Genomic DNA, 288,358 nt, shown 5'->3' on the forward strand with positions numbered 1-288,358 from the left:
GTGCACAGATCCTGAGTCAGATTTCACTCGTGTCAGGTCCTTATTTTCCGCAAAGAATCGTTCTAAAAGGAGATGGTGAGTTCTAGTTGAAGAAGTGCTATTTTCAATCGTTAGTTGGAACTAGCTTCTTTTTTTCTGGCTCTTACGCCTTTTTCACTTTTGGCTATGATTCGTGTACGTGAAAAAATACGAAGTTGTACAATCATCCAAAATGCCTAGCTATAGATCTCCCTAAAAACTGGTTGAGTAGACAAGTTGAAAAAGGCAAGGACATACAACCTTCAAAAGGACCATCTCTAAAAAGAAACACTGCGGTGTTCAAAGGAACTTCGTTTGCAACGGGCGAAAATACACTTGGAGATACAATGGACGGGTCTTTACATTGTTCTAGGAGGAATCGGAGTGGATACTATAACACATAAAATGTAAGTTCAGATGGTTCAAATGACTCTAAGCACTATGGGACTTAACATCTGAAGTCATCAGTCGCCTAGACTTAGAACTAATTAAACCTAACTAAACCTATGACATCACACACATTAATGCCCGAGGCCGGATTCGAACGTGCGACCGTAGCCGCATCGCGGTTCCGGACTGAAGCGCCTAGCACCACTCGGCCACAGTAGCCGGCCTAAAATATAAGTCACTTTATTATAACATTGGTAATAGGAATTACTTAACTTCGTAGAATCCAATTCCACAGGAATGTAATGAATATTCGGAGCTGTCTCTGGCCATTAACGTATCACTTGTTACAGTCATAATATACAGGGTGACAACTAATGAACTATATGAAAAAAACCTAAATTATTTACAAACTACGGCGTGCACACGCTTTATTCAACATGTAAACGTCACTACAGATATTCGGATTTAGATTATGACATGTTCGATATCCCTGCCATCATTGCCGAAGATGTGGAGCAGACGAAAAGCGAAGTGATGCTGTCGATGACCTCCTGAATGCCTATTTTCAGCGCGGCAGTGGTGTTATTACTGTACACCTTGTCTTTAATGCGTCCCCACAAAAACGGGTCGCATGTCTTTAGATCCGGAGAATATGGCGGCCAATCGAGGCCCACGCCAATGGCCTCTGGGTAGCAAATAACCAGAATGCTTTCCCCAAAGTGCTCCTCCAGGACGTCAAACACTCTACTGCTTGGAAGGGGTCGAGCTGCGTCTTGCATCAATCACATCTTGTCGAAATCAGAATCACTTTTGGATAAGGGGGATGAAATCGTCTTCGAAAACCTTCACGTACCGTTCGGTAGTCACCGTGCCATCAAGGAATATCGCAGCGCTTATTCCGTGACTGAACACTGCACACAGCACAGTCACCCTTTGAGAGCGAAGAGACATGTCGATCGCGATTCTGAATCACCCAAATGCGCCAATTTTTCTTATTTGCCCGTCCAAATGAAAGTAGGTTTCCTCGCTAAATCAAACCGTGTATGCGTATACTAATGGCTCTGAGCACTATGGGACTTAACTGCTGAAGTCATCAGTCTCCTAGAACTTAGAACTACTTAAACATAACTAACCTAAGGACATCACACACATCCATGCCCGAGGCAGGATTCGAACCTGCGACCGCAGCAGTCCCGCGGTTCCGGACTGCAGCGCCTAGAACCGCACGACCACTGGGGCCGGCTGTATGCGTATACTAATTCCCATCATGCCCCGCGGCCAACCGTGCAGTTTGAACGTCTTAACGCAAAACGTTCAGAAATTATGACGATTTTATTTCCTCAATAATTGTCTCTCACTAAGCATACATTTAACAGTAACTTTAATGTTGAGTTCTGCCTAAAACATTGATCACACAGGGGTCCTACTACAAGACGATTTTGTCGTCTTAGTTGAAGATCTCTACATCTACATCTACATGGATACTCTGCAAATGACATTTAAGTGCCTGGCAGAGGGTTCATCGAACCACCTATATCTTTCCGTACGGGCTCTGATTTCCCTTATTTTATCGTGGTGATCGTTCCGCCCTATGTAGGTCGGTGTCAACAAAATATTTTCGCATTCGAAGGAGAAAGTTGATGATTGGAATTTCGTGAGAAGATTCCGTCCCAAAGAAAAACGCGTTTCTTCTAATGATTTCCAGCCCAAATCTTGTATCATTTCTGTGACACTCTCCCCCATATTTCGCGGTAATACAAAACGTGCTGCCTTTCTTTGAACTTTTTCGATGTACTCCGTCAGTCCTACCTGGTAAGGATCCCACACGGCGCAGCAGTATTCTAAAAGAGGACGGACAAGCGTAGTGTAGGCAGTCTCCTTAGTAGGTCTGTTACATTTTCTAAGTGTCCTGCCAATAAAACGCAGCCTTTGGTTAGCCTTCCCCACAACATTATCTATGAGTTCTTTCCAATTTAAGTTGTTCGTAATTGTAATACCTAGGTATTTAAGAATTTACGTCTTTTAGATTAGGCTGATTTATCGTGTAACCGAAGTAACCGTTCTGGACTGAGCTGTACTGCACTCGGCTGTAAGTATAAGAACAGTTGCGGCAGCGTAGCGAAACTTTCCTGCGCGTGGCTACGCCGATATCGCTGATTCGTCGACGCGGCTAGATGCGACAGTGACTGTGGTTGAATTGCGAGGTATCAGTCTTACTTTGGCACCTCGCTCTTCGAACGACACCATAATTTTTGATCTTGCAAACATTACAGTAGAGTGTACGTTTAGAAAATCTCCTACAGTGTCTACTACAACTATTAGACTTTTTTCCGGAACCGTTTCCCTTGATATGACAACTGGTTGACAGCCATTAGTCAAACTACCATGCCCGAACCCGTACTAGCGCCGTATAAGGTGATTCAAAGAAGATCAGCGTGACGATGATACGTCACCTAAGTCTTCACTCGCCTGAATCACCTCCCCACAGACATACAGAACAAATTCCAAAATCTCCTTGACACTCTCCAACAGTTTTACAGACGTTCTACATATAATGTGCAATAGACATTACTTTGAAAAAGAAAACAGCTATTTCGTTTGTTTCCATCTACATTATTTCGTTAACCACCCTACAATTTGTGGCGTATGCGAAGGCGGGACAACGTGTCCACAAAGGAAACTTGAATGCTAGAGAATCATTTTCGTAACTTGAAGTTTCAGGCGACACTCCGAGCGAAACACCCTACTTTATTGGACGTGTCGGTCCTGTGTGCCCTTTCACGTTCCCTCTACTGCACGTCTACTTCTGCCGTTAACGTCCTCTAACGAGGGATCAGGGACAGGATAGTTAAGACACAGCGTTGAGTGTATGACCCGTGCGGTCTACCAGAAGACTTCGTCTTGCCCTTAGTGCGTCAGAGGGGAATCGGAAGCTAGTGAAGCACACGTAGATGCGCTGCAGACATCACAGACGACACACTCAGCGTTACCCGTTTGTTTGAAGTCGTTGTGTCTCGTACCAACGGCGTTGCACTAATCGCGCTAGAGAGCTCTACCTCCCTACACTTGACGAGTCAGCGCAAGGATACTTGAGTTGATCTCTGTCTCCCACGCTGAAAAGAATGTACTCACATGACAGATGGGGTACTCCAAGATACAATTTAGGACGATCGCTGCCAGTCCACCCAGTGGCGTCACTGTGGTCAAGGTGAATCTGACCATACTTCCATGTAAAACATGGCAGACACCTCCAACGACGGCGTCGGCGTCTTCAGCTATGCTGTAACGTTCACGAGTATTGCGCGGGAGGTATGCCCACGCCTACGAACCCAAGTTTGTCTCACTTAACCGTCAATGTTATTTCGGAAGGTTCAAGTTGTAGAAATTAATATTTTGCTTACCTTGTCTAGAAATATACACTCTCCGAATTTTAAGAGTAAAACTCTGTGATGTACGAACCCTGTCTTGTCGAAGCCTGTCACTGGAGTTGGTCGAGTGGCCCTGAGATGTTCGCGCTTACCAAACTGATCCATCAAGAAAGGCACTGCTTATCTTTGGATCTTCGCCATTAATCCAATCTGGTAAAGGCCCCAGATTTAGGAGATGCGTTTATTTTTATTTTTATGGTGTTCATCGCTTGTATTCGCTAACAGAAACTATGTAATCTCCCAGTGTCATTTCCACCAATGACTTCAAAAGTTGTTGTACGGAAGTCCAATTGGTATGTCTGTGATTCTTAGGGCTAACACCAAAATCATTGCAACGAGTTGATTTAAGTCGCGGAGAAGGACTAAGGTGCCTCGCATATAAACAGTGCTAGGCCAGCAATGGGACCAAGATCCTTGACTTTCTCGAGCAATGCTCTTATCGACTGAGCTATCCAAGAACGACCCACGACCGACCGTCACAGATTTAATTCCGTCAGTTCCTCTCTCCTATTTTTCGGATTTCGCATATCCTGTCCCGTATTCCTTGCTGAAATTCTGAGGAGCTGCCTGACCATTTACGTCATTGTAAAAGAAGCCAAGCTGCAAAGCAACATAGGGGACACTGCTGCGGATGATGCTGTAGTAGACAGTGAAGTTGCAGCATTAGAAAATTCCAGAATGAGATTTTCACTCTGCAGCGGAGTGTGCGCTGATATGAAACTTCCTGGCAGATTAAAACTGTGTGCCCGACCGAGACTCGAACTCGGGACCTTTGCCTTTCGCGGGCAAGTGCTCTGTTGGTAGAGCACTTGCCCGCGAAAGGCAAAGGTCCCGAGTTCGAGTCTCGGTCGGGCACACAGTTTTAATCTGCCAGGAAGTTTCATTAGAAAATTGTAGCGAAATGCTGGAAGATCTGCAGCGGATAGAAAATGGCTCTGAGCACTATGGGACTCAACTGCTGAGGTTATTAGTCCCATAGAACTTAGAACTAGTTAAACCTAACTAACCTAAGGACATCACAAACATCCATGCCCGAGGCAGGATTCGAACCTGCGACCGTAGCGGTCTTGCGGTTCCAGACTGCAGCGCCTTTAACCGCACGGCCACTTCGGCGCAGCGGATAGGCACTTGGTGCAAGGAGTGGCAACTGACCCTTAACATAGACAAATGTAATGCATTGCGAATACATAGAAAGAAGGATCCTTTATTGAAGGATTATATGATAGCAGAACAAACACTGGTAGCAGTTACTTCTGTAAAATATCTGGGAGTATGCGTACGGAACGATTTGAAGTGGGAAAATTAATTGTTAGTAAGGCGGGTGCCAGGTTGAGATTCATTGGGAGAGTCCTTAGAAAATGTAGTCCATCAACAAAGGAGGTGGCTTACAAAACACTCGTTTGACCTATACTTGAGTATTGCTCAACAGTGTGGGATCCGTACCAGATCGGGTTGACGGAGGAGATAGAGAAGATCCAAAGAAGAGCGGCGCGTTTCGTCACAGGGTTATTTGGTAACCGTGATAGCGTTACGGAGATGTTTAGCAAACTCAAGTGGCAGACTCTGCAAGAGAGGCGCTCTGCATCGCGGTGTAGCTTGCTGTCCAGGTTTCGAGAGGGTGCGTTTCTGTATGAGGTATCGAATATATTGCTTCCTCCTACTTATACCTCCCGAGGAGATCACGAATGTAAAATTAGAGAGATTCGAGCGCGCGCACGGAGGGTTTCCGGCAGTCGTTCTTCCCGCGGACCATACGCGACTGTAATAGGAAAGGGAGGTAATGACAGTGACACGTAAAGTTCCCTCCGCCCCACACCGTTGGGTGGCTTGCGGAGTGGAGTATAAATGTAGATGTAGATGTAGAAAAGATGCAGATTGGAATGACATCTTCATTTTTTAATATTTGCTTATGCTCCGCACACTGTTTTGTTAGTTGTGCTGTTTGTGTGAAATCAGAATGACGATTGCGGAACTAATTTTATGTTACATCCATGTATAGTACATATATTTTTATCTTGTAATTTGGTAGTGTGTTTTTATATGCTACGTAGTAAAGATTGTTGATTAGTATAGTAAGTACCAAATGCTTATAAAGGAATAAAACAGAAAAGTTGTGCTGTTGACATTTGTTAGCAATGTATTACTCGTACGGAGCCACGTAGATGGTCGTTTTCGCCTCGCTCCATTTGCGAGTGGAACATAGAATGACTACTAGTGGTGCCCGGTACCCTACAACACGGCGGGTTACGGCTTATGTATGTAGATGTTGATTGTATATTGCCGTACATATCTTGGGATCCCTCTTAATATCGTGTCAGACCTCCTTTTGCCAAGCGTAGTAAAGGAACTCGACGTGGCATGGACAAAAAAATGGTTCAAATGGCTCTGAGCACTATGGGACTTAACATCTGAGGTCTTCAGTCGCCTAGAACTTAGAACTACTTAAACCTAACTACCCTAAGGACACTTAGAACTACTTAAACCTAACTAACCTAAGGACACCACACACATCCATGCCCGAGGCAGGATTCGAACCTGCGACCGTAGCTGTCGCACGGTTCCAGACTGAAGCGCCTAGAACCTCTCGGCCACACCGGCCGGCTGACATGGACAAGTCGTTGGAATTTCCCAGCATAAGTAGTGAGCCGTGATTATTAGGGAAGCGTTGACGATGCAGGATTCCGTGCACGAACTGACCTATCTATTGTGTCCCACAAATGTTCGATGGGAATCATGCCGAGTTATATGGATGACCTAATCATTCACTCGAAACGTCCAGAGTGTCCCCCAAACCAGTAGGGAACAAATTTGGTCAGGTGACATGGCGCATTGTCATCCATAAAAGTCCATCGTTGTTTGGTAACATGAAGCCCACAAACGGCTACAAATGGTCTCCACGTAGCCAAACACAACCATTCCAAGTCAATGATCGGTTCAGTTGGACCACAGGACCTAGTCCATTCCACGTAAACGCATTCCACACCATGATAGAGCCACCATCAGTGTCCACAGTTCATTGATGACAACTTGTATCCGTGGCATCGTGATGTCTGCGTCACATTCGAAACCTACCATCAGCTCTTACCAACTGAAATCGGGACTCACTGAACAGGTCACGGTTTTCCGGACGTCTAGGCTCCAAGAGACTGAAACGTCCCCTTTCGGGCCGGCCGGTGTGGCCGTGCGGTTAAAGGCGCTTCAGTCTGGAACCGCGTGACCGCTACGGTCGCAGGTTCGAATCCTGCCTGGGGCATGGATGTGTGTGATGTCCTTAGGTTAGTTAGGTTTAATTAGTTCTAAGTTCTAGGCGACTGATGACCTCAGCAGTTAAGTCGCATAGTGCTCAGAGCCATTTGAACCCGTCCCCTTTCAATAATTTTACACGACTGTCCTTAAACTGACACACAATATTTTTAGCGCAACGCAATCTGACTTTAAATAATCTCTACAAGAGAATGGCCCTGACTAACATTAACCTGTACTTTTCACAAATCACTTACCTCACAAAAATCTTGGTTACTCCCACTACTGCAATACAGCTAGCGCCACTACTGCCAGCTAAATAAAAGATTCAAACTATGGAAGGCACTAACTACTGATAGGGATAGTTAGCAAATGAAAGATATTAATAGAGAACAAACGTTGTATTTACCTTAATAGTCATCATATATATATATAGCAGTTCATGACAAATTTCAAAACTCCGCCATCTCTCTCCCCACATCCACCACTGCTGGCGGCTCACCTCCAACTGAGCAACGCTACGCGCTGTTCACAGCCAGCTGCCTAACACTACAATGGCGAGTATTACAACAATGCAAAGCAGCCACAGACTGCACACAGCACAGCCAGTGATTTTCATACAGAGGTGGCGTTACCAATAAAACCTAAACAGCCTACTTACATAGCCCCCATGCTCCCCACAAAAAATTTTACAAATTGGTTTGGGCAGTGGCCAATACAGATTTAAAAAAATTTTTTCATAATTACAATAACAAAGAAATCAAATGCACACACTTATTGATACAATGTTGGTCAAAAGCTAAACTTGCTCACAGTCCATAAAGACAGTCCTAATCGTTCATCGTAAAACTGCCGTTTCTTTTCTCAAAGTCTGGGCAGTAAAAGAAAAATGCACACGGAAGTAGTGGATTTCCATGCAGTCTTGAAGAAGTAGTGTTGTCCTTCCAACGGAAAGACAGTGCTGACTCTTGACATGCAGACAGGTAATGGGCCACAACAGAGCAAACCCACAGCAGAGTCAGTCGAAGTTGAAGAATATTGGTACGTAGGTCAACACAGAGCAGACCCACAGTAGTCCTGGTAGAGATTATAGGATTGGTAGGCCATCAAAGATGCAGACCCGCTGTAGTCCTGGTAGAGATTATGGGATTGGTAGGCCATCAAAGGCGCAGACCCAGTGCAGTCCTTGTAGAAATAATGGTATTGGTGGGTCATCAAAGGTGCAGACCCACTGTAGTCCTTGTAGAGACGGCCAGCAGCCATCTGTTGCAAATGTGCAGGTGCACAATCACCATCGAAGAGTCTTGCGGACAATATAGCAAGTCCATAAACCACCACTTGTGCACTCACAAAGTTTTTGGAATTGTCCTTAGAACCAGCAATGCTGTTATCCAGTCCCTTGCTGAATTATTAACACACGTGCAAACACTAACAGTCCCTACTTTTCACATATTGTCCATATACTATGACCAACAGAAACGTGTGCAATGAAATGTAACTTACAAGTTACTTAATTTGATGACCTGGTGTCAATTACAATTTTATAACATGAGAATACAATTACAAAGGTACAAAATACATCATTAAAGAACATAACAATACAGATAACATTTGTAGTAAAACAGGCGTTACAAAAGAATAGAAATAGACATATACGTCAGTGTTACAGGAATTATGACATGAGTACCTACATAAAAGATCAGAATAATTATTGAAACATCGACTTCACACACGAGCATTAAAACAAAACAGAATAAATAATGTCTAAGCATCTTTACAAAGTAAATAACATATTATCAATGCAAATTATATTTGAGGATAACAGTATTCCTCATCATAGTGAATGTAACTTAGTATTAGAAGAGAAAAAAGTTCTATGAAACAGTACACAGAGACAGGAAGAAAACAAATACACAAGGGTGCACAAACACATAGGGGGATAACATAATGGAAAGGACAGGGTTCGTTTTCAGTGTAACTTTTGGTACTGCAGTATTTTGCGAACAAAACCTTTTTTGTTCTTGGAGATCTCCCTTCGTTCATCATTATTTCCAAAAAGTCCTATCAATACCTGCTTTCTCTACTCTGTTCATATTTCTTTCAAAATAATTACGGATCATTGTACAATACTCATTTTGGCCCAAAACGTTTTCATATACCTTCAATGCATTTCTTTCCATTCATCACAACTAGTTTCTTATATAGTCTACCCCCTCTTAAGCTAACTTAAATCTACTGAGCTCAGATGCTAAACTAAGGGACGAGGCAATGCAGCAGCACATAAAACAATTAACGCAAACAGCAATGACAAAAAAGTGCAGATTTGCAAAGGAAGCAGCATTTTAGAAATTAGCGAAGCAATTGCAATATTACGACTAATATAAGGCAATGTGCAGCAAACAAGAAAAATAAATCTGGCTTAGCAGAGTAACACAAATTAAAATTCAGTAGCACTATGCCTGGCAAACAGCATAACTTATACCTAAACATGACAAAGTTCAAGCAGAAGAAGTATTACACTAAAAATGGCCATGTCTAATACCTATGTCACATCTTAACACTAGAGTGATGCATCACAATTTATTCTACAAAAGAAATTAACAAGTACTTGAAAAGAAAACTATGATTGCAGTTCCTGTGAAGGTAGATGTCTTTTTGTGCTCCCTCATTTTTTTTTGAAAAAATTATTATTTACTCGATCTTGATATCATCATATATAAATATAGTAGTTCATGACAAATTTCAAAACTCCGCCATCTCTCTCCCCACATCCACCACTGCTGGCGGCTCACCTCCAACTGAGCAACGCTACGCGCTGTTCACAGCCAGCTGCCTAACACTACAATGGCGAGTATTACAAAATGCAAAGCAGCCACAGACTACACACAGCACAGCCAGTGATTTTCATACAGAGGTGGCGTTACCAATAAAACCTAAACAGCCTACTTACAAGACTTGTTCACGAGCCCTGGAAAGGAGCTCCCGGCAATGTGCTGCTTTTAGCAAAGGCACTCGCATCGGTCGTCTGCTGCCATAGCCTATTAACGCAAAATTTCGCCGCACTGTCTTAACGGATACGTTCGTCGTAAATCCCACACTGACTTCTGTGGTTATGTCATGCAGTGTCGCCTGTCTGTTAGCACTGACAATGCAAACGCCGCTGTTCAGGGTCGCTAAGTGAAGGCCGTCGACCACTGTGTTGTTCGTCGAAAGAGCTAATGCCTGAAACTTGGTATTCTCGGCGCACTCGTAATATTGTATTCCCTAACGATTTCCGAAATGTAATATCCCAGGCGTTTAGCTCCAGATACCATTCCCCGTTCAGAATCTGTTAATTCCCGTCGTGCGATTATGATCACGTCAGAATCTTTTCCACATCAAAGACCTGAGTACAAATAACAGTTCCGCCAAAGCACTGCCCTTTTATACCTTGTGTACGCGATACTACTACCATCTGTATATGATGCTGGTTATCGCTATTCCATGGCTCTTGTCACATCAGTGGAATTAATGCACTGCTGCCAACAAAAATTGCAACATTAGGAAGGGTAGCAAGCAACGAAATTTCAGTTATTGTGCGTATAGCGTATAGCAGAAAGAATACATGATTAAATTTGTAGACGTTTTGGAGGTATAGTACACAGTACCACTTCTGGGACCAGCAATGGCTTTAATTCCGCTGATAATAATAAAGAACTCATTTTTTCTGACATACATTGGTACTTTATTCCAGACTGCTTAAACTCTGTGCTGGATTTCACCAATGGTAGATGCTGGCGACAGGTGGAGCGCCAGCCTCTTGACAACCCATGACCAGATGATTTCAGTGGGCGATAGATTTGGAAATCGCGCTGTATATGACAACATTCAAACATCCTCTGTTTTAACGTACAACACGGCAACACATACAAAACGTGGTCTTGTGTTATCTTGCCGATCTATAACTCCACAGAGATCTCTCGAAAATAGGACAAAGTCCTCGGCCTCTATACGTCAGAGAAGTATCACCTGCTGTCCAAATTACCGGCTATACGAACCAGAGGTTAACGGCTTGTGCACACAATGGCACCCCATACCATTACGCCAGGTACTGGGCATGACGATGAAGATGTAGTCTAGTAGCCTTCGCTCTTCTTGCCGCATCCACTCATGGATATCTCCATCGTAATGTTTTTTACACAGTACCTGGACTAATCTGAAAAGACAACGTGTTGCCACTCCTCCGTCCAGTGCTGTTGTTGGTTACACAGCTGTTGGCATGTCTTTCCCTACCGCCACGCCAACAGAAGCTGCATCAGTGGTCACCATACAGACCGTTTTTGGTGTTCTGTCGTCGCATTGTGTGTGTGCATACAAGCCCAGTTTCCAAGGCACGTGTTGTGACTACGTTCCTGCTATGCCAAGGGAACGGTGTGTCTCTCCTCTCAGGTGCTAGTCACATGGAGCGGTTTAAATGCCTCGTGGCAATGAGTGTGGCTATCGTGAATACATCGGTGCTGTGATACTGTCCAGAGATAGTGTCACAGCAAAGTCAGTAGCACACATCAATAACATGGGCGTTAACGACGTCTCGCTGCAATCCGTAATGAGGAACAGGAGAGGCTGAAGAAGACATGCTCTCTCAGCACAACAGTGCCCTCACACAGAGGTCAATATAGAGCCAAGTGTGGAAGCACTCTGCCCAGTTGGTGACCTCAGCTGAAACAGTCAACCTCGTCGACGAAGACTACTGAATTATTCAGGTACCAGATACAAATGTACTTTTGTATATGTTGAAATTTGTACTTCCAGAGAACAGTTTGTTAATAGTGCATCATGTGATAATCTGCCAATGAGAGCTGTAAATTGTCAAGCTCCCTTGTGGCAAAGGATTGTGTCAAGTTAAGTAAATCTTTTTATTCATTCGTGTAATAAGTGGACTAATATTTCATAAGCTGTACTTCTAATGAGCCATCTCCAGAGCAATCAAAGAAGCAACACTTCCAGCTGGACGATGGTCGTTTCGTCAGGTCATAAGAGATTCCACATTCGCGTATCGTGGGATCCCGAACAAGGGGTACGTTAAACCGTAGTCTCGACAGACTACGACCCTGCCACTGTCGAATTAAGACGTGTTTTGATAGGCGGACATTTGCAAGGTTAGGATAGCAAGAACAGCAGCCACTATGGCCAGGCTTAGCTGTTTGCTGTCGGAAAACACCTTACTTCGGGTGTAACGGGCCTGTGTGGCAAGCTGTTAAAGACAGTGAAGAAATGGTTCAAATGGCTCTGAGCACTATAGGACTTAACATCTGAGGTCATCAGTTCCCTAGAACTTAGAACTACGTAAACCTAACTAACCTAAGGACATAACACACATTCAATGCCCGAGGCGCCGGCCGGAGTGGCCGAGCGGTTCTAGGAGCTTCAGTCTGGAACCGCGCGATCGCTATGGTTGCACGTTCGAATCCTGCCTCGGGCATGGATGTGTGTGATGTCCATAGGTTAGTTAGGTTTAAAGTAGTTTTAAGTCCCAGGGGACTGATGACCTCAGAAGTTAAGTCCCATAGTGCTCAGAGCCATTTGAACCATGTCCGGGGCAGGATACGAACGTGGGACCGTAGAGGTCGCTCGGTTCCAGACTGAAACGCCTAGAACCGCTCGGCCACCCCGGCCGGCAAAGACAGGGAAATTTGGACGATCTTCGGGATGGAAGAACACATGCAACGACATATTTTCAGCTCCTTTGTCTCAATATCTCTAACCAGGTCTCTAGATGAGGCAGAGTTCTAACTACGAAAGATCTCCAGTGAGTAGATATGCTTAACACTTACAGCGAACTCATTCAGTGATGACTTCGATGGCTGATCCATATCAAACTCACGAGTCTTGTGCGAATGTCTAAGGCGTTTAGGAAAGATTTCTGAGGATATGCAGTCAAACTGAAAATTTTATCTCTGCTTGACAGGTATGCCTAAAAGAGATTTGAGAAAAAAAAGAATAAAATTACCGTCGAAGAAGTCGCATGGTCACAAAGTGTGAAATGCTATTTGGCTAAAAAGAGCTATCCGAAAAGAGGCAGCAGTTTCAAAGTGCCTTGAAACCTCATTTGTGAGAGCTGATGGACTACCACTCCGCGGTAGACATAACTAGCCGCTCTTTGGAATACAAGAATCAAATCCATGCCCTACTCCATTGTCGTTAAAGGATGTGTGCATGACTAGGTTAGGCTACCATAAAACTATTTTGTCATGCACGTTAATTAAATGCTCTATTTGATAAACAGAAACAAAGAGCTTAGGTTCACCCGTAAAAAGCCTTTGTAAGACTGTCATCTGTGAATATTTCCTGAAATGTTTGATACCTGGAGCATTAAGAAACGCACACATGTCTGATTGAGCAGAAATAAAAGAGGTTTTCACGAAAAATACGACTTCTTTTCGCGCAGTGTTCCGGGCATTGTTTGACGACACTATCTGTGCCTGCCGGTAGGCCCCGCAAACCTCACAAATGTACACAAATCGTGGGACGGCCGTTCCGGCTAGGGTTACGGATCCTTTGCAAGATTTGCACGCTTTATGCAGTGCCCGCGGCACTACTTCTGCACATTGACAGCATGTGTAACTTAACACTGTGCAATGGAGGCCAAAGCAGCCCACGCCGGAGGGACCGCCTGCTTGAATTTCAACACTGATTGCGCGCAGTGATAAGTCATCCCGACACCACGCAGCGACTGCCACTTTCGAAATTCTAAGCCGTCTGCCTATCCTCTTTCTTCAAAAATATCGCATATTTCTCGACTCAGTAACACACACTGGTGGGTACAGAGTGGTGCATGTTTGTTTTTTTCCTAAATTCTTTTACGGTTCTACAGAGAGCAACATAATGATATACAAGGGGCGTTCAGTAAGTGTAAGAAATGTTTTTCTCGGCCAGTTTCATGTGAAAAATATGGAATTTGCTGCAGAACATTGTAGAATATTCCTTCTTCAGCCCCTATTGGTTCACGAAGTTCCAATAGTTGGCAGCGCTACACGCCTTCAAAATGGCGTCTGTAACGAGGTGCGTTCCAAGTTAAGAGCTGTCATTTAGTTTCTTTTGCGGAAAACCAGAGTTTCGCAGACATTCAGTGGCGGATACCTGGCAGTGATAGAAATCACGGTGAGTCGTGTCATCACCGAAGCAAGGTCCCGCAAACCTGTCCTATCTCCTGCAATGTTGGAACGTGCGGACACTCTCATTAGAGGTGTTCCACTGATCACAATCAAACACCTCCCTGTACAACTGGACGTCGTTGTTGGTAGCGTTGACACACTCAAGAGGAGCTCACAAAACTTCATTGGATGATTCTTCTTCATCTATCCTACAGCCCGGATCTCGCACCTTTCGACTGCCATATGTCTGGCCCAATGAAGGATGCACTCCGTGGGAAGCAGTACGTGGATGAGGAAGAGGTTATTGATGCAGCAAGACTCTGGTTCCGACGTCGACGACTGGTACCAAACAGGCATGAAGCCCCCTCCCCCCTCCCCCTCCCCCAACCCAGTAAGGTGCCGCAAGGCCGTCGCATTGAACTCAGATTAAGTTGAAAAACAGGGTTTTGCAGCCAACGTTATTTCAGAAAAAAATATGTTGCATTACTTACTGAACGCACCTCGTACTTCACTACATCTTCGTGTCTGGGACTAACGTGTGGATTACACTTATTTCATTGCCACATCTCCTCAACATCAGCTCAAAATCCAACATGCGCTGCATATTATCTCATCATAGTCATGAGCACGTAATACAATATGTGCTGTGTAATACTTCCATGTTCCTCAAGATTCAGTGGATTCCCCTGAAGATTGATGCTCCATGGTGTAATGAGTAAGAAACACTGAGAGTTCGATTCAGTATACTAAATAAAGATGTCTTCTCTTTCAGTACTTGACTTGTCCGTCAAATGTTTGTGTTTGGTCTCAAATGCAATTTTCAGAGTAGGCAACTCTAATTAATTAATGCAGATGGCGGTGCTGCTTTTGCATAGTTGATGTCGGTGAGAGAGAGAATGAAGGGCTGAAGAAGTAAAATTAGAGTTGGCGCATCCTCGTCGTCAGGGCGGTCATTACAGACGGAGTCCAAACTCAGATTACGAATGGATGTGGAGGGAAATCGGCAATGTCCTTTTCAACGGGACTATCCCTTCATTTGCCTGGAGCGATTTAGGGAAACCGAAAACCTAAATCTTGGTAGCCGGACGGGGATCCGAACCATCGTCCTCCGAAACGCGAGTACATTGTGCTGACCACCAAGGCAACTCGCTCGGTCAGAGAAGGAAGAGAGAGGTTGAAACACGATGCCAGAGCGTGTACAAATACAATACTGGCCATTAAAATTGCTACACCAAGAAGAAATGCAGATGATAAACGGGTATTCATTTGACAAATATATTATACTAGAACTGACATGTGATTACATTTTCAGGCAATTTGGGTGTATAGATCCTAAATCAATACCCAGAACAACCTCCGTTGGCCGTAATAACGGCCTTGGTACGCCTGGGCATTGAGTCAAACAGAGCTTGGATGGGGTGTACAGGTACAGCTGCCCATGCGGCTTCAACACGATACCACAGTTCATCACGAGTAGTGACTGGCGTATTGTGACGGCCACCATTGACCAGACGTTTTCAATTGGTGAGAGATCTGCAGAATGTGCTGGCCAGGGCAGCAGTCGAACATTTTCTGAATACAGAAAGGCCCGCACAGGACCTGTAACATGCGGTCGTGCATTATCCTGCTGAAATGTAGGGTTTCGCAGGGATCGAATGAAGGGTAGAGCCACGGGTCGTAACACATCTGAAATGTAACGTCCACTGTTCAATGTACCGCAGTGCTAACAAGAGGTGATCGAGACGTGTAACCAATGGCACCCCATACCATCATGCCGGGTGATACGCCAGTATGGCGATGACGAATACACTCTTCCAATCTGCGTTCACCGCGATGTCGCCAAACACGGATGCGACCATCATGATGCTGTAAACAGAGCCTGGATTCATCCGAAAAAGTGACATTTTGCCTTTCGTGCACCCAGATTCGTCATTGAGTACACCATCGCAGGCGCTCCTGTCTGTGATGCAGCGTCAAGGGTAACCGCAGCCATGGTCTCCGAGCTGATGGCGCATGCTGCTGCACACGTCGTCGAACTGTTCATGCAAATGATTGTTGTCTTTCAAACGTCCCCATGTGTTGACTCAGGGATCGAGACGTGGCTGCGCGATCCGTTACAGTCATGCGGATAAGCTGCCTGTCATCTCGGCTGCTAGTGATACGAGGCCGTTGGGATCCAGCACGTCGTTTCGTATTACCATCCTGAACCCACCGATTCCATATTCTGCTAACAGTCATTGGATCTCGACCAACGCGAGCAGCAATGTCGCCATACGATAAACCGCAATCGCGATAGACTACAATCGGACCTTTATCAAAGTCGGAAACGTGATGGTACGCATTTCTCCTCCTTACACGAGGCATCACAACAACGTTTCACCAGGCAACGCCGGTCAGCTACTGTTTGTGTATGAGAAATCGGTTGGAAACTTTCCTCATGTCGGCACGTTGTAGATGTCGCCACTGGCGCCAACCTTGTGTGAATGGTCAGAAAAGCAAATCATTTGCATATCACAGCATCTTCTTCCTGTCGGTTAAATTTCACGTCTGTAGCACGTCATCTTCGTTGTGTAGCAATTTTAATGGTCAGTACAGTATTTATTTTAGTTATGGACCACAATATTTGGCACGAGATAATTAATTTCTTTCTATCAAGAACATCTTCAGGACCTCAGTACAAAAAAACTTTCCAGTGACATCGAGCCAATGTATGGTACAGTCAGGAAGTAATAGGCCAAAACAGCTAGGTCGTTTTATCTAAAATGAATAAAATAAAGAAACTCTTTTCGATTCTTACTTCCTGGTTGTACCTTGTTTTCATACTTGGGCTCTATGTTATTAAAAAAATTGTATTTGAGCCTGCAGTCACAGAAATACCTCAACGACAGACAGCTCATAGGGACCCAGGTCATGTGTGAACGAGCATTGTCCTGCTCGAAACTGGCACCATCCTACGGTTGAATGAGAAGTAATGTAGGAGGATACAGGATGTCTGTGATACATCATCGCGCCGTCAGACTTCTCTCAGTCACTATCAGTTGTGACTTGAAGTTGTACCTGATGGCTCCCCATGATATGAACACTGAGGATGAATGGGTTCCCTCGATAGGTCAGCACTGTACTTGGATAGGTGGAAAGAGAACATTGAAGGCCACTGGGCCACGCGGGAGGAGAGGGGGGGGGGGGAGACTTGTTGATGTGATAGGAGAAGAAACAGGAGTCGATAGTATTAGAATCAGAACTGAAAAGAGCCTTGCATGACTTAAGATCAAATAAGGTAGAAAGGATAGGTGTCGTTCTATCAGAGTTTCTAAGATCATTGGGGTAATTGCAACAAAAGACTATTCACTTTGGTGTGTAGAATCCGTGAGTCTAGCGATATACCATCTGACTTTCGGAAAAGTATCATCCACACAATTCCAAAGAAATGAAGTGCTGACAAGTGAAGAAGAGTTACAAGTTCTGCTGAATGGAAAGAACAGTCTACTGCGTCAGAATATGGATTGAGAATAAATCGAAGAAAGACGAAAGTAATGAGAAGTAGCAGAGATGAGAACAGTGAAGAACATTAAGACTGACGGTTACGAAGTAGAAGAGGTTAACGAATTCTGCTACCTAGGCAGTAAAATTACCCATGACGGACGGGGAAAGGAGTACATCAAAGGCAGAGTAGCACTGGAAAAAAGATCATTCCTGGGTAAGAGCACCAAACATAGGTCTTTATTTGAGGATGAAATTTATGAGAATGTACGTTTGGAACACAGCAATGTATGGTAGTGAAACATGGACTATGGAAAAACCGGAACAGAAAAGAATCGAAGCATTTGGGATGTGGTACTACAGTTGAGCGTTGAAAATTGGGTGGACTGATGAGATAAGGAATGGGTAGGTTCTGCGCAGAATTTGAGAGGAAAGGAATATGTGGAAAACATTGACAAGGAGGAGGGTCAGCATGATTCTGTTAAGACATCGAGGAATGACTTCATGACCTCCATGGTACTGGAGGGAGACATAGAGGACAAAAATTGTAGAGGAAGACAGAGATTGGAATACAACCAGCAATTAATGAGGAAGAAGGTTGCAAGCGCTTCTCTGAGATGAAGAGGATAGCAGAGGAACTCATGGCGGGCCGCACCAAACCAGTCAGAAGACTGACGAAACGTAAGGAAAAGAAGGGAGCAGTTGATCCCCAATCAAACAGAAAATACCCTTACAAAGACATAAGCGCATCCACAAAAGATAATGTTACGCATCTGGTGGAACAGCGACGGTGTGGTGTACTACTAATCGTTTCCCGGAAGTGTAACCATCACTTCTGACATACATATTCAACATCTGAGACGGCTTGCAGATGCAATCCAAGAACAACGACCAATAACATTGTGTGAAGTGGTGCTACTCCACGACAATGCCAGCCCGCATTCTGCTGGACTGACAAAAAACGCTGCACAAGATTTGGGTTGGGATCTGCGCCCTCATATTTTTACCTTTTCTGCTCTCGATCGAACAACCTTCAAAGAAATTCCTTTGCGGATGAAAATCTGCTGCGAACGTGGCTCGATTTGTTCTTCGCCTGAAAACCAAGTAACTTCTAAAGTGGCAGACTCGAAAAGTAACTTCAGCGTTGTGGCAGATTGTTGTGAATGGTGAAGGAGAATATATTATCGATGACTAAAATCTCTGTTTCGTGTATCTGTTGTGTTTATTTTACATATGAGAAAACGCTACGAGCTTATGCACCAATCTAATACACTGAGTGAAAGCAGTTTTCTTGTAGTTGTTAATAATTATTATTTGCAACAAATTCAGGTCTGTAACATAGAACAAAAACCTCAGCTACATGATACCACAAAACGATATTCATAGATCCCAGTGAGTTTTATATAACAAGTAAATTATGGATCTTTAAATAAAAGAGTGTACTGCTGTGTATTGCTCGTCGTATTAGTACTGTTCGTCAGTAAGGTCATTTAATGAAACACCCAGTGGTTGAGTAACAATACCACTTGTCTGAGCAACTTCACTAAGCGGTGCAATAGGTGTGTCAGTGGTGGATCGGGGAACAATACTGACGAGTGCGGTGAGGCCGAATACAGTTCATTATCATCTACAGTAGGCGACCTAGAGCCACGCTGATGCTGTTGGTTTATTATTTACACCACTTACGATTCAGAAAACTCAAATCTAGGCCTGCAGAACAGGATATGGCCGAAAGTTTTCGCAGTCATAGCTATGGTGTAAGGTGTCAGGCAAATCAAACACCTTCCATGTAAACCCTGACATGATAAGCAAATCCAGTAGTATGACACATAGCTCCGAATAAATCGTGACATTAAATTAACCAAAGTAATACTAGTAACGAGTGAGCAAATGGAATACCACAGACTAACACAACAATGCCTAAATGCTTGTCATACCTTCCCACTGTGGGACAGACGCAGTTCTGAGGGGAGAAACGAGAACAGAAGCCGAGAGCAGAACCGTGTTAAGCTGGAAGGCCGTACGATAAGGGACGGACGGACACCCACGTCGCCAGCTAACCGCTAGGACCACACCACCCGCAAGTTTTAGCGTGAGACTTTTTCGCGTCTCTGTTACGTCAAGACCACCCTCCAGCCAATGTTAAAAGCTAGAGCCCTCCAGAAGAACAGTATAGATCTTACGATAACACAAAAAGGGCTACACCACCCGCAAGTTTTAGCGTGAGACTTTTTCGCCTCTCTGTTACGTTAGGACCACCCCCAGCCCATGTTAAAAGATAGAGCCCTCCAAAAGAACAGCATAGATGTTACGATAACATTAAAGGACCACACCAGCTGCAAGTTTTAGCGTGAGACTTTTTCGCGTCTCTGTTACGTTGCAAACTTTAAAAACATTGCCCCACCACGAAAAGTATAATGTTTCTCACTGATAGACAGAATTTTTGTAGGCGGAGCTTAAGGTTAACATTGAGACCATGATTGGTCAGATGAAAAGACAGCCAGATAGTTTTTTTTTAAACCAATTTCGGTAAATTGTAGTAAGGAGAAGTTAGGAGAGAGTTGCTTCCGAGATGGCGAGGTGAGCGGAGCTGTGCTGCCCGCCGCCGCCTGACGAACACCGACAAGGTAATGAACGCACGCGATGCCGCATAACAGCGCATAAGGCTTCATTCAGAACTGCAGAGGTCTCATGTGTTACACCCCCTTTTTGCGTAATGCTAGTGTCGATCGTCAATTAAAGCTCATGGTGTTCACATTTGCCACTTGAAGTAAAAATCTGAAACGCAATGATTTTTCTGTTATATAGTTATTGAGAAGCCACATCAGCCACTGTAATTTAAGACATGTTAGATAAGTAATTAAAGATAATTGAGGGTCACTGTAGACCATTTTGATAGTTTTCTCTTTTGTGAAACTTAATTTAAACCTAGATTATAGATGTGATATGGCATAGGTCATCCTTCGATCCAATGTAGAACTTGGAAACCCATTCAGGGAATATTCGTTCACATTTTTGTTGAACGCAGTAGAATAAAATTTCCAATGGTAAACTTAACTGCTTTTTCGACGTTATTTTACTAGCTAACTAAAAATAGGAAAGCCTTGAACCCCTTCCACTAAATTTAGTTAGTATTAAGATTCTTTTACAGGGAGTGCAGTGGAGCTGACGCTGAAATCATTAAGTATTTCGTTATATCATCGCTAGTCTCACTGAACTCCTCTGAATTCTACATGTCATGTGTGGTCTGGCGTCTCCTTACCAGCAACAGGTCCCAGGTTCAAACTAGTCAATTCCCTAAAAAACACGCTCAGAGCGTCGTTGCGCGAAAGTGGTAGGGAGACACGATATAGAACAAACAGACACCACGCAGAATGTTAGAATGGCTTTGAATAACGAGTTTATTTCGTCCTCGTGTGCTGTAGTAGGTTCGACACCATTTCCAGACAGTTTTTAAAGTGGAGTCTGTCTTCTTTGTTCTCATTTCAGTATTTGAGAAGGGCATCACGTTCCTTTTTCTTCTTCGTCGGCATGTGGCTAAAAGGGGTGGTTCTGATTTTTGCTCTGATTCGGTGAAAAGTAGTGCACATTCAGTTGTTTTTGCACGGTTATCGTCAGCGTTGCTGCAGAGGCTTCTGTTGGTTTCCGCCAACACGCTAGGGCCTTTTTCCATATCCTCAGTATGCGACATAATATTTGAAAAAGTGTTTCTTTCGTCTTCCAGACATGACAGAAATCTCAGCCTGTCCCACTGGCTGGCTATTTGCTTTTAGGCGGCAGGTCCTGTTATTCCTTTGACCATTTTGACCCACTATTAAAGCTGTCAGTGGCTTAGAGAGAAGTTTAACATGCAGCAATTAAAATTTTTGATCATTTTTCGTGATAACATAAAATGTCTGACAGGTAACGAGGCAAGTTTTAAATCTAATTTAAAATCATTTCTCCTGAAGAGCTTCTTCTATTCCATTGAAGAATTTCTACTTAAAAACCGGTACACAGTAAATAAAAATAAAACGCTTGATTTAAATGTAGTTACACGATTAGTAATGATACTTGTAATGTATTTATTAATTTTGACAGTAATCATGTATACATATCTTCTAAACCATTCGATCCACATCACTTGGATAAAAGAAACATTCAAATGATCCATGTAAGTAACAAACTACCTTTTCTTCTTTTCTCTGTGATCTGTGGTGTTCACGTATACTTTTCAAGGTCTTTGGAACTCATTCACTAGAACGCAGCGTTCAACGCATCAGACCCGTCCTGAACATATCGGAAAACTCATTCAGCATTTTTTTGTCAGTGTTGGGTGGACTACGCAGTAAGCCGTGCGCCATCACGTAATATGGGGCGCAAAATTCCTGCTCCTAGAAATACCCGGGAATAATCAAAATTTTAGTTCGCGTTAACGGCATCAGATGATACTGTGCCTGATACAAAACCTGAAATTGGACGGCCGCACGTGAGCAGCAACCGCTACAAGATTCTCGTCACGTATACGAGCATCAGTTGAATCATGACCTCATCATTCGTTTCAATATTTCGCATACTTGCTCAGGCTCTTCTGCTCTGAATTACGGTTGTGTGATAAATATGCCACTCTCTAGTGCTATTTCACGTCGCAGAGCGGGGTAGCTCATACGCTGTTCCTGACAGGTTATCGTATTTACGAATGTGCTGAATAGCTAGTTTCCTTTCAGGACGTCCACGTTTCTACTTTCACGCTGCGTATTTTACCTTCGCGCTAAATGTGTGTCAGAAAATTCTGGATAATAATATATTAGCGAGAGCGCAACACGTTGATTCTAATACGAGTATTCGTTTCAGCTGTCATAAATCTAGACTGCGTGGACATGAAAACCTCGTAAATACCGCCCATTTGGGTAGGGATGTATTGCGCACATTTTCAGATGTTTGGACTGCGAGCGATAGGTAAAAATGTCACTGTCGTGGTACTGCTTAACAGCATTTCTTGCATCTAATAATTCTGCTACATCCCCGTTTCACAGCAATTTTAGTATGTTGTGTCACTGAGACCTGATAGTCAGGGGAAGGCAGGATTCGGTTACGATTGTGGATGGGGCCGTAATCAGTTACTTTGGTTGCCTTTTACAGTTACACACATTTATTTTTAAAACAGTAATTCCAGACTCAACAATAAATTAAAATACCACACGTTATCAATAAAGGAATAAACGACTGTGTAAATAATAGTGTTTTCAGTGAGTTACAATTTAGTTCAAATGGCTCTGAGCACTATGGGACTTAACATCTGTGGTCATCAGTCCCCTAGAACTTAGAACTACTTAAACCTAACTAACCTAAGGACATCACACACATCCACGCCCGAGGCAGGATTCGAACCTGCGACCGTAGCAGTCTCGCGGTTCCGGACAGTGCGCCTAGAACCGCCAGACCACCGCGGCCTATAATTTAGTAAAACACCATAAAATACAGATACAGATAATCTTAAAAAAAAAAAAAAAAAAAAAAAAAACAAGCCACTGTGATCACGGCTGAAGGCCTTACACTCCAGGAACGGCAATTAATAAAAAATTTAGAAACCTGCTGTAAAACAGCAAATACAAGCAAAGGTTAATTAAAAGAAACAAAGCAACTGACCACCAAACGGTGAAATAAGATCATGGTAACCTTGTAAGACAACCTTTACACTGATAGATTTATTCCAGAAGGCGACCGGTACTATTAACTAGACATACATAACCTGTAATGTAGGCATTACAAGGTACGGTAATAAAAATACGATAACAAAACACAAGGGCCAGTCACAGACGGTGCTCGAGGAATTGACCTCTGAGAATGTCTGGCAACAAACACTTTCGCGAGCGATGAGACAGGCAACCATGAGTTGCATTCACTTTACAAGATGGTAACTCAGAGTAGTCGCAGTCTAATGAATGACTAATAATAATCTTGCTGAAGCTACCTGACGTCCGATAAACCAAATGCAACAATGGAACAAGATGCACAACGTCCCCAGAATACTGTGTTTAGAGCGCCCGGAACGTGAAAAGAATAACTACCACCAGAGTAGAAAAATCACCAACCGACCTACAATCAAGAAAGCTGTCAAAACTACACGCCTCATTGCACAGCAGCGGCAAGGCGAGGAAACGTACAATGCCGCTACATACACTAACCCCCGGGGCAGGTAACTAGGCCATTAGCTGCCACCAGGCAGGAAAAATACCACTGGTTGAACTTAACAAATTGTAACAAACTGAAGTTATTTAATCGACGAAAGCTAATCAGATCCGCCTTCCTCAAGTGCTCCACTCTCTGCTCTTCGCCTCGGCGACAGTATAAGCAGCAACACGACTCAAGTGACTGGAATGTCACGAGATATCACAATGGTGGAGGTTTCTCTACTTGAATTCAAGTGCACTCATCAAGCTTGCCGGATCCGGTTTACGACGAGGTCGTGCACCCTCGTGACCACAGCCCTTCGATCTGGCAGTCCATGTGCGCCGCCAGCTGTCCTGGCGTGTTCTCACACTGCGTGGACCTGGCTCCTCCTGAGTCCCCAACCGAAATGGCGCACTCACACGACCCGGAAGAACAACGACGTCGCGCCAAAGATAGGGAAACAGTTACTACAAATCGATAACCGCCGCTGCTGCCACTAGCGGAAAGGCAACGCTTGCGAAACGGAGTGGCACCAGTCAGCAAGAGAAGAAGAGAAACAACCGCAGCCATGCCAACTAAATGATACGGTCTGGCCTTCAACATAGGGCGGAAACCTACAAGCAGCCCCAACGCGAGCTGCAGCATGGCTCAGTCACTGTGTCGTGTTCATGGCATCGGGAAGATGAGAGCAAATAGTGTGATAGTCCATTGGCCTCGAGACTGTAAAGGACCTATGAGTATTACGAGAGAAAATGAACAGAAAAAATGAATAGAGAAAATATTAGATCAGAAATGACAGGCATCAAGCGCTCAATAAAGATCATTTGAATGGCGATGTCTGGTCATAGAGGAACGGGTAATTTCTACTTTACTTTGAAGTGAAGTCTATTGTTGCCTCTCATAATTCGCTCTCGTTGTTAACTGGATCTTTTGTGTTATTACCAAATGTGTCGTATAACTTGTCATATCTCTAACTTTTTTTATCCCCTGAAATGTTCACTTTTTTGCCCACCATTCTTATTTACTAGAACCGCTAGTATTTGCGCATTATGGATGATGAGGACCCGATACATGTAAATAAACTTTGTTTTGTTTCCATGTATTCAGTGGCTACAATCAGCATTCATTTTTCTGCATGTAACTGAAAGAATTCTCCAGCTTAAGATGACACAAATGGTAAGACAATGAGGTCGTATTTTGAAGAAAATCACACATCCTACACATATCGTCTGTCCCCAATCCGAAATTGCTTCGTTTCTCGGATGGTACTAACTTCGTAATGGTATTGCTCTCCATAGGTATCCGGAACGGGAATGGGTCGGAGGGGGGAGGGGGGAGGGGGGGGGGGGGAGCGGCAAGAGGTATCAAAATGCCTCCTCTTAGAATCTGGATACAGGCTCTCTATTCCTAATGGAATTCTCACGAACTTCTAGCAATGATTATCTGCAAATCTACTGAACTGGATGTTTATACTGACGAGCGCAACGAGAAATGTAGCATTCATCTTGGATCTGTTTGATTGTAACTGTTCTCGGGATGTTACGCCGATTCCTTGAAGCTGCGACGGTTTTGGAGCTGTCCTGCTGTCAGAATGGATGTGATCTTTCACAGAACAGTGCCGAAACAGAGTTGTCAATCTTTTCTCTGTCGATCTCTCCTACAGCCCTTACCAAGCTGAAGAAAGGGACCAATCCAACAAACTGACATGCGGGCTACCATCACAACACACGTGCACCATAAATGCCCTTCCGTCTGCCCACAAAAGCGACCATCCCTTTGCTCTACAAACAGCAGTTTACCGTCTGTCTGTAGATGAAGACACGACATGGCTCGCTAATTCTACTTTCACATTTACGCCGCAGAGCTAGTGTAATAGATAATGTAGAATTTGGTCATATACATATGTCCATCAGTACTTAATCAATAGTCCAAATGCAACAGTAGAAAAGAGAAAATACAACACACATCAAAAAATGTTTTGCATCACCCCGGTTTCCAGAACTCCTGAAGTTAGACGTTGACTGTGGATATTGTATCACAGACCCAGTCCCTTTGACTGTTCAAAGATGTCACTAAACCCGCCCAAAGTTGTAAACAACCATGTATGCGCAGCGCCTATTAGACGGAGGGATCCGACAGCCGATCAGTTCTAGTCATTCCACCAGGAAGGAGGTACACGACTCGTGTTGTCTGTAGTTCAACCATGCCTAGACGGTCAATACCGCGGTTCGATCGCGTCCGCTTTGTTACTTTGTACCAGGAAGGGCTCTCAACAAGGGAAGTGTACTGGCGTCTTGGAGTGAACGAAAGCGATGTTGTTCGGACATGGAGGAGACACAGAGAGACAGGAACAGTCGATGACATGCCTCTCTCAGGCCCCCCAAGGGCTGCAACTGCAGTGGATGACCGCTACACACGGATTATGGCTCGGAGGAACCTTGACAGCAACGCCACCATTTTGGATAATGCTTTTCGTGCCGCCACATGACATCGTATTACGACTCAAACTGTGCGCAATAGGCTGCATGATGCGCAACTTCAGTCCCGACGTCCATGGCGAGGTCCATCTTTGCAACCACAACAGCATGCAGCGCGGTACAGATGGGCCCAGTAACATGTCGAATGGACCGCTCAGGATTGGCATCACGTTCTCTTCACCGATGAGTGTCGCATATGCCTTCAACCAGACAATCGTCTGAGACGTGTTTCGAGGCAACCCAGTCAAGCTGAACGCCACAGACACACTGTCCAACGAGTGCAGCAAGGTGGAGGTTCTCTGCTGTTTTGGGGTGGCATTATGTGGTGCCGACGTACGCCGCTGGTGGTCATGGAAGGCGCCGTAACGGCTGTACGATACGTGAATGCCATTCTCCGACTGATAGTGCAACCACATGGGCAGCATATTGGCCAGGTACTCGTCTTCATGGACGACAATTCGTGCCCCCATCGTGCACATCTTGTGAATGACTTCCTTCAGGAAAACGACATCGCTCGACTAGACATACATGAACGCTATCGAACATGCCTGGGATAGATTTGAAAGGGCTGTTTATGGACGACGTGACCCACAAACCATTCTGAGGGATCTACGCCGTGTCGCCGTTGATGAGTGGGACAATCTGGAGCAACAGTGCCTTGATGAACTTGTGGATAGTTCGCCACGACGAATACAGGCATGCATCAATGCAAGAGGACGTGCTACTGGGTATCAGAGGTACCGGCGTGTACAGCAATCGGGACCACCACCTCTGAAGATCTACACAACATGCAATGTGTGGTTTTCATGAGCAATAAAAAAGGACGGAAATGATGCTTATGTCGATCTCTATTCCAATTTTCTGTACAGGTTCCGAATCTCTCTGAACCGAGGTGATGCAAAACTTCTTTTGATGTGTGTATTTTCTGCGCTACAAGAGAGACAGAGAAACAGTATGGAATCTCAAGACTGAAAACATCTATAAAAGAGACAGAGAAAGAGTGTGGAGTTTCAAAATTGGAAACAGTTCCGCCTCAAAAATTATAAGCTTCACAAATCAAGATTAAATGGACCTTTGTTAAAATTTGTTCACTTCTTATCGACCTCAAGCAGTAATAGTGTGGAATTTTTTGTTGGTTATTTAGTGGATATCCAGTGGAATTTTCTCAGTCATCTAGAATTTTTTTTCTATTTCTAGTTTACAGTTTACAGTTTCAAATTAACTTCGCAAGAATATGAATTAATATATTGCGAATATTTTCTAATTGTATTTCATGACATATTAGACACCCTGAATTTAGTCGTATGAATATTTTACTTCAGATCGTAGAATCAAAAAAGGTGGCATCCCTTTCAACAACATAAAAAGATGTACTTTGTGTGTTCTTCTGAAATATGTTAAAATGTTTAGCTGTCAAAAGAGTCAACCTTAAAAATATTAAGCGGATGATTATCGTTCTTGGAGAAACAAAATGTGTTGTATACATCATGTCAAATTTAATACAGTGGGAAAGACACATTTTCAAAGTCACCAAATCAGTATATTTAAACTGCGAAATACAGAATCTTGTTGGATCTTAGAAAAATTTCTGCGGACGTCCATGTTGTTCTCTGCTACTTTCTTACATGTTCCTGTCACTTCAAAACTTTGTCGTGTAGTACTTGTGTGCTACCTCACATGCGCCACGAAAGAGACTCATGACACTCGTTCTTAGCCATGAAAATCTTCAATCGAACCGCCCTTTGAATTAACAAAAACCTGGATAGGATAGAGTGGCATATGAACCAGTATTCTACAAATGCAAGCTTTATGGTTCTGTTTTACCATAAGCAGTGAAGAACATGGAGATTTAAATTGGAGATTCTTTCGTATTTTTCTAGAACTTGCGGAAGTATGATTAAGGTTAGTGAAATCATCGTACTGTGGCATAGTTGATTTGAAGCCTGTGTATATTCAAGCTCACACTTTTCTTAAGTAATCTCGCGCTTTGTACGTGTAAAAAATGGCTCTGAGCACTATGGGACTTAACATCTATGGTCATCAGTCCCCTAGAACTTAAACTACTTAAATCTAACTAACCTAAGGACAGCACACAACACCCAGCCATCACGAGGCAGAGAAAATCCCTGACCCCGCCGGGAATCGAACCCGGGAACCCGGGCGTGGGAAGCGAGAACGCTACCGCACGACCACGAGACGAAATGCGGGCCTTGTACGTGTAAAAACAGCTCCACGTTGAAGCTAACAATTCTACCACAATGCGTAGTAATGGAAAACAGAACGTGGTTTAGTCACAAATCCACTTCAGCACAAAAGCAATAATGTGATTCTTATAAAGATATAACCACAATACAAACAGTCCTTTAGTTAATCAAAATATCAACGGGTGTACTGCCGGTCTACAGTGTCCAACGGGCACAATATTTCGGCGATCATACATGTCGCCATCATCAGGTGAACTGACGGACTGAGCTCCTGTGAACGTGCCGGCACGGAGATCCGTACACTATGGCTGCTCAGGGGGAACTGGGTTCGGTCGCGGCCGCGGCCGATTTAAATACCCTCCGCCCGCGGCGCGCTCACTCCGCCGTCCGCGCCCCGCGCCACGGTCGCGCAGTGGAACAGATTGCGACGGCGTCTGAGATGACGTCGGTGTGATGTCTCTGTCCGCCGTGGTCGTCACAACTATACATTTGCTCGATTTACTCTTGATTAACCCAATCGCTGGTTCCCAAGCCTTGCTAAGATTATAGCCACAGTCACGGTTTATGAGGTCGTCATTGGTGCGAATTTCGATGGCCTCTCTAACAACGCTGTCCCAGTATCTCGACGTCTGTACCAGAATCCTCGTGCGTTCATACTCCATAGCGTGATTTTCCGACAAACAATGTTCAGCGACCGCCGACTTGCTCGGATACATCAGTCGAGTGTGCCTCTGGTGTTCACGGCATCGATCCTCGACGGTACGCATCGTCTGACCAATATACGACTTGCCACATTGACACGGAATCTGGTACACGCCGGCCTTCCTCAAACCGAGGTCATCTTTGGCGCTCCCCACCAGTGCACGAGTTTTATTCGGAGGGCAAAACACAGTTCCGATCCGGTGTTTCTTCAAAATGCGGGCGATTTTCCCCGAGAGTGCGCCTGTATATGGGATAAACGCAGTGCCTACCTCCTCCCTCGTGATTTCATCTATCTCCACAGGTTGTGCTGTAGTGGGTGGACGTTGAATCTGCCACTCTGAGTACCCATTTTTTCGAAATACAGTTCTCAGATGTTCCAATTCCTGGGGTAGACTCTCTGCGTCAGAGATAGTGCGCGCCCTATGTACTAGAGTTTTAAGCACCCCATTCCTCTGTGAAGGGTGGTGGCAGCTGTCTGCGTGCAAATACAGATCAGTGTGCGGTCAGTGCGCGGGCGGAGGGTATTTAAATCGGCCGCCGCCGCGGCCGGATCCAGTTCCCCCTGAGCACGTGCCGGCACGTTCACAGGAGCTCAGTCCGTCAGTTCACCTGATGATGGCGACATGTATGATCGCCGAAATATTGTGCCCGTTGGACACTGTAGACCGGCAGTGCACCCGTGGATATTTTGATTATCAAATACGCCGGGAGAAACTCAAGAATCACAGTCCTTTAGTTATCAACTGTTAGGTTCTTCTGATCACAATTCCTTTGATCATAACAAAACTAGTAAACGTTCAATGATACCACGATTAGCACAATTAATTAGCAAAACGTATTCAGTGAACCACATAAACAAAACAGAAATATTTAGGATAAAAAGTCATACATAAATAAGTGTAAAAAAAAGAAAGTAGTAGACTGACAAAATACATATCGGACGAAAATGTATTTTTACCCTCAACAGATACGATACGGAAACATGGTTCACGAAATCTGCAACCAAAATTTCAGTTCCATGCTGTTTACAAGTATGGCTGTTGTGATTTTAGAAGGTAATGATTTTGATATACGAGGGCTATCCCCAAAGTACATTACGTTTTGGAATTAAAAATGAATAAAGCATTGGAAATTTTTTTTATTATATACAGATGAAAGCCACACTTAAATACTACTTTTCTACATAGTTGCCATTTAAATTAAGGCACTTATCGTAGCGATGGACGAGCTTGGAAATTCCTTCGTCGTAAAATTCGGCCGCCTGCGCCTTCAACCACGTGGTTACCTCTTCTTGAAGCTGTGCGTCGTCATCAAAACGCTGCATTGCCAACCACTTCTTCATTGCTGGGAATAAGTGGAAGTCGCTCGGTGCCAGGTCGGGACTGTACGGCGGATGAGGAAACAACTCCCTCTTAAAAGATTCGAGAACTTCACGAGTGGCATTTGCCGTGTGGGCCCGGGCCTTGTCGTGAATCAGCAAGATCTTTGAGACTAACTTTCCCCTGCGCTTGTTTTGTATTGCTCTTCTGAGATTGTGCAGAGTTTGGCAATACCTTTGAGAGTTTATTGCAGTGCCTCTTTCCAGGAAATCCACAAAAATCACACCTTTTCTGTCCCAAAAGACAGTCGTCATCACCTTCCTTGCCGACTTTGTCTGCATGTATTTTTTGGGTTTTTGGGGGGAATTTATGTGCCCCCACTGCATTGACTGCAATTTTGTCTCACAGTTCACATGCTTAACCCATGTTTCGTCACCAGTAACGATGCGATCGAGTAATGAGTCGCCATCTGTAAGTAGGATGTTTAGGTTTTTTTATTGGTAACGCCACCTCTGTATAAAAAATCACTGGCTGTGCTGTGTGCAGTCTGTGGCTGCTTTGCATTGTTGTAATACTCAACCATTGTAGTGTTAGGCAGCTGGCTGTGAACAGCGCGTAGCGTTGCGCAGTTGGAGGTGAGCCGCCAGCAGTGGTGGATGTGGGGAGAGAGATGGCGGAGTTTTGAAATTTGTCATGAACTGATATATTTATAAATGATGATATCAAGGTAAATACATTGTTTGTTCTCTATTAATATCTTTCATTTGCTAACTATCCCTATCAGTAGTTAGTGCCTTCCATAGTTTGAATCTTTTATTTAGCTGGCAGTAGTGGCGCTCGCTGTATTGCAGTAGTGGGAGTAACCAAGATTTTTGTGAGGTAAGTGATTTGTGAAAAGTACAGGTTAATGTTAGTCAGGGCCATTCTCTTGTAGAGATTATTGAAAGTCAGATTGCGTTGCGCTAAAAATATTGTGCGTCAGTTTAAGCACAGTCCTGTAAAATTGTTCAAAGGGGAAGTTTCATATGTCGACCCTTAGCCTAGGATACCTCACTGGAATCTTCTGTTTTTTTCTTGTAGTTTGTGTAATTAGTGTAGCTTTTGTTTATTGCTAGCGCGTAATTGTAGAGAAAATCTCCTTTGTAGTTGCAGTCTTTCATTGTTGTACAGTAAAACAGTTGTGGCATGCATGTAGATTTGCACCAAGTATTTCGCAGCTGCAATTAACTAGATATTATTTTCAGTGTTATGTTAATGTGTACTCTTATTTTTGCTCTTCAAATTGTGTTTTTCTGTGTTGTCGTGTGAAATACTGTGACAATAATGGCGTGTGAAAAACGTAACACTAGGCTCCAAAGCAAACTGAGAAATAATAGTGACGACGAGCGTAGCTTGCCAGCACCACTGTGTAATGAATTAACAGACGTTCAAAGTAGTAATTTGGTAACTGTGCATAGGGAAATGGAGCGGGCTGCAAACAATGGCGTAGGCAGTGAAACAATTAGTGAGCAGGGAAGCATTATCGATCGATCGGTCGGCAATAGCTCGGCTCAGGAATCCGAAATGACACGACACGATCTCGCAAATACTGTAGATTCAGGGTTTGGATCCTCACCGTTTTCTCAAATAAGTCAAGACACATTTTCTGCTTGTCAAAATGTGAATGTTTCCGGTGCAAATTCACTGCCGAAAAGCACTGAGGAACATGTTCCAGACACCAGTGCATTGTTATTACAATTAATACAACAAATGGGACAAACACAACAAAAGCTTCAAAAGTTAGACACAATGGAACAAAATCTTAAAAAGTTAGACGCAATGGAACAAAATCTTCAAAAGTTAGACTCATTGGAGCAAACTCTTGAACAAACACGTGAGGATTTAACTACTGAGTTACATCACATTGAATCGAAATGTCAAAAAGTCTGTAATGACGTAAAAACACTAATTTGTGAGCATTTCCAACCTATTTTTTCGCGTCATGAAAATGCACTACTGAATCACGAAGCAGCCATAAAAGAACTGCAAACTACTGTTCATTTAAATCATGAGACCTTGCAAGCTAAATTTGACTCAGTTGCATCTACCGATTCGGTTACGCAACTTGCAAAAACTCAGGAAAACTTGAAGGACACAGTAGATTCGATTTCAACACAAATGGACACACTGAAACTTGGTTCAGAAAAACACACTGAGGAAATGTGTTCACTATCGGAGAAAGTAGCCGAACTTTCGGATCAGGTCACTAACTTATCTACAAAGGTAGATGATGACTGACACAGAAGAGTATGAACAAATTAGAAAATTCAAACAAAATCAAAATCAAATCAATACACAGTACAAAAGAGAAATCCGCGAAGTACAAGATCAGCTGACACAGGTAATACAAGAATTACGTATTTCAGAGGACACTCGCGCCCCAATACGGGAAGAGGGACATAGAAATACGGAACACCCACAAGATAATAACACAGGACACTTCGGAAATTATGAAAGAAATTGGCAAGGCACACCGAATTTTGAGATGGAACCGCCGACACGACGTAAAGATGACCGATATGCGACTCGCCGACACGATGATTTTGACTATAAGCTGTTCATTAAAAAAAAAAAAAAAAAAAAAAAAAGGGGGAGCGGAGGCAGAATAACTTCAGACGCAACGGTCCAGCGCGCAGTTACGATTCAGGGAGAAATTCTCCACCACGAGACGGACAAGGAAGAAATTATGAAATCTACCGACATACCGACAGACCTGAATTTCATCAGAACTGGCGGGATTTAAACAGGGCTGGGCCCTCTGGGCAACGTGAATTTGTAGAAGCTAGGTCTCCAAATCCCAGTAACGACGCGCGGCAACAAAGAGACAGACAATGACTCGCACAGCAGGAAGCCGCGTGCGTCCGCTGGCTCCGAGAAAAATAACATAAGACGCTAGCCTTGAGAATAATTTTAGCATTCTTTACCTTCGTATACCGCATGATAATTACGTTCAAGTTGAAACTCAGAGTACTGTGAAGAGTAAAGGTTTACACCACATTTCACATGTAAAACCGTTTATAGAAACATAATCTGCTTTTTAACTTTGTCTTTGCCATATAACTTTTCACTTTACATTGCTAGTAAGCTTTGTCAGACTTAGAATCTGTTAACATACAACAATGTTTGAAGTTAAAAATCCAATCAAGAACCAAGAGAACTTATTTGAACAGAAATTACGAATGTATTGTTATTGTGAACAGACGACACAGTGTTATTGTGTGTGTGCATTCTTGCTTGTTTGTTGCACGATTATTTTACGACTATAAGGCTCACATTCTTAGAACGTTTACCAGTACTGCTAATGAATTTTAATGCAACATTTTGGTTTACTTGAAAATACATTCTGGTTTTAAAGTACTTTCTGTGAGATACCAGATGATACAGTGGTTAGTTTATGTGACAGCTACACGATTTTATCACGACGCTACTAATGAGTGACAGTTTACAATGTCGTTTTTGCGGTGTTTCTGTTTTATATCTGCACAGTTTTTCTGAATTCTTCTGAAAAGTGAAACAGGTTTTAGTAGTAACTTAGGTTTTAGTAGTAACTTTTGTGGTATAGTTACAATGAGACTGCCTTCTCCGTAGCACAACAGTACGTTACAGCACAGTACTTTCTTCATCACGGTAATAAGCGTAATAACTAAGATATCTATACACAAAGCATTTCACTTTTGTTTATCATGAGGTAAGTACATTGACTTCTGCAGAACTTAGGTTTCGGAGGACGATAACTACGAGACTTTCACAGAGGTTATCTTACAACATGACGCACAGTTTAGCGCTACAGTACACGTATTTGAGTGATTAATTTCGCACTTAAAACATTTATTTTTTTTAAGATATTTGAAGTACAATGATACAAGGGTTTTCCGTGATATATTTCATTCTATTGCTGTAATCTGTAACACCTGAGGGTATAATTACATTAATCCTCAGGGGGGTACATGCCTACTTTGTGTACCATGTGTTTGGCAAGCACAAGGAGCCCTAGCTATTATGGTATTTGCTTATACAACTTTACACATCGGTACCATATTTCTCTAACACATAAATTACACAGCTATCTGATTATTTAACAAAGAAACAAACATTTTTTTACTACCTCAGTGACAGATGTTTACGTAATTATACCGTTGGATAACTTCACACTTATGAAATTGCATTTTGTCAGTATTTTGTGAACTGTTCATATTTTTTCAGAACCATTGTGATACTATGAGAGCTTTGAATGATGTATTTGGTATGAGATCATGATTTTTAAGGTACGTTTGAGGTAGATGATACTATTGAAATGAGCAGAGAATATTTTTTAGGGTTTGAAATTATTGCAGAAAGCTACGTCGTTTTTGAGATTTGACTGAGGTGTTATGATGTTATTTTTACGACGACGATGTGTATTATGCTGTTGAGGTATGTTTATGATCAATAAGCTGATGCTATATAAGGAATGTGATTACGTGTTTATATGTATATGAATAATGAATGGAAGTTAGGGACTATGGTTTGTGAAAAAGGTTGTTGGAAACCAAGAATCGTACTTTAAGAGTTATGAAATGTGTGTATATGCGTGAATGTATCACAATGCTGGCGAAAATTTTTTGGACGCTGTTATATTTATAGGATTTTGTTTCTACAGATTTGTAACCCAAATTCTTGACCTGTGAAATATATTTATATGGGACTGTCACTGTAGCGGAAACTGGTGTCATAAATATTTCGGTAAGAAAGTTCAGTGACTACCTGCACGTAATGCGTCGTGGGCACCCAGCTGAGCGGCCAGGTGTGTCAGACGCCTGGAAAAAAAGCCATTATTGCGAGCCCTTTTCAGCGGCACAGGTAGAAAAAAAAAGGGAGGCCATTATCCTCGCTATTGACGTTTCTTTGTAGAGAGCATCGCAAAAACGACACGGTCGAACTTGAAAACATATGTTGACACTGTGGAGCTCTTAATTTATGATATTTACAGAAATGCCTAATGAAATGACGAGAAATATTTTTACATCTGCACACCTGATTCTGACAAGCGTCTTTCTACGAGAGTTGAGAGAATTTCTACTAACTTATGAAATGTCACATGACTATTGAATGATATTTTTATGCTTTGGTTTGCGTAATTGCTTATTTCATTTGATATCTGGTTTCCAGCTGTCTTTCAGCATTGGTTTCATAAAATAAAATTAAATGCATTTGCTAATGTGAACACTTTCTGTCAACAGATCTATTAAATAACTACTTTATGATCCACATTCTTCGAAAAAGGAGCTCTTGGAATGGAAAGAACAATAAGAAGGGACTAGTAACAGGAACTGCATACATAATTTTCTTTTCAACTACTTGGTAATTTTTTTTGGTAGAGTAAGTTATTGTGATGCATCACTCTAGTGTTAAGATGTGACATAGGTATTAGACATGGCCATTTTTAGTGTAATATTTTTTCTGCTTGAGCTATGTCATGTTTAGAGATAAGTTTTTTTTTTTTTTTTTTGCTGCTGCTGTTTGCCAGGCATAGTGCTACTGAATTTTAATTTGTGTTACTCTGTTAAGCCAGTTTTACTACTGATTTATTTTTCTTGTTTGCTGCTCATTGCCTTATATTAGTTATAATTTATGTTGCTTGCTTCGCCATTTGTATTTTTGATCATTGCTGTTTGTGTTAATTGTTTTGTGCTGCTGCATTGCCTCATCCCTTAGTTTAGCATCTGAGCTCAGTAGATTTAAGTTAGCTTAAGAGGGGGTAGACTATATAAGAGACTGTGTTGCGATGAATTGGAAGAAATGCATTGAGAAGTTATACAAAAAAAAAGTACAGAAAGCAGGTATAGATAGGACTTTTTGGAAATAATGAAGAACGAAGGGAGATCTCCGAGAAGTAAAGAAAGTTTTGTTTGCAAAATACTGCAGTAAAACAAACCCTGTCCTTCCCTAGTGTTATCCCACTATGTGTTTGTGTACCCTTGTGTATTTGTTTTCTTCCTGTCTCTGTGTAGTTTAATAGAATTTTTTTTCTTCTTCTAATACTAAGCTACATGAACTATGATGAGGAATACTGTTCTCCTCAAATATAATTTGCATTGATAATATGTTATTTACTTTGTAAAGATGCTTAGACATTATTTATTCTGTTTTGTTTTAATGCTCATGTGTGAAGTCGATGTTTCAATAATTATTCTGATCTTTTATGTATGTACTTATGTCAAAATTCCTATAACATTGATGTATATGTTTATTTCTATTCTGTTGTAAAGCCTGTAATACAAATGTTCTCTGTATTGTTATGTTCTTGAATGATGTATTTTGTACTTTGTTATTGTATTCTTATGTTATAAAATTGTAATTGACAGCAGTTCATCAAATTAAGTAACTTGTAAGTTCCATTTCACTGCACACGTTTCTGTTGGTCATACTATATGCACAGTATGTGAGCAGTTGGGACTGTTAGTGTTTGCACGTGTGTTAATAATTCAGCAAGGGACTGGATAACAGCATTGCTGGTTCTAAGGACAATTCCAAAAACTTTGTGAGCGCACAAGTGGTGGTTATGGACTTGCTATATTATCCGCAAGACTCTTCAATGGTGATTGTGCACCTGCACAGTCACAACAGATGGCTGCTGGCCATCTCTACAAGGACTACAGTGGGTCTGCATCTTTGATGACCCACCAATACCATTATTTCTACAAGGACTACAGTGGGTCTACACCTTTGATGACTCACCAGTACCATTTTTTCTACAAGGACTGCAGTGGGTCTGCGCCTCTGGTGGCCCACCAATACCGCAATCTCTACCAGGACTACAGTGGGTCTACACCTTTGATGACTCACCAGTACCATTTTTTCTACAAGGACTGCAGTGGGTCTGCGCCTCTGGTGGCCCACCAATACCGCAGTCTCTACCAGGACTACAGTGGGTCTGCTCTGTGATGACCTACCAAACGATATTCTTCAAAACTTCGATTGACTCCGCTGTGGGTTTGCTCTGTTGTGGCCCATTACCTGTCAGCATGTCAAGAGTCAGTACTGTCTTTCCGTTGGAAGGACAACGCTACTTCTTCAAGACTGCATGGAAATCCACTACTCCGTGAGCATTTTCTTTTACTGCTCAGACTTTGAGAAAAACACTGCAATGTGATGAATGATCAGGACTGTCTTTATGGACTGAGAGAAAATTTTAGCTTTTGACCAACATTGTATCAGTAAGTGTGTGCATTTGATTTCTTTGTTATTGTAATTACGATTATGAAAAATTTTAACAAATATGTATTGCCCAGTGCCCAAAACAATTTGTAAAATTTTTTGTGGGGAGCATGGGGGCTATGTAAGTAGGCTGTTTAGGTTTTTTTATTGGTAACGCCACCTCTGTATAAAAAATCACTGGCTGTGCTGTGTGCAGTCTGTGGCTGCTTTGCATTGTTGTAATACTCAACCATTGTAGTGTTAGGCAGCTGGTTGTGAACAGCGCGTAGCGTTGCGCAGTTGGAGGTGAGCCGCCAGCAGTGGTGGATGTGGGGAGAGAGATGGCGGAGTTTTGAAATTTGTCATGAACTGATATATTTATAAATGATGATATCAAGGTAAATACATTGTTTGTTCTCTATTAATATCTTTCATTTGCTAACTATCCCTATCAGTAGTTAGTGCCTTCCATAGTTTGAATCTTTTATTTAGCTGGCAGTAGTGGCGCTTGCTATATTGCAGTAGTGGGAGTAACCAAGATTTTTGTGAGGTAAGTGATTTGTGAAAAGTACAGGTTAATGTTAGTCAGGGCCATTCTCTTGTAGAGATTATTGAAAGTCAGATTGCGTTGCGCTAAAAATATTGTGCGTCAGTTTAAGCACAGTCCTGTAAAATTGTTCAAAGGGGACGTTTCACATCTTTCTCGTAAGCGTCCAAAAACGTTAACGCTGCAGCCATTCGCTGATTTTTGTGAATCTCTGTCAAGATTTTTGGTATCCATCTTGCACAAAACTTGTGGTAACCAAGCTTTTCGGTAATGATTTCGTGCAACAAACTTCGTGAAATTTGTGGAAAACTCATAGAGAGTTCCGTTATTGTGAAATTACGGTTTTCACGGACCGCGGCATCGACTTTTTCGACGAGTTCGGCAGTCACTTTGCTGAGTGTTCCACTTCGCTCTTCGTCGTGAACATTAGTTCGGCCATTTTTAAATTTTATGACCCATTGACGCACTCCACCTTCAGTGATTATATTGTCCCCATACACTTCACAAAGCTTCCGATAGATTTCTATAGGTGTACAGTTTTTTGCAATCAGAAACCTATTACAGCAAGCACTTCGCGGCATTTTCAATTAACGCTGACATTTCAAACTGTCACAGTACCTCAACGGAGTACAGCACGAACCTCTCACTAGCACGGCAGGATGCCGACTGAGCGGCGGAATGCCATGACACCAAGATGGCCGCGCTAGCCCTGCCCTAACGGACGCAAACGAAAACGTAATGTACTTTGTGGATAGCCCTCGTATAAAGGTAATTAAGCATTCTAGTACTCCAATTACCATTATCTTTAGTATTGTGTCTCTGTGTTCAACCATAATAAAAATCTTTTAAAAAGTTGTCGTATTAACTATTCACGGCATGTTATCATGCTTCTGGGTGATAGCGTATTCGAGAAATCTATTCATACGATTTTACAAGTTCCACCTATGTTACGAAATTCGTAACAAATCTCATATTTCCAACAGCAGCATCACATCTAAAAAGAAATCAGTATTAAAGTGCGACATAATACACTCTACGTATCAAACTGGTTTATGATCCTAGTCAGATTACAGATAAACTATGTGATCAGAAGTATCCGGACACCCCAATAACATACGTTTTTCATATTAGGTGCACTGTGCTGCCACCTACTGCCAGGAACTATATATCAGCGACCTCATTAGTCATTAGACATGGTGGGAGAGCAGAATGGGGTGTTCCGCAGAACTGACGGACTTCGAATGTGATGAGGTGATTTGGGGTCACTTGTGTGATACGTCTGTACGCGAGATTTCCACACTCCTAAACATCCCTAGGTCCACTGTTTCCGATGTGATAGTGAAGTGGAAACGTGAAGGTACCCGTACAGCACAAAAGAATACAGGCCGATCTCGTCTATTGACTGACAGAGACGACAGTTGAAGAGCGTCGTAATGTGTAATAGCCAGATATGCATACAGACCATCACACAGGAATTCCAAACTGCTTCAGGATCCACTGCAAGTACTATGAAAGTTAAGCGGGAGGTGAGAAAACTTGGATTTCATGGTCCAGCGGCTGCTCAATAAGCCTTACATCAAGCCCGCAAATGCCAAACGACACTTCGCTTGGTGTAAGAGCTTAAACATTGGACTATTGAACAGTGAAAAAAGCGTTGTGTGGAGTGACGAATCACGGTACACAATGTGGCGATCTGATAGCAGGGTATGGGTACGGTGAATGCCCAGTGAAAGTCACCTGCCAGCGTCATAGTGTCATAGTGCCAACAGTAAAATTCGGAGGCGGTGGTGTTATGGTGTGGTCGTGTTTTTCATGGAGAGGGCTTGCACCCCTTATTGTTTTGCGTGGCACCGTCAGAGCACTGGACTACATTGACGTTTTAAGCACCTTCTTGCTTCCCACTGTTGACGAGCAATTCGGGGATGGCGATTGCATCCTTCAACACGATCGAGAACCTGTTCATAATGCACGGCCTGTGGAGGAGTGGTAACACGACAATGACATCCCTATAATGGACTGGCCTGCACAGCGTCCTGACCTGAATCCTATAGAACACCTTTATGATGTTTTGGAACGCCGACATCGTGCCATGCCTCACCGACCGATATCGATACTTCTCCTCAGTGCAGCACTCTGTGAGGAATGGGCTGCCATTCCCCAAGAAATCTTCCAGCATCTGATTGAACGTATTCCTGCGAGAGTGGAAGCTGTCGTCAAGGCTAAGGATGGGCCATCACCGTACTGAATTCCAACCTAACCGATGGAGGGCGCCACGAACTTGTAAGTCATTTTCAGACAGGTGTCCGGATACTTTTTGATCAATGGTGTACGTGTCTTTTACAAACAATATGACGTATTTTGCTACCACAGCTTACGGTTTCAACAATTCACACATTACATTAGCACCGACAATTAAACATGCCTTTACGGCATCTTCATACAGTTCAGACCTCAAAGGAGATAATTCAGTAATGTTCACTATCCCCTCATCTTTATTTGACTGAATCACTTCTTTCATCACAGCAGTTATTTACAATTATCGCCTCACTCCAGGTCAAATTATTGTGCAAATTTTGCAGCGCAATTAGTTTCGTTAGAGTCACTACAATAGGTCACCGTGCCTACCTCTCCCTCTGTTTCCCAGCCATCTCTCATTCTCTCTCTCCCTATCCCATTCCCCTCTGTCTCCCACTTTTTGCCTCGTCTCTCTTGTACGCGTAACAATTAGGCCTGTGAGTTGCTTGATTGAAATGGCTCTGACCACTATGGGACTTAACATCTGAGGTCATCAGTCCCCTGTTAGACATTTAGAAATAAAAAAATGAAATGAGAACAAGTGAATAGAGACGTCAGTTACGCAGTCTTACACTGTATCCTCTCCATTCTATCAGCCTTTTTGACTGGAAAATCATTTCAGTTGTTTCACTGTAAACACAGCTACTACCAGGGTCACAGTAAATTGCTATCGACCTTTCACCCAGCAGAAGCGGGAGAGGAGACCCACAGTTGTGCAAGTTATTTCCCGTAACGCTAAAGCGGTTCCTGTTCACATCTTTATCATACCATTTCATCTACACGTGCCACCAGTTTGTAAACAGAATTTAGAAGCTATCTACAAGCAGCTCAGTTAACTAACTGCAGCTGATCTCCACTCAGAGCAAATCATGTAAATAAACGCAGAAAAAAATACAGAAGCCCCATTTCTACTTCTACATACATACTCCACATTGTGGAGGGTACCCTTCACCACTACTCGCGAATAGTATGAGAGCAAAATGACTCATCTAAAAACCTCCATACGAGCCGTACTCTTGTTAATCTTCGTGGTCCTTGCGCGAAATGTACGTCGGCGGCAGTAGAACTGTTCTGCAGTCGCCCTCAAGTGCTGATTTTATACATCTGCGTAATAGTGCTTTGCCGAAAGAGCATCGTATTCCCTCTAGGGATTCCCATTTGAGCTAACGAAGAATCTCCGTAATACCTGCTGGTGATCGATCCTACCGGCAACGAATCTAGCAGCCCGCCTCTCAGCTGATTCGATGTCTTCTTTTAATCCGACCTGGAGGGTATCCCAACCGCTCGAACAGTACTCAAAACAGGGTCAAACTAGAGTTCTATACGCGTTATCCTTTATGGAGGAGCTACACTTTCCCAAAATTCCCCCAATAAAGCGAAGTCGAGCATTCGCCTTCAAGACTACTACACTGACGCTGTCACAACACTTCATGTCGCTTTGTAACGCTACACCTAGGTATTTAATCGATGTCTGTCAAGCTGCACCTTTCTAATGCTGTATTCGAACCTTACAAGACATTTTCTCCTGTTCATCCGCATTAACTTACTTTTTTACATTTGCTTACAATTTTCGGATAACTCAATCATTATTTACATCTCAACGGATATCAATCATACTTCGAAATACTATTTCTACATCTGGGGTGTAATGTACAGCAAAAATTACCTTGTTACAATTTGAATGAATAAAATGTAATGCCGTGCAGATTAGCTCTTTTTAAGGTGAACACTGAAATGGCCATCTTTGACAAATGGCATTAACATGCGAAAATATGGTGAACTGCTACATGCATTAGAAGTTTTGGAAACAGCATTTCTGTGGGGTATAAGAAAGGAAGGATGAGTGACTGGAGCCAAACTTCTGCGCAGTTGGTACACACACACACACAGATATATGAGCCGGCCGGAGTGGACGAGCGGTTCTAGGCGCTACAGTCTGGAACCGCGCGACCGCTACGGTCGCAGGTTCGAATCCTGCCTCGGGCATGGATGTGTGTGGTGTCCTTAGGTTAGTTAGGTTTAAGTAGTTGTAAGTTCTAGTGGACTGATGACCTCAGAAGTTAAGTCCCATAGTGCTCAGATCCATTTGAACCATTTTTTGAAGAGCCAATGAAACTAGTATACCTGCCTAATATCGTGTAGGGCCCCCGCGGTGTCGCAACAAGACGTGGCATAGACTCGACTAATGTCGGAAGTACTGCTGGAGGGAACTGACACCACTGATCCTGCAGGGCTGTCCATAAATCCGCAAGGGTACGAGGGAGTGGAGATCTCCACTGAATAGCGCGTTGCAAGGCATCCCAGATACGTTCATATCTGTGGAGTCTGATGACCAGCGCAAGTGAATGAACTCAGAATAGTGTTCCTGGGGCCACTCTGTAGCAATTCTGGACATGTGGGCTGTCACACTGTCCTGTTGGATTTGCCCAAGTCCGTCGGAAAGCACAATGGAGTTGAATGGATGCAGGTGATCAGAGAAGATGCCTACGCACGCTTCAACTGTCAGAGTCGTATCTAGACGTATCAGCATTCCCATATCACTGCAACAGCACACGCCCCACACCAATACAGTGTCTCTACCAGCTTGAACAGTCCAAGGGCTGACATGCAGGGTCCATGGAATCATGAGGTTGTCTCCATAGCCGTACACGTCCATCCGCTCTATACAGTTTGAAACGAGACTCGTCCGACCAGCCAACATGTTTTCAGTCATCTACTGTCCAACGTCCGGGTTGATGGGTCCAGGAAAGGTGTAAAGTTTTATGTCGTGCAGTCATCAAGAATACACGAGTGGGTCTTCGGCTCCGAAAGCCCATATCGATGATGTTTTGTTGAATTTTTCGCACACTGACATTTGTTGAAGGCCCAGCATTGAAATCTGCAGCAATTTGCGGAAGGATTGAACTTCTGTCACATTCAACGATTCTCTTCAATTTTCGTTGGTCCAGTTCTTGCAGGATCTTTTCCAGGCCGCAGCCATGTCGGATATTAGATGTTTTACCGTATTTCTGATAATCACAGTACATCCGTGAATTTGTCGTATATGAAAATCCCCATTTCATCACTACCTCGCAGTTGCTGTTTCCCATCGCTCGTGCGCCGACTATAACACGACTTTCAAACCCACTTCAGTCTTGATAACCTGCCTTAACAGCTGCGCCATTCATATGTCTTTAAAAAAATGTTCAAATGTGTGTGAAATCTTATGGGACTTAACTGCTAAGGTCATCAGTCCCTAAGCTTACGCACTACTTAACCTAACTTATCCCAAGGACAAACACACACACCCATGCCCGAGGGAGGACTCGAACCTCCGCCGGGACCAGCCGCAAAGTCCATGACTGCAGCGTCCTAAACCGCTCGGCTAATCCCGCGCGGCCATATGTCTTATATAGACGTTGCAGCGCCGTAGTGTGCCTGTTTACAAATCTCTGTATTTGAATACCCATGCTTATACCAGTTTTCTTGATGCTTTAATGTACATACAAACACACACACACACACACAGAGGTATTCCCGCTCCTGCACAATCACGCACGGGCAGCGCTTCAGTAAGAAAGCGATAGAACTCGAATCGCTCCTGTACTTGCGAACAGGGCGGTGCAGCGCATATTTATGGACTGGTGTCGGGCTAACACGCTGTACGCCGTGCCGGTACTAGCACAGCACAAATCACAGGCCCTTACGTACGGCCCACGCACACTTGCTCGACACGCTAGCTGAACCTGTTAGCTGCTAACTGTATGTCATCTGCCGCTAACGCAGCTCCACTGTAACACGGTTTTCCTCCTGTGGTTCACCGCAGATCGTTCTACAAACGTCGAATTCCACAAGGGCGCATTTAAAATACTGTACTTGGCTCGTGTGACAAAATTATATGAAATAAAAAATGAAATCGAATTAAGGTAAACAGTCTGACTTTTGAAGATGGTTTTACAATACCTTCAGAAATTCTGACAGTTACTCAAATAAATATTCTGGAAAGAACAGCGAATAAATTTAGCTTCAGAATTATAGCTGAAAAAACAAAATTCCTGATGAATATAAAAATGCACAAAATACATTAAAATGCAATTTAAAAATTTATATATCTTGGAGAAACTATATAGCAGAATAGGCGAGAAGAATTTGCAATAGATATAAGAGACAATAAAAGAAGAGACTATATTACTTTGCAAAAAACATCGATATACCGTATCACATTCGCAGACCAGAAAGTTTATATGAATGTGAAAGCTTAACAATGAACCTATGAAGGTTGTAACAGAGATACCTGAAACCGGGTTATTAGAGATATAATGGTGCAATACAAACTACAGGTGGTTGGAGAACGAGAAGTAGTGAGGAGATCTACGAAATTATTCAGAAAATGCCAGAAGTTATGGCAAAGGGAAGATAAATTGCCTTCGGTCTTCTATACTGAATGAATGAGATCTGGATAATGAAGAAAATACACCTGTATTTCTGGAAAAAAGAAATCGACAGTAGCATGGATTACATAAGCGATTATATATATGCACACCTGAATAATTGGTACAGTAATTCTATTCTTAGTTATAGCAACTGCATTTATAGGATACGTTTTACCAGGAGGTCAAATATCATTCTGAGGTGCAACAGTAATTACTAATTTACTATCAGCAAAAAATGGTTCAAATGGCTCTGAGGACTATGGGACTTAACATCTTAGGTCATCTGTCCCCTAGAACTTAGAACTACTTAAACCTAACTAACCTAAGGACATCACACACATCCATGCCCGAGGCAGGATTCGAACCTGCGACCGTAGCGGTCCCGCGGTTCCGGACTGCAGCGCCTAGAACCGCACGACCACCGCGGCCGGCTACTATCAGCAATTCCACACTTAGGAACAGTTTTAGTTCTAGAAAGAAATAACATCAAAGAATTGTAAAAAGCAGCAACTTATTTTTAAGAATAAAATAGTAAATATAGAAGGGATTCAGTGCAGAAGAAATAAGAGATCGTGAAAATGGACAGATTAAAGGGAAAGATAACATGCGGAGAAATGAAGGAAAACTGGAAAACAACAAAGCAAAAGAGGAATTGAAGTAGTTACGTGACCATAGTTGATCATTTCGAAGATAGAAAACTAAATACTGAAAATATTATAGCCCAAAAAGGGTGAATGATACACCTCATTATCAAATTTGGAAATTTGTGGTAAGGTCTTATGGGACCAAATTGCTGCGGTCATCGGTCCCTAGACTTACACACTACTGAATCTAACTTAAACTAACTTAACCCTATGGACAACACACATCCATGCACGAGGCAGGACTCGAACATCCGACGGGGAGAGCCGCACGAACCGTGACAAGGCGGTCATTATCAAGATACATCTCATTACCAACATATGTACGAAGATGCTGTCAGTATACTTTTCTTGAAAGCTTTTCAAGGTGATTGGGAGCAGCAAAGTTTACAATCATTTCCAGTGCAGAGATGATTTTCGTGTCTTGTAATTTAAACACAACATCTGCGAAACTAAAAGTGACAGTCAGACTTAACAAATACGTAAATGATTTATATAACTGAAATGTAAAGACCACATACAATATCGATTCCACAGCAAAAAGTACATAATAGTTATCAACACTATAGAACTCGCTAGCAGTTTCTACTGATATAGCAAAAAGTGTTTTGTGATGGGTCTGGTTACCAGTGAGCAAACATCCAACTGCAAACGTCCGAAATGGTTCAAATGGCTCTGAGCACTATGGGACTCAACTGCTGTGATCATAAGTCCCCTAGAACTTAGAACTACTTAAACCGAACTAACCTAAGGACATCACACACATATATGCCCGAGGCAGGATTCGAACCTGCGACCGTAGCGGTCGTGCGGTTCCAGACTGTAGCGCCTTTAACCGCTCGGCCACTCCGGCCGGCAAACGTCCGAAATATTCAGCTTTCAACGGATACAAGTACAGGTACATTACAAGCGTTTCACTGTTGTTCGCTGTTTCCACAGAAACAACGGTAAATAGGTTAACAAACGTAATAAATAACAATTACACTCTTATTCTGTAACGAGCCACCAGAGGCCGGTGGTGCCTTATACCAAAGTACAAAATATCCCTGGGCAGCGCTCAAAATTATGTCAGTAGGGTTTCGGTTCACCCTTACTTTGCTACAACGTAGGGGAGACTGGGTAGGGTGGTCACACGGGCCACCAGATGTCACACTGTACTGGAATGACTTTGTCAAGAGCGGCTGCATTATCAGCATCTGTTGTGTGAAGTTTCAGATGTTTCCGTCGAGTCCGGTGGCAGTTGTTCATTTTTTCTGTTACTAGTTCAGGTGAGTGAAATTTAAAACATTATTATTGTTCCATTTAACTAAAGAACTTTTTGTTGTAATGATGATCGGAGTCTAAGGTCACGTAGCGTATAGTTCACTACATCATGCGCGGTCTTTCTAAATCTCTATGAAACACACAGTGCTTAATACTAGCTAAAGTTTTCCAAGCGGCGCATCGGGTTTGCTTGTCACACAACCAACGGGGGCTGTCAAGCGGGACAAACGTCCCCGCGAAAGTACTTGCGTTTCAAATTCTAACGCAGTCCTGTGTTCCTGTTGTTTTCAGTGTCAAGATGCCTACAAATTTCGAAAGGAAAACAGATAAATGTCTAACACCCGCAGAGACAATGCTCGAATGGTGAAACCGAAAAACAAAACCATAAGCAGTTTTGACAAAGACAGAATATAAATTACCCTACATTTGCCTTTTACTACAATAAATTTTCTGATGTCGATATAAGAATTGATGTGACCTGCCCTTCACTACATAAGGGCTACTATTCTAATAGATTTATTCTGACAGTTGCTCTTGAAAATGAACTGGCAGATACATCAACGTTGCGTCTGATACATACTTCGGTCTCGGTCCAAAAGAAGTGCGCAAATTATGAGTTACCTATTTCTAATGGACCGAAAGTACCTACAAAATGGACTAAAACTCGACAAGCTGGGGTTGACTGGTTTTCTGGGTTCATGAAGAGACACAAAGATATGTCAATTAGGACTCCTGAAGCTACCAGATTAGCCCGAGTTTCAAGCTTCAATAAAACATATGTTAGCGCCTTCTTCGATAATCTGGTGATTGTAATGAAACGATAAAACTCTGAACTAAAAGATATTTTGAACATGTACGAGACTGGCATTAGAACAGTCCAAAACCCAAATCTGTGTCACGAAAAGGTTTCAAGCCAGTGGGGTCTATCACGACTGGAAAACGAGTTAGCCTAGTTACATTAGTTGCTGCTGTTTCTGCTATTTGGAACTCTATTCCAACATTCTTCATTTTTCCCCGGGTGCACTTCAAAGAACAATTTATTCATGATGTGCCAGTAGACTGCTGTGGAGCAAGTAACCCTTCTGCTGGATGAAGTAAGAACATTTCTGTGAATTTTTGAAATAATTTGTTGTTAACGCAGAGTGCCCTAAGCGTAGTTCTTGTGCTCTTCTCCTTGACAATCATAGTTTTCATCTATTGATTCATGGGATTAACTATGAGAAGGATAACGGCATTTTATATTGTCATTTCCTCCTCACTATTCCCACGGATTTCAACCATTAGATCGGACAGTGTACGGACCACTGAAGAAGTACTTGAATACTGCAAGTGATTCGTGAATGTTAAATCATCCGGGTTCCGCTATAACAACACAGGGTATTACCAAAATGCACTGCACAAATTGTAGGACACATTCCGCACACGCAGACGAAGAAATCGTGTTATATGAACATGAGTCTGAAAAAGTTTTCATGTTTCAGCTCATTTTCTCCAATTCATTACATGGGAAACACACAAGAACAGAACGTTAGTATCACGGGGAACATGCACTCTTGGTGACGTCTGATTACGTTGTGCACCAATAGTGTTTTGTTTTATATGTCCCTGTTGCCATGCGGCGTACTTCATTGCTTGTTTAGTGGTAGGCATTACCTGCTCCAGCGATCAGTACAACCGTTGCAAGCACACGGCTTACCACGTAACATTAATCGTAGACTTGGCTCGTGCAGTGGTAGTGTACATAAATACAGAGATGCCCATTTGATGTATGGATTAGCCGACGGCGATGGCGCTTGCGCTCAACGTTTGTACCGGGACGAAGGTGCCCTGACAGGAAAACAATGGAAGCGAATGATCGTCGTCTTAAGAAAAATCGGGCACTTAAACCTGTACTCGGAACCGGGGCAGGCCTAGAAGGACGAGGACACCGCAACAGGACGTGGCAATTTTTCATACAGTTGACGACGGCCCTGGTATCAGTGCAACACATATTGCTGCAACACTGAATGTTGACTGTCTGGCGAGTATTACACGAGGAAAAGCTGATCCATACCAACTGCAGCCTGTACAGGCACTATCAGCATCTGATTTTCCCGCACGGTTACTCTTCCGCGAATGGTTTATTCAACAAAGTGTTAATCCTAATTTTAGTGCAACGGTACTGATCAGAGATGAGGCGTCGTTTCAGCGAGATCAGTTGTAAGTTTTCACTTTCGACATGTATAGGCGGACGCCAGTCCTCATGCAAATGTTGAAGCAAGTCGTCAGCAAAGATTATCGATCAATGTTTGGGCCGGCATCGTTGGCGAATGACTCGTAGGGCCTCACTATCGCCCCCCGGGGTTCAACGGGGAAAGTCACTATAATTTCGCAGAGCATGTTCTACCTGCCGGCCGCAGTGGCCGAGTGGTTCTAGGGGCTTCAGTCTAGAACCGCGCGACGGCTACGGTCGCAGGTTCGAATCCTGCCTCGGGCATGGATGTGTGTGGCCTACATCTACATCTACATCTTTATCTGCATGGATACTCTGTAAATCACATTTAAGTGCCTGGCAGAGGGTTCATCGAACCACCTTCACAATTCTCTAGTATTCCCATCTCGTATAGCGCGCGGAAAGAATGAACACCTATATCTTTCCGTACGAGCTCTGATTTCCCTATTTTATCTTGTTGATCCTTCCTCCCTATGCAAGTAGGTGTCAACAAAATATTTTTGCATTTGGAGGAGAAAGATGGTGACTGGAATTTCGTGAGAAGATTCCGTCGCAACGAAAAACGCCTTTCTTTTTTTAAGTGTCGACGGGACGTTAAACACTAATCTCCTCCTCCTCCTCCTCCTTTTTCTTTTAATGATGTCCAGTCCAAATCCTGTATCATTTCTGTGGCACTCTCTCCCATATTTCGCGGTAATACAAAACGTGCTGCCTTTCTTTGAGCTTTTTCGATGTACTCCGTCAGTCCTATCCGGTAAGGATCCCACACCGCGCAGCAGTATTCTAAAAGACGACGCACAAGCGTAGGGTAGGCAGCCTCCTTAGTAGGTCTGTAACATTTTCTTAGTGTCCTACCAGTAAAACGCAGTCTTTGGTTAGTCTTCCCCACAACATTTTCTATGTGTTCCTTCCAGTTTAAGTTGTTCGTAATTGTAATGCCTAGGTATTTAGTTGAATTTGCGGCTTTTAGATTGGACTGATTTATCGTGTAACCAAAGTTTAGCGAGTACCTTTAAGCACTCATGTGAATGACCTCACGCTTTTCGTTTTTTGGGGTCAACTGCCACTTTTCGCACCATTCAGATTGTAACCTCCCCACAAAAATCTTAAAAGTCAATATAAGTGAAATTGTAACCTCCCAGCAAGAATATAAGAGTCAATAATAGTGAAATGTTGTCTTCCCACAAAACTGAATAATAAAAATGAGTCAAGCGTAACCTCCTTGTAAAATTAAAGAATAATAATTGCCCAAAATGTAAACTCCACACGAAAGTTAAAGAATGAAGATTGCTCATTAAACCCACAATAATAGTAATTAAATAATAAACCATGAACTGAATGTAACATCTCAACACAAATAATTAAACCTGATAAATCTTATAAGGGCAGCGACGCTGACCTTCGGCCCTGTGAAATAATTAAACCTGATACATTCTTACCTCAGTGAAACTGCATGTATATCAGCTCCGTGCAATGCTGGCCCATATTTAATTTCGATTCTTGGAAGGAATGCATGGGAAATATTGTTTAACTTGAAATGAATCTTTTTCTTTAAAACAGTTACTTTATAAGAAAATTATTATTGGGGCAATTCTTGAACAAATTAATTACAATTAACATATCTTATCAGCTGAGCGCAATGCTGCTTCATTACCTTCGATAACAATATACCTCGTCCTGAATCGTGACCAGAGATGCAAGGAGAGCACGCCGCCGACGCATGCCGACGCCCGCTCAGTACAACCGTCCACTCGCTACAACTACTGCCGACTGAGTTCAACTCGCAACTGAATACTCGCAACTGCCGACTCGCGACACACACTACTGAACTCTCGCGCGGTCAAGCGCAGACTAGCAACGATAAATAACTCTCTGGTCAGAGATTCTGTCATGCCTCGCCATCGCTGGCAATGAATACATATGAGACGTACGCGTTTCAAGATATTTTTTATAAATCGTTTTGCAGTTTATTTTGATCTTCTGATGACTTTATTAGTCGATAAACGACAGCGTCATCTGCAAACAACCGAAGACGGCTGCTGAGATTGTTTCCCAAATCGTTTATATAGATAAGGAACAGCAAAGGGCCTATAACACTACCTTGTGGGATGCCAGAAATCACTTCTGTTGACCTTAGGTTAGTTAGGTTTAAGTAGTTATAAATTCTAGGGGACTGATGACCTCAGATGTTAAGTCCCGTAGTGCTCAGAGCCATTTGAACCATTTTGTTCTACCTGATCTGTTAGCATATGTCACTGTAGCTTTGCGACAGAACATGTACTTCATGCACGTGACCACTTCCCCATTTTAGCCTTAGCGTCCGTCGGCTTCTAAATAACAGATTTGGTGACCGCTGGATAGGTAGTGATGGACCAATTGCCTGGCTTCCATACTCTTCGGACCTAAACCCGCTGGACGTTTCAAGTTGTGGAGGCATTTGGAAGCTCTTGTGTGTGGAACCCCAACACTAGATGTTCGGAGTCTCCGTGCCCGTATTACGGAAGGCTGTGGGACCATACGCAATACTCCGGAATACATCATCGCACCCTAGATTCACTGCTACGGTGGATTGATGCATGTATCAACGCCTACGGAAGGCATACTGAACATCTCCCGCGAGAAAGAGTTGTATGTTGTATGCCGGTGCGTTCTGTTCGTGTGTGTTTCCCATGAGTTATGGGTAGCAGAAAATGAGTCGTAACATGAAAACAAAGCTTTTCCTGACCAATGTTCATATAACATAATTTCTTCGTTTACGTGTAAAAAGTATGTGCTGCAGTTTATGCCGTACATTTTTGTTACACCCGTATATGACATTCCATGAACAGTGACTTCTGCATATCCTCTTGCGTTTACGCCATCCATGCACGATTCAAGGCTTGTGGCATTTGTACCTTCAGTAGAGACTGTTTGGCGACCATGAATTTGATTGTGCTTCGTAACAGATAAACGAAATGCCGATAGGCCGACTGCTCTGACACGATAGAAGAATATATGTCTGATTACTTTGCCACTAGCAGATAAGGGAAAATGTGGTTAAAATGTACAGGCTGCAAGAAATGGACAAACGAGAATTGTTCGTCAGGAGGTGACCAATTCGTTTGTCAAAATTGCCTGACAGATTTTTCAGATGACGGAACATACAGCTCGCAGCAACTGGTGACGACAACGTGGTCGGTCATGAAAATATTGTGTATTGAAGTTGAATCAACAACTCCGATGAAAAGTTAAAAGCATACCACTGCATTGCTGCAGAATGAGCCGATACATCGTACATCGTGAAGAAGTCCATCCCGTTGCATTCTGCCTGTGAGGCGTAACAACAGTTCTTAATACAATTCTTTATTTACTGTTGCATATGGAGACACGAATTCTTTGGGAGCTACTTCGTTACTAACGAAAAACAAAATCTACATAGTCTTCACCCTTAATTTTGTTTCCTTGTTTTGTCTTGCAGGTGGTTCAATGATCCATTTTGAAATGTTAAGCATCTCTGCATAATTTTCAGCAAAATGCACGGAAGTTTTCAGTTACGGCCAGTTATGAAGAACTAATGGTGATAAAACGCGATGTGATCGTCCATTTGCCTCGGTCTCAAAGCAAGCGGGACAAAGCTTGAATACAGTTTAAGCTTGTACAAATCTTTAATCAAAATACGCAAAACGACGCTTTTTTCTTTTTTTAGCGCCTGACATCCCACTTTTTTATCTTGTGTATCCAGTTCAGTGATACCTACTGTGCTACAGCTCGTCCCGGCTGTCGGGCTACTACTGCGATCACCCCCCTTCATTGTCCCTTGCCCCATATGGACATCTTTGTTCTCAAAAACGCCAATCCGACTCTGTGGTGACAGGTGAATGAGATACATTCTATTTATCTATGAAAACTCAATTTGGCAGCAATACTAATTTCCTGTCTTCTCTTCTACCTCCTGACGCATTTCCCAAATCTCTCTCTCTCTCTCTCTCTGACATGCACGGACACACATAAAAAACATACACACACACACACACACAGTAAGCAATACTAGACGTACACGCAGTTCAAAACAGCGACCAGACAGATTCCTATCAACATGACGGTCTGCTGTGGTTCACCAGTCGTCTGGCAGATGGAATCAGAAGGGTAGCAGCAAAAACATCAGTTCAGTTACAGTTAGGTACATGTTCCACTAACCTATATTTGTTCTTAAGCCCAGTACGTGCTCAGACTGCTTTCGTACGTTGCAGGAATATCTCTGTGCTAAACGTCAGTAGACTGAACAACAATGAAACTTACATCTGGAGCGTGTTGGGAAAATATTTCCAAGGAATTTCGACACTCATAGAAAATGGAAATATTAGACTCAGTTTTGCGTAACACTTCCATTACGGACGTGTCAGCGACGAATGATAGCTGTATGACGCCAACTAGCAATTACTGTACGATACTTGACGTAGAAATTATGCAGAGTATCACTGAACAGTAAAATTAATTGCAAATTTGCAAATTTTTCGTCACTGGTTGGACTTCTCCGCTCGAATCTTTGGTATCCCTATCATGTCGGGTTAAAGGAAGATGTGGAATTAGTTCATAGGCGGACTGCTGAATTTGGCCCGCATCTCGTGGTCGTGCGGTAGCGTTCTCGCTTCCCACACCCGGGTTCCCGGGTTCGATTCCCTGCGGGGTCAGGGATTTTCTCTGCCTCGTGATGGCTGGGTGTTGTGTGCTGTCCTTAGGTTAGTTAGGTTTAAGTAGTTCTAAGTGCTAGGGGACTTATGACCACAGCATTTGAGTCCCATAGTGCCCAGAGCCATTTTTTGCTGAACTAACTTTTGAACACCATTAAGGTAAATACATTGTTTGTTCTTTATCAAAATCTTTCATTTGCTAACTGCCTATCAGTAGTTAGTGCCTCAGTAGTTTGAATCTTTTATTTAGCTGGCAGTAGCGGCGCTCGCTGCATTGCAGTAGTTCGAGTAACGAAGATTTTTGTGAGGTATGTGATTTGTGAAAGGCATAGGTTAATGTTAGTCATGGCCATTCTTTTGTAGGGATTATTGAAAGTCAGATTGCGTTGCGCTAAGAATGTTGTGTGTCAGTTTAAGCACAGTCATATATAATTTTTCTAAGGGGACGTTTCATACTTTCAGTGCCCAAGCAGAGAAAATCTCCAACCCTGCGGGGAATCTAACCCGACCCCAGTGCATGGAAGGCAAGCACGTTACCACCCAGCTAAGCAGGCGGGCGAAAATAAGAGAAATTTGAGCTCACTCAGAGGCACATAGACAATCGTGTTTCCCTCGCTCTATTTACGACTGAAAAAGGAAAGGAAATATCTAGATTGATAAAAAGTATCGTCCGCCATGCATCATACGGCCTCTCTCGGAGTGTGTATATACTTGTAGATGTATCTCTGCTAGCGAGAAAGCAATGTCTGATCACTACTCTGCGGAAAGCAGCAACTAATTGTCTATCATTTGTCGTAGACTTCGAAATGTGACTCAATTACTAACATATTTTCAAAATATCTGGAGACTTTGGAATACGGTTCCATTCTTAGCTTTAAGGTGTCAAGAAGGTACAGGACATGTTACACTCCTGGAAATGGAAAAAAGAACACATTGACACCGGTGTGTCAGACCCACCATACTTGCTCCGGACACTGCAAGAGGGCTGTACAAGCAATGATCACACGCACGGCACAGCGGACACACCAGGAACCGCGGTGTTGGCCGTCGAATGGCGCTAGCTGCGCAGCATTTGTGCACCGCCGCCGTCAGTGTCAGCCAGTTTGCCGTGGCATACGGAGCTCCATCGCAGTCTTTAACACTGGTAGCATGCCGCGACAGCGTGGACGTGAACCGCACGTGCAGTTGACGGACTTTGAGCGAGGGCGTATAGTGGGCATGCGGGAGGCCGGGTGGACGTACCACCGAATTGCTCAACACGTGGGGCGTGAGGTCTCTACAGTACATCGATGTTGTCGCCAGTGGTCGGCGGAAGGTGCACGTGCCCGTCGACCTGGGACCGGACCGCAGCGACGCACGGATGCACGCCAAGACCGTAGGATCCTACGCAGTGCCGTAGGGGACCGCACCGCCACTTCCCAGCAAATTAGGGACACTGTTGCTCCTGGGGTATCGGCGAGGACCATTCGCAACCGTCTCCATGACGCTGGGCTACTGTCCGCACACCGTTAGGCCGTCTTCCGCTCACGCCCCAACATCGTGCAGCCCGCCTCCAGTGGTGTCGCGACAGGCGTGAATGGAGGGACGAATGGAGACGTGTCGTCTTCAGCGATGAGAGTCGCTTCTGCGTTGGTGCCAATGATGGTCGTATGCGTGTTTGGCGCCGTGCAGGTGAGCGCCACAATCAGGACTGCATACGACCGAGGCACACAGGGCCAACACCCGGCATCATGGTGTGGGGAGCGATCTCCTACACTGGCCGTACACCACTGGTGATCGTCGAGGGGACACTGAATAGTGCACGGTACATCCAAACCGTCATCGAACCCATCGTTCTACCATTCCTAGACCGGCAAGGGAACTTGCTGTTCCAACAGGACAATGCACGTCCGCATGTATCCCGTGCCACCCAACGTGCTCTAGAAGGTGTAAGTCAACTACCCTGGCCAGCAAGATCTCCGGATCTGTCCCCCATTGAGCATGTTTGGGACTGGATGAAGCGTCGTCTCACGCGGTCTGCACGTCCAGCACGAACGCTGGTCCAACTGAGGCGCCAGGTGGAAATGGCATGGCAAGCCGTTCCACAGGACTACATCCAGCATCTCTACGATCGTCTCCATGGGAGAATAGCAGCCTGCATTGCTGCGAAAGGTGGATATACACTGTACTAGTGCCGACATTGTGCATGCTCTGTTGCCTGTGTCTATGTGCCTGTGGTTCTGTCAGTGTGATCATGTGATGTATCTGACCCCAGGAATGTGTCAATAAAGTTTCCCCTTCCTGGGACAATGAATTCACGGTGTTCTTATTTCAATTTCCAGGAGTGTATTTTCATTTGTAGAAAGCTTAGAATCCACCAACTATTTGTCTTTTTCTTTGGCTTCTTTCTATATTGAAATTAAAGGAATGACTATTGACGTCGCTGAAGCCGAAATCTTTTTCGATTTAATGATCATAGACTGTGATTCAGACCTAAATACAGAATCGTCTCGTATCATGGCAGGGGTACAGTGAGTCGGAAGAACAGCTCTTGGCAAAGAATCGTGACACAGTGACACACAGCCTGAGCCGGCCAGTGTGGCCGAGCGGTTCTAGGCGCTTCAGTCTGGAACCGCGCGACCGCTACGGTCGCAGGTTCGAATCCGGCCTCGGGCATGGATGTGTGTGATGTCCTTAGGTTAGTTAGGTTTAAGTAGTTCTAAGTTCAAGGGGACTGATGACCTCAAATGTTAAATCCCATAGTACTCAGAGACATTTGGAACACATCTACTATGTGATTGAACCATTTTTGAACACAGCCTGAATATTTATCGATATTTTTTTATTCCTTCTAGTTTATGGTCTGTTACATAATGTTTAGCAAGAGACTATATTTTCTGTTAGAGATTTTATCTCTCCCTCTACATTAGTTTAGATAATAACGACGGGACGCTTAAAAATGAAGTACAAAGTGAATTACTATTTCGATGCTGACTAATACTACTCGTATAAACTTCCAGTATTATTATTCCAGAATGAAATTTTCGCTCTGCAGCGGAGTGTGCACTGATATGAAACTTCCCCGCAGATTGAAACTGTGTGCCGGACCGAGACAGGAACTCGGGACCTTTTTCTTTCGCGGGCAAGTGCTCTATCAACTGAGCTACCCAAGCACGACTCACGGCCCCTTCTCACAGCTTTAATTCCGCCAGTGCCTCGTCTCCCACCTTCCAAACTTCGCAGAAGCTCTCCTGCATGCCTTCCAGAACTAGCACTCCTGGAAGAAAGGATATTGCGGGGACATGGCTTAGCCACAGCCTAGGGGATGTTTCCAAAATGAAATTTTCACTCTGCTGCTAATTTTATGACAGATAACACACGTCTACTAATTTTGGAATTTTTAATTTAACTGTGAATAGAATAAGATTTCTACGTTTCCTAGCTACAGAGCTACAAAACGAAGCCCGGTGTTTTTGCAAAAAGTGTATCTTTAGTGGCATACACCCCCAAGCGCATAAGCCCAGCCACAAGATCACTGAAATTTTCTGCTCTGAAGTTTCTCAGAAAGTTATTCGAAAAGAACTGTGATGCAGTTTCTTTCTCCTTGCCTTCCAGCACTAACTGAAGCTGAGTTTCCTTAAGAGTTCCAGGGCTTTAATTTTTTTGAAGGGTAAGGAATATGTAAATAACAACCATTACAATTACGGTAACTTGCAGTTAAAATTGTGTACATTGGCGATTTTCATGCCTTTCTTGCTGAAGGTGTAATCAAACACTTTCTCCGATGAAATGTCACTTCACCGTACTTATAGCAGAAATTGTTTGCGTCGTTAACAAGTTTACGAGACAGTTTTGTACATGCTTGGTAATAATACATTGCCAGCTGTAAAAATATCACGACATACTTCTCACGAAATCGTACTGAGAAGCGTCAGAGCACTACCAGTTTGTTGTAACAATTATTGGGAACCTAAGACCATCATTTGCTCTCAACGCTACGGATCATAGGAGGAACGCTCATTTCTCTGGTAAATCGATACAATGGAGGTGTAATTACAACAGCTTGTACATAGGGCCCGATATTTATTTTGAAAGTGGTGATGGATGCAAGCCGAAAACTATAACTAATAAGAAAATTTTAAAGTCGATTGAGACTTTAGTGGTATCACATTTACAAATTTCAGCCATTTCATTTTCATAACGTTTTGCGTGTTTAACAGTGTAATCAGAGAAAATTGTCTGTCCAAACCGTGCTAAACTGGTGACTAATTTCTCTTTATTATGTTATGACCAGTTTAGTTTAGAAAAACTTCAGCAGATTACCTCTATAGAACAAGAATTAGGTTAAAAGCTGTCGTAACTTATCACATATAAATGATACGCAGCTGGCAGTGTCAACATTCATAACAAATTCCCACAGAGTTGTGTCAGAATCATGAATTACGAATTATAGTTATTTTGCGTCACATTAAACGCAAATTCTCGAACATGAAATCCATATAAACACTCTGTCAATTGCCTAGCGGAAGCACGGCCAGAAGTGAGTGCGGGTAGTTTGGTATGCTATCCTCGCGGTTCTAGGCGCTTCAGTCCGGAACGGCGCGACTGCTACGGTCGCACGTTCGAATCCTGCCTCGGGCATGGATGTCTGTGATGTCCTTAGGTTAGTTAGGTTTAAGTAATGCTAAGTTCTAGGGGACTGATGATCTCAGATGTTAAGTCCCATAGCGCTCAGAGACATTTGAACCAAGTGACTGATTATACGAAGCGATTGTAAAATATTTACATGCATTGTAACAGAACAGTAACAGTGATCACACAGAGCGATCTTCTGATGCAGTGTACTGATGTGGCGTGTGGACAGGGGTCCTTCAGAAAGTTGGTCAGCCTTTTTGACGGAGCCTGTACAATGAATCAGAACATACTCTGTCGGCAGCTAAACTGATCGAAAGTACAACTCGCTGGGCCATAAACATATCTAGTGGTTTCGCCAAGTAACGTATAGCAGTTGTGAGATTGTGTTATACCTTTACGCAAGCCGTTAAAATGTCTGTGGGTAGCGCGCCACATTTCACACAGCCTCTGTCCTTTACTGACTTGCGTTCCGGTGGGGTGCAACCTCTCACGTTACGCACGTCGGCCCCATTAAGTTCGCTCTCGGCAGCTCGTAAGTATAAAACCCCTCCCCCTCCCCTCCCCCGGCTATCTAGACCCACATTACCGGAGTTTTGGGCTGCCAACACTCTCCGGCGGTGTCCCCTAGCGACTACTTTCGCTCACGTCAGATCGGTGCACAGGTGCTTGATGAAGTCGCCGAATAAATCCCTCCTCGCCACATCGCGACTCCTTGTTACAGCACAGGGCAGCGACGTGAGGAAACGGCGACCCGCCCAGTAAATGTTAGTGGATGCGACGTACACATATGTGAGTAAGCAGTCGGGTCTATTTGATCTTAGAAGTATGATAAACAGGAACATCACACTAAAAGTGCCGTCTCAATAAAACTGTTGAATACGTTCATTGTTCTGCCTAACCTGCTTGAAATTAAGCAGTTAATACCAGCACAATATCGATCATATAGCAAAAGACACACGGAATTTTAAGCAGAGATGGTGTGCCACGGTGTTCCATATTGTGGCCTTTGTTGTTTCTAACACGCACTGGGGTGACAAAAGCCGTGGTGTATTTCCTAATATTGTGTCGGATCTCACTTCTCCGGCGTAGTGTAGCAGCTCGACTTGGCATGAACTCAACAAGTAGTTGAAAATTCCCTGAAGGAATGCCGCCTCTATAGCTGTCGATAATCGCGGTAATGTTGACGATGCAGGATTTTGTGCACGAACTGACCTATCGATTATGTCCCAGAAATGTTCGAAGAGACCCATGTCTGGTTATTTGGGTGGCCAAGCCATCTGTCCAGAATGTTCTTCAAACCAATCGCGAACAATATTGGACCCAATCCAAACCATGCAAACACAGCCCTGAGCTTTATGGGACCACCACCAGCTTGCTCAGTGCTTTGTTGACAACTTGGGCCCACAGCTTCGTGGGGTCTGCGCCGTACTCGAACCCTACCATCAGCTTTAAATAACTGAAATCGTGACGGTTTTCTAGCCGTCTAGGATCGAACTGATATGGTCACGAGCCCAGGAGAGGCACTGTAGGTGATATCGCGCTGTTAGCAAAGGCACTTGCGTCGGTCGTCTGCTGCCAGAGCCCATTAATGCCAAATTTCTCCGCTCTATCCTAACGGAAACGTTCGTCGTACGTCCGTCATCGATTTCTGTTGTTATTTCACTTACTGTTGCTTGTCTGTTAGCACCGACAATTTTACGCATACTCGGTTGTCCGTGGTGAGGGGTACTCTCAGCACACTCTTGACTCTATGGATTGCGGATTATTGAATTCCCTAACGATATCCGAAATGGGGTGCCCCATGCTTCTAGCTCCAACTACCATTCCGCGTTCGAAGTCTGTTAATTCCCGTCGTACGACCACAATTACATCGGAAAACTTTTCACATGACTCACCTATGTAGAAATGACAATGCAAGGCCCTCTTATACCTCGTTTTCGATATAGTACCACCATCTGCATACGTACATGTCGCTATCTCTTGACCTCAATGTATAAGGAGCAGTGAAATGAAAACGAGGTGGATGGAAAAAAAATCAGTAAACTGTTTATTATTTCAAAAGTAATCGGAGTCACTGTTGATACATTTATCACAGTGGACGCAAGACCTTCAGTGACTCCTCGGAAAAGTGTCTGCGGTTGCCTACGGAATCATGAGTGTACCCTGGTGTGAACCTCTTAGTCCGAAGCAAATCTACAGCCACGACTTTTTCAAGGTTCCAAAAATATGGAAATAGAATGGGGACAGATTGGGATTGCATGAAGGATGTGTAAGGGCTTGCCAGCGAAACTTTCGCAATCGTAGTCTAAACAACCTTGGCAGCCTGTGGACCCGCCGAGGTTTTTTAGAGGAAGTTGTTGACTCCTGGCTCATGCGCTTTTTGGTTGTCCAAGTTATTGAATGTGTTGACTCTATGCAGAAATGCCACCACTGAATAAAGACTGTGAAATTGAACTGACCATCGCGCATTGCGTCCCCGCGCAACAAAATAGCTGGAAAAATAACTTCGGTAAATGTCGATGTCTCTTCACAAGTGTGCTGAACTTGGGATTCTTTTTTGGCGGCTCACTCACAGGTAATCATTCCGCATGAATGGCCAGGATTTGTGCAGGTGCTCTCAAGGGGAACCGCTGGACCGTAGCGCATGGTGGCGGCGGTCATCTTGTACTCAGCAGGGACTGGGCAGTTCGCAGCATTAGGTAACGTCCCGGCTAAAGGTGGATATATACGAGATACTCGCCGAACTGTAAAGTTTTCCGGATGAGGTAGAAATGAGGAACAGAGCAGCAAGCAGGGCCTCTTTGAGAACATTTTTCTGCTCACGTGAGTAAACATTGCCCCCGCCCCACTCTCCCGTTCCCACCTCCTCTCCCACTTTCCTTTGCACACTTTCACCCGTGCCCATGTTTCTCTCCTAAATATGATACGCACTGTGTACAAATCTTGCACTTGGGTGTCCCTGGGGCCCGCCTCGGCTTGGAGCCCCAAGCGATCGCCAGTGATTGTAATACGTCCTGTACTGAAGTCAAAGAGTTGTGACGCCGTTGGCGCTCCTATCAGCTTGGTGTCCAAAGAGGAGGCTTGTGTCACTGTCCATGGTAGGAAGTGTAGGGGCAGAACAAACGCAGCATCAGTTCTCATCTTCTTACGATGAGGAATTTCCTGTTTTTTTTTCCCCCCTTGCTTTTGTGTTATTCACTTAGTCTACACTGACGGGAAAAAATGGCTGCACCAAAAAATAATTAAAGTAGAACAATGAGTTTTTTGGGGATGTATTGCTCTAGGTGCCATATTTAAGTGATTAATATTGCAAGATCACAGGTTAATGCAAGCGAAAGATAAGCCACTGCAAATGTTAAACGCAGGTACGTTAGTAACTGGCGTAACCACCAGAAAGTTGAATGCAAGCAGGCAAACTTGAAGGTATTGTGTTATACAGGTGTCGGACGTCAGTTTGTGAGAAGGAGTTGCGTGCCTGTTGCGCTTGATCGGGGACCGCGTGGTGTAGCCGCGCGGTCCACGGCGTCTTGTCACGAACCGCGTGGCTCCCCCAGTTGGTGGTTCGAGTCCTCCCTCGGGCGTGGGTGTGTGTGTGTCGTCCTTAGCGTAAGTTAGTTGGACTAAGTAGAGTGTAAGCTTAGGGACCGATGACCTCAGCAGTTTGGTCCCATAAGTACTTACCACAAATTTCCAAATTTGCACGTGATCGGTCGATACAGGGACGGTTAACGTTCAATGTTGATTGTAGATAACGCTGGAGATGTCATCTGACAATGTCCCATATGACTGGATTGGAGACAGATCTGGTGATCGAGCACGCCAGAACAACACGTAGACACTCTGCAGACCATGTCGGGTTACAAAAGCGGTATGTGGGCGACATTTATCCTGTTGGAAAATACCTCCTGGAATGCTGTCCACGAGAGGCAGCGCTACAGCTCGAATCACCAGATTTGCAAATTTGCACCACGAGAATGCTCCTGCTATCATACGAAATCGCACCACACAGCATAACTCCAGGTGCAGGTCCAAAGTATCTAGCACGACTCCCTCTAACCAACACACGTCCATCACTGGCACCGAGACGAAACCAGCTTTCAGCAGAAGGCACAACAGACCTCCACCCTGCCGTGTAATGATGAAAGTAGACTGTTCAGGTTTTTATGTTGGTATCGCTACGTAGCGCTCTCTATTAAAATCGCTGACTGCGCTGTGTGAGTCTGTGGCTGGTTGGACTCGTTGTTGGAAGTTATTTGCCAGTGTAGTGTTGGGCAGTTGGACGTGAACAGCCCGTTGTAAGAGGTCCATGACTTGCTAGCGTACTCGCGCAGATGTAACTTCGATGGATTGCTCACACGCTGCCTGCGATATGTAAGCTACAATAGAATCGCAGACCAGAGAGCAGTGTCGGCAGCAGTAGGGGTAGTAGCTCGCAGTCTGGCGGCTGGGTCAGGTCTCTCTTAGAGAGCAATTGTCGGGTTGTACAGCTCACAGGGAGCACTTGTGTCCTGTATGGAACTGCAGGTGCCGGTCGTGGAGAGCGATGGCGGTGCCTGAGCGATGTAGTATAAGGTAAAAGCAAAAATTACTATTTATAGCCGCGTGCATATGTAATTTGTAACAAATGATTTTGTACTATTGTTATATCAATTCCCATGTAAATGTTTTTAAAAATCTTTTAATGATAATCTTTCCTATAAAGATAACTTTTGACAATCATTCATCTGAATTTAAAGATTTTACTAATTTCTGCTATCCATGGTAATACCGATTATCGTAAAGAAAAATCAGTTGTTTCTTTTTGTACATAACAAATCTAGTGACCGGCATTGCAATGGGCTGTGCCAGAAAAATTTCTTATAGGAGCAGATATATACGCGTTATCCGGCGACTTCATTGAGGCAAGATTTTTCAGTTTATTCAGAATGACTTTTCAGGGCCATGACGCAGCATTGCTGACGTCTACATTTACCAGTTTAGATTCACAGTCAGTTAATTATTGGAAGGTTATGTATGAGTCATATTTTCATTGGGAGGTTAGTCAGGTTTTTATTCCGAGGTTACGGAATTAATCTGTTGGGAGGTTACACCGTAGCGTTGGACTGTTGGAGCTGGGCAGCCAGCACAGCAATGGTGGATGCGAGGAGAGAGATGCGAGAGTTCTGAGATGCTAATATGAGCAGACGATCTGGACGTGTGTCCATCAAAAAAAAAAAGAAATTTGTTAAACTGGATATATATATATATATATATATATATATATATATATATATATATAATGACTTTTGAGCACCATTAAGGTAAATATATTGTTTATTCTCTATCAAAATCTTCCATTTGCTAACTATATACCTATCAGTAGATAGTGCCTTCAGTAGTTGGAATCTTTTATTTATCTCGCAGTACTGCCGCTAGCTGTGTTGCAGTAGTTCGAGTAACGAAGATTTTTGTGAGGTAAGTGATTCATGAAGGGCATAGGTTGTTAGTCAGGGCTATTCTTTTGTAGGGATTATTGAAAGTCAGATTGCGTTGCGCTAAAATATAGTGTGTCAGTTTAGAAATGATCAGAACAAGTAAAGAGAAAACAGTCTCAGTACGTTCAGTTTCACTGTGGAGTTTGAAAATGAAGTAACGTAGAGATTTACCAGCACAGTCATTCTTTATATACAAAGTGGAAGTTTCAGTGAGCTCACGCTTGACACCACTGAAATCGCAAATGGCAGTGGTTTGGGGTCAGTGCCACAGGTCATCTGGTTCGGCACTATCTTTGAAGTTACAGATTTGCAACAGTTCGTTGTGTCATTGTGGTGAGAACTGCCGCTCAAGATGCAGCTAGAGATGCAGCAAGATGCACCAGAGGCATACGCCGAGCACGATGGTCTTCCCTCTCGGTAGTCCACACGACCACATGGAGTCCTTGCGACGATAGATTCTCGTGACTACCGCTGCCATCAATCATATACAGTGGCTACATTCCTACCAAGAGTTTCTGCACTGTCGCAGAAGGAAAATCCAGCTTCTCGTAGCCCCACTATACGACCTCGTCCAAATTCAGTGACGTCTTTGTCGACTTAAAGGAATTCTTGGCTAAAATCAACTCATCACGTCCAATCTCAAGGGTAACTAACTCTCATGAAAGTTACAGCGTGAATGTAAAGCAAACCTGATTTGGACGCTCATAGCAGCGCTAGTAACGCCACTTTTGTGCTAATGGCGCAATATTTGAACAGACATCATATTCCACTTATATAGAAATACGCCTACAAGTTTTTTTTTTTCTTAATGTCGTACAAATCCTTCTGGGTGCTGCTATTTTTTCAGTTATGTATCTTATATAACTCATCTAAATTTACGTATAAATTGTTCCACATGTATATTTTCTGGTGTATGACTCCTATGTTCAGAGGAGTTAATATATAGCGTGATCAAAAAGTCAGTATAAATTTGGAAACTGAATAAATCACGGAATAATGTAGATACAGAGGTAAAAATTGACACACATGCTTGGAATGACATGGGGTTTTATTAGAACCAAACAAATACAAAAGTTCACAAAATGTCCGACAGATGGCACTTCATCTGATCAGAATAGCAATAATCAGCATAACAAAGTAAGACAAAGCAAAGATGATGTTCTTTACAGGAAATGCTCAATATGTCCTCCATCATTCCTCAACAATAGCTGTAGTCGAGGAATAATGTTGTGAACAGCACTGTAAAGCACGTCCGGAGTTATGGTGAGGCATTGGCGTCGGATGTTGTCTTTCAGCATTCCTAGAGATGTCGGTCGATGACGATACACTTGCGACTTCAGGTAACCCCAAAGCCAATAATCGCACGGACTGAGGTCTGGCGACCTGGGAGGCCAAGCATAACGAAAGTGGCGGCTGACCACACGATCATCACTAAACGACGCGCGCAAGAGATCTGTCACCCGTCTAGCATTTTTTTTTTTTGTTCTAATAAAACCCCATGTCATTCCAAGCATGTGTGTCAATTTTTACCTCTCTATCTACATTATTCCGTGGTTTATTAAGTTTTCAAATTTATACTGACTTTTGGATCACCCGGTATATGTAGACTCAGACAGCAGGGAAATGAAACTGTGAAAGTTCATTGTAGATGACCGTCCGCTGGCTATTTTTACGTACAGTGCTACCGGTTTCGATCAGCAGACAATTTTTAAGCCGAAGTAAAGCGTAACCAGCTTGTCACTACACACTTTTGTGACAAGCTGGTTATGCTTTGCTTCACCTTGATAATGGGATACTGATAGAAACCGGTTGCACCGAGCATAAAAATAAAAAGCTGGTGGGCATTTACAATGAAGTTTCACAGTTATTTGACAGCTGCAAAGCCCCACCTCATCACAAACCGAAATGAGGACTGTTGAAAGACGTGTTCGAGGAATCGAGTAATGGCGTTAATTCGTCTGGTTGATTGCACAATGCACGAGAGACTCGCAAAGTTATACGACACTAAAAATAATTATCGATATGGAAGGCGGTATAAAGTGAGCGCAGACCGACGGAAGTCTATTGTTAATGGTTAAAAGGAGCTGCTATAGAACGTGTGCTCACGCATTTACAGGAGTAACTTGGAAGTTTCAGAGGACACTTACATACAGGGCGGTCAGCCTGCGTACACCTGTAGTCGGTTAAAAGGGTGTTGCATGGGAGGTTGTGTAGTGAAATAATTTTTAGGAAAAAATCGATGCTTTGCGCCGTTTCCGAATTATTTAGCATTGAAATTAGCCAAATCACGTCGTTGTGTGAGTAAATGCAAGCGCTTACGCCCGCAGATGACGCACAGGCATGTGGGGGTCAGTGTGTTACCACTTGTTGAAATGGTCATTACCGGTTAAAATACCTTTTTTCAGAAGTGTTAAATTTAAACTAGATGCGCTAAAGCTATGTTCGGTTTGAGGGTACCAAACGAAGAACAAGTTTGGCAACACTGTCTCTGGCGGGCTGCTTGTATTTGCGCGCGCGACGACCTGATTGGTTAACTTCTACATCTACATCTACATCTATACTCCGCGAGCCACCTTACGGTGTGTGGCGGAGGGTACTTATTGTACCACTATCTGATCCCCCCTTCCCTGTTCCATTCACGAATTGTGCGTGGGAAGAACGACTGCTTGTAAGTCTCCGTATTTGCTCTAATTTCTCGGATCTTTTCGTTGTGATCATTACGCGAGATATATGTGGGCGGTAGTAATATGTTGCCCATCTCTTCCCGGAATGTGCTCTCTCGTAATTTCGATAATAAACCTCTCCGTATTGCGTAACGCCTTTCTTGAAGTGTCCGCCACTGGAGCTTGTTCAGCATCTCCGTAACGCTCTCGCGCTGACTAAATGTCTCCATGACGAATCGCGCTGCTTTTCGCTGGATCATGTCTATCTCTTCTATTAATCCAACCTGGTAAGGGTCCCATGCTGATGAGCAATACTCAAGAATCGGACGAACAAGCGTTTTGTAAGCTACTTCTTTCGTCGATGAGTCACATTTTCTTAGAACTCTTCCTATGAATCTCAACCTGGCGCCTGCTTTTCCCACTATTTGTTTTATGTGATCATTCCACTTCAGATCGCTCCGGATAGTAACTCCTAAGTATTTTACGGTCGTTACCGCTTCCAATGATTTACCACCTATGGCATAATCGTACTGGAATGGATTTCTGCCCCTATGTATGCACATTATATTACATTTATCTACGTTTAGGGAAAGCTGCCAGCTGTCGCACTATTCATTAATCCTCTGCAGGTCTTCCTGGAGTACGTACGAGTCTTCTGATGTTGCTACTTTCTTGTAGACAACCGTGTCATCTGCAAATAGCCTCACGGAGCTACCGATGTTGTCAACTAAGTCATTTATGTATATTGTAAACAATAAAGGTCCTATCACGCTTCCTTGCGGTACTCCCGAAATTACCTCTACATCTGCAGATTTTGAACCGTTAAGAATGAGATGTTGTGTTCTTTCTTCTAGGAAATCCTGAATCCAGTCACAAACCTGGTCCGATATTCCATAAGCTCGTATTTTTTTCACTAAACGTAAGTGCGGAACCGTATCAAATGCCTTCCTGAAGTCCAGGAATACGGCATCAATCTGCTCGCCAGTGTCTACGGCACTGTGAATTTCTTGGACAAATAGGGCGAGCTGAGTTTCACATGATCTCTGTTTGCGGAATCCATGTTGGTTATGATGAAGGAGATTTGTATTATCTAAGAACGTCATAATACGAGAACATAAAACATGTTCCATTATTCTACAACAGATTGACGTAAGCGAAATAGGCCTATAATTATTCGCATCTGATTTATGACCCTTCTTGAAAATGGGAACGACCTGCGCTTTCTTCCAGTCGCTAGGTACTTTACGTTCTTCCAGAGATCTACGATAAATTGCTGATAGAAAGGGGGCAAGTTCTTTAGCATAATCACTGTAGAATCTTACGGGTATCTCGTCTGGTCCGGATGCTTTTCCGCTACTAAGTGATAGCAGTTGTTTTTCAATTCCGATATCGTTTATTTCAATATTTTCCATTTTGGCGTCCGTGCGACGGCTGAAGTCAGGGACCGTGTTACGATTTTCCGCAGTGAAACAGTTTCGGAACACTGAATTCAGTATTTCTGCCTTTCTTCGGTCGTCCTCTGTTTCGGTGCCATCGTGGTCAACGAGTGACTGAATAGGGGATTTAGATCCGCTTACCGATTTTACATATGACCAAAACTTTTTAGGGTTCTTGTTTAGATTGTTTGCCAATGTTTTATGTTCGAATTCGTTGAATGCTTCTCTCATTGCTCTCTTTACGCTCTTTTTCGCTTCGTTCAGCTTTTCCTTATCAGCTATGATTCGACTACTCTTAAACCTATGATGAAGCTTTCTTTGTTTCCGTAGTACCTTTCGTACATGATTGTTATACCACGGTGGATCTTTCCCCTCGCTTTGGACCTTAGTCGGTACGAACTTATCTAAGGCGTACTGGACGATGTTTCTGAATTTTTTCCATTTTTGTTCCACATCCTCTTCCTCAGAAATGAACGTTTGATGGTGGTCACTCAGATATTCTGCGATTTGTGCCCTATCACTCTTGTTAAGCAAATATATTTTCCTTCCTTTCTTGGCATTTCTTATTACACTTGTAGTCATTGATGCAACCACTGACTTATGATCACTGATACCCTCTTCTACATTCACGGAGTCGAAAAGTTCCGGTCTATTTGTTGCTATGAGGTCTAAAACGTTAGCTTCACGAGTTGGTTCTCTAACTATCTGCTCGAAGTAATTCTCGGACAAGGCAGTCAGGATAATGTCACAAGAGTCTCTGTCCCTGGCTCCAGTTCTGATTGTGTGACTATCCCATTCTATACCTGGTAGATTGAAGTCTCCCCCTATTACAATTGTATGATCACGAAACTTCTTCACGACGTTCTGCAGGTTCTCTCTGAGGCGCTCAACTACTACGGTTGCTGATGCAGGTGGTCTATAGAAGCATCCGACTATCATATCTGACCCACCTTTGATACTTAACTTAACCCAGATTATTTCACATTCGCATTCGCTAATAACTTCACTGGATATTATTGAATTCTTTACTGCTATAAATACTCCTCCACCATTGGCGTTTATCCTATCCTTGCGGTATATATTCCATTCTGTGTCTAGGATTTCGTTACTGTTCACTTCCGGTTTTAACCAACTTTCCGTTCCTAATACTATATGCGCACTATTTCCTTCAATAAGCGATACTAATTCAGGAACCTTGCCCTGGATACTCCTGCAGTTTACCAATATTACGTTAACTTTTCCTGTTTTTGGTCTCTGAGGACGGACGTTCTTTATCAACGATGCTGATGTTCTCTCTGGTAAGCCGTCAGGTATTTTATCGTTTCGCCCAAAGGGGGGGTCCCTCTAACCTAAAAAACCCCCGTGTGCACGCCACACGTACTCTGCTACCCTAGTAGCTGCTTCCGGTGTGTAGTGCACGCCTGACCTGTCTAGGGGGGCCCTACAGTTCTCCACCCAATAACGGAGGTCGATGAATTTGCAACCATTATAGTCGCAGAGTCGTCTGAGCCTCTGGTTTAGACCCTCCACACGGCTCCAAACCAGAGGACCGCAATCGACTCTGGGCACTATGCTGCAGATATTAAGCTCAGCTTGCACTCCGCGTGCGATGCTGGTTGTCTTCACCAAATCAGCCAGCCGCCGGAAGGAACCAAGGATGGCCTCAGAACCCAAGCGGCAGGCGTCATTCGTTCCGACATGTGCTACTATCTGCATCCGGTCACACCCAGTGCGTTCAATAGCTGCCGGAAGGGCCTCCTCCACATTACGGACGAGACCCCCCGGCAAGCACACCGAGTGCACACTGGCATTCTTCCCCGACCTACCCGCTATTTTCCTGAGGGGCTCCATAACCCGCCTAACGTTGGAGCTCCCTATAACTAATAGGCCCGCCCTCTGTGACTGTCGGGACCTTGCCGGAGAATCGGCCACTGGCCCAACAGGCGAGGCATCCTGTGGTGGCTCGGAAACGATGTCATCACCACTAGGAAGCACCCCGTACCTGTTGGAAAGGGGTAAGGCAGCTGCCACGCGGCCAGATCCCACCTTCGCCTTTCGGCCAGGCACACGCGAGCCCACCACTGTCCGCCATTCACCCTGGAGTGATGGCTGACCGGTAAGATGCTCACTGCCGGAAGACGCAGCGACATCAGGGGTTCCATGTGATTCCAAGGCCACCGAAGTAGGCATAGGTCTCACCACAGTTGCCCCAACGCCACTACGAGCCGACGCCTGCGCCTCGAGCTCGATGAGCCTAACAGACAAAGCCTCCACCTGCCCCCGAAGAGTGGCCAATTCTCCTTGCGTCCGCTCACAACAACCACAGTCCCTACACATGACTATGTTTACCCTACTCTATACAGTGACAAATTCCCAAGATAATCTTCTGATGAGCTACTCTGATAATCAAGAAACACTCACTGAAATACGAGACGCGAAAACTACGCTAGGTTTTCCCAGAAAAACTATTTAAAAGCTAAGCGCAGCAAATAAGTACAAAATAAATTTCTCTCCTAGCGATCAAGAACTGTTAGTTTCTATGCAGAGCAGATAAACACAAATAGAATCCCTTCCTTAGTGGAAGGTCGTAAACAAAATGCAAAATAAACGCTTTATACAAACAGTACTCGCTGCTGCTGGTGCTCTCGCTCTGGCTGTCACAAGACAACTGCTGATTCAAGTGACTAGTGGCTAACGGCCGCGAAACAAACAAAAGACGGTTTTTGGGCGCTTTCTGTTCTAAACGATCAAGAAAACACTAAGAAATCTAACACGAAAACTACGTAAAGTTTTATCAAGAACTGTTAGTTACTATGCAGAGCAGATAAACACTAATAGAATCCCTTCCTTAGTGGAAGGTCGTAAACAAAATGCAAAATAAACGCTTTATACAAACAGTACTCGCTGCTGCTGGTGCTCTCGCTCTGGCTGTCACAAGACAACTTGAATGCTAAATAGCTCGGAAACAGCGCCACGCATCGATTTTTTTTTTTTTTTTTTTTTTTTTTGTGAAAACCCATATAAGGTTTTGTGACTGTATCTCACCACTCTGTATATTGCTGAGGAAGGAAAAATACAGGGTGGTCCATTGTTCGCGCATGCACTGACAATGCGCTGACGCATGTTGTCAGGCGTTGTCGGTGGATCGCTATAGCAAATATTCTTCAACTTTCCCCACAGAAAGAAATCCGGGGACGTCAGATCCGGTGAACGTGCGGACCATGGTATGGTGCTTCGACGACCAAACCATCTGTCACGAAATATGCTACTCAGTACCGCCTCAACCCTACACGAGATATGTGCCGGACATCCATCATGCTGGAAGTACAGCGCCATTCTGTCATGCAGTGAAACATCTTGTAGTAACATCGGTAGAACATTACGTAGGAAATCAGCATATATTGCATCATTTAGATTGCCATCGGTAAAATGGGGGGCAAATTATCCTTCCTCCCATAATGCCGCACCATACATTAACCCGCCAAGGTCACTGATGTTCCACTTGTCGCAGCCATCGTGGATTTTCCGTTGCCCAATAGTGCATATTATGCCGGTTTACGTTACGGCTGTTGGTGAATGACGCTTCGTCGCTAAATAGAACGCGTGCAAAAAATCTGTCATCGTCCCGTAATTTCTCATGTGCCCAGTGGCAGAAGTGTACACGACGTTCAAAGTCGTCGCCATGCAGTTCCTGGTGCATAGAAATATGGTACGGGTTCAGTCGATTTTGATGTAGCATTCTCAACACCGACGTTTTTGAGATTCCCGATTCTCGCGCAGTTTGTCTGCTACTGATGTGCGGTTTAGCCGCGACAGCAGCCAAAACACCTACTTGGGGATCATCATTTGTTGCAGGTCGTGGTTGACGTTTCACATGTGGCTGAACACTTCTTGTTTCCTTAAATAACGTAACTATCCGGCGAACGATCCGAACACTTGGATGATGTCGTTCAGTATACCGAGCAGCAATGCCCGTTGGGCATTTTGATGACAATAGCCATATATCAACACGATATCGACCTTTTCCGCAATTGGTACACGGTCCATTTTAACACGGGTAATGTATCACGAAGCAAATACCGTCCGCACTGGCGGAATGTTACGTGATACCACGTCATTATACGTTTGTGAATATTACAGCGCCATCTATCACAAATTGAAAAAAGTGGTCCAACTAAAACATTCATATTTCCTTACGTACTACACGAATATGTAATAAAATGGGGGTTCCTATTTAAAAAAAACGCGTTTGATATCAGTTTGACCTAAGGCAGCGCCATCTAGCGAGCCAACCATAGCGCCATCTGGTTTCCCCCTTCAAGCTAGACGAGTTTCGTTCTTGTAGTTTTCTCGTTTGATGCTTATTTCCTGAGATATTTGGCCCTGTCACTATAAATGGACCACCCTGTATACGTATGTTTAAGTGAGAAATTAGCACACGGTATTTCTTGTGGTTAATAACCAATTTTATTATCATATATTTGTTCAAATATAATGGGTGTGCAATCTTACATGAATAAAACTGCTGTTTGTGTACGTTAAATATCCATTCCGTTGAACATTGCAAAACATTTGATTTTCAGAAACTACTATGTCACAGGAAGTCATCTGCCATCAATAATTAAAACATAGACTTTTGTTAGTTTCACGAAAGAAGAATTGTTATACTGGACGCAGCGAAGGCAGACGCCATTTAAGTTCGCACTGAGGTAGGAGCACCTAGTTTGCCAGTGATAAATATTAATAGCAAACAGAGTAGTAAATAAAATAAACCGTGACACACATAGCGTAGAAAGTAGTTATATTTCGAGTACACATGTCAGTATAAAGAGTTCATTCTTTTATCTGGTGGGACAAGTTGGTTATTTAGAAATATTCTCGCAGGCGAAATTTAAAGAGCAGTCCTCATATTTACTTGAACATGAATCATTCAAATGTACAAAATATTATTGAGAATTTCTTCGGCAGTCTTGATTGCAGTAAGGTTATTATTAATGTAGTTATGTTGTGCGTATGTGCATAAACAATCTGTAAATGTGACGCTTGAAACTGGGAGTCAGTGAGCGCAAGTATGTTGGGACACTGTCTTGGTTATCCCTTGCGGGACCATTTCGATATCCAACAGAAGGATCACTTTAGTGCAACTACCCTCAGAAGTACACGGTGGAAGTTTCACATTACAAGCGTCCTCTTGCTTAGGCAAATGAAACAAATCAGTTAATTCTTTCTGCATCTGATATGATCTATGATCAGGCTTAAGGAGGCATTTAGAAGAAAAAAACCAAAATGCTTCCCTTTACCCTTTTTCCGTACCAAAACTGAGCCGCGAATTCCCTGCTAAGCACAGAAAATGGCTGAAACTTTTACTATATATTCCTAAGATCCTGATACCAAACGACCCTGAAAATTTTCTTTTTATCGTTATCCGTTCCTGGGATTCAGAGGTCCAAAGTTACCCCAGTTCTACACAAACGCACGTAAAATCCGGTGTGAGGCGAAATCTAAATAATAAGTAAGAGCAGCAAACTGCTCAGGTTTTAACGGTATATTCTCTAAGCATTTACCTAGAAGTGCCATATTCCCTTTTTCAAAAATCTTTACCCATTATTGAGACTCACTCCAAAAGCATGGTTTTTGGGTACCAAAATCGGGCCGCAGTTCCAAGACGTTTATGGACGTAAATGGCTATAATTTTTACGGTACGTTCCTATGATCCGATCTCGAAAAACCTTGAAAATTTACTTGATATCTTTATCCGTTTCCAGGGTACGGAGGTTCAAAGTTACCATACATGTGTACCTAAAATCCGATGTGAGGAGAAAACGAATTTTATTAAGTAGTCCGAAGGCATACGCTGTAAAGTTCAAAAAATGGCTCTGAACACTATGTGACGTAACTGCTGTGGTCATCAGTCCCCTAGAACTTAGAACTACTTAAACCTAACTAACCTAAGGACATCACACACATCCATGCCCGAGGCAGGATTCGAACCTGCGACCGTAGCGGTCGCGCGGTTGCAGACTGAAGCGCCTAGAACCACTCGGCCACCGCGGCCGGCCATTCCATTTGTTACTCACTTTTGTAACCTGAAAGATTTTAGCCTACCACCAGTACATCACAAAACAGTTCATCATATCTAATAATGGACTGGACATAGGCGAAATACACACATCGAGTATGTCACTTCTGGTACAGTTTTTTAATATTCTCGTCATGTAACAGGCTGTTATTATTTCTGTTTATTTTTTCTGCGTGTGTGTTGCATTGAAGATTCTACTCTATGTAAGGTCCCAGAAACGTTGTACAGTCTATCTTCATGATTGTTTGATTACGCAGTTCAGTGGGAGAGTTCTATTCAGATGTGTTGTTAATAATGAGTCGCTCCTCCACAAGTCCTTAAAACTGCAGTAACATATTTAGAAGTTGTCGAAATTGCCTGGAGAAACGAGATCCACGCACATTGCAGTAATACCTCCAACTGTTCAAGTGTAGTTGGTGCTGGGCTTACCGAGCGCACATGTATACACATAGCATCTCCTGAATATTTGACTGAGTTGAGATAGGGTGATGTGGGGGTCGTAAAGTCACTGGGGGAGGAGATTAGTGTTCGACCCGTCGACAACGAGGTCATTAGAGATGGAGCAGAAGCTCGGATTAGGGAAGGATGGGGAAAGAAATCGGCCATGCCCTTTCAAGGGAACCATTTGCCTGAAGCGGTTTACGGAAATCATGAGACACATAAATCAGGATGGCCAGACGCGGGTGTGAACCGTCGTCCTCTCGAATGCGACTCCAGTGTGCTAACCACTGCACCACCTCACTCGGTGTACATTCGTTGGAGCGTCCCATCAAGCCACCTACTTGCAACCAAAGACCTGAAACTTCGCACTGTCCGTTTGATACACAGGTCCCCATCAGTATACTCTGACACCAGAAAGAGATGCAACTGGCTAGAAATAACGTCCTCATAACGTGAAACGGTCATTTGTCCCTGCAGTGGGTTGATATGACCTAATTGCGACCGCGTGACACCCCAGGCTATTAATGAGCCGTCTCCTTGATGGGCGTAAACTTGTTAAGAGGCAGGATGTGGTGTCACAGCCAGACACCACACGTGCTAGGTGGTAGCTTAAATCGGCCGCGGTCCTGTAGTACATGTCGGACCCGCGTGTCGCCACTGTGTGATCGCAAACCTAGCGCCACCACAAGGCAGGTCTCGAGAGACTGACTCGAACTCAGCCCAGTTGTACGGACGACAGAGCTAGCGACTAGAAGTACTAAGCCTTTCTCTTTCATTAGCCGAGAGACAGAATAACCTTCAGCTAAGTTAATGGCTACGAACTAGCAAGGCGCCATTAGCCTTACAGTGATTGTAATTAGAGTCTCACTTGTATTCACCATAGAGATGTACAAGAAGACATTAAAGATAAGTATATGAGAAGCTCCGTTCTTTTCTTCATAGCATTAATTACGTATCCTGTTCCAGTACTTCACGCCCGTCTGCGTTAGTCTCGCGTGCCCTTTAAGCCACCTCTATCTACAAGGTGTTGGCCCAGCTGCCGACACATCACATGGCGACGAGTCTACAACGGCTCTTGTGTTTTACTTTGCCCTAATTTCTTTGTGTCATGGCTTCGCCACGATCTCCAGATGTACTGTCCGAATTTTATCGCTTGCAGAATCAGCAGACGCAGGCGTTATTGGATCCTGTTGGACAGTTCGTCCAGGGTCAACGTGCGCTGCACACCGATGCGGCCGCCGCCGCTTCATCGTTACCGCAGCCACAACATGCTGTTGCACCTCAATTCAGACCCTTTGATGCCACCCACGAGTCATGGCATGAGTGGTCCCGTCAGTTCGACTTTCACCTAGCAGCCTACACAATTCAAGGTAATGAGCGGCAGCCGTTTTTGCTTTCTTGTGTCGGTGTGTCCACCTACCGAGTGATAGTGAAGTTGTTTCCCCGGCGCGACGTAGCAACTCTGTCCTACGATGAAATTTTGTCTGCTTTATATGCCTATTTCAAGGAAACAGTAAATGTCGTTGCAAAAAGGTATACGTTCTTTCGTACAAAACGTACGGCCGGTCAGACTAATAGGGAGTGGGTTGCGACTTTGCAAGGACTTACTAGGGAGTGTGCGTTTGAATGCGAATGTGGACTTCCTTATTCAGATACTATGGTGCGTGATGCAATAGCACGGAACGTTTCTGATGTTCGCCTACGGGAACAGATTTTGAAACTAGTTAATCCCTCCCTTCAACAAGTGATAGACATATTGGACAGGCAAGACACCCTTGACTTTGCTCAGGCCTCGTTTGAAACTTCGCCAGCAGTGTGTCACATTAACCGGCCCGCCGGGCCCGCTGCACGGTACGCTCAGCGGCCCTCGCGCCCGTCAGCGCAGTGGCAGCCTAGCTCGCAAACACGTGCGCTGCGTAAGCAAGCTAATGCAGTGAAATCATGCCCGCGGTGTGCAACTAGACATTCGCGTGAAAATTGCCCGTCACGCCAAGCTATTTGCTTTTACTGTCATAGGAAAGGACATGTCCAAAGTGTTTGCCACGAAAAGCTCAGATCAGACACTCACACCAATTCCCGGCCCTTTACTTCGCGCCAGAATCGAACCAAGGGAACTCAGGCTCGTGAACCTTCGCCCATGGATATTCATGTCGTTCATTCCACCCTGTCCGGTGACAGTGTTCATTCCACAAAAAGTGTGCGTCGACGTCGACGGAAGTCCCGTCACGTCGCACGTGATTCTGTCCCAGTGTCTGTTCCAGTTGCACAACACAGTCGCTTTTGTCGTCAGCAGGACAATAAACTTTTTGTAGACTTAGACTTTGCAGGCAAAGTGATACCATTCCAGCTCGATACCGGAGCTGCAGTTTCATTGCTCAATCACGACACGTACAACCAACTGGGCAAACCTCCGTTGCGTGCCGCAAATGTTCAGCTCAATAGTTACTCAGGCCAGAAAATACCAGTGTTAGGACAGTGCAGCCTTCTTGCAACATACAAGGGACAAACAAAACTTGTGTCATTTTACGTTCTTCGTTCTTCTACTGCAGTGAACTTGTTTGGTTTAAATTTATTTCAGTTGTTTAATTTGTCTATAGTAAACCAGGTCCTCTCAGTGATTCAGACTGTGCCTTCCGCCAGTGTTTCTAGTCTATGTGAAGAAGTTGCAGACATTTTTGCACCGGGCCTTGGTTGCGCTAAGAACTATAAAGCACATTTGGAACTGAAGGCAAACGCGCAACCGAAGTTTTTCAGAGCGCGCAATGTTCCCCACGCATTGCGTGATGAGGTCGCAAGAACATTGCACGATTTAGAATCTCAAGGTGTCATTGAACGTGTGCAGGCTTCTCTCTGGGCCTCACCCTTAGTAATTTTGCCTAAACCTTCCGGAAAATTGAGACTTTGTGTGGACTTCAAGGCAACTGTGAATCCCCAACTTGTGACTGCAACTTTTCCTTTGCCCCGCCCGGAAGATCTTTTTGACAAACTGTGCCCGGGAAAATATTTTTCAAAGTTGGACCTAGCAGATGCGTACTTGCAGATACCGGTGGACGAAGAATCCCAGCGCGTCTTGGTGGTAAACACGCATCTTGGCTTGTATCGCTTCAAAAGACTGCCATTCGGGTGTGCATCCACACCTGCATTGTTTCAGCAGTATTTACAACCTGTTTGTGCGTCGGTCCCTACTGCTGCGAACTATCTGGACGATATTGTGATCTCCGGAAAGACAGAAGCCGAACATTTGCACAATCTCCGAACATTATTTCAGGTCTTGCGACAAAATGGTCTTCGCTTGAGGAAGGACAAATGTGTGTTTTTTGCTCGGGATTTACCCTACCTGGGCCATGTCCTCAATGCCCAAGGAATACATCCGAGTCCAGAGCACCTCCGTGCCATACAGGATTTGCCGTCACCGCAGAACTTGAAACAGCTGCAGAGTGTGCTGGGTAAAATAAATTATTATCATAAATTTCTGCGCAATGCTTCTTCCATTTCAGCTCCGCTTCATCGCTTACGCCGTAAAGGTGTTCCGTTCGTCTGGACGACGAAATGCGTACGCGCCTTTCGCCGGTTGAAATCGGCGTTACTTTCAAATACTTGCCTTACGCCGTTCGATCCCCAGGAACCCCTTTTGTTGATGGTAGATGCATCGGATTTCGGGATCGGTGCTGTGCTTGCGCACAAAGATGGATCGCATGATCGCCCTATTGCCTTTGCGTCAAAGTTGCTCTCATCTGCGCAAAGAAATTATTCACAGATAGAGAAAGAGGCTTTAGCTGTCGTGTTTGGTGTTACTAAGTTTCACGATTTCTTGTATGGTCGTCACTTTACCATCATCACGGACCACAAACCTTTGACATCGCTTTTCCATCCGAACAAGCCGGTACCTCCGCGTACGGCGCAGAAATTCATTCCCTGGTCTCTTTTCCTCTCGCAGTACCGCTACGATATCTTGTATCGGTCCACTGCTAAGCACGGAAACGCTGATGCGTTGTCCCGTTTGCCTGTTGCTGAGGATAAAGCATTCGATTCTTCCGAACTTGCTTGCATGTTCATTGATGCGGAAACCGATGACGTGGTCGCATCGTTTCCGATTGATTTTCGTCGTGTAGCTACAGCCACGGCTGCTGACCCTGTCCTTGCTCCCGTTTTGCGTTTTGTTGCTACGCAATGGCCCTTGTTCAAGTCACGGATCGAGGATCCGCTGGTTCGCCGATTTTTTGCTCACAAGGAGAGACTTTTTGTACGACGTGGTGTTTTGTTGTTGCGTTCTGATAATGATCAGTCCCGAGTCGTGGTCCCACGTTCGTTACAGTCCTCTGTCTTAAAGCTTCTTCACCACGGACATTGGGGTATCGTGCGTACGAAACAACTTGCTCGTCAGCACTGTACTTGGTTCGGAATCGATGCTGCGATTACGAATCTGTGCTCCTCTTGCGTGGTGTGTGCCGAACAACAATCCGCACTGCCGCGGAAATTCTTTGCATGGCCGAAAGCCACTTCCCCTTGGCAACGCTTGCACATCGATTTTGCTGGTCCATTCTGGAATGCTCGTTGGTTGGTTGTGGTCGATGCTTTCAGTAATTTTCCTTTTGTTGTCCGGATGTCTTCCACGACGTCTTCTGCCACAATCCAAGCCCTGTCTGCTATCTTTTGTATTGAAGGTCTTCCGCAGACTATTGTTTCCGACAATGGCCCACAATTCATGTCCGCAGAATTTCAGTCCTTCTGCAAGGCCAATGGTATTCAACATCTGACGTCCGCGCCGTTTTCGCCTCAGTCAAACGGTGCCGCGGAACGATTGGTCCGGACTTTCAAGTCACAGATGTTGAAATTGAAAGAGGCGCATTCTCGGGAGGACGCATTATTGCTCTTTTTGTCCTCGTATCGCTCTCAGCCCCGCGATGGTCGCTCGCCGGCTGAGTTGCTCCATGGTCGTTCTCATCGAACCTTGATGTCTTTGCTGCATCCGCCACATCAGGTTCCTGTGCTGCGCCAGACTCCTGCTTTTGCTCCTGGCGACGTTGTCTTCTATCGCACCTATCGCGGTTCACGGCGTTGGCTCGCAGGGCGCATTCTTCGCTGCCTCGGCCACGCGATGTATTTGGTTTTGGGGGCCTCTGGTGAGGTGCGTCGGCATCTCAATCAGCTGCGCCTCTGTCGTCGCCCGGGTTCTGCCGCTCCCCGTCTGCTTTCAGCGACGGAGCCGTCAGGTCAGCGCCCTGGGGACCCATCTACTGGCTCGCCTCATCCCCAGGTGTTACCGACGCTGCCTTCCATTTTGCCTCATGGCGTCGCGCCGCCGCCGCAGCCGCCTCCGGCGCCGCCCGCAGTGGACGCTTCGCTGCAGCCGCCACGCGCCTCCCTGGGTCACGCGCCGCCGATCGCTTCCTGTGACCAGCTGTCCTCCGCCATGGAATTCTTGCCCGCTCCGGACCAGATGTCGTCATCGCGCGTCGGATTCTCCGACCACATGGAGGTCGACCCTTCGGCCCCTCCTGTCTCTTTACGGGCGCATACACCGCATGTTGACGTGCACCCTGGACTAGGTTTTCAGGCGTTTCCTAGCTCCCCTCGGACCGAATGGCCGGGTGCGGGTGGCCCAGCCTCGCCTGTTGTTAGGCTCCCCACCTCATCGCATACGTCAACATGGGGTCCTCCCCACGGCGGGCGGAAGCCTTATCTCACGACCGTTCGCCGATTTGCGGGGGAGGAATGTGGTGTCACAGCCAGACACCACACGTGCTAGGTGGTAGCTTAAATCGGCCGCGGTCCTGTAGTACATGTCGGACCCGCGTGTCGCCACTGTGTGATCGCAAACCTAGCGCCACCACAAGGCAGGTCTCGAGAGACTGACTCGAACTCAGCCCAGTTGTACGGACGACAGAGCTAGCGACTAGAAGTACTAAGCCTTTCTCTCTCATTAGCCGAGAGACAGAATAACCTTCAGCTAAGTTAATGGCTACGAACTAGCAAGGCGCCATTAGCCTTACAGTGATTGTAATTAGAGTCTCACTTGTGTTCACCATAGAGATGTACAAGAAGACATTAAAGATAAGTATATGAGAAGCTCCGTTCTTTTCTTCATAGCATTAATTACGTATCCTGTTCCAGTACTTCACGCCCGTCTGCGTTAGTCTCGCGTGCCCTTTAAGCCACCTCTATCTACAAGGTGTTGGCCCAGCTGCCGACACATCACAGGATCCATAGCTACATGGGGCATACGTCCATCAGCTCAATTGAAACTGGAAGTCATTGTTCCCCGCCACAAGCACTACCGTTCCACCGTCCAGTGACGATGTTAGCGGGCCCATTCGAGTCGCTGAGGTCTGTATCAAGACGTCTGTATCAAGGAGTCAACAAAAGGACGCAAGTTAGTCGTCTAGAATAGAAGGGTATGCTGTTCAAATATGTGTGTAATCTTATGGGACTTAACTGCTAAGGTCATCAGACCCTAAGCTTACACACTACTTAACCTAAATTATCCTAAGGACAAACACAGACACCCATGCCCGAGGGAGGACTCGAACCTCCGCCGGGACCAGCCGCACAGTCCATGACTGCAGCGCCTAGATCGCACGGCTAATCCCGCGCGGGTATGCTATGTACTTAAGTCAGCAGAGTCCTGGTAAAGTGAGTTCTTGACATCCCGTGTCTTCTATCTCCAACAGATGTAGGAGAAATCCATTACAAACTGAGACGTGTAAGGACATACTACGTAGAGCTAAATTATTTAAAATGCTATTCAATAGGAAACTAAATATTAGTACAAAAACGATGTTTAACGATTTGTAGGAGACCGTGAACTGTCGCCTTAGAAAAATTAATGAATTACTGTGCTGATAAATCTCTACGTTATTTGATTTTTAAACAGCTGAGCAAAACTGAACGTACTCAGTCATTACTCTCTCTACTTCTTCTGATCAACACTAAACTGACACACAATATTTTTAGCACAACGCAGTCTGACTTTGAAAAATCCCTACAAAAGAATGGCCCTGACTAACGATAACCTATACCTTTCATGAATCACTTACCTCACAAAAATCTTCGTTACTCGAACTACTGCAATACAGCGATTTTGATAAAGAACAAACAATGTATTTACCTTAATAGTGTTCAAAAGTTAGTTCATTATATCCAGTCTTACAAATTTACTGTCTCCGTCCAAATCATCCGCTTTCAAAACTCCGCCATCTCATTCCCCACATCCACCACTGCTGGCGGCTCACCTCCAACTGCGCAACTCTATGCGCTGTTCACATCCAACTGCCCAACACTACAATACTGAATATTTCAACAATGCCAACCAGCCACAGACTGCACACAGCACAGTCAGTGACTTTCATACAGAGCGCTACGTGGAGTACCAATATAAAAACCTAAACAGCCTACTTACAACCGAAATGAAGAATGACAGTAGAAAGAGGTTACCACATATAGAGCGAAAAAGAATCTAGGAAAATATACATCTCCAGATAAAATCAAATCATCCTGAAACAAGTTCATAAATAACGCTAAACCACAAATGAAAGATTTTTCCCGAATTAGACTTGGTGAAACAGACAAATGTTATTAACGCTTACTGAACGATAGTACACTCCACAGATTAAAATGGACTGTCATATAAGCAATTGGAAATGGATAAGGAGAAATACAGCAGTCATAAGAAGAACATCTGAATTCCAGATTTTTCTCGCAAAGAACAAAATCGGCAGTTTAATGTGTCCAGTGAGAAATTAAGTGACAGATATAATCTCAGAAAACTAATGCAACTTGACTACATTACAACAAGTTATTAATTTGCTACCGGTTTCCGTAGACGACCATCAGCTGCCACAAGAATAAATGTTAAGAAAGCAGTAATGAAAAACCTCATGCCAACGGCCTTGCCGCAGTGGTAACACCGGTTCCCGTCAAATCACCGTAGTTAAGCGCTGTTGGGGTGGGCTAGCACTTGGATGGGAGATCATCCGAACTGACGAGCACTGTTGGCAAGCGGGGTGTGAGGCAAACTGAGGAGCTACTTGATTGAAAAGTAGCGGCTCCGGTCTCGGAAACTGACGTACGGCTGTGTGCTGACCATATGCCCCTCCGTATCCGCATCCCGTGACGCCTGACGCCTATGCTCTGAGGATGACACGGCAACCGGTCAGTACCGAAGGGCCTTCATGGCCTGTTCGGGAGGAGTTTTTTTAAATGAAAAACCTCATTGTACAAAAGTATATTGAGGTTTTGTTGTCATCTCTGTTTTTTAAACCTTGATCCACATACGTTCGTAATTGGTGCACTGAACACAACATTTTTCAGATAACCCTACAGCCAGAAGTCACATGACGTAAGATCAGGTGATCTGGACGGCCAGGCTGTAAGGAAATGACGGCTGACAACTCCAGAATTTCCGAAATGCCTCTGCAGCAGCCGCTTCAGTAGGTGTGCAATGTCCAGAGGGGCGCCATCTTGCAGAAAAATGATACTACCTACACATCCATGCTGTTGGAGGGTTGGTATGACGCTGGTACGCAAAAGACTGTCATAGCGTTTACCAGTGACGGTACAGGTATCAGAACCCGCCGAACTCCTCTCCTCTTCTACGATAAACTTTGCAATCAACCCGCACCACACAGTCACCTTTGCAGAATGAAGTGGTACCGGTTGATGTGCGAGTGGATTTTCCTTTGCCCATATTCTGTAATTCTGCGTATTGACATGTCCTTGGAGATGCAGATGGGCTTCGTCTGTCCACAGGACGTTCCACGACCATTCATTGTCTTCTTGGCAGGTCAGCAAGAAACGACTCCTGATCATGGATGGTTATGTGTGGATAGGGAGGAGATGGGCAGTGGGAGTGGCTGTATGAAACAGACAGAGAGGTAGTAGGAAATGGACAGAGAGATGGGGAGGAGAAGATGAACAGAGATGAGGTGAAGAAGGAGGTGGATAGAGAGAATAGGGAGAAGGTGATAGACACGCACAGGGAAGGAGGGGAGGTGTAGGAGACGGGTCTAAAATAGAGAGGGGTACTGAATAGGTGGAAAAGGAAGAGGCTAAAAGGAAGTAGGTTGAAGTACAGTCGATGTACTACCCCTAGCCATGGGAATGGTAATGAGAGGTTGCAATATGAAAACTTTCTGAAAAGACCTGCTGAAATTCCTTTTCAGTATTTAGTTGATTTGTAATGTAGCGTAGTTTGCCTGTTTGTGCCACTAGACATGTTAACCAGGTCGCGTGAATGAGGCAATATGTTTCTAATAGAGTTTAGGAACGAACGATCATGCCACATGGCTGAATACCACAGATAATTTGAATTTTCTGTATGGAGCCGTACGGTGTAAAACAGCAGAGAATCTGACATTTATGTATGCAATATAATGTGATATATACCTACGTGGGGGATGACTCACACTAGTTTTGATATATATATATATATATAAAATGCCTTACATCAAAGTATATCCTGTAAACAACAGCCCGCATCTCGTGGTCGTGCGGTAGCGTTCTCGCTTCCCACGCCCGGGTTCCCGGGTTCGATTCCCGGCGGGGTTAGGGATTTTCTCTGCCTCGTGATGGCTGGGTGTTGTGTGCTGTCCTTAGGTTAGTTAGGTTTAAGTAGTTCTACGTTCTAGGGGACTTATGACCACAGCAGTTGAGCCCCATAGTGCTCAGAGCCATTTGAACCATTTGTAAACAACAAACGATGGAAAGAGACGAATTAATAAAGAAAAAATGAGTCTTCGAAATTCAGAAACCACTAACTGCATGACAAGCGAAATTGTGATGATCGTGAAAAACTCGTCCCATCCAAACTATTAAAGACTTCATTTCTTTTTTAAAAGTAAAAAAAAAACAATTAGGTACTAATGGCTCAAATATGCGATTAAGTTTTATATGTCTAAATCTTAAGTAAAATATTGACTTAGCGATTTTTGCACCTAATTTGCGCAGTTAGCGGGTTTTGCAAACGTATCTATCCAATTACGAAACAAACATTCGGTTGCAAAACGCGCTAATCGGTGATACGTTAGGAATGACAGAAGGATGGAAATGAAGTATTGTCAATATAAATAGAATGCGTTTTATTTCAAAGAGAAGTCTGAAAATTCTACGAAATTAGCATACAAAAATCGAAGGTGACATTATTTTACCAGGAAAAATTGAGTTATTTAACGTCAAAAAGAGAACAGAAATGAATGTTCAGCATTCGAGATCACAAGATAATGTAGAAAATAAAATAAGTTCCCAAATGCATCTTAGTAAAACATCGATAAAATTTTATAACATGATACAATTGGTGGAAAGTTGCATCTTACTGAAAACAGCAACAAAAAATTCTAGAAAATGAAACTGGGTGCAAATTGCATTTGAGTGACATCGACCTCAACACTGTACACCAAATCACTTCCGGCTCCTTCCTCGTTCTGAGTGTTGGCAGCGGTAGGAGTGACTCCACGAGTGCTTTCCTACACATCTAACACCTCGGCGTAGAATTTGAGTTTGTTGTTGGCCACCCAGTCTTCAAGAAAGTGGAGCTCCAAAAGCTTTTTCACGTCTCCGAGCTTAGCTTCTGAAAGTTCTACACCTGCTGTGGATCGTGTTGGGCCGTTTCATTTGCTGAATTTTTTTCCCGTCCTCAGGATACTCTTCCCATCTCCAACATCAAAATTATAGAAATACTCTGCACTAACTAGACAAAACCTTCTTGTTGTTGCTTTTCGTGAGAACGATTTTGCTGGCTTGTTCAATCTGGAAATGACAGATACTAGACACTTTCACTAAGCCTTCCGTGTATATAATAACAATTAGTGTCAACGCAGTTTTCATCGCATAACATTGTTTTAAATATGTTTTTCACGTTATTATGTTTATGTTTTGAAAACATTTCTTTCCCACTGATCAGAACGCCGTTTCCTTTTTCCGGGATGGACGTAGCCCTCGATCTCGTTCTAATTAATTTCAAATAGTATTACGGGTACGATTTCTTGCTGGAATTTCTACTCTTTCAATTACTCCCACTTCGTTTGTACCATCTCCTGCATTTAAAACGTCTTCAAAAAAACTGACGTAAATACGTCACTTCATACGCTGGTGATCACTTGAACTGTGATTACCGGCTATATTTAGAGAGCTTCACTGTCGCTTAAGCGTTTGCTACGGTTTTCTAATCCTATTGTATTGAATTGTATGTTAACCGGGGACCTAGAAAAGACGGAGAGAGTCCGTCCCCGCCGCAGCCGCAGTGGCCCACAAGCCCACGACGGCTACCGCAGTCCACTTCACCCCTCCGCCGCCCCATACCGAACCCAGGGTTATCGTGCAGTTCGGTCCCCGGTGGACCCCCCACCCCCCCCCCCCCCACCCCCAGGGAACGTCTCACACCAGACGAGTGTAGCCCCTATGTTTGCGTGGTAGAGTAATGGTGGAGTACGCGTACGTGGAGAACTTGTTTACGAAGCAGTCGCCGACATAGTGTCACTGGCCGGAATAAGGGGAACCAGCCCGCATTCGCCGAGGCAGATGGAAAACCGCCTAAAAACCATCCACAGACTGGCCGGTTCACCGGACCTCGACACAAATCCGCCGGGCGGATCCGTGCCGGGGACCAGGCGCTCCTTCCCAGTCCGGAAAGCCGAGCGTTAGACCGCACGGCCACCCGGGCGGGCTTTCTGATCCTAAGTTTCAACGTGTAGACTGGTATGTCTGATGTCAGTTGGTATGCTTTGCATCCGGACATGGCACGGGGACCGCCATGCCTGTTGAACTTGGCTGGTTTTGCTAACGGTGGACATTTAGCCGGCTTTGCTCCCGAAGACAACGTGCAGTTAGCGGCTTTTGCAACCGAACACGATTTTCTACAGCCATTTTCAGCGGTTTAGAGCATCCTGTAAGCTATTCCATGGTCTATGCCCCGAAAAAATCTATACGGCACTTTGCTCAACTCAAAATTGACAAAAATGCATTTAGAGGCTTTTGCATCTGGGCTACTCAAATGAACTACTATCTAGTGCCTTCCTACGACTTTGGCCTCTCATCTACACCTACATCTACATCCATACTCCGCAAGCCACCTGACGGTGTGTGGTGGAGGGTACTTTGAGTACCTCTATCGGTTCTCCCTTCTATTCTAGTCTCGTATTGTTCGCGGAAAGAATGATTGTCGGTATGTGTGGGCTCTAATATCTCTGATTTTATCCTCACGGTCTCTTCGCGGGACCTACATAGGAAGGAGCAATATACTGCTTGACTCCTCGTTTAAGGTATGTTCTCGAAACTTCAACAAAAGCCCGTACCGAGCTACTGAGCGTCTCTCCTACAGAGTCTTCCACTGCGGTTTATGTATCATCTCCGTAATGCTTTCGCGATTACTAAATGATCCTGTAACGAACCGCGCTGGTCTCCGTTGGATCTTCTCTGTCTCTTCTATCAAACCTATCTGGTACGGATCCCACACTGGTGAGCAATATTCAAGCAATGGGCGAACAAGTGTACTGTAACCTACTTCCTTTGTTTTCGGATTGCATTTCCTTAGGATTCTTCCAATGAATCTCAGTCTGGCATCTGCTTTACCGACGATCAACTTTATATGATCATTCCATTTTAAATCACTCCTAATGCCTACTCACAGATAATTTATGGAATTAACTGCTTCCAGTTGCTGACCTGCTATATTGTAGCTAAATGATAAAGGATCTTTCTTTCTATGTATTCGCCACACGTAACACTTGTCTACATTGAGATTCAGTTGCGGGGTGGTCGAGCGGTTCTAGGCGCTACAGTCTGGAACCGCGCGACCGCTACGGCCGCAGGTTCGAATCCTGCCTTGGGCATGGATGTGTGTGATGTCCTTAGGTTAGTTAGGTTTAAGTAGTTCTAAGTTCTCGGGGACTGATGACCTCAGAAGTTAAGTCCCATAGTGCTCAGAGCCATTTGAACCATTTGATTCAATTGCCATTCCCTGCACCATGCGTCAATTCGTTGCAGATCCTCCTGCATTTCAGTACAATTTTCCATTGTTACCACCTCTCGGTATACCACAGCACCACCCGCAAAAAAGCCTCAGTGAACTTCCGATGTTATCCACGAGGTCATTTACGTATATTCTGAATAGCAACGGTCCTACGACACTCCCCTGCGGCACACCTGGAATCACTCTTACTTCGGAAGACTTCTCTCCATTGAGAATGACATGGTGCGTTCTGTTATCTAAGAATTCTTCAATCCAATCACACAATTGGTCTGATAGTCCATATGCTCTTACTTTGTTCATTAAACGAGTGTGGGGAACTGTATCTAACACCTTGCGGAAGTCAAGAAACACGGCATCCACCTGGGAACCCGTGTCTACGGCCCTCTGAGTTTCGTGGACGAACAGCGCGAGCTGGGTTTCACACGATCGTCTTTTTCGAAACCCGCGCTGATTCCTACAGAGTAGATTTCTAGTTTCCAGAAAAGTCATTAGACTCGAACATAATACGTGTTCCAAAATACAAGGAGACGGCACGACTGTGCGGTCCGGGATTTGTCCGAAATTTTGTGTGGTGAAAGAGGACCCCTTACATCTCGCGTGGTTAAAATATTAGGACGCACTACTCGGAAAATCCCGAGAAAAATCGATCCAAAGTTTCTTAGGTCTCTTATGAGTATAAAATGTTAGTCCATAGCCAAGCCGCCGTCTGGCCTACATGGTTAGCGGTCGAACCCTTACACCAGAGGTCTCTGGTTCGATTCGTTCTCCGGCACTTTTTTTCCTTCTGTTGCTTGCAAAATTGCAGCGCATTGTTACAGGAGAATCGTGAAATTAATTCCCGGGGAGACTGTATAAAAATTCATTCTATAATTCATCGTCAGTTATCGCCATCAACATTCCAAGACATGATTCAATATGCCTGGTTTGCCTCAAAATTATCACAAACTCAAAACGTTTCCGTAAATGTTAATGGGGCATATTTTTGTATTGTATTGCAAACGCCCTGTGATTGTAAAAAATTCACTTTTATATGTTGCGCAAGGTGTCGCAAAAATTATTGCTTTGTTTTTTTACGATAATTACCATTGCGGTTCTTGTTTGTAATTATTATATGTATAAAAATTGAATGTTTCCCAATCGAATTTGTTATTCTGATCAAAAACCCAATGATTCTCCTTATATACTTTGCAATGAAAAATGGAAAGCCCACCGCCATGAATTGTGCTGTTGGACAAAAAGAAAATAATTTTTATTCAGTAATGTAACTAATTTGTTAAAGATAATTTAGGTTTGGGAAACTTTCTGAATAATTGGTGGAATAACGAAAGAAAATGTAATAGAAGAAAAAAAGTGCCAGAGGAGAAATAGAACCCGACACCTCTGTCGTCAGAGTCCGAGCCCTAAACATCCAGGCCAGACGGCGGCTGGGCAGTTGACTAACATTTTATACTCATAAGGCACCTAAGAAACTTTGAATCGATTTTTCCCGCGATTTTCCGGGTAGTGCGTCCTAATATTTTAACCACGTGAGGTGTTAGGGGTCGTCTTTCACCACACAAAATTTCGGACAAATCGCCGACCCCACGCTCATGCCGTCTCCTTGTCAGTGTAAAACAGTTTGTCATCTGACTCAAGAGCTCGATGCTAAATAGCGCGGCTTTCTCCCAGATAAAATGGAGTAGTAGTTGGAATTGTCCGTGTTGCGCAAAGCCTGCACAAGTGTTTTTCACCGGGGACCTTGTAGCGCGACTCGTCCGCTCTACATCACTGCAACTAACATTTCGAGGGGTAAGAAAGGAAGTCTCTCTCTCTCTCTCTCTCTCTCCGAAGCACGCGGACACTAAATATCCCGCACGCCCGCGGGGTGTGGTGGGGGGCAGTCTTGATTAACGCGTCCGCTTGCGAAAGCCGCGCGGCGCGACCTTTGCGTCGGGCCGGCCGGTCGAGTGAAACGCTTCGCTTCCGAGGTGGAGCCGACCCGTGCTGGGGGCGGCGCTCGCTTTAAACGGTCGGCCGTGCCGCCGCCAGCTAAAGGGCAAAAATGCCGCCACGACAGGCCACGCAGAGCCAGGCCCAACCGCTCTCCTCCTTTTTCGCTGCGCCGTATTTGTCTCCCAGTGTCGCCGGGACCGCCGCTCACAGCCTTTTTTGTAGTCCCTTCACCATCCTTCGGTCTCTTTCTCTCTCTCTCTCTCTCTCACACACACACAGACAGATGCGCGGGTGCTCGCTCAGTCTCCATCTTCCTGTCCCTCTTCCGGCGTCCGTATTTGCCATGAGAAGTCCGAAGTCATTGGCATTTCCCAATAATACCGGGTGTATCAGAAAGAGTCCTGCGATTTAAAAAAATTATTATTATCTTATTTGAGGTGTTAGACAAGGTTGTTGCCTTTCCGCACTGTTGTTTAACGTATACCTTGAAGAGATTATTGCGAGAAGCTTAGATGGGAAAAGAGGAACTTGTATTGGTGTAAAGAGAATAGAATGTTTAAGATTTGCTGATGACACTGTATTAGTGGCAGAAAGTGAGCAGACAGTGAATAAATGCTCAAAGATCTGAATGAAGCCTGTGTGGAATATGGGATGCAAACAAACACAGCTAAAACAAAGATTATGGTCATCAGTACAAGACGCAGACTGTCCAATATTAAAATAGGACAATCTACCATTAGCCAAGTAAGTGAATTTAAATATACTGGAAGCACAATAACTGAAGGCTTGAGATGTCACCAGGAGGTGAAAACTCGAATTGCCATAGGGAAGGAGGCATTCAACAGAAAGAGGAGACTCTTATGTGGCAAATTAGATGAAGGACTAAGGAAAAGGCTTGGCAAATGTTTTGTCTGAAGTGTGGCACTATATGGGGCAGAAACGTGAACACTGAGACGAGAGAATGAAAAAAGGTTAGAAGCATTTGAGATGTGGATGTGGAGGAGAATGGAGAGAATAAGCTGGATGGAAAGAGTGAGTAATGAAAGAGTAATGGAAAGGGTTGGTGAGAGAATATGTCTGCTGAAGGTTGTAAGAGAAAGGAAAAAGAATTGGTTGGGACATTCATTGAGAAGGGAGTGCTTGCTAGTAGATGTTCGGAAGAATTGGTTTGTGGGAGAAGACTGAGAGGAAGAAGGAGATACAAGATGATAGACGACATAATGGGAAGAGGAAATTATGCAGACCTGAAGAGGATGGCAGAAGACCGGACAGCCTGAAGAACTACCATGTGAAAACCTGCCTTTAGGCAGAACACTGATTATGATAATGAGGTATGTGCGTGAACAACGTACTGTTAGAAAGAGCAGACTCTCGAGGTTTACATGGTTCCCGCTAGGTAGCAGCAGTGTGCCCCACTTCAGTTCTAGTACAAATGGTGTCGGGACAACAGAAAGCGTTTTGTGTCCTATGTTTCGCGCAGTTGAGGGTCTGTAATAACTGTCAAGCGTGGCTTTCGTACTAGGTGAGGTATGGATCCTCCTACAGGACAGAGCATTAGACTGTGGCGTGAACATTTGCGAGAAATAGGTTGTTTCTATAAAGGCAAATCGCCGGGACGTCCCAAAGTATCGGACACAGACGTCGAACGTATCCGCCATAGTTTCACAAGGATTCCGCAGAAATCCTTTTGCCGTGCAGCTCGGCAGCTCAACCTGCTCCCGATGTCCGTCTGGCGTGTATTGCGTCGACGTTTACACGTGAAAACATACAAAATTCAGCCACTGCAAGATCTTCATGAAAGTGACAAACAACTAACGTATGGAGTTCTGTGCCGGCCGCGGTGGCCTAGCGGTTCTAGGCGCTCAGTCCGGAACCGCGCGACTGCTACGGACGCAGGTTCGAATTCTGCCTCGGGTATGGATGTGTGTGATGTCCTTAGGTTAGTTAGGTTTAAGTAGTTCTAAGTTCTAGGGGACTGATGACCTCAGATGTTAAGTCCCATAGTGCTCAGAGCCATTTGAACCATTTTATGGAGTTCTGTAATTTCGTTCTTTGCAAGATGGGGGATGGCCCTTTCCTTCCCCGCTTAGTATTTAGTGACGAGGCAACATTCCATTTAAATGGAAAGTTGAACCGCCATAATGTGAGAATATGGGGTACGAAACAACCATATGTTGTACAACATATCCGGGACTCTCCAAAATTTAACATGTTTTGTGCAGTTTCACAGGAAAATGTGAATGGTCCATTTTTCTTTGCCGGAAACACTGTTACAGGAAGCACATATCTCGATATGTATGAAAACTTTCTTTTTCCACAGTTGAGGACTGATTAGAACGACTTCATTTACCAGCAGTGTGGAGCACCGCTACACTGGAATCTGGAAATGCGGGAATCTTTAAATCAAAGGATTATTGAACGATGGATCGGTCGCACTGGACCAAATTATTCGCCCTTACATTACTGGCCTCCAAGGTCACCGGACGTGAGTGTTTATAAAAGCCTCGGTTTATGTGCCTCCATTACCAACAACAATGAATGAACTGAGACATTGCATAACAGCAACTGTGGAAACTGTAACTCTAGACACGCTCGCTGCAGTGTGAGAACACTTTCAATATCTCATTGACACATGTCGTGCATTTCAAGGGGGGCACCTATGAAAAGGTATGAAAAAAAAACTTTTTGATTTTCCCGTTCAACAAAAAACAAAATTCATTTCATAGGTGCCCCCCTTGAAATGCACGACATGTGTCAATGAGCTATTGAAAGTGTTCTCACGCTGCAGCGAGCGTGTCTTGAGTTACAGTTTCCACAGTTGCTGTTATGCGATGTCTCAGTTCATTCATAGTTTCAGAAATATAGACGAGCCAATTCGGATGATTCTTTTTGAGAGACCCTGTATATCAGACGAAAGCCGAAAGGTCTTAAACATTCTTTCGGAATTTGTTCGACATCTACGGTAACTCCGAAGTCTATAAGCTACCAGGGCCGCCGACATCAGTCAGTAGAAATCGGGAGAATATATCCGTATGTTACAGTGCCTCGCATGGGTAGTTGCTTTGCCATCGTTGAAAACATTTATGTGTGCGGGTTAATATTTTTAGAGCCACCGTTAATAATATCCGATGGTTATCACCATCGATAAAATTTCAAAGATGAAAAGAAGCACGCCCCGCGACCAGTAATTCGCACTGCTTTTAGCATCTACATCTACGTGATTCCTCTTCATTTCGCACTTAAGTACGAGTTACAGGGTTCATAAAACCACTTTCAAACTATTTCTCGACCTTTCCACGCTCGAATAAAATGCAGAAAAATGATCACCTAAATCTTTCCGCGTGAGATCTGCTCTTATTTTATCACGATGTAGGTGAAATGGTACAAAATACTTCCGCATCTGGAGGAGAATGTTGGTGATTGTCCTTACATTTAAAAAATCTTTCTGCAACGAGAAAACTCCTATTAATTACCAATCGACCTTCCTGACACTCTCTTCCATGTTTCGAGACAACACAGAACAAGCTGCCTTTCTTTGTCCTTTGTCGATGACCTCTGTCAGTCTGACTGTTTTGAAGCGGCCCGTCACGAATTTTTCTCCTGCACCAACCTCTTCATCTCAGAGTACCTTCGTCCGCAATTATCAGTCCCACGCTGTACCACCTCATACCAGTGACGGAATGGTATCACCTGCAAAAATGTACAAAAAATTCCTTAGGAATACCGTCGAGTTCCAGCGATTTTTGTGATAAGGCGATACACAGTGTGTAAATTTTAATTTGACAAACCAGAATAACTCGAAAAATAAGCTTCACACAAAAAAATATGTAGAATCCAAAGTTAATTATTTTCGAGGGGAACATCTGCTGGTGCTAAAATTAGCCCGCCACCACAGCCCCCTCGGGGTGGGGCAGGAGGCAACTTTAAACTTTCAAATGGGAACCCCCATTTTTTATTGCAGAATCGGATTCTACATGAAAAACTACGTTCATTATGTCTGAAACATTTCTTTTGATTCTTGGTAGTTGGCGCTGTAATTCAAGAAAATCCATGTTCCCATTTTTGCGTGGAAAATGATTATGGATAAATAAAAAGTGAGAGGCACCCACTTGCCTTTCTCATACTGTGGCATCAAGCAGTCAGGCCTGCAAGATGGGTGGTTTGCCAAGCGAGTGGATTAGCAACATGAATTCTCGTATCTTACGATTTTGTTACAAATTATCCTCCTGCATGAATAATACGCAACGGAAACACGCATCTGACTATAGAACTCTGTCTGCACACTACGCACTGGCAATACCACACTTACTTTTTGTCTTTGATTTAACGGCTTTTATACAAATTCGGGACATTATGATAACATACAATTTAATGAAATAGGCCACTAATCTCTTTCTTTTTCACTATTTGATTTATTCATTAGCACACAAATTCTACAACCTACGACAATATCATAAGAGAATTTCCATACTACGGTCTCGTAATCTATCTACCACAACTGTGCACTCCCTGGATCGGATGGTGGATCTTTTATTATACCTCACACTTCGCCTCTCACAATCATTCTCCAGAAACATTCCTCCAGATCGAGCGATGCAGAAGGAACAGGCATACCCACAAAATCTTCCGAAACTACCTTGCTACTCCCATGCAAAACACACATATTCAAATTACAAGACATACCCAATACAACAATCTGAAATAATACACAAAAACCGTTACAACTTCATCATTTTCCGCTTTCCCACTTCAATCAATATTTAACCCAGTTTCACACGACACTGCCCCAATTTGTAATTCCAGTTTCCTACTGTGAACTCTGGAGATAAACGCTCGTCTTCCTGTGCAATGCAAGCCAAGTGGCGTTGCTGGAAAAACGGCCGACTCACCTTGATTTTCTCTCAGAGTTTAAATTCAGCGTCACACGGAATGATATTTCTTAAATACTTCAATTTATGATACACACGCAATTCTTAAATATATCAGCTTATTGTACACACGCTATTAATTCTCAAATATTTCAGCTTATGGTACACACGATATTAATTCTTAAATATTTCAGCTTATTGTACCCACGCTAGTATCTCAACTTATAACTACACGTGGTCCCTTTGTGACCGTTGGTTTACTATAATCCCTTTAAAATTACCTGCCTCACTTTGTAATTTTCCCCACAAAAGATCCTAGGAAAGAGAAATGATTAGTTCTAACTACTCTTAAGTATTCCACATCCATACCATGCCTCCACACTTTCATTACGGAGCACAACAAAAAACAGGTCTTCACAGCAGAAGGTTCAGCGCCAGAGTGCCGAGTCTGAAACATGGCCGTCTTTTCGTTCTCTCGCACCTCTCTCGAAGTGGGAGAAGCACCTTGCTACCTTATTGGTCAGCCCCATTTCAGACGCTCAAAGCTCTGGTAACTTCCATCTCTTTGGTCTCACCAAAGGTAGCCAAAGGATCGACTCAAAGATGCTCATATCGATTCACTATCTGTGGTTAGCAGACGACCATACATTCATTCATTTACACCACACAGATCTCACCAAACTGGATGTAAGGATTTATGTTGAGGAAGTGCACATGTGATCAATTAAATAAATAAATTGTCATTCTTTCCCACACTGGTATCCGGCTTCGCTGTATTAATTGAAATTATTGAGTTACTTTTACAAAAAAAATGTGTTGTTCTGACAGAATTTCGTACCTATTCTCAATGTTGGGCGGTACTGTACCCTTTCATCACCGGCTACCCATGCAGAAAAAAATGGCACGGTACTATCCTTGCAATGCGAGGGTAGTTCCGAACATTTTTTTTTTTTTTTTTTTTTTAAGAAAACCGTATTAAAACAAACGTAGCAATCCATCAAAATAACCAGGAGGAGACCTTAGCCCCTGGTGACCTCAAATAGACGACCAAATTATATTGTACTCTCCACAATCCGGAGTAACGTACACATACAAATATATAACAATCCACATGACAAATAAAACATCACATCATAGAAATGAAAAAATAATATTGAGATAAAAATTTGCTTTAGTTACTGGGATCTTCGTTACTCATGAAATTTTAAATGGCTCACCGTCCAAACACAGAGCAAGTAATCTGACATTCATAAATTGCGCTGTAAAAACCCTTACACAGCAAAGTCTAAATACAAAACAAAATCAACAAAAGAAAAAAAATTCGTACACTAGTTACACGTAGAATGTCAGGCTCCATACCATTACTCTAAAATATACCTCAAACCTACAGAGAAATAAAAACTGAGAAGAAAAACAATAAAATATTCCACAAGTTACATACTGGTTACGTAATATAGTTCGTCTAAGACATCATGTCACACCTCATTAACTATCCTCACCTAAGCAATTGCCACAACTACTCGACAGTGAGTTTATCCTTGTCCATCAGTACAAATACCTGCTGCTGAGCCAGTCAGTCCATCAACTTTGATCAATACACGCAGTAAATAGTTTAACAATAAGTGCTTGAATCCACCAGTAGCTCTCTTATCTTACTCTACTGTTCATTTCTCTGTTGTCACACATATAGACGACAAGAACTTGCATTTCGACTAGCCTTCGTTACACTTTAATGTGAAATATCACCACTGTGATAATAGAAATAAGTGGCTTCAGTCAAAACACCAACAAGATTATTACTACGCACGACATCAAAATACATCAGTTAATTCCGATATTTGTTGTGCAATGCAAATTCTTCTCCCCTGTGACAACCTTACTGATAAATGCTACAAGGGCCGCTACGTTAGTATTACGCCACTGGCTAATAGTTAAAGCATCATTGTACCAAATATTCTAATACACATGCTACGTGAACTTGATAACCCAGAACAAACCAAAAAACAAACACTAACTATTCTAAACACAATTATTAATAAAATACAATTACGCTTGCTGTCCCTTCAGGAATGAAACATATGAAAAAAAACATTTACACAATTACAAATACATTATTCCCTATCTTGCGAGTCACACGGAAACATTTCATTCTGTGATTTTCTTGGGGTCAAAAAGTTGCTGATAGTTTTCCTAGAACCACTGTCTCGGTGTCAAAGCTCTCCCATGGTTACCCGGACGAAAGTCTTTGAGTCACTCAATTCGGCATTTTGAACACGCACTGAACAGTAAACTGTATCTCTCATTAAACACAAATGTCATAGTCACTCTCAGAGTACCATCCACACGAAACTGTTCGTCCAAAAAAAATGGCCCTACAACTACTATTACCCACGGTTCTGTCCTTTCAGTTCATGGTGTAATTAAAAGTCGTGAGTTTCAACAAACAGCACTTATTCCCGCGCCAATCCAAGAAATGTCTCCTACTACAGACGCAAATGTCAATGTCCCACTCTAATTGTTCACCAAACGACAACTGTCCTCTAAGTATACCAAGTGTCCCACATGCCATTCACAAAGCACACTTAACAAGTCATTGTCAAAAGTTTATCGATCCCACCATTCAGTGGTCAAGACAAAACAAAACAATCGTCCTGTCTGCTACAGACAAAATCTTTTCCACCACTCACAACGTGGAAACACCAGGCCTTCACTTTCCACATTATGGAAAGTCGCAGTCATCTCGTTTCACGGCTCCACAGTCCAGTACAAGTTAATAGCTGCAGGTAAAAAAAAATGCTCGCCAGGCTCTGTCGCGCCCCGTCCATTCTGCAGTAGCGCCGCTGCGCGCGCCGTTGAGCAGAAGAAACCACCCGCTGTTGCCTCCGCGGGATACCTTCCCCAGTCGTAAGGGTGGCGGAACTCATGAATGGCCAGTGATGCGTGCGTGTCGCCCCATGCCGTTGACCTGCTGTAGCGGGCGCGTGGAGCGCACCTCGTCCGACAATGGAGTGGGGAGTGCCGCGGCTGTGTCGCCTGTCGCCATGGTGACGTCAGCTCGGCCCGTTAGCGGTATGGGCGTTACGACACCCAATTAGCCAGATCTTCCGTGCATCTCGCAACATTGCAGACAAAAGGATATACAGCATTTAAATACTCATTGATTACATGTATTATCTATTAGCTACATTGGTAACAAAAGAATCTTTGTTCTAAAAAGAACATAAAATTATACACCCTAGTTTTCTACACAGACAACATACATTTATCTATCCTTTTTCTATAGATAGCCCACACTCGTGCTATTCTTTGTACCTGTCGTCCCTCATACAAAACATGAAAGTGTAAAATAAAACAAAAGGAATAATAAGCAATCTATACCGCTCATAATTACAATATCAAAGAGTAGGCTACTCTAACATCCTAACACAGTGAAAATATTAGAAACTTTATCCTAAAACTACAATATACAATGAACTTTTGTGCTTGTGACACACTGAAATTATTACCCCTTGAAAGTGTTCTAACAAAAAAATAAGAATAATCTACATAGCTCACAATTACCTACCACTGGTTATTAAATATTAACTACTTTAACATCCTAACACAATAAACATTGTAGGAACTGATGACTCTAAATCTACAACATATAATGCACCCTTGTGCTTGTGACAAACTGAAATCAGTATCTCTTCACATATTTTACATTTCATTATATATAGCAATGTTTCTAGGACACGTATGACAGATCCTGACCTGACATCCAGGTTCATCCCAACAAACAATAAAACACAATAATGTTTTAGTTATGGATCGGTAGCGTCCCCTTTACAGGAGTGTGCGCATTGATCACACTACTCTACGACTCTCACTCACCAGACATCACATTTTTCCTCTCATTCAATCCATTAACACACTAACAGAATAGGACTAGAAGTCAGCTAACCTTAACACCACCACACTCACGACAACATACCATACCTTTGCTCCCTTATACTCAACCACATAACACATGAAGCTGTTTCGGAGATAGCATTCCAGACTCCGAATTCGTCCTTTCCCTCTGGCACCTCTCTCCATCGGCTTACCTCTGCATTTACTTTATGCTAAATATCAACTTAGAATCGCGATATTTCATCTAAGAACAAAAATACACAAATTAATCAACCTGCAAAAAAAATAGCTGTACACATTCTTGGTACCGTTTTGATTAGTTATACTGGTACGAGGCTTCAACAACAACAAAAAATATTATTTTTCTCAAATCGCAATTGTTATGCTAAGAATTAGATCTACACCTACATTACATCTTACGTCAGTATTCCACAACGTTCACCTTCTGGGTCTCATACTCCCTTTACGTCCTTTCACATTGTGCAGTTGTCCTCATCTTTTCATTCGTATTTCGGCTCTCCGTCCGTCCATTACTCCATCATTTCCTGGTCTTCCTTCGCCATTGGCATCAATCTCTATCGCAGCATACACAGGCCTCTCTGTAACATACATCTAAGACATCTCCACATTATTCAATTCTACTCACCTTTATTTACCACTGTTTCATCACGTCGAATCTCTCTTTATTCACGTCGCTTCTTTCTTTACATATCACCTTTATCCACTACTATTTATCACGTCGCCTCTCTATCTACCATCTTTATTCACTCATTAATCATCACGTCGTTTCTGCTTGATCCTTATTCATACGACAAAAAATACGTACATACACCACTCTGTCGACTCCTGTTCATGACTCATTCGACCAGTCCATTCCGTCATACTTCCTGACATCCCGCCTGAAAATTCTTACGTTCGATTTGACCCTGCACAACGTTACACACCACAAATAAATACACTGTCTATCTACCATAAATTTCCTACCTTAGATCTATTCTTAACTTTTCCATAATTTGATGTTAGAAATGTGATGAAGCCCACGAGACTGTTTTCCCTTGATCGTCTCAATCAGTACAGCATTTTCATGAACAATCCGCCTCACTCTGAATGGTCCACTGTACACCGTAAAGAATTTGCTAGTTAGAAATCTGTGCTTCTTAGATAATCGATGAGTTTTTATTAGAACCTTGTCTCCTACTGCCAATTCGATCTTACGGATCTTTCCTTTCTGCTTCTCCTGCCTATTCTTAGCTGCTTTCTTAATACGCTCTATCGCAACCTTGACAATTTCTGTGTGCCTCTGCTTTCCTGATCGCGGAAAATCTACCAGCTCCCTGACTCGATCTGGTGGTGGTTCATTCTTTAGCACCGTAATTGGTGATAAACCAGTTGCTCCATGTGGTAGCTCATTGAGGATGTCCTGAAAATCTTTGAGAAAAATACTCCAACTTCTGTGTTGCCTATGGCAGTAGATCTTACACAATTTTCCCAGTTCTTTTACTACTCTTTCACTGGGGTTACTTGCAGCATGGTATCGGGATATGAACACCGGTTTTATCCTTCTTCTCTTCAGTGTGGTTAGCCATTGTCTGGATCTATATTGCGGTCCATTGTCAGCAATGAACTTTTCTACAGTCCCTACTTCTCGCAAAAAGTTTTTAACGATCGCTGCTGCTACTGTCCTTCCCGTCGCACGTTTCAATGCGGTAAAAGTCACATACTTTGACACCAATTCCACTGCCACTAAAACATATCTATATCCCTGCACTGACCTAGGTAGCGGGCCAAACAAATCTGTTGCTCCGAATTCCCTCAGTCTACCTGGCACTATCGGAAAAAGCGGTGCTTTGCATGAGATAGTTAATGATTTTGCCTTCTGGCACAATTTGCAACTACCAAGCACGTTCTTGATCCTCCTCTCCATACTAATGAAATAAACTGATTCCCTTAACTTCTTACAGCATTTCCTTGCTCCGTAATGCCCGTAACTTAGGTGCGTGTACCAGATCAACTTGTTGACTATTTCATTTGGTATACACAACACCCAGTCTTGTGTGTTTGGATTTCTACGGTAGAAAAGGACCCCATTCTGAATTGTATAAAAACGTGCTATATTGGCGTCTAAGTTCGCTCTAACTCTGTCCTTCACCATTCTCCATGACGCGTCTTTATCCTGCTCTTTCGCGATATTTGTGAGTACCGTCCCTATGTATTTCTCGAACGGCACGCCCTGCATATACAATATATCATATCTGTTCTCGTTTACCTCCTCATCAAAGCATTGACCATGACCTACTGGGTTCCTTGACAACGCATCTGCCACTATATTCTGTGGCCCAGGAATATACGTGACCGAAAACTGAAACTCCTGTAAATAGAGTGCCCACCTAGCGAGTCGCCTATGATTGAGTTTGGCCGACATTAGAAACTGTAGTGACTTGTGGTCAGTATAGATTTTAGTATGCCTTCCATACAAATAGTATCTAAACTTACTAAAACCCCATACTATTGCCAAAGCTTCAAGCTCAGTTACCGTGTAATTTCTCTCAGCTTTGCTAAGCACTCGGCTCGCAAATGCAATAGGTTGTTGTATTACTTCTCCTCCTTGCTCTTGCTCTTGGAACAATGTTACCCCAAGTCCACTACGGGAACTGTCCGTGGCCATACAAAACTCTTTCCCTAGGTCTGGATGCCCGAGAAGAGGTGCCGATAGCAGTGCCTTCTTTAACGCCTCATATTCTTCCTGCGCGACAGGGTCCCAATTCCATACCGTTTTCTTTCCAGTCAGCTGACATAGTCTGGGTGTCGCTGCACCCCCAATCTTAATGAACCTCCTGTAAAAATTGATTAATCCTAAATAACCCCGTAGCTGACGTTTTGTTCTCGGTACCGGAAAATCTCTGATTGCTTCGAGTTTGTCTGGATTTGGTCTTATTCCCTCTGGCGTCACAATGTGACCTAGAAACTCGATTTCTTTTCGTCCAAATTCTGATTTTCCCAAATTCACGGTCACCCCATGTCTCTCCAGTGCACCGAGCAATATGCCTAACGTTCTATTGTGGTCTTCCCAGTTTCTTTCTGCTATCAGGACATCATCCACGTACTGTGTTACCTTGTCTTTTATTTCATTAGGAATGACAGTATTTAGCGCTCTGATAAATGCCGCGGATGATACATTTAACCCAAATGGTAGTTTCCGGAATTGATACGATTTTCCGTAGCACAAGAAAGCAGTGTATTTTCTACACCCCCGATCTAACTCCACCTGCCAGAAACTCATTCTCAAATCAACTGAGCTGAGAACTCTGATCCCGTGGAACTTTTGTAGCAATTCGTCAAGTGTCAGCGGCCGATCTGTCTCTGGCTCTATTATCTTATTAATTCTTCTTGCGTCCAAAACTAATCTAATTGACCCATCCTTTTTTTTAACACAAACTAAAGGACTGTTGTACGGACTGGATGCTGGTTCGATAATCCCTTGTTGTAGCATGCTTTCGATCTCAGCTTCCACTCTTTCTTTGTACACAACAGGTATCGGGTACACTTGGGCCCTAAACTGTTTATGTGGCTTGACCTTGAATCTATACACAAAATTTCTTATTGTACCCGCAGCATGTTCAAATACCTTTCTATTCTCGTATAAAATTTTCTGCAATTCCCCGTAGACCGTGGTCCCTCGTAAATGCCAGATTTTCTCCCTGATCTCCTCCTCCAAACATTTATGAATTTCCTTCTTCTCTTGTTCGAACCCCGTATTCTGTGCCTGTCTACCGGACTTTACCGCCAGACATAATGCTAAGTGTGCGTTCTCTTTACCATGTAAGCAATCGTCGAATCTTAACGTAATTTCCTCCGAGTCTCGTTTCAACTCCATCGAACCATTCCTCATGTTAATGACTGCTTTATATTGGTTCAAAAAATTAACACCTAATATCCCTTCAACAGTTAGAGATGACACAATCATGAACACTGTACTAAACCTCTTCGCCTGGCACACGAAGTCTACCTGCGCTTGTAACTTCACCTCAATTCCCTTTCCTTTAATTGCCCCTCTCACTGTTGTCCTTTGCAATGGCAACGTGGGCCATGGTTTTGTAAGGCTACAACACTTAAACACATCTTCCCTCAAAACACTCATTACACTGCCTGTGTCGATGACACAAGGTACGATTATATTATTTATTTCTACGCTAATTATTGGGTGGACTTCACCCCTCACATCTCCTATCTCCTCTAACAGATTCTCCCTTAGTTTTCCGTAATCGATATACCTAATATTTACATCATTAATAGTCCTGGTTTGTACCCGTCTATCAAGTAGTCACCTTCTTGTCCCTCCGTCATTGTGACAATGATTGTCCTGTCGTGAACCCAATAATTGCCTATCCTCTCTTCGCCCATCATTTTCATTTTCCCTTCTTCTTCCATCTCTGTCCCATCTTCTATTTTCCCGGTTTGCTGGTCGATATCCCCATGAATTCTGCCCCCTATTTCCTCGCCATCTTCCATTTCCGTCATTCCTCTGATTCCATGCTCTCCTGTCATTCTGATAGTTTCTACTGTTCCTATCCTCAACTCTGTCTGACCTATGAGTCATGTCGGCGTTCACAATGTTACTCTCATTTCCCAGTTCCTGTAAGAGGTGCTGAAATGACGCAGAATCGTTCAAGCCTCTGCCTGCTATCACTATATCTCTGCGCAATCTCACTGGCAACTTCGTGATACAGATCCTAATGAGCTCCCCAGTTTCGTATGGCACATCCAAATACCTGTTTCGTCTCAGCATTTCCTGATAGCACGACACTGGATCTCTTATACCACCTTCGTTACAATTTGGCATCATCAATATGCTTTGCTTAACCTGGTCCTGCTTACTTTTCGACCAGAATTCATTTAAAAATTTGTCACAAAACATCTTGTAGCTACTACAGTCTTTAATAACTTCCTGCATTTTCGCTCTAGCCTCGTCCCTCAAATGGTTACACACAAACTTCATTTTGAGGAGCGGTCCCCACGATGAAGGTAATGAATCTTGGAATTGAGACAGCCACAGGCATGGATGTTGGTAATTATCAGGATCCGGAAAGCAAGTGTACGTTTGTACCGACACAAAGTGCCTCCTACATTCTTCTTCCGCATCTATGTTTTCCGACCTTGGGCCATACCCAGTTGGGTTTGCCACCTGTTTTATCCGACACAACCGTTCTTCTAACTCTCTGAGTTCGTCTTCCTCTTTCTGCCTATTTTCGTTTTTTGAATTTACGTCACTCTCCCTCTGCAGTCTACCTGGTGGTGTTTCACCTTCGCTTCTGCACGCTAATTGCAACTGTGCTAGTTCTTCCCTATGTTTCCTATTTGTTTCTAATTGTGCCTCTTTAAACTGCAATAGTGATTGTGTCTCCTCTTGGTCGGCATAAACCTCTCGCTGCGTACTGTCAGAGCCTGTTTCGCCTCTCATACTGATCTTTTCTACATCTGCGCTAATCGTATTCATTCTGGCCACTACCACCGCAACTTCATCCCTGTGTTTATTTAGCGCCATTTCCTGCCGTGTGACTTGAGCTTCTACGCTGTCTAATGCCCCTTGTTTATCTGCAAGTAAGTCCTCTACTATCTCTTTGATTCGCTCATCCGGCAACACGTCCCCACGTTCGGTAATATCGCTCTCTATTGCACTTACTCGTACCTCCAAATTATTGGTTTTTTCTTTCACAACATCACATTCCTGCTGCACCGCATCCAGATTCTTCTCCCCCTCATCTAACCGATTATTAACTGCGGACAGACGCTCATCGATAACTGTGTGGAGCTTCCTCATTGCCTCTTTATTTCCCTTATCCATTACCTCCAATCTTTCCTTATTTTCCCTATCTCTCTCCTTATTATCTCTATTGATTGCTTCTAATCTTTCGTTATTTGCTTCCAATTTTTTATTTATCGCTTTAGTCTCCCTACTCATCGCTTCCAATCTTTCTTTATTCTCTCTATCCATTCTCTGTAAAAACTGCATTAGCCCATCGTTATTTCCTACTTTCGACGCGCTCACCTCGTTCGCCTGAGAAACCGTAGCTTCGCTAGGGGTAGCTACACTTTCACTCTCTACCTGACCGAGTCCCTGCTCGCCCGCGTCGTTGGGGAAGACCCGCATTTGGGGACAAAGCCCGCCACATAATGGGTCCCCTTGCAGCGGTCCACTGAACAATGCAGCCTCTTCGGAGTGCCTGCCGTCCCCACTCATTAACCCATCTACAGCTACTTCCCGCTGCACTGCTACGTTCACGCCAGAATCGTTATTCTCCATGGTGACTATACTTTTAGCCTGCGACCTAGTTACTACGGACATTACGCAAAAAAAATTATGAAACGATCTTCTAGCCTTGTGCGATACTGCAATTAATTACATAAAATAAAATAAAAGATCCTCACCAATCCAGAAAGAAATTGCAAACGGAAAAAACTTTACTTCTTAGCGCTATCACAATATATTCCATCAAAAAATAAAAAAAATTTAACAGCAAACCCTAACAACAAAATATCCTAACAAAAATGATCCTGGCAACAAAATTATCGTGACAAAAACGGAATCTTGGCAACAAAATATCCTAACCAATAAATAATCCTGGCATCAAATTAAATATCCTAACAAAAGGAATCCTGGCAGGGTCGAAATTATGAGAGGCACCCACTTGCCTTTCTCATACTGTGGCATCAAGCAGTCAGGCCTGCAAGATGGGTGGTTTGCCAAGCGAGTGGATTAGCAACATGAATTCTCGTATCTTACGATTTTGTTACAAATTATCCTCCTGCATGAATAATACGCAACGGAAACACGCATCTGACTATAGAACTCTGTCTGCACACTACGCACTGGCAATACCACACTTACTTTTTGTCTTTGATTTAACGGCTTTTATACAAATTCGGGACATTATGATAACATACAATTTAATGAAATAGGCCACTAATCTCTTTCTTTTTCACTATTTGATTTATTCATTAGCACACAAATTCTACAACCTACGACAATATCATAAGAGAATTTCCATACTACGGTCTCGTAATCTATCTACCACAACTGTGCACTCCCTGGATCGGATGGTGGATCTTTTATTATACCTCACACTTCGCCTCTCACAATCATTCTCCAGAAACATTCCTCCAGATCGAGCGATGCAGAAGGAACAGGCATACCCACAAAATCTTCCGAAACTACCTTGCTACTCCCATGCAAAACACACATATTCAAATTACAAGACATACCCAATACAACAATCTGAAATAATACACAAAAACCGTTACAACTTCATCATTTTCCGCTTTCCCACTTCAATCAATATTTAACCCAGTTTCACACGACACTGCCCCAATTTGTAATTCCAGTTTCCTACTGTGAACTCTGGAGATAAACGCTCGTCTTCCTGTGCAATGCAAGCCAAGTGGCGTTGCTGGAAAAACGGCCGACTCACCTTGATTTTCTCTCAGAGTTTAAATTCAGCGTCACACGGAATGATATTTCTTAAATACTTCAATTTATGATACACACGCAATTCTTAAATATATCAGCTTATTGTACACACGCTATTAATTCTCAAATATTTCAGCTTATGGTACACACGATATTAATTCTTAAATATTTCAGCTTATTGTACCCACGCTAGTATCTCAACTTATAACTACACGTGGTCCCTTTGTGACCGTTGGTTTACTATAATCCCTTTAAAATTACCTGCCTCACTTTGTAATTTTCCCCACAAAAGATCCTAGGAAAGAGAAATGATTAGTTCTAACTACTCTTAAGTATTCCACATCCATACCATGCCTCCACACTTTCATTACGGAGCACAACAAAAAACAGGTCTTCACAGCAGAAGGTTCAGCGCCAGAGTGCCGAGTCTGAAACATGGCCGTCTTTTCGTTCTCTCGCACCTCTCTCGAAGTGGGAGAAGCACCTTGCTACCTTATTGGTCAGCCCCATTTCAGACGCTCAAAGCTCTGGTAACTTCCATCTCTTTGGTCTCACCAAAGGTAGCCAAAGGATCGACTCAAAGATGCTCATATCGATTCACTATCTGTGGTTAGCAGACGACCATACATTCATTCATTTACACCACACAGATCTCACCAAACTGGATGTAAGGATTTATGTTGAGGAAGTGCACATGTGATCAATTAAATAAATAAATTGTCATTCTTTCCCACACTGGTATCCGGCTTCGCTGTATTAATTGAAATTATTGAGTTACTTTTACAAAAAAAATGTGTTGTTCTGACAGAATTTCGTACCTATTCTCAATGTTGGGCGGTACTGTACCCTTTCAAAAGTACTTATTTACTTCGTAAATTTTGATTCGCTAAAGCTAAAACTCTCCCGCTCTCCCCACGTGGTGAGGTTTGAGAGAGAGGAATTACTTTTTTTAAAATGTTGGCTTATCCGAATCTGCGGAAAAAATTAATATTTGGATCAACCTAAGCTACCATTCCTTTGGAATATTAAAAAAAAAAAGTGGGGGAAATAGAAACCAAATGGCTGTTGTGCCCTGTAGAATATATGAGGCTGGAGACTTTTCATCAGACTTACGGAAAAATATCACATATCCATTTCTGAAGAGAAAGGTAAATGAAAGCTAAAAGTATAGCACAGCCAGCCTAACAGCTCTTGCATCCAAATTGGTGACAAGAATAATGTTAGAAGAATGGAAAATAAAGTTGAGGATATCTTAGGTAACGAACAATTTTGCTTTAGGATAGGTAAAGGTACCAGAGAGGTGCTTATGACGTTACGTTTGTAATGGAAGCAAGAGTAAGAAAAATCAAGACATCGTCATAGGATTGCTTGACGCAGAAAAAGTCGTAGATAATGGAAAATGGCGCAAGATGTTCGAAACTCGGAGAAAAATAGGAACGAGCTATAAGCAAAGGTGGACAATATACGGAGTGTGTAAAAGTTATAAGAATCTAGATAGATCATTAAGAGTGGAAGAGCTCGGGTTGAAAAGGGTGAAAGACAGGGATGTAATCCATTGTTTAGTATATAGATTAAAGAAGCAATGATCAAAATATATCATAGGTTTCGGAGCGGGATTAAAATTTAGGGTGAAAGAGCGATGAAATTCGCTGATGACATTGTTCTGATTAATACGAAAAAGGAACAATTAAAAGTCGTACAGAATGGAGCGAAATGTCTGCTGAACACAGAATACTGACTGACAGTAAACCGAAGAAATACGAAAGCAATTAGGAGTAACAAAAGTGAGATTAGTAACAAACTTACCATCAAAATTGGAGACCACGGACCAAACTGATGGTGATCTAATACGACCTCAATTTTCTTTTCCTTTTGTCTTTGTTTTATTCTTGTCAGCAATTTAGATGCATGAGATGCTAAGCTGATTGAATGATAGCTCTCACATTTATCTACCATAGCTCCTTTCGTGAAAAGGTGGATGACATATATATGGTAGTTTCATGATATGTATTCACATCTATAGATTTTACACACCAACTTTAATAGTGGTCTGGTCGCCACCATCTCACTGATTTTAAAATTTTGTAAGGAAAGTTTTCTATGCCTTCCGTCCTATATGACCGTCCTTCAAACCTCTTTTAAAATCTAATCCTAAAATTGGATCATCAGTGTCTTCCATATCGACTCCCATTTCGTTTTCTGTCACGTTATCAGTTCCATCCACTCGTAGAAACCTTCGGTGTACTTTTTCCACTTATCTGTTCTACCCTCCGCGTTTCACAGTGGAATTACTCGTGTATTCTTCATGTTGACGCATTTGCTTTTACTTTCACCGAAGATCGTTTTGATGTTTCTGTGATCATTTTACTGTAGTACTGTTTTATCCTGAACGTATTTGGAATACGTTCTTTTGTCGATAAATTTAACTGTTTATTCTGATGCCCAACGCTTCTTAGCAGTTACCTTCCTTGCATCAATATTCGTCTGCCAGCTTCTGAGATTGTCGTTTTTAGACATGTTGTAAGAGGTCCATGACTAAGGAATTTATTGCTAGCGCACTCGAGCAGATGTAATTTCGATGGATTGCTCACGCACTGCCTGCTATATGTAAGCTGCAATAGAATTGCAGACCTGAGAGCAGTGTCGGCTGCTGTAGGATCAGTGTTGGCTGCAGTAGTCGCAGTAGCTCGCAGTCGGGCGGTTGGGCCGGTCGTGCCTGAGCGATATAGTATAAGGTAAAAGCAGCCGCCCGCATATGTAATTGTTATATCAAGTCCCATGTAAATGTTTTTAAAAAAATTTCTAATAATAATCTTTCTTATAAAGATAACGTTTGATAATGATTCATCTGAATTTAAAGATTTTACTAATTTCTCCTATCTATGGTCATCCCTATTATCGTAATTTAAAAACAGTTGTTTCTTTTTATACATAACAAATCTAGTGGCCAACATTGCACTGGGTTGTGCCAGAAAAATTTCTTATAGGAGCAGATATATAGATAGCGTTATCCGGCGACATCATTGAGGTAAGAATTTTCAGTTAATTCAGAATGACTTTTCAGGGCCATGAAGCAGCATTGCTGATGTCCAGATTTACCAGTTTAGATTCACAGTCAGTTAATTATTGAAAGGTTATATGTGAGACACAATTATATTGAGGGGTTAGTCACATTTTTATTGCGAGGTTGCGTAAATCAACTGTTGGGAGGTTACACTAAATGTGAATGTTATAATAATTTTAACTGTTGGGAGGTTACAATGTCCATACCGCTGTAACGGAATTAGAGAACGTCAGATGCCCCATATCATTCAGCAATCCCTCAGGACCCTACATCATTCCACCCCAATGCTTCTGGACGTTTCTCTAATGCAGTTTACTCGTCATCATTATTAAAGTGTGATCTGAGTCCATATATACACTTAGGTACACCGTACTTTCGAATGTCTGATTTCGGACTCTGTGTTCAAGATGTAATCCAATTGAGTCGTCCCAAGTCTACAGTCTGTTTGTGATTTCCATAAATCACGGCAGGTAAATACCAGGATGGTTTCTTTGAAAAGGGCTTGGCTAGTTTCCTCCCCCATTATTTCATAATCCGAGCTTGTACTCCGTGTCTAATGATTTCACTGCCGACAGGGCGTTAAAGTCTGATATCCCTTGTTTTCCAGTCCTCTTATGATTTTCGAGCAGCCTGTTCGCTATTACTAGCTGAAATTTATTGCAGAAGTAAATTAGTCTGTCTCTTATCTCTCTTCTATCATCGGACCCGTATTCCTCCTTAATCTATCTCCTATTCCGTACCCTACCTGAGTGCTCCATTAATGATTGTTAGATATCTGTCTTCCTTAACATACTGAACAAGACGTTGAGAATCGTAATGCCTCGCCGCCAGGTGCTCAGAACAAGATAACTAAATCACAATCTGAACGTAAGGTTTATTCCAGAACTGTTGCATTCAGAAAGTATTGTTCCATTTAACTTCTGGCAGAGAGGAAGAGTGACGTGCAAAATAGCTCTGAGCACTATCGGACTTACATTTGAGGTCATCAGTCCCCTAGACTTAGAACTACTTAAACCGAACTAACCTAAGGACATCACACACATCCATGCGCGAGGCAGGATTGGAACCTGCGACCGTAGTGGTAGCACGGTTCCAGACTGAAGCGCCTAGAACCTCTCGGCCACTTCGGCCGGCAGAGTGAGGTCGTAGGACATTTGAGCAAAGTATAGGCATTCCCATTACAAACAAGCGGGTTTGTTTTGAATCGCTGTGTTCTTAACAAATCAGGAATACAGAGGAACACCTAAAGAAAATCCGGGTGGTGTGCAATATGCTAGCTAGCTGAAGCCCGTAATGCGAAGTACCGCTACATGGAACACCTGGGAACGACACGGGAGATATTAGTTTATATACCAGCTGCAGCAAGATAGTAAATTTTTACGTTCTATGTAGAATAGGAGGCAAAGTTACGTAGTTCCGATAGTTCACTGGATGGGATTATAAAACGAACCCCCCAATGACAAACACGATACGATGGGAAATTCAGAACGCTGGAAGACAGAGCAGGAGACGATTTAACTATCCTGCCAAGCAGGTGGAACAACAGATTAGTCAGTGTAGTGAGGCAGGAGAAGATCCATTATTTAATGAGTCAGCAATACAAAGAGGAATCAGACAGAAGCATACACTGTGAGACCACCTACTGGAAGCATGCCAACCTAATGTCGGCTAAATCTTCAGGGCTTTGAGTCAGAACTCTGTATTGATTTCGATGTATTTCGTCACTTTGGGACATATTCATTTCCGTTCCACATCGAACGGACATTCCTTGTGGTTTCATACTCGAATATTTGAACATTCAACACTACTCTCCTCTGAGACCTCAGCCTCCAAATATTACGCTAACAGCGCCTCTGAGAGTTAATTACTACAGACAAGAGATGCCTAGTGCTAGGACAATAACGCCTTGTGGACTGCCGAGTCACGATATTGCTACAGCCGGTGAGGAAGAAGAGACGAGTTAAACCGCCCACAGCTTTGCGTCCAAGGCGCAGAACACGGAATATGAAAGTTGGCATATGTCAGCCTGCAGCACGCACATCACGAGGGATAATCAATGCAACGTGCAGACGTCCCAAGTGCCACTCTCGCCATCATGTAAACCTGTCTCCATTGAATGGCCAGATGAAACAGTCCGATCCTCTCCTATTTACCCCAAATACTGAGTTATATCTATGTCCATCCAAAGTGACACTGGGAATATACATTGGCGATCCAATAATAAACGTAAATGTTTCTATATATTAATCATTCAGTCAATTTGTTGCACTGTGATCTGATTTGCATACATTAATCTCCTCAATCAGTTTGTATTCACTACATTTTTGGTGCCCAGCATGGGACAACATCTCTGTCAATCAAATTCAGTTCCATAAATTTTGGTGTAAGCAGATCAGTTTCAATTTATCAGTAAAATCCGCCTTCACCAGATTTTGGCAAGCTGATTGGTGCCAATTTCTCAATTTTAATTCACTACAACGTGGGGAGAGTTCATTTTTAACTAATCACTCTATTTCAGTTTAATACAATGTCGCCACATACTTTCTCTATCTTACCATCTTTTACTTCTGACTCCGGCATGTAAACCTCAGCTTCTGTCGTTGGCGTTGTTTTGCTATCGATTCTGATGAGAATAATAATATCTCTGAAGAGTTCATAGTTACTCACCCTCTGGCCTTCCTTCCCATTCATGACGAATCCTATTTCCATTGTACCACTTTCTCCTGCTGTTAATATTAATATTCATTTGTCTGGCCAGAAATCTTCTCTCCATTTCACTTCAGTGATCACAACTATCTAGCTTGAGCATTTGTACATCCCTTTTCAAATATTGTAGCTTTCCTGCCACATCCAGACTGACAGTCCACACTCCGACTCCTAGAATTTTACCATTTAGCTGACTATTCAGTCTTTTCTCACAATCACCTCTCCTTTCGCAATCCCTTCCTGAAGATTTGAATGGTGAATTAGTGACGAATGTTTTGCCAATAGAGCGACCATCATGAGACATTTTCAATTAGAGCTACACCTGAGTACACATATTAAATTTTCTTTATGCAGTGGTTTCCGTTGCCTTTTACATCCTCATGGTGTTGCTCATTGCTGATTCTTCCCCATTTTAGGGGCACTTTCCCATTCCAAGCGTACGAAGGTGTCCCGAAAATCTGTTCACTCTTTTTCTGTTGGCAGAAAGATAGTGAATCATTATGTAGGACGTATACGACCACCATTGCTGATGAACTGTATTCACAGTTCAATCAGTTTCTGGGATCGAACGATGGACGAGTAATGTTGTAATTACCATCCCTAGCTTACGGCCACTACCAGACGTTACTACTCATGATTACCGAAAGTTATTCAACTATGTGTGGAAATTTACAGCAGCCGTGTCATTATACGCTGGAAGAATATCCTGATCGTGCGAAGCCCTCGACTCAATTTAAAAATCTTGTTTTATAAAATTCAGAATATTGTAATTGAGAAGAATAAAATACGTCAACGAAAGGGAACAGGGACTGATCAGACAGATACAACTAACATTTTAGCCGTGGCGACACGTAATCCGCATTTAACTGCAAGACTGGTTGAATATGCGATAGAGATAAACCAGAGGAGTATTCTGTGAATACTAGATTCCAAAGCATTTCATGCTCTCGACATTTCGCTTGATCAACAGATTCACGGGAATGACTCCTAAAGTCAATTAGGCCAAAAGTTCTCCGAATGGAGTCTACGAAAACTGTAAATTTCAACAGCGCTTCCATACAAACTATGGGCCCATCAAAGTTAGAAATCTGCACTATGGGTCAACAGAATCTTCACTGGCTGAGAGAATATGTAGACAACGATCTTAGCTTGTAAATGCGTGATTTACGCTTTTCAGCATCGCACCATTGGTCCCAGTTTATCTATGAGGCTCTAAGTAGCCGCATTTACCTACATTTCCTAGCAGGTATGGTGCTGCAGTTACTGGAAGACATCAACCTTGGTATAAGACAATCCATGTGGTACTAACATGAAACATGTGACGCCCTTCTGCTTAGACCTTTATATACCTTCTTAACAGAAGATTTGGAGATGGATGGATCGGTTATTTTGCGACCACAAATTGGCCTGTACGCTCACCAGACTTACAAACTCTAGGTATTTTTTGCTCTGGTGGGAACTAAAATAAGAGGCCTAACAGGAGACGTAGACGACCCCCAAAGACATGATAAGCCGTAGCACACGGGCGTGCTGTGGCAAATCCAGATGAAATTCAGTGTCCTGTACTGTCTGTCCGGAATCGCTTCACAGCACGTATCAGTGTTCGGTGTCAACTTTTTGAGTACTTAGTACGACAGTCACACCAATAAACTCACAAACTGCACCAGAGTAATTGAATTACATGTCCGATAACATTACAGTAGGGTGTCTTTAGGTCCTCTTCTCCCGGCAGAGGGGCAGTGGTTTGTTTCGCTATTATTGTATTATTTTTAATTAAGTCCCAACATTTTTATACCATTGAAATCCTCTTCGAAAGATCTTTCCAATGCCCCCAGAAAAATAATTATTGTATTAAAAAGGTTGATACCTTAATCTGACAGTTACAAACATTAGAAAACATGTGTACATTAGAAAATTTGCCACCTTGCCTGCCAAACATTATCTGATCAAAACTATCCGGACACCTTAGCCATTCTGCTGGGGATACTTTGAGTGGGATGTCTGAATGTCTATGGACCAATGGCAGGTCATTCTTCCTCAAGTGCCGAAACCAGAGAACGTAGTGATGTTGACCGCTGGAGCGAAGTCAACGTTATAACTCATCCCAAAGATGTTTCATTGGTTTTACATCTGAACTTTGGGCAGGAATGTTTTCGTCCTCAAATCACTGCCTCTCAGATGCTACTTTATGGCGGGATGCATGCATGGTCTCCGAGCTGGTCCTCTACTGTACAGTACAGAACGATGTGTTCTTATCCTTCCACATTTAGCGTTTTGTTAAGTGCATTAACCACTAAAACCGCCCCCATACCTCACCACCACTTACTCACTACTCACTGCTGGCACTATAGTCCTACTGGGAGGCAGGATTTCGCGAAATCCTAACTCTTCCATTGAATTGCCACAGAGTACCGCGTGATTCATCACCCCAAACCTCTCGTTTGCAGTCATATGCTGTCCAGCGCCGTCACTCTTAGAGGACCTCAAGCATTGTTTAGCATCGTGTACAGGAATCTGTGGCTTATGAGGAAATGCTGTGCTATTATACCCCATTATTTGTAACTCCCTTTGCATAGCCACTGTGATAACTGGGCTTCTGGTAGCACTTAGAAACTCTCGAGTTCCGCCATTCTCGATGGTCTGTGTCCGAAAGTACATGATGTCTCCCTGGTCTTGGTTTGTCCGTGGTCGTTCCTTCGCGTTTCCACCTCACAAACTCATCAATAACAGTTGACACGGGCAGGTTTAGAAGGGCTGAAATGTCCCTGGTGTAATGGAAAATGTTCCTGTCAAGGTGTCCTGATTATTGATTATATCATACTGAGCTTTTGTTTATTTAATTATTTAATAGAAATAATTTTATTGTTTTATATTGTCTTAGTACGTTTTGCAGAATTTATGTTTATATTATAGTTTGCTGGTAATGTAAGTGACTTATGAAATATTGAATTAGCTTTGATAACAAAAGTTTAATTTGTTGTACCTGATGTACTTGTTACTCAGATGACATCCAATGACTAGTCCACGTTCGAAGTAACTGAACTCTCTTGACTGACCATTATCTTGTCAGTGCTTGTTTACTGACAACACAATATTCCGCGTCTCCTTTTATACTGGCGCGTCTTCCTATCGCGATGTCAAGTGGTGAATTCCGCATTCCATAGAGGTGGCCGGATACACTTGATCGGATGGTGTATCCGACCAAAAACCACGCCTCGGAGTAATTACTTGCTCCGGATATAATGGTTTGGTGCATAAGTTCGTAGCGTTTTTCGTGGATCTGAGACGAAGAACTCGTCATGTTCGGATCGCATTTTCAGCCGAAAAGGAAGTTCCTTGAAGGCTGTTCGATAGAGAGCGGAGAAAGTGAAAATCTGAGGGCGCAACATCAGGTGAAGAAAGTGGGTGCGGAATGAATTCTTTGTCAGTCTAGCACGATGCGAGCGGGCGTTATAGTAGAGTACCATCACTTCACGCTGTCTTCCTGGTCGTTGTTCTTGGACTGCGTCAGAAGTGATGTTTACACCTCGGGGAGGCAATTCGTAGTACACCACACAGTCGCCCTCCCACCAGGTGCGTAACATTACGTTTTGTGGATGCGCGGAGGTGTTTGTACGGAGAGTTGCTACTTTGTTTCGGCTCAACCATTCCAGAACATTTTTCATCACCAGTAACGATATAGGATAGGAATGGTCGGTGTCGTTCACGAGCAAATTGATGACGAGCAAGCAGATGCACATATGGGCATCCGCTGACTTTTGTGATTTTGGCTTGGAGCATATGTTGCCCACACGCCCGATTTTTGAACCTTCCCCACTGCATGCAAATGTCGCTCGATGGTACAATGATCACAGTTTATCACATCTGCCACTTTTCGAGCACACTGATGTGGAACAACGTGGATTAATGTGTTCACACGATCTTCGTCGAATGCCGAAAGTCTTCCTGAACATGGAGTGTCACTAATGTCAAAACGGTCCTCCTTAAAACGGGAAAACCATTTTCTTGCCGTGATCTGTCCAACTGCATTATCCGCAGACAAGGTGCAAGTTTTTCTGGTTGCCTCCGCTGCTGCCACACCCTTTATTGAACGCAAGCAGAAGAATATCTCGGATATGTTCAGATTTCTCCACTTGCCCCTCTATTTTCGAGATTTCATAGGTCCAGTCACTATTTGCAGATGACAAAATGACAATATGTGGCTCAAATATTGGTTCAAATGGCTCTGAGCACTATGGGACTTAACTTCTAAGGCCATCAGTCCCCTAGAACTCAGAACTACTTAAACCTAACTAACCTAAGGACATTACACACATCCATGCCCGAGGCACGATTCGAACCTGCGACCGTAGCGGTCGCGTGGTTCCAGACTGTAGCGCCTAGAACCGCTCGGCCACCCAGCCCGGCGTAGCTCAAACAGCAGCAGTAAACTACAAATTAAAAAAAAAGATAACGGTCCAACATGCAAAACAAAACTCCTACGGACTTATGCACCAATCTAATATTTTTAGTGGCCAGTGTTTGGCGCCAAAACACCTTTTTAGGGAAGAGCACCATCAGGTTCTTCATCCCAATGACGATACGGTAAGTTGAATAAGAGAGGGTATGATAAACCCCTTCCTTCAAAAATATATCCCTTCTTGACACCTCCTCTGTGTTACCACAGCTGACGTGTCGCTGATCACTTTTGTACTACGATTGCAGTACACGCGAGGTGCCTATTTGATTCCACGGCACTGAGGGGAATGCGTAAGCTCTAATAAGTGTTCCCCAACCTGCAGTCTTCTACAGTTGTTGTCACCTGCGCAGAAAGCAGCACGTAGGTAGTGCATCCGTTATCTTGAGTCTGTAAGAAACTCTTAGCGAGAAACTGTTATTTTAGAAATAATTAAATTTCCAATCAATTCGTTTATACGAGATGCCAGTCGCTTTTTATTAGCAGAACACGAGGAACTGCGCAATTACATTCCACTTTAGAGTCGCAATAATTTCTACTCTTCAACAAATTTCTGTAATTACTGTCACATTGTTCTCAACTATATATTCCTAATAACCATACATTTATGATAAAGTCTGAAGTAACACCGACCGAGGAAGACAAGATGTCTGTCCTCCGAGACTGCCAGTCCAGCTCTGATCGTAGTACATCCGAACCATTTCGCCCGACATCCAAGTTAGGCGCGATCCGAAGATCACCGAACGAATTCGTCTGCCTTTTCGTTTAGCAGTTGTTTATTATTCTGCTGGTTATTAATACTTGTGAAATAATGGAATGATATCACGCTATCGAGAGATGCTTTAAGTATGAAATGCAAGTAAATACGCTGTTTATTTTGTCTAATACTAGGTCTACAACTTTGCTTCCAACGTTTTTTCTCGAAGTTCTGGACTTTATTGTGGAAAACTTACAAAAAAATTATGATTCATAGTATTGTCCATCCCTGGTCACTGCATTCTGCCATCTTTCGGATAGCAGACGAATCCCGTGGCGGAAGAACTGGGCGTCTTTTGTGGGGATCCATGAATCGATTCAATTTTCCACTTGTTCATATGATCGGAAGTGCTGGTCAGACAGACTGTATGCCACTGATCGAAAAAGATGGTAGTCAGAGAGAGCAACGTATGGAGAATACGGCGGGAGGTATACAACTTCTCATTTCAAAGTTTCAATGTATATTTTACGGCTTTTGCGACATGGGGTCAAGCACTGACCTGCTGTAAAATTACCTTTACGTGTCTATTGCTGTATTGTGGCCGTTTGTGTTTCAGTGGTGGCCTCGAACGCATCAATTGCTTTCGATGATGATGTCCTGTGACTGTCTTCGTCTGTTTCAGTAGCTACGAAAACGTTCTGCCTTCCCCCGCCATGCCGGTCTTCGACATCAAAATCACCGTCCTTAAGACGTTGAAAACATTCCCTGCACGTTCTTCCACTAATAGTTCTCTCACCATTGGTCTTACCCAGCATTTTAAGAGCCACAGCCGAAGATTTATGTTAAAGCATAAAATTAAAACTTCCCGCAAATGGTGAGAAATGGATACCTAAGTGGACGTACTTAATCGAGAATAACCTTATGATGCAATCACAAATCGACTAATCTTTTTGTGGCATTATGTTTACAGACGCCTAAGCTTCTTATATTACACCTATGACCAACCACCTGAACCCCACTTGCCTCTACTGCCGTCTATTGCAAAACGGCGGAAGCAAAGTTGTAGACCTAATATTGATAATAGAAGATTGTCATTTTGGCGAGCAGCTTCCGAAAGCAGCAGGCAATCGTAGAGAAGGACCATAATTTAGGCGGCCTTTCTAACGATACACGTACCTAACAAACCATCTGTCATCGGTACCTCACACCACATTTCGTCGTCTTGCAATTGCTGCCTTCTCAGATGCTCTAATAAGAGCTTCTTGTACATGAATATCATGGCTGAAAAGCCAAAAACATTACAAGGAGCACTGCAAGTCGATCGAAATGTTGGCTTATATTTTGTAGTTAGTATTTAGTGTAAAACAACTAAGGGTCCTAGTGCCCAAAAATATTTTATTCCGGTCCATGATAGACAATATAAATACAGAGGGGTCCAAAAAAATTTATCCACTGTTTAAAAGTCCGTAACTTGCAAACTAATTGACGGAGTTGTCTCATTTTCGGTGAAAGTGTAGCTTAAAGTCCAACTTAAAGATATCACTGTAGGTGTCCGAAATGGTCACCATTAACATCCACACACAAACGATGCCGCCGAATTGCAGCACGAACTACTGACTGCAACGTGTTCAGATAGATATTTGCACATGAATGTACGATGGATTCTCGAAGTTCATCCAGTGTGCGTGGCTTTTGTCGATAAACGAAGTCCTTTAGTGTTCCCCACAGGTAAAAGTCCAGAGGAGTTAGGTCTACGGCCTATCCATCTTTTTGGTAGATTTTCGCCATAACACGATTTTGGTAGTGGGCTGGGGCACCATCTCGTTGAAAGTAAAGTCTTCCGTCTCCATACAAGTCTCGGATGGCAGGTAAAATGGTTGTCTGAAGCTTCTGAAGGTACACCTCACCGGTAACTGTGGAGTCAAAGAAGAATGGCCCAGTTAGGCCCCGGTAAGACAACCCACAACACACATTTACTTCTGGCAAATTCACGGCTTTGTCTACATGGACGTTCGGATTGTCGGCGGCCCAGTAGATGCAATTGTGGCGATTTACTGTGTCACTGAGTTTGAACTGTGCCTCATCAGACCACACTGTCATCTCTGCAAACATTTCATCGTTGCGCACCATGTTAGTAAACCACTCGCAGTACTCCATTCTGCGATCTGGGTCGTCCTCGTTCATTGCATGTAGCAGTCGTGGTATGTAGCACTTACACTTTGCTGTTTTCAAAATTCGCCAAACACTTGAGCGACTCACTCCAGTTTCACGGGCACACTGCGTCACAGACTTCTGTGGTGAGCGAGTGAATTGTTGTAACACACGACGGGATAACAGCTGGACTCGTTACTGTTATAGGTCGTCCATATCGTTGTTTGTGTACATCTTTAACACAGCCTTCGGCTTCAAATTTGTCTCCATTGTGACGAATCGTTAAACGTGTAGGTGGCTCTGTTTGATACGCATTTCGCCATTGCTGTTGAACCTCATTAATGTTTTTGTACTTAAAATACCACTTCAAAACTGACTTCCTGTCATCGAATGTAAGCCTTGCGCCAGCCGTGTTTTAACTAGGTGCAACTAAGAACAAAACACGGAGTATCTGGCGACTGTCATCTGACAAAACAAAACAACGCAATACAACGCTTGTGTGGCGATTGCCGGAAATACAAACTATTACACTACCAAAGATGAGAAAACTCCGTCAATTAGTTTGCCAGTTATGGACTTTCAAACAGTGGATACATTTTTTTGGACCCCTCTGTATGATGTGAAATAGTTGGAAAATACGTAGTTTATCTGACACTCAATATTCAAAGGTAGATGTTGTGTACATAGTTCCGCGTAGTCAGTGCGTACACAACTTTCCCACTAGAGCGCGCCCCGCTAAGCACAACAGTGCAGGCGTAGCGCTCGTCCGTCTCCGCACTACGAGATGGCGCTGCCTTAGAGACGGACAAAATTCTGCTTCCGCCGATCCGCGTATTAATATGTCACGCAGCCAATGAGATTGCTGCTAATGTAGAACCTTTTCTCCTCACGGATCACACTCGCACAGTGATACCTGAACGGGCGAGATATTAAACGAGTGTACAGACCTCCCATTAGTCAGTCTGTAACTAGTCTGCACCAGTCTGTACCAGTCTGCATTAGTCTGTACCAGTCTATAGTCAAGTTTCAGTCTGCGCCTAATAAGATTATCATATTCCTGTACATAGCCATGAAGATAAATGTATAGACACTTTGTCAAGTATCAGAGATATGTGAGAATAAGATTAACGTACCAAGACCAACGGAACTTAAGATTATCAATTGTAAATAGCATCCAGAAACAAGTTAAGTAATGTTTATGCTTGTTATTATTCTAATAAATGTGTGTGAAAATTAATCAAGTTCTGTTTAAAGTTGGTCACCGTCAATCTGCTACACTAAGCATGCAAGTGGAATTTCTATCGTCTGACCTAACAGCAGAAGATAAACACACCACGATAAGACCACGAGACATATTGCTGACACTCGCCTACTTCGGTAGAGCGACAAGTCAAATAATCTGATGGTGTGTGTACCGAAGGTCTTACAGGACGTACACCACAGTAGACTTCAAAAATGGTTCAAATGGCTCTGAGCACTATGGGACTTAACTTCTGAGGTCATCAGTCCCCTATAACTTAGAACTACTTAAACCTAACTAACCTAAGGACATCACAAACATCCATGCCCGAGGCAGGATTCGAACCTGCGACCGTAGTGGTCGCGCGGTTCCAGACTGTAGCGCCTAGAACCGCTCGGTCACCTCAGCCGGCCAAAGGTAGACTTCAAAGCCGAACATGTATGTGGGTAGTGTAAGAGTCGCTGCAATTTTTTCTGCTCGGAATAGTTTCTTACAGCTACAAAGGTTGGTGGTATAAATCGCCGCGGGAGGGAGACTGCTGCCAGTGACACACTTTGTGTAGCCGTGAGATTCCCGCAGGGGACCTTGTGAGTGCGGTGCCGCGCGGCGGGGCGTGCCCTTACATCAGACTCTGAGTCACTGCTTCCCTATATCGCATCCGTAGCTGTGATTCACTGTCCTTTGCTTTCGAGGGTTTCTTTTTTGTGACTGGCGTTTGCGTTCCTTGTGAGACAACGACGCGGAAAAGAAATACTGCGAACTGCCATAGGCTTTAAATTTTCGCTTTCTTGGTGATGTAAGCTCGCCCTGTAAGGTTCGAGGGTAACACGGAAGGTCACTGAGTCAATGGGTCGCTTTGCATTCCAATAGTAAACAACGTTCCTCTCAGTTCCTACCATTCTTTCTGTGCTCGGCGTGTATTTATGTTACGTTCAGTGGGCGATAGACATTAAATCAATTAATTCATGAGTCATTGTTTTCAATACATTCTGTTGTGTTGCACAAAACGTATACGTGATAAATGAACAAAATCTGGTAAATTATTGATTTTAATACTGATATTTATCGCTGTTATGACCACACGGCCAACACTTTTATGCTGTTTGCGCAGTGAAGTGGTGGAATGGGACTCATTTTTGAGAGCCGTCTTCTGGTCTTCGAAATTTATACTTTCCATAGTTTTCTCAAACTAGTAAAGATGAATACCACGGCGGTTTCTCTAGAAGGTCCTTGAACAGTCCACCTTGCCCATAGTATGTAATTATCTAGTACTTCATGGATCGTCTAACTTTAATTATCCATTCTTCTACGCAAACCGCTCGATTTTGGAGAACGAGGAATTACGCAATATTGATTACTGACATAGTAATACAAATACGAAGTGAGTGGATTGTGTATGGTAACTGTTTATATGAGGGTCACTCCAAAAGAAATGCACACTATTTTTGTAAAAATACAGTTTTCATTTTGCATGTCTGAAAGTTTTATAGTGTGTAGATACATCCTTCCCGCTTGTTTTCAATCTTCAACCTGTTCCCGTGAGTGGCGCCGTCACTGCATGTCTTCAAGGTGGCTGCTACACTTGACGTTCGTCAGAAGCAACTTGCTGTCATAGAATTCTCGTGCTGTGAAAACGAGACAATGGGAAACATCCACAAGAGGTTGAAAAAAGCGTATGGAGATGCTGCTGTCGATCGCAGTACAGTTAGTCTGTGGGCAAGCAGGTTACGTGATGAAAACGGGCACAGCAATATTGAGGATTGTCCTCGCAGCGGAAGGTCTCGTACTGCACACACTCCAGACAATGTGCAGAGAGTTATCGATTTGGTGACTGCTGACAGACGTATCACAGTGAACGAATTGTCACGCTACGTTGGGATAGGGGAAGGAAGTGTCTGCAGAATACTAAAAGTGTTGGCGTTAAAAAAGGTTTGTGCCAGGTTGGTTCCCAGGATGTTGACAGTGCTTACAAAGAAACAAGCAACACGGAATGCAGCGAACTTTTGGAACAGTACGAGAATGGTGGAGATGAATTTCTTGGAAAAATTGTGACAGATGATGGAACATGGCTCCACCATTTTTCACCAGAGACGAAGAGGCAATCAATGGAGTGGCATCATGCAAAATCACCCAAGAAAAAAAAGTTCAAAACCACACCTTCTGCTGGAAAAGTTATGGTTACAGTGTTTTTCGATTCCGAAGGACTCTTGCTTGTGGACATCATGCCAAGTGGAACCGCCATAAATTCTGATGCATATATGACGACACTGAAGAAACTTCAAGCTCGACTGCGTCGTGTTCGACCACATCGGCAAAAGCAGGATGTTACGCTGTTGCAAGACAATGCACGGCCACATGTCAGTCAAAAAACCATGGAAGCGATCACAAAAATCGGATGGACAACACTGAAACACCCGCCTTAGAGTCGTGACCTGGGTCCATGTGACTGTCATCTCTTTGGGAAACTGAAAGACTCTTCGTGGAACAAGGTTTGAAGATGATGACTCCCTTGTGCACGCTGTCAAACAGTGGCTCCAACAGGTTGATCCAGAATTTTACCGTGTGGGTATACAGGCGCTGGTTCAAAGATGGCGTAAGGCAGTTGAGAGGGACGGAAATTATGTGGAGAAATGAAAATATTGTTCCTAAAGGATGTATCTACACACTGTAAAACTTTCAAACATGTAGAATAAAAGTTGGATTAAAATATAATAGTGTGCGTTTCTATTGGAGTGACCCTCGTATATTGTAAGATACGTCCATCATAATCGAATTGTTCAGAAAAAAGGAACTCAGATAGGATCTAGTTGAAAGCGAGGGCTATAAGACGCCCTTGTAAGAGTGAGCCTTCGTAATAGGTCGAAACTCGAAGAACCAGCTCTGCTCTTTGGGGTAGACGAATAAAAGTATAAAGCATTTTACCAGAAATGATTAAAATTAGCTCCTATCTCCCGGTTACAGTCATGATTTTCGGGAGGTTGCCCTTGGCTCTAAGGTAAACGCATCCCAAATTGCCCAGTTGGGAAACACTGCCGCCTCCCAGTGAACTGGGCTTTGGTTGCAAAACAACGAATAAACGGGAAAGAAACACCGGATTCGCCGTCACCGAGCAAACAACTTTCAGTTAAAATGCCTCCCCTATACGGCAATACACATAATGAACATATTAGTGCAGCTTGTAAACACGTGGTTCACGAATTTTGGAAGTTTGGATCTGGCCGTGGAGCGTGCTTGGATAGTCTAACGGAAGCGTCAGTGTCGCCTTGCGCGTCGAGTGAGCAGGTCGTAGTTAACTTCCGCCTGTGCCACAGCGCCGCTTGTGTCGAAGCTACTCAGTCTTGTTGGTGTATCGGCCGGAGTCACATCGGAGTTGCGAAGCGGTGTTTGTTGTTTTTCTCTTGGCGGCGGCGTTTTCTGCCCGCGCCATGGTGTCGGTTCAGTTGTGTGTTAGAAAGTGCAGAAACTGAGTCTTACTGTGATTCACAGTTAGTGTGTTCCTCGTCGAGATACTGTTCGTTTCAGTTTTGACAAGAGTACGCGTCGTGTTCAACCTGGCTCTTTAGAAATTCACGATTGGTTGGCTGATGTTATCCGTGTTACACCTGATCAGGTAAATACTTCTTACCTTGATTCTGATTTTTATGCATTTTTTTGAAAGTTTAATGATCCCGTTCACGTAGAACGGTTTCTCCCTCGGGTTGGTTCTGAAGTGTTGTTTACACATCGAGATGGTTCCGTTAGTCCAGTCCTCCTTGAAAATTCGGCACTCGAATATACTCCGGTTACAATTGATAACCTTCCTCCTGAAGTGGACGATTCATTTCTTAAAACAGCGTTGCTTCCGTTTGGAGTAATACGGCATATCCGCTGGGAACGCTGGTCAGCACAACATCGCTTCCAGTGTTATAATGGTATCCGGACTGTGGACATGTGCGTTAAAAATAATATTCCTTCCGATTTAACTGTTCGCGGTTACCGGATCCATGTTACGTATGAAGGACAAGAAGGAACACGTTTTCTCTGTAACGAAGGTGGTCATCTCAGATTTGATTGTCCGCGCCGTACTACTGTTTTGACGTCTTATCAAAAACGCCTTCCTTTAACATTAACAGACATAGTATCATCGCAGTCTGCTGTCAGTCAGTCTCCAGCTTTAAGCGATGTAGGGGCAACGTTACCTCCTACTCCAAGCGAATTTCCACCGTTACCGGCGCGTGCCAGTGCGGCCTCTGTCCATGAGGGGACGACGGCTCCTGCAGCGCACGTCAAACGCCGGCGGACTGAGGACGGTGCAGATTTCGAGGACGCCCCACTCCAGTCTCGGTCTTCTGATACGGCGTTGACAGAGGGTGCACTTTCTGGCGGTAATGAGTTGTCTACTGACGTTAATTGTGATCCTAGTATTACCAGAGATGATGTAGCTTTTTCTGTTGATGTTGAAATATGTGTTGAATCTGCGTTCCCCCACTTCACCCGTAGACGTGACGGTTCGCGTGAGTTCTGATGTACGAGCAGAGACGTTGCCCGCCAGCCAGTCTTTACAGTGTTCCAGTGAAATACCACCTCTCCTCCACGCTGACACGATAGAGTAACAGGATTCTACGGGTTCTCTTCCTGGTGATCAGGAGATGCCATCCGACACCGGCACTGCATTACCTGTCTCTTCTGTACCTGATGTTGCTGTTAGTCGTTCTGAGTTGTGCTCCCCGATTTCCTCTATCAAATAGGAGCATGACGTGCCCACAAACCTTCCACATCAAGAGTGGTGTGAAACAGCGTTTCCAACCTGCACGCGTAGCGGCGCGTCGTAAAAAGAAAAACGAGGATTCCTCGGCTTCCGGTGGGGAGGATTAGAATTATACCTTATTTCCCCCACCTCCGGACGTTGAGAAGAGAAGGACGCGATGAGTGCTTTTTCCTTATTGTTGTTTCATCGACCTTTGCTAACGGATGCAGGCATATACATTTCTAACCCTCAATGTTAATAGGATATGTTGCTAATTACGGCTTGCTGCATTAAGCCAGTTTATTTACGATTCCCAAGCTGATATCGTGTGTTTACAACAGGTATTATTTGTTGTGTTTTGTCTTTCTGGAGAGTGTTTTTCAGTGTCGCGCCTGAAAATTCTACTGGTATGGCTTTCCTTTATCGAGATGGAATCCCGCTGACGGACTTCGAAACGCTAGATGATGGTTGCGGTATAGGCCGCCATTTTTATGACCTCACCTTAATTTTTCTTTACGCTCCGTCGGGATCCGCTCGTTCATCCGATCTTGCGCGGTTTTATAAGGAAGAAGTTGTTTATTTACTCCGACGAAACCCGCGAATGGTTTTGTTGGGGGGCGATTTTAACTGCTTCTTACGTCGCGTAGATCAGACCCCCAATTATACACATTGTCGTGAACTTAATGATATGGTGACGCTATTGCATCTCCAACATTCTTGGGTTTGCAGATATCCTATACTGGTACGGTTTACGTTTTGTACAGCTAGTTCAAGTAGCCAATTGGACCGCTTTTGTTTATCTGCCCCCATATGTAGTCAGCTTCTATCGAGTGATGTAATTCCTGCCAGTTTCACTGATCACTGCTGTTCCTATGACTTTTAACCACGTCCCGCAGCGGGTCCATCTTTCGCGCCCTTTATGGAAGCTAAACACTCTCCATCTCACGGACCCCTCTCCGGACGACATCATCGCAGACGTATGGTGGCGGACAACCCAGTCCCAGGCGCGTTATTCCTCACTTCTGGAATGGTGGGTTACCTTTGCTGAACCCCGGATTCGAAATACACTCAAGCATTTTAGTGCTGAAAAAGTGGCTGAAATAAGCGAATAGGCAATTTCATTATGCTGTCCTTCGCGATCTTTAGGATAATGCTCGTGATGCCCCCTTGAGGGTCGTCGACGTCCACCGTGTGAAGGCAAAACTTCGACAACTCAAACGTAGGCAAATGAATGGTGTCTGATTGCGTTCCCAGCCTCGTTCAATCGTACAGGATGAGTTGACCTCTCTCTATTATCTTCTTCGGTTTCCAAAGCGACCTCAAGGGACGTGTCTTTCTCCCATTCGCTCTCTAGATGGGCGTGAATGGACCTCCCAATCTGATATCAGGCATGAACTTCACCAGTACTTTCCCGAACTTTATACTGAAGTGGATTCCGACGGTCCACCGTCTGTTGATTTTACCGCCCTCCTTGAGTGTCGTTACGCCAGGTCTCCAGGTAGAGTTTTTCACTGTATTCCATCGTGATGATATACTCGATATTGTGGCTCGTTCTCCCTCCCCTCCTCCCTCTCCCCCCCCCTCCCCACGACGCCTGGCTTCGATGGCCTTCACAAAGAATTTATATACGATTTTGGCCCCATAGGACATATGATAATTTCTATGGTGAATGAAGTATTCCACGGAGGCCTTCTCCCGCCAGCTTTAAGATTGCTAAAATTGTCCTCATCCGCAATAAGCCGGGACGTTTGCATGCGGATCAGGTCCGCCCGATAACCCTCTTCAACTATGATTATAAACCAGTGACGCGAACGGTATACAGCCGACTATCGGTATTGTTGGCTACCATCATCGCGAGCCATCAAAATTGTCTTCCTGGTCGTACTCTTCTGACTCGGTTGCTGAATGTCGTGATTTAATTTCTATTGCTTACACCATTCCTGTGCCAAGCGCTAAGCTTTTCATTGATTTTCACCAAGCGTTCGACCGCGTTAGTCATGGATTCCTTACGCTAGTATTGACGACTGTTGGTTTTAGCGAAGCTGCACGACGGCTGTTTAGCTCTCTAAGTACTGGTATTCGGACGTCCTTTGACGTGAATAGCCGTCCTACTTCCCCCATCGCGGTGTGTCAGGGCGTCCTTCAAGGGAGTCCATTATCTATGTAGCTCTACGTGCTGTTTCTGTAATCCTTACTGTGATCTATTGCTGCTTGTTTGGGTGGCTGGTCGCTGTTGGGAGAAAGGTTTACCGTTCGTGCATATGCTGATGACGTTATGGTTCTTCTCCGTACCAATGATGACATACCACTGCCGATGGAAGTTTTGGATGCCTTTTGTCGTCTTACGGGAACGCTGGTTAATACCAGAAATGTCGCTTACTCAGTTGATTTGACGCTGTTGAAATTCCGTGGGCTTTGAAGGTCACCCAATATCGATCGTTAGGTGTTCTAATTGACAGTTGTCCGCTAAAGATGGCTACGATAAACTGGAAGTCTGTCAGGGATAAGATTCAGGGAGCAATCATTGACCACGAGCGTTGCTCCCTCTCACTTATTCATAAGGTTCGGGCCATGGAAACGTTTGTTAAGTAAGGCTTATTTTATTGCACAAATCTTTCCACTTCCTGCGATGAAGTACCGCAAGTTGCAAAGTTTAACTGTCAGGTTTATCTGGCGCAACTCTGTATTTCGCGTACGTTATGGGCTCATGGCGCGCCCCCGTCTGCTTGGAGGTTTGGGCCTCCCAGGCATTCGGGTCAAGGCTTCTGCTTTATTCATCCGCCGCACCGTTATAACATGTCTACGTTCCCCCCTGTCACTTACAGCTCGCCTTCATGACTGTATCCGACCTCCAGTAGATATTGGTAGGATTAGTTATAAACTATGGCAGGTTAAGGAATTTTTTCTTGAAGTTAGTTATTTAGGAGCAAATATCCTTTCCCAAGCGAATCTCTCCCTAAAAATGCTGTTAAGTCGCTGGCCAATTCCTCATAGTATTCCCTCTGTGGAAGCCCTGTCGCCAGAAACTAATTGGAAGATTGTTTGGTCTAACGTTAGCCTCCCGATTTTTCCAGTGGAAATGGCGTCCCCGTGGTTGTTCATGATATTGTACCTACCAACGTGCGATTTTTTCGTATTGGTCTCAGTGTGACGGATCGTGGCAATCGTTGCTTTGAAACTGATACATTATATCATTTGTTGATTTCCTGTGGTCATGGCCATTGGAAATGGCTTCGCCTTCAAATGGCTTTTCTCCTCAGGACGTCGGAGGCGGCTATCTCGGGGGAGAACAATGTCACCATGTGGCTTGTTGGACATTACGTCCACTACGTGATGGTGACCGAATATGACGCAGATCCGTGTGCCTTTTCCCATTATATGGCCACAGCCCATTGGAAGTGGCTCAGGATGCCACGTTATAGAGCTTTTTTCTAGTATGCTGTATCTTGTTTGTCATCGACAAGGAGTTGGATGAGTTGAAAAATGGATCAAATGGCTCTAAGCACTATGGGACGTAACATCTGAGGTCATCAGTCCCCTAGACTTAGAACTACTTAAACCTAACTAACCTAAGGACATGACACACATCCATGCCCGAGGCCGGCTGGATGAATTGAAATCCCCCCCCCCTCCTTTTTGTGGACATTCTTGTTTGCATTTAAATGTTCCACGATGTAGAAGTGACGGACGAAAGAAGGTGTCGGCACGTTCAAATTAAAGCCATATTCCTTCACACACGTTTTTCTGATTCATCCATTTTGTTTTTGTCGAAATGACTTCTTTTATTTTATTTTAATTGATGGCCTTAAATAAGCGCTTTGGAGGAACCAAAAAAAAGTGGTTAGCGTTGGGGCCTCGTGGTCGCTGGATCACTGGATCGGGTCCCGTTCATCAGTTTTTTTTCAACACAGTCTTTATCTTTATTGCAATTGGTATGGCGGGAGGAATACGTTTGAATAAAACCGTAAAGCGACCGCTCGCCATAAGCGGTAAATCTAGGTTCGAGCCCCGATTAGGCACAATTTTTTATTGTCGTCATTCCACTAGACAGCTGATGGTTGACCATATTCGCAACTACGAAAACATTTCATGGATCTCAGACAGTCTGACCTCTAGTTTAGAATCGTGTGTTTGTGGTCTTCAGTCCGAAGAGCTGGTGTCAAGACGTGATGATCCACATAATTTGCAATGACGATCTACATAATTCGCAAGGCAGTAATTGTGATATACAATGTGCCGCTACAGCTAAAAATAAGAAAGTGGTTACTAGCTGTGAAAGAAGATGTATGCTACATGATGACAGGTAGCGCATTCGGGAACCAGCAGCTTCGCGGAGAATCAGAGCATGGCGCTATGCTTTGTTGAAATTAACATACAGGCGCCATAATACCCAGACAAATTCATAGTTTTAATTTATAATTAGATTAATTTGGTACTTTTAATGTATATTTCATTGTTAGAATATAAACTGACGGAAAAGTCGCAACACCAAAAATAATTATTGTAGAGTAATGAAATTTCGGGAATACATTTGTCTATATAAGATATTCAAGTAATTAATATTGCAAGATGACAAGTTGATGAAAGCGTGAGATAAGCTATTGCAAATGTGAAATGGTGGTACATTAATAACTAGTGTAGCCGTCACAATATTGAATGCAAGCATGCCAACGTGTATGCATTGTGCTGTACAGGTGCAGGGTCTCAATTTGTAGGGTGGAGTTCCACGTCTGTGCACTTGGTAGGTCAATGCAGGGACAGTTAATGCTGGTCAATGATGACGCTATCTCATTCGATTATGTGCCATTTGTACTCGGCTGTGAAGAGCTGGTAATCGAGAAGGCCAAGGCAATACGTCGACACTCTGTAGAGTATGCCGGGTTACAACAGAGGTACGTGAGCGAGTGTTGTCCTGTTGGAAAACACCCCCGAACCGTGGATTTCTTTTCAAAGAATTTTCTAAAAAATTTATTTTATTTACTAGCAATTCATCAAGAACATTAACACATTTAATCACAATATGTGAGCGTGGAAGTAGATGCCAGGGAGTAACTGAAGAAATCATAATAAAATTGCTTTAACAAATGGGAATTTTATTCCTAAAAGCGTTTTTTTAAGAAACAGATTTAAAATTGTAATCAGAAAGCACCCTGTAAATATTAAGTTACAATTTATTCAGAGGTAGAAAGAAACAAATTTTTGACTGTATGAGCTTTGGGTCTGAGAACCTTGCCGCTCCCATTTGACACAGCCGTAGTCACGACCGCTCACAAAAACCTCTGAAAGACTACACGGGTGCAAGTCTGCAACACACCACATTAGTTTACACTAAAAGTTTTTACAATTCACACAAGCACATAAACTATGCACCCCGTAGGAGGGATGGAAATGGTACAAAACACTAAAATTAAAATATTAACTTGCCACCGAAGGTGCAACTTGATTTTAACTTCTGAGAAAAGTCTTACGGTGGTAGGGTGGCAACTTTATATACTAAAATGACCATTTAAATAAAAGTCCATGAAATGCAATCGTATATAAAATTATACAAGGTTGGCCAAACTAGTTAACATGCTCTATAGTACACATATACCGCCTCTCAAGATGATAGGCAAGATCAAAACATATTTCAGGAATTAGGCCGTTACACTCCAAGCAATAAATTCGTTAACACGCCGAATCCGACAAACATGACAGGAGCAGCTCCGAACGACAGACATACTAGCCCTCGAACGATAATCTGACCGATTTCCAACCGTCAGATCCAACTGCACAAACAACAGAGAATACCGGCCGATGTCGAGTAAACCAAGATACCTACACCATCTAACTCGGCCTCACCAAAATCAAGGTATCAAACACCACTCAAGAAAAGTTTAAAAGAATACAGAAAACACAAGTCACAAATGTCAAATCACTACGGAAGAAGACTGCGGGTTCTAGACAACAACACACACCACTCGTTATCACACGCGTGAACGGCTGAGGAAACAACAATCCACAAATAACGAACAAATCGTAACAGTCGAGATTTAAAAGGAAGTCATTAATTACTCAACTTGAGGATCCTGCCTCGGATGAAAGCGGAAAGTCGCTCTCGCAGCCAGCGCCTCCAAATGCAACAGCGCATGCCCGCCGCCAAAAGCCCCGGCTTGACTTCGCGCTGTGGAGACTACGTCGCTGCTCAGTTCCAACGAACCAACAAGGTCCAACCACATCTCGACTCGGAAAATGGTGTTCATCCTGAGGATCCAAGACGTCGTCGACTAAGACGACCGGCCGAGCAAACGACCAACAGCAGTCCGCTTTCGCCGACAGCGGTCCCAGCGAATACTAACATCATACGTACCCGACTGTTGATGGCTGCCAACTCTTCCCGACTGATACTGGTGTCAGTGCTCAGCCGACCAAATGTCACCATCTGACGACCAGCCGACCGATCGACCAACGGCCTTCCGTCTGCGTCGACCGCGGTCCCGGCGCGTACTTGCACCGTGCGGACCTGCCTGTTTCTGACTGCCAACTCGTCCAACAGCGGAGTAACAACGAACCCGATTCAGTCCACAACCCAACAGCGACTGAGACTTAGAGCCGACTGAGTAACATGCGAGTGTCTGCCTTCCGACTGACTCTGTCGACTCACTGCACCGACTCCCAAACTGACCAACTGGTGACTTCATAGCGCCCTTTAAATGCACGTGAACAGGCAACCTTTCCCCTTTCCCACTAGAGGGAGACACCAAAGCTGCGACTGCCACAGCGGCGCCACCGCCAGAAACGGAGGGCGACTGCTTCACACTACGCGCAGCGGCGCGCTCTTCAAAACAGCAGTTTCTACCACGGCTGGGAATGCTGTTCATGAATGGTCGCCCAACAGGTCGAATCAAGAGACTGGCGTACATATTTGAAGTCAGGGTGCGTCGGATAACCTTGGCCTCCAAAGATCTCTCGCTTGACACCACTAAAGTTGCAAATGACGGTGGTCTGGAGTCAGTGAAATGCACGCTATAGCTCGTCTAGCTCGGAGCTGTCTTTGAAGTAACCGACTTGCAACAGTCCGTTGCGAAACCGTGGTGCCAACTGCTGCTCAAATTGCTGCTGCAGATGACTTACGATGCGCCAGAGCCATACGCCGAACACGATGGTCTTTCCTCTCACAAGGGAACCTCCCCATCGCACCCCCCTCAGATTTAGTTATAAGTTGGCACAGTGGATAGGCCTTGATAAACTGAACACAGATCAATTGAGAAAACAGGAAGAAGTTGTGTGGAACTGTGAAAAAATAAGGAAAATATACAAACTGAGTAGTCCATGGGCCACATAGGCAACATCATGGAGAGTGTGACTTCTAGAGCGCTGTGGTCCCGTGGTAGCGTGAGGAGTTGCAGAACAAGAGGTCTTTGGTTCAAGTCTTCCCTCGAGTGAAAATTTTACTTTCTTTATTTTTGCATACTTATTATCTGTCCGTTCGTTCATTGACGTCCCTGTTCACTGTAATAAGTTTAGTGTCTGTGTTTTGCGACCGCATCGCAAAACCGTGCGATTAGTAGACGAAAGGACGTGCCTCTCTAATGGGAACCGAAAACATTTGATCGCAAGGTCATAGGTCAACCGATTCCTCCACAGGAAAACACATCTGATATATTCTATACGATACTGGTGACGGCATGTGCGTCACATGACAGGAATATGTTGTCGACCCACCTAACTTGTACACTTGGCGAATGGGTAAAAAGATTCTTCTACCTTGCCCGATTTAGGTTTTCTTGTGGATGTGATAATCACTCCCAAAAAAGTGATGAAAACATAAGAGTTTGTCACATAAACTGAAAATAAAAACATTAAATTTTTCACTCAATGAAAGATTTGAACCAAGGACCTTTCGTTCCACAGCTGCTCACGTTACCACGAGACCACGGCACTCCTGCGTTCCCAGTCTCCTTGATGTTGCCTATCTTCCCGTGAACTACTCAGTTTGTATATTTTGCTTATTTTTTTTATACTTCCACACAACTTCTTCCCGTTTTCTCGATTGATCTGTGTTCAGTTTTTCAAAGCCTACCCACTGTGCCAACTTATAACTAAATCTGAGGGGGGGTGCGATGGGGAGGTTCCCTTGTCAGTACTGCACCGTGGCAGTCCGGAGCGACCACACATTCTCGGGGCCACCGCTGCCAGTAATCATGTATAGTGGCTACATTAATACCAGAAATATCGTAGTAGTTACATCCAGCTTCTCGTAGCCCTATTAGATGACCTCGTTCAAACTTGGTGAGGTGGTGACAAATGCGTCTTTGTCGCCTTAAAGGCATTCTTGACTAACATCAACAACACCACGTCTAATCTCAGAGGTAACTAACGCCCACGACCACTGCAGCGTGTATGTAAAGCAAACCTGGTTTGTATCCTCATAGTGGCGTTACTAGCGCCACGCTTATGCAACTGGCCTGAAATTTGAATTGCCATTCTCTTCCAAATCTAAAAAAAAAACACTTATCAACTTTGGTTTATGTTGCACAACTCCTCTTTGGTGTGATTTTTTTTTCTGTTAGTATATTCCGTTATGTAACTGATAGGTCTTTTTCTCTTTCATTTGTAAGATCGTAGTAGCAGTTGTGCGTTTCACTTTACTATCTAGGTAGTAGAACAGTTAGATGATAGGAAATTAATAATAAAGAGTCAGAAAAAAAGGTCTTTGTGTCTGTCATGTGCAAGTCTCTTCGTCTCTGTATAACCACTGCTTGAACATCCAGTTGGACCTGCTTACTACATTGAAGCCTTCTACAGTTTTTATCCCACATGTCTGTCCGTTCCTAGATGTCTCAGGATACCTCCTATCAACGGAAGGTTGTGCCATAAATTTCTTTTTTCCCCAATCTGTTGAGTACCTACTCGTTAGCTATTAGAGCTATTCGTCTAATTTTCAACTTTTTTCTCTAGTACCAAATTTCCACCTATAAAAAGCACTATAGCATCGACTCTGCGTGTTTGGGTTCGACAAGTGCTTGGTAGATTTCCGGAGGTACGTGCCTCCAGAACTGTCCGAACAGGCCATTCAGTTATCGTAATTTGCGGGTCGCTGGTTTGTGGCCGCAGCTTGCGCCTTGCAGCTTCCATCCCAGGTGCTTTGTACGGGGTTAAAGGCAAGCGAATTTCGTGAAAAAGATATCAGCGTGAGTTCACTATTATGCTCATGCTCCTCAAACCACTGTAGTGCGATTCAGGTCTTATGACACCAACAGTTATACACTACTGGCCATTAAAATTGCTACACCACGAAGATGACGTGCTACAGACGCGAAATTTAACCGACAGAACGAAGATGCTGTGATATGCAAATGATTAGCTTTTCAGAGCATTCACACAAGGTTGGCACCGGTGGTGACACCCACAACGTGCTGACATGAGGAACGTTTCCAACCGATTTCTCATACACAAACAGCAGTTCACCGGCGTTGCCTGATGAAACGTTGTTGTGATGCCTCGTGTAAGGAGGTGAAATGCGTACCATCACGTTTCCGACTTTGATAAAGGCCGGATTGTACTCTATCGCGATTGCGGTTTATCGTATCGCGACATTGCTGCTCGCGTTGTTCGAGATGCAATGACTGTTAGCAGAATATGGAATCGATGGGTTCAGGAGGGTAATACGGAATGCCGTGCTGGATCCCAACGGCCTCGTATCACTAGCAGTCGACATGACAGGCATCTTATCCGCATGGCTGTAACGAATCGTGCAACAGCGTCTCGACCCCCGAGTCAGCAGATGGGGACGTTAGAAAGACAACAACCATCTGCACGAACAGTTCGACGACGTTTGCAGCAGCATGGACTGTCGGCGCGGAGACCATGGCTGCGGTCAATCTTGACGCTGCATCACAGACAGGAGCGCCTGCGATGGTGTACTCAACGATGAACCTGAGTGCACGAATGGCAAAACGTCATTTTTTCGGATGAATCCAGGTCCTGTTTACAGCGTCATGATGATCGCATCCATGTTTGGCGACATCACGGTGAACGCACATTGGAAGCGTGTATTCGTCATCGCCATACTGGCGTATCACCCGGCGTGATGGTATGGGGTGCCATTGCTTACACGTCTCGGCCACCTCTTGCTCGCATTGACGGCACTTTGAACAGTGGACGGTACATTTCAGATGTGTTACGACCCGTGGCTCTACCCTTCATTCGATCCCTGCGAAACCCTACATTTCAGCAGAATAATGCACGACCGCATTTTGCAGGCCCTGTACGGACCTTTCTGGATACAGAAAATGTTAGAGTGCTGCCCAGGCCAGCACAATCTCCAGATCTCTCACCAACTGAAAACGTCTGTTCAATGGTGGCTTGTCACAATACGCCAGTCACTACTGTTGATGAACTATGGTATCGTGTTGAAGGTGCATGGGCAGCTGTACCTGTGCACGCCATCCAAGCTCTGTTTGACCCAATGCCCAGGCGTATCAAGGCCGTTATTAGGGCCAGAAGTGGTTGTTCTGGGTACTGATTTCTCAGGATCTATGTACCCAAATTGCGTGAAAATGTAATCACATGTCAGTTCTAGTCTAATATATTTGTCTAATGAATACCCGTTTATTATCTGCATTTCTTCTTGGTGTAGCAATTTTAATGGCCAGTAGTGTACTTTTGGAAGGTTCCATCCACGTCGCGAAGACATAAGTCATCATACAGCCGGTCTTCAGTATTGCTCACATAATCCACCGCTATTTCGATGCCTATTATCAATACGATAGATACCGTGGAAACCCAGTTGAATATCTCCCCATAACCGGCCTGCGACAGTGGCTCCTTGTATTTCTCAAGCAGCCTTTCGCCTGATGTAACGAGAAATCAGAATCATCCAAATAGACATAACGAATATTGTTGATCCACGGTTCAATCCTATTGTCACTGCAGTCGTAACTGACGCTGCCATTGCGTAAACGAATGAACACGTAGTGGTTGTCTCCTGTGGAGCCCAGTGTGCGCCACACAGTGTGTTCAGCACTTGCTCCTGCCCCGGCATAGTACTGTGTCGTCAAATCAGCCGCCGGTTTTTGTGGCCGAGCGGTTCTAGGCGCTTCAGTCCGGAACCACGCGGGTGGGACATAGCAATCTGCCATATGTAAAGTGACTTATGTCTGTGGATTTCCCCACTTAGGACCGTACAGTCGCTATAAATTTCTCCATTAGTCTCTGCACGGCCTGTACAGGGTGGGGAAAAATTGTGTCGCGGAATTTTAACTCTGGATAGCTGATGCCATTACGAACGAAAATTACTAACGTTGTGTAGATCGACAACGCACCATTTTTAAACTACGGAAACTTGCCGCCACGTGCTCCAATTGGCCGCTGGACTGCCCTATACCGGATGCTCTGGACAATGCATGACCGCGAATGCTTTGCCTGCCGGAGATCGCGATGTATCCAAGGCGGCCGGCATGCTCGTGTGAACCTAAAACCATAGCGCTGCCCGTCAACCGACGCACGGCAACAGGGCAATCCCATGGCCAATCGGAGCGCGTGGCGCCAAGTTTCCGTAGTTTAAAAATGGTGCGTTGTTGACCCACACAACACTGATAATTTTCGTTCCTACTGACATCAGCTATCCGGGGTTAAAATTTCGTGGCACAATTTTTCTCTAACCTGTATATTTTCATTACTGCGACGCGTGACCACATGGCCACAGTGCATCCAGAAGGCATTCAGTATCTTCATGGGCAGTGGTCATAATGTTTTAGCTCATCTCTGTTAACAAAACCATTTTTTATGAAATGCTTTCCTTCTTACTGTCATTCTCCATTTCATTTCATCTTATAGTGCTACAACGATGAAAAATAATATTACGTCGATGTGAAACCTTATTTTCATGACATAAAGAAGAACTGAAGATATTAAAAATGTAATTATAATTTTATTATTTTAATTTTTGTGCTCAGTGAATCAAAGACTTTCTAGTGCACGGAATAAACTAGCATTGTTTGTACTACGAATTTTATTTTTTTTGTTGTCAGAAGTCTACTGACTGCTTTGATGCGGCCCGCCACGAATTCCTTTCCTGTGCTAACCTCTTCATCTCGGAGTAGCACTCGCAACCTACGTCCTCAGTTATTTGCTTGACGTATTCCAATCTCTGACTTCCTCTACAGTTTTTTCCCTCTACAACTCCCTCTAGTACCATGGAAGTCATTCCCTCATGTCTTAGCAGATGTCCTATCATCCTGTCCCTTCTCCTTATCAGTGTTTTCCACATATTTATTTCCTCTCCGATTCTGCATAGAACCTCCTCATTCCTTACCTTATCAGTCCACCTAATTTTCAACATTCGTCTATAGCACCACATCTAAAATGCTTCGATTCTCTTCTGTTCCGGTTTTCCCACAGTCCATGTTTCACTACCATACAATGCTGTACTCCAGACGTACATCCTCAGAAATTTCTTCCTCAAATTAATGCCTGTATTTGATATTAGTAGACTTCTCTTGGCCAGAAATGCCTTTTTTGCCATAGCGAGTCTGCTTTTGATGTCCTCCTTGCTCCGTCCGTCATTGGTTATTTTACTGCCTAGGTAGCAGAATTCCTTAACTTCATTGACTTCGTGACCATCAACCCTGATGTTAAGTTTCTCGCTGTTCTCATTTCTACTACTTCTCATTACCTTCGTCTTTCTCTGATTTACTCTCAAACCATACTGTGTACTCATTAGACTGTTCATTCCGTTCAGCAGATCATTTAATTCTTCTTCACTTTCACTCAGGATAGCAATGTCATCAGCGAATCGTATCACTGATATCCTTTCACCTTGTATTTTAATTCCACTCCTGAACCTTTCTTTTATTTCCATCATTGCTTCCTCGATGTACAGATTGAAGAGTAGGGGCGAAAGGCTACAGCCTTGTCTTACACCCTTCTTAATACGAGCACTTTGTTATTGATCGTCCACTCTTATTATTCCCTCTTGGTTGTTGTTCATATTGTATATGACCCCCCAAAAATCTCGAACAGTTTGCACCATTTTATATTGTCGAACGCTTTTTCCAGGTCGACAAATCCTATGAAAGTGTCTTGATTTTTCTTTAGCCTTGCTTCCATTATTAGCCGTAACGTCAAAATTGCCTCTCTCTCGTCCCTTTACTTTTCCTAAAGCCAAACTGATCGTCACCTAGCTCATTCTCAATTTTCTTTTCCATTCTTCTACATATTATTCTTGTAAGCAGCTTCGATGCATGAGCTGTTAAGCTGATTGTGCGATAATTCTCGCACTTGTCAGCTCTTGCCGTCTTCGGAATTGTGTGGATGATGCTTTTCCGAAAGTCAGATGGTATGTCGCCAGACTCATATATTCTACACACCAACGTGAATAGTCGTTTTGTTGCCACTTCCCCCAATGATTTTAGAAATTCTGATGGAATGTTATGTATCCCTTCTGCCTTATTTGACCGTAAGTCCTCCAAAGCTCTTTTAAATTCCGATTCTAATACTGGAACCCCTATGTATTCTAAATCGACTCCTGTTTCTTCTTCTATCACATCATACAAATCTTCACCCTCATAGAGGCTTTCAATGTATTCTTTCCACCTATCTGCTCTCTCCTCTGCATTTAACAGTGGAATTCCCGTTGCACTCTTAATGTTACCACCGTTTCTTTTAATGTCACCAAAGGATGTTTTGACTTTCCTGTATGCTGAGTCTGTCCTCCCGACAATCATATCTTTTTCGATGTCTTCACATTTTTCCTGCAGCCATTTCGGCTTAGCTTCCCTGCACTTCCTATTTATTTCATTCCTCAGCGACTTGTATTTCTGTATTCCTGATTTTCCTGGAACATGTTTGTACTGCCTCCTTTCATCAATCAACTGAAGTATTTCTTCTGTTACCCATGGTTTCTTCGCAACTACCTTCTTTGTACCTATGTTTTCCTTCCCAACTTCTGTGATGGTCCTTTTTAGAGATGTCCATTCCTCTTCAACTGTACTGCCTACTGCGCTATTCCTTATTGCTGTTAGAGAACTTCAAACGTATCTCGTCATTCCTTAGTACTTCCGTATCCCACTTCTTTGCGTATTGATTCTTCCTGACTAATGTCTCAACTTCAGCCTTCTCTTCATCACTACTATTTTGTGATCTGAGTCCATATCTGCTCCTGGGTACGCCTTACAGTCCAGTATCTGATTTCGGAATCTCTGTCTGACCATGATGTAATCTAATTGAAATCTTCCCGTATCTCCAGGCCTTTTCCAAGTATGCCTCCTCCTCTTGTGATTCTTGAACAGGGTATTCGCTATTACTAGCTGAAACTTGTAACAGAACTCTATTAGTCTTTCTCCTCTTTCATTCCTTGTCCCAAGCCCATATTCTCCTTCCCCTACAACTGCATTCCAGTCGCCCATGACTATTAGATTTTCGTCCCCCTTTACATACTGCACTACCCTTTCAATATCCTAATACACTTTCTCTATCTGTTCATCTTCAGCTTGCGACGTCAGCATGTATACCTGAACTATCGTTGTCGGTGTTGGTCTGCTGTCGATTCTGATTAGAACAACCCGGTCACTGAACTGTTCACAGTAACACACCCTCTGCCCTACCTTCCTATTCATAACGAATCCTACACCTGTTATACCATTTTCTGCTGCTGTTGATATTACTCGATACTCATCTGACCAGAAATCCTGGTCTTCCTTCCACTTCACTTCACTGACCCCTACTATATCTAGATTGAGCCTTTGCATTTCCCTTTTCTGATTTTCTAGTTTCCCTACCACGTTCAAGCTTCTGACATTCCACGCCCCGACTCGTAGAACGTTATCCATTGGTTGATTATTCAATCTTTTTCTCATGGTAACCTCCCCCTTGGCAGTCCCCTACCGGAGATCCGAATGGGGGACAATTCCGGAATCTTTTGCCAATGGAGAGATCATCATGACACTTCTTCAATTACAGGCCACATGTCCTGTGAATACACGTTACGTGTCTTTAATGCAGTGGTTTCCATTGCCTTCTGCATCCTCATGTCGTTGATCATTGCTGATTCTTCCGCCTTTAGGGGCAATTTCCCACCCCTAGGACAAGTGAGTGCCCTGAACCTCTATCCGCTCCTCCGCGCTCTTTGACAAGGCCGTTGGCAGAATGAGGCTGACTTCTTATGCCGGAAGTCTTCGGCCGCCAATGATGATTATTTATCAAAATTTAGGCAGTGGCGGGGATCGAACCCTGGACCGAAGACGTTTTGATTATGAATCAAAGACGCTACCGCTATGATTGTTTAGTGAGAACTGATTCTATGTAAGACATTTTGTCTGGGCGGATTTTGTTTTCGTACTGGTCGGTAGAGAAAGAAAAGTTTTTAATCGATGTATGTAATGTGAATGTATAAAGGCTATAAAAAGGAGAGACAGAGATAATCCTTGCGGACAATCACCATATTGTATAAGAAAAGGTAAATACAAGTTATTCAAAACAAATGTCTCTAAACTGTACCGTCTTGTGATTTTTAAAGACTGAAAATTGCGGTGTTTAATCTAAACCTGTCCTGAATAACAGCGAAGAACATTTATTTCATCATATATTTTCTTCGTTTGACCACGGTTGTGATTCACATGTTACTTTTTGTTACGCGACGTGTTAGGAATTATTTCATTATACGCGCAAAAGTGCACACAGCTTTAATCGAACCTGCATCTTTCGGAAACGATAACTCTTAATCAGTACAATTACGCGAATACCGTCTAAATCGCAACCGTGATCACAAAAGTGTTTCCTGGACCTGATTTTTTTAAATGTGTAGACTTGAAGGCGAACAGCATTGTACCATCGCTGGCTCGCAACAATTGAAAGAAAACAAAACAGGGACGGAACTACTTTAAATTTTAACGCCGTCAGCGTTACGAAATCTGAACGACGTAAGTTAATTAATTAAATATTAACAGGAAGAGAATTATTAAATTTTAAAGATTAAATCATAGCAAGAATTTAAAGCATTTTAGCATCATTACGTTTCTTTGCATTAGTACTTGAGTATCACATACCATCATATCTATTTAAAAGACAGTGCGTGAATAAAATTGCCACCTTTTATAATTTTTATTATAGCAATTCAATCTTTACTTGCGTCATTATCAGTTACTTTGCTGCACGTTTAGTGTCTGATTTCCTAATTTAATTTGACTGCATTTCGTTACCCTTCTTGTACTTTGATTCAAAAAATGGCTCTGAGCACTATGGGACTCAACTGCTGTGGTCATAAGTCCCCTAGAACTTAGAACTACTTAAACCTAACTAACCTAAGCACAGCACACAACACCCAGCCATCACGAGGCAGAGAAAATCCCTGACCCCGCCGGGAATCGAACCCGGGAACCCGGGCGTGGGAAGCGAGAACGCTACCGCACGACCACGAGATGCGGGCTGTTGTACTTTTGTTGGAGTTCATGTTAATCCCTCTTTTCAACGTGCAATTCATTCCGATCGCTTGCTGTCTGTGAGGTAATTGCAATGTCATCAGCTTAGTCTAAAGTTTTATTTCATTTCTGTGAACTTTAATTCCCATTCAAAATTTCTACTTGGTTTGTTCAATACACAGACTGAATAACAAATCTGTCTCACTCTTTCTTAATTACTACACTGCTGACCACCGTAAATGCAACACCCTGAAGGAAGCATCCGAATCAAGTGAAATTTACACCATGGGTTTGCAGCGATGAGATGTGCAACTGATTAGAATTTCAGCGCAGACGCACATCACGCGCGCCTGTGGCGCCACCTCATAGCGCTATTTAAGGCTTGGCGATTTCGACGAGTGTACGTTCGGCACGTGTGTTTACCTTTGGTTGTTTCACACGACGATCAGTTATGCCTCGTAGACAACGGCGAACATCTTTTGATCAAGTATCCGAGTTCGACAGAGGAAGGATAGTGGCTTACCGAGATTGTGGATTATTATACAGAGAAATCGCTAGTCGTGTTGGACGAAACCAAACAACTGTAATGCGGATATGTGACCGTTGGATGCAGGAGGGTACGACGGACCGACGTGGTCGATCGCATTCACCTCGGTGCACTACTGCACGTACTGATAGGCAGGTTGTGCGCATGGCAGTGACGGATCGCTCAGTGACATCCCGAACCATAGCACAGCACATTGCGTCTGTAACGCATCATCCAGTGTCTGCGCGTACCATTCGACGCCCTTTACAGCAGAGTGGTCTGTCCGCAAGACGTCCATTGCTTCGTCTACCATTGACGCAGAACCACAGACGCCTCCGTCGCCAATGGTGTCATGACAGACGGATGTGGACGGCAGAATGGAATGACGTTGTCTTTACTGACGAGGCACGCTTCTGTCTGCAGCACCACGATGGTCGGATTCGAGTGTGGAGACACCGTGGAGAGAGGATGCTGGACAGCTGCATTATGCACCGCCACACTGGTCTTGCACCGGGTATTATGGTATGGGGCGGTATTGGATATTACTCTCGCACTCCTCTAGTACGCATTGCCGGTACTTTAAACAGCCGGCGCTACATATCCGAGATGCTGGAGCCAGTTGTCCTTCCTTACCTTCAGGGCTCGGCCACAGCCATATTTCAACAGGATAATACGCGACCACACGTGGAACGCATTGTCCAAAGTTTCTTCGTCAATAACCAGATTGAATTGCTTCCCTGGCCGGCTCGCTCTCCGGATCTTTCGCCGATAGAAAACATGTGGTCCATGGTTGCTCAACGAGTGACCCAGATTACATCCCCAGCTGCCACACCAGATGACCTTTGGCAACGTGTGGAAGCTGCTTGGGCTGCTGTACCCCAGGAACACATCCAACGTCTCTTTGACTGAATGCCGAGACGTGTGGCAGCGGTGATCTCCAACAATGGCGGCTACTCTGGCTACTGATTCTGGGAGGAACCACATGTCACAGACGTCTGTAAACGTAATCATTTGATACTTGGTCAACATGTTATCTACAAAATAAATCTTGTTGTGCTACCTCTTGTCTTTCTTGGTGTTGCATTTACGGTGGCCAGCAGTGTAGTTCCCTTTCATATCGTTCGACTCTTTATAACTTCAGTATGGTTTATTGACTACCTTTCGCTCCATGTATTTTATCACTTCTACCTTCAGAATACTGCCATTAGCTTCCTTTAAATCTACAGATGCTATAAACGTAGGTCTGCCTTTCTTTATCCTTTCTTCTAAGTTAATTCCCCGTCAGTAATTAGCAACAAGGACATGTTAAACTGTTAGTTCGGTAATATTCACACTTGTCAGTAATTCCATTTTTAGAAAATTAATAACTGCCTTTTTTTTTTAAATCTGGCGATATTTCGCCTGTCTCATATAACTTGCATACCAAATGGTATAGTTTTGTTAAGGCTGACTCTAGTAAGGACATACCAAGGGTATGTCGTCTGCTCCAGAGGGCTTGATTGGTTTATGCTTGACATCTGCACTCTTGATAGTCATAGAGTTTCATCTCTTTTCTTCAGTGGTCTCTTTAGTTTTCCCACCCGTGGCTTACATCTTTCTCCCAGTCATACGTGTTTCTACAGTCTACATTTGTTCTTCAGCCACACCTGCTTAGCTATTTCCACTCTTTCAGTCTCATTTTTTAGTCAACACCTAGTGAGTTGGCTATTGAGCTTTGTTTTTAAGATTATTTGATCCTCTGCTACCTTCACTATTTCCTCTCTCAAAGCTACCCATTCTATTGCATATTTTCCTCTTTACGTCAACCGTTGTCTAATGCGTCCTTGGGAACGCTCAAAAGTCCCTTTTGTTTTAATTTTATCCAGGTTACATCTCCTTAATACCCTACAATTCTGAAATTTTTTCACTTTTACTCTATAGTTCACAAAAAAATACATTATGGTTAGAGTGCACATCTGCCCCTGGAAATGCTTTGTAGTTTGAAACCTGGCTTCTAAATCTCTTTATTACTACTGTATAAACATTCTGAAACGTTCTGGTGTGTCCAGGTCTCTTCTACGTATACGACCTTCTTTTATGATTCTTAAACTGTTTGCAACGATTAAATTAACCTGTGCTAAATTTTACGAGGTCATTTGTAATCCTTTCCCCCATTTCATACTCTCCCATTACAATTAAATCTTCGTCTCCCTTAAGTATATGAATAATTTATTTTATACTCTTCTGGGCAGACACCTAAATGGGTAAATAAATCTTTCCCGAAGTTTCTAGGTTTTCACCATTTGATAGGTAACCTAGTGTAAACTCACTGACGGCTTTGAGACTAAATCGTAGTGCGAACAGTGGAGCCTGGGGAATCTGAGGCGGGAGTAGTGTGTGTCCTCGCATTATTGGGAATCTGGTGTGTACAATGGACCATCGGGTGGGTGAGCAACGCCGGCAGTCGTATATAACACGGCCCTCCCTCCGTCCTTGGTCGTCCGCCTCCCGACACGTTGGCACGATTGTTTATCAAAAGTTCCTTTCTTTGTCTTTATATATTCGACAGCATACGCAAAGGTCGACCGTAACTTGCCGTAAGCGCAATATCGGATGAAGTTACAGACTTCGTTTTGCTTGTTAGGGAACACCTCGTAAAAGTCGGCGACGTTATTTCTTATTCATCTTCCGCTGCAGAAGTGACTCTGTGCAGCGCCTCCCGTTGTCGGAAGAGGTATATCTACGTTTATTTCCTTTTCTCTCTACAGTGTATGTCCTTGTAATTATTAATGAGGCCTTAAGGGAAATTACACTCTGTGAGATAAGACGAGAGCAATATTGTCTACGCTGAAATAAAAACGACGGAGACAAAAGTACAATTAGCTGCCAACTTCTACTTTCACTTAACTTCCTAGAAGAATCAAACATGACATCGATGTTGGTAGGTGCACACAACATGTGTACACATATAAATGAATTATTAAAAAATGCATTTAATTAACCATCATTCGACAGTCGACGAAGTAGTGGGTATTTGTCGTTTCTTTTCGCTTTGAAAGAGTATTAGTCGCTACTCTATCACTCCAGTCACCATTTGAATTGGCATACATGACAGCAACCTCATGTCATTTCAAGACTGGTTGTCAAGGTAGATTTTGTTGCATTCCGCTGTTCAGTTCTTGCGTAGCATCTCGACACTCCAGAAATGTAACGTAAGCTGCCTTCCATCTCTACGTTTACTTAACATTGAACCTTCTTGTGATAATCAGCCTTCTGACTGGTTTGATGCGGCCCGCCATGAATTCCTTTCCTGTGCCAACCTCTTCATCTCAGAGAGCAACACTCACAACCTACGTGCTCAGTTATTTGCTGTATGTATTCCAATCTCCATCGTTCCAACCTCCAGCGGCCTAGTAACATGGAAGTCATTCCCTGACGTCCTATCACACTGTCCCTTCTTCCTGTCACTGTTTTTTTATACATTCCTTTCACCTCTCCGATTCCGTGCAGAACTTCTTCTTTTCTTATCTTATCAGTTCACCTAATTTTCAACATTCGTCTGTAGCAACACATCTCAAATGCTTCAGTTCCCATTTGTTCCAGTTTTCCCACAGCCCGTGTTTCACTACCCACAATGCTGCACTCCAAACGTACATTCTCATAAATTCCTTCTTCAAATTAAGCCATATGTTTGATACTAGAGATTTCTCCTTGCAAGAATGGCCTAATGTCATAGCTACTCTGCTACTGATGTCCTCTTTCCTCCGTCTGTCATGGGTTATTTTGCTGCCTACTTAGCAGAATTCCCTAACTGCATCTACTTCGAGACCATCAATCCTGATGTTAAGTTTCTCGCTACTCGCATTTCTGCTACTTCTCTTTTCTTTCGTCTTTTTTACGATTCTCACAATCCATATTCTGTACTCATTAGACGGTTCATTGCTTTCAGCAAAGTAAGTGGATATCAATGTTATCAGCGAATTTTATCATTGATATCTTTTGACCTTGACTTACAGTTTCATTCTTGAATCTATCATTTATTTCCATAATTCCTTCCTAGATGTATACACTGAATAGTAGAGGCGAATGACTACATCGCTGCCTTGCATACTTTTTAATTGGAGCACTTCGTTCTCGGTCATCCAGTCTTATTTTTCCCTCTTCGCTGTTGTAAATGATGTGTATAACCTGTCTCTCCCTACAGCTTACTCCTTCTCAGAATTTCGAACATCTGACATTGTCGAACCGTTTTTCGAGGTCGACAAATCCTATGAACGAGTTTTGATTGTTCTTTAGTCTTGGTTCCATTATGTCAGAATTGCCTTCTCTGGTGCCTTTACCTTTCCTAAAGTCACACTGATCGTCATCAAGCACATCCTCAATTTTCTTTTGTATACTATTCTTGTTAGCAACTTGGATGCATGAGCTGTTAAGCTGAATATGCGATAATTCTCACACTTGTCAGCTCTTGCATTATTGGGAATAATGTGGATGATACTTTTTCGAAAGTCAGATGATATGTCGCCAGAATCATACGTTCTACACACGAACGAGAATAGTCGTTTTGTAGCCACTTCCCACAATGATTTCAGAATTTCTGAAGGAACGTTATGAATCCTTTGTGCCTTATTTGATCCTAAGACTTCCAAAGCTCTTTTAAATTCTAATACAGGATCGCCTACCTTTCCTACACCGACCCCTTTTCTCCTTTTATCAGACCACATAAGTCTTCCCCCTCATAGAAGCCTTCAGTGTATTCTTTCCACCTATCCTCTCTCTCCTATGCGGTTAACAGTAAAACTCACGTTTCACTTTTAATGTTACCACACTTGCTTTTAATGCCAGCGAAGGTTGTTTGACTTTTCTATATGCTGAGTCAGTCCTTCTCATAATCATTTAAAGAGTTCCATTCCTCTTCGGCTGAACTACCTACTGAACTATTTCTCATCGTAGTATGAGAGAAATCAAGCGTAGTTTTTCACTCCTTAGTACTTCCGTATCCTAATTATTTGCGTATTGATTCTTCCTGACTCATCTCTTAAACTTTAGCCTACTCCTCATCACTACTACACTCCTAAAAATTCGAATAAGAACACCGTGAATTCATTGTCCCAGGAAGGGGAAACTTTATTGACACATTCCTGGGGTCAGATACATCACATGATCACACTGACAGAACCACAGGCACATAGACACAGGCAACAGAGCATGCACAATGTCGGCACTAGTACAGTGTATATCCACCTTTCGCAGCAATGCAGGCTGCTATTCTCCCATGGAGACGATCGTAGAGATGCTGGATGTAGTCCTGTGGAACGGCTTGCCATGCCATTTCCACCTGGCGCCTCAGTTGGACCAGCGTTCGTGCTGGACGTGCAGACCGCGTGAGACGACGCTTCATCCAGTCCCAAACATGCTCAATGGGGGACAGATCCGGAGATCTTGCTGGCCAGGGTAGTTGACTTACACCTTCTAGAGCACGTTGGGTGGCACGGGATACATGCGGACGTGCATTGTCCTGTTGGAACAGCAAGTTCCCTTGCCGGTCTAGGAATGGTAGAACGATGGGTTCGATGACGGTTTGGATGTACCGTGCACTATTCAGTGTCCCCTCGACGATCACCAGTGGTGTACGGCCAGTGTAGGAGATCGCTCCCCACACCATGATGCCGGGTGTTGGCCCTGTGTGCCTGATGCAGTCCTGATTGTGGCGCTCACCTGCACGGCGCCAAACACGCATACGACCATCATTGGCACCAAGGCAGAAGCGACTCTCATCGCTGAAGACGACACGTCTCCATTCGTCCCTCCATTCACACCTGTCGCGACACCACTGGAGGCGGGCTGCACGATGTTGGGGCGTGAGCGGAAGACGGCCTAACGGTGTGCGGGACCGTAGCCCAGCTTCATGGAGACGGTTGCGAATGGTCCTCGCCGATACCCCAGGAGCAACAGTGTCCCTAATTTGCTGGGAAGTGGCGGTGCGGTCCCCTACGGCACTGCGTAGGATCCTACGGTCTTGGCGTGCATCCGTGCGTCGCTGCGGTCCGGTCCCAGGTCGACGGGCACGTGCACCTTCCGCCGACCACTGGCGACAACATCGATGTACTGTGGAGACCTCACGCCCCACGTGTTGAGCAATTCGGCGGTACGTCCACCCGGCCTCCCGCATGCCCACTATACGCCCTCGCTCAAAGTCCGTCAACTGCACATACGGTTCACGTCCACGCTGTCGCGGCATGCTACCAGTGTTAAAGACTGCGATGGAGCTCCGTATGCCACGGCAAACTGGCTGACACTGACGGCGGCGGTGCACAAATGCTGCGCAGCTAGCGCCATTCGACGGCCAACACCGCGGTTCCTGGTGTGTCCGCTGTGCCGTGCGTGTGATCATTGCTTGTACAGCCCTCTCGCAGTGTCCGGAGCAAGTATGGTGGGTCTGACACACCGGTGTCAATGTGTTCTTTTTTCCATTTCCAGGAGTGTAAATTGTGATCTGAGTCTGTATCTGCTCCTGGGTACGCCTACAATCCAGTGTGTGACTTCGAAATCTCTGCCTGACCATGATATAATCTAGATGAAATTGTCCCATATCTCCCGGTCTTTTCCATGTATACCATCTCCACTTGTTATTCTTGAACAGAGTATTCGTTATTGCTATCTAAAATTTACTTCAGATTTCAATTAGTCTCCCTCATTCCTAGTACCAAGCCCGTATTCTCCTGTGATAGTTTCTCCTACTCCTTCCCCTACTACCATTGTCGGTTTTGGTTTGCTGTCGGTTCTGATGAGAACATTCCTGTCACTGAACTATTCACAATAACACACTCTCTGCCCTACCTTTGTACTGATATCGAATCTAACTCCCGTTATACCATTTTCTGCTGCTGTTGATGTTAACCTATAATTATCTGACCAGAAATCCTTATCTTCTTTGCATTTCGTTTCACTGACCCCCACTATATCTAGATACAGCCTTCGCATTTCGATTTTCAGAATTTTTAGCTTCCGTACTACGTTCAAGTTCCTTAATCTGCAAGCCCCGAATTGTAGAACGTTATCCTTTCGTTGATTATTCCATCTTTTTCTCATGGCCATCTCCCCCTTGGCTGTCCCTTCCCAGAGATCCAAAAGGGGGGACTATTCAGAAACCTTTTGCCAATAGAGAGATCATCATGACAATTTTCTCAGCTACAGGCCACATGTTCTGGGGATACACATTATGTGTCTGAAATGAAGTGGTTACCATTACTGTTGAACATTGACGATTCTTCCGTTTTTAAGTTCAGTTTCTCACCAAAAGGGAAAGAGAGTGCATTGAACCTTTGACCGATTTTCCGCCCTCTTTGACAAGGCCTTTGGTAGAAAGAAGGTGACTTGTTATGCCGGAAGTCTTCGGTCACCAAAGCTGATAATTTTTATTAAAAATTCAAGCGCTGACGGTGTTCAGACCCGTTTCCGAGGGAGTTTTGGTTAGTAATCAAAGACGCTACCCCAAGACCATGGGTTCCACGATCCTCTGTAAGACAGTAAAAAGAATTCGTCATTATTCTACATCGTATATTTTCACTACTGTTTGGTCGAAATAAAACTGGCACTGAAATTATTCCGCCCACTTTAAGGTAGGCAACCCAACTTACATCATCCACAACAGGGTGGACCATGTAAGTGAGGTTGCCTATCGTGAGGTGCATAGACTACTTTCTGGGCCAGTTCTATTGTGGCTACCTTCTTTAGTTGAGGTTTTTCTTGAAGTCGAGCTTGTAGACAAGGGCCAATGGGATTAGTGTCAAGAATCGTTCTCGATTCAAGTCTCTGCTTCTTGTCTGATCCTATGACCAAAAGAGTACTTTGAGTTATGTGTTATTTATATTGTTTGTTATTACAGTGATTCAAGAGTGTGCTTCTGTTTCGGGGTATTGAAACGTTAGGGTAACAATGCACTTTATTCTATAATTCCTTTAAAATTAATACGATTATAAGTCTCGCGATGACTATCTTAATAATTTATTTGTATTAATCTAAAACATTTGTTTTTCTTGATAGTTGTTGTATTAATGTGTATCTTCGTATTACGAGAACCTGATTTAGCTGCATATAAAAAGAGCGAAATTCAACAGGAAACATGTAAACTAACGTTAATCGCGACAAGATATCCACCTGCTGTTGTACAGGGTGATTCAAAAAGAATACCACAACTTTAAAAATGTGTATTTAATGAAAGAAACATAATATAACCTGTTATACATCATTACAAAGAGTATTTAAAAAGGTTTTTTTTTCACTCAAAAACAAGTTCAGAGATGTTCAATATGGCCCCCTCCAGACACACGAGCAATATCAACCCGATACTCCAACTCGTTCCACACTCTCTGTAGCATATCAGGCGTAACAGTTTGGATAGCTGCTGTTATTTCTCGTTTCAAATCATCAATGGTGGCTGGGAGAGGTGGCCGAAACACCATATCCTTAACATACCCCCATAAGAAAAAATCGCAGGGGGTAACATCAGGGCTTCTTGGAGGCCAGTGATGAAGTGCTCTGTCACGGGCTGCCTGGCGGCCGATCCATCGCCTCGGGTAGTTGACGTTCAGGTAGTTACGGACAGATAAGTGCCAATGTGGTGGCGCTCCATCCTGATGAAATATGAATTGTTGTGCTTCTTGTTCACTTCTGCCGTACTCAATAACACAAAAAGCTTTCTGTTGAGCGGTCGCCATCTTAGGATCAACTGACGCTGACGCCTAGTCAACAGCGCCTCAAGCGAACAAATGTACAACTAAATGAAACTTTATAGCTCCCTTAATTCGCCGACAGATAGTGCTTAGCTCTGCATTTTGTCGTTGCAGAGTTTTAAATTCCTAAAGTTGTGGTATTCTTTTTGAATCACCCTGTATATTGCGCTGCGCAACTAAATTAAGGAAACTTTTTCGAAAGACAGTTATTGGTCTCCCATCGCGTCGCCTTAGTTTGAAATTTGGCTGAAAGGTGCCTACAACCTCTCTATGTAATGATGCAAAAGATTGGCGCTCTGCAACGTCACCAACGAGCTTGAAATAGAATAATGTCGGCACTTGCGTAAAAAAAACAGAGTTCTGAAGTTCAAGTGAGATATAAGGTGGGTCAGTGATGTCAACTTTGGCCCCAAGTGTCACTAAAACTCTGCCAAACGCCACCGTAAGAGTGTTACACTATTGGAAGGTCGTCGGCCCAACAACCTCAGCCACCCATTTCATCCCGTATTTTGATGACGCTGCGGTGGATAACGGAACCACGATGCTTAGCGATGAAATCGAGCAGGTTTCTTATGGGTGGCCGAGGGAAACAATCCAGGCACACCGCCGGTCTGAATCGACACGAAAAGCCCTTAGGAGGTGGCATGAAGGGCGTCAATGAAACCACCCCTTTCCATGGGGCGTTGATTCCCACACACTTAGGGGCCGAAAACGACAGTTCGCAGTGTGACGAGCAACAGGACGACTTTCCTGACGACCTTCGATACCGTTGCAAACTCCAAATGAAAACTCTACTGAGGGCACGGTGGGCCAGTAACCTCACTGAACACGACTGCACCCATTTGGATTACAATGCGACTGCAACTTTTGCTTTGGTGTGCAGGGTGAAACCGCTATGCAACGATCAAAAAGATTCAACAAAATCTCAACGTGATACTAAGTATCAAAGGGTAATTCTGCTTTTTCAGCCTTTCTGTTTCACACTTGCCTGTGACATGATAATGGGATGGGGGGGGGAGGGAGATGGGGATTGTTGACTGGGGGGGGGGGGGGGGGGTGCGACATTGAAACATGTGTTGACAAACGGCAAAGGGTCCCTTTAAGACTACCCAGCTTTGCAACACCCTCTTTGCCACCCGCGGAACTTTGTCGAGCGCCGTAAATATACACTCCTGGAAATGGAAAAAAGAACACATTGACACCGGTGTGTCAGACCCACCATACTTGCTCCGGACACTGCGAGAGGGCTGTACAAGCAATGATCACACGCACGGCACAGCGGACACACCAGGAACCGCGGTGTTGGCCGTCGAATGGCGCTAGCTGCGCAGCATTTGTGCACCGCCGCCGTCAGTGTCAGCCAGTTTGCCGTGGCATACGGAGCTCCATCGCAGTCTTTAACACTGGTAGCATGCCGCGACAGCGTGGACGTGAACCGTATGTGCAGTTGACGGACTTTGAGCGAGGGCGTATAGTGGGCATGCGGGAGGCCGGGTGGACGTACCGCCGAATTGCTCATCACGTGGGGCGTGAGGTCTCCACAGTACATCGATGTTGTCGCCAGTGGTCGGCGGAAGGTGCACGTGCCCGTCGACCTGGGACCGGACCGCAGCGACGCACGGATGCACGCCAAGACCGTAGGATCCTACGCAGTGCCGTAGGGGACCGCACCGCCACTTCCCAGCAAATTAGGGACACTGTTGCTCCTGGGGTATCGGCGAGGACCATTCGCAACCGTCTCCATGAAGCTGGGCTACGGTCCCGCACACCGTTAGGCCGTCTTCCGCTCACGCCCCAACATCGTGCAGCCCGCCTCCAGTGGTGTCGCGACAGGCGTGAATGGAGGGACGAATGGAGACGTGTCGTCTTCAGCGATGAGAGTCGCTTCTGCCTTGGTGCCAATGATGGTCGTATGCGTGTTTGGCGCCGTGCAGGTGAGCGCCACAATCAAGACTGCATACGACCGAGGCACACAGGGCCAACACCCGGCATCATGGTGTGGGGAGCGATCTCCTACACTGGCCGTACACCACTGGTGATCGTCGAGGGGACACTGAATAGTGCACGGTACATCCAAACCGTCATCGAACCCATCGTTCTACCATTCCTAGACCGGCAAGGGAACTTGCTGTTCCAACAGGACAATGCACGTCCGCATGTATCCCGTGCCACCCAACGTGCTCTAGAAGGTGTAAGTCAACTACCCTGGCCAGCAAGATCTCCGGATCTGTCCCCCATTGAGCATGTTTGGGACTGGATGAAGCGTCGTCTCACGCGGTCTGCACGTCCAGCACGAACGCTGGTCCAACTGAGGCGTCAGGTGGAAATGGCATGGCAAGCCGTTCCACAGGACTACATCCAGCATCTCTACGATCGTCTCCATGGCAGAATAGCAGCCTGCATTGCTGCGAAAGGTGGATATACACTGTACTAGTGCCGACATTGAGCATGCTCTGTTGCCTGTGTCTATGTGCCTGTGGTTCTGTCAGTGTGATCATGTGATGTATCTGACCCCAGGAATGTGTCAATAAAGTTTCCCCTTCCTGGGACAATGAATTCACGGTGTTCTTATTTCAATTTCCAGGAGTGTATGTACAGGCGGAACTACGTACAGTACCTGTGGCGAGAACCGTAGGCAGGTTACGCTGCTGCTCTTGCACCTCCTAGTAAGCCATCTGGAATTGCAGGCATGTCGATGGGGTTCACTGTCTGCAAGAGCCTTGGACTTCGTCACTGATTTCCTCTGTTCAGGTACCTTTTTAAAGCAGGATAGGTGGCAGCAAGGGTGTTGCCGAAATGAGGGGTCTTAAAAGAACCCTTTCCATTTTATTCACGCATGTGTCAAAGTCGCGCTCACGCCACAGGAGGGCGTGAAACTTCAGGGCTGAGAAACCGTAAGCACCCTTTGCCGCTTCGTGTCACGTTCAGATTTTGTTGAATGGTCTTGAACGGTCCGTAATGGCTCCAGCCTGCACACTAGAGCAAAGATTGCTGCCGCACTACAGTCCAAAGGGCTGCAGTCACAGTCAGTGGGGTTGCTGGCTCACGATGTCCTTAGAAGGAGGTAGTAATGTCTGGGAGTTTTCAGCAATGTCGATGGCTGTGAAGAACATAGTCCTGTTGCTCTCCACGCTACGAACTGTCGAAATATGTTGGAATGAACGCCCCGTGGAAAGGGGTGGTTTCATTGACGCCCTTTTCGTATCGATTCGGAGCGGCGGTCTGCGTGTTGTCCTCGGCCACCCATAAGAAACCAGTGTGATTTCAACGCTAATAAAAGCGGTTCCGATGTCCATCGCAGAGTCGTTAAGAGAAGGGGTGAAATGGATGACAGGGGGGATAGGGGCCACGACCTTCCAATCATGTCACGCATTCACGGTGGTGTTCATCAGTGTTGTGGTGACAGTTTGTGCCAATTCGGCATCATTAACCCATCTGATACCTCACATGAACTTCAGAACCCTGGTCTTTTTTTCCGAAGATGTCGACATTCTACGATTCGAAACATCGCCGAGACCGAAAATGACGTCGCAAGGCGCCACGCGTTTGCACTATTACAGAGGAAGGTTGGACGCATCACTGTCGTTTGCGGAGTACGTATGTAGATGTAAAACAGGCTCTCGTAGGCGTACAATCAGATATTATTTTCTTTCGCTTTCTAGCGACACTTCGCGCTGCCATATTGAAAGTTGGACAAAATATGAAATATGAGAATCCTTGGCCAGCAGATAAGACCAGAGATGACACTGGCGCCAACGGTTAATTGGCCGGCATGATAAAGGCCGTACCAATTGGCTCACGCAGAGGTTACATTCTTCTGCATATCCTCCCGAGTCCCAAATTGACGTCTTCTTACGACATTTTTCAATTTCGGGAAAAGAAGGAAGTCACAAGGACTCAGATCAGATAAACAGAGGAGCTGGGGAACAGCACGAATGCCTTTGAGGCGTATGGCCAGTCATTCTTTCCTCACTCCAACTGCAAGTAGAACAGAAAAGGAATGTTGTATTCTTTTAGTTTTAGGATATCATTCACAAACATGCTATCTACGCTTGCAATAGCCGCTGCTGTCATTTATTTGGAACGAATATTCTTGGGCTAGGATATTCGTTTCTTATTTAAAGGAAAAAAATCTAGGCATCTCCGACTCAATTTTCAAGATACCTACGTAGCTGAACAGAACATTCACTCGTGGTGTAAAATTCATCTCGTTGAAATTAGTTTAATGTCGAACCTAATCTTAAATTAGTTATTCACAAAAGTAGTGTATGATATCTTAATAGCACCAGGGACGTTACACAATCTAATGTGCATTAACTTCACGCACCCATTCCACTGTGCAAAGCAAAATTTCCAATGAGATCTGTAATAAATGTCACGAATACAGCACCGTACTAAGTGGAAAAACGCATAACAAGATCATAATGCGAGGGTTGCCCAGAAAGTAATGCACCGCCTTTTTTTCCTCATTCGAAAACTACGCCACGGATGCGAAACGTTACGCATTACTTGAGTGAGCGCGCCAAGTTCTCCGTCACATCCGACAGATAGCGTAGGTTCAGGACAGTTTCAAAATGGCGCCTGTAGATGATGTACGTTACAAGCAACGTACCGTCACTGAATTTCTCACTGCAGAGATAGAAACTGTGCGGAATACTCACAAATGCTTGTGTAAAATCTGTGGAGCATCTGCTGTCGACAGAAGTACAGTTAGTCGCGGAGGGTGAGGTCATCAGAAGGCGGTTCGGCGGAGCTCCTCGATTTGCAGCGGTAGGGGAGACCATCCATGGCTGCCACACCTGAAATGTTGCAGCGAGCTGATGTCATTCGCCAGGGAAGCGCATAACGACTCGGCAGTTGGCTTTGCACTTGTCCATCAGCAAAGGAGGTGTGAATGCAATTATCTGCACTCTTGAATATTCTAAATTGTGTGCAAGATGGGTCCTGCGGTGTCTAGCGGTTGATTTGTTGCAATGTTTTGAAGCTGAGGCGGAGGCCATCTTGTCCCGGATTGTGACAGGTGATGAAACCTGGGTTCGCTATTTTGAGCCCGAAACAAAACGACAGTCAATGGAATGGCGCCATTCCCACTCGCCACAGAAGAAAAAAATTCAAAGCAACGCTTCCGCCGGAAAGGTCACGATCACTGTGTTATGGGACTGTGAAGGTGTGATTGTCGTTGATGTGATGCCAAGAGGCAAATGCCACAGACACCGAGGGATGTTTTGCTGCAACACTCGGCCCCACACAAGTCTGAGGACTCCTGAACACATCGCAAAACAGGGTTAGACAGTGCTACCCCATGCACCCTTCAGCTGACTTAATGGGGCAACACTTCATGTCGCTCGCCCAATGAAAGATGTACTTAATGCAACCTTCCACGGATATGTCATCTCCAGAGGTTTTCCAGATGCATGGCCTAAGAGATCACCTGATCTGAATCCAGATGACTTTCGGCTCTGGGGATATCTAAAGGAAGGCATTTATGAGGGACACATTCGGTCTCTCCCTGATCTGAAGACTCGTATACAGGAAAGCGTTGCTCAGATTTCACAGGAACTGCTGTAAGCAGATGTTGATCTGTTGATCTTGTAATTTTTATGGATGCGTCATCTCGTCGAAGTTTATGGTGCTCACATTGGAGAAATTGTCTAAGCGGTGGTTAACAATAAAATCAACATTACGCCTTTCTCACTTGTTTAACCTTTCCTACCCACGTCCAGTTCCTAACCGACTACATATGGAACAGGTTTCAACATGGTGGTCGAAATTGGTACTAAATTTTTTCCAGTGTAAGTCGGTTCCATATTAACGCATTAGAATAAGTACGACGTTTTGCCAAAATACGATAATTACAGCCCACATTGGACCTCTGTGGGTAGCTGGACTTTAGTTACTACTACCTGGTATCCAAGCCACGGAAGAAGTTTCACAAATAAAAAAAAGCGAAACGCATGTGGCACAACACAAACTACTTTTTATTTAGTTGCATTAGACGAACCATACCTCCAAGAATATAGAAGCAAGTACGGAACGACGTAAAATGTGAAAAAATACCATATCTTTTCTGTTTGCATAACAGAACTACTGAATGCATTGCTTTAATACGCAGCTTAGGCGTAGGAGAAATAGCGATATGAGGAGATTCGGTCAGTAAAGTACACAGGATGTCTCAAACCTTTTGTGTCACACTGAATCAGGTAAAAACGGATTCACAATCGCTTATCTTGAGATAGCAAACCAATTGTCGGAAATGCATATTTATTGTGTTTTTGACATACACAGCCAAGAGTGCATCACAAGTACGTATTAATTGTTCAAATCGACGAACGCATGCGCGGCAACGGCGCTTGAAGTTCTGCCGCACTCTCTCAAAGATCCCTGGTACTAGAAGGCAGGGGGCTTGGACCTTAGCAAGCTAGTTTCCATCCGTTTGCATGGGGGCTTCATGCATCAGAGACTTGACATGATCCCAGAGGTGTGAGACGGAACAGTCCAAAAACTTTGTATGGGTGTTGCACGGCAGATTGTTCTGAGGAATAACTGTTCAGAAAAAAATTGGATACGTTTCGCTGTTTCCGAATTAATTAGCACTGGAGTTAGAAAAGCAGACCGTTGCGCTCGGAAATTCAAGCGGCCCGCCAGAGACGGTGTCGGCAAACGTGTACTTCGTTTGGTTTCCTAAAACCAAACAAAAGAGCGATACAAAAATTGGACATGAGACGGCGGTAATGCTGGAACTCGAGCCAAAGGCTGAAGAGTCTCGTGGGCTATCATCTAATTCTAGCTGGAGGATCACTTCAATTTGCACACGCAACGGACTGGATGGCTAATTTCAAAGCTAATTACCTCGGAAACGTTGCAATGTATCTAATTCTTTCTTAACAATTATCTCTCAGCACAATCTGCTCTGCAACACCCTTAAAAGCTTTTCAGATTGTTCCTGCCATCCTGTACTGGTACGATGTACCCTCCGCCATGCACTGGCTTGCAGAGTACTTATGTAGATGTAGAAGAATGGACAGTTTTGTAGGAGAATTAAGGCGTCTCGCCATGGGCCAAGACCTCCCCTTCCAATCCAACGATGATGGTACGTGTTGTTCAGGTGTTCGCACATATGAACGTCGAATTGGGCTGGTGCACCGTCGTGCTGCAACCATATCGTTTTGCGGACAAGAAGGAGTACAGTCTCCTACAACTAAGGAAGCACATCCCACAAGAACACCAGGTAACGTGGACCACTCAGACGGGGAGGCAGCAGAAAATGTCCTATTTGGTGGTCTTCTTGACAGAGAATCGTTCCTAGTGGCCAGCGATTTGGATGGCGTGGGGAGTGTCCTCCCACCACACATGGCTGTTGCGGCTGTTGAAAACACCATCACAGGTAAATGAGGCCTCAACCGTCAACAATATAAACTGTTCGATGTTCGGCACCACAGCAATGCGGCGGAGGTTCAAAATGGTTCAAATGGCTCTGAGCACTATGGGACTTAACTTCTAAGGTCATCAGTCCCCTAGAACTTAGAACTGCTTAAACCTAACTAACCTAAGGACATGACACACATCCATGCCCGAGGCAGGATTCGAACCTGCGACCGTAGTGGTCGTGCGGTTCCAGACTGAAGCGCCTAGAGCCGCTCGGCCACCGCGGCCGACAATACGGTGGAGAATCCATTGAGAAAAGTAAACGTGGCTCTGAAAATCTGTTAGCCCCACTACTGGAACTCGTTCTTTATGATAGGAGTGTAATACCTCTTGCGCTGTACTGTCGCCCTAGCATCCTTCGGAGGGTGCATTTCACGGGCTTGCTGACGCGCGATCGACCACACGATCAAACATCATCTTCTAAAAGTCTGGCATTTGTTCATGTCTTTGGCGGCAACCTTGGCCGGCTCTCTGTGGCGTGAACCAGCTTGCCTCTCATAAGTTGGTATCCACGGGGAAAACCTTCTTCCAATTTGGATGACACCTGTTGGGGAAAGCGTTGTCTGTGGACAACCTGCAGTAGCGTACAGGAAAACAGTAAATGCATATCTGCCATCTCTCGTGACTACGCGTCATGAACCGAGCACTAAACACACTTCACCGAGAACACATCACAAGCTCCCTCATACATTGGAGCTGGCCGCAGTGGCCGAGCGGTTCTAGGCGCCTCAGTCTGGAACCGCGCGACCGCTACGGTTGCAGGTTCGAATCCAGCCTCGGGCATGGATGTGTGTGATGTCCTTAGGTTAGTTAGGTTTAAGTAGCACTAAGGTCTAGGGGACTGATGACCTCATATGTTAATTCCCTTAGTGCTCAGAGCCATTTGAACCATTTTTTGATACATTGGACAACTGACACCAGGGATAGTGGTGTGCATGCAGCACAGGTTAATGCGCAGGTGCGATGCATGCTGTCGTCACATACGTCCTTGAGGTGTGTGTAGTATGTCTGGTCGTCAGAGGAATACGTTATTTATCACCCGCTCCCTGTTCCAGTGCGTAAAAAACACCCGGGATCTTCACGACAGTGTGGCACAACTGCATGCGCCGTTGGAATACATGCACTGAGACTAGCGGTATCGCTTTCAACAGTTACCATAACGTACGTTCTTGTTATGCAGTGTACGCTGTGTATGTCCATAACACAATAAATATGGATTCCCGACTATTGGTTCCCTACCTCAACATAAACCGTTGTGGACCCACTTTCACCTGTTACAATCTGACCCAAAAGGTTTGGGACATCCTCTATCAATGTATTAATATCAACGTTGGCACCATTCATGCCGAAGCGTTGTAAAACATGAGGATGGATTTAATGACATACGATATTTGTCATTCTTTCTTCATTTTGTGGGTATTGCTTCATATTGAGCAGAAACAGAACGAACTAGACAGTAACAGGTGATTAATTACGCGCAAAGTGACAGCGAGAAGTAATTCGGCAGCTAAAGAGCTGAAAAACAGTATTTTGTGCGACAACCTTTAACGTATAGTGTGAATGAATTCTCTGTATATGGACTACTTGATCAGTTTTGAAACAAGACAACATAACGTTTTGAAAAGAAAGAGAAACCTTTTTGTAGAAAAGATAGGACAGGGGTCAAAGGCAGGCTCGCATGTTTTATGAAAATAATTTCGCTGTTGGACTTGCGATGTTTCACTTTAAGTGCGTAGCACACAATAAACATTTAGGATTAAAATTTTACTGGAATTTTAATAGCAGATGAGTACCTCTTCATTTTCTTGCAGCTTGCTCTATAATTAAAAAGCGTGTTAAATTAAATCATTAAATTAATTGAAGTTCGCTTTATGTAATAGCATAATTCTCATTCTCGTAATTGGCAGCTATATTCACAGCGCCGGACGCTAAAAGGTTGACTTGTTATTTCTAGTGTTTAAAATAACTGCGCTCTCAAGGTTGGTGGATCACGCGTTGTAGTTCGAGTTCTGTGCTACCCACATCAAGGTGGAGCGGTGCACGGAACAACGCCACCCCCCCCCCACCCCCACCCCACCCCCCACCGCACCAGTGCGTCAGCGTTCTCTCTTTACAAACTGATGCTGCCGCTTTCCTTCAGGCAATTTCTAAATAGTCATACGAAGCCAAGTATAATCCGTTCCACTCATACTACCAAATAAAGATTCTTGCAAAATCCGAGAATCGAACAAAAGTCTTCCGAGTAGCAATGACCGCTCACGTACAATCACGGAATTTTCTAATGTTTACATGTTCTAAAGTTTCAAATTTCACACTGGGGAATGTCGTAGTACCAACCCACCAAATAAAGGATACATGCTGTATGCAGGGAGCGCAGATATTATTAATGAGGATTGGTTACAAATAATGGATTCCAGCTCAATGCCTTCGAGGTAGAAGATCCACATGTAATTCCTCGATTTATTTAACATGCATCTGCTCTCAGTTACTGACATATCTTCCAGATACAAACAGTTTTGAAAAGAAACTCCTACTTGTTCGGTATTTCTCACCCGCAAGCGACTTACGTGTCAGTGCTTTCGAGATGGAAATTACTTCCTATGATGCAGTAGCAGTAGTCAGGAATTTAGAGATCTACGCACACTGAATGTTTGAGAGTAATGTACTTAAGACAGAAATGGAACCTAGATAAGTACTTGGCGGATGCGGAAAACGGTTTACAGGACGGATCCTGGTATAATGATGTTGCAACTAATCGATACTTGATTGCTCCACATTGTCATTGACACAGCTTTCAATGTTGCAAGCAGTTGCGCGTCGTATTATCTTTTTTATCCTTCGTCTACGTCTAGTCTACAGGCTGTTCCCATTGCAACCATAAGGAATGAAACATTAACTTATTTAATTATGTATAGGGTTAATTCTCTTGTGCCACACATTAAGATATCTGTCCGTATATCCACATGCGCGAACTGTTAAAAACCCTCACTGTGGGAGGGATGTATCGATGTCTCAAGAATATTCGTGGGTCCCAGCTAGAGATACTTTTCTATGAATATTCAAACAAAGCACATTTTCACAAAATACGAGGTGTATTCCTTCGAGTGTATTCCATACCATATTTTTATATTATTTTTTTCTGTTAGTGCCGAAAACTCAAGAACATATTATACAGTAGTGTTACGGTTTCAACAGTACTGTGATGATTTTCAGACTCTAACCTTATCGGTAGAATAAAGTGACACAAGTGATAACGTAATTCGTTACATACTGACAGAGATTGTGTCAGTAACAGAATCAAATAGCGTTACATGTCGATAACCGTTCTGGTGACCATATGACATTTTCTTCAGTTCATGCCACGCAGTTTCCATTGCCCTCTCTCAGGCGGCAAACACAACAGCTAGCAGTCGTGCTGTTCCCCATAGTGTACGTTTTACGTCCTCTGTTCGCCCAACCTCATTCGAATCCTTCATAGATGACTCGTCTTCTAGTACATACGAAACAAGTGTTTTAGAAGCAATACATGAACTACGATTTACACGTCAATAATGGAAAACAACCTGTCGTTAGCTTCACTTACAACTGAACCTTTGCAATATACCACTGTATATCCTCACAAATTTATTGTTAGGCGGTGGGAATTCATGTGAATTGATTGATTCCAGTTGCGAATAAAGGAGTTATGCAGCCAAAGACTCCTACATTCCAGCTCTCGTTAAATGCACAGAGCTAGACTTTTGAACACTGTTACTTTCCACCCAGGCTGATAATTTGACTAGTTTTGAATGAATATTTACATTTGTTAGAGTATTCCATTGTCATTAGTGAAAAGCGAAATTTTGTACAGACACACTGCGATATTAATGTATATACATTATTTTATGAAGAGAGGTCATTGTTCAACGTTGTTATCAAAAGTCTCGAAAAGTACTTCGGTGATTTGGTCTAAAATATCATGTGATAAGCTACTGTAGATACAGACGGACATAGGTTTTGTAGAGGTTTTCTGTTGAAACTATGGGAAAGAAAATACTGTGATGTGCTCTACTGTGAAAATGTGATTTTGTTTACTTTCTCCCAGTCAGTTTAAGTTCGATAGCAGGGCATTTAAACTATACACAAACTGCTTGTCTCTTACGTATTCATATATAAGATTCTATACAAAACAATCTTCTGTACTGTTTTCTTCCTCGCAGTCGGATTTCACAAAAACGGGGAAGTTGTATTTATGGTTTATGGTTTTACGATAGGAAAACTATCACGGATCTGAATTTACAATAACAATAAACAGAACTCGAGGTTAGAGGGAGAGGGGAAGAAGAGAAGGAAAAGAGGGGCTGACAGAAATGGATGAGGAGAGGGGGAGGACGTCATGGACAGATAAAGGGGGGGGGGGGGAGGCGGAAGACATGGACAAAGAGACTGGAAGGAGAAGATGGAGAGAATGGCAGGAGAGGAGGAGATTAGAACGTATACGAAATTCCTATAATCAGTTCGCATGTGTATTTAGCAACTGCAAAGTATAGCCGAATTCAATAGCAACATCGACATCATATAAGGAGAAATCATCCACATTGTTCCTTGGGAAAGAAGGTAAATTTGATCCATGTACCTATGAGTTTAATGATATACTGTAAACTAGGGATAATAATTGAACTCTTAATTTTGTGATTGTTCCAGGGTTAAAAATTGGTACCATCCAAAGATAACGACGCAAGTCGTAAACTTGAGACGTTTTGCTCTCGCTATCGTCGCTCCCGTCTCTTTCACCTTCGCAATGTTTGCTGGAGACAATGAGATCGATTTCTGTGCCAGCCTCAACCCTTTATAATCGTGATCTCATACTCCTTCATCTCGTTAAGAAATTTTTAGTCTGTTTTCGAAGTTTATAACTGGAAGTAATTACAATAAAAAGCCGAAAATCGGTTACTTCAGAAACGGGACGTTTTGAGCGGTTTTTAACAGCTGGGTTGGTCTGGAGACATAAGAAACCGATGTAACCGAAACTCCGTTGTTTCAGCGAAAACCGCCATACGTATGTTGTGATACCTGTTTTTAAAGAGGACAATGCTCGTGCACACGTGGCACGTGTCACTATGAACTGTCTGCTTGATGTCGCCAGCAAGAGCCCCAGATCTGTCCCTGATACAACGTATGTGGGACACGCTCGGACGTCATCGCCGTCACAGTGCCAATACTCAGGATATCAAGAAACAGTTAATAACAGTTGTGAGCCAGTTTGCCTCAGAAAAGGATACAACGGCTTTGTGACACTGTTCACAATCAACTTAGTGCACCCATCCATGTCAGACGGAGTGTGACGTCATACAGATAAATGGCATCATACTGGCAAGTTCTTTGTACAATTAACTCGATTTCGTAATAACTTAAGAAGCCTCATTACGTACCATCTCAACCCATGGAGTTTCTTTTCGTTTTCTTCTCCCCTGCCGGATACTTCACTTATTTTACTCAAGTAGCGTAAAATATTGTTACACTGCCAGTTTTAATAGGCATTTTATTTTTTCTACATAGTCCACCTGCTTAGCTAGGTGGTAACGTGCTTGCTCCTGTGCAAGCGGGTCCGGTTTCGATTCCCGGCCGGGCTGTGCAGATTTTTCTCCGCTCGTGGTCTGGGTGTTGTGTTGTCCTCATCATCATTTCATCCTCATCACCGGCGAGCAAGTCGCCCAATGTGGCGTCGAATGAAATAAGATTTGCACTTGGTGGCCGAACTTACCCAAACGCGACCTCCCGGCCAACGACGCCATACGCTCATTTTTATTTCATTTTTTCTTCTACATAATCACTTACCTCTCAAATTTGTATCTTAATGTTTAAATGCGAACATTTTAGGTTAGGATTTATTGTTGTGTCTAGACCATACAGCCCAGACACAATGCTGTAGCCGATAGGGCACGCAAGGCTAACGCAGACGGGCGTGAAGTCTGGAACATGAGACTTATAAATGCACTAAAGAAAAATACGTAGCTTTTTTAATACTTAACTTTATTCTCTTGTTGGAATACATCTCTCCTGCATACTCGTAAGCTATTGGCACTGATACAAATGGCGCCTTGCTAGGTGGTCGCCATTTAACTTAGCAGAGGGCTATTCTACTGTCTATCTCTCGGCAAATGAGAGCAAGGCTTAGCACGTCCAATCGCTAGCTATGTTGTCCGTACAACTGGGGACGAGGTCTCCTCAGTCTCTCGAGACCTGCCTTGTGGTGGCGCTAGGTTTGCGATCCCACAGTGGCGACACGCGGGTCCGACATGTACTACAGGACCGCGGCCGATTTAAGTTACCACCTAGCAAGTGTGGTGTCTATCGGTGACACCACATTTATCGTGACTGTTGTTGACATCGAATGAAACAACAAGTTTACTGTTACCAGTCACTGTTTATTTATCTTGACCACGCGTTTCGAAGGTTTAGACCTCCATCATTAGGTGGATTTACAGTTTTTAGTATGATAAATGTTTGTGGTGTGTTACGATTTTTGGAGAAACTTGTGACACTGTCTAGTGGAGAAACAAAGAACACGGTTTTGCGGGTTTTTTGACAAAAACCAAACATTTACCTTTCGTAAACCCTCGTCGCCACTTCTGTAAAAGCCTCGTCGCTACAGCGGTGGAGGCTGAGTCGCCACTGTTATTATTGTGGGCCGAGTCTGTAAGTTCGTGAAACGGGTTTTGATGCAGTACACCGCTAAGACAATTTCTCCCTGCCACTATTACATAGCTATGCCTGAGGGTCAGGTTACAGAATAGGAGAACGAAGATTCTACAACACTCCAACAAATCAGTAACAAAGTCGCACAAATGAGTTAAAAGGTTTACTTATCTTTGTGACTAGTTGAATAATGAAGTCAGCAACACTGTAATATAACACAAAAAAGTCCCTCAATAGCAAAGTACAAATAATCGTTGGTAAATTTCACAGTTCTTAATAAATGTAATTTACAACAGCCTGTTCACATCCAAGAGTTCACTGGCCGACGTTCCCTGTCTGAGCCCAGGACGATGATCTGAAACCAAGTGGGCGAGATATGCTCTTCCATCTTCCGAGTAGCCTTCTGACCGTTGTCGTCCGGTCATTGGCAGATTGTACTCAGCCGGCCGAGGCGACATCGATATCTTCATCCTCAGAGCCGCCCGTGGCGCTCGTGCAAGTCGTGCAAGTGGCGTGTCTATGCTACTGGCACAAGCTCTCATCTTTGGGCCTGTGGTACTTTTGCACTGGCTGTGTCTTTTTTGAACGAGAAAGCAGTACGTAATGCTAAAAATGAAATAAGTAAAACAAATAAAATTGAATATCTCCCGTGCTCGCAGTTTACTTTCACTGTCGTAACACATAACATGAATACTGTCATATTTTGTAAACAAATAGGGCGTCTGGAAACTATTAGGTTCAAGGAGATACAGCAAAAGAGAAAATTTATCACAAAGTAAAAAGAATATCGTGTACGGCTCCCGAGAGTACATAGAAGTGCCACAACAGATTAATGTCCTAAGTAGTACTGGAGGGAACTGACACCATGAACCTCACAGGGTGCCCATAAATCCGTAAGAGTACGAGGGGGTTAAGATCTCTTCGCAACAGCACGTTGCAAGGCATTCCGGATAAGCTCAAGAATGTTCATGTCTGGGGCGTTTGGTGGCCAGCGGAAGTCTTTAAGGCCAGAAGAGTGTTCCTGGGGCCACTCGGTAGCAGTTCTGGATGTGTGGGGGTGTCGCATTGTCCTCCTGGAATTTCCCAAGTCCTTCGAAATTCACAATGGACATGAATGGATGCAGGTGATCAGAAAGGACGTACGTATGTTTCACCCGTCAGAGTCGAATCTAGACGTATCAGGGGTCTTATATCACTCCAACCACACACGCCCAACGCCATTACAGAGCCTCCACCAGCTTGAACAGTCCCCTGCTGACAATCGGGGTCTATGGATTCATGAGGTTGTCTCCATACCCGTACACATCCATCAGCTCGATATAATTTGAGACGAGACTCGTCCGACCAGGTAACATGTTTCCAGTCATCCACAGTCCAATGTTAGTGTTGACGGGCCCAGGCTAGGCGTAAAGCTTTGTGTCGTGCAGTCGTCAAGGGTACACGAGTAGCCCTTCGGCTCCGAAAGCCCATATCGATGATGTTCCGTTGAATGGTTCGTACGCTGTCACTTGTAGATGGCTCAGCACTGAAATCTGCAGCAATTTACGAAAGGGTTGCACTTGTGTCACGTTGAACGACTCTCTTCAGTGGTCATTGGTCCCGTTCTTGCAGGATCTTTTCCCGGCCGCAGCCATGTCGGAGATTTGTTGTTTTTTTTACCAGATTCCTGATGTTCAAGGTATAGTCGTGAAATGGTCGTACGGGAAAATCCCCACTTCATTGCTACCTCGGAGATACTGTGTACCATCGCTCGTGCGCCAACTATAACACCACGTTCAAACTCTCTCAAAGTTTGATAACCTGCCATTATAGCAGTAACTGATCTAATAACTGCGCCATGTACTTGGTGTCTTATAGAGGCGTTGCCGACCGCAGCGCCGTGTTCTGCCTGTTTACGTATCTCTGTATTTGAAGACGCCTGCCTATACCAGTTTCTTTGGCGCTTCAGTGTACACTATAAGAACATTATTACGGAATAAATTTTAAAAGATCTTGGAGATGTTTGTTTTGAGGTGTTGAATCCTTACGTTGGAATACCACCTGAAACGTTTACTCCAACGCATATATTCAACACGAAAAAACAAAGATTTCCAAAATCCTTTAAAACTTATTCCGTAATAATGTTGTTATCATGAATATTTTTGTGCTTTGTGATAATGTTTCTCTTTTGCTATATGCTCTTTGCACCTGCTAGTTTCCAGGCGCCAAATTTGTTTACAAAATATGACAGTATTCGTTTAAAGTGTTACGACAGTGAAAGGAACCTCTGACCATTGGAGGTATTCTACTTTGTTGTTTTCCTTATTTTTTTTTTTACAGTTGGTACACATTTCTTTTTTATCTAAAACCATGTTCTGAAATAGTGTTTTGTTTCTCCAGTAGACAGTGTCACAAGGTCCTCTAAAAATCGTAACACAACACACACATACGTAATACTAACAAATGTAAATTCACATGATGATGGAGGTTTAAACCTTGGAAACGCGTTGTGGAGATATACGGGGCGTTCAAAAAGATACGAGCCAGACCATAATTACAGAAACCAGTACCTGTATATTAGAAGTGTTGACTCTGGCTGTTGAGACACTTGTCCCACAGTGGCAGAAGACGGTCAATGGCTGTCTCATAAAATTTCTGGGGCTGCGATGTTAACCAGTTCCGCACGAACAGCTGGACGTCGTCGTCCGAGGTGAATCGTTTGCCCCTCAGAGCCTTTTTAAGGGGACCAAAAATGGTGTAATCACAGGGAGAGAGGTCCGTACTGTATGGAGGATGGTTGAGAACCTTCCATTTGAATTTCTGCATGAGTGCCGTGACTATGTTGCGCGTTTGAGGCTTTGCATTGTCATGGAGCAGAAAGAACCCACGGGTGAGAATGCCTGGTCGTTTTGATTTGATCGCTTGGTGAAGGGTGGTCAAGGTTTGCGAGTAACGCTGGGCAATCACTGTTGTCCCGTGCTGCAGGAAGTGAGTGAGAAGGGTGCCATCTTGGTCAAAGAAGAACGTCAGCATAATCTTCATAAACGTCAGCGTTGGACGATGGATGCATGCTGCTGCTAGCTCTGTATAGTCACGTGACGTGCAAGCGGACCCTCTAGCGGCGGGCTGTGAACTTCCACGCTCTGGTCGGAACCACACCTCGTTACACACGAACCGATATTACCCTCCTGTCACCGGTTTGCGCATTCCAGACTCCGGCTCGTTTCTTTATGAGCGCACCTTACAGATAAATAGTGACTAGTAACAGTTGCTGTTGTTGTTGGGGTCTTCAGTCCAGAGACTGGTTTGATGCAGCTCTCCATGCTAATCTATCCTGTGCAAGCTTTTTCACCTCCCAGTACCTACTGCAACCTACATCCTTCTGAATCTGTTTAGTGTACTCATCTCTTGGTCTCCCTCTACGATTTTTACCCTCCACGCCACCCTCCAGTGCTAAATTTGTGATCCCTTGATGCCTCAAAACATGTCCTACCAACCGATCCCTTCTTCTAGTCAAGTTGTGCCACAAACTTCTCTTCTCCCCAATCCTATTCAATACCTCCTCATTAGTTACGTGATCTACCCACCTTATCTTCAGCATTCTTCTGTAGCACCACATTTCGAAAGATTCTATTGTCTTCTTGTCCAAACTATTTATCGTCCATGTTTCACTTCCATACATGGCTACACTCCATACAAATACACTCCTGGAAATGGAAAAAAGAACACATTGACACCGGTGTGTCAGACCCACCATACTTGCTCCGGACACTGCGAGAGGGCTGTACAAGCAATGATCACACGCACGGCACAGCGGACACACCAGGAACCGCGGTGTTGGCCGTCGAATGGCGCTAGCTGCGCAGCATTTGTGCACCGCCGCCGTCAGTGTCAGCCAGTTTGCCGTGGCATACGGAGCTCCATCGCAGTCTTTAACACTGGTAGCATGCCGCGACAGCGTGGACGTGAACCGTATGTGCAGTTGACCGACTTTGAGCGAGGGCGTATAGTGGGCATGCGGGAGGCCGGGTGGACGTACCGCCGAATTGCTCAACACGTGGGGCGTGAGGTCTCCACAGTACATCGATGTTGTCGCCAGTGGTCGGCGGAAGGTGCACGTGCCCGTCGACCTGGGACCGGACCGCAGCGACGCACGGATGCACGCCAAGACCGTAGGATCCTACGCAGTGCCGTAGGGGACCGCACCGCCACTTCCCAGCAAATTAGGGACACTGTTGCTCCTGGGGTATCGGCGAGGACCATTCGCAACCGTCTCCATGAAGCTGGGCTACGGTCCCGCACACCGTTAGGCCGTCTTCCGCTCACGCCCCAACATCGTGCAGCCCGCCTCCAGTGGTGTCGCGACAGGCGTGAATGGAGGGACGAATGGAGACGTGTCGTCTTCAGCGATGAGAGTCGCTTCTGCCTTGGTGCCAATGATGGTCGTATGCGTGTTTGGCGCCGTGCAGGTGAGCGCCACAATCAGGACTGCATACGACCGAGGCACACAGGGCCAACACCCGGCATCATGGTGTGGGGAGCGATCTCCTACACTGGCCGTACACCACTGGTGATCGTCGAGGGGACACTGAATAGTGCACGGTACATCCAAACCGTCATCGAACCCATCGTTCTACCATTCCTAGACCGGCAAGGGAACTTGCTGTTCCAACAGGACAATGCACGTCCGCATGTATGCCGTGCCACCCAACGTGCTCTAGAAGGTGTAAGTCAACTACCATGGCCAGCAAGATCTCCGGATCTGTCTCCCATTGAGCATGTTTGGGACTGGATGAAGCGTCGTCTCACGCGGTCTGCACGTCCAGCACGAACGCTGGTCCAACTGAGGCGCCAGGTGGAAATGGCATGGCAAGCCGTTCCACAGGACTACATCCAGCATCTCTACGATCGTCTCCATGGGAGAATAGCAGCCTGCATTGCTGCGAAAGGTGGATATACACTGTACTAGTGCCGACATTGTGCATGCTCTGTTGCCTGTGTCTATGTGCCTGTGGTTCTGTCAGTGTGATCATGTGATTTATCTGACCCCAGGAATGTGTCAATAAAGTTTCCCCTTCCTGGGACAATGAATTCACGGTGTTCTTATTTCAATTTCCAGGAGTGTACTTTCAGAAACGACTTCCTGACACTTAAATCTATACTCGCTGTTAACCAATTTATCTTCTTCTGAAACGCTTTCCTTGCCATTGCCAGTCTATATTTTATATCCTCTCTATTTCGACCATAATTAGTTATTTTGCTCCCCAAGTAGCTACTTTAAGCATCTCATTTCCTAATGTAATACCCTGAGCATCACCAGATTTAATTCGACTACGTTCCATTATCGTCGTTTTCCTTTTGTTGATTTTCATCTTATATCCTCCTTTCAAGACACTGTCCATTTCGTCCAGTTGCTCTTCCAGGTTCTTTGCTGTCTCTGACAGAATAACAATGTCATCGGCGAACGTCAAAGTTTTTATTTCTTCTCCATGGATTTTATTTCCTACTCATAGTAAACTTGTTATTTCATTCGATATCTTAATGTTGCCGATAGATACATTATTAGCTCACAATTTCCATCAAGAAACTTTCTGTGTGGACTGTAGAATTGATGTGCTAAAAAATTTGTACTATTTTGTCACAAAGACTAGTACAATGAGTTTTTTGTGCCTTTTTATATTTTGATGCAATAAATGGGTCGTTATCAGGTAAGGAATGAACAAAAAGAATGGTACAAATATCGAAATCGCTAATCCAAAATGGAACTGCCAAATTGTAAGGCAAAATAGGGAAGGAAAAAATAGTTAAACGGAAGCTCGACGGGGTCATAGTTTGTAAACTGGTGATGACGAGAGAGAGAAAGAGAGAGAGAGACCACGGAGACACGCACAGCAGAGAGCACACGGAATCGCCTGCAGGCCGCGGTCACCTGCAGCAGGCAGACGCGCCAAGGCACGGCTCTCGGTGTAGGACGTGATCGGCAAAGGACAGAACCAGTTTCAGCCCGGATCTGCCCGGCCGCCGCAACCACATTCAAATTACCATTACCGCCGTATAAATAAAATAGACAGAGACAGAGAAGCGGACAGCTGAGCGCAAAATTTATTTATGTTGTTTTGAAGCCGGCCGACACTTCCGCCTACTCGGCTGCACGTATCGTCTCGCGCCTCGTCCAATAAAACGTGAGCGCTCTGCAGCGCAAGGACGCCCCGCATTGGCACTGGCGAGCAGCCCTGCACGCCGCCGACTGGCGCCAGTCTCGATTGCTCTACTCCGCTCTATTACAGAGCATACTTTCGTAGCACGCATTTCATTTCATACGGCATCACGAGTAATTCAAGCACTAATACCTTGTATGGAAGAATCGACTGTAGCAAACAGGTTATGTAGATTGGAGCGTACAGTACTTGGAAACTTCAAGGGAGCCGCGGGATTCCGAGGCGCGTCGAAAGGTTGCAGTTACGGTGTGTCTCGGAGCACTGCGCTCTCGGGACTCATTATGAGGTAACGTCTGCTAAACTATGTATAAACTCTGGTCTATTAAATTTTGCAGCACCAGAAAGGACGACCTAATTTAGCTTATAGAGCATAAACACTATAGAAAGAATCGTTATCCGATCAAAAGAATCTGCTCATCTGTCAGTGGACATTAACCCTCCGTTACTCGCGCGAAAATTCGTGACATCGTCACTAGCGCGGATGACAGGTGTCATCCACAAAGCAAGCGGTCTATTTGTATACTTTTAACGGTCATTATGACTGATTTTATTAATTTTTTTTATTAAATCTAAATATAATACTGAGAGTCACCCACATGCCTTGCTCATACTGTGGCATCAAGCAGTCAGGCCTGCCAGATGAGTGGTCTGCCAAGGGAGTGGATTCATTCTTATTTATCGAGTAACATGAACTCTCGTACTCACAATTAAGTTACAAATTATCCTCCTGTATGAATAATACGCAACGGAAACGCATATCTGACTATCAATAATTTACAGAACTCTGACTGTTCACAACGCACTGGCAATACCACATTTTCTTTTTGTCTTTTATTTAACGGCTTTTATCAACACCTGGCCACCGCACTGAATATGAATGGCGCACACATTATAAATTCGGGACATCATGACAACATACAATTCGAAGGAAAAGTCCACCAATCTTTTTCTTTTCACTAACTTATTTATTCCGATAAATTCTATAACCTAAACACACAAATTCTGTAACCTACAACAATAACACATGAGAAATTCCGCCCAGTGGGCATGGCTTAACATTGGTGATTCTCTACCTTATGGTCTCGTAATTATTTAACGCTACAGTGCACTTTCTGGATAGGATGGTGGATCTTTTATTATATCTTACACTTCGGCTCTCACAATCATCATCACGAAACTTTCCTCCAGATCGAGCGGTACAGAAGGAACAAGCATAACCCACTAATCTTTTGAAACTACCTTGCTACTCTCCCATGCAAACCACACATACCCAAATTACATGACATACACCACACTACAACATGGAATACAATACAATAAATAGTCACAACACTATCACTTTCGGCTTTCCCACTTCAATTAGTATTTATCCCAGTTTCACACGACGCTGCCCGACTTTGTAATTCTACTTTCCTACTATGAACTCTGGAGATATATGCACGTCTTCCTGTGCAATGCAAGCCAAGTGGCGTTGCTGGATAGACGGCCGACTCACCTTGCTTCTCTCTCAGAGTTTGAACCTAGCGTCACACGGAATCATATCATGCAAAGTAATATTAAGAACATATTCATCACACACGCGAGTCCTCAACTGATACCATGGACGAGTACTTCTCTTTATCCTTTGTCTCATACACAGATTGAGACTCACACAGTACTCACCACGTGGAAGTACTCGTCTCTAATTTCAAGTCCTGCACACGCCATTTCTTAAATATTTCAACTTATGGTACACACGCTACTTCTTAAATATTTCAACTTATTGTACACACGCTAGCAATTCAGCTTAACTTAAGCACACGGAAGTATTTCAACTTATTGCTACACGTGGTTTCATTGTGACCGTTGGTCACTTCCGAAGATTACTACGATCCCATTAATATTACCTGCCTGACATTTAATTCTCCCCACAAAAGTTCCTGAAATAGAGAAATTATTATTTCAAACTACTCTTAAATATTCCACATGCATACCATGTCTCCACTCTTTTGTCTTTACGGAGCACAACTAAAACAGGTCTTAACAGCACAAGATCCAGCGGCAGAGTCCCGAAACATGGCCGTGCTGAAGTGGGGGAGCACCTTGCTACGGTATTGGTCAGCCACATTTCAGGCGCTCAAAGCTCAGGTAAATTTCATCTCTTTGGTCCCACCAAAGGTGGCCAAAGGATCGTCTCAAAGATGATCATATATTCACATTCACTATCTGCGGTTAGCAGACAACCATACATTCATTCATTTCACAGATCTCACCAAACTGGATGTAGGGATTTACTTTGTGGGAGTGCACATGTGATCAGTTAAATAAATAAATTGTCATTCTTTCCCACACTGGTATCCGGCTTCGCTGTATTAATTGAAATTGAGTTATTTTACAAAAAAAATGTGTTGTTCTGACAAAAATAATGAAGTATGTTGTACCTATTTTCAATGTCGGGCAGTACTGAACCCTTTCAATACATTCAATATTCGTACACAGTATAATATATTCTAACGTTTGAAACAGTTCGACTATTCGAAGAACAATATCTTCAGCTGAATTACTGGCATTACACGGTCCCTCTGGTTGCTCACTGACATACGGTTCTAAATTCAAAGAGTAAGCTTTTTTTACACCAACCAAAGCTAAAACGTTTAACCCATACTTTGTTGGTTTGCTAGGGATATATTGCCTGAATGGAATGGGCAGTTTCTTCTAAATGCCAAAAGCTGTTCGTCATCAGTAAGATATTCACTAGGTGAAAAATATTTTTGGTAATTGTTCGTGAAAGGTTCAAGTACCTCTCTGATAGGAGCCAACTTGTCAGTCTCTCTGCGAACACCTCTATCACGGATATTATCAGACCTAAGACATCTCAACAGAAACCTGCATGGGTGTTCACTTATGCATAAATAACATGATTCAAGTCCGTTTCCCTTTGAGTTATCCCACAATTTCGATATACTCTTCCTAGAACATCTTGAAGATCCACACAGATATAACAAACCAATGAAAGCTCTGATCTCTATCGCACCCCTTTCCCTAGAGAAGTTAACATGAACTTCACTGATGGATGTATTAGCGCGTGTTGCGATAAGGCTTATTATGTTTTCATCCAAGAACAAATTCAGAATTTCTATTTCTGTCTTCTTTATACGAGCTTGACTTTTTGGTCCAGGCAAATGCGTAATAATAGTACAAGATCTGCTTCTAACAATGGTAGGATACTTATTTTTCCTCTGTTTAGTTATTCCATCTTTCCCTAAAAGAAATGAATCCTCTTGAGTTACTTCTTCCTGTGACTCATATTCATCATTCTCTGGCACTTCTTGTTCTGTTTGTGTATCTTGACCGCTTTCATGAACACAGTCCTCAGTCTCTCAGTCAGCGCTATCACTGTGAGCATTTCATGACTCAGCTCATTCAACCATTCCACCCATACGTTAGGATATCTACTAAACTCTGTCCGAGCTTTCTTTGCTTTTGACATTTCTTCCACAATCTAAAAATAAAGAGTATACCAGGTAACACGAAAGGTAACTGCAGTCAGTTTCAATAAGCCCAAATTTACGCACATGAAAGATCGATTGAATCTAGGAAAGCAATAAAGTTATACAGACTTACTTTTATTTCAGACTGTGGCAGGAGAGCTCGCGCGGATGACTGGTGTCCTCCAGACTATAATAATGTTTCATAAACAACGTATCTTTCGTAACTGAAAGCCAACAATGATTGGAGCCAACTGCTGGAAAGTTAACAGAAAGGTACTGAAAATGGTGCGATCTTAATCCTGCCCTGTCAGACAAAACTGAACGGGAAAGTCATGTGGGTGACGAGTGTCATCCGCGCTAGCGACGGACGATTAACATGGCGTGTTTCCACCTTTCGTCTTTATGACGGCCTGAACTCTGTTGGGGACACTTTCAGTGAGGTAAAGGTCCTGAGTTCGAGCCTCGGTCCGGCGCACAGTTTTAATCTGCTAGGAAGTTTTGTATCAGCGCACACACCGCTGCAGGGTGAAAATCTCATTCTGGACTTTCAGTGAGGTTTATGAGGGTCTGTGGAGGAATCGCAGACCATTCTTCCTCTAGAGCCGATATCAGAGAAGGGAATGATGTAGCAGGCTAGGCTCTGGAACGGATTCGGTGTTTTAACTCATCCCAAAAATGTTCCTCTGGGTACAGATCGGGACTCTGGGTAGGCTAGCCAATTTCAGGAATGATATTGTCCACAAACCATTGCCTCACTGACGGTGCTTTATGACAGTGTGCACTGCCATGCTGAGACAAACAATGACCGTCTCCAAACTGCACCTCTACTGTAGGCTGTGCACATTGCTGTAAAATGTGATCACATTCTTTCGCATTTACCATTTCCCTTGGCGCAATAAGAGGACCACACCCTAACCACGGCCGGCCGCGGTGTCCGAGCGGTTCTAGGCGATTCAGTCTGGAACCGCGCGACTGCTACGATCGCAGGTTCGAATCCTGCCTCGGGCATGGATGTTTGTGATGTCCTTAGGTTAGTTAAGTTTAAGTAGTTCTGAGTTATGGGGGACTGATGACCTCAGATGTTAAGTCCCATAGAGCTCGGAGCCATTTTGAACCCTAACCACGAAAAACACCTCCATATCCTAACACTGTTCTCACCTCATTGTAGCAGTTAACGTTCTTCTGACATTCGCATGATGGCATACAGCAGGTTTCATGACCCTAAACCACTCGTTTCCATCCATCCATTGTCTAGTGGCTCTTTACATCACGAAAAGCGTCGCTTAGTGTTGCTTACGTGGAGCTCCTCGACCATTTTACCCCATTCTTTATAACGCCCCCCCTCCCCCCCCCCCCCCACACACACACACATTGTGCTAGTTGGACTGCTGCAAGTACATCTACACCTACATGACTACTCTGCAATTCACATTTAAGTGCTTGGCAGAGGGTTCATCGAACCACAATCATACTATCTCTCTACCATTCCACTCCCGAACAGCGCGCGGGAAAAACGAACACCTAAACCTTTCTGTTCGAGCTCTGATTTCTCTTATTTCATTTTGATGATCATTCCTACCTATGTAGGTTGGGCTCAACAAAATATTTTCGCATTCGGAAGAGAAAGTTGGTGACTGAAATTTCGTAAATAGTTTTCGCCGCGACGAAAAACGTCTTTGCTGTAATGACTTCCATCCCAATTCGCGTATCATATATGCCACACTCTCTCCCCTATTACGTGATAATACAAAACGAGCTGCCCTTTTTTGCACCCTTTCGATGTCCTCCGTCAATCCCACCTGGTAAGGATCCCACACCGCGCAGCAATATTCTAACAGAGGACGAACGAGTGTAGTGTAAGCTGTCTCTTTAGTGGACTTGTTGCATCTTCTAAGTGTCCTGCCAATGAAACGCAACCTTTGGCTCGCCTTCCCCACAATATTATCTATGTGGTCTTTCCAACTGAAGTTGTTCGTAATTTTAACACCCAGGTACTTAGTTGAATTGACAGCCTTGAGAATTGTACTATTTATCGAGTAATCGTATTCCAACGGATTTCTTTTGGAACTCATATGGATCACGTCACACTTTTCGTTATTTAGCGTCAACTGCCACCTGCCACACCATACAGCAATCTTTTCTAAATCGCTTTGCAACTGATACTGGTCTTCGGATGACCTTACTAGACGGTAAATTACAGCATCATCTGCGAACAACCTAAGAGAACTGCTCAGATTGTCACCCAGGTCATTTATATAGATCAGGAACAGCAGAGGTCCCAGGACGCTTCCCTGGGGAACACCTGATATCACTTCAGTATTACTCGATGATTTGCCGTCTATTACTACGAACTGCGACCTTCCTGACGGGAAATCACGAATCCAGTCGCACAACTGAGACGATAGCCCATAGGCCCGCAGCTTGATTAGAAGTCGCTTGTGAGGAACGGTATCAAAAGCTTTCCGGAAATCTAGAAATACGGAATCAACTTGAGATCCCCTGTCGATAGCGGCCATTACTTCGTGCGAATAAAGAGCTAGCTGCGTTGCACAACGATGTTTTCTGAAACCATGCTGATTACGTATCAATAGATCGTTCCCTTCGAGGTGATTCATAATGTTTGAATACAGTATATGCTCCAAAACCCTACTGCAAACCGACGTCAATGATGTAGGTCTGTAGTTCGATGGATTACTCCTACTACCCTTCTTAAACACTGGTGCGACCTGCGCAGTTTTCCAATCTGTAGGTACAGATCTATCGGTGAGCGAGCGGTTGTATATGATTGCTAAGTAGGGAGCTATTGTATCAGCGTAATCTGAAAGGAACCTAATCGGTATACAATCTGGACCTGAAGACTTGCCCGTATCAAGCAATTTGAGATGCTTCGCAACCCCTAACGTATCTACTTCTAAGAAACTCATGCTAGCAGCTGTTCGTGTTTGAAATTCTGGAATATTCCATTCATCTTCCCTGGTGAAGGAATTTCGGAATACTGCGTTCAATAACTCCGCTTTAGTGGCACAGTCGTCGGTAACAGTACCATCGGCACTGCGCAGCGAAGGTATTGACTGCGTCTTGCCGCTTGTGTACTTTACATACGACCAGAATTTCTTCGGATTTTCTACCAAATTTCGAGACAATGTTTCGTTGTGGAATCTATTAAAGGCATCTCGCATTGAAGTCCATGCCAAATTTCGCGCGTCTGTAAATTTTAGCCAATCTTCGGGATTTCGCGTTCCTCTGAACTTCGCATGCTTTTTCCGTTGCCTCTGCAACAGCGTTCGGACCTGTTTTGTGTACCATGGGGGATCAGTTCCATCTCCTACCAATTTATGAGGTATGAATCTCTCAATTGCTGTTGCTACTATATCTTTGAATTTGAGCCACATCTCGTCTACATTTGCACAATCAGTTCGGAAGGAACGGAGATTGTCTCTTAGGAAGGCTTCTAGTGACACTTTATCCGCTTTTTTAAATAAAAGTATTTTGCGTTTGTTTCTGGTGGATTTGGAAGAAACGGTATCGAGCCTAGCTACAACGACCTTGTGATCACTAATCCCTGTATCAGTCATGATGCTCTCTATCAGCTCTGGATTGTTTGTGGCTAAGAGGTCAAGTGTGTTTTCGCAACCGTTTACAATTCGCGTGCGTTCGTGGACTAACTGCTCGAAATAATTTTCGGAGAAAGCATTTAGGACAATCTCGGAAGATGTTTTCTGCCTACCACCGGTTTTGAACAAGTATTTTTGCCAACATATCAACTTATCAGCTGACGAATGATACCGTCCACTGATTTCACGTTATTTTTTTACAGCCACCGTCCGCAGTTCTCGACCGTCGTGTACATCGCTACATGAGGTCTGTCTGATTTTGTTGGTTCCTTAGCATTTGTATTCCTCTATAACGTCACCAACAGATGACTTGGGTACCTGTTGAGGGGTTGAAATGTCCCCCTGACGCATTTGTTACTCAGGTAACGCCCAGTGACTAGGCGACATTCAAAGTGACTGATCTCCCCTGATCGGCCTATGCCGCTGTTGCTGCTTCTCTACTCACATTAATCCCTGCCTCCTTTTCCAGTTTTTCGATAATACTGTTACTAAAAATGTTTGTTTCATTTTCCATCAAATCCTAAAACAGAGTACGAAATTCCCTATTTACTAGTACCTTTGCTGTAGATACTGTACACCAAAAATCTATTACATCGTCCTTTCTTCTTCTTTCACCCTTCGCTAAATAACATCAACGTAACAATAATATCATCACTGTCAGTAAGTTTCTCTTATTTCTCAATACTGTACCAACTGATGAACCATCACGTTTGGGTTGGCACTTTGCAGTTCAAATGGCTCTGAGCACTATGGGTCTTAACATCTGAGGTCATCAGTCCTAGAACTTAGAGCTACTTAAACCTAACCTAAAGACAACACACATATCCATGCCTGAGGCAGGATTCGAACCTGCGCGGTTCCAGACTGAAGCGCCTAGAACCGCCCGGCTTCAGCGGCCGACCACTTTTGCAGTGCTCTTAATGCTGGTTAGTTAGCGCGCCACTGTCATACACTGAAACGCCAGAGAAACTGGTATGGGCATGCGTATTCAAATACAGAGAAAAGTGAACAGAAAGTAATAAATGAAAAGCACCAGTTTGCTTTTGTTCTACAATATTATTTTTATTGCTAACCGGTTTTCGGCTTACAAGGCCATCTTCAGACATTTACTGAGTATTATCACCAAAGAAGTTAAATGTTAGCAGACAACATTGGAAGAGAAGTAACACATCTAGAGTGAAGTAGAAACATACAGTGAGTAACATCTTTGCAATGAAATAGTAAAAACTGAACAGTACATAAATAACAACGGAGTTGGCAGGAAAACCTTTAGCACAAAATAGGATAGCATGCCTACATAACAGTTTCTATTAATAAACAAAACTAATGAAATAAGATAAAATTAGTACTAGACAAGGCTGCATCAAGAGGTATGAAACATGGAGAGTGATACACAAACAATTAAAAAAGAAGAGACAGTTGTCAATGTAAATACAGAGTACACGAGGAACTTAAACAATATCAATAAGATAAACAGAAATTAGTAAATGCAGGAAAATTGAGGTGTTTGAGGGAACCTACAGTTTGAGAGTGTGGTGGTACTGCATTTTAACATTAACACTATAATCAAAGCAGTGGCTGTATACCAGTTTACATTAAATAAATGAGCACAGTAAAATATGAACAATATTTGATGAGACAACTACAAGGGGAGTTGTAGTTGTCTCATCAAATATTGTTCATATTTTACTTTGCTCATTTATTTAATGTAAACTGGTATACAGCCACTGCTTTGATTATAGTGTTAATGTTAAAATGCAGTACCACCACACTCTCAAACTGTAGGTTCCCTCAAACACCTCAATTTTCCTGCATTTACTAATTTCTGTTTATCTTATTGATATTGTTTAAGTTCCTCGTGTACTCTGTATTTACATAGACAACTGTCTCTTCTTTTTTAATTGTTTGTGTATCACTCTCCATGTTTCATACCTCTTGATGCAGCCTTGTCTAGTACTAATTTTATCTTATTTCATTAGTTTTGTTTATTAATAGAAACTGTTATGTAGGCATGCTATTCCTATTTTGTGCTAAAGGTTTTCCTGTCAACTCCGTTGTTATTTATGTACTGTTCAGTTTTTACTATTTCATTGCAAAGATGTTACTCACTGTATGTTTCTACTTCACTCTAGATGTGTTACTTCTCTTCCAACGTTGTCTGCTAACATTTAACTTCTTTGGTGATAATACTCAGCAAATGTCTGAAGATGGCCTTGTAAGCCGAAAACCGGTTAGCAATAAAAATAATATTGTAGAACAAAAGCAAACTGGTGCTTTTAATTTATTATTATAATGTTGTTCTACCAAGAACCGACGGAAGATTCTGTTAATAATGTGAACAGAAAGATTACGGCGCTGCGTTCGGCAATGCCTATATCAGACAACAAGTGTCTGGCGCAGCTGCTAGACCGGATACTGCTGCTAGAGTGGCAGGTTATCAATATTGAAGTCAGTCTGAACGTGGTGTTATAGTCGCGCACGAGCGATGGGACGTATCATCTCCGAGGTACCAATGAAGATAGGTTTTTCCCGTACGACCACTTCACGAGTGTGCCGTGAATGTCAGGAATCCGGTAAACCATCAAATCTACGACATCGCTGCGGCCGGGAAAAGATCCTGCAAGAATGGGACAAACAATGACTGAAGAGAATCCTTCAACGTAACGGAAGGGCAACCCTTCCGCAAACTGCAGCAGATTTCAATGCCCTTCCATCAATAAGTGGCAGTGTACGAACCATCATCGATATGGGCTTTCGGAACCGAAGGCTCACTCGTGTACCCTTGATGACTGCACTTCACAAAGCTTTACTCCCCTTCTGGGCCCATCAGTACCGACATTGGACTGTTGTTGACTGGAAACATGTTGCCTTGTCGGACGAGTCTCGTTTCAAATTGTATCGAGCGGATGGACCGTACGAGTATGGAGATAACCTCCTGAATCCATGGACCCTGCATGTCAGCAGGGGACTGTTCAAGCTCGTGGAGGCTCTGTAACGGTGTGGGGTGTGTGTGGTTGGAGTGATATCGGACCCCTGATACGTCTATATGTGACTCTGACGGGTGATACCTACGTAAGCATCCTGTCTGATCACTTGCATCCATTCATGTCCATTGTGCATTCCAGCCGGACATTGCGACAAGCCACACGTCCAGAATTGCTACAGAGTGGTTCCAGGAACACTCTTCTGTGTTTAAACACTTCCGCTGGCCACCAATCTCCCCAGGCATGAACATTATTCAGCATATCTAATGCGGAGACCCGTGGTCCTGGGGTGCGTCTTGAAACGCGTATGTATTCAGTACAGCGGTGGCGAGGCATGACAGAATCTCTGACCAGAGAGTTATTTACCGTTGCTAGTCTGCGCTTGACCGCGCGAGAGTTCAGTGCAGTTGCGGTCGAGTTGCGAGAGAGTTCAGTTGTACGTAGCGAGTCGCGAGAGCATGTAGTAGCGCGTGAGAGACAGTCGGAGTTGTGTGTGAGGAGCCGGCGGGCGTCGACATGGCCCTCTGGTCAAGATTCAGGACGAGGTATATTTTTTAAATAAGGTAATGAAGCAGCATTGCGCACATCTGAAAATGTAATGTATCTTAACTGTAATTAATTTGTCCAAGAATCGCCCCAATAATAATTTTGTTTTCAAAGCAATTTTTTAAGAAAACAATCATTTGAATTGAAAGAGAGTTTCCCATGCATTTCCTTAAAGAAAAGTTTCACTTAAATTCAAAGAATATTTGCGATGCATTTCCTCCAAGCTATGGCGAAGAATAAGAGCAGAATTTAGACATGCAGTTTTACTGAGGTAAGAATTTGAGTTTAATTAGTGAACAGGGCCTAAGATCGACATTTCGGTCTATTTGCGTTTTCATTGTCACTGAGATTTCATTATAATTGAAGTGACTTACATTTTTGTGGGAGCTCAACAACATTTGGGTCATTGTTATTCAGTAATCAAGTGGGGAAATAACTTTTGGCACGTTTTCATTATTATAGACTTTTCTTTTATTTTTGCTGGGAGGTTGCGTTGAGCACGATTCTCATTAACATTTAAATATTGTCTTTCGAATTTTATTTGCGGGAGGTTACACTTGGCTCTATGTCCATTAACATTTAAATATTGTCTTTCGAAATTTTGCGGGGAGGTAACAGTCTTTGATTCGTAATCAAAGCGTCTTCCCTCTAGAGTTCGAATCCCGCCGCTGCTCAAATTTTGATAAATAATCGGCGTTGGCGGCCGAAGACTTCCGGCAGAAGAAGTCACCCTCATTGTGCCGACGGCCTTGTCCAAGAGGGTGGAGGAGCGGACACAGGTTCATGGCACTCTCTCGTCCTAGGGGTGGGAAACTGCCACTGAAGTCGGAAAGTTGGAAGAATGAACAAATATCAACGGCATGAGGATGCAGAAGCCAATGGAAACTACTGCACTTAAGACACTTCAAGTGTATCCAGATGACATGTGGCCTGTAATTAAAGAATTGTCATGATGATCTCTCCTTTAGCAAAATATTCCGGAATAGTCCCCCATTCGGATATCTGGGAGGGAACTGCCAAGGGGCAGATTACCATGAGAAAAAGATTGAATAAGCAACGAAATAATAACATTCTACTTGTCGGGGCATGGAATGTCAGAAGCTTGAACATGGTAGGGAAACTAGAAAATCTGAAAAGGGAAATGGAAAGGCTCAATCGATTTAGTAGGGTCAGTGAAGTGAAGTGGAAAGAAGACAAGGTTTTCTGGTCAGATGAGTATAGGGTAATATCAACAGCAGCAGCAAATGGTATAACGGGAGTAGGATTCGTTATTAATAGGAAGGTAGGGCAGAGGGTGTGTTACTGTGAACAGTTCAGTGATAGGGTTATTCTTATCAGAATCGACAGCAAACCAACACCGACAGCGACAGTTCAGGTATACATGCCGAAGTCGCAAGCTGAAGATGAAGAGATAGAGGAAGTGTATGAGGATATTGAAAGGGTAATACAGTATGTAAAGGGAGAGCATGGGGACTGGAGTGCAATTGTAGGCGAAGGAGTGGAAGAAAAGGTTACAGGAGAATATGGGCTTGGGACAAGGAATAAGAGATGTGAAAGATTGAGTTTTTTAATAAACCTCAGCTAGTAATAGCGAATACTCTGTTCAGGAATCACAACAGGAGGAGGTATACTTGGAAAAGGCCGAGTGATACAGGAAGATTTCAGTTAGACTACATCATGGTCAGACAGAGATTCCGAAATCAGATACTGGATTGTAAGGCGTACCCAGGAGCAGATAGAGACTCAGATCACAATATACTAGTGACGAAGAGTGGGCTGAAGTTCAAGACATTAGTCAGGAAGAAAGAATATCCAAAGAAGAGGGATACGGAAGTTGTAATGACTGACGAGATACGCTTGAAGCTCTGTAAGGCTATAGATACAGCAATATGGAGTAGCTCAGTAGGCAGTACAGTTGAAGAGGAATGGACTTCCCTAAGAAAGGGTGATAACAGAAGTTGGGAAGGAAAACATAGGTACAAAGAAGGCAACTGCGAAGAAACCATGGATAACAGAAGAAATACTTCAATTGATCGATGAAAAGAGGAAGTACAAAAATGTTCCGGGAGACTCAGGAATACTGAAATACAAGTCGCTGAGGAAGCTAAAACGAAATGGCTCCATGAAAAATGTGAAGAAATCGAAAAGGAAATCATTGTCGGTAGGTCTGACTCAGCATACAGGAAAGTCAAAACAACATTCGGTGACATTAAAAGCAAGGGTGATAACACTAAGAGTGCAACGGGAATTCCACTTGTAAATGCAGACGAGAGAGCGGATAGGTGGAAAGAATACATTGAAAGCCTCTATGAGGGGGAAGATTTGTCTGACGTGATAGATGAAGAAACATGAGTCGATTTAGAAGAGATAGGGGATCCACTACTAGAATCAGAATTTAAGAGAGCTTTGGAGGACTTAAGATCAAGTAAGGCAGAAGGGATAGCTAACATTCCATGAGAATTTCTAATTGTGGGGGGAAGTGGCAACAAAACGACTATTCACGTTTGCCGGCCGCGGTGGTCTAGCGGTTGTAGGCGCTCAGTCCGGAACCGCGCGACTGCTACGGTCGCAGGTTCGAATCCTGCCTCGGGCATGGATGTGTGTGATGTCCTTAGGTTAGTTAGGTTTAAGTAGTTCTGAGTTCTAGGGGACTGATGACCACAGATGTTAAGTCCCATAGTGCTCAAAGCCATTTGACCCATTTGAATATTCACGTTTGTGTGTAGAATGTATGAGTCTGGCAACATGCCATCTGACTTTTGGAAAAGCATCATCCACACATTTCTCAAGACGGCAAGAGCTGACAAGTGCGATAATTATCGCACAATTATCTTAACAACTCATGCATCCAAGATGCTGACAAGAATAATATACAGAAGAATGGAAAACAAAATTGAGGATGCGCTAGATGACTATCAGTTTGGCTTTAGGAAAGGTAAAGACACGAGAGAGGCAATTCTGACGTTGAGGTTAATAATGGAAGCAAGACTAAAGAAAAATCAAGACACGTTCATAGGATTTGTCGACCTGGAAAAAGCGTTCGACAATGTATAATGGCGCAAAATGTTCGAAATTCTGAGGAAAATAGGGGTAAGCTTATGTAACGTCCCCTTAGAAAAATTAATGAATTACTGTGCTGATAAACATCTTACGTTATTTGATTTTCAAGCAGCTGAGCTAAACTGAACGTACTCAGACATTCACTAAAGTGACACACAATATTTTTAGCGCAACGCAATCTGACTTTCAGTAATCCCTACAAAAGAATGGCTCTCACTAACAATAACCTATACCTTTCATGAATTCTTACCTCACAAAAATCTTCGTTACTCGAACTACTGCAATACAGCGAGCGCCAATACTGCCAGCTAAATAAAAGATTCTAACTACTGAAGGCACTAACTACTGATAGGCATAGTTAGCAAATGAAAGATTTTGATAGAGAACAAACAATGTATTTACCTTAATAGTGTTCAAAAGTCATATATATATATATCAGTTCATGACATCCAGTCTTTCAAATTTACTGTCTCTGTCCAGATCATCCGCTCTCAAAACTCCGCCATCTCATTCCCCACATCCACCACTGCTGGCGGCTCACCTCCAACTGCAAAACGCTACGCGCTGTTAACATCCAGCTGCCCAAGACTACAATATCAACACAGCCACAGACTGCACACAGCACAGCCAGTGATTTTCATACGGAGCGCTACGTGGCGTTACCAATAAAAAAACCTAAACAGCCTACTTACAAGCCTTAGGGGGAGACGGGCCATATACAGTATATACAACAGCCAACAGGAAATAATAAGAGTCTACGACCAAGATCGAAGTGCTCGTATGAAAAAGGGTGAGAGGCAAGGATATAGTCTTTCGCCGTTACTGTTCAGTCTGTACATCGAGAATGCAATGATGGAAATAAAAGAAGCTTCAGGAGTAGGAATTAAAATTCAAGATGAAAGGATGTAAATGATACGATTTACTGATAACATTGCTGTCCTAAGTGAAGAAGAATTACGTGACCTGCGGAATGGAATGAACAGTCTAATGAGTACAGAGTATGGACTGACAGTAAATCGAAGAAGGACGAAGGTAATGATAAATAGTAGAAATGAGAACAGCGAGGAACTTCATATCAGGATCGATGGTCACGAAGTAGATGAAGTTAAGGAATCCTGCTAGCTAGGCATTAAAATAACGAGTGACGGACGAAGCAAGGGTAACCTCAAAAGCAGAATAGCGATTGCAAAAAGGACATTCCTGGCCAAGAGAAGCCTATTAATAACAAATATCGGCCTTAATTTGAGGAAGAAATTTCTGAGAATGTACGTCTGGAGTACAGCATTGTATGGTAGTGAAACATGGTCTGCTTGGACTGTGGGAAAGCCGGAACAGAAGAGAATCGAAAAATTTGAGATGTGGTGCTACAGACGAATGTTGAGAATTAGGTCGACTGGTAAGGTAAGGAATGAGGAGGTTCTATGCAGAATCGGAGAGGAAAGGAATGTGTGGAAAACACTGATAAGGAGAACGGACAGATTGATAGGACATCTCCGAAGACATGTGGGAGTGACTTCCATGGTACTATAGGGAGCTGTAGAAGGCAAAAACTGTAGAGGAAGACAGAGATTGGAATGCATCCAGCAAATAACAGAGGACGTAGGTTGCAAGTGTTACTCGGAGATGAAGAGGTTGCACAGGAGAGGAATTCGTGGCGGGCCGCATCAAACCAGTCAGAAGACTGATGACCAATTTTTTTTTATTTTTTGCCACAAAAAAAGTATGCCTTGCAGACGTGCTTTCAGAAGAGATGTCCACACCCTCATACTCTTATGGATTTACGGACAGCCCTGCAGGTTTCATGGTGTCAATTCCCTCCAGCATTACTTCAGACATTAATCGAGTCCATACCACGTCGTGTTGCGGCACTTCTGCGTGCTCGCGGGGGCCCTACACGATATTGGGCAGGTGTACCAGTTTCTGTTTGTGCATGGCCCTAATGGTTGTCAAACGTTGGTCGGTTTGAGAATGGGCGTAGTACAAAACCAGGCACTGACTAAATGAATATCCCTTACAGTTACAACTCTGGCTGTCTCTTTTTGCATCACAATCTAAAAATGAGTTGCAGCTCCACTATGCCCAGCATGCTGGAGCTACGTAAGTTATCAGTTTCTTTCTAACATAAAAGATCCAGAGAATCATACTTCGTCTCAACTAAGAGAGATATAGATTACCTGTCGGCACACGGTCCATACCCCAGTTGCTTACTAAAAATACGATGACGCACCACAGAGCCTTCTGAATGTGGAGCAACCAGCACCCGGGACCACATCGTCTAGATGTCTGCCATAAGACAACACGTTTGACACCTGGACAGGAACGTATTTCGTAATACGTAACGACATAATAAGGAATGAGAAACTCCGGTATGAACTGATCTCGCTGACACACAAAATATCACCTTATGAAATGCAAGCCTACAAGGCTGAGGGACAACCAAGAAGAGGCTGTACATCCTAACAATGAGATGCGCCCCGGCTGAACAAGTCCACCTGCGACGACCTCCCGGAAGCACTGAGAAGATGAGGCTTTGGCGGACCAGGATGGATTTCCTGAGACTCTGACCGTCACCTCCCAATCTCAGCACCTCGGGTGCTACAGCAGTGCAGCTGCTGTGATTTCTGGGTTGTATCTCAGTGCGCTGGAGGCTAACTATCGAGAGAAATTAGAAAATCTAGCTTGGTATGATCTCGAAGTGCAGTAGTGTTGTGTACTGTAGTGTTGCGTAGTATTGCAGTTCAGAATTACAAAATACATAATACCAATGCATTATAGTGTCTTGATTCCAGCTAAACATATATCTATGCACCAGACGGCAAAAAGGTAGTATTTAGCATTTTTTCTTTCTTTTAAAAATCATTATTTTTTTTAATGTCTATATTGTAAATAATTTTTCCCCTGAACGCCATAGTACATGCTCACACTAATTGAAATTATATTAAAATATTGTCCTCTACACTTATGCAATTCATATGCAACATGGGCTCTGTTCTTGTGAAGACAGACTAAAGGAAAATAGCAAATAAATAAATACTTAAGGGGAGAGTCGTTCTTATGTGCTCAGAAAATCCCCAGTTATTCCACCAAAATCTGCTCTTCAAGCGAACATAATGCCACGACACAACCTGCAGCAGACCTTACACCACATAACAGCTTCGCCATGCAATCTACATTATCGCCGGCCGGAGTCGCCGAGCGGTTCTAGGCGCTACAGTTTGGAACCGCGCGACCGCTGCGGTCGCAGGTTCGAAACCTGCCTGGGGCATGGATGTGTGTGATGTCCTTAGGTTAGTTAGGTTTAAGTAGTTCTAAATTCAAGAGACTGATGACCTCAGAAGTTAAGTCCTATAGTGCTCAGAGCCATTTGAACCATTTTTTTCTATGTTACCCGACTTCCGTGTGCAAACAATCAAGCGCACCATCTAGCAAAATGTCGTCGCTCTGTAGAGCAACAAGATAAATAACTGCTATGACATAGACAATATCCAAAGGCAAATAAAAACGACGCACCACCAAGGATTTATCCGAATGGCACCGAAATCGGTAGACGTCATGTACATGTACACGAAAACAAACGATTGCAATTGCAGAAAAATTAGCTCAAATGGCTCTAAGCACTATGGGACTTAACATCTGAGGTCATCAGTTCGCTAGACTTAGAACTACTTAGACCTAACTAACCTAAGGACATCACACACGTCCATGCCCGAGGCAGGATTCGAACCTGCTACAGTAGCAGCAGCACGGTTCCGGACTGAGGCGCCTAGAACCACTCGGTCACAGCGGCCGCCTCAGAAGAATTGGACCATGTGTTCAAGAGAAAGGGCTTCACAGACTGAGCAAGTCAATAATCCCTTGGCTCACCTCTGGCTCTCACGCAAGATGTCCTCCTGGGGGATATCGTGCCAAATTCCGAGCATTTGGGCTGTTAGGTCTCTAGAATCCCGAGATACTTGTAGGGCCTCCAAGCGTTCTCAATTGGCGAGAGATACGGCGACCTTTCTGGCCGAGGTAGAGTTTGGCAGGCACAAAGGCGAAAAACTCTGGTCATGTGCGGTTGGGCACTATGTCGCTCAAATGTAAGCCCACGATGGTTTGCCATGAAAGGCAAGAAAACGTGACGTAGAATATCGTCGACGTACCATTGTGCTGCAAGGGTGTCGCAGATGGCAATCAAAGGGCACCTGTTATGAAACGAAATGGCACCCCAGACCGTGACTCCTGGGTGTCAGGTCGTATGGCGGGCGTCAGTCAGGTTGGTATGGAACTGCTGTTCCGGACGTCTCAGGACAGGGTTTCGCTGGTCGTCGGGGCGCAGTTCGAAGCGGGACTCATCGCCGAAGACAATCCTACTCCACCCAGTGGGATTCTTAGGCCCAAGACGAGTCTGGAGACGTCCCCTAGACAGCCGTAAGATACCAAACTAACTGCCGCCCGATATACGGCCCAACGGCCAGGAGTCCCCTTTGGTTGGTATCTGCGGCACACTTCCAGCACGGCGATAGGTCGACGATATTCCACGTCCGGTTTTGTTGCCCTTCATGGCAAGTCATCATGGGCTTACATTTCAGCTAGATAAGGCCCACTCGCACGCGACGAGAGTATCCACTGCTTGCCGTTGTGGTTTCCAAACCCCACCTTGGCGAGCAAGGTCACCGGACCTGCCCGCAATTGAGAATGTTTGGAAGATGACGGTTAGGGCCCTACAACCATCTCGGGATTCTGAAGTTGAGGATCGAACGCGCCAGTTGCTCAGAATTTTGCACGATAGACCTCAGGAGGACATTCAACAACTCTATCAATCAATGCCAAGCCGAATAACTGATAGAATAAGGGCCTGAGGTGGACCAACGCATTATTAACTTGTTCAAATAATGAAGCTGTTTCTCTTGAATAAATCGTTCAATAATTGTGAAATTATAATAAATTGTTTGTCTGTACATGTGCCGGGTGATCAAAAAGTCAGTATAAATTTGAAAACTGAATAAATCACGAAATAATGTAGATAGAGAGGTACAAATTGACACACATGCTTGGAATGACATGGGGTTTTATTAGAACAAAAAAAAATACAAAAGTTCAAAAAATGTCCGACAGATGGCACTTCATCTGATCAGAATAGCAGTAATTAGCATAACAAAGTAAGACAAAGCAAAGATGATGTTCTTTACAGGAAATGCTCAATATGTCAACCATCATTGCTCAACAATAGCTGTAGTCGAGGAACAATGTTGTAAACAGCACTGTAAAGCATGTCCGGAGATATGGTGAGGCATTGGCGTCAGATGTTGTCTTGAAACATCCCTAGAGATGTCGGTCGATCACGATACACTTGCGACTTCAGGTAACCCCAAAGCCAATAATCGCACGTACTGAGGTCTGGGGACCTGGGAGGCCAAGTATGATGAAAGTGGCGGCTGAGCCCACGATCATCACCAAACGATGCGCGCAAGAGATCTTTCACGCGTCTAGCAATATGGGGTGGAGGGCCATCCTGCATAAACATCGTACGCCCCAGCAGGTGTTTATCAGCCAGGCTGGGGATGATGCGATTCTGTAACATATCGGCGTTCCTCTCACCCGTCACGGTAGCAGTTTTGCTGTGCAGCGCGATATGTCGGACATTTTGTGAACTTTTTTTTGTTCTAATAAAACCCCATGTCATTCCAAGCATGTGTGTTAATTTTTACCTCTCTATCTACTTTATTCCGTGGTTTATTAAGTTTTCAAATTTATGCTGACTTTTTGATCACCCTGTACATCACATCTATCGACTTCCGTCCCATTCGGATAATTCCTTCGTGGTGTGTCTTTTCTTTTTTGTCTAAGCGTGTATTATCATCCCGCTGTTTATTTTACATAACGCAGCTTCGACAACCACACACGTCCTGTAAGCAGACATTGCTACACTGCGGAGAAAACAGTTTCTTAGCTTGAGATATGAGGAGTCTGTTGAATCGAAACGGAATGGCAAATTTATTTCTTTGCGAGTTCTCAATGTGGGTGGACGCTAGTGTGTTGGCTGGTGTTGCGAGGTGACTACTGTGCCCGGGTGGGTGGCAGTCGGTTGGTTTCCAGACGGGCGGCACTGCTCTCAATGGCGTTGTGGTTACGGTGGCTGCAGCGTGGCGGGTATTCTGCGTACTGTGGGGGGTCTGCATTTCGGCGACGTCTTCTGCACGTTATGTAGTCAGGCGGCTTTGGTCGATGGACACATAATGTGAGGAGTCAGTTTACTATCATTTTGTCCCATAACCATGTAGGCGCTCGGGGTGGCGGCTCAAATGATCTGCGAAGTGGGCGGCGTTGGAGAGAAACTTGCTTCGTTATGTCGACGCCTCTGAAAACAAATGCAGCGTGTTTTTAATACCATGTAGCTCCACTCGGTGGCATAGCCTCCATTTGTTTCCTGAGTTAGGCGAAATAACTTTGAGTAGAGGGGCCGGTATGTGCCATGAGAAACTTTCCCGGTAGGCGCAGGTGTTCCCCATATACCAGTTCCCCTGGGGAGGCCTGCAGGACTTTCTTTTTAAAGCACTGCGCGATCCCAACAGCACTAATGGGAGAGCGTCAGTTCATAAATCCAGCGGATGGTACTTATAGGAGCCATAAAGGAATGGTATGGGCGCTCGGTAGTGCTTTTGCTGCTGTGAAGTCCTATTCATTTGTATCCCATACAAATATTGTGATTACACATTTTTGCCTCCTACTGTGGTTTCTGGTGTTAGACACTTGATGAGGACAGACAAAAGGTGAAATCTAAACCGCAGGTGAATGTGCACGCCACATTCTCGGTGGTTCGTATTTCCAGTGGAAATATCTCTGGGCACTTGGCGAATCCACTGATTACGGTGAGGCGCTGCTGGTAGTTACGTGGGACCAGCCCTAGAACGTCCAGCTGAACGTGTGAGACTGGTGTCTCATTAGTGTGCACTTTTGGCAGGGAATGCAGGTCTGAGACTTAGTGCGGCAGTCCGTCCATATACTTGGCCACACAACATACTGAGTTGGATGTTCGCAACGTTGCTAACGCAAGTGTGTGGATTTGCCTAGGAGCTTAGGCCGCTATATCCTTTACTCGTCGAAAGTGTCGCTTTGATGCAGATACTAAAGTAGCAGTACCGCGTTTTGTCTAATTTTGTGAGTGCTAATTTAAAGCCACTCTGATAAAAGGACACCCTTAGTACACTGAAGAGCGAAAGAAATTAGTGCGCATGCCTAATATCATGCACGGCCCCACTAGCACCCAGAAGTGCCGCAAAACGACGTTTCATAGACTCGATTAATGCCTGAAGTAGCGCTGAAGGCAACTGACACTGTGAATTCTGCAGGGCTGTTCATGAATCCGTAAGAGTACGAGGGGGTGGAGATCTCTTGTGAACAAATCGTTGCAAGGCATCCTAGAGGTGCTTAATAATGTTCATGTCTGGTGGCCCGCGGAAGTGTTTAAACTCAGAAGACTGTTCCTGTAGCCGCTCTGTAGCAATTCTGGACATGTGGGGGCATCGTATTGTACTGCTGGAATTTCCCAAGTCCGTCGGAATGCACAATGGACGTGAATGGATGCAGGTGGTCAGACAGGATGCTTACGTCCGAGTCACCTGTAAGTCATATCTAGACGTATCAGGGGTCACATATCTCTCCAACTGTAAACGCCCCACACAGAGCCTCCACGAGCTTGAACAGTCCCCTGTTGATAAGCAGAGTCCATGAATTCATGAGGCTGTCTCCATAACCATACACACCCATCTGGACGATACAATCTGGAACGACACTCGTCCTACCAGGCATCATGTTTCCAGTCATTAACGATCCATTGTCGGTATTGACGAGCCTAGGCGAGGCATAAAGCTTTGTGTCGTGCAGTCACCAAGGCTACACGAGTGGGCCCTCGGCTCCGAAAGCCCATATCGCTGATGTTTCGTTGAATGGTTCACACACTGACACTTGTTGATGGCTCAGCATTGAAATCTACAGCAGTCTGCGGAAGGGTTGCACTTCTGTCACGTTGAACGATTCAGTCGTCGTTGGTCACGTTCTTCCAGGATCTTTGTCCGGCCGCAGCGATGTCGGAAATTTGGTGTTTTACCGGATTCCTAATCTTCACGGTATACTTCTGGAATGGTCGTAAAGGAAAATCCCCGCTTCATCGCTACTTCGAAGATGCCGTGTACCATCGCTCGTGCGCCGACTATAACATCACGTTCAAACTCTCTTAAATCTTGATAACCTGGCATCGTAGCAGCTGTAACCGATCTAACAAATGAGCCAGATACTTGTTGTTTTATGTAGGCGTTGCCGACCACAGCGCCATATTCTGCCTTTTTATGTATCTCTGTATTTGAATACACATGTCTATACTACACCACTGGCCATTAAAATTGCTACACCAAGAGGAAATCCAGATGATAAATGGGTATTCGTAGGGCAAATATATTATACTAGAACTGACATGTGATTCCATTTTCACGCAGTTTGGGTGCATAGATCCTGAGAAATCAGTACCCAGAACAACCACCTCTGGCCATAATAACGGCCTTGATACGCCTGGACATTGAGTCAAACAGAGCTTGGATGGCGTGTACAGTTGCCCATGCAGCTTCAACACGATACCACAGTTAATCAAGAGAAGTGACTGGCGTGTTGTGACGAGCCAGTTGCTCGGCCACCATTAACCAGACGTTTTCAATTGGTGAGAGATCTGGAGGATGTGCTGGCCAGGGCAGCAGTCCAACATTTTCTGTATCCAGAAAGGCTCGTACAGGACCTACAACATGCGGTCGCGCATTATCCTGCTGAAATGTAGGGTCCCGCAGGGATCGAGTGAATGGTAGAGCCACGGGTCGTAACACACCTGAAATGTAACGTCCACTGTTCAAAGTGCCGTGAATGCGAAGGTGACCGAGAGGTGTAGCCAATGGCACCCCATACCATCACGCCGGGTGATACGCTACTACGGCGATGACGAATACACGCTTCCAATGTGCGTCCATCTCGATGTCGCCAAGCACGTATGCGACCATCATGATGCTGTAAAGAGAGCCTGGATTCATCCGAAAAAATGACGTTTTGCCATTCGTGCAACCAGGTTCGTCGTTGAGTTCACCATCGCAGGCGCTCCTGTCTGTGATGCAGCGTCAAGGGTAACCGCAGCCATGGTCTCCGAGCTGATAGTCCATGCTGCTGCAAACGTCGTCGAACTGTTCATGCAGATGGTTGTTGTCTTGCAAACGTCCACATCTGTTGACTCAGGGATCGAGACGTGGCTGCACGATCCGTTACAGCCTTGCGGATAAGATGCCTTTCATCTCGACTGCTAGTGATACGAGGCCGTTGGGATCCAGCAAGGCGTTTCGTATTACCCTCCTGAACCCACCGATTCCATATTCTGCTAACAGTCATTGGATCTCCACCAAGACGAGCAGCAATGTCGCGATACGATAAACCGCAATCGCGATAGGCTACAATCTGACCTTTATCAAAGTCGGAAACGCGATGGTACGCATTTCCCCTCCTTACACGAGGCATCACAACAACGTTTCACCAGGCAACGCCGGTGAACTGCTGTTTGTGTATGAGAAATCGGTTGGAAACTTTCCTCACGTCAGCACGTTGTATGTGTCGCCACCGGCGCCAACCTCGCATGAATGCTCTCAAAAGCTAATCATTTGCAAATCACACCATGTTCTTCTGTCGGTTAAATTTCGCGTCTGTAGCACATCTTCGTGGTGTAGCAATTTTAATGGCCAGTAGTGTAGTTTCTTTGGCGCTTCAGTGTATGATAAGGGCCACACCAGTGATCGATGCGGCATTGTTAGCAGAGTGACAGCAGGGCGAAGTATGGGCCAACATTCAAAGAGCCGTAGTTGGTGATGTGCGTTTGTGATTGTGCTAGCTGGACACTAGACTCGTGACCTCGAGGTAGAGTAGTTCCACGAACAGGAGTCGCCGGCTTCGCAGTAGAAGGGAAGCTGACGCGCGACGCCGGAGTAGGCGTCGGCCGTCTGCTCCGGCGAGGTCGCCCGGGCGTCGCCGTGCCGCCTCGCCGCCGCGCTGCGCTGCGCTGCTGAATAGGCGGCTGGCCGCTCTCCTCGGCCGGCGGGCCGCTCCGCCACCTGCGCACCAGATAAATTCGGCCTCCGATCCCGGCGATTTTTCATCCCGGCGGTAAAAACTTGTCTCGCGGAGGAGTGGTCGCGTACGCCTGCGTAGAAGAAGGCGACGACTGGTGGCGTGGCGGGGGGCAGGAGGCGGCACCGGTAACAGGATAAAAAGTGTGCGCGCGTTTACTGCCTCGGGAGGCCGGCCGACAATTACTCGGCAGGCGTGCCTGGCGAGCTGCCGCTGCAGCTCTCCGCCAAGCTGGAGCGTCACTCGTCCGTTTTGCCGGGAATGGCCAGACTGTCGACAACTTGCAGGAGACTTGAGGCGGTTTCTGTTGTCAGCCTTCACTTCCCAAAAATCTGATACAGTGTCTTGAAAGGAGGACATAAGATGAACATCAAAAAAAGCAAAACGAGGATATTGCAATGTAGTCGAATTAAGTCGGGTGATTCTGAGGGAATTAGATTAGGAAATGAGACACTTAAATTAGTAAAGGAGTTTTCCTACTTGGGGAGCAAAATAACTACAATTTTGGTAAACATTTTTGGAAAGCAGTGATCAATTAATTGTTATATTTTGACTAAAGTTCAGTCTTGATCACGTCATGTATGTTTTAACGATACAGGTAACCGGTTTCGGTTCTTTCTACAAAACCATCATCAGACCTATGGCTCCTTAGGATGGTAGGCGGAGCTCTCCTCGCTGCTACGCAGTCAACTGATCAGTTGACTGCGTAGCAGCGAGGAGAGCTCCGCCTACCATCCTAAGGAGCCATAGGTCTGATGATGGTTTTGTAGAAAGAACCGAAACCGGTTACCTGTATCGTTAAAACATACATGACGTGATCAAGACTGAACTTTAGTCAAAATATAGCAAAATAACTGATGATGGTCGAAGTAGAGAGGATATAAAATGTAGACTGGCAATGGCAAGGAAAGTGTTTCTGAAGAAGAGATATTTGTTAACATCGAGTATTGATTTAAGAGTCAGGAAGTCGTTTCTGAAAGTGTTTGTATGGAGTGTAGCCATGTATGGAAGTGAAACATGGACGATAAATAGTTTGGACAAGAAGAGAATAGAAGCTTTCGAAATGTGGTGCTACAGAAGAATGCTGAAGGTTAGATGGGTAGATCATATAACTAATGAGGAGGTATTGAACAGAATTGGGGAGAAGAGGAGTTTGTGGCACAATTTGACAAGGAGAAGGGACCGGTAGGTAGGACATGTTCTGAGGCATCAGGGGATCACATGTTTAGCATTGCAGGGCAGCGTGGAGGGTAAAAATCGTAGAGGGAGACCAAGAGATGAATACACTAAGCAGAATCAGATGAATGCAGGTAGCAGTAAGTACCGGGAGATGAAGAAGCTTGCACAGGATAGAGTAGCAGGGAGAGCTGTATCAAACCAGTCTAGGGACTGAAGACCACAACAACAACAATAGTGAGATGACAAAAGTCATGGGATGCCGCCTAATATGGTGTCGGACTTCGTTCTGCCCGCCATAGCGCGGCAGTTCGACGTGGCATGTAGTCAACAAGTCGTTGAAACTCCCACGCAGAAATACTGAACCATGCTGCCTCTACAGACGTCCATAATTGCGAAAGCGTTGCCGGTGCAGGATCTTGTCCACGATTTGCCGGCCGTAGTGGCCGAGCGTTTCTAGGCGCTACAGTCTGGAACCGCGCGACCACTACGGTCGCAGGTTCGAATCCTGCCTCGGGCATGGATGTGTGTGACGTCCTTAGGTTAGTTAGGTTTAAGTAGTTCTAAGTTCTAGGGCACTAATGACCTCAGCAGTTAAGTCCCATAGTTCTCAGAGCCATTTGAACCATTTTTGTCCACGAACTGACCTCTCGATTATGTTCCATAAATGTTCGATGGGATCCATATCGCGGCCAAATCGTTCGCTCGAATTCTCCAGAATGTTCTTCAAATCAATCGCAAACAATTGTGGACAAGTGACATGACATCGTTGTTTGGGGTAATGAAGTCCATGAATGCCTGCATATGGTCTCCAAGCAGCCGAACATGACCATTTCCAGTCAAGATTGGTGCAGTTGGAGTAGAGGAACTAGTCCATCCCATGTAAACACATGCAACACCATTGTGAAGCCAACACCAGCTTGCACAGTTCCTTGCTGACAACTTGAGTACATGGCTTTGCCAGGTCATTGTCAGCTCTTACCAACTGAAACCGGGCCTCATCCGACAAGATCAAGGTTTCCCAGTCGTCTAGGGTTCAACTAATATGGTGACAAGGCCATGAGAGACACTGAAGGTGATGTCGTGCTGTTAGTAAAGGCACTGTCATCCATCGTCTGCTGCCATAGCCCATTAACGCCAAATTTTGCCGCACTGTCCGAACTCATACATTCGTCGTACGTCCTACATTCTTTTCTGCGGTTCTTTCAATTCAATGCAAATAACAGATCCGCCAATGTACTGCCCTTTTGTACCTTGCGTACGCGGTAATACCGCCTACTGTACGCATGTAAATAGGCTGTTTAGGTTTCTATATTGGTAACGCCACGTAGCGCTCTATATGAAAATCACTGGCTGTGCTGTGTGCAATCTGTGGCTGGTTGGCATTGTTGTAATATTCGCTATTGTAGTGTTGGGCAGTTGGATGTGAACAGCGCGTAGCGTTGCGCAGTTGGATGTGAGCCGCCAGCAGTGGTGGATGTGGGGATTGAGAGGGCGGAGTTTTGAGAACGGATGATCTGGACATGTGTCAATCAGAGAGAGTAAATTTGTAAGACTGGATGTCATGAACCGATATATATATATATATATATATATATATATATATATTATGACTTTTGAACACTATTAAGGTAAATACATTGTTTGTTCTCCATCAAAATCTTTCATTTGCTAACTGTGCCCATCAGTAGTTAGTGCCTTCAGTAGTTAGAATCTTTTATTTAGCTGGCAGTAGTGGCGCTCGCTGTATTTCAGTAGTTCGAGTAACGAAGATTTTTGTGAGGTAAGTGATTCATGAAAGGTATGGGTTATTGTTAATCAGGGCCATTCTTTTGGAGGGATTATTGAAAGTCAGATTGCGTTGCGCTAAAAATATTGTGTGTCAGTTTAGTGAATGTCTGAGTACGTTCGGTTTTGCGTAGCTGTTTGAAAATCAAATAACGTAGAGGTTTATCAGCACAATCACTCATAAATTTTTCTAAGGGGAGGTTTCACGCGTGCATATCGCTATCCCATGGCTGTTGTCACCAACTGTAATAGCAGTTTTTCAATCACTTATTAAGCACCTGAGAACAGAGGCGCTATCTCCGATCTGTTGTTAGGTCATTCAGATTTAGCTTCACACTATTTATACATATACAAACATTTAAAAAAATTTTTGATCACCTCGGTTCCGAGAGTTCCGGAACCTGTACAGAAAATTGGAATGGTGGTCAAGATAATCATTATTTCCGCCATTTTTATGGCTCATGAAAACCACGCATTCCATTTTGTTCCACCATACAGCGATACCTTCAGAGGTGGTGGTCCAGATTGCTGTACATACCGGTACCTCTAATACCCAGTAGCACGTCCTCTTGCATTGATGCATGACTATATTCGTTGTCGCATACTATCCACAAATTCATCAAGGCACTGTTGGTCCAGATTGTCCCACACCTCAATGGCGATTCGGCGTAGTTCCCTCAAAATGGGTGGTGGATCACGTCGTCCATAAATAGCCCTTTTCAATCTATCCCAGGCATGTTCGATAGGGCTCATGTCTGGAAAACATGCTTGCCACTCTAGTCGAGCGATGTCGTTATCCTGAAGGAAGTCATTCACAAGATGTGCACGATGGGGGCACGAATTGTCGTCCATGAAGACGAGTACCTGGCCAATATGCTGCCCATGTGGTTGCACTATCAGTCGGAGGATGGCATTCACGTATCGTACAACCTTTACGGCGCCTTCCATGACCAGCAGCGGCGTATGTCGGCCCCACATAATGCCACCCCAAAACAGCAGAGAACCTCCACCTTGCTGCACTCGCTGGGCAGTGCGTCTATGGCGTTCAGCTTGACTGGGTTGCCTCGAAACATGTCTCAGACGATTGTCTGGTTGAAGGCATATGCGACACTCATCGGTGAAGAGAACGTGGTGCCAATCCTCAGCGGTCCATTCGACATGTTGTTGGGCCCATCTGTACCGCGCTGCATGGTGTTGTGGTTGCAAAGATGGACCTCGCCATGGACGTCGGGAGTGAAGTTGTACATCATGCAGCCTCTTGCGCACAGTTTGAGTCGTAATACGACGTCATGTTGCTGCACGAAAAGCATTATCTAAAATGGTGGCGTTGCTGTCAGGGTTCCTCCGAGCCATAATCCGTAGGTAGCTGTCATGCACTGCAGTAGTAGCCCTTGGGCGGCCTGAGCGACGCATGTCATCGATAGTTCCTGTCTCTCTGTATCTCCATCTCTGAACAACATGGCTTTGGTTCACTCCAAGACGCCTGGACACTTCCCTCGTTGAGAGCACTTCCTGGCAAAATCAATGCGGCGCGATCGAACCGCGTTATTTACCAAAAAATGGTTCAAATGGCTCTGAGCACTATGGGACTCAACATCTTAGGTCATAAGTCCCCTAGAACTTAGAACTACTTAAACCTAACTAACCTAAGCACATCACACACACCCATGCCCGAGGCAGGATTCGAACCTGCGACCGTAGCAGTTCCGCGGTTCCGGACTGCAGCGCCAGAACCGCTAGACCACCGCGGCCGGCCGTTATTTACCGTCTAGACATGGTTGAACTACAGACAAGAGCCGTTTACCTCCTTCCTGGTGGATTGACTGGAACTGATCGGCTATCGGAAAACCTCCGTGTAATAGGCGCTGCTCATGCATGGTTTTTTACATATTTGGGCGGGTTTAGTGACACCTCTGATCAGTCAAAGAGACTTTGTTGATGGAAACAACAGCCACGGTCTCCATCATGTCAATTGCACAAAGAGACTTTGTCTGTGATACGATATCCAGGAGTTCTGGGAGCCAGTGTGATGCAATACATTTTAGATGTGTGTAATTACAGTGATGAGCCAAAGTGTACTCCCGCGCCCGGGTTCCCGGGTTCCATTCCCGGCGGGGTCAGGGATTTTCTCTGCCTCGTGATGACTGGGTGTTGTGTGAGGACCTTAGGTTAGTTAGGTTCAAGTAGTACTAAGTTCTAGGGGACTGATGACTGTAGATGTTAAGTCCCATAGTGCTCAGAGCCATTTGAACCATTTTTGAGCCAAAGTGTACGACCACTGGCCACTGAAAACAGAATGCCAGCCAGTGGCATTTCCAGAACGTTCTTCATTTTAAAGGTGCACCATACATTCATCAGCCAACGGCCTTGCTGCAGTGTTCACATAGCTGATCCTGGCTAGCACATCCTGCACATAGATGGGTCACCGTTCAGGTTGTCGCGCGCTTTTGGCAAGCGGTGTGCACTCAGCAATTGTGAGGCCAATTGAGAAGGTACTTGAATGAGAACTAACGGTTCCGGTCAAGAAAGCTAACAATGACCGGGAGAGCGGTGTGCTGGACGCAAGCCCCACCATATCCAACTGAAATCACCCCCAGACTGAGGATGACACGGTCGTCGGTCGGTACTGTTGGGCTTTCAGACTCCTGTTCCGACGGAGTTTATACATTGATCAAGTTTCTTGCGTCTCCCAAGTCTCTTACAAGTAAGGATCACGTTCTGATCCATCGGCTGCGTCAGCGAAGTGTTTTTTGGCGGCAGAAACATGAAATTGTCAGGAAACTGGGTCACCCAAGCGAAAGGTTGCTCGGGTGACGTGACCGACTTTTAGAAAGGAAAATGCTATGGCACCTATGATAGAATATCTTGGAAAGTTGGCCAGATGTTCGCGTTATGCTGTGCTGAGCATCTATGGAAAGTGATTGATGGATCGTGAAACTATGAGTAGATAACAAAGAAGAACTGACAACGCTCTAGAACCCATGGAGTAGAAAACATACTAACACAAATAGGTATTCATATGCACTTCGCACCACCACCCACCCTAGAAGCATGCAGTGCTCAACACACAGTCTTCACGTGCCTTCAATAATCTTAACAACAACTGTTTGGAATCAGAGTTGGATTTCTTGAAGAAGACAATGTAGGCGAATGGTTTCCAAGTTTGTCAACATCCAGGGCTTTTGAACCATCTATTACTTATGGTAATAGAAAGGACCAGAAACTGTCTTCTCTCTCTGTTAAGACACGTTTATTTCTAGGACCATTAGCCGCATCAGCAGAATTCTACGGAAAAATGGTATTCAGACCCCCTTTCTTCAACCAAAATAAAATACCGTGGAAGATTATTTCCGACCCAAGGCTGACTTTCCTGATTAGCTCCACACTGCGCGAGATTATGAAATGTGTGGCTGTGGGGAAGTGTACATAGGCCAAATAGGAAGGACTGTTAAAGAACGTCACACGCCGTTGAAATAATGTGTGAAATTTTCGGTAGCGGAACATTAGGAGAACAGCGACCATGACACTAATTTCAACGACGTGCGTGTGCTGACCAAGGAATTAATATTTGAAAGAAAAATACCGGAGAAGCGATTTACATTTTTGCGAACGAATTTAACTTTAATAGAGAGGACGGCTGTAGGCCCTCCGCCGTCAATGAAGTGAATACGCGGACACGATGATTGGGCGTCCAGGACGCCACCTCTGCGAACAATAGTATTTTTGATAAACTTTCCGCCTCTCTTGCGCTGTCCGTTTCACTTCTAGCCAGTGACGATGGCTAATTGATAGCAGCAGGAAGAATTTTAAGCAATAACTCTGTTAACCGTGAAAAGAAGGGTATTTAGATTTTCAACTTACAGTGCTTTCATCGACTATGAAAAGGTAAAGATGAAAATACTACGGGAATCACTTAAGGAATTGAGAGTTACAGCACATCCGATTACGGCAATTCAATCATAACAGAAAAATAATAAAATAAGAATCCGTACTGTGAGGAATGGGACAGAATCTGTCGATACCAATCAATGAGTTAGACAAGGCTGCCCACTGTTCTGCACCATTTTTAAAGTTTACATTGAGAATGCCATTCGTAAATAGTTGATTTTATTAAATGGCACATTAAAAAGTAATAACATTAATTTTATGACAATACTGTTTCAGGGGGTAGGGAGCGATAAGGTGTTGGTGCCCAAATGAAAAAATTTAGTACACGGTACGAATTTGTGAAACAAATTCGATATCTTGACATATTACAAAGGTCCGCGACTAAAGCAGTTTTGCATAACACACGACACGTTGCCAATCAATGCTTAACAAAATTTAGCTGTTCTTATTACTCTAAAGTCAACAAGCAAAGATTACTCAAAACTTCAGAGATCAGCAGTAGCGATTGCTTTAAACTTTACACCAAGACGGCCGTTCATTTAAATTCAGATAGGAATAAACAATTTTTCAAATAAATGAAAGACTTATTAAGTGAGGTTAAACCAAAATTAGAAAATTTAAAAGGGTTCAGAAACATACACTTGACAGCTGCTTTACGTCAAGTTTGTGGTCACAGACATTCTTAACATAGTAACCAATAGCAAAATATTCACTAGTTGAACGAACAACAAAATCGAAATGTCTTAATAAACATATGGAGACGCTCTGTACAAGTAAGTTTTGGCAGCAACAGCTGCTTCAGGCGTAACAAGTCACAACAAGAGCTGGTACTCATTAGGTTTTTCAAGTAACTTAGCCAAGACAATCACTTAAACTTTACGGTCCTCGGCCAACCAGACAATTTCAAGTTACAACTCAGTATCCAAAATCGTGACTAGTCACTTAATTCTCACTGGCGAGCTAATGGCCCCAGTGGAAGGCTCCAACAAAAATTATCAAATGGGCACTCCAAAAGGCGCCAAATCTCAACAGTGATTAATCTTGCGCCCAGAACACAACGAAACAGTTTGATGATATAGAGATTAAAACAGTGGACCAACATGTATACATTTTGTCACACTGGTTGGCACACTGTGGAACAAATTTTTACGCTCTCTCGGATTCACACTTCTTAGGTGATCAAACATCAACCCCAAGGCAGTAGTCTGTCTTAGTACATTTAAAATAACTTGTCCGTAACTGGACCATACAACACAGAAATTACTGAACTGTCCAAAATACAACGATACACATTGTAAAATCAAAATGAACAATTTAACACCAAAATGTCTAACACCTAAGGCTTTGTTTCAAGTGCGGGAACTTAACAAATGGTTCAAATGGCTCTGAGCACTATGAGGCCTAACATCTGAGGTCATCAGTCCCCTAGAACTTAGAACTACTTAAACCTAACTAACCCAAGGACATCTCACACACCCATGCCCGAGGCAGCATTCGAACCTATGACCGTAGCGGTTTCGCGGTTCCAGACTGTAGGGCCTAGAAACGCTCGGCCGCACCGGCCGGCGGGAACTTAACAAGTCTTTAATCTGCTACCATGTATTATCATGATGCACACCATAACCTTTGATTGAAAAAACGTAATACAGGTAGTCAGATTCAATGCCGTGACCCACAAGCCGTTACACAGCATAAAATAAAGACCATAAACTGTACACAGTCCAGCCATAGCAGAAGTAGTCAGAACTTTAAATTTCTGTAGTACAATTTACAAATACGAATGCAAACTTGAAGAGAATTATAAGTGCATTGCCACTGATGTAAATCAGCCCACACTGTTTCAAAGTAATATCGCCAAAAGACAATAAGACAATTTTAAGCGGTAACTACTCTGTCCAGTTTACAAAAAATTTATGTATCACAATCCTTACAAAGTACAAATCTGAATACACACGGTGAAAAGAATTGCGTGTGAACTAGAACTGGCATAAGTCAGCCCACGCAGCAAAGACAGTTTTAAGCGTCAACAACCCTCTCCAGTTAACAGGAAATTTATGTATCACAATAATTACAACACTCAAATCCGAACGCTCATGTGACTGGATTACAAGACACGTGACCTGCCTACACAGTAATTCGCACCACACTGTATAAAAGTTCAGGAGGCCTGCAGTAATTTAACAGGTATCGCCAAAGGCCTATATGCACTCAACCTAACCCACAAACGAACACAACAAAAGTGCCTCGGCGACAGAAGTATCAAAGTCTGCTTGATGACCAGATGCTGGAATGTTCAGATAAGGTCCAGTCTGTAAGGTGATTGGCAAATTAACGCTCATCCACCGTCTCTGAAATTTGAGACCGTGCCTATTCCAGTATGTGCCTCCCCCCCACCCCCTTACGACCTTGCTAGGCCGATATCAGCAGCCATATGAAAGCGATGTATTCGGACATGTCCGAAAGAACAGACACCTTGCATTCATACACTCCTGGAAATGGAAAAAAGAACACATTGACACCGGTGTGTCAGACCCACCATACTTGCTCCGGACACTGCGAGAGGGCTGTACAAGCAATGATCACACGCACGGCACAGCGGACACACCAGGAACCGCGGTGTTGGCCGTCGAATGGCGCTAGCTGCGCAGCATTTGTGCACCGCCGCCGTCAGTGTCAGCCAGTTTGCCGTGGCATACGGAGCTCCATCGCAGTCTTTAACACTGGTAGCATGCCGCGACAGCGTGGACGTGAACCTTATGTGCAGTTGACGGACTTTGAGCGAGGGCGTATAGTGGGCATGCGGGAGGCCGGGTGGACGTACCGCCGAATTGCTCAACACGTGGGGCGTGAGGTCTCCACAGTACATCGATGTTGTCGCCAGTGGTCGGCGGAAGGTGCACGTGCCCGTCGACCTGGGACCGGACCGCAGCGACGCACGGATGCACGCCAAGACCGTAGGATCCTACGCAGTGCCGTAGGGAACCGCACCGCCACTTCGCAGCAAATTAGGGACACTGTTGCTCCTGGGGTATCGGCGAGGACCATTCGCAACCGTCTCCATGAAGCTGGGCTACGGTCCCGCACACCGTTAGGCCGTCTTCCGCTCACGCCCCAACATCGTGCAGCCCGCCTCCAGTGGTGTCGCGACAGGCGTGAATGGAGGGACGAATGGAGACGTGTCGTCTTCAGCGATGAGAGTCGCTTCTGCCTTGGTGCCAATGATGGTCGTATGCGTGTTTGGCGCCGTGCAGGTGAGCGCCACAATCAGGACTGCATACGACCGAGGCACACAGGGCCAACACCCGGCTTCATGGTGTGGGGAGCGATCTCCTACACTGGCCGTACACCACTGGTGATCGTCGAGGGGACACTGAATAGTGCACGGTACATCCAAACCGTCATCGAACCCATCGTTCTACCATTCCTAGACCGGCAAGGGAACTTGCTGTTCCAACAGGACAATGCACGTCCGCATGTATCCTGTGCCACCCAACGTGCTCTAGAAGGTGTAAGTCAACTACCCTGGCCAGCAAGATCTCCGGATCTGTCCCACATTGAGCATGTTTGGGACTGGATGAAGCGTCGTCTCACGCGGTCTGCACGTCCAGCACGAACGCTGGTCCAACTGAGGCGCCAGGTGGAAATGGCATGGCAAGCCGTTCCACAGGACTACATCCAGCATCTCTACGATCGTCTCCATGGGAGAATAGCAGCCTGCATTGCTGCGAAAGGTGGATATACACTGTACTAGTGCCGACATTGTACATGCTCTGTTGCCTGTGTCTATGTGCCTGTGGTTCTGTCAGTGTGATCATGTGATGTATCTGACCCCAGGAATGTGTCAATAAAGTTTCCCCTTCCTGGGACAATGAATTCACGGTGTTCTTATTTCAATTTCCAGGAGTGTATAATTAATACACCTAGCTGGAAGATGGATTCAGCTTTTTCAGTGTGGATGCAGAAGTATGTCCGACCGCCTGTGGGAATCTCATTGTAACGAGCATGGAGGAAATGTACAGGGAGGGGCTGCGAATAGGTGGCGCTCGATGGGGGATGTGGATCAGCCGTGAGGCGTGCCGAGGCAGTCTGCGTAGTTGCGGTGACGCTTTGTTCCGGATGGCGCAATGGCTAACGCACCTGCTTTTAATAGTTTCCACAATGAAACATTGTCTCAAAATATGGTAGAAAACCCAAAGAGATTCTGGTCGTATGTAAAAAGTACGCCAGAGGCAAAAAACAGTCCATACCGTCACTGCGCGATAGCGATGGAAATGTTACCGATGATGGTGCCTCTGAAATGAAATGATCGTATGGCATTGTTGGCCGGGGCCCCATTCGGGGGAGTTCGGCCGCCGTATTGCAAGTCCTTTTTAGTTGACGTCACTTCGGCGACTTGCGAGTCAATTATGATGAAAATAATGATGAAGGACGCACGACACCCAGTCCCCTGCCGGTAATCGAACCCGGGCCCCCTGCGTGGTAGGCGGTAACTATACAGCTACGCTACGGAGGCGGAGGGTGGTGCCAGTAAAGCGTAGTTACTAAATACAGTTTTCTGTAATTCCTTCACGAAAGAAGACGAAGTAAATATTCCAGAACTCGAAACCAGAACAGTTGTTAGCATGAGTGACATAAAAGTAGATATCTTGGGTGCGAAACAACTCAAATAACTTACGAAAGCAAGTCTTCGGGTCCTGATGGTACAGCAATCAGGTTCCTTTCAGAGTACGCAGGCATAATAACGCCTTTCTTAGAAATCATACACAACCACTCACTTGACGAAAGGTCTGTTCCTAAAGACAGCAAAGTAGCACAGCTCACAACAATATTCAAGAAAGGAAATAGGAGTAACCCATTGAATTACAGACCCATATCACTGACCTCAATTTGCATTAGGATTTTGGAGCATATACTGTACTCGAACATTACGGATAACCTTGAAGAAAATGACATATTGATACATAAAAAAAAAATGTTCAAATGTGTGTGAAATCTTATGGGACTTAAGGTCATCAGTCCCTAAGCTTACACACTACTTAACCTAAATTATCCTAAGGACAAACACACACACCCATGCCCGAGGGAGGACTCGAACCTCCGCCGGGACCAGCCGCACAGTCCATGACTGCAGCGCCTTATTGATACATAACCGACATGGATTCAGAAAATATCGTTCTTGTGCGACGCAGCTAGCTCTTTATTCCCATGAAGTAATGAGTGCTGTCGACAAGGGATCTCAGATCGATTCCATATTCCTAGATTTCCAGAAGGCTTTTGATACCGTTCCTCACAAGGGGCTATTAATCAAATTGCGTGCATATTGAATTTCGTCTCAGTTGTGAGACTGGATCCGTGATTTCCTCTCAAAGAGGTCACAGTTCGTAGTGATAGACGGTAAATTATCGGGTAGAACTGAAGTGATACCTGGCGTTCCGCAAGCTAGTGTCATACGCCCTCTGTTGTTCCTGATTTACATAAATGATATAGGTGACAATCTGAGCAGCCCCCTTATGTTGTTTGCAGATGACGCTGTAATTTGCCGCCTATTATAATCATCAGACGATCAATTCCAATTACAAAATGATCTACAGAGAATTTCTGTATTGAGCGAAAAGTGGCAATTGGCACTAAACAAAGAAAAGTGCGAGGTCATCCACATGGGTACTAAAAAAAATGCGATAAATTTTGGGTACACAATAAATCGCACAAATCTAATTGCTGTCAATTCGACTAAATACCTAGGAATTACAATTACGAGCAACTTAAACTGGAAAGAATACATAGATAATATTGTGGGGAAGGTGAAACAAAGACTGCGCTTTGCTGGCAGAACACTTAGAAGATGCGACAAACCCATGTAAGAGGTATGCGATGTATGCGCTGCCTGCAACAGGCGAGACTTAGGAGAGTCTCTGACCAGAGAGCAGTATGTTGTTAGTTGTTGCTTGTCGATCGTCGGCATCAGTCTGCATTAGTCTTGTGTTGTCTGCGTGAGTCGGCAGTAGTCGACAGTAGTCTGCGTGAGTCGGCAGTAGTCGACGGTAGTCGGCGCGTGTCTGCGCTTGTGTGCAGTCTGCTCTGGTCGGGACTCTGGAGGATGAGTATTATTGTAGAAGGTAAAGAAGCAGCCTTGCGCATATCTAATAATGTATGTCAACTGTCATTCAATTTCTTTTAAAAATGCCCCAATAATAATTTTTATAATATAAAGTAATTTTTTTTAAAAAAAAAGCATTCATTTCAATTTAAAGATTTTATTCAATGGATTATCTTTCCTTTCATGAATCACAAAGCATAGGCCAGCACTGCACGGAGCTGTGACGAAAATTTTTTGTGTAAGAGCAGATATATTTGCAGTTTTTATTGAGGTAAGAATTTTTGCTTTTTTTATTCAGAATACAGAGCCGTGGCGCAGCGCTGCTGTCGTCATAAAATTTACCAGGTTACTAAATTTTTTTATTATTTTGGTGTTTAGGAATTTTTCTGTTTCGAACTTAACATTAAATGAGAAAAGATTTTTGTGGTTACATTGAATGTGAATACATTTCTGCACGGAGACTATAAATGGGAACCATTTTGTTCAGCGGTTACAATATTTAAAATTCATTTCATTAATAATTTTCTTGGGAGGTTACACTTGGTTCATATTTTTTCATTTTTATATATTTTTGTGGGGAGGTTACACCCACTAATGAGACAGCCTACATTACACTTGTCCGTCCTCTGCTGGAATATTGCTGCACGGTTTGGGATCCTTACCAGGTAGGATTGACGGAGGACATCGAAAAAGTGCAAAGAAGGGCAGCTCGTTTCGTGTTATCGCGCAATAGGTGTGAGCGTGTCACTGATATGATACGCGAGTTGGAGTGGCAGTCACTGAAACCAAGGCGGTCTTCCTTGCGGCGAGATCTATTTACGAAATTTCAATCACCAACTTTGTCTTCCGAATACGAAAATATTTTGTTGAGATCCACCTACGTAGGGAGAAATGATCATCCTTATAAAATAAGAGAAATCAGAGCTCCAACGGAAAGATTTAGGTGTTTCTTTCTCTCACGCGCCATTCGAAAGAGGAATGGTAGAGAATTAGTATGAAAATGTTCGATGAACCATCCGCCAGGAACTTAAGTGTGATTTGCAGAATAACCAAGTAGATGTAGATGACTAGTAAGGAGGGGATCCTGGGGTCGAATCCAGGTCTATTACGGATTTCCACTCGTCACCGCTGATTCCACGTAATGTCCCGATGCAGCTGACAGCAGTGACCCCCTACCTTACCTTTCTCCCCTCGCCAAGTTCAGTTTATATATAATATATCAGAAGCTGTGCGATCTGCCCACTTCACCAGAACGGGCCTCCACACTGTCTCCACATTGAAATGAAACTGAAACATGACCTCGCTGCGCGAGCCTCTATATCGGCGTTTTGGGCAGCTACCGGCCTTCTAAACTCGGCAAATCCACAGACCTAAATCAAGGAACGGCACTCGATCGTACGACCGCCAGCGCCTTGCCACGAAACTTGTGTGCTCGGCACATCACCTGCTGATGTTAAGATTATAATAGGAGAATCTGAAGACAAGGTTCAAATTTCAGTACACAAATTGAGGTAACTTTCTGGTAAATATGGAGTGAGAATAACGCTAGGTAAAACAAAAGTGATGGCATTTCTAGAACTGGAATGCATAAGAGCCAAAATTGTTACGGACGGGCTAATAATTGAGCAAGTAAGAGAGTTTAAATATTTAGAGTGCAATTTTAAATTTCCCAAGCCAAATGATGTAAAATTAGAGCTGACCAGATGCAGACACTTCTATCAAACTACACCACTGGCCATTAAAATTGCTGCACCAAGAAGAAATGCAGATGATTAACGGGTATTCAATGGACAAATATATTATACTAGAACTGACATGTGATTACATCTTCACGCAATTTGGGTGCATAGATCCTGATAAATCAGTACCCAGAACAACCGCCTCTGGCTGTATTAACGGCCTTGATACGCCCGGGCATTGAGTCTAACGGAGCCTGGATGACATGTACAGGTACAGCTGCCCATGCAGATTCTACACGATACCACAGTTGATCAAGAGTAGTGACTGGCGTTTTGTGACGAGCCAGTTACTCGCCCACCATTGACCAGACGTTTTCAGTTGGTGAGACATCTGGACAATGAACTGACCAGGGCAGCAGTCGAACATTTTCTTTATCCAGAGAGGACCGTACAGGACCTACAACATGCGGTCGTGCATTGTCCTGCTGAAATGTAGTGTTTCGCAGGGATCGAATGAAGGGTAGAGCCACGGGTAGTAACACATCTGAAATGTAGCGTCCACTGTTCAAAGTTCCGTCAATGCGAAAAAGAGGTGACCGAGAGGTGTAGCCAATGGCACCCCATTATATCACTCCGGGTGATACACCAGTATGGCGATGACGAATACACGCTTCCAATGTGCGTTCACCGCGATGTCACCAAACATGGATAAGACCATCATGATGCTATAAACAGAACCTGGATTCATCTGAAAAAATGACGTTTTGCCGTTCGTGCACCCAGATTCGTCGTTCAGTACACCATCGCAGCTGCTCCTGTCTCTGATGCAGCGTCAAAGGTAACCGTGGACATGGTCTCCGAGTTGATAGTCCATGCTGCTGCTAACGTTGTCGAACTGTTCGTGCAGATGGTTGTTGTCTTGCAAACATCCCCATCTGTTGACTCAGGGATCGAGACGTAGCTGCACGATCCGTTACAGCCATGCGGATAAGATGCCTGTCATCTCGATTGCTAGTGATACGAGTCCGTTGGGATCCAGCAAGGAGTTCCGTATTACCCTGTTGAACCCACCGATTCCATATTCTGCTAACAGTCATTGGATCTCGACCAACGCGAGCAGCAATGTCGCGATACGATAAACCGCAATCGTGATAGGCTACAATACGACCTTTATCAAAGTCGGAAACGTGATGGCACGCATTTCTCCTTACACGAGGAATCACAACGTTTCACCAGGCAACGCCGGTCAGCTGCTGTTTGTGTATGAGAAATCGGTTGGAAGCTTTCCTCATGTCAGCCCGTTGTAGGTGTAGCAACCGGCGCCAACCTTGTGTGAATGCTCTGTAAAGCTAATCATTTGCATATCACAGCATCTTCGTCCTGTCGGTTAAATTTCGCGTCTGTACCACGTCATCTTCGTGGTGTAGTGATTTTAATGGCCAGTAGTGTCTACAATGTACAATAAAACTTAATGTACCGAAAGAAACATTAATTAAACTCGGCAAAGTAATACTGCTCTCTGTACTGCTGTGCCGGCCGGTGTGGCCGAGCGGTTCTAGGCGCTTCAGTCTGGAACCGCGCGGCCGCTACGGTCGCAGGTTCGAATCCTGCCTCGGGCATGGATGTATGTGATGTCCTTAGGTTAGATAGGTTTAAGTAGTTCTAAGTTCTAGGGGACTGATGACCTTAGATGTTAAGTCCCGTAGTGCTCAGAGCCGTTTTTTTGTACTGCTGTGTGTTAGCGAAAATTGGACCCTAAAATCTGATCAATTACGATGAATCGAATCACCAGAGATGCAGTTCCTCCACTTTGCAGCGGGATGTTCGTTATTGGACCATAAAAAAATACCGATATTAGACAAGAACGAAATGTTGAACCCGTTACAGACATAACTGAAAAATACCGACTGAACTGAAAAGACCGTGTCCAACGTAAGTCTAATGACAGAGCACCTAAAGTAGCAATACAATATAACCCACCCGGCAAGAGAGACGTTGGACGTCCCTTGAAGAGAGAACTGTGCTGAGGCGCAACAGACTAAAAGTCCTAATCCTTGAAGAAGATGAAACTTCCTGGCAGATTAAAACTGTGTGCCCGACCGAGACTCGAACTCGGGACCTTTGCCTTTCGCGGGCAAGTGCTCTACCAACTGAGCTACCGAAACACGACTCACGCCCGGCACTCACAGCTTTACTTCTGCCAGTACCTCGTCTCCTACCTTCCAAACTTTACAGAAGCTCTCCTGCGAACCTTGCAGAACTAGCACTCCTGAAAGAAAGGATATTGCGGAGACATGGCTTAGTCACAGCCTGGGGGATGTTTCCAGAATGAGATTTTCACTCTGCAGCGGAGTGTGCGCTGATATGAAACTTCCTGGCAGATTAAAACTGTGTGCCCGACCGAGACTCGAACTCGGGACCTTTGCCTTTCGCGGGCAAGTGCTCTACCAACTGAGCACTTGCCCGCGAAAGGCAAAGGTCCCGAGTTCGAGTCTCGGTCGGGCACACAGTTTTAATCTGCCAGGAAGTTTCATATCAGCGCACACTCCGCTGCAGAGTGAAAATCTCATCCTTGAAGAAGATGTTGATGATGATGAACTCTTCTTCTGCATAAGGGCTTGAAAAATCCCTTTCCATCCAAAGACGATGATCCACCAATGGTAGCCACAGGAATTGCAGCCAATAATCCTAATTATTTAGCCTGAGTGCGGGGAAAACCCATTTTTATCCAATGAAGATTGCCCACCGGAGGCAGCCAGAGTAATTTTACCCAGTAACCCCACATCTCCCTCATAAGAGCGGGACAACTCTCTTTTATAAGAACGCGATACTGCTCTTTGACAGAGTTCAGTTAACCGTGGACACCACAAGATCTTAAGAATATTTCAGCAGAGAGGTCGGAACACCGATCATACAGAAGAAATATGACGCTGCCTAATAACACAAAAAATTCTACCTTCAATGACAAAAGACCACGAAAGGCTACTAACTTACCTCATCACAGCTTGTGGAGGTCGTAGGCTTACCCGCTCTGTGAAGCGGGATAGATTGCGATCTGGGGAAGATCTAACGACTGTGTACAATACTGGTGCAGACGCAAGTGTTTCGGAACACACCGTTCTTCTCTTTCTTAAGGACATTCACATTTAGAAAGAACTGTCATACATTTACACAAAGCAGAATTTTTGTCCAATTCACTGCAATTCCTTGCGATACTGCAACGACGTTTCCTTGCTGTAGACAAAAGGACCGTCAGCGGACAGTGCTGTTGTTCCTGCCCGGTAAATCGTTTATGTCTTTTGGGAACATTAGGAATCCTAAAAAATTTCCTCAGGACACAGGTCATATTGCCGCGCGGCGTTGCCGTGCGGTCCGAGGCGCCTTGCCACGGTTCGCGCGGCTGCCCCCGTCGGAGGTTCGAGTCCTCCCTTGGGCATGGGTGTATGTGTGTGTGTGTGTGTGTGTGTTGTCCTTAGCGTAAGTTAGTTTAGGTTAGATTAAGTAGCGTTAAAGCCTAGGAACCGATGACCTAAGCAGTTTGGTCCGATAAGAACTTAACCACCATCAGAGCTCAAGTTCTTTCTCCTCTGTGGAACATTCGCCGTCCAGAATAAGGCATTGCCTTCTATAAATGTCCTTGGCCTATTCCGTATTATTATAAACTGGTTAGCACTTTCCGCAGTGGTACAGTACGAAACATCTTTCGGACATATAGGATAATAGAGTCTACCTGTTCACCTCCATCTATTGCTTGAGAGATGTTGTGGACGAGTAAAACAAGGTGTTTTTTACAAGAGTGTTTTTTTTTCCTGAATCGGTGCTAATTTTATGAAAGAAGAGTGCTTTCCTCCTGAAAGCTCATAAAGTTTGGGTAAAAATTTGCTCTTAGATCCATCAATAGACATCAGCGATTTTGATCTGTGACTCGGATCTTTTACCCTTTTCGTAAGGAGAAGAAGCTGTGCTCTTTTCCAGTCGCACTGTCAAACAAACTTACGAACAACGTTTGCACGTAGTGAAGTGTCGCTGACTGCCTCTAAGCTGTAGTGACTGTGAGAATTGCGCAAGCTGCATTCGCATTCATAACAGTCTTTATCATAGCTGTCGGAACAAAAAAAACTATTTCAATTTAAATCCCACTAACATGCTCTCTTACTCCTTCTTGCCTCACACTTTACAGCCAGTAAATCCCAGCGACTCGTTTAGACGCGTATGAGAGTTTCGTCTGCAGCATCTTTACTGTCATGAGACCACCATAGCGAGGAGATTAAGAGCTGTGCAAATTGTCGTAAGCGCGTGTGTTGTGAACGCAGCAGTACGCATCGCGACAAATCTCCTGCGAGACACACAGCCGCCGTAGCAGCCCCCTCTCTGGCGCCGCTGAGGTCATAATTATCTCCCCGTAATTGCCCTCGCGGAAACGTCTTCGCCATGATAAATGCTCCTCCGTAATGAGTTACGGCAGCAAAGGAAACATCTACACCGTGTGGAACACTCAGCGGGAATACGATGGACGGGGAAGAGAAGGAGGAAGCTGGTCTCGAAATTTAACCCGACTGGACGTTGCCACTACCTCACGATATTCAAATAAAAATACTGAGTTTCAAGCAGCTAGTTGCTACATGCATTGCCATATAAAGTGATTTTTTTATTTGTGCAAGCGGTCCGCAATAAACATTCATCATAAAATCAAGAAAGGAAATTAGACATACGCACACTTGCGCACTCTGCGTCGGCTGCATTTTTCTTTGCAACATCGCCACTATAAACTTCCCTTCCTGCTTCTTTTACTCAGTGTACTGATAACATTTTCAGATAACGTGCTGCTTCGTTGTAAGACGCTTGTGTTTTTAGGCGTAGCGTAAAATTAGGGTTCCGTTTCAACTTTTTGAACACACTTGCATTAAATGTTGGCTTATTAAATGTGGGAAGTACAAGAACCATCGACAGCTAAGTGATTTATTTAACTTTAGAAAGAAACAGGTCTGTGTACGAGTATAGGTAAAATATTGTTTACACTGCCCCGTAGGCTTCCACATCATAACGTTCTGTAAATCTATTTCCGAATTTTCTTGAAAAAGTTGTTGTGTGTGGAAAGTCAGTTGTCGCAAAACGGAGCATTTCACCACACTTGCCCAGTTCTGAGCACCATGTTGAACGGAAATTGTCCGAGGAATTTCGAGAATGTATCCTGATGAAGTCTACCCAAATTCGGGCTTGATCTCTCAATTAATCAAGTTACGGTCGCAAATGTATGACCGACAGCACCGAAACAACTGTCGGAAAAGATTGATTTCAAGAGAGTGACAGATTCCTCGATTCTAACTAATACTCTAAATGATTCCGACATTACGATCGTGGAGACACTCGCAACTGAGACGCGATGAACGAAGAATAGGCGTGAAAATTTCGCTAGCACTACCGTGCAGCGCAGATTCGTAGAATTAAGGGAAACATTATCTCCGACAGATTTTTTCATTGCAAGAACATCATCTTCACTGTTGTATAGTATACAGTATCTGATACGAGCTATAAGCAAGTTTTTAGAGTACAAAACCGAGACTGACATTAACACCTTCCTGAAATTAGTCAGAGAGATTTTGTGGCGTACGAGAAGAAAATCAGCAACTCCAGTCGATCTGTGAGCGATTCCCCTTCCGAGAGTGAAATGTAAACGAGGTCTGTCACGAGAATCACCTGGTTTTCAGGTAATGTACTTGGTCAATTTTGCTTGAAACATGTTCTACACTACTGGCCATTAAAATTGCTATACCACGAAGATGATGTTCTACAGACGCGAAATGTAACCGACAGGAAGAAGATGCTGTGATATGCAAATGCTCAGTTGGTAGAGCACTTGCCCCCGAAAGGCAAAGGTCCCGAGTTCGAGTCTCGGACGGGCACACAGTTTTAATCTGCCAGGAAGTTTCATCTTCTTCAAGGATTAGGACTTTTAGTCTGTTGCGCCTCAGCACAGTTCTCTCTTCAAGGGACGCCCAACGTCTCTCTTGCCGGGTGGGTTATATTGTATTGCTACTTTAGGTGCTCTGTCATTAGACATACGTTGGACACGGTCTTTACAGTTCAGTCGGTAATTTTCAGTTATGTCTGTAACGGGTTCAACATTTCGTTCTTGTCTAATATCGGTATTTTTTTTATGGTCCAATAACGAACATCCCGCTGCAAAGTGGAGGAACTGCATCTCTGGTGATTCGATTCATCGTAATTGATCAGATTTTAGGGTCCAATTTTCGCTAACACGCAGCAGTACAAAAAAGAACGGCTCTGTGCACTACGGGACTTAACATCTAAGGTCATCAGTCCCCTAGAACTTAGAACTACTTAAACCTATCTAACCTAAGGACATCACATACATCCATGCCCGAGGCAGGATTCGAACCTGCGACCGTAGCGGCCGCGCGGTTCCAGACTGAAGCGCCTAGAACCGCTCGGCCACACCGGCCGGCACAGCAGTACAGAGAGCAGTATTACTTTGCCGAGTTTAATTAATGTTTCTTTCGGTACATTAAGTTTTATTGTACAGTGTAGACACTACCGGCCATTAAAATCACTACACCACGAAGATGACGTGGTACAGACGCGAAATTTAACCGACAGAACGAAGATGCTGTGATATGCAAATGATTAGCTTTACAGAGCATTCACACAAGGTTGGCGCCGGTTGCTACACCTACAACGGGCTGACATGAGGAAAGCTTCCAACCGATTTCTCATACACAAACAGCAGCTGACCGGCGTTGCCTGGTGAAACGTTGTGACTCCTCGTGTAAGGAGGAGAAATGCGTGCCATCACGTTTCCGACTTTGATAAAGGTCGTATTGTAGCCTATCACGATTGCGGTTTATAGTATCGCGACATTGCTGCTCGCGTTGGTCGAGGTCCAATGACTGTCAGCAGAATATGGAATCGGTGGGTTCAACAGGGTAAATACGGAACTCCGTGCTGGATCCCAACGGACTCGTATCACTAGCAATCGAGATGACAGGCATCTTATCCGCATGGCTGTAACGGATCGTGCAGCTACGTCTCGATCCCTGAGTCAACAGATGGGGATGTTTGCAAGACAACAACCATCTGCACGAACAGTTCGACAACGTTTGCAGCAGCATGGACTATCAGCTCGGGGAATGGCTGCGGTTACCCTTGACGCTTCATCACAGACAGGAGCGCCTGCGATGGTGTACTCGACGACGAACCTGGGTGCACGAATGGCTAAACGTCATGTTTTCGGATGAATCCAGGTTCTGCTTACAGCATCATGATGGTCGCATCCGTGTTTGGCGTCATCGCGGTGAACGCACATTGGAAGCGTGTATTCGTCATCGCCATACTAGCATATCACCCAGCGTGATGGTATGGGGTGCCAATGGTTACACGTCTCGGTCACCTCTTGTTCGGATTGACGGCACTTTGAACAGTGGACGTTACATTTCAGATCTGTTATGACCCGTGGCTGTACCCTTCATTCGATACCTGCGAAACCCTACATGTCAGCAGGATAATGCACGACCGCATGTTACAGGGCCTGTATGGGCCTTTCTGGATACAGAAAATGTTCGGCTGCTGCCCTTACCAGCACATCCTCCAGATCTCTCACCAATTTAAATCGTCTGGTCAATGGTGGGCGAGCAACTCGCTCGTCACAATACGCCAGTCCCTACTCTTGATGAACTGTGGTATCGTGTTGAAGCTGCATGGGCAGCTGTACCTGCACACGCCATCGAACCTCTGTTTGAGTCAATGCCCAGGCGTATCAAGGTCGTGATTACGGCCAGAAGTGGTTGTTCTGGGTACTGATTTCTCAGGATCTATGCCTCCAAATTGCGTGAAAACGTAATCACATGTCAGTTATAGTATCATATATTTCTCGAATGAATACCCGCTTATCATCTGCAACTCTTCTTGGTGTAGCAATTTTAATGTTCAGTAGTTTATTTCTTCTCAGATGATGGCTATTGCCCTTAACGTTTTGTTCTAGCCAGACCTGGAAACTTATAGTATTAACTGACGTCTGGCGTGGAATACGAACGATTTCCTCCTCGAATGTCATCTTCAGATATTTGAGAGAGTGTGGCTGAGTAAAATAGTCGCGGGACTTTGGATATTCCCAAAAGAAGAAGTCAAATAAGCTTAGATCGGGGAAATGAAGATTACCATGGAGATAATGTGGTCTAGGAACTGATTTCGTAAGACAGCCATTGGATTACGAACTGTGTACGCAATTGCATCATCTTGTTAAAACCATACTGTTCTCATTGTCCTTCTGCGACTTTGAAATTCTGGGATGAAGGGGGTTTGGAGCATCGAAATGTATCGCTCGCAGAATGCGAGTGAACCAAACGATTAGGGCTCTGTATAGCATACAAACCGAAACTCGCTGAATGTATTCGGCAGTATGTGCTGTGCTGACAGGGCCAGGTAGCTTTTTCTGTACTAGGGAAAAAGAAGATGTTTTCTACCCACCTGAAAATGGTGTTGCAGTCTGGAACAGGTTCGCGGACGAGAATATTATGACGGTTGCAAAGTCAAGTTGTGACTGCGTCGCAGAGGCATCGCGAGAAAGCGAACCTACGATGCTTCTCACAGACGAGATTGCGACAACTAAACTTCAACTCTAATGCATAAATCGAGGCCATGCTTCACTGTCTGAGGCAAGTCACTCGGCCATACCACCCAGTACATGCGGTTTTCTTGACGGACCCTGAACATAAAAATGTTGACTTTGCGCCAGCTATAAGTCGCTAGTTCATGTGAATGCCGGTAGGGGTCTCCTTGAGGCAGTTTTCTCGGTGCTTATGCAATTCAGTTAAAACTCCGTGTAGTGTCCCTTTTGCAATATTCACCATTATCGAGGTGAAACATAAATAAAAATGACTGTATGTGACTCAAAATGAATTGCAATTATTGATTTATCTGCGAAAGGTAATAACACTAACTGTAAAAATATACAATATAGATCGATAAATGCAGAAAAGACATTATTTTTATTGTATTAGATTATAATGTGATTATCTTTGTAAGAGTATAAAATACAATGCAATGCTCATTCTTCGGTCTAGTCTGTTTTGTTCTGTTCGTTCTGGTGTTAGCTGGAATAAGGTACGCAAGCTATTGTGCTGCGCTAGCACTTGTTTCTGTCGTAACGTAATTGCAAATATTTAATGGTGTAAACTGTGTCCTAGTAAGAATATATTAGTATAAAGTGATCTCCGTGTGTTATTTCAAGAACCTACGCCACATTTATCTTATGAAAAGAATATTTAATGAAAATTATTTAGCATGTTTCCAGCTGCTGCGGAGCGAGTAACAGTGATCTCTGACTGTTAACAACTAGCCGCCTTTACGCGGTACATTTAAAAATATTTTTTCACAGCACAATGTCTGATAGCCGGAGCGGAAGAAATTATGTTAAAATATTCAGTGAGATTAATTGAAGGAATCCAGTGACATAATTTTATTAAAACTTGTCTATTTTCTGTGATAGTAATAATTTGAGAGCTGAGTAATACTACGCTATTGCATTTACAGTACTTTGTAGGGAGCCTGGCGCTCGGTAAAACCAGATATATTACGTAATTGGCAACCTACGAAATTCATTATTTTGCTTATTATATCTCTTTTGTATTTTTTTGGAAGTTAAAAGTAAAAACTAACTCCACTAAAAATCAGTAACAGATCACGATAAATCAAAGGACAAACAAATTTACTAGGAGAGTTTTTCCTCTAAATAAATAGTTACATTATTTTTTTAAAGAGGTATAATATCCGCTACGTAATTTTGGCAATACTTGCAATTTATTTTGATGATGAGAGCACTTAGCGACTCCCAACAATGTTTAATCATAATTTCGAACCTTTTACAAACTTTTTTCGCACTAACTCATTGTAAAGTACTCAGTAATCAAACGTTTGAAGCGGTTCGATGCTGAGGTTTTGATTCCTTCAAAAATGGGGCTGTTTGGTTCTCGTTCGAATATTTTGTTTTAATGTGGAGAAACATAAACACAACACGCCTGGGGCTAAGCTTCGTGAAATCGTTGGGTAAGTGTCTGATTGACAGAACAGTACAACATCACCGTTGTTTTATTACACATATACGTCACACAAATACGTCAGGAGGGTTAATTACCGGTGAAGATTTAAATATATTGGTGGTTAGTACTTTCCTTCATCAGTGTACCTTTATTTTGCTAATACACCCATTTTACAAGCGCCAATGATAATACTGTGTCTGCTGATAATAATATTTTAAATTCGTGCTCACGTGTTACTGCGAGTTCACACCATCGAATCTCTCTGACCTCACTTTTCTGTTCGTAAAGAAATCAAACCAAAACTCAACTCCACTCCATCTGGAAATTACGCATCTGACTACTATCATCAGCTGTTAGAACGTGAGAAGTATCGGAAGCTTCTTTACCAGAGACTACCTCGGTCATGCACAGCTAACTGCCATTGAATAAATAAAACCTTTTCAGCATTTAAAGCGTCCAACGTGGATATTCATACTTACCTTTTTTTCTTTTTAACCAAATCAGGGATTAGTGGGCAAAGCAACATCTTTTCATTAATATATATTCATGATATACTGGTTTGAAATGGTAATAATGTAAAACACTTGCTTGTATTTTCGACTGAACTATTCGTATGAGCCAACGTAAAATTGACTATCACCTCAAGTGTTCAAAAATTCAATTACAGACCGTTAAGGATTGCTGAATACTTATTGGAAATTCAATCTTTTTCATTTTTAAACTGACTTTTCGCACAGAAGTAGTACAGCGTTCTGAGCAAATTCAGTATTTAATTCCCACGTTAACCTACCGTGCTTCCCTTGTAGTTTCCCTACAAAATAATGAAACATAACTTCTACTCGAGGGTGCCGCATCCATCTACGAAAAAAAATTACTTTGGCGCTTCAGGCGCCATCTTTCTGTTCTAGTTGCTTCACAGTACACAACTACACACATTACTCGGAAAGAATCCTTAATAATTCGGGACAGACGAAGTGCCGCATTTTTTTTTCTTTTATGTACATTACCGCAAACTGCTCTAGAAAAGTGACTCTCGTCGGTTCAACGTCTTCCTTACACGTAAGACAATCGGCCGCAACCGTAGACCTAGAACAACTTTTACTGCCTCCATACATCACAAAAGAACAATGCTTCGGCTCTCTTACAACAGTCATCATTACAGCTGAACGCAAATCAACTGCAAATGGCGGCCAGCCATCTTCTCGCCTTATGTATTCTGGTCCATTTGCGATTCTCTTAGGCCGCGCGGGATTAACCCAGCAGTCTAGGGCGCTGCAGTCATGGACTGTGCGGATGGTGCCGGCGGAGGTTCGAGTCCTCCCTAGGGCATGGGTGTGTGTGTTTGTCCTTAGGATAATTTAGATTAAGTAGTGTGTAAGCTTAGGGACTGATGACCTTAGCAGTTAAGTCCCATAAGATTTCACACACAGTTGAACATTTTTTGATTCTCTTAGGTGTTGTCAGGGCTAATAGAAATCCTTGGGTAACAGAAGAAATATTGAATTTAATTGATGAAAGGAAAAAATATAAAAATGCAGTAAATGAAGCAGACAAAAGGGAATACAAACGTCTCAAAAATGAGATCGACAGAAAGTGCAAAATGGCTAAGCAGGGATGGCTAAAGGACAAATGTAAGGATGTAGAAGCTTGTCTCACTAGGGGTAAGATAGATACTGCCTACAGGAAAATTAAAGAGACCTTTGGAGAGAAGAGAACCACTTGTATGAATATCAAGCGCGCAGATGGCAAAGAAGGGAAGGCAGAAAGGTGGAAGGAGTATATAGAGGGTTTATACAAGGGCGATGTACTTGAGGACAATATTATGGAAATGGAAGAGGATGTAGATGAAGATGAAATGGGAGATAAGATACTGCGTGAAGAGTTTGACAGAGCACTGAAAGACCTGAGTCGAAACAAGGTGCCGGGAGTAGACAACATTCCATTAGAACTACTGATGGCCTTGGGAGAGCCAGTCATGACAAAACTCTACCATCTGGTGAGCAAGATGTATAAGACAGGCGAAATACCCAAAGACTTCAAGAAGAATATAATAATTCCAATACCAAAGAAAGCAGGTGTTGACAGATGTGAAAATTACCGAACTATCAGTTTAATAAGTCACAGCTGCAAAATACTAACGCGAATTCTTTACAGACGAATGGAAAAACTGGTAGAAGCGGACCTCGGGGAAGATCAGTTTGGATTCCGTAGAAATGTTGGAACACGTGAGGCAATACTAACCTTACGACTTATCTTAGAAGAAAGATTAAGAAAAGGCAAACCTACGTTTCTAGCTTTTGTATACTTAGAGAAAGCTTTTGACAAAGTTAAGTGGAATACTCTCTTTCAAATTCTGAAGGTGGTAGGGGTAAAATACAGGGAGCGAAAGGCTATTTACAATTTGTACAGAAACCAGATGGCAGTTATAAGAGTCGAGGGGCATGAAAGGGAAGCAGTGGTTGGGAAAGGAGTGAGACAGGATTGTAGCCTCTGTATATTGAGCAAGTAGTAAAGGAAACAAAAGAAAAATTCGGAGTAGGTATTAAAATTCATGGAGAAGAAGTAAAAACTTTGAGGTTCGCCGATGGCATTGTAATTCTGTCAGAGACAGCAAAGGACTTGGAAGAGCAGTTGAACGGAATGGACAGTGTCTTGAAAGGAGGATATAAGATGAACATCAACAAAAGCAAAACGAGGATAATGGAATGTAGTCAAATTAAATCGGGTGATGCTGAGGGGATTAGATTAGGAAATGAGACACTTAAAGTAGTAAAGGAGTTTTGCTATTTGGGGAGTAAAATAACTGATGATGGTCGAAGTAGAGAGGATATAAAATGTAGACTGGCAATGGCAAGGAAAGCGTTTCTGAAGAAGAGAAATTTGTTAACATCGAGTATAGATTTAAGTGTCAGGAAGTCGTTTCTGAAAGTATTTGTATGGAGTGTAGCCATGTATGGAAGTGAAACATGGACGATAACCAGTTTGGACAATAAGAGAATAGAAGCTTTCGAAATGTGGTGCTACAGAAGAATGCTGAAGATAAGGTGGGTAGATCACGTAACTAATGAGGAGGTATTGAATAGGATTGGGGAGAAGAGAAGTTTGTGGCACAACTTGACTAGAAGAAGGGATCGGTTGGTAGGACATGTTTTGAGGCATCAAGGGATCACAAATTTAGCATTGGAGGGCAGCGTGGAGGGTGAAAATCGTAGAGGGAGACCAAGAGATGAATACACTAAGCAGATTCAGAAGGCTGTAGGTTGCAGTAGGTACTGGGAGATGAAGAAGCTTGCACAGGATAGAGTAGCATGGAGAGCTGCATGAAACCAGTCTCAGGACTGAAGACCACAACAACAACAACAACATAGGTGTTGTCAGTTGATGTTCATATTGACCACCAGACAACGCCATCCCTGCAGTCAGCCATGTTGTGATTCTCAGCACGGCCACGAAACGTTTCTTCAAAGAAGCATGAAACATTGTAACAACATTTAAATTGAAAGACTCCCGAGTCAAGCAAGGGCAAAATGGGAGCTGTGGCTGCGATCTGTACCGCGTGAATCCTCTGGATGTGCAGGTCACCCTGCTCCGACTCATATGTGATGTGAGAGGCTGTGCATAACGGGAACGGTTGGGAAATTGATAATGTTTTCTATTTTTGGGCCTGAATCATGTAATAATGTTTGAATGATATTTCGCGAAAATTAATAATAATGAAAGAAATTATGGAACTGGTCAAACTACTGAAATCAAACTTGGTTCGACTTTGACCAATATTTGATGATGATGTCCCATACTCCGTGACAGAGCGTAAGGGAACGATGCGGGAGACCCGCACCGCCGTACTAGGCAAGTTCATAGTTTTTTTTTTTTTTTTCAAGTGCCGTAGGACCAAATTGAGGAGCAAATCTCCAAGGTCATCGAACGTTTCAGTACATGAAATTACAACATAAAAGTAATAACAGATAAAAATAAATGTTCATGAACCTGCAACAAAATCAGTCCATAAGCTTAAGCAAACGCTATCAGCAATACAGTGAGAATCAGCTTAATTTTTCAAGGAACTTCTCGACAGAATAGGAGGAGTGACCCATGAGGAAACTCTTCAGTTTTGATTTGAAAGCGCGTGGATTACTGCTAAAATTTTTGAATTCGAGTGGCAGCTTATTGAAAATGGATGCAGCAGTATACTGCACACCTTTTTGCACAAGAGTTAAGGAAGTCCGATCCAAATGGAGGTTTGATTTCTGCCGAGTATTAACCGAGTGAAAGCTGCTTATTGTTGAAAATAAAATAATATTGGTAACAAGAAACGACAATAAGGAATATACATATTGAGAGGCAATGTCAAAATACCCAGACTCGTGAACAGAGGCCGACAAGAGGTTCGTGAACCGCCCGTTTCTGAGCCAAAACTATCCTTCTAGAATGGGAAGAGTTACCCCAAAACATAATACCATACGACATAAGTGAATGAAAATAAGCAAAGTAGACTAATTTACGTGTCGAAGTATCACTCACTTTCGATACCGTTCGAATAGTGAAAATGGCAGTATTAAATCTTAGAACAAGATCCTGAACGTGGGCTTTCCACGACAGCTTACTATCTATCTGAACATCTAGGAATTTGAACTGTTCACTTTTACTAATCTTATGCCCGTTCTGTGAGATTAAATGTCAGGTTTTGTTGAATTGTGTGTTAGAAACTGTAAAAACTTAGTCTTACTGTGAATTAACGTTAGTTTATTTTCTACAAGCCATGAACTGAGGTCATGTACTGCACTACTTGAAACCGAGTCAATGTTGCACACAACATCCTTTACTACCAAGCTAGTGTCATCAGCAAACAGAAATATTTTAGAGTTATCCATAATACTAGAGGGCACATCATTTATATAAATAAGGAACAGGAGCGGCCCCAATACTGATCCCTGGGGCACCCCCCACTTGACAGTACCCCACTCAGATCCCACATCACAGCCCTTATCAACATTGTGAATAATGACCTTTTGCTGCCTGTTGCTAAAGTAAGAGGTGAACCAATTGTGAGCTACTCCCATTATTCCAACTTCTAGAGCAATATTGTGAGATCAACACAGTCAAATGTCTTTGTTAAATCAAAAAATACGCCAAGCGTTCGAAACTTTTTGTTTAGCCCATCCAGTACCTCACAGAGAAAAGAGATTATAACATTTTCAGTTGTCAAACGACTTCTAAAGCCGAACTGTACATTTGATAGCAAATCGTGTGATATAAAATGATCAATTAATCTTACATACACAGGCTTTTCGATAACTTTTGCAAACACTGATGGCATAGAAATAGGTCTAAAATTATCTACATTATCCCTTTCTCCCTTTTTATAAAGCGGCTTTACTACTGAGTACTTTAATCGCTCAGGAAACTGACCATTCCTAAAGGAAAAATTACAAATATGGCTAAATACAGGGCTAAACTGTGCAGCACAGTATTTTACTAGACACTTCATCATAACCATGAGAGTCCTTAGTTTTCAGTGATTTAATTATTGACTCACTCTCCCTCTTGTCTGTATCACAGAGGAGTATTTCAGACGTCAATCTCGGAAAGGCATTTATTAAGAAATTTAAATGCTTTCCTGCAGAAACTAAATTTTTATTTAATTCACCAGCAACACTCAGAAAATGGTTGTTAATTACTGTACTTATATCTGATTTATCAGTAACAGAAATATTATTAGTGGAGGTGGTTTGCCATTGCCTTCCTCCGACCGAAATGTGGATGAATGATGATGATGAAGACGACACACCACCACCCAGCCATCTCGAGGCCGGTAAAAATCTCTGACCCCACTGGGAATAGAACCCGGGACCCCGCGCTTGGAAAGCGAGAACGCTACCGCGATACCACCAATATTTACTGTCGAAATCAAGGCAGAAACGAAACTAAAAACATTATGTATGACTGAAGCCGCCACTTCTCCAAACCAACAGATTAGAAGAAACTGAACTACAGAATGTGTACAATATTCATTTAAATAGAAAACAATACATTGCAATGAAGCCAGTGGAAAAGAAAATCATTTAGAATTAAACTCGCGTTTCACAAGAAAGGATTAAACAGACGATTCCGAATCGGACAAGCGGGCACAACGTAACTGGAAACAAGATTCCGTCAACCTTAGAACAAAGTGGGGGCAACGGCCTTGCCGCAGTGGCTACACCGGTTCCCGTGAGATCACCGAAGTTAAGCGCTGTCGGGCGTGGCCGGCGCTTGGATGGGTCACCATCCCGCCGCCATGTGCTGTTGCCATTTTTCGGGGTGCACTCAGCCTCGTGATGCCAATTGAGGAGCTACTCGACCGATTAGTAGCGGCTTCGGTCAAAGAATACCGTCCTCACGGTCGGGAGTGCGGTGTGCTGACCACACGCCCCTCCTTATCCGCATCCTCCTCGGAAGATGACACGGCGGCCGGACGGTCCCGGAAGGGCCACTTGTGGCCTACAGACGGAGCTTTTTTTTTTTTTTAGAACAAAGTGACCGACTCGACACTCAATCCACAGTTTCATTGGTAGCGTGAACTTCCCATAATGCTGCGGTACACGAGGCTTGACAGCAACCTAAACGGTTGCAGAGGCCGAAGTTAACTGTCATCTGCTGTCGAAGTGCCTCAACAGAAGAGCTCGCAGAAGAATCAGCCGAAAATTCTCAGAGAATCCGTCCGAGAATATCCCGAAGAGTTCTCACGAAGGTGAGCTCCTCAGAGCTCTACACAGAGCAGCCGCCAAATACTATCTTACAGTCTGCAAGGTTGTTAGATGATCTCCTAGTGGGACGCTGCGAAACAGACTTTGCCCTCTCTCCTCCGAAGAGCCTGTTTACCGTTTAGCCAATCTTTGAATTTTGCAAGTTTAAACAATACTTTGATAATTAGGTACAGACTTCCGCTCTTGAAAAATGGAGCAGCTCAGACCGACGTGAGAAAACTCATACTTGCTTTTCTTGGAGAGAAAGCGCGCTGACTCCCAGTCTGTCTACTTCATTAGGCACCCGCCATCATAACGCCTCCGACTCTGCATGGCATGAGACGGTTCAACAACAGTAAGACAAAGAAACGGGTTGAACATTCTGCGCGCTTAACACTTCCACGGATCTGACGATGTTATCTCGCACGAGTGGGCCACCTGCAGACTGTTCGCTTACGACTAACGACTGGCCCGTGGCTGTTTTGTTACAGGGAGCAGTCTGGATGAATAGAACATACCCCAAAGAAACGCACGGTTCCCTTGCAGTTTGAACGACTCCTTTATTCGTCTCCCAGTTGCCTGCTGAGTTCATCGTGAAATCGGTGCCCTTAACACAAAGCTCAGCAGACGGCTTATTGGTCACTGTACCCGGCCCAGTAGGTGGGGCAGCTACCCTCTGAAGCATCAAAGCTGTTAGAAAATGTGAAAGTCGGTCCCCAGGGCACAGTGCCTTCCGACCAACACAACAACCCGACGCTGTAAAAGCTTTCTGAGATCCGGTCAGTTTACCAGCCTAGTAAGTCATGCAAACCCAACACAAAATGGATCGGAACGGTGTAACTGAAGCGATGTTATGACCTCTGCAATCATGTCTATCCAAATTTGAATATAAAATCTTGTATCAGTTAATCAGGGGAAAGGAGGGAATAGTAGTAATATGATACATCGGTATGGCACCAACCTGATGCATTTCAATGTAACACGTTTTTCATTACCATAAAAATATTCACTCTTTTCTTGTGCATTCTCTGATGTATAAGAGCCCTGGTGCGAACAACTTGGACTGTAGGATTTACTCCCAATAAAACACTGTATTCACAATTTGAGCATTACATAGCCGTCTCCTGCATGTCAAGTGGTACGAATCGAAAATGTATCGGCCTCGACAGGGACATTCCATCAAAGATGGGTTTTTTCCTCCTCGAAGGAGCCTTTTACAGTATAGGTATCTCACTTTTCCCCCATCATTGAGAGGAGGGAGATTTTGAATCAACAGACGAATGGTAAGAATAGACTAACAAGGGGAGGCCGCCAATTGTGAAATTCAGATTCGATTCATACTGCGCATAATAAAAGCTCATGGCCAGAGGTGTAATGTGGCAAAGCACCAAGATGCACTTCTCAGCCGTTGTCAAGAAAATCGACAGTTAAAAGAAACCGTTGCGGTGACATATTCTCTACGATTACTAATTTTCTACAGCGTCGTGGCGCAGAGGTAAGCGCTCGGGTTCGTAATCCGAAGGTCGCCGGTTCGAATCTCGCGCCATGTAACTTTTTTTTTTTACTATTTGTTTTTTGTAATTTAAATGTGTATATATATATTATATATATAAAATTCCCGGCAATCAGTTCCAACAATTATGCATATAATAAGTTGTTGAAAGTCGTTTGTCGTGGAAAAACTGCCGACTTCGAACATCATTATGTTTTCCCCAAACAAAGTTGGATTTCACAAATGTTATTGTCTTCATAATGTTTACCACGTATAGTTAACGGAAGACGTAGAAACGATATTCCGAAACGAATACGTATAATGTAAGTCAAACATTCGAATTAGAATAGAGACCCCACGAACACAAATTTGCTGTGCCAGGTATGAAATATAAACTACGTTACTCGCTCGTTACACTTGAAGGACAGATGTTGAATGGGCCGAAACGAGCCGCCGCATAACAGCGTAGTTGCCTGCTAGCTTCGAAAGAAGGTAGATGCGGTCCCTAGCGCAACTTATAACTTCGTCGAAAATCAGTGCGTACGTGAGAGCTTTGGTGCACCCTGTTAAACAAACGGAAAAATGGAGGCGGTACAATTGGAGAGCGATCCGGGCCCTTCGCATGAAAGTGATGTGATCGCGAAGATTCTATACACAGTGAAGTGGCGAAACAACAATTGAAAGATGCGTTGGTGTATTTTGAAAGCCTCCTTCGTAACAGTAATCGCATCGCAGCAGAACCGTCATCATCAATCAACGAAGCAGCCATGGTAATTGAGGAAGAAATGTTCCAGAATACGCTGCAAATGCTCGCCGAAAAAACCCTCGTTTATGATGAGGAACTGATACACATTAATGAAATCGACGATAATAATGCCTACGAAGACCTTGAAACGAGTCCCATTGCCAACGAATCATCAGACGAATACGAGCCGGACGAGAAAAAAAAAAAAAAGGGTACGACTATATTTCTCTCGATTACAAAATAAGAGCTGTCAATCTGGCCAAAGAACATCCAGGCTGGAGTCTCAAAACTCTACAAAAAAAGGGGTGCTCACGTTTGACAAATATGGGCTATTTATCCAGGTGGGAAGAACAAATCAAACGTGGCGGTAGCAAATTTGATAAATATTGTACCATCGATTCATGGGTGCATGATCGCTTCGTAGAAGCTCGACAAAACTTCCAGCAAGTTACTACCAGAAACCTGCAGCAGTGGGCCTTGGGCGCTGCAAGTCAGTTCCCAGATTTCAACTCCAAAGCTTCAAAAACATGGTCACCGAATTTAAAAAGAAGCATGGGATTCGGCAACGGAAAATCACAAAACTTGCTTCCCGGAAAGAGACGGCTACCCAAGACGAAATTTTGGCCGCAGCGGACACATTTCGGATCCAGACGCGAACGTTGATAACTAACTTCGACAAAGATTTCATAATTAATACTGATCAAACAGGTACGTAAAGAGCTGTTCACACATGTCATATGACATGATGATAGAATATGATAATCTGATATATGATAGACAACACAGATTTCGCATATTTCTTATACAAACGATGTTTTTATATTTTGTTTGTCAGGGTGCCAGTACCAGTCCACGTTCAACAGAACTCTCGCCGAAAAAGGGTCAAAGGCTGTCCTGGTAACCCGACACGACATGAAGAAGGTGGCGCATTCGTATACGGCACAATATTCAGTCACGATGTCTGGACGAGTCTTGCCTCTTGTTTTCGTATGCCTCCAAGAGTCCACTGGTACGTTTGGACCCAGAGTACAGAAGACAGTCGACGAGTACGCCAAGAAGTATACCAACGTTGTTATTACATCCTCCAAATCCTGTAAACTAACAACGGGTTTGTTTATGAACTTCTTGCGTAATGCTTTGCAACCATACGTACAAAAGAAAGAATTTCTCCTTCTGATCGACTCTTGGCGTGGGCAAACGAACCCGGCGTTATACGATGAGATGTTCCAGGACGATAAGAAGTTACCAACGTGCACTATAAAAGTCATTCTTCCAAAGTGCACTCCTCTCGTCCAACCGTGTGACGTGTATTTTTAACGGCAGGTAAAAAATTTGATCAAGCGCCTTCAAAATTGTGCTTTTTTAATCGAGCGAAACCGTGACATCAACTCCAGAGACGATTGTATAAAAATCCAATCCATCGTCCACCACCAATTGTCTTCTCCGATTTTTTCTGATATGATACGATACGCGTGGTATGCATCAAACCAGACGAACGACAGAACAATTCTTCAGACAATCAGGTGTGTTTCCCAACAGATAATTTTAAAAACAATTGTTCTTGTAAAAACGCATCGTTTATCAGATGTGCTCGATGTCGTGCTGTTTTCTGCTTTCCATGTATCTGTGATAACTATCACTCTCGTTCGAGCGATACTCCAGTTACTTCTGGTCACTAATTGTTAATTATGTGCGATTGTATACCGAACTTTTCAATAAATTGTATCCACTTGAATGTTATTTGTGATATTGTGTTTTATTTCAAGTATTATTTTTCCACGACAAACGACTTTCAACAACTTATTATATGCATAATTGTTGCAACTGATTGCCGGGAATTATATATATACGTGTGTGTGTATACATTTGAATTACAAAAAAGAAATAATAAAAAAAAAGTTGCATGGCGCGAGATTCGATCCGGCGACCTTCGGATTACAAACCAGAGCGCTTACCGCTGCGCCACGACGCTGTAGAAAATTGTTAATCGTAGAGAGTATTTCACTGCAACGGCTTCTTTTAACTGTAGATTTTCTCGACAACGGCTGAGAAGTGCATCTTGGTGCTTTGCCACATTACACCTCTGCCCATGAGCTTTTATTATGCGCAGTATGAATCGAATCTGAATTTCACAATTGGCGGCCTCCCCTTGTAAGATGCGAAATAGTAAATCCTAAAGAAGAATTGGTAGTGCAGTGCGCACTATCAAAAATTAAAAAGACTCCTGTTGATGAGAGATGTGTAGTTTATGAATATGATGTAATAAAACAGTATTTACAGCAATAGAAAGTGGTCTGACTTATGGTGGAGACTCTGGCAATCGTCGATCAATTCAAAATCGTGCAGGAAAGTGCGATGTGGACGCCGGCCCGCTGAAACCGCTGGGCAGGATCTCATTCTTGGCTGCGATCTGATAGAAGAGGAAGTGCCGTAGTTGCTCCACGAGATCGGCTGATTGCAAATGGGGAGAAAGAGGCCGAGGATATTAAACGTCCCATCGACAACGAGACCATTAAAGACGGAGCACAAGCTCGGATTGTGGAAGGATTCAGAAGCAAAGCGGCCGTGCCGTTTCAAAGAAGCCATCCCGGCATATACCTTAAGGGGCTCCGGAACGCCCTATACTAGCAATGTTAAAATAACGCTTATAAATTACATCTTTCCTCACAAAGTATTTGAGGTAGGAAGTTGAACTTTTTACAGATTATTTATTGGAATATGGGCTACAAATTAACACAGGGATTCTACAAAATTTTAGTTCAGTTATTAACGATGATTTTTTTTCAATGTTAATGAAAATTCACAACATTTTTTTGCAATTTTTTATTTATATATTCAAAAATATACAGTTTTTTGAAAAAAGGCTGTGTAACATTTACTGAAAGTTTGAAACAAATATGTTTGGAAGATCCTTAGAAAACATGTAATTAGTATGAGAAAATAAAAGTTTTGGGAATCGAGCGACAAAGATTGGATTAACTTTTTAGTGCATTCCAGGTCCATAGGATGGATTATCTTCATCCTCTGCAAACCCCTCCTCCAGCTTCCTCTTGTTCCTCCTCCTGTTTACTCTTGCTTGTATTTCTAGACTCTTTACAGCCCTGTCTGCAGCCCGAAGGCGTTCCTTGTCTAAAGCAAGCATCGCTCGTACCATGTTAGAACCTATCTTCATTCCCATATTTCTAAATACCTTTGGCTTTCCAACATTTCTCCTTTTCTTAAAAGCCTTCAGAGGATTTCTAATAACTTTACTTTTACTCATTATTATACTTCAACAAAACAGAGACTCAAGAAACAGAATTACGAATATTTTCGAGATAACGACACAGTAAATAAACATGAAACAATCGACAATCACACCAGCGATATATATTGAACCATCACAGGTTAGCCACAACAATTACTTTATCTCACATCACTAAAATGTACCTGATGAACACGGACGTTAATAATAACACCATTTGACAGCAGTTTAACAGCGCCACAGTGGGTCACGCCCATGTAGAACACATTTCAAAAAAAATTTAAAAATAGTTGTAGTCTTCGGAATTGAATAAATTATAAATCTATTAAAAGGTAATAGTCTGCAGATTCAGAAAACGCAAAAAACTAAAAATTGAACTTTTTATGATTTTGAGCCTTTCCGGAGCCCCTTAAACCATTTAGGGATGTCACAGAAATCTACATCAGGTTGGCCGGACGCGGATTTGAACCGTCGTCCTCCCGAATGTGAGTCCAGTGTGCTAACCACTGCGCTACCCGACTATGTGGTTACAAATAAGGCTGAGTGGATATTCCATGGAAGTGCGGTAACAGTATATAGGATTAGATGTATAGACAGTTTGCTCCTAATAAGTCCTTGCTTTACTAAGTAGTGTTTATCAGCAGTTTGCAATAAATTATTTTAAAATATCTATGAGTTTGCGGCGGCGCGGTTCTTTCCGTCTTTTTACGACGGACCTGCACCTACCTGTGAACATTGTCTCAGCAGATCATCAGTAGGAAAGCCGAGTGAAACCTACTGTACTTCGACGTGAACCAGGCTGCAATCTGTTTAGGGAGAAAGTTTTCACACAAATGAAAGTTTGGAAATTTGTCCTCAGTTAATATATTCTGAAACTTAGATGAACAAGTATCACTGCCAAGCCCGTGCTAGTCTTAACGCAGTCACTCATAATCCCTTTCACTCACGTTAGCAAGTTTATGGTGTTGCATTTCCCGAAAACGTAATAGCTCCAAAAATACTGATTGTTTTTGATTGATAATGCTCGCCAAATATTAAGTCTGTCGGTACCAAATGCAGTCACAGTTTTTAGCCACCGACCTGCTCAATACGCCACGCGGAATATATGTCTTTTCTCTTCACAAAATTCACTTAAAAATTCCGAAATTTCTACACAACCATCGGAATAATTATGCCGTCACTTTACAACACTTTTGATGTATGAAACACTGCTAGATCGGGCAACTTATCGTTTCCATCGCAACTCCTACTACACACGTCCGACCTGTTTCATGGTTCATGGCTAGACTCCCACTCTTCTCTAGAATACTCTGTCTTCTCTACCAGCAGAGAAAGGCGCGCGAAGAATATTGCTTTACCATTGATCAGTATACTCAACAGCCAATAACAAAACAACATTCTCCCGCGTAATTCCGCGCTTTTCTTCAATAACCAATCGCAAAATAGTAAACCTAACGACTGCACCTTTTACCGACGTAACTATCTAATATGCTGACGTTTTGCGTATGCATAAAGTTATTTACTATTGTTATTTATACCTGAATTAATTTTCCCTTTACCATAAACTTACTTTACAAAACTATTCTACAAAAATCTCGTTTGTCCATATCCATACTTATTCGAAATGTTCCCACACTAAATCCTACTACATAACTCGTTAAACAATTATCTTCATATTAACCTTAAACCACACTCACGCATAATTCATGCTCCTAAACCACATTTATAACATTTTACATACATAAAAGGAAATAATAACACTTTATGAAAATACTAGAACAGTTTATGAAAAACATTCTATTACTTTAGTGCTCTCTAGTGGGCACAATCGAAACTAAAATCACAGTCCCGCTATCCAATATTGTCCTCTATCGGCTGACACATAAACTACGTGAGCGTCCAGTCTCGCGTCACCATCTGTCACTATCCAGCTCTGAGACAGATGTCCCACGTAATCGCCTCCAAGGCAGAATCGTTATACGGCGCTACGCCTCAAGTCCTTCAGGGTATAACAGTGTGATGAAACTTAGCCGGAAGTTAGGCCAGATGATAAGATACGGATAGGAAAGAGGATTCATTGCTCTGACGCAGACATGAAGGCAGCAGAACTAATTTCTTTTTTGGAATGCAAGTCCAAGTGGCAATCCTGTAATACAATATGTAACTTATTTTTCTCAGCTTCCAGAACTAGTTGAGATGTAACAGTGTCTTAATTCATAATGCACAAACCGTGGAAAAGTTTTAAACTCTGCAGCTCGGCGACACATGCTAGTTGTCAGCATGATCTTTGGTTCCGTGCGGTGACGCCACCTGTAAGCAGTTACTGTGGAGAATGCCTGGAGCGACCGCGGCGGGCAGTCGGTTGTAGGTAGAGATGGGTCGAACTCGTTCATTCCCGTTAACTACTTCATTCGTTTCACTCTTTGCCGTGAAGCGTTCAAATGAAGTAGTTCATTCATGAAGTACGGAAGCCTGGTGAACTTGACCAGTTCGCCGCTCAGTCGCGGCTACGCTCACTTCTCCTCGCTCGTACAATAAAGCTTCGTAATACTTCATAATTTTACCAACAGATGGCCGAACTATGCAGTAACGTGCACGCAACGTTTTACGCTCTTACAGCGTCTGAGTTAACTTAAATACGAGGTGTGGCTAGAAAAAAACCGGACTAGTACTGGTGAAACAATAAAACGAATGTAATAAGGCTGAAAGTCGCGTGGCCTGTCACGTGACTCTCGCTCCGCCTACTGCTCGAGTTTCATCTGCCTCCTGCACTCAGTCTGCCCGTGGCGTCTGTTTTAAGTAGTTGACGTTTTGTCTGTGCGTCGGAAAATGTTGAGTGTACAGAAAGAACAGCGTGTTAACATCAAATTTTGTTTCAAACTAGGAAAATCTGCAAGTGAAACGTTTGTAATGTTACAACAAGTGTACGGCGATGATTGTTTATCGCGAACACAAGTGTCTGAGTGGTTTAAACGATTTAAAGATGGCCGCGAAGACACCAGTGATGACACTCGCACTGGCAGACCATTGTCAGCAAAAACTGATGCAAACATTGAAAAAATCGGTAAACTTGTTCGACAAGATCGCCGTTTAACAATCAGAGCAGTGTCTGAGTTAACAGGAGTTGACAAGGAAAGTGTCGAACAAGTTTACCGATTTTTTCAATGTTTGCATCAGTTTTTGCTGACAATGGTCTGCCAGTGCGAGTGTCATCACTGGTGTCTTCGCGGCCATCTTTAAATCGTTTAAACCACTCAGACACTTGTGTTCGCGATAAACAATCATCGCCGTACACTTGTTGTAACATTACAAACGTTTCACTTGCAGATTTTCCTAGTTTGAAACAAAATTTGATGTTAACACGCTGTTCTTTCTGTACACTCAACATTTTCCGACGCACAGACAAAACGTCAACTACTTAAAACAGACGCCACGGGCAGACTGAGTGCAGGAGGCAGATGAAACTCGAGCAGTAGGCGGAGCGAGTCACGTGACAGGCCACGCGACTTTCAGCCTTATTGCATTCGTTTTATTGTTTCACCAGTACTAGTCCGGTTTTTTTCTAGCCACACCTCGTAGAGCATGGTTGAACGGGACAAAGGAAAGACAAACAGAGAAGCCTGTCACATATAAGGAAGGTGATACATTTAATCTTGCTCGACATGTTTTCATGAAGCGCCCAAAAAAGTCTTTATCTGCCAAGTGAAACATTATTTGTTGTATTCATGGACTGAAAACTAGGGCTACCAACGAAATGCAGTCCAATTTTATGTTCCTTTTAAATTTTAATCCAAAATAGAATGAGTATGTTTACCACTGTCACAAAGTCTATACACCTACGTTAAGTAATTATTCAGAAGTTTTCCTGCAGATTTTATTTTTGTTGAGAATAACAACCCTCCACATTCAAAACGTAAACTGTCACCTATAGTCATTGGTATGATTTCAAGTAAAATCCCTCTTTCAGTGTTATTAACTAACCTTTTATTTTCATGTTGGCTGTGCGTGCTCACACAGTCAGCCTCTTCGTTTGTATCTTTAATATTCATTTGTCTGCAAGCGCTGCCAACGGTAGGCTACTCGTAGACACGAAGTATAACTGCACAAATGGTCACGGGTAATGATGCCAGCACTGCAGGAAGCAGCTGACGCTGCCTTCCCTTCGCCCCTCATCTCCCCAACCCCTCCTAAAACCTATCGTTCCCCACGAACACCGCGCGATTCGTCGACAGGCAGTAGAGGGAGGAGTGAAGTGAAGGGAGAATGAGTGACGTAGCGCCGATGTAGTGGGAGAGGGGAAGAGAGTGAGTGAACTAGAAGAAAGTGTGGAGTGTGCTATCTCTGAAGAGTTTGAAGTACCAGTTCATTGAAACTGAGTGGTTAGTTCACACTTCACTGGAGTGAAGCGTTCATTTGAACGACTCATTCACGAGCTCCCCATCACTAGTTGTAGGCCTAGGACAGGGAAGATACCTGCCGTACTTGTAAACTGCCCGTTGCGGTTAGCTGTCTGAGCAGTAGGAAGTGTGCGGTGGTAGTGCTCCGACCGTAGGCCATTTTTTCTGCAGCTCGCTGACGGGTGGGATTTGTGCTGGAATCTGGATTACCGTTCAGCACTGTATGAATTGTAATTATCTACGACAAACTGGAGTATTATACGTGTGGAGCTGAACCTCCACGATGTGAAAATCATTTTTAAATGGATACATCGCATTTCACGGAAAGTGAAATAGAAGCTGTACGTTCCTTCAGTTAGTGGCTTTTTTTATCTAGACTGTGTTCGATTTTATATACTCTCCAAAATTGTGGATTTCATCCTGGCTATTTTGAGGTTTCATTTCCGAACTCGTGTGGCTAGGCTTAAATAAGGAAATTAGTTCAGAGCTCGCAGATGGCCCCTAAGGTTTGGTAGTGGCTGATACTGTCTAACTGGCTTGGCACTGCCAGTGTTGCGCGTTAATGTTAGAATGCCCAAATGTAAGATGTGGTATCTTGACGTAAGTTTTGCCTGGCGCTTGCCTTATTAAACTCATGTAATATTCTGGAGCCGGGCGCAGTGGCCGAGCGGTTCTAGGCGCTATAGTCTGGAACCGCGCGACCGCTACGGTCGCAGGTTCGAATCCTGCCTCGGGCATGGATGTGTGTGATGTCCTTAGGTTAGTTAGGTTTAAGTAGTTCTAAGTTCTAGGGGGCTGATGACCTCAGCAGTTAAGTCCCATAGTGCTCAGAGCCATTTGAACCATTTTTTAATATTCTGGGTCACAGTGGTGGCTAGGTGTGTGATGTAAATGTCTCATGTATTATATTTTAAGAAGCATGTTGTAGCGGTTAGTAGTTCGGACTTATAAGTTATTTTATATCTACCTGGTTAGCTTATGCTTTTAGGATGTAAGCGGGACTCCTCATGATAGTAATATAATGTGGTGTTCCTTTAAGTTATTCAACTGATATGCTGGTTAAATGTTGTGGCTTCAGGTGAGTGGGTTTTGTTTTAATGCATTTTCTCCCGTGTATAGTATGTAACCTCCCAACAGAATTCCTTCTCATTTGTGACCTCCCTACAAAATTCTTTTCTCATTAACCTCCCTACAAAATTCTTTTCACATTAACCTCCACACAAAATTCTTTCTGATTTAATCCAAGCTCCAAATTCATTCACATTTAGCGTAACCTCAAAACAGAAAAATTCCTAAACCTATCAACAGTAAAAATTATAATTATGTCGTTCACATTCAGTGTAACGTCCCAATAAAAAAAAATCAGTAACCTGGTAATAAAACAATGTAACTAACCTCTCAATTAAATTGTCACTCACTTATGACATTTCAATAATTCACTGTGAATTTAACCTGGTAAATTTTGGACGACAGCAGTGCTGCGTCATGGCACTGAAAGATCATTCTGAATAAAAAAAGAAAAAATTCTTACCTCAATGAAGTCGCCGGATATATCTGCTCTTACAATAAATTTTTCCGGCACAGCTCTGTGCAATGCTGGCCGTCCTATCTGTCATTTATGAAAGGAAGCAACTGATTTTTCTATTGCAATAATCGGGATGATCATGGATGGGAGAAATTAGTAAATTCCTTAAATTGAAATGAATGGTTGTTAAAAGTTACTTTTTATGAGGAAGATTATTATTACGAGATTTTTAAAACATTTACATGGGACTTACATTAATACTCAGGCTCCGACATCGCTGCACCGCGACCGGGCCAGCCAACACGATACACCATACCAGACCAGAGCAGACTCCAGACTAGCAACAACTTACTGCTACGGCTACACAGTTCCTACTGCAGTCAACACTGCTCTCTGGTCAGAGATTTTCTTATACCTTGCATATTGCAGGAGCAATACACCTCTTACAAGTAATTATCTTACAGAGTACGGTTTGTCGACTATTTTAATGTATTCTGAAGACTTTAACTCCAAGTTGGCACTGGAAAGAAGTTAATAGCCACACGTGCACTTTCGTGCGGTAAGAACTATAGCCCTCTGTCGTGGGCAATGCAAATAATGTTTATTTTTCAGATGACTAGAGACATTTTCTTATACAACATGCAACTGAGTGGTCAGTATGAAGCTCAAGTACTGACGACTTGTATCCTGTGAACGCGTCCTACATCTAAGTAGCTAAGATAAAACTAAACTAAACTCCCTCCAAACAGGCCTCGTAACGCCCAACGGTACTGACCGACCGCCGTGTAATCCTCTGCCTTTAGACGTCACTGGATGCCGATATGGAGGGGCATGTGGTCAGCATACCGCTCTCCCAGCTGTTGTCAGTTTTCGTGACCGGACCCGCTACTTCTGCGTCAAGTAGCTCCTCAATTTGTCTCAAAAGGGCTGAGTGCACCCTGCTTACCAAAAGTTCACGGCAGACCGGATGGGCACCCGTCCAAGTGTTAGCCAAGTCCGGTAGCCCTTAACTCCGGTGATCTAACGAGAATCGGCGTTATCATTTCGGCAAGGCCGTTAGCAGCTTCCAGTGGTACTCACTGTATTATTGCATTTCCGTAAAATGATTAATCCTTTTCTTGGTATGTAAGCTTTGTTTTTCAAAAACTGACAAATAGTAGTGTTTAATTAATAAATATTTTGAGTTGTCATTCTGCACTCTAATAGCCCAGACCTCACTCCACAACGAAATGGAGATGCTAAGGTAATCTACATCTACATCGTTACTCTGCAATTCACACTTAAGTGCCTGGCAGAGGGTTCATTGAACCGTTTTCATACCACTTCTCTACCATTCCACTCTCGAATGGCGCGTGGAAGAAGGAACACCTAAATCTTTCTTCTATTTTATTATGGTGATCATTTTTCCCTACGTAGGTAGGTGTCAACAAAATATTTTCGCATTCGGAAGAGAAAGTTGGTGATTGAAATTTCGTAAATAGATCTCGCCGCAAAGAAGACCGTCTTTCTTTCAGTGACTGCCACTCCAACTCGCGTATCATATCAGTGACACTCTCACCCCTATTGCGCGATAACACGAAACGAGCTGCCCTTCTTTGCACTTTTTCGATGTTGTCCGTCAATCCTACCTGGTAAGGATCCCACATCGCGCAGCAATATTCCAGCAGAGGACGTACAAGTGTAATGTAGACTGTCTCTTTAGTGGGTTTGTCGCATCTTCTAAGTGTTCTGCCAACAAAGCGCAGTCTTTGTTTCGCCTTCCCCACAATATTATCTGTGTGGTCATTCCAGTTTAAGTTGCGCGTAATTGTAATTCCTAGGTATTTAGTCGAACTGACAGCCCTTAGATTTGTGCGATTTATCGTATACCCAAAATTTATCGGATCTCTTTTAGTACCCTTGTGGATGACCTCGCACTTTTCTTTGTTTAGCGCCAATTGCCACTTTTCGCACCATTCAGCAATTCCCTCTAGATCATTTTGTAATTGAAATTGATCGTATGATGGTTTTACTAGACGTTAAATTACAGCGTCATCTGCAAATAATCTAAGGGGGCTGCTCAGATTATCACCTAGATCATTTATGTACATCAGGAACAGCAGAAGGCCTATGACAATTCCTTGCGGAACGCCAGATATCACTTCTGTTCTACTCGACGATTTACCGTCTATCACTTTCTCTGAGAGAAAATCACCAATCCAGTCACACAACTGAGACGATACTCCACATGCACGCAATTTGATTAATAGCCGCTTGTGAGGAACGGTATCAAAAGCCTTCTGGAATAAAGCAGCTGGTGCTGTGGAAGGCAATACATAACGGAACCCCGAACTTCACGTAATTCCATAAGAGCACGCACGAAAAAGATACTCTTTAAAACTGAATGGTTCTCTGCAAACAACCCTCTAAGACGTAAAAACCACGCACCACGAAGGAACTACCCGGATGGGACGGAAGTCGATAGAAGTGATGTATGTGTACAAACAAATGATTACAGTCTCAGAAAAATTGGATGATTTATTCAAGAGAAAGAGCTTCAAAATTGAGCACGTAAACGACCTGTGACCTTATGCAAACAATTATTCGGCTTGTCATTGATTGATAGAGTTGTTGGTGCCCTGCTGAAGGATATCGACCCAAATCGAACTGGCTCGTTGGATTCTCAAAACCCTGAGCTGGTTGGGGCCCTGCCCCCAACGCTACAAACCTTCTCAACTGTGCAGAGGTCCGGCGACCTTGATGGCCCAGATGGGATTTGGCAAGCACGAAGTCAAGCAGTAGAAACTCTCACCGTATGCGGACGGCCGTTATCTTGTTGAAACGTAAACCCAGGATGGCGTGCCATGAAGGGACACAAAAAACGGTGCGTAGAATATCGTCGACATTCCGCAGTGCTAAAAGGGTGCTACGGATGACATACAAAGTGTTCCTGATATGTAGTGAAATGGCACCCCATGTGGCAGGCTGTAGTCAGATTGCTACCCCACCACTGTACGGGGCGCCTCCGGACACGTCTTCACTGGTCATTGGGACAGTTAGAAGCCGAACCAATGAGGGTCCAGACTGAATGGACCCGACACCACTGCAAACGGCCTTGTTGGTGTACAGAGGCCAATTGTAGTCGACGGAAGGGACAGCCTCCTTTCTGCGCGCGGTATATTAATGGCCCTCGTGATCACTGAAGCACCAGCTGCGCGTCGGATCGATTACAATCATGAATCCGGAGCTCTAAGTGTCTCTCTGACAATGTCTCGGTCCTCACGTTCTGCATTCTTTTTAGGTCGACCTCTTCCTTCCTGACGCTGTTTTCGGTCACGGTTCACCCATTCCTCGCAAAATCGTCGAACAGTGGCAGCGCTACTATTCGAACGTCGAACGATTCGCCGAATCCTCGAAGCGGCTTCTTTGAAAGCAACTACTTGTCCTCTCTCAAATGGTGAAATCTGCATCTATTGTTCACGCGCCTTTCTGTGAGGTATTGTTACTGTCCAACTGAATGCATGGAATGAAATTTACCAAGACTTTATGCCCTGCTGTCGAATGTCGCCTGTTTACAGTCCTTGCCAGTTGCGCCGTTAAATTGCGTTGCAGCGTTACATTTTCATCCATCGGCCGCCAGAGTTTACAGTTTTTCATTTTCTTGTATGAAAATACATTGTGAGCAGTTTACATAACTCCTTCGTGGTGGTTTTCTTTTTTTTTTCGTAAAATGCAAGCTAAAGTTCACCGCAAGTTTCTTTCTTATCGCATAAAGAAGATAAAATGTTGTGAAATCGGATAAATCTTTTTGAAACACCCTGTACTTTATAACTGCTAGATGCACATTAGATATAAACACAATTGGAAGCATTAATTATTTTACAACGTGAACTTGCTGTGATTAAATATAGACATAAAACTCGAGGTATGGTTGGAAAATGGAACACGAGGAAATATAGGCAAAGTCTATAAACGTCCATTAGCGTGTAAACACCGGTAACTAGTCTCGCCTGGGCAGAGCAGCAAGAGTTACTGGCGGGCGTGTTGCGCAGTGGGAGCTGCGCGCTGCCGCAGCACACGGTAGTCAGCTGAGGCGCCGCGGCCGACCGGCCGTGACGTCACACTACTGCTGGCGCTGAATTAATGCTTCCGCCTCGCTGCCTTTCGCCGTATATTACTGGTCTGCTCTTCTCGAGGCCACAAATTTGTAACACACCAGTATTGGAGCTTACTCATAAACTATGGTCAGTAAATCGTTCATTAAGAAAACGCTGGCATGTAGTGGATATGTGGTTAAATGCTGCCGATAAGCTTCTTTCCAAAGCAATTAGACTTTGCATTTACGTTTGGGGGGGGGGGGGGGGGCGGAGGGGGGGGGGGCTTGTTTCACTTCTGTGTAGTATCCAGTTTACTAAAATTTCGGCAACTAGATTTTCTACCTGCCTGTGCCCCTACCAACTCCCTTCCACAGATAATCCGTCACCCCTCTACGTCCCTACCCACAGTCTCTCACCAACCGACACGCTAACAAAGTCGAACAAATTTACATCTTCCAATTCGAACCCTCGACAGATAGGGGTGAAAACGGAAAGTCGCATGGCATGGTTGGCTGAGATACCCCGAAGAGCACGTTCAGCAGCCTAAACGGGAAGATCTTTCCAATACTTCACGCACACTGTCACATTTCCTTCACGATGTGTGAGTTAGGTTTTTAAGAGTATCTCATGTCTTTTTCCCCAACTGATATGATGCGGCCCGCCGTTAATTCCTCTCCTGTGTCAACTTTTATCTCAGAGTAGCTCTTGTAACCAACGTCCTCAATCATTTGCTGGAGGTATTCCAATCTCTGTCTTTCTCTACAAATTTTTAACCTCTACGGCTTCCACTAATACCACCGTTGTGTTAACGCCATATCATCATGTCCCTTCTCTTTGTCAGTGTTTTCCATATATTCTTTCTTTGCCAATACTGCGGAGAACCTCCTAATTGACTACGTTGTCAGACCACCTGATTTTCAACAACGTCTCAAATGCTTCTATTCTCACAGTCCATGTCTCATTGCCATATAGTGCTGTGCTGCAAACGTATATCCTCAAAAATTTCTTGCTCAAATAAGGCCTTCATCTGATAACAGTACACTTCTGTTGCCAGCACTACTTCGCTTTTCATACGTTATTTTGCTGCCTACCTGGCAGAATTCGCTTAACTTCGTCTACTTTGTGATCCCCAATTCTGGTGTTAAGTTTCTCGCTATTCTCATTTCTGCTACTTCTCTTTACTTTCGTCTTTCTTCGGTTGACACTCAATCCATATTCTGTACTCATTAGAGAGTTCATTCCATTCAACATATCGTGTAATTCTTCTTCACCTTCACTAAGGATAGTACTGTCATCAGCGAATCTGATCTCTGATATCGTTTCACCTTAGATGTTAATTCCACTATCAACATTTCTTTTATTTCTGTCATTGTTTCTTCGATGTACAGATGAACAACAGGGGCGAAAGACTACACTCCTGGAAATTGAAATAAGAACACCGTGAATTCATTGTCCCAGGAAGGGGAAACTTTATTGACACATTCCTGGGGTCAGATACATCACATGATCACACTGACAGAACAACAGGCACATAGACACAGGCAACAGAGCATGCACAATGTCGGCACTAGTACAGTGTATATCCACCTTTCGCAGCAATGCAGGCTGCTATTCTCCCATGGAGACGATCGTAGAGATGCTGGATGTAGTCCTGTGGAACGGCTTGCCATGCCATTTCCACCTGGCGCCTCAGTTGGACCAGCGTTCGTGCTGGACGTGCAGACCGCGTGAGACGACGCTTCATCCAGTCCCAAACATGCTCAATGGGGGACAGATCCGGAGATCTTGCTGGCCAGGGTAGTTGACTTACACCTTCTAGAGCACGTTGGGTGGCACGGGATACATGCGGACGTGCATTGTCCTGTTGGAACAGCAAGTTCCCTTGCCGGTCTAGGAATGGTAGAACGATGGGTTCGATGACGGGGTTTGGATGTACCGTGCACTATTCAGTGTCCCCTCGACGATCACCAGTGGTGTACGGCCAGTGTAGGAGATCGCTCCCCACATCATGATGCCGGGTGTTGGCCCTGTGTGCTTCGGTCGTATGCAGTCCTGATTGTGGCGCTCACCTGCACGGCGCCAAACACGCATACGACCATCATTGGTACCAAGGCAGAAGCGACTCTCATCGCTGAAGACGACACGTCTCCATTCGTCCGTCCATTCACGCCTGTCGCGACACCACTGGAGGCGGGCTGCACGATGTTGGGGCGTGAGCGGAAGACGGCCTAACGGTGTGCGGGACCGTAGCCCAGCTTCATGGAGACGGTTGCGAATGGTCCTCGCCGATACCCCAGGAGCAACAGTGTCCCTAATTTGCTGGGAAGTGGCGGTGCGGTCCCCTACGGCACTGCGTAGGATCCTACAGTCTTGGCGTGCATCCGTGCGTCGCTGCGGTCCGGTCCCAGGTCGACGGGCACGTGCACCTTCCGCCGACCACTGGCGACAACATCGATGTACTGTGGAGACCTCACGCCCCACGTGTTGAGCAATTCGGCGGTACGTCCACCCGGCCTCCCGCATGCCCACTATACGCCCTCGCTCAAAGTCCGTCAACTGCACATACGGTTCACGTCCACGCTGTCGCGGAATGCTACCAGTGTTAAAGACTGCGATGGAGCTCCGTATGCCACGGCAAACTGGCTGACACTGACGGCGGCGGTGCACAAATGCTGCGCAGCTAGCGCCATTCGACGGCCAACACCGCGGTTCCTGGTGTGTCCGCTGTGCCGTGCGTGTGATCATTGCTTGTACAGCCCTCTCGCAGTGTCCGGAGCAAGTATGGTGGGTCTGACACACCGGTGTCAATGTGTTCTTTTTTCCATTTCCAGGAGTGTATATCGCTGTCTTACACCATTTTTAGTCAGAGCGCTTCGCTCTTGGTCTTCCAGTCTAATTGTTCCCTTTTGGTTCTTGTACATATTGTACACTGCTGGTCATTAAAATTTCTACACCAAGAAGAAATGCAGATGATGAACGGGTATTCATTGGACAAATATATAATACTATAACTGACTTGTGATTACATTTTCAGGCAGTTTGGGTGCATAGTTCCTGAGAAATCGGGTCTACGTGGGGTTTCCTACCGTGGGGTTTCCTACAAGGGTGCAGAATGTAGCGAAGCTGTCCCGAGCAACCGGTTCCCCAACGAGGTGTTTGCGAACTGAGCCTCCCTCACTTCTTGTCTACCCCAGCCGCTCACCCTCAGTGCCACCGTTTCTCAGACAGTGTCGTCGTCGATAGCTTTCGTTCCGTGCGTTTTCCGATACGACTTCTGTTCTATGCAGCGAACACGATGGAAGTGATAACAACAACGAAAGGGAGGCCGTGTCTTATCAAGGATGGTCATCGCTACCGTATTTATAGAAAAAATGAAGAATATACGAACTGGATGTGCGTCAATTATGAACGGAGTAGGTGCAAAGGTCATTTAAAAATTGCAAATGGTGAAATCGTTGCTCTACAGCACCATTCTTGTCCACCTGAAAAACAGACGTTGAGACAAAGAAAAGCCTACATAATTGCAGAAAAAGAGTTCGTGAAGAAAAGACAGTGCCTATAGCCCAAATTTTTAAGCAGGAATTTCCAGATTTTAAATATAAAGGATTAGGATTCGTGGTATATATTCCGAATTATGACAGCTCCAAGACTCAATTCTGTAAGGCGAGAAGAGGAGCTACTGGGACAATCCAGAACCCTGGCTCTAGTTCGGAAATTCACCTTAGCGAAGACCTTTTGAAATTAACCGAAGGTAATAGTTTTTTGAAGGGTAATGATGGCTCTGTTCCAGGCAAGAGACTTCCAGTATTTGCTTGTGAAGAAGCTGAGAAAATCCTTTGTGACAAATGGAATTGTGCAAATGGATGGGACATTTGACAGCTGTTAGAAATAGTTCAATCAATTGTACACAATCCAAGTCGCCATCGGAAGTACAGAAGAGGCAACTAAAATATTTCCTGTTTTATTTGCTTTGCTGCCAGACAAAAGTCAAAATTCATACGAAAGACTTTTTTCTCGATTGAAATCTAAGATGCCAGGGTGATCACCAAAAACTGCAGTGCTAGATTTTGAAATGGCTACAATTAAAGCAATGAATTCAGTGTTCCCTGAAACACAACTTTCCGGTTGTAATTTTCACTTTAACCAGTGTCTGTGGAAGAAGATACAAGAACTGGGATTAACGGAAGACTACAGGGATAGGGAGGAAGTCCGATTGGTTTGTCGCATGTGTGCTGCAGTGGCACGTCTTCCGCGTAACACTGTCGATGAAGAGTGGATTTTAATAATGGAACAAATGCCCAGTAGAGAGAAGATCACAGCATTTGCGGACTATATTGTTGATCAGTGGATGGAAACTCCTAATATACCTATTGAAATGTGGAATGTTTTTAACTAACGACACAGAACGACGAATGCTGTCGAAGGTTGGCATAGAAAACTGAATTCCTCAATAAATCAGAAACATCCAAATGTGTACTTTCTGATTCAAAAGCTGGAGGAGGAGGCAGTGAATGCTATTATTGAAATTAAAAAATATTCTATTGAAATGTGGAATGTTTTTAACTAACGACACAGAACGACGAATGCTGTCGAAGGTTGGCATAGAAAACTGAATTCCTCAATAAATCAGAAACATCCAAATGTGTACTTTCTGATTCAAAAGCTGGTGGAGGAGGCAGTGAATGCTATTATTGAAATTAAAAAATATTCTATTGGCCTACATCTTCAAAAAAGAAAGAAAAGGTACATAGATCTTGACAAAAGATTAAAAGACATTATGAAAACATATGAAGACTCTGGAGATTTAAAAAGGTGTTTAAAATCTTTAGCCTTTTTATAAAAAATTTAATAAGAAATTACGATTGATAACAAAGAAAAGATTATCAATTTGCTACTGTAATGTTGAACAACAACAATAGCAACAAAAACAACAAAAAATAAACAACAGAAACAACAAAAAACAAATAAAAATAAATAAAATGAAAAACATTTAAGCATGCCTATGTACTATGTGCATAGCCAGTCCTAAGCCTGGATAAAATGTGAAGGGATGTTCTTATTTCCATGTCAGTCGGAAAGTTCACGGTTACGATATTTATTTGTAGTCGGAAACACGAGCGTCACCACCGAGGGGGTCTAGAGATCGAAAAGTTTGATGATAAACAATTTACCGTGATGTTCTGTGTGAAAAATTCCGGGATTTGCTGTGGGCCTTAGAAATATTGTAGTTTCAAAACGGTATGTGTAAATACAGCACACATTTTACCAGAATCAATAATTTCGCAAAGTTAACTTGCGATTCTGGAGTTTCGTCATATATGTTATACGAAACTGATTACTTGTATTTGGCGGATCTGATTCGCAAAAGTACGGTTTTAACTGTATTTCTAAAGTTCTAATACAAAATCTGCTATTTATTGAATTTTTTACTCAACAAAACTGAAATTTTACTTGGTAAGTTTCATATAACATGGTCACTCGTCCTGCGAAGCTTCCAGAATTTTTGGTGAGTAAGGCGGAATAGGCAGAATGAGGACTCAGACAGCTGGTTGCCCACTTTTCTGTCACAGTCTTTTAAACGCGATCATATTTGCCTTTATTGTGCTCCAACAGGAGCATTTTTCAACTGATTATTATGTAGTTCATTTTATAATGATGAAATTGCAACTAGATGAGCTTTGGTGGAGTCATCTATATTAAGCAGCAAATTTTATCATCTTTAGACGCCAAGAACAACACTCTAGTTATCGAGATTTTATACGCCGCATCTAACCATAGGAAAATATTCTGTAATTTCTTTCAGATGAACGCGCCCATTGTCGCGTAAATCTTTATCTAATTACTAATAGTAAACGCGGCGTTGCCCGGATATTTATTCATCCCAGTTTTATGTTAGTTCGTCCCCTCTTCCCTCATCTCTCTTGTCCATTTAGTCCTATCTCGTCTCTCTATCCACCTCCTCCTTCCGCCCATCCGTCTCTCTTTCCGTCACCTCCATCTGCCCCCTCTCTCACAACACTTCCTCCTCCTCTCCATCCTCCTCTTCCTCTCCCTCCATCTTACCGTCTCTGTCCACCTCCTCCTCCGCTTTTTCTAATAGTACATCAAATTCACAATGACGCAACTAACTTATGTATTTATTACAATGTTTCATTAGTCATTCACCACCTTCCCCCTTTCTCTGTTTACCTGCTGCTCCCTCTCTCTTTTAATCTACTTCTCTCACTTCTCTGGGTGCACCTCCTCCCCCTCCCCGCCTCCATCACGTTCTCCTCTCTCCGTATATCTCCTCCTCCGTCTCCGTTATGCCATCTCCTCTTTCCCCATCTATGAAGAAATACGTATATCTGCAAACTTTCATGCTCATTGACGAAACGATGTTGAATTTGTTTAAAGGTAGGACAACCCTCCGCCATCCAGCGGATGGCTTGTATAAATGCCTTCACCACATACATGGGCAACTCCCAAGATGATCAGTCAAAGGGTGTGTAATTCTGTTGTAAGGTACCCTCCGCCATACACCGTATGAAATTTCACGTAGATGGTGAGGTTCCCCTTGTTTTGAAGATCAAATGTACAAATTTTCATCAAGATCGGAGCAGCACTGTGGCTTTTGTTGAAATCCTTAAGTAAAGTACCCTGCACTGAACTAAGTTTTATGTAGACAGTGAACTTCCTATTGGTTTGGGAAATAGGGATTCATTTTATACACCCTGCTCGCTCTACACCGACTTAGCTGCGAAACATAAATAATAGATTCGAACAACAGAAAATATGTAATGTTTTCATAAAATAACGTTATACCTTGTAAATTATCACAACACAAAATTAAGATAATAAGCAATGTGGGAATTCCCTCCGTTTGCGTTTGAAACTCTGGGAGAACTCCTGTGTGGTGAGGAAGGTGGGAGGGGGCAGCAAGGGGAACCTCAATTTGTTTTGCCGGCCCCGGCCTCTGACAGGTTTAGTGCGCTACTGCTCGTAGGAAACCCCACGGTAGGAAACCCCACGACACGGAAATCAGTACCCAGAACAACCACCTCTGGACGTAATAACGGCCTTGATACGCCTGGCATTAAGTCAAACAGAGCCCGGATGGCGTCTACAGGTACAGCTGCCCATGCAGCTTCAACACGATACCACAGTTCATCACGAGTACTGACTGGCGTATTGTGACGATCCAGTTGCTTGGCCACCATTGACCAGATGTTTTCAGTTGGTGAGAGATCTGGAGAATGTGCCGGCCAGGGCAGCAGTCGAACATTATCTGTATCCAGAAAGGTCCGTACAGGACCTGCAACATGTGGTCGTGCATTATCCTGCTGAAATGTAGGGTATCGCAGGGATAGAATGAAGGGTTGAGCCACGGGTCGTAACACATCTGAAATGTAACGTCCACTGTTCAGAGTGCCGTCAATGCGAACAGAGGTGACCGAGACGTGTAACCAAATGCACCCCATACCATCACGCCAGGTGTTACACCAGTATGGCGATGACCAATACACTCTTCCAATGTGCGTTCACCGCGGTGTCGCCAAACACGAATGCGTCCATCATGATGCTGTAAACAGAACCTGGATTCATCCGAAAAAATGACGTTTTGTCAATCGTGCACCAGGTTCGTCGTTGAGAACACCATCGCAGGCGCTCCTCTCTGTTATGCAGCGTCAAGGGTAACCACAGCCATGGACTCCGAGCTGATAGTCCATGCTGCTGCAAACGTCGTCGAACTGTTCGTGCAGATGGTTGTTGTCTTGCAAACGTCACCATCTGTTGACTCAGGGATCGAGGCGTGGCTGTACGATCCGTTACAACCAAGCGGATAAGTAGCTTGTCATCTCGATTGGTGGTGATACGAGGCCGTTGGGATCCAGCAAGGCGTTCCGTATTACCCTCATGAACCCACCGATTCCATATTCTGCTAACACTCATTGGATCTCGACCAACGCGAGTAGCAACGTTTCACCAGGCAACGCCGCTCAAGTGCTGCTTGTGTAAGAGAAATCGGTTGGAAACTTTCGTCATGTCAGCACGTTGTAGGTATCGCCATCGGCGCCAACCTTGTGTGAATGCTCTGAAAAGCTAATCATTTTCATACCGCAGCATCTTCTTGCTGTCGGTTAAATTTCGCGTCTGTAGCACGTCATCTTCGTGGTGTAGCAATTTTAACGGCCAGTAGTGTATGTTATCCAACTTTCCCTATAGCTTAACCCTATTTTTATCAACATTTCGAACATCTTGCACCATTTGACATTATTGAACTCTTTTTCCAGATCGATAAATCCTATGAAGGCACTTCGAATTTTCTTCAGTCTTGCTTCCATTTTCACCTGCAACGTCAGAACTGCCTCTCTGGTGCTTTTACCTTTCCTAAAGCCTAAAGCCAAACTGACTGTCATGTAACAGATTTTCAGTTTTGTTTTCGCCATAAGTGTCGCTTACTGTAATAGGTATGTGTAGCATGGTGGCATGTTTGCGTTGGATGATGAGAGAAGGGAGAGGATGATACCCGGAGCCAACACGTAGCCTACTCGAATGGCGCTGCTGAGCTTAATGACTTCACCGAGGAACGGCTCATCAATGACAGTGTCACATGCTATTACTTGATGAGACGCTGTGGAGAGATTTGGAATTCAACCCAGGACATTGGCGCAAAACTGGTGACAATGGACTTAACGCCACCACTGTTCCTCCCCTTTCCAGTTAGGCAAAGGGAAAGCAGCCAACAAAACGTGAACACAGGTCCAGCACGCCACCTCGCCGAGCTATATGTAGTAAGTATAGTTAACCGTGTGTCGAAGATGTGGATCTTTTCGGACCTGGCGAGTCAACAATCAACCACTGGATCACAAGATGTGACGCTAGCATGGGATGGTGGGCACTGCGTTGTCATACGACTGATGGACTGTAGAATTTACCTGAAGTACTTTCACAATGCTGGAGCACTGCTATAAGCGTATGCTGAATCGTACACCAAGCTTAATAGACAACTGTTCCTTCCCGATGGATCTCACAGACCCCACACTAGCGACTTTACTAATTAAATGGACTTATCAGCAGAGTCAGTGGCATGGTGGCTGGTCACAAATAATTTTTCTCATCGGCTCCCACTATGTGCCAGATGTCCTGACGTAAAAAAAAAGGCCATCTCCCATGTTATCAATCGAACGCCTGCACGGTAGTCTGAAGCTCCTCTTGTATCTTGAATGATAGATGCCGCTGTTTATGATGATTTGTAGGGTCGAAAGTGCTGCCGTTCTCTAATAAATTCCGAAAGATGTATTCTGCCAGACGATACTCATCTTTTTGCGCGATGATTGTTCTTCTCCTATGCACAAATGCACAACAGATAACCTTTTCGGCTTGTTCATTCTATTACACATTACCCATGAAATATAGGGTGTCGTAGGCGTTACGATCGTGGGCTTTGCGACCCCGTGGCGTCAGTGTAGTGTTTCCGAGCACAAATATTTCAGCCGTCCATTCTCCGACCGTCACAGGAAGCTGCAACAGTGAGGGAGGCTGTACTGACCATTTTGTAGTAATACCATCCCCTGACATTTCATCCAGACTTCGTACTGGTATGCAAATAGCACATAATAATATTTAAATACTTTTCTTTTATTTTTAGCTTTTTTAATTAATTTTTTTTTATTTTACGTTTCGTAATTCCACAACATTACTGAAGCATGCAGTTAAACTTCTTTTATTGTTTTATGAATTTTAATTTCTCGGTCAATTGTTTGTAATAAAAGCAGAGATTTTAAACGTCTTAAATTCCCCGAGACCTTATATAGTGTTGTGTCTTTTAACTTTTTGTCAAGGTCTATGCACCTTTTTCTTGTATTTTGAAGAGACAGGTAACTGGGATCTTTTTTAATCTTCAACATAAAATTTATTACTCCGTCCTTCAGCTTATTTATCTGAAAGTACAAATTCAAAAGTTTTTGATTCATTGAGGTGTTTAGTTTCCTATGCCAACCTCCGGCAGCATTCGTGATACTACGCCACTGGTTAAAAACATTCCACATTACAACTGGTATATTGGGAATTCATATCCATTGATTCAGCAACCAGTCTCCGAATATCACGACTTTTTCTCCACTGGGCACATCCTACATTATTACCATCTACGCCACATCTATAACGTTTAAACGAAGATGTGTCACTGCAGCATAAAAGCGGCAAAACAGTCGGATTTCACCTCTATCCCTGTATTTCTCCGTTAATCTAATCTCTTATATGTCCCGCCACTGACATTGTTTGAAGTGAAAACTGCAACCGGAAAGGTAAGTTTTGGGGAACACGATTTTGATTGGTTTAATTGTAGCCATTTCAAAATCTAGTAGTGCAGCTTTCGGTTACCACCCACGCATCTTATTTTTCAGTCCAGAAAAAATATTTCGTATGTATTTGGACTTTTGTCTAGGAGCAAATCAAATAAAATAGGAAATATCTTCGTCTCTTCTTTAGTGCTTCAGAAGTCAAAGAGTATAGTGTACAACAGTTTTTTGAACTGTTTCGAAAAACTGTCAAACGTCCCGTCCATAAGAAAGGTCTGATTTTCACGCAGGATTTTCTCTGCTTCTTGACAACCGAACACTAGGATTCTTTTGTCAGGACTAGAGGTATCGTCAATATTCAAAAAGCAATTAGCTTCATGCAATCTCAAATGTCTTCACTCAGCTGAATCAGCGAACTACTGTCAGAGTTATGTGCCGTCGCAGTAGCTTCCCTTCTTGCTATGCACACTTCAGTCTTGGAGTTCTCCAATATGCCATGTCTGTCATGTGTACCTTTCAAATCATGGAATTCCTCCTAAAAAAAAGGAAACAAGCATCTCTTTTCTTCGTGGACTCTTTTCCCGCAGTTAATCTGCACACCTGCTTGGTCAGGTGGGCAAGAATGTTGTTGTTCAGCCATGATTTGCGGTTTCCGAACGACCTCGACACTTAATCCGCTCATAATTCACGCACAAACAGTTCGCATATTTATCACATTTCCTATGCACACGGTGGAGATCCCTCCCCCCATGAACCATGGATCTTGCCGTTGGTGGGGAGGCTTGCGTGCCTCAACGATACAGATAGCCGTACCGTAGGTGCAACCACAACCGAGGGGTATCTGTTGAGAGGCCAGACAACGGCTGAAAGCAAGGGAAACTACGGCCGTAATTTTTCCCGAGGGCATGCAGCTTTACTGTATGGTTAAATGATGATGGCGACCTCTTGGGTAAGATATTCCGGAGGTAAAATAGTCCCCCATTCGGATCTCTGGGCGGGGACTACTCAAGAGGATGTCGTTATCAGGAGAAAGAAAACTGGCATTCTACGGATCGGAGCGTGGAATGTCAGATCCCTTAATCGGGCAGGTAGGTTAGAAAATTTAAAAAGGGAAATGGATAAGGTAAAGATAGATATAGTGGGAATTAGTGAAGTTCGGTGGCAGGAGGAACAAGACTCCTGGTCGGGTGAATACAGGGTTATAAATACAAAATCAAATAGGGGTAATGCAGGAGTAGGTTTAATAATGAATAAAAAAATAGGAGTGCGGGTAAGCTACTACAAACAGCATGGTGAACGTATTATAGTCGCCAAGATAGACACAAAGCCCATGCCTACTATAGTAGTACAAGTTTATATGCCAAGTAGCTCTGCAGAAGACGAAGAAATTGAAGAAATGTATGATGAGATAAAAAAAATTATTCAGGTAGTGAAGGAAGACGAAAATTTAATAGTAATGGGCGACTGTAATTCGGCAGTAAGAAAAGGGAGAGAAGGAAACATAGTAGGTGAATATGGATTGGGGCTTAGAAATGAAAGAGGAAGCCGTGTGGTAGAATTTTGCACAGAGCATAACTTAATCACAGCTAACACTTGGTTCAAGAATCATAAAAGAAGGTTGTATACATGGAAGAATCCTGGAGATACTAAAATGTATCAGATAGATTATATAATGGTAAGACAGAGATTTAGGAACCAGGTTTTAAATTGTAGGACATTTCCATGGGCAGATGTGGACTCTGACCACAATCTATTGGTTATGAACTGTAGATTAAAACTGAAGAAACTGCAAAAAGGTGGGAATTTAAGGAGATGGGACCTCGATAAACTGACTAAACCAGAGGTTGTACAGAGTTTCAGGAACAGCATAAGGGAACAATTAACAGGAATGGGGGAAAGAAGTACAGTAGAAGAAGAATGGGTAGCCCTGAGGGATGAAGTAGTGAAATCAGCAGAGGATGAAGTAGGTAAAAAGACGAGGGCTAGTAGAAATCCTTGGGTAACAGAAGAAATATTGAATTTAATTGATGAAAGGAGAAAATATAAAAATGCAGTAAATGAAGCAGGCAAAAAGGAATACAAACGTCTAACAAATGAGATCGACAGGAAGTGCAAAACGGCTAAGCAGGGATGGCTAAAGGTCAAATGTAAGGACGTAGAGGTGCATATCTCTAGGGGTAAGATAGATACTGCCTACAGGAAAATTAAAGAGACCTTTGGAGAAAAGAGAACGACTTGTATGAATATCAAGAGCTCAGATGGAAACCCAGTTCTAACCAAAGAAGGGAAAGCAGAAAGGTGGAAGGAGTATATAGAGGGTCTATACAAGGGCGATGTACTTGAGGACAATATTATGGAAATGGAAGAGGATGTAGATGAAGATGAAATGCGAGATACGATACTGCGTGAAGAGTTTGACAGAGCACTGAAAGACCTAAGTCGAAACAAGGCCCCGGGAGTAGACAACATTCCATTAGAACTACTGACGGCCTTGGGAGAGCCAGTCCTGACAAAACTCTACCATCTGGTGAGCAAGATGTACGAGACAGGCGAAATATCCTCAGACTTCAAGAAGAATACAATAATTCCAATCCCAAAGAAAGCAGGTGTTGACAGATGTGAAAATTACCGAACTATCAGTTTAATAAGCCACAGCTGCAAAATACTAACGCGAATTATTTACAGACGAATGGAAAAACTGGTAGAAGCCGACCTCGGGGAAGATCAGTTTGGATTTCGTAGAAATATTGGAACACGTGAGGCAATACTGACCTTAAGACTTATCTTAGAAGAAAGATTAAGGAAAGGCAAACCTACGTTTCTAGCATTAGTAGACTTAGAGAAAGCTTTTGACAATGTTGACTGGAATACTCTCTTTCAAATTCTAAAGGTGGCAGGGGTAAAATACAGGGAGCGAAAGGCTAGGGGCATGAAAGGGAAGCAGTGGTTGGGAAGGGAGTGAGACAGGGTTGTAGCCTCTGCCCGATGTTATTCAATCTGTATATTGAGCAAGCAGTAAAGGAAACAAAAGAAAAATTACGGAGTAGGTATTAAAATCCAGGGAGAAGAAATAAAAACTTCGAGGTTCGCCGATGACATTGTAATTCTGTCAGAGACAGCAAAGGACTTGGAAGAACAGTTGAATGGAATGGACAGTGTCTTGAAAGGAGAATATATGATGAACATCAACAAAAGCAAACGAGGATCATGGAATGTAGTCGAATTAAGTCGGGTGATGCTGAGGGAATTAAATTAGGAAATGTGACACTTATAGTAGTAAAGGCGTTTTGCTATTTGGGGAGCAAAATAACTGATGATGGTCGAAGTAGAGAGGATACAAAAATGTAGACTGGCAATGGCAAGGAAAGCGTTTCTGAAGAAGAGAAATTTGTTAACATCGAGTATAGATTTAAGTGTCAGGAAGTCGTTACTGAAAGTATTTGTATGGAGTGTAGTCATGTATGGAAGTGAAACATTGACAATAAATAGTTTGGACTAGAAGAGAAAGAAGCTTTCGGAATGTGGTGCTACAGAATAATGTTGAAGATTAGGTGGGTAGATCATGTAACTAATGAGGAGGTATTGAATAGGATTGGGGAGAAGAGAAGTTTGTGGCACAACTTGACTAGAAGAAGGGATCGATTGGTAGGACATGTCCTGAGGCATCAAGGGATCACAAATTTAGCATTGGAGGGCAGCGTGGAGGGTAAAAATTGTAGAGGGAGACCAAGAGATGAATACACTAAGCAGATTCAGAAGGATGTAGGTTGTAGTAGGTACTGGGAGATGAAGGAGCTTGCACAGGATAGATTAGCATGGAGAGCTGCATCAAACCAGTCTCAGGACTGAAGACCACAACAACAACAACAACAACGGTGGAGATCAAAGACCATCCTTGGGAAGACATGCATCCCCTTCGTTTCACAGTGTATAGTACTCAAGCATTAGGCAGATACTCTGATCACCAAGCCATCCGGACAGAGTGGTTATTGCAACTGCACGGACTTTGCTAGCAGGCCTCCCGTCAGACTCAAATTCTCAGTTTCTCCACACACTGCTAATTTAGGTCACCTTGCCCATTCTCTAAATTACTCGTTGTATTTCGCCGATTCCCGTAACAGTTCGAGCCTGGTGTGCATCTACAATGAAGATATCTTTGGCCATCTCGCTATATATATATATATATATATATATATATATATATATATATATATATATATATATATATGCTGTAATGGGCACTACATTACTAGAGTGTGGATAAGCTGAGAATTTGGGTCTGATAGAAGGCCTGATTTGCTGGTTCGTGCAGTTGCAATTACTACTGTGTCCGGATGACATAGTGGCCAGAGCATCTGCCTAGTAAGCAGAAGAGCCGGGTTCGAATCTAGGTCCGACACAAATTTTCAACTTTGCCCATTGATTTCAGTCAATGCCCGCTCGCAGCCATTGTCTGTAGTTCCTTTGTGTTTCAGGCTGCTCATGCTTGCCAAACTGTACGGACACGAAAGCTGTCTGCGAGGGCGCTGCCTGATTGACGGTGGCAACACGTCCGCTGCTGGTGAACCTCTGGTAAATGTTGGGTGCGGATAAAAACTATCTGGAGTGCCCAGTCCATAGCGGTGCACTAAAATTCTGTCTGAGTTGGTGCTACATAGTGTAAGTATATTCTCTGTAGCACATAGTGAACTTTCTATATTGAGTGAAGGCATTTGTTTCATTTCTTCAAACATTTAATTACGTTTTCCTTTTTCTTGTATTGCCAAATGCAACACTTTAGTTAATTTTCAGTCTTTTCTAAGTTGCAATTATGATATTTCTGTTTACTCAATTCGTAGTGTACATCTGATATTTTGATAATAACCGTGTTGGCAGTTGCCAGTACTAACAATAGTACGGTAACACAAAAGTGATTAAGCTAATAACAGCCGTTTTTTACTCTTTTGAAGAGGAAACCATCGCAAAATTCTAAGATCCACGAGATTGGCCTAAAATATTCACTTTTACATGCTACTTTATAGTGTAGTTTTACTTCTTTAACTTCTCGTTTCTTCTTTTGTTCCACTATTTATGCTGTTATTTTTTTTAATTCTTTGACTTAATTTAAGTGAAGGGAAATACTACTTATTAATTTGCTTAACACACTTAAAATTAATGCATCAAGTAAATTTAGAACGCAGTTATCATTTGTAAATCTAATCCTGCTATAAAAGCCGTAAATATGACGTAGCTCGAGAAATGACATTTTCATCAGTCCGAAGTCCTTTACGGTCCACTTTAAAGGTGTGCTCCACCCACCTTCTTCATCTACCAAGAACTCGGTTACCAGTCTGTTTCCTCATTTCGTAACAAACATTTTCCAGGGCACCTCAAAACGTAATCTTTTCAGACAACGTTTCGTGCTATGAATTCATAAATAGCAACACAGTTATTTGAATGATTGTGTTACGAGAGAACCTACACTCCTTTGTATTTAGAATTCTAAAAGACAGCCAAATTAGGTTTAGATGCTGGGGGTGGTTTAATTCCTTCAAAAAAAGGTTCAAATCCTCTGAGCACTATGGGACTTAACTTCTGAGGTCATCAGTCACCTAGAACTTATAACTACTTAAACCTAACTAACCTAAGGAAATCACAGACATCCATGCCCGAGGCAGGATTCGAATATGCAACCGTAGCGGTCGCGCGGTTCCAGACTGTTGCGCCTAGAACCACTCGGCCACTCCGGCCGGCTCATTCCTTCAGTCTATATATATCAGCGTGTTACATTAATACAGTAACTTGAGTGTTTACCGTATTATATGCTATAGTCATAGAACAAAATATAAGGGAGAAAGGCAAAGGAAGTCTGCTGTGCAGAACTGCGTGAGAACGTCTTCATCCAAGTGTAACTCAAGTTCACCTTATTTAATCGATGTGGGCCGCCAAACTTTCGAGGCGTAGAAGTTTTCCATTTAAAGGAGTGTTAATTTAGTTGCACCGTGCTTTCCCAAGCCTTGGTGCTGGGATAATCGAACCGGCGAGCCGGCACGGGATGTCATAACTGGTAACTACGATTTACGAGCAGACCGCCCCCCGATCACTCCCGTGGACCGAACGCTCGATTTAAAAGTAATAGCTTTTCAATTAACGCAGCTGCCCACGACGCGACATTTAGGCAGTCCGTGTACGAAAATCTGGGACAGCTTGCGCCAATGGTTTTTCGGGAAAGGCCGGTGAAACTGCGTCGTAACTCTGCACGACCGAAGTTCTACGAAGATTTCTGGTCTGGAAAGTAGCAGGCGTAAAACTTGTGCGATGGGGACCACGCAGTTCGTAGACCACATGGCGCCACGGCAGAGTGAAAAAATGGCGGTGAAAATATTGAAGATAGTTATAACGCAAGATGGCTCTACATCGCCGGCAGTTCTGAAGTTCTTACGATTCCATAGCAACTGTATCGAGTAGTACTAAAGGCGGCCCATTTCACACCGGCTATCCTGAAAAACTCGTCTTTCTCTTTAACAAAAATTGTACAGAAACGCGTATTTGGATGAGTCCTTTTGTACACCTATCAACTACTCCGAAAGGCAACCAAAGAGTCATAGCAAGATTTCCCTACTAATCTACTTGATCGTTGTTAAAGGTGTCACAGTAAATTCCACAAACAAAGACAACTAAACTTCCGAACTAAATTGTGATTAAACTGGTTGACAACGAGAGCTAGGGAGTGTGATGTATATACAACCGGTAAGTCACCGTAAGCAATAGTGTAACAAAAGAACGCTGATGAAACTGTAGCTGACATTGGATGAATGTGACTCATTCACTCTCACCCAATCGTGTCGACACATTTGCACATATGAACATTCACACAGTATACAGGTCCCTCCTACAGTAAATATACGGAGAACCATATTACATTTCAGTGTCCACTGAGGCCTCCGATCGTCGCTGCAATTCACGCTGTAGTCACTCCTTTCCCACAACAATGCCACATCAGTGTTCCAACCCCTTGCCACTTTCCATTCTCATCACACAACCTCCTAAACCTCACCTTAACGGATGCTTCTGGCTGATTCTCAGTAGCCTGCCCTGACAAATATTTTCAGTAATCCGAGAAACTATGGATAGCAGCTATGTGTAGCATGATAGGGAAAACTGTACTGCAGCATTTGGGTGTGGAGTGGATATGGCTGCAATTTGGGGAAGTGTAAGATTATTTTACATGGTAACACAAATTTATCACATAAACAAAAATGAGGGTTGCTGATAGCCCCCCCCCCCCCCCCGCATACTGCCTCTAAACTACAAATACAGGCGCACCACAGACACACACGCCTCTACAGACACATGCACCCACCCACACACACACACAGAAACGCACGTGCTCACACATGCAACATAAGTTAACTGTAACTGCAATTGGTTTGTCACAAGAAATGAGCCTGATGTTAAGAAACAATAATAAAACTGAAATGGCAATTAGCATGCAGCTGGGAGTGGTAATGTGCTGGACTGGAGACCCCCACAAAGAAAAAAGGTTGTTTCACAACATAAATACGCCCCAACCGCATTTAAACAATACTGAGAAAAAATTAACAATCCAAAACAGGATGAGATTTTCACTCTGCAGCGGAGTGTGCGCTGATACAAAACTTCCTGGCAGATTAAAACCGCGTGCCTGGCTGAGACTCGAACGTGGAACCTATGCCTTTCGCAGGCCAGTGCTCTACCAACTTGTCCACGAAAGGCAGAAGTCCCGAGTTCGAGTCTCGATCCAGCACACAGTTTTAATCTGCCAGGAAGTTTCAGTCCAAAACAGGCATTGTAAGACCCACCACAAAGTTTGTAACGGTTCACACTGTAAAAACGGCACACATTGCTTTAAATAAATTTTAATTATTTGCTCCTTATGAGCTTCAAATCCTCTTAACAGAGAGAAATTGAATATTAAAAGAATTTAAACAATCAAAACATGAAGAGAATTAAGTAACAATTCGACGAGCTTTGATTGATAATCGGACGTTGACATAAGGTTACCAGTACGAGCTTAGCTAAGACATCACTCGGTTCCTCCATTCAGCTCAGTCTAGGTGTTCTAGAAAATACACAAGATAAAATTTAAAGCCACATAGCCACAAGCCAGCAATGACAAAAGTGAGTTACAGTTCACATACCGAAAGAATATTTTCTTTCAGGTCTTTCCAGGCCTTAGCTGAGAATAACTTTTACATTTTGGTTCATTCATTTTAAATTATAGGTGTGACAGTTGACACACGAATATTTAAAGGGGAACAAACAGGTATGAAAATTACACTGCCCTAACAGATGTAATAAGTCATAATCATCATTTTGAACAGTTTCCAACCTCTGGCTGGGTCTGTTTGGAACATAGGCTTCGTGTTCTAGTTTTGCTTTTCCACAATCTTTCTGTGTTCACTCTGGTCCTATCCTCCCCTCTTTTTTCTACACACTCCTCCACAGCTATTAGCCATCTGTCCCTTGGTCTTCCTCTCGGAAGTTTCATTTGCATCTCCATCTCCATTTCGTGTATGTTTTTGGGAATCCTCTTGTTTTCATTCTCCTTTTGTGTCCGTATCATCTTAGCATTGATGTTTCTATCCTCCTCTGCAATGGTTCCTCCTTCACTATTTCCCTTACCCTTCCATTCCTCATCGTATCTCTCCCTGTTACTCCTATCCTACTTCTCAGGAACTTCATTCATGTGCCTGTAATCTGGCTTAATATATGATACTTTCAAAGGAAGTACATAGTTTACAAGTGATTAATGCCCAGTTATGATTCCACTAAATAGTGAAAAAAAAGGAAAAAACTCAGTTTGGCGAGGTATTACAAGCTGTTTAAGAATAACTTGAACATAGTTATGGTGACTTGGAATGTTGATCCACATTGAGGAATACGATAAACATAAGATTCACTAATGAATGCTTAACAGTGTTATATGCGAGAACACAAATTGAATTTCTATAACAAGGCCTCGCACAAAGAACAGGGATTTTCGCGAATACTTCGTTCACAGGTAATAAAGGATATTCACCATTCTCTTCCTGCGCCAGTCCTTGGCTGTGTAGTAAATACTTGCAGCTTGGCATCCACGATCAGAAGCAGTAGAATTGAGAAAGGTGCCGACTGTGAAGATGTAAACCGCGATCACGATGGTACGAGAAGCTATAATTCTTCGAATGTTGTAAGCACATATTTCGCAATTATGGATCATCGTCCATAACATAACAAGCGAGAGTGCGTACGCTGTTACGTCTATTATGCGTAGAGCTACGCTGCCTCTGGTGGGACGTAGGTGAACCCGCCACTATGATACGATTTAGGAAGAACGACAGGTATCGATACTAACGCACGTGTGGCCCAAAAATAGCGATAATATATGCTCAGAGGCTAAAATAATTTTTAAAAAATAATTTAAATAATTAAAAAATAATTTAAATAATTAAAAAAATAATTTAAATAATTTATAAAAATAATTAAAAAAATATAAACGACATGTTTTATAACTAACTTAAACAATAAGTGTGACTCAGAGGAACTAAGAAACTCAGTAAGTATCCTGAAGTACTTAACCACTCCATATTAAACACTTCCAGATGGCACCAATAGTCAACGCAACGTAAACTTCGGCAGAGCTAAGGACAGTCAGTTATAAGGGACAGTCAAATGAAAATCGAGCACACACCACAACAAGTCCATGGAATGGTTCCTGTCAAAAGAAATCACCGCAAGGACTAATATGTCTGTCCCATTCGGCGACGAGACGATCAATTCTTGCTCGCAGAATGTGGTCGAATCCACAACAGCACGCACTCTTGGATTCCTCGTCCGACTACGTTTCATCAGGTGGCCCAAGATAAAAATCACACGGAGAGTGCTGCAATGTTTCCCAACCAAATCGCTGCAGAGTAGCCTTCGTCCGATTTCCAGTGTAGGTTTTGCCATTATCGAGCAATAGGATGATTCCACCCGACTGCTATCCTGGGGGTCTGGTTTTTATGGCGCATCTCAGTTCCTGCAAAGTGTCTTCATAGTCCTGTGCATTGGTTATGGTTCCACGCTCGAAGAACTCGACGGGCAGGAGCCCTTGCAGTCGAAGAAGAAGGTTATCATGGCCTTACCGGAATTTGTGTAACACGTTGGGATTTCTTTACCAGGGCAGAGGTGAGATGTTTCACAATGCTGCAGACGCGCGCACAGCCAGTCAGACGAAGGCTACAATTCAGTGATTTGGTGAGCAAACACTAGAACATCCTACAGTCCGCATCTTCCACCGTGTGATTTTCACATTTTTGACGACCTGAAGAAAGACATCTGCGGACGTCGGTTTCAGTAGAACGACGAAGTGCTAGGTTGGGTGCGTTTTTCGATCCGTCATCGGCTGACCGCGTTCTACGAAACAGGAATTGATCATCTCGTCTCGCATTGCGATAAACGTCTTAACAAGTATGATGATTACTTTTGAATGGACCATGGTCCCATTGTGGCTGATGATCGGGTTTCGTTTGACAGCCCCTTATAAATAGGAGTGTTTCCCTTGTGAATCCTAACATTCAGGGCACACTGCACGAGGCAGAGATACTGCCCGTGCACCTCACCCACGACCATTCTGGAGGCACCAGGAACAAAACCAACCAGAATACTGCGATCGGCACCCCTATGTGCGGTCTTCGCCTCTATCTCTGTGGTGTCCATCGGAGAACTAACAGGCCCTCCACACCTACAAAACTTTGGTTTTGCCCGTCCTCTCCTATGAAAACACTGCATGGATATCTGCCCCACATAAGTTCCATAAGTCCCTTCAGATCATTGAAAGCCATACACTCCGCATAGCTTTCCGCATCGTCTGTGTTCCTCCATATGGATGAAATGGTTCAAATGGCTCCGAGCACTATGGGACTTAACATCTGAGGTCATCAGTTCCCTAGAATTAGAACTACTTAAACCTAACTAACCTAAGGACATCACACACATCCATGCCCGAGGCAAGATTCGAACCTGCGACCGTAGCAGCAGCGCGGTTCCGGACTGAAGCGCCTAGAACCGCTCGGTCACAGCACCCGGTTCCATATGGATCCTTTACCATTTCATCAACTTCCGAGCTCTCCTCTCTCACACTGAACACCTTCGCACACTGGACTCCAACAATCCTGTTGTATCCCCTCTAATTTCCAACCCTATTCCGCTGCCACATATTATAAATACAGCCAACCACCTCCACACTTGCACACCCTCCCGACGAAATTTCAACAGTCTCCCTTTCCCAGACCAAGAAATCCGGCCAGACAATTAAATTTGCTAGCAACCCATTCCGCCTCGTCAATGCCCTCTTTTCCTTCCCTTCCCATATTTTCCCATCCATTTTCGCCTCCACCACTTGATTCCTTAACCAGCCCCCTTTTTCTCTTCAAATTATGGCCTTGTCGATAACCCCCACTGCTCCTCGCTCATATCTGTCGACATCCACTCCCACTGCATCAATACTGCGCGTCAGTCTTCCATGTTTATCCCTCAATGCCAAAACTTCTCCCTTTCAACAACAAACAACGTTTTCCAGAGCAGGTCCTTTCCATTTTACTGTCGTTATGGTTAGTGTGGGAGTCAGTGCCGAAAAAAAACAAGGAAGGAGAGGAGTGTCGATAACTGGTAGCAGGGATCCAAAATCATCTGTACAAAACACTTTGGAATTAATAGGAAACTTTATTTCTTTTAATGGAAGAAACATGCCACTTACATACAAGTACTTTACTCTCTTTTACTACTAGTACAACGCTGGCTAAGTGTCGTCTTCATATTACTCGGTGCCGATACTCTCTAAGTCTGAGACCGAACTAAGCCGACCAGTGATAGGCGGCTGGTTAAATTAGCGTTGACAGGGGGGTGCTGAACTCTGTCTTCCTGGCGCTGTGGCACTGACCGCTCTTTCCATTGGCGCGGATCAGCGCCTTCTTGATGCCGTTACGCGGCGCAGTGTGCAGTCGATGCTTTAGGACTGCATATTTAGTGACAATGAACCGTTTCTTTACATCACGCTGTAAATGTATTCTTATTCCATTTCCCTTTGCCTGTGGTTATAACTGTTTTAGATTCAAAACTATGTAAGCCATGTTTCTTATGTAAGAAAACATCTATTCATTTCGCCCATACAATTTTGAATACGCTTGTAAATATCTCACATTTATTTCAGTGCTTCCTTCGTCTCAGATAGTTTGACTTGTACTTAGGCCAAAGAGCGGGTTAATTGTACCACTGGCAGCCCACACCCAGCCCGTACGGGATCAGGGAGTATGAAATAACAATAACAAAAAAATTAGCCCTGCAAACTGTGTACAGATACGCTCATTTTTTAACCATTTAATAAATACTGACGTATGAGAACGAATTCTTTCGCGACAGCACTGTTGTATAAAACATTCTCGGACTTCTTGTCGCGTCAGTTCAGGTAAAACCTCAAGCTTTCGACGATTTCCTCTATCGTCTTCGTCAGGAGCAACTGAAGATGAAGATGATGGAGGAAATCGCCGAAAGCTCAAGTTACACCCTGCATTGATGCGGCAAGCAGTCCGAGAATTTCTTTATACAACTGTTGGAGGGTCTGTGCTACCGCTTACCGCCTACGGCAACAACGCCAAGAATCTCGTCATGGACAGGACGTTAAAAACCTTAATCTATCATAATTTTCGTTGTTATAGTTGTGGTCTTCAGCCCAGAGACTGGTTTGATGCAGCTCTCCATGCTACTCTATCCTGTGCAAGCTTCTTCATCTCCCAGTACCTACTGCAACATACATCCTTCTGAATCTGTTTAGTGCATTCATCTCTTGATCTCCCTCCACGCTGCCCTCCAATACCAAATTGGTGATTCCTTGATGCATAAGAATATGGCCTACCAACCGATCCCTTCTTCTAGTCAAGTTGTGCCACTAATTTTGCTTCTCTCCAATTCTATTCAATACCTCCTCATTAGTTATGTGATCTACCAATCTAATCTTCAGCATTCTTCTGTAGCACCACATTACGAAAGCTTCTATTATCTTCTTTCCCAAACTATTTATTATCCATGTTTCACTTTCATACATGGCTACACTCCATACAAATGCTTTCAGAAACGACTTCCTGACACTTAAATCTATACTCAATGTTAACAAATTGTCAGTCTCCATTTCATATCCTCTCTACTTCGACCATCATGAGTTATTTTGCTCCCAAATAGCAAAACTCATTTACTACTTTAAGCGTCTCCTTTCCTAATCTAATTCCCGCAGCATCACCCGACTTAATTCGACTACATTCCATGATCCTCGTTTTGCTTTTGTTGATGTTCATCTTATATTCTCCTTTCAAGACACTGTCCCTTCCATTCAACTGTTCTTCCAAGTCCTTTGCTGTCTCTGACAGAATTACAATGTCATCGGCGAACCTCAAAGTTTTTATTTCTTCTCCATGGATTTCAATACCTACTCCGAATTGTTCTTTTGTTTCCTTTACTGCTTGCTCAGTATACAGATTGAATAACATCGGGGATAGGCTACAATCCTGTCTCACTCCCTTCCCAACCACTGCTTCCCTTTCACGTCCCTCGACTCTTATAACTGCCTCCTGGTTTCTGTACAAATTGTAAATAGCCTTTCGCTCACTGCATTTTACCCTTGCCATCTTCGGGATTTGAAAGAGAGTATTCCTGTCAACATTGTCAAAAGCTTTCCCTAAGTCTACAAATTCTAGAAACGTAGGTTTGCCTTTCCTTAAACTATTTTCTAAGATAGGTCTTAAGGTCAGTATTGCCTCACATGTTCCAACATTTCTACGGAATCCAAACTGATCTTCCCCGAGGTCGGCTTCTACCAGTTTTTCCATTCGTCTGTAAAGAATTCGTGTTAGAATTTTGCAGCCGTGGATTATTAAACTGATATTTCGGTAATTTTCACATCTCTCAACTTCTGCTTTCTTTGAGATTGGAAATATTATACTCTTCTTGAAGTCTGAGGGAATTTCGCCTCTCTCATACATCTTGCTCACTAGATGGTAGAGTTTTGTTAGGCCTGGCTCTCCCAAGGCTATCAGTAGTTCTAATGAAATGTTGTCTACTCCCTGGGCCTTGTTTCGACTTAGGTCTTTGAGTGTTCTGTCAAACTCTTCACGCAGTATCATATCTCCTGTTTCATCTTCATCTACATTCTCTTCCACTTCCATAATATTGTCGTCAAGAACATTTGCCTTGTATAGACCCTCTATATACTCCTTCCTCGTTCCTGCTTTCCCTTCTTTGCGTGGAACTGGGTTTCCATCTGAGCTCTTGATATTCATGCTTCTGTTTTCTCCAAAGGTCTCTTTAATTTTCCAGTAGGCAGTATCTATCTTACCCCTAGTGATATGCACCTCTACATCCCTACATTTGTCCTCTAGCCCTCCCTGCTTAGCCATTTTGCACTTCCTGTCGATCTCATTTTTGAGACGTTTGTATTCCTTTTTGCCTGCTTCATTTACTGCATTTTTGTATTTTCTCCTTTCATCAATTAAATTCATTCTCTCTTCTGTTACCCAGGGATTTCTATTAGCCCTCGTCTTTTTACCACAGTGATCCTTCACTATTTCATCTCTCAAAGCTACCCATTCTTCTTCTACTGTGTTTCTTTCCCCGATTCTTGTCAATCGTTCCCTAATGCTCTCCCTGAAACTCTACAACCTCTGGTTCTTTTAGTTTATCCAGGTCCCATCTCCTCAAATTCCCACCTTTTTGCAATTTATTATGTTTTAATCTACAGTTCATAACCAATAGATTGCGGTCAGAGTCCACATCTGGCCCTGGAAATGTCTTACAATTTAAAAGCTGGTTGCTAAATCTCTTTCTTACCATTATATAATCTATCTGAAACCTTCTAGTATCTCCAGGATTCTTCCATGTATACAACCTTCTTTTATGATTCTTCAACCAAGTGTTAGGTATGATTAAGTTATGCTCTATGCGAAATTCTATCAGACGGCTTCCTCTTTCATTTCTCTCCCCCAATCCATATTCATCCACTATGTTTCCTTCTCTCCCTTTTCCTACTCTCGAATTCCACCCATGACTATTAAATTTTCGTCTCCCTTCACTACCTGAATAATTTCTTTTGTCTCATCATACATTTCATCAATTTCTTCATCATCTGTAGAGCTAGTTGGCATATAAACTTGTACCACTGTGGTAGGCGTGGTCTTCGTATCTATCTTCAATAATGCGTTCACTATGCTGTTTGTAGTAGCTTACCCGCACTCCTATTGTTTATTCATTATTAAACCTACTCCTGTATTACCCCTACTTGATTTTGTATTTATAACCTTGTATTCGCCTGACCAGAAGTCTTGTTCCTCCTGCCACCGAACTTCACTAATTCACACTATATCTAACTTTAACCTATCCATTTCCCTTTTTAAATTTTCTAACCTACCTGCCCTATTAGGGGATCTGACATTCCACGCTCCGATCCGTAGAACGCCAGTTTTCTTTCTCCTGATAAAAACGTCCTTCGCACTCAATCTAAACATCTGTCCAGATTCTTTAACCACACCTCCAGCCGTATGTGAAACCTCGTCTCACACGCTCGCAAAAGGTGAGGTAACACACGAAACGCGAGGCTGTTCGATTAATGGCGTAACCACAAATTAGGTGGGCTGCTCGTCGCGTCTGAATTTAATGCGACGTTCGCACCGGCGTCTGCCGACGCGAGGGGTCGGGGTCATGGTGGCCCGCAGTGGGCAGTGCGGCGCCCATCCAGCAGGCAGGCGCAGTGCTCGTGTCAAACGCAGCCTCGCGGACGTGAATACGCAGTTAATATCGACTGTCAGGTCGGGCGACGTGGCTGGATTCTGCAAGAGAGCTTCATCTCCACCGCGATAAATTGCGCCTCCAGAGCTCGCCTACGTTTATAAAGTATAAATCTCCAGTCGTATACAACTCTGCAGTAGATATCATTAATTTTAAAGCCCATCTCCTTTTTAATCGCGCTGCGGCGAAACTAGAAAACGCGGATGAGCAGCCGAGAGTGACCTCTGGAGAGTACGTCGTCGCTACGTGTGGTGTAATTAGCTCCGGCGTGTTACCCTCCCGGCGCACACATCATTGCTGAAGGAGCGGCGAGTGCCTATCGTGTTCTTTCCCGGAGAAGGAAGAAGAAGAAGAAGAAGCCAAGTCCTTCATCCCTGTGGAGGACATCCACCAAGAAGCTCAAACCGTAATTGAATTTCTTTGGAATACGCAACCGAACATAAAGTTTACAGAATGGAAGACACTAATAGGATGTGAGAAACGCTAACAGGTAACATTTCATGGCCCACATACATCGTTCTTAACTAACGTCTACGTCTGTGGCCCACGGATGATTTCACAACGCCACTTACACTTCATCGGTGCAATAACTTAGGAACGAAAATAACTTCCACTTTAAAGTCTTACCACTCACGCAATACCTACAACACTACAGCTCCAACACTGTAATAAAAAACAGACTAGTGCCTTAACCTCAGTCTCGTAACTACTTACCAGAAATCTTTACGTGTTGTGAAGAGCCTTTCATTAGTATGAACAAAATCTACTTAAAATGTTGAGCAATAGAACAACAATTGTAGTTGATAAATGTCTGCAAGCAGATGAAAGTGGATTTAGAAAAGGACGTTCGTGTACCGACAAAATTATTGTATTTGAACGACTCTTCAAAAACAAACATAATATAACGTTACATAATCTTGAAGCACCTGCAGCTTATATACACTGCCGGAAAAAAATAGCACACGGTTTTAGAGGTTTCCAAAAAAATTGCTCTGAGCACTATGGGACTTAACATCTGAGGTCATCAGTCCCTTAGAACTTAGAACTACTTAAACCTAACTAACCTAAGGACATCACACACAGCCGTGCCCGAGGCAGGATTCGCGCCTGCAACCGTAGCGGTAGCGCAGTTCCAGATGAAGCGCCTAGAACCGCTCGGCCACACCGGTCGGCAGAGCTTTCGAATTCGCTCACGATTTATTGTTGAAACAATGCATACGGAGTACATGAAATGATTGTATTTGCAGATCATTAACACAAGCTGTTCTGAGGTACAGTCAGTGCCACAAGAAAGAGTACGCCATAATTTGAAATGTGACGTCCGCAGCAACGCCTCTGGTAATGGTTTCGAATCTGTAATCAATGTGCTTTTGCACAGCGTATAGATAAACGTGGCAGTTCAAAATAAGTGCAAAATATCTGAAGCGCCACGAGGCAGTGTTCATTGTAAATCATCTAAAGGAACCAAAGCTTTCATATGAAGCTCCTGCTAAAATTCTTAGAAGACACTCGTTGTGTAGTGTGTCACACGATATTTAAAGGTTGGAAACGTGAACAATTTACCAGAGATAAAGCTAACGTGCGCGACGTGGCTATTTACACTTACACTAAGTGATCAAAAGTATCCGGACACCTGGCTGAAAGTGATTTACAAGTTCGTGGCGCCCTTATCGGTAATGCTGGAATTCAATACACTGTTGGCCCACCCTTAGACTTGATGACAGCTTCCACTCTCGCAGGCATACGTTCATTCAGGAGCTGGAAGGTTTCTTGGGGAATGGCAGCCAATTCTTCAAGGGAGTGCTGCACTAAGAAGAGGCATCGATTTCGGTCGGTGAGGCCTGGCACGAAGTCGGCGTTCCAAAACATCCCAAAGGTGTTCTATAGGATTCAGGTCAGGACTCTGTGCAGGCCAGTACATTACAGGGATGTTATGGTCGTGTAACCACTCCGCCACAGACGGCATTATGAACAGGTGCTCGATCGTGTTGAAAGATTCAATCGCCATCCCCGAACTGCTCTTCAACAGTGGGAGGCAAAAAGGTGCTTAAAACATCAATGTAGGCCTGTGCTGTGACAGTGCCACTCAAAACAACAGCGGGTGCAAGCCCCTTCCATGAAAAACACGACCACACCATAACACCATCACCTCCGAACTTTACTGTAGGCACTATCATGCTGGCAGAAGACGTTCACTGGGCATTCGCCATACCCACACCCTGACATCGGATCACCACATTGTGTACCGTGGTCCGCCACTCTACACAACGTTTTTCCATTGTTCAATCGTCCAAAGTTTACGCTACTTACACCAAGCTGCTCGACCATGAAATCCAAGTTTTCTCACCTCAGGCCTAGCTGTTATAGTACTTGCAGTGGATCCTGATGCAGTTTGGAATTCCTGTGTGACGGTCTGGACAGCTGTCTGCCTGTTACACATTACGACCCTCTTCAACTGTCGGCGGTCTCTGTCAGTCAACAGACGATTTGGGATTGTACGCTTTTGTGCTGTACGTGTCCCTTCACGTTTCCACTTCACTATCACATCGGAAACAGTGGACCTTGGAATGTTTAGGAGTGTGGAAATCTCACGTACAGACGTATGACACAAGTGACACCCAGTCACCTGACCACGTTCGAAGTACGTGAGTTCCCTGGAGCGCTCCATCCTGCTCTCTCACGATGTCTAGTGACTACTGATACGGAGTACGTTGAGCAGATGGCAGTAAAATGCACCTAATACGAAAATTGTATGTTTTTGGGGGTGTACGGATACTTTTGTTCACATAGTGTATTATCAGCCAATTTAAATGCTGAAAAATGTGCAGTATTTTTCAAAACTGCCTTCTGGCATCCGTTAAGAAGCTATTTGGTTCAAACGAGAAAACTGGGTGCTTCAAGAGGATAATGATCCGAAACATCGCAGCCGTCTCTGTACAGCGTGGAAACAAGACAATGGGGTGTCCACGATGGATTGGCCTGTAGTGCCTCCGAATGCAAATCCGACCGCAAACATTTGGTCGTACATTAAGATGAGGCTTAAAGGAAAGCCAGTATATACTTTGAAGAAGCTGTCTTATAAAATCAGGACGACCTGGAAATCGTTACTGACAAGGGGAGGCCGCCAATTGTGAAATTCAGATTCAATCCATACTGCGCATAATAAAAGCTCATGGCCAGAGGTGTAATGTGGCAAAGCACCAAGATGCACTTCTCAGCCGTCGTCGAGAAAATCGACAGTTAAAAGAAACCGTTCCTGTGAAATACTCTCTACGACGAACAATTTTCTACAGCGTCGTGGCGCAGCGGTAAGCGCTCGGGTTCGTAATCCGAAGGTCGCCGGATCGACTCTCGCGTCATGAAACCTTTTTTTTTAGTATTTGTTTTTTGTAATTCAAATGTGTGCATACACACACACACACACACACACACACACACACATATATATATATATATATATATATATATATATATATATATATATATATATATATATATATATATATATATATAATTCACGGCAATCAGTTGCAACAATTATGCATATAATAAGCTGTTGAAAGTCGTTTGTCGTGGAAAAACTGGCGACTTCGAACATCATTATGTTTTCCGCAAACAAAGTTGTATTTCACAAATGTTATTAATTGTCTTCATAATGTTAACCACGTATAGTTAACGGAAGACGTAGAGACGATATTCCGAAACGAGAATACGTATAGCGTAAGTCAAACGTTCGAATTAGAATAGAAACCCCACGAACACAAATTTGCTGTGGCAGGTATGAAATATAAACTCCGTTACTCGGTCGTTACACTTGAAGGACAGATGTTGAATGGGCCGAAACGAGCCGCCGCGTAACAGCGTAGTTCCCTGCTAACTTCGAAAGAAGGTAGATGCGGTCCCTAGCGCAACTTATAACATCGTCAAAAATCAGTGCGGACGGGAGAGCTTTGGTACACCCTGTTAAACGGAAAAATGGAGGCGGTACAATTGGAGAGCGATCCGCCTTCACCGGATCGAATCTCGCGCCATGCAACATTTTTTTTATTATTAGCTTTTTGTAAAAAAGCTTTTTGTATAATCGTAGAGAGTATTTCACCGCAACGGTTTCTTTTAACTGTCGATTTTCTCGACAACGGCTGAGAAGTGCATCTTGGTGCTTTGCCACATTACACCTCTGGCCATGAGCTTTTATTATGCGCAGTATGAATCGAATCTGAATTTCACAATTGGCGGCCTCCCATTGTGAGAGAATTTACAGAAAATATTGTGAAAAGCATGCCAAAAAGGTGCCAAGCTATAAGTTATCATGGCGGCGATTGGATTAACTATCAGGTAACTGTGCAGTTGGTAAAAACAGGTATTTACATGTAAACATATATTTATAACAGTGTATTTTATTTCATACAGATAAGGGCGTACACTTTTTTGTGGAGCTGACTGTACTATGTATCGACCCATGTCGAAATGCCGTGTTTAGTACGTAGTGTAGCCTCCATAGGCAGCTGTGCAGGAGCTGACTCTGGCATTCAGTCTGTCGTACATGCAGCGAATACGTTATTACGCGCTTGCTCAACCTGTTCACCCTGTAAGAGTTGTCAATGCCAATAAAATTCACCAACAGCTGTGTACTTTAAGATATTATTTTATTTTATTCTGAATGCAACCAGTTTAGGCATCTTATCTCTTATGTTTTCATCACTTTTTTGGGAGTGATTATCACATCCACAAGAAAACCTAAATCGCGCAAGGTAGAAGAATCATTTTACCCATTCGCCAAGTGTACTAGTTAGGTGGGTGGACAACATATTCCTGTCATGTGACGCACATGCTGTCACCAGTGTCGCATAGAATGTATCAAACGTGTTTTCCTGTGGAGGAATCGGTTGACCTATGACCTTGCGATCAAATGTTTCCGGTTGCCATTGGAGAGGCACGTCCTTTCGTCAACTAATCGCACGGTTTTGCGGTGCGGTCGCAAAATACAGACACTAAACTTATTACAGTGAACAGAGACGTCAATGAACGAACGGACAGATCATAACTTTGCGAAAATAAAGAAAGTAAAATTTTCGGTCGAGGGAAGATTTGAACCAAAGACATCTCGTTCCGCAGCTGCTCACGCTAACCACAGCACCACGGCGCTCCTGAGCTCACACTCTCCTTAATATTGCCTAGCTTAAGCATGAACTACTCAGTACGTATATTTTGTTTATTTTTTCATAGTTCCACAGAACTTCTTCCTGTTTTCTCGATTGATCTGTGTTCAGTTTTTCAAGGCCTATCCACTGTGCCAACTTATAACTAAATCTGAGGGGGGTGCGATGGGGATGTTCCCTTGTGAGAAGCAGGCAGAATCAGCTGTCTTCGCTGAAGACCACGGCGTGCCATTCCATTTTCAAGTTAACCTGTGATGGCACCAGTCGATTCGTGCACGTCGATGCTGTGGCATGGAGGAAGACGGGCTAGAGGTGTGCATGGCCGTACTCCCACTGCTAATAACAGATTCGCAACCGTTTGTCACGTCTTGCCTCAAAATCTGTTTTATCTGTGCTGTGGTAGCTATATGACCTGCCACTGTTGCTCTTACAGTACGACGATCCCGGCGGGCGTCTGTGCTGCGTGGACTTCCAGAACCTCGTCTACGGGTTTGAGGACGTTCACATGACAACTGATATCAGCTTCATTACACAACTGACGCAGCATTCGCAACTTGTGTGGCAGTTCTCCGAAAGGATCGTCCCGCCACTCGGCAGACCGCAACTTGACCCCTTTCAAATTAACGCTGTTGGCTGCAGGAAGCATGAGTGCATCTAAATGGTTCAAATGGCTCTGAGCACTATGGGACTCAACTGCTGAGGTCATAAGTCCCCTAGAACTTAGAACTACTTAAACCTAACTAACCTAGGGACAACACACACATCCATGCCCGAGGCAGGATTCGAACCTGCGACCGCAGCAGCCGCGCACTTCCGGACTGAAGCGCCCAGAACCGCGCGGCCACCAGAGGCCGGCATGAGTGCATCTCCGTGAGCGCTTGCTTGCTTCAAATGTAACCACACAGGGCCTTCTTTCTGTGAGCATTCCCTATCAAAGGGTACACACAGATGATGCTCTAGTATCTGTGCCGCTACGGTATTTGTTGGCAAGCAACGCCGAAACGATTATCACCCCCAGGTAGCAATTCCATCATCGGATCACAATCGACGTCGTCTTTCCAGGTGTACGTATTTCTTTGCTGGCAGTGTAGATTTTGAGAAAGCTTTCGATCTAATTTCTCGAAACAAGTTATGAAAACCAAAAGCGACGTTTGCTACTTATTGTTCATCTTATGGGCAATCAGAAGTTAAACAGTGAGACATGGAGCTAAAAAGTACAAGAAGAATAGTAATAAATACAAGAGATAAAAGGACAGATAAGATATTGAGTGAAGGTACAGGGTGTTTCAAAAATGACCGGTATATTTGAAACGGCAATAAAAACTAAACGAGCAGCGATAGAAATACACCGTTTGTTGCAATATGCTTGGGACAACAGTAAATTTTCAGGCAGACAAACTTTCGAAATTACAGTAGTTACAATTTTCAACAACAGATGGCGCTGCGGTCTGGGAAACTCTATAGTACGATATTTTCCACATATCCACCATGCGTAGCAATAATATGGCGTAGTCTCTGAATGAAATTACCCGAAACCTTTGACAACGTGTCTGGCGGAATGCCTTCACATGCAGATGAGATGTACTGCTTCAGCTGTTCAATTGTTTCTGGATTCTGGCGGTACACCTGGTCTTTCAAGTGTCTCCACAGAAAGAAGTCACAGGGGTTCATGTCTGGCGAATAGGGAGGCCAATCCACGCCGCCTCCTGTATGTTTCGGATAGCCCAAAGCAATCACACGATCATCGAAATATTCATTCAGGAAATTAAAGACGTCGGCCGTGCGATGTGGCCGGGCACCATCTTGCATAAACCACGAGGTGTTCGCAGTGTCGTCTAAGGCAGTTTGTACCGCCACAAATTCACGAAGAATGTCCAGATAGCGTGATGCAGTAATCGTTTCGGATCTGAAAAATGGGCCAATGATTCCTTTGGAAGAAATGCCGGCCCAGACCAGTACTTTTTGAGGATGCAGGGACGATGGGAGTGCAACATGGGGCTTTTCGGTTCCCCATATGCGCCAGTTCTGTTTATTGACGATGCCGTCCAGGTAAAAATAAGCTTCGTCAGTAAACCAAATGCGGCCCACATGCATATCGCCGTCATCAATCCTGTGCACTATATCGTTAGCGAATGTCTCTCGTGCAGCAATGGTAGCGGCGCTGAGGGGTTGCCGCGTTTGAATTTTGTATGGATAGAGGTGTAAACTCTGGCGCATGAGAGGATACGTGGACGTTGGCGTCATTTGGACCGCAGCTGCAACACGGCGAACGGAAAGCCGAGGCCGCTGTTGGATCACCTACTGCACTAGCTGCGCGTTGCCCTCTGTGGTTGCCGTACGCGGTCGCCCTACCTTTCCAGCACGTTCATCCGTCACGTTCCCAGTCCGTTGAAATTTTTCAAACAGATCCTTTATTGTATCGCTTTTCGGTCCTTTAGTTACATTAAACCTCCGTTGAAAACTTCGTCTTGTTGCAACAACACTGTGTTCTAGGCGGTGGAATTCCAACACCAGAAAAATCCTCTGTTCTAAGGAATAAACCATGTTGTCTACAGCACACTTGCACTTTGTGAACAGCACACGCTTACAGCAGAAAGACGACATACAGAATGGCGCACCCACAGACTGCGTTGTCTTCTATATCTTTCACATCACGTGCAGCGCCATCTGTTGTTGAAAATTGTAACTACTGTAATTTCTAAAGTTTGTCCGCCTGAAAATGTACTGTTGTCCCAAGCATATTGCAACAAACAGTGTATTTCTATCGCTGCTCGTTTAGTTTTTATTGCCGTTTCAAATATACCGGTCATTTTTGAAACACCCTGCATGTTACGACGCTGTGTACTTTCATCCCCCTTTTAAATACACAACATGACACAAAAAATGAAGCCTCCAGAAGGCATGGTCTTGTCAATGTAGCTTCGTACACGTAAACACTGTCGGCGGGTATGTAAATGATTAGAATTTCAGTTGTCTGTGACTGGTAGAACGGCACCAGACCGTGTTTAATTGTGGTACCAGGACTTATAGGATACATAAGGGCTGCGAACATTGTCAGATATTGGATGATCACTGTGCGGGAGACGGTTATGCTGCGAACTCGTGTGAGACAGCGTTATCAGCACTTGACAGACATTGAAAGTGGCGTCACTGTCAGTCTCCACTTGGCCGTCTGCTCGTATCTGTAATATCCAGACTGTGGGCCATTCGGATGTGGCAGTGGACCAGTGTTGGACTGTATGACAACGTGTGGGTAGGCATACTCGTCACCATAGCTCCAGTCGACCGTTTCCGATCACCATAAGGGTGGATTCTCGTATTGTGTACCAAACACATCGCAACTCCATCAGGTCCGCATCTGAAATCTGCACCTGCCATCCCAGAACAACTAATGGATTTCCTGCAACATTCTTGCCGGAAGTGGTCATTACCGTCCCATGTGTAGGCTGCCGTTAACATCAAACGGCTACGTTTGGAGTTATATAGTGATACTGTGATCGAGAAGCACGGACTGCTGACAAATGGCGTCGCACTGTGTTCAGCTATGAATGATGGCCGCGCACTACCTCAGATGTCCATCGTCTGGTAGTACAGAGGCGACGTAGAGGTAGGTCCCAAACTTCCAATGTTTTGGAGAGGCACAGAAGTGTTACTCTTGATCTCAAAGTATAGGGAGCCATTGAACTTCAGGTCACGGCTGTTAGTGAGTGAGGGAACACTGACGGCACAATGGTAGGGCACAGACATCCTGTTACCTCGTGTGTTACGACTCATGCGACGAAATAGTCGTGCTATTTTTCAACAGGATAACGCTCGTCCACATATGACACGTTTCTCTATGAGCTATGTGTGTGTTGTTGAGGTACACCTATAGCCAGCGATATCTGTAGATATTTCCCCGATAGAACATGTCCCCGACAGAACATGTGAGGGACCAACTTGAACGTCGCAACCTTTTAACTCAGTTGGCGTGTTGCTAGCATCAGTCAGGTGCTGTGCGTGAACAGTCAGAGAATGGATGATGGATTCCCTAGTGTGCCGTCCATTGTCCTATACCCTCCCTCGTCTTCGAATGTAACTGCACCATTCGTAACTAATTCTAGCGTAAACTGGATCTTCCCGGGTATTTTTTCCCAATATTCATTAAACCTATGTAGCCCTGTCTCACCTAGGGGCCATAAACTGAACGCATCAGTGACTATCTCAGCCAACAACTTGGGCATGAAGGAGCAGAGCAAAGGGCCTTTGCTTCCTTGTTCCCTATGAATATTTTGGCAGATAACGGGAAAAGGGGAAAATATATTGCTACGCCCTCTATCTGTGTACAGCATTTGGTGTATATTGATGATAAACATACACCAGCCACGTCGCGTATATGTGGTGGGACACTCTCATGTCGGATGTGATCAGCTTCATCTACAGGCACAATTGTAAATCATAACTTCATATCGAAGTTGACCATGATGTCTGTGGATAAAATTGTTTCTCCCCATAAGAGTCTGTTTCACCAACTAAAGGTCTTCATCGCAAGCTAGATAGTTTACCAAGTTGTATGAAGACGAGATGATATCATTTACGATCGGACGTAAGGATGGCATTATTTGTGTATCTTCAGCACAAGATAAATTCTAGGTGGAACTGGGAGTCTAGGAATGAGTCCCTTGGCCTTAAGACCACCAATTATTGATTGTTCGAGGTGTTCTGGTGCACAGTGGGGAACCTTGAGGAGACGGCGTACAGTGCTGCTACTGGAGAGGTAGCGGTTCCCACGCGCAGGGCGTGGCGGTCGCAGCCGATAGCCCGGCGTGTTAATTGGCTGGCGGCTAATTACCGACCTGTGGCCCGTGGAGACCCGACGCCTCTCCGTCAGCTTAGCATTTGCCACGCTCCGGCGGTGGTCTCCGGAGAACGCTCGAATGATCCTCCAATTTCGCAACATCGTTAAAATTAACCGAAAAGAGCGAAACGCTGCCTGCGACATTATTAATCATTTACTGAAAAAAACAGTGCTGTGAAGCTTAAAATAATGAAACAAAAAATTTAATGCAAGTAGTGATTTAGGTTATTCTTTAAACTTTTCAGCTAGGTTGTCGGCTGGGACAATAACACGCAAGATACCCACTCATTCTACCTCTGCCCAACCCTTGTTCTTCTTCAGCACTGATAACACTCATACGAAACACTGCTACCAGATGCATACATGAGCAACAGGTACATCATTACCTTTCTCCAAAAGTATGCGATCCAGAGCAGCTTGATGGCGTGTGCGAGAAAACTGAGGCTGATCCACAATACAGCCAAATGAGTCGCACTAAACGCACGTTTCCGTGGAATTGCGACAGTGGCGCAGTGCAGTCGTGAAGACAGCAAAATTCTTGTCCCAAATCGGGTGTAACGCGTCAAAGAACTAAGGGCTACAGCAAACGGGCGAGCTGCACCAGTTCTGCCTGCTGCTAAGCCCGACGTAACGCTCCGACAGACCGGCGGCTGTGGCCGAGCGGTTCTAGGCGCTTCAGTCCGGAACCGTGCTGCTGCTACGGTCGCAAGTTCGAATCTTGCCTCGGGCATAGATGTGAGTCATGTCCTTAGGTTGGTTAGGTTTAATTAGTTCTAAGTCTGACCTCAGATGTCAAGTGGTTCCAATGGCTCTGAGCACTATGGGACTTAACATCTGAGGTCATCAGTCCCCTAGAACTTAGAACTACTTAAACCTAACTAACCTAATGGTATCACACACATCCATGCCAGAGGCAGGATACGAACCTGTGACCGTAGCGGTCGCGCGGTTCCAGACTGAAGCGCCTACAACCGCTCGGTCACACCGGCCGGTAGAGGTTAAGTCTCATAGTGCTTAGAGGCATTTTTTTCGCTCCGACAGTACTCTGAGGTAATATGGCCGATATTCACATCGATCGTCTACAGTGAATGCAAGATACAGCTCTCAGATACGCTTTTTTCACACTTACCTCGGGATTTCGCTATAGTGGAACTCGACCAGTAGCAGAAATCCAGTGATGCTTCAGGCGATCGATTAGCGACTTTTAAACGTATAGTGGAATATCGCAGAACCGCCATATCCAATACCTTGCCACTTAGGCGCAACGCCGTAACGCCACTGGTGAGGTGGGTTTATCCTTTCAAGTAAAATAATATTATTTTTCGAAGTGTTTCACATAGTTTTATTTTTAATTTGTGGTAAGTTCCTATGGTACCAAACCTCTGAGATCATCGGTCCCTAGACTTACACACTACTTAATCTAACTTATGCAAAGCACAACACACAGACATCCATGCCCGAGTGAGGACTCGAACCTCCGACGGGGGTAGCCGCGCGAACCGTGGCAAGGCGCCTAGCCCGGGTGGCTATCCCGCTCGGCTCACATAGATATCTCAGAAAATCAACAGAAAAGACATTAGTATGATCCATCTACAACGTGTGAACAAATGAGTGCATTAGCCTTCACAGAAGAACGGAAGCCAAGAATTCTCGTTAAGTTCTCGACGTATGATCTAGCAGATTTTGACACTTTAGACCGCGTAACAAGTGGAACAGTCATCATTCGAGAATCATCCGTAAAGTAAAATTCCCTTAGAAGGAAACTCGTAAATGAAGATAACTGTTTCACACATAATTCCCTAGAGTACCGGGAAACTTATCATAGACTAGTATTAGTTCAAGTTCACTTTTGGTAGAAATTTGTAGTCTTTGAGGGTGATGAGCTTCCTACATAACAGAAATCGATAACGTTCGCTGGTGCGACTGCACTCAGTATGTAAGTAGCCGATTCCAATGCTGGTGGCGAAAAAATTTACGTCATCCATACTTGGCAGCTAACAGTAAGTGGCGTATTTGCATATAATTCATCACAAGACTTCACAACAGTATCAGTGATAAAATCCCTAACGTTCTCGCAGTCTAATGAAGTAAGGGTCTGTGACAAAGTTGCTGTTCCGTCTGTCGGGTGGGACAATTAGCTCAACAGTTCTCTTCGTAGAGTCGGATGTATGGGCGCCTGAGCTCATATTCTGCTCTCCTTCCATTCTGCACTCACTCATAACAAAACAAAGGCTGCAGCTGACAAGCAAAACTATCATTCACAGTACAGTGGCATCTGATACTTTTCAGAGAGTCAGATAAAATAGTCTTTCTTATTTCTATATGAAGTCAAACTCATTTGGATGATCGATATAATTTTTATTAATATCTCATTCAGCATCTGCACAAGAAATGAAACTACATATCTCACCAAAGCAATGAAAGAGGCACACACACACCTATTAAAAACGATATTCAATGTCATCTCGTTTCCTATTACATTCTGGTCGACCATTAGTGGCCACATTGTCACAAGCAATACAACATGACACAAAGTAAACAATTTTACCAGTAACTGGCGTTTGTAACAATATGATTCTGCTGACAGGCTAAACTATGAAAAGGCTTATTTTGGCTTGGATTGTTTAATGACATAATATAAAACATTCCGTTTACAGAAGAATGTAAAAACGGTATCATATGATACAAGAAGCAACTATCATAAAGCCGTAGCTATTACATTCAGAAATGCTAATTTTAGCTCAGAAAGTGACAACATTGAATGCAATGTTACAGGCGTAACAAAGTTGCGAATAATTACACACACACACACACACACACACACACATATATATATATATATATTACATATATATTTTACATATATATATAGTAAAATGACAATACTTTAAGAGTCAAATAATACAGTAACAAAAATGTATTTTTTTTTTAAATGTGGATCGGAGGAGTGAAGTATTTTTATTATGTTAAAGGAAACTGCAAAAGTTAAGTAATACGTTATACCACTACTCAGTTCTCCCGGGCGGCAATAAGGAATTTGAGGATGGTTCCTTGTGCACCATATCCGAATTACGTAATTACCGGCTAATCAGTATTTCTTTCCCTACCTCATCGTGATAGAAGCACAACTGTCAGAGATGTCGGTTTGTTCTTCCTAATAGCCGCATCAGATTTCTCGTTCAGTTTCTCAGTCAGTTTTGACGGTCGTTTCGTTCTTTACCCTGAATTCTAGCCATCTGAATCAAGGAAGAAACTAAAACTTAGGTTTAACGTTTCGTCTACGATGAAGTCGTTAGAAACGGAGCACTCACGCGGATTGAACATGGTTGGGGGAGGGAAACGACCGTGTCCTCTCAAAGGAACCATCCCAGCATTTACCTTAGACGATTTAAGGAGACCACAGAAAACCTAAGACTCGATGCCTGAAAGCGGATTTGAATTATGCTCCTCACGAAACAACATTAACTGTCAACGGCTGCATCGCCTCGTTCTGTAAAGGGTTCGCTCACCGTGTTGTAAGTACAAAAAGCATTGATCTATGAACGTCACCTTTTGCGCATCAACGCAATGAATGGCCACCGCACTCATATGGTGGCAATTTCGAATCTCTTCACATTTATAACCCCTAGTTCACATTTATAGCCCCTAGTCAGTGCTGCTGAGACCAAATGCAAGTAGTATACACCCAATGTAACATTGCGCGATATATTAAGCGAAATGATCAGCTAGCCCACAGCAAATGTGTTGAAATCGGTAGCTGTCTCAGAACGCAGAGGAAACATGTCGTGATTTCCTGCTTCGGTAGATATTCGTCTTTTCATTTCAGCTGTACATGTTAGTGTAACAAAGGAGGAGACTACAGTGTACCACATATGATCATTTTGTCGAGCAACTGACGTTTCTCGATCTCTCTCGTAACAAAAGACTACAGCCGTCGTACTGAATTTCTCTTGTTTCTTCCAGTCAAGAAGGAACGCCAAAGCAACGATGATAAAAAACAATAGTAACGAAGCATAGCAAACCTGTACAGTATGAAAAAATAAACAAAATGTACAAATACGGTTCGAGGCGAAGAATTTATGTTCAAAATTGATAAACGCTTGAAATGTACCGAAAGGATGTACAGTTTTGTATAGCATCAATACAGAGTCACATTGCCATTGTATCAACAAAGCAGACACAATCTACCGAGCGACGTGGCGCAGAGGTTAGCACAATGGACTCGAATTCGGGAGGACGACGGTTCAAACCCGCCTCCGGCCATCCTGATGTAGGTTTTCCGTGATTTCCTTAAATCTCTTCAGCCCTTTGAAAGTGCACAGCCTATTTCCTTCCCTAATCCGATGACCTCGCTGTTTGGTCCCCTCCCCCAGACCAACCAATATACGAGCGCCTGTACTGATGTTAATCATGGTCTGCGGAGTAGCAATCCGAGTGGCAGCACGCCTATCAAGAGTTTCCAAAACCTACTCTCCTCCAGAGATGGAGGTGTGTTGAGCAACTGGATTCGTGAGTTCTTGTCGCAAAAGTCGTATTTAGTCGTAACTGAAAGGAAGGCATCGACTGAAACGGAAATAGTATCTGGCGTTTTCAAAGGAGGCGTTATAGACCACCTGCTACTCTTAATATGTATAAACGATTTAGGAGACAATCTGAAGAGCTCTCTCAGATTGTTTGCAGATGGTGCTGTCTTTTGTAAAAAGATTTAGATAAGGTATCTGTGCGGCGAGAAAAGTGGCAGTTGACGCTAAATAATAAAAGAGTGAGGTCATCCACATGTGTACCAAAAGGAAAAAGAAATGTTCAAACGTGTGTGAAATCTTATGGGACTTAACTGCTAAGATCATCAGTCCCTAAGCTTACACACTACTTAACCTAAATTATCCTAAGGACAAACACACACACCCATGCCCGAGGGAGGACTCGAACCTCCGCCGGGACCAGCCGCACAGTCCATGACAGCAGCGCCTGAGACCGCTCGGCTAATCCCGCGCGGCTTACCAAAAGGAATCCGTTAAATTTCGGTTATCCGGAGAATCACACAATTCCAAACGCTGTCAGTTCAACTAAATACTTAGGGACTACAATTACGAACTACTTAAACTGGGAGGATCACATAAATAATGTTAAGGAGAAAGTGAACCAAAGACTGCGTTTTATTGACAGAACATTTAGTAAATGCAACGCGTCTACTAAAGAGACAGCGTACACTACGCTAGTCCGACCTCATCTGGAGTATCGGATAGGATTGAGGAAGTACATCGAAAAAATTCAAGAAAGGCAGATTGTTTTGAATTATTGCGAAATAGGGGAGAGAACGCCACTAATATGATACGTGGATTGGGGTAGCAATCAATAAAAGAAAGGTGTTTTATGTTGCGACGAGATCTTGTCATGTAATTTCTATCACCAACTTCCTTCTTCTCCACCCAACTACACTGGGAAAAGTGATCAACGTAATAAAATAAGAGAAATCAGAGCTCGCAAGGAAAGATTTATGTACATTACTTTCTTGTAAAATAAAACACTAACAGCTGAAGTAAATAAACGTCATTTAAAAAAGATTTATGTGTTCTTTTCTCCCGTGCGCTGTTCGAGATAGCAACGGTAGAGAAACAGCTTAAAGATGGTTAGAGTGGAATGGTAGAGAAATAGTTTATAGGTGATTCTTTGAACACTATGCCAGACACTTAAATATGAACTGCAGACCGGTCATGTATATATAGATGCAAACACTTCACGACTTAAATTTTCTGTTGTCGAAGAAGCCTACGTGACCAATCGTTGTCCTCTTTTAGCACGAAATCATTGCATACTGGAGCAGAATAACGATGTACCTTCTTGTCTATACTTACAGAACGGGATAGTCATTGTTTGGTTTTTAATGGCATAGGAGGGTCAACCGCCCACCTGATACCCAACCCATATCCTGCATTGTCTTTCAACCATATTTCAAAGATTGTAGTTGATGTTAGTTTCTCACCAAAACTGAGTATGTCCTCTGTTATTCTCAAAAGTAATCTGGGACTCATCTGAGAAGAAGATGGTCCTCTATTGAGCTCCTGTCCAAGAAAAAAGGTTGGCTCGTCCACTACAAATCCCTCAATTGTATATACGTGGCTGCTCGCTTCACATGCTTACCACATTAATGAAATTCTCTGTTGCCAGCATTACGTGGTAACACTGTTTCGGAGGCTGCAGGCATGGATAGCTGTTACGGGAATCGACTTGCAGTCCTCAGTTTTCGAGCCCACTGTCGGAAACGTGATACTTATTAAAATATGTCGGACTACTATGCTGTGGTTAAATGATTTTCATCCCTAGCGAATCACGGTGTAGAACATTGTTGTTGTTGTGGTCTTCAGTCCTGAGACTGGTTTGATGCAGCTCTCCATGCTACCCTATCCTGTGCAAGTTCCTTCATCTCCCAGTACCTACTGCAACCTACATCCTTCTGAATCTGCTTAGTGTATTCATCTCTTGGTCTCCCTCTACGATTTTTACCCTCCACGCTGCCCTCCAATGATAAATTTGTGATCCCTTGATGCCTCAGAACATGTCCTACCAACCGGTCCCTTCTTTTTGCCAAGTTGTGCCACAAACTCCTCTTCTCCCCAATTCTATTCAATACCTCCTCATTAGTTATGTGATCTACCCATCTAATCTTCAGCATTCTTCTGTAGCAGCACATTTCGAAAGCTTCTATTCTCTTCCTGTCCAAACTATTTATCGTCCATGTTTCACTTCCATACATGGCTACACTCCATACAAATACTTTCAGAAACGACTTCCTGACACTTAAATCTATACTAGATGTTAACAAATTTCTCTTCTTCAGAAACGCTTTCCTTGACTTTGCCAGTCTACATTTTATATCCTCTCTACTTCGACCATCATGAGTTATTTTGCTCCCCAAATAGCAAAACTCCTTTACTACTTTAAGTGTCTCATTTCCGAATCTAATTCCCTCAGCATCACCCGACTTAATTCGACTACATTCCATGATCCTCGTTTTGCTTTTGTTGATGTTCATCTTATATTCTCCTTTCAAGACAATGTCCATTCCGTTCAACTGCTCTTCCAAGTCCTTTGCTGTCTCTGACAGAATTACAATGTCATCGGCGAACCTCAACGTTTTTATTTCTTCTCCATGGATTTTAATACCTACTCCGACTTTTTCTTTTGTTTCCTTTACTGCTTGCTCAATATACAGATTGAATAACATCGGGGAGAGGCTACAACCCTGTCTCACTCCCTTCCCAACCACTGCTCCTTTTCATGCCCCTCGACTCTTATAACTGCCATCTGGTTTCTGTACAAATTGTAAATAGCCTTTCGCTCCCTGTATTTTACCCCTGCCACCTTTAGAATTTGGAAGAGAGTATTCCAGTCAACATTGTCAAAAGCTTTCTCTAAGTCTACAAATGCTAGAATCGTAGCTTTGCCTTTCCTTAATCTTTCTTCTAAGCTAAGTCGTAAGGTCAGTATTGCCTCACGTGTTCCAATATTTCTACGGAATCCAAACTGATCGTCCCCAAGGTCCACTTCTACCAGTTTTTCCATTCGTCTGTAAAGAATTCGTGTTAGTATTTTGCAGCTGTGACTTATTAAACCGATAGTTCGGTAATTTTCACATCTGTCAACACCTGCTTTCTTTGGGATTGGAATTATTATATTCTTCTTGAAGTCTGAGGGTATTTCACCTGTCTCATACATCTTGCTCACCAGATGGTAGAGTTTTGTCAGGACTGGCTCTCCCAAGGCAGTCAGTAGTTCTAGTGGAATGTTGTCTACTCCCGGGGCCTTGTTTCGACTCAGGTCTTTCAATGCTCTGTCAAACTCTTCACGCAGTATCGCATCTCCCATTTCTTGTAGAACATATTTTCAGAAAAACTACAACGCCTAGAAGGTGTTCTTCGGAGATGGAAACGAAACTGTCGGGTTTTCCAAGAAATTCATTCTACCACAGCATAATATTTCTGAATATTTTTGTGTATGACATTTCTGGTGAAGAAAGTTTACGTCTTGCAATCACATCACTGGATATCAGTATCAGCGAACGTCATGACTCATCATCATTCTTGACTCATCTCCTTATAATAAATATGCGGTTATATATTGTTGCTGTAGTTTGTTTCCTCATCGATTTAAACAAAAATGTGTTCCCATGAACAACTCGTATATTCATTTGTTTATTTTTCTCTTCGTTATTTTCTTCATTGTTTCACTATGTTGCCTATCCTTTTCCATTTCGTTAGTCTGCGAACAACAGAATGACTTTGTCATCCGTGTCTCAGTTTGAATTTTCTTCTGTTTGCGATACGCCAGGCATTACATGTGGATGTCGTTTAACTAATATGTCTGTCCTAGACGTATTCTTTAACTTGCACAGCATAATCTGACACACTATCGAACATTTGTGTGTCTGCTTCGTATAGAGCTTAGTTTCGTGGTTTCGATGTAACAGTTTTGTGTAAGTCTGCTGTGGTAACAACGTAAGTTTCGTGTCAGTTACGTTTTTCCCCCAAGTTTTTGCTACTTATCTGATTTACAGATATCAGTAGAGTTATTTGATTGCGTTTAGTCACAGCAACGATGCAGATTCCTGGATTCCTTTTGTCAACAATATTATTTCTATCCACAGAACGTAACTAAGAAATCTGTCAGTGGCCAAACGTATGTTGCAATAATTCCTTATGGAAATCCTACCGCCTTAATTTGTTATTGTGTTGTCCATATTCACTGTTGTCGTTCACATGTCTTGACGAAATTATATTTCCAGTCAGGGGCTCCCGATAAGGTGAATTGGAGTGTATCTGTTGTCACAATAAGCTTTTGAATTCGGAAGAGAAATCATCAGAAACAAAGGGAAGACAGCCAACACGTGATGTTTAGGTTTTGATTGTTTTTTTTAGGGGGGGGGTAGTGGCATTAATTGTTGGCAACACACTGTTTTCCTCGTTAATTAGATGAGACCGGCAATACTTATATGTCTTCATAGCATCATCAGCACTCTAAGGAAATTATGTTTCACACGAATCGAGTTTCGCCGTTAGTTATTACTCCCTTCTTTCTTCCCCCACCAGATACATAACATATGGTGGCCAGCTTGACATCTAAGAAAAGTAGCTGAAAGCTGAACCATAAGCCGAGTATTTCACAAGGTGATAAATTTACAAGTGACCCAAACGCGGTAACTTACAAGTGATTAAAGAGTAATAGATAACGTTTTTCACCGAAATAAAATTCGGAAAGATGAGCCAAATAACTTTAAGAGTCGACGTGAAGTAACTTGTATATGCTGCGAAAATATGTACTGCTGTTATACATTGGTTTCACTTTCTGGAAAGAGTAGGGGAAGACAGAAAGCAGCTACTATAGAAAGAAACCGTATCGAGAAAGAATTATACGTCTAGTGCAGTAGTTACAGGAACTTCTCAAACATATATTTCACCTTTTGGGGGACATTAATGCGTTATTCGTTTCTGATTTATTTACAGGGAACCACTGACTGCAACTGTAACGTTAGTTTCCCGATATCTTAAATTCCAGTGAATATCCTTCTGCTCATAATTCACATTCTTATTTAAATGGAAGATCGATCCATCATATATAATATTATCATTCTTACTGTTAAGAGGTGATCATGTCTTGATCCATTAGCGTAAAAACCACAAGTTACATGGTTCAAACCTGAATGATTATGTATACGCCACCTTTAAATTTTGGTGTGTCAGGCGCATCCTAGCTGAGAGAAATGACGTACCTAATTACGAACGCTGACACGTTGTAGTTACTGGGCACAGTCACGAACAATATAGCTAGGAATCAACGAAAGAGGTTCGGAATAGCGACGGGGAACAGAAATACGCGTACAAGAAACGTCAACAAAAAAATGGTTCAAATGGCTCTGAGCACTATGGGACTTAACATCTATGGTCATCAGTCCCCTAGAACTTAGAACTACTTAAACCTAACTAACCTAAGGACATCACACAACACCCAGCCATCACGAGGCAGAGAAAATCCCTGACCCCGCCGGGAATCGAACCCGGGAACCCGGGCGTGGGAAGCGAGAACGCTACCGCACGACCACGAGATGCGGGCAAAAACGTCAACAGAGGAGAGGGAGTGAATGAGAGGGGAATACACGAATGATGAGGAGGTATGAAAAGACAGCGATAATACCAATGGTGGGGAAGAGAAAACCACTGTGTGATGAGAACTGTGTTGTGTGGTGTCTGTTATTAACAGCATCTACTTGTAATTTAGTTTTAATATAAATACATTAATTATTAGTAATAATATGATATTGCAAGTCACAAATAATTGTGATGACTCCATGTTTTTGCTGAGTACATAAACAACTGGATAATTAATTATTATTATAAAATTTTCAGTGTGTCACATTAAATATAAAGATAAAACGTTGGTAGGAAATGAATAGTGGCTGAAGTGCAGACTGTTATGGCACTCATCAAAGGCAAAAGTCGAATATTTATCAAGGTAGCCACAAAACTGAAAGTTAACTAAAGAAATTTACGTAAGAAGCAATACAGTATATTTACTTATTTATTTTGTTTTTGTTTCGTTACTCACCTTCGTTTTATTTTCCTCTTAAATACTTGTGTTCTTTATACATATTATTGAGGTTTATTGTATGAATTAGTATTCTAACAATGCGTTATTAGAGTTAAGAAAAAAACATTATACCATTATGAAGAGAATTTTGAATTTTATGACGCGTTATATGACCCGCTTTAGACACACTGAAGGGCAGGTAGTGACTGCAAGAAATAATAAGTAAATCTGACAAAGAATTATGATCTTTCCTCTGTATTATATGTTTCAGGCCGTTTGTTATATGTCCAAAATGTCTCGACAAAAACATATGTGTGAGATACAGACGTACACACATGGACTGTCGTTACGCTTCGAAATTACGTAGAGACTGTCATCATTAAT

This window comes from Schistocerca nitens, chromosome 2, assembly GCF_023898315.1.
Source record: "Schistocerca nitens isolate TAMUIC-IGC-003100 chromosome 2, iqSchNite1.1, whole genome shotgun sequence".
Lineage (NCBI taxonomy): Eukaryota > Metazoa > Arthropoda > Insecta > Orthoptera > Acrididae > Schistocerca > Schistocerca nitens.